This window comes from Metopolophium dirhodum, chromosome 2 (genome assembly GCF_019925205.1).
Source record: "Metopolophium dirhodum isolate CAU chromosome 2, ASM1992520v1, whole genome shotgun sequence".
In the NCBI taxonomy this organism is placed as follows: domain Eukaryota; kingdom Metazoa; phylum Arthropoda; class Insecta; order Hemiptera; family Aphididae; genus Metopolophium; species Metopolophium dirhodum.
Genome location: NC_083561.1, coordinates 1,238,968 through 1,527,325, shown reverse-complemented (window position 1 = coordinate 1,527,325; position 288,358 = coordinate 1,238,968). Strand labels below are relative to the sequence as shown.

Genomic DNA, 288,358 nt, shown 5'->3' with positions numbered 1-288,358 from the left:
ATCACTCCGATTGAGCCAAATAACTCTTATAACAGAAACGCTATAATATGGCCGGTGAGACTGACAATAATATCGCATAATATAATAGGTAGTTTTGTATTATACTATTATTAAACTTTTACACAACTAATATAATATTAAATTCGATAGAATGCAAACATTTTATAATAATATTCATATTGTTATACTGGTAATGTAATTTCAGCGTGCGGTTACAATCAACGCAGATATTGTAGCTTAAATGTAAAAATCCCTCCAATATTACTAAAATCCAATCTTTCCAATCCAAATGCTTATGGATGGTCTCTTCACTCAAACCCCCTGTCTGAATCGATGTAGGTAAATAGTTGTAATTATTCAACCCGTTTGTTGCATTACCCATATTATTTTGTCTTTTCTATACTGATTCTTTAATCACTTGTGCCATTACTTTACAGATTCTACTATTCCCTAGCTTAAAAATAAAAAAATAAAAAAAAATGTAAAAATACGGCATGACAATAGTTTATTATAATAATATTATTATAATATTACATATTTTATGCACATTGCGGGCATGCATTTATTTTTCATTATTATTTTTATTGGTATCAACTATCAGCATACAAAATCACTCTGCAGATGTTTTGAATAATGTAAAAGCTGAGCTTAACAAAGTCGTATCGCTTAAAAAAGTAGCTAATACAAATATAGCATAATATAATATAATATAGGTAGTACAATATAATATTATATGTCATAATTTTCATCCTTAAAAATTAAAAGTTAAAAAAAAATTCCAATGTTGACGACATCGGATGGAACACGCATCACCTGTATAATATGTTATATTATAGGTCCTTCGCTTTGTACATTACGCACAACGTGGCCCCGTAAAAATACTATTCCTACATAATAAACTGGTGTGCCTAAATATATTATATATATATATAATTTGTTTTAGATAAGACCATAAGACATATTATTATATACTTTCGACTCGGAAATCGTAAAAAGTGATTATGTATAGTATATATAATAATACGCTATATTATAGTCGCAGTAGTTAAAATCATTGTAAAACGTTCAAGGATACGACTGCAGTATCGCATGATTACGACACAACTATATTATATTATATAGGTTTTGCGAGGTTTCCATAGTATATCTAAGGAAGAGTGCGAACGCACATAATATTTTGGTATGGACAAGTGCAATATAGATTCGAATATAAATATTTACAATATAAAAATGCTCATAGAATCCTGCATGCTGCATTCCAGATGAGTCTGCGAAACACACCAGCAGTGGTAGGTCTGTATTGGTGGATATTCAATTATATATTATGATATACACGGGACCACACTGTACGCGTATTATGATAATATAATAATATAATATAGGATGTGAAAACCAACAGGTTGGTTAAGCTACAACTATAATAAATTGTAAATAACGGTTATAGTCCTCGTAGGTACTACCTATAAGTGGTACTATTATAGGGAACCTGCAGTGAACTGGGTGTGACTGATGTGTGCGTATTACCTTGACGCGCCGCCCCCGGCAAATCTTCGGAAAATGGGTGACACGTTTCGTCGGACCGGAAGTGTTGAGGTGAGCAAATATATGCGATACTCGTTTCGTCAATACGATGTCGTTGCACTGCCAAACACTTTTCGACGAAAATTAAATGTCGCACACAATACCTATATATAAGGACGCGGACAAGACATGGCCACTGCAGCGTAATTCCTTTGAGACTACTGCAGGACCAATGGACAATTTAGCGATCATCAGCCCACGTGTATAGGTGACGAGCGGAAATTTGGCGTTCACGTTGTGTACAATATACGCTTTCAAGCTGTTAACCGCGACGATTTCCTCTTTCCGTCAGTCAGTCTGAGGATATAACATGGTCGTCGCCACTCTTTATCGCGTCGCCATCGAACCGTACCTAAACTAACCCATATGGGTTAGACTGGTTGGAGGGTATACGCTACAGGGTGGCTCACACATCGTTTTGGCTCAAGAAAATCGAAAAATTTGTATTGTTAATATACAGGGTGATTTACCGAGAAACTTATCCCCATTGTTTATTTGTTTCCTTTAATAATGAATTTATTTAAATTGGGATTTTTGAAAATATAATACTCGTAGACCATTTTTAAAATGTTTGAATTTTATTATGTTACATAATACTACTTATATTATAAGAAGTATCCTGAAGAACGAACCATTATTTTGTATTTTAAATTAATCAGTAGATTAATTTTTTTGAAAATGTTTAAATATTATGTACCTAAGGAGAGTGTGGTAAGATATTTCTTAACAAATTATGATATCAATCGGTAATAGATTACACACATGATGGTTTAAACAAACATATTTGTCGATAAACTTAGGTTATTCTGATAAGAATTAAATATTTTATCAATTTTTCTTCAATTAACCACGTTTTGATAACATTTTTGGTACATTTACTGTAAGGATTTTCGAATTACCATATTTATAATAAATTACTAAAAAGTTTATATACTCTAGAAATCACATGTTATAAGCTATATTTTGAATATACTTATGATAAACTCTATGTCTTGATAAATGATTAAAACGTTTAAAAAACATTTGTGGGGCAAGATTGTCCATTTTGAATTTTGACTGAACAAAGGTCATTGACTCATTTGAATTTGTTTAATCATTGTTATTTAATTAAATAATAATTTTATTATGTTGTAAATTTCAAATTTAATCGTGCATACAATTTGTATAAAAAATGTTAGTAAAATAAAATTGACAAATTAATTCCTCAAATTATATAATTGAATTAATATTAATACTCATTAATTTAGTTTGATAGTCATTTATTATAATGTGTTTAATATTATCATAGATTAAATAAACTTATTATTTGTTCTATATTTAGTTGATTTATCTATGAAATAATATATATTATACATCAGTAACTTATCCCAGGTAATGTGATTAGATGACGAATTTAGAATTTTTTTTGTAAAATGTATATTGTATACCTAACTGTATAAGTAATTAAACCTTTAATATTCAGACTTACAATTATTACAGATTATTATTGATATTCAAACTAGTGCTTAATCAAAGTTTCATGATTTTCAATTTATTTTTTAATGATGTAATTATCAATTAATTCTTAGGTTCGTCAACTTACCACACTCTCCCTTATTCAAAATTCGAATGAGTATAGTTCTTCAGTTATTAAAATGATTGTACAGCGAGAAGAAGTAATAAAAGAGTATTTCATATAATCCATGTATAAAAATGAACGTGCCTACCTATATGTTTGTAGCTTATAATATATTATACTCAAAAACTACTATACCGATTTTGACGAAAATTTTCGATATTGTTCTTAGGGATATCAGAAAAGTCTGGAGAGCTGTTTCGACTACGCCATGTGAACTTCTCATCTCGGTCGAATATGAATACGAATCTTGGTTCACGAGTCGAGGTACACAGACGCCGATTTCCCCTTGAAGTGAGGCACGGGAAAATCGGGATATGTACACCAGCTATTTTATGTAGCACCAGGGGTTTGTTCATTTTTTCACGGGCGATGTCGGGTTACACGGCTATAGTTTACGATGGATATTTTCGAGTGGCATACACCACGTGTTTCCGTGCTAAACGTCGATTTCATAATATTGTAGGTGTATTCTCTCGTACGACGGTGTGACACGCCAAAATCGGACGTCAGAAATCTGTTAGGCGATGACACGTGTATCCCTTACTGCAGGCCACAAACGACGCTACATATATGTTCCTTCGTACACTCATCGTGGTTCGGGTTACCGTTATTCACGGTTTACCGTGCCGCGTATACTTGTATGTATTTCGATTTCCTGTGGTCACATCGTTTGAAATCGAATTCACGACTTTCGGCAGCCCGTGACGGTCACTATATCGCACAGCGTTCCGAAACATAATCTCAAGTCGAAAATATGCAGAAATTATAAAATGTGTACGTCGTTAACACGTCAAATACGAATAATAAATAATAACAAAATATATTTCCAATAGGAAATAAAAGTAATTAATTCGGTTATCGTCGTGCCCTATATATTTGCCATAACTATTAACACCGTCGCGTATCTCGATGCAATTGCAACTTTTGTATTAAAATCCAAATTTTAAATTTTATTCTATTACAAGTGCACGAGTGTTCGCATTATATTCGCTATTACAGGAATATGGTTTTTTAAAATTAAAATCTAAAAAAACCTATGAGGTTAACTAGAAATTAGAAACTTTTCACTTACGGGAAAAACGTAGAAATGTACGTGATAGTAAATGTACCTAAGTAATAATATTATGTCTGTAAATTAGATTAAATTGTATAATAATATGCCTTTTAATATTTATATACCCACTATACAGATACATAATACCTACACAAAAATATTATAATATGAAATAAATAGTAATGAACAATAAATTGACATAGATACCTGTTCTGAAATTTTTTTTGAAAAATGATTCGTAATGTACATTTTTCAACTTTCAGTATTTTAGTTGCACGATTTTCTGTCATTGGTTGCACAAAAATTCCGTCTTTAGCCACAACTATAGGTACGTTAATGTTTGATGATGTAGCATCCTATGGTGGATTTAAGGGAGAAGCGCGGTATACCCCTTCGTGGTTCAATTTAACTGTGCAGCTTTATATGCTAATAATAATATAGTCGTGACACAAAACTTATGAGTAAATTATATAATAATATAAACTAAGACTAATAAACTTTTAAACTTATGATTAATAATGTAAAATTTCTTTATTCTTAATTTCTCTATTAACTACTAATAATAATAAAAAGAGTGTTTTTATAAATACATGATATGTTTTTAATATTTAATATAGTAAATTACATTATTTTACATTTTAGAAAAACAATTTGTTTTTTATATTACCTAAGTGTAGGTATTTTAAAAAGAAATAATAATTCCAGTAACATTATTATTAAATATTATGACTTATGGTTATGAGTATACGTATTATACAAATACTTATATAATATAATCCGATTAGTCAAATTTTTATATGAATTCATATCAAGAGAATGTAACAATATTAACACCATATCTTGGACAAGACACAATAACAATAACAAGACCACATAGTATTACATGAAATATTGTTGAACTGCGGAAGATATATTATATTAACTTATAAGTGCTATGTGCTTATATTTATTTAGTTACTTATACTGTAGGACGTAGGTATATCACTGTAGTGATTTTCTCTAATTAAATAATAATATATTAATATGTGCCTACTTGAAAGTTTAGTTATTAATTTTTTTTATTTGTCTACTATTTCACAAATTGTATGAATAAGTATAGGTACAAACTAAAAAATATAAAATTCAAAGGTATATTGATTTCGACAAATCTTTAAAATGCAAAAAAAATATTTGGCTTATTTTGAACAGCAATTATTATATTTTCAGGACTTATAGGCAGTGTTCGGATTAGATAAGTAGTTTTATCTAGATAAAAATAAAGATAATGCAACTCTAATGTATCTAGATAGAGATAAAAGATAACTTAACTCATATTTATCTAGATAAAGATAAATACTTTTTTATCTAGATATACGAAACAGATACAATTTTTTTTAAATGGGTTTTAAATTTAGGTATATTTTAGTTGGGCACTAGGAATATAATAATAATAATGATGATATAAATAAAAATAATTACATTATTTATAAATCATAAACTTGGTTTGAGAATCTGTATAAATATTTAAATGCGTTTGTACAATTTCGCGATTATCATCAATAAAAAATGTATCTAGATGAATTCATTTAGATGAGTAAAAAAATTATCTAAGATGAACGTTTAGATACCTCGTAACTATTTATCTAGATAAGATAAAAGATGAACAAATAATTAACTAGATATTCATCTAGATAAATTTATCTAGATAAGTCCGAACACTGTAGTTATAGGCTATTTAATGCTACAAAATGATTTTTTTTAATATCTGTAAGAATTTCAAAAATTCACATACTATTTTATATTTAAAACCTCATAAGATTATCAGTTTAAATACTCAATAGTTTTGTCAATGTCCCGGTTTTTTTACAATTGATTTTTTAAACAATTACATTCACGTTTTGCCGTTCAGGTATGAGACCTACACTTGTATAATATAATTGAAAATAAGGAACTTTTTCAGTTAAAATATATTTTTAGCACTTTTACTAAAAAAATATTCTATATACACATATGTAGTATGTACTATATAGGTTTCTATACAATCGTTTTGGACAATGTTTTAAACGAAAATACATATTTCCTATATTTCACGCTCATATTATATAAATCGATGTTTATTTTTCAACACGTATATTATCTATATTCGCTCTTGTCGTTTTGTAAGTCGTGGGTTATAGTTTAAGTATATATTATTTAACGCGTCTGTGTGCGCGCGGCACATAATAATAGTTTATGATCGACTCAGTATAATAATTCAAATGGTACATATAATAATAGAAACAGATGTTATAAAATACGGATGCAGTTCTTAATAATAATTATTAGACAATTTACGGTAATATCAGAATACAGCTATAGCGTAGCGTGCAGACCAGCTATAGTGTGCAGCGAGTCAAGCTCACGTCTAGTTACCGATTTTATTTTTATTTTATTTTTGAGTAGGCAATAGTAGGCAAAGTCGATCTGATTCGAGTGTGAGACACGAGACGAAAAAAACATCATTACCGAAATATTCGGAAAGGAATTTTTTAATTATTGCCGAAATTATAAAGCAAAGCAGTAACCCCCTTTTTAAATACCAATATAATCAAGTGTACCACTATATTCATTATATTATATAAATACAGATAGATATCGCAAAGTTATAACACAAACACACACACACACGTGTTTGTGTGTGTGTGTGTGTGTGTGTTTGAATGGACCCGTTTGGTATATAGTAATAATGTGTACGTACTATGTAGGTACATACCTATATAATGCCATCGGACGGAAATCGCAGCGACTGCAGCACAATTGTATCGACACGGCGATATATCATTCAGCGAAACAATAATAAATCACGTCGCGTATATTTTCTTTTCGTTTTATCGTTTTGTTTTGTTTTGTTTTACAGTTTTGTAATTCGATATTATATAGTTACACTCCCGGGGGCTTGTTACACGTGTCATATAAGCTGTAGGTACCTATATATACGTATAGCGTATCACAAGTAGGCTAGGCTGCAACAGGTCCGGGAAGCGGGAGCAGGGGAGTTGTAATTTGATTTTTCCGACAAAAATACGGTACAGATATTTATATACAAAATATTATTTGGGTGTAGGTATATATATATAGGGTTTAATTAATGCCGTTTTAAACAGACATTTAGATGCGTATCTCCATAGCTGCGTCCCATATTATACATTATTGTTACATAATATACGCGTCCATAATTTTTTTTTTACGTCCGTGAATCTAATGTGTCAACGCGTTTTGAGGTCGATGTGTTTTGCAGATATAATTTAGAAATGATAACTATTTATTTTATTTTTAAAAAACACACATGCACAGTAACATATGTAGGTATGGGTACCAACGTACCATTGCGTTCGACGGCTAATCAAATAGATCTCGAAATCGTAAAACCAAATCGGGTATAATTACCATCGGGTTCGTTTCAGATCTAATAAGCGCGAACAGAGAAAAACGATAATGGTCGTTTCTAAATATATTTAACGTTTAAAAGCACGGCAGCCGCGTCTTGCGAGTGGTGTGTCCAGGTGTATATAAGACGTAATTTAAACGCAGCCCATAATATTAAATTTTATTGAGATCGATTTATTCCGCAGGTACAACGCTTATTATGTCTTATTATGCGATTTCGCGTTTTAAATGTAATATTATTTCATGACCGCGGTGGTCTCATAGAACGCGTCGTGTTTATAGTATTATATATAGGTGCCTATAATACGTGTAGTGATGTATATACTTAAATAAATGCCAATATTAAACACTTTTATAATGCAAGCATACCTGCTGCTGCCATCGATTCGATTAAAAAAAAAAATATATTATGGACGAGTTCTCAAATCGAGTCATTTATTTTAAGACGTGAAATTTCGAATGTTTGAAAGGCGTTGAGAAATCGTGATAAACTATAATACATTATGTACGCGGTTAGTGGTTATGCGTATCCTAATTATGACATATATATATAGCTCAGATTCTTAAGATTTAACGGAATGCAATATGTTCAGGAATTTTTGGTATAAGGTTATAGGTAGATAGGTATAGGTACTGCCTAAGTCAATAAGTTAATGTAAATAATTTTAAGAAGTTATTCTGAAAAAAAAAATCAACCCCTTATTGCTCAAGAATTTCTTTTTAAAATGTTGTTGAATTATATCCTTATTTATAATATTATACAGTAACAATATATTACACAGATCGTTTTATTTTAATATATGCGCTTACAATGTGAACAAAAAGTCAAATGATATATATATACAAAACAATAGTAAAACGGCAAACTAATTTCCTGCTAGCAAAAATTGAAATATTTAAGACGATACATTACTGTTAAACCGCATTCACACTAGTAAAAATGTACGTTGTGCGCACAAGTTTCCATCACACACAATCCGTTGGCTCAAGGGATTTTTGCGCCGCAACATATATTTGCGATGTAAATGATTAAACAATGTAAATTTGCTCGAATTTGGACGAACCTTTATAACTTATAACGGGATTAAAAATAATGGCAAAATCCATGTTTAAAAAGATTGGGAAAAACATTAAATTCATGAATATATGGACATTGAAATTGACGTACACGAGACACTAACACTAGGATTTTTGATTCGTCAAGAAAAAAAAACCGTCAATATGTAATACTTGTGGATCAAACCTAACGATATAAAACACATCATATAACGTCATGCCAGCCATAAATCATTGACCTCAACAACATGGATACAGTCGTATTATCTGACCAATCTTATACAGATGTACAGTCACAAGATCATACTATCATTAAAAACAACAACCTAATCTTTACAATTAAATTTGACCAAGTTAAATAAACAAGTATAATGTTCTTTGAAGCCAAAATGTAAATAAATGAATAATTTGTGGGATTACTATGAGTGAACAAAAAAAAAAATGAGATTACAATTTTTCATTGTTTAGTTCAACGACATACCTACATAAATAACATCAAGAACTAACTATTAACTTTTCTGAAGAAAAAAAAACGGAAATGCTGATCACGTAAACCTGATTATAATGCATTATATACATCGAATAAAAAAAGTGATATTTGAAAATATAAATTTAGAATAGCGTCGTTCACGGTGCCAAATTTATGATTTTGAGGTGTTGGTATCCCTGGATTCAGAAAAAAATAAGTTATTTATTGATAAAATCTCGTATGTTCTATCTGCATCGTAAAATTAATGAAAAATAATAAATATTCTCTTATGCGGTACCTACAATAAATCGTTTATGAAATATCTCCAATTTGCTATCTCCACCGTAGAAAAATCATCCTATGTGTTACCAACTATAAATCGTTTCTGAAATAACTCCTATGTGATTTCTTTATTTAAAACGTTTGTCGTGTTTCTTGAAAACTACGCTTTTTTCACGTATAGGAGGTTCGTTCCCGTGAATGACGATAGGTACCTTTAAAAATTAACAGGAGGCTGCATTTCGAGGTTAGGACGGAAGGCAATTCGAGTGTGCAGATGCAAACATTACCTACCGGTTACTGAATACGCTCAGTGCTCGCGATATACTTAGGTACCCATTATATTCGTATAAAGAATATAAAAAAATAAACAACAACGGTAACGTTTATATTATATTATACATTTTACACTTCAGACGGATCAGGTGAGCATTTTTAGTACTAAACACGATTGGAAAAAAAATCGCGCAGACATACCATTTTTTACGGCTGTATATGTGCCAGTCATATACCTAAAATAATAATATATACATAATATTAAAGTGAATATAAATATACATATCGACCATATATTTACGACTGACGACTTCTGTACGATAGATTCCGATATTTCGTTGTTATATTGTATATAATCTCTGTAATTCCTATGCCAACGTTATAACCCAACGATATACATAGATCTGTCGTAGATTCGTTGATCGTGCGTTTTATTTCTCGATAAGTTTGTAAGAATATCGTAAAGCGTTTTATTGCCTCTAAAATAGTGTACGATTGTCACTGCATTTCGTATGCGATGCACCAATATACCTTAATCCTTAAACGTAATAAAAGCGGATTTCGTGAGAATAATCGATACCTGCTGCAGGTTTTATACCTATAGTTAACTGCGATGGTCAAACATGATGAATTTTATTAAAAGCAGGCAATTTAGTTATTTTTAAACAAAATATATTTTTTTTGTCGAATTTCAAGTTCATTAAGAAAAATCAATAAGTAATGGCAGGTATAGTAAGATTATATTTTTAACCGTTTCCTATGATGGTAGAAAAAACAATAAAAACAAATGTGCGTGCTGAAAGCCCGAAACCATATAATATAATATATTATTATTTCATACTTTTGAGAGTATATAGGTAGTAATATTCTGATTGAAAAGAAACCTTAAAACATAAGTATAAGTATTCTCATTTTTTTTTTTTTTTTTAATAGAAATAATAGCAGTCACACCCTCTGAAACTCGGAGATTAAACAAGGGAATAATAAACAAAAACCTAAAACAATCAAGCGAACTGCATATTCAGATTGCGAAACTCGGACCGCTAAGAGTACATAAATCTAAAAACAATAACGGACGTTTCCGTCCATCTCACACGTCATCTAGTTTTCGACAATCGCAGTGTACGAGAACACACAATAGAGGTCTCTTGTAAACATTTTGACGTCCAAACAATGTGTCAAAAAAACCGTTGACAGCGATAAAGGGGATGACGGGGCTGCGGCCCGTTCGATTGTACCTGTTACCTGTTGTATTATATATAGGTAGGCAGAGGGGACTCGAGGGACGCACTCACGGACTGTCTTTTGATTGCGCTCGTTTCGAAATAATTGAATAAATAACAATGAAACAAAAACCCGTCTATGTATACAATATAATAACTCAATGTTATATATTAATTGTCATCGCACAGTTTTACGACGACGGACATAAAAATATTAAATAATAGGTACGTATTAATATAGTCATTAGTCGTACCAGTTATTATAATATACACCTATCGACTACAGCCATCTCTAAACTTTTTCAAATACCCATATCAGAGCATCAGACTTGCGCAGAGGTACCTACCATGTCTACTATATGTACCTACATGTCCACAGCAATACAGCATGCAATCCGTACAGACCTCTTTAAAAAATGACATGCAATCCGGACAGACGCCTATAAGAGGTGGCATACAATTCGGATGCAGTCTACCTAAATTTACCCTACCCAATAATAAAATAGAATATAGTGCAACGGCCTGTGCAGCACTACAGTGATCGTTGACGTGTGAAATCAAAATCTGTCCACAGGGGTTTGTTTAGTGCGAGCTTTTTCAGTGGAAATATCAATCAATACCGGAAAGGTTTTGAAAAATCGTCATCGAGCTTAAGGAATAAATTTAATATAATAATTATCATCTTTAAATTCAATACAATAATCAATCAGCGCCATATTATATGGTAGCACCCGCAGGAGTATAATATAATAATTATAATAATGCTATGTGGTCATTAGTCAATATATAGATGTTCACCCCTAGTCCTATATCATATCTACCTACTGTTTGGAGCAGGAGACTCGTCTAAACTGTATAATTAGAGTTTCAGTGAGCGAAAAGCCCGACATGGAGCTGCTGAGTACCCCCTAATCCCTATTATGAAATATATAATATATACTATATAGTAGCCTGGAGTTTTCGTGGAAAAACCGTATTGACTATTTGTACGCATAATACGAGCTATAGTGGAGGTACATAATATTATATAGGTATTTATATAATATCATAATAATAACATATTATGTATAACGCGCGACACGTAGTCTGCGGTATGTATGCGCCTTCAATATATAATATATATATATATATGGAGAGAGAAAGACTCGCACGTCCAATGTTCTCTCCGAGTTAACGCTCCGACGCCTCTCGGTGTAATCGGGCGGATGAAGCGCGCGAGGACCTTACGCACGCGGTTCTCTATATACATGAGATGCATATACACACGAGTATATAGGTACATGGGGTATATACCTGCCCATATATGTGTGTAAGTACGTGAGAAACGTGATATTGTGGCTGCCCGTGGTGTGGTTTTTATTCGAAATTGCTTGGGTACGATGCATATAATAATATATATATATAGGTATGTGTATAGGTACGAGGATACGTACGACATACGGACGCACGTGAAATCAATATTTTGTGGAGAATATATTGTTATTATTATTATTATTATTATACTGCCGCAGAGACAAAATCCTAGAGCGCGAACGTTATCGTTTTTCACGCGACGACCGTTTTTTAAAGTAAAACCTATTCAGACTTAAAAACGATATTTTTTTTATTTTACATTCCAAAAGCACAAAATACAATATATTTATGGTACCTGCCGCACGTTGTTCCGCGTGTGTTGTTATCGCCACCCTCTGCCGCCCGTAGCACCCCTGAAAGGGTTTTTTTCTATTACAGCTATTGTGTGGGACATAATTTATACGGCTCAACCCATTTACGACCGAACCCATTGATATATGTAGCCCATTTGAGCCCCAAATCATATCCCCTACAATAGTATGCACTCGATTTAAAACAAGTGAACGTCGTGGAACGTTGCCTTTTCTCGGATAACTGTGAAATCTAGAATAATATTTTATCGTTGCTCGTGTTAATCGTACTAAAGATAATTTTATGACACATTTATGATTTCCGTGTCAGTTGCATGAGCTTATGAGTAGTGAGTACTACTCAGTAATAATGGAATTTAATAGAAATCTTACAAGTAAAAAAAACCTTGTTTAATGTTTCATTATTTTGTAAAGATCAAGAGCATAAGGCATTATTATTATTAGGTAAAATACTTAAAATCAATTGCCTATAAACTAAGGAGATTTTAATTATTATAGTTGAAATATTTATGAAGTGTGTAAAATATGTATCTGAATAACTGATCTTAATTTATACCTATTAATTATTATCGTGTCTTATTAAAAATAATAATAAATCACGTCGAAATATTAAGACATATCATAAGACCTTATAATTATTTCAGAAATGATTATCTTTTTTTGAATTTCCTGATAACTGACGGCAACATTGCACGTCAAATGTGCGCTTCGGGTTATACATCAAGGTATTATATTATGTTTTAATTTTGAGCGCAAATGTTCATAACCCTCGGGGTGTAAGTGGACTACTCTGGAGCGCAAATGGACCCTATCTACATGACTATATAGTATACACGTCATAATTATGAAAGACAAAAACATAATATTATATACCCTTAGAGTCATTTACCATAGGTGATCAATTTAAGTGCTATAAATTCTTATGTTTTTTACTTTTTTAAATGGCACCATACATTTTTAGTTTAAAATTTCGAGGTAGAGTATTTTTTGAAGTATTTCAATCTATAAAAATTACATTTCGGAAAAAAAGTCCATTAGGTAATTATAAGTATTCAAAGTTATAACACATTAACTACTTGTCCGAAATTTGTTTTTATAGATTGAATTACTCCGAATTATAATAACTATTATTCACCGCGTACATATTTTATCGTATTATTTATTATTATTATTAAGTATAATATAATGTTATACAAACGCGCATATGAGTATAAAATGTATTAAATAATAAGTAAAAACAATTTTTTCCGGGCGAGAGGAGATTAATATTATTATTATAGATGCACGCTCTCCCAAACAAACAGCAGTGCAGTACGCCAGTATACCTATACAATCTACATATTATTATAATATGACGCACCTATCACGATGCACTCAAAAACTATTTTTTTTTGAGCCTCAAGACTCGTTGTGGTCATTTGGATTTGGAATGGTCGAGCGGAATCGTCGTCTCTCCGAGGACGATTAGTAATTATTACCTATGTACCGATTACACAGACATTATCGTTTTACAAACGCACACAAACACGAAGCTTAGGCAAAACCACTATACCTATATCATTAAAGAATACAGCGTAATATGGTAATATTATTTTCTAAATATTTGTTGTATGCCGCCGACGTCGCCGACGTTTAGCCGAAACATGCTGATTAAAAAATATAATCACGAAAACCTATATGCGTACAAGTAAATATATTATTACACAAAATAGCTAAACTGGGTATAAAACTATATTTATTTCAATTATAAAAACGTAATAATTTATTTTTTCCGTACGCGCGCTAAGAGTTCCGTGTCTCGAGTCGTCGCCGTCTCGTGACTCGAAACGACACGCGCGGTGTACCTACATCATAGGTATGTATACATATTATTACATTTATATTATGTAGGTATAATATAAATTACAACGCACAGTAAACGACTAGATAATAACTTCTCGCGTAGTGTATAACAAAAAAAAAATAAAAATATTCTCTAAGTATTCAAAAATCGGTCTCATGTTACCTACTATTGCATTATTATAGTTGGAAAACGTTACGTAATCCATGACCATAAAACTAACCGAAAAAGGCATGGGCTTGCAGTTGCGCCTAAAACAAAAATTGTTTTTAAAATAAGTGTGCCAATGTCCAATATTGTGCTCCTCGTATTTTATGGTTAGCAAACCCCACCGTTTACCAAGATTTCGATAATCAACTGAATACTAAATAAGGATCAAGATTGATTAAAGAAAAATGGTGAGCACATCTTACTTCTGAGTGTAAAACATAATTTATAATAAACACAAAACAAATTTTAGAAAAGTTTTATGGGGTAATAATGTTAGAGGGATGGGAAAATGTAGTGAGAATTTATCTACGGTCATCCTTAAAATATATAGATACCTAGGGTGTTTAGAATTTAGATTATGTCACTGTATGCAGCGCATTTAGTAGAGGCATAAATAGCTTAAAAAAATTAAACTTTTACGATACCATCACAAACAAGTACTTACTAGCTAGGTGGGACTCTTGATGGCTGGGCATGTTAACGTTTATTTTTAACTCGTTAAGTTAAGTTATTTTAAAATAACAAAGTTAAGTTAAGTTAAAAGTGACTCGTATTATTTTTTTCGTTAACTCGTTAAGATAAAAGTTAACTTTGAAAAAAAGAAACTTAACTTAGTGTTAGATAAAAATTTGCTAATTTGCAAAAATAAAAAATTCCAGACACATAACATAGTTTGTTAGATTGGTTTTATTTACACTTATTTACAGAGGAAATTTAAAATGATACATCAAAGTAAAAACCAATTCGAACATTTGTATTATTCTTAGGACGAAAATTAACTTAATTTAGATACTTTTGAAATAAAATTAACTTGAAATTAACACGTTAATCTTGAAAAAGTAACTTATTAAGTTAAAAGTTAATTTGAAAAAAAGTAACGAGTTTAAACTTAATTAAAATTAACTTAACGTTTTACCTTAATTTTAACCTTTAACCATAGGCGCAAATAGGCGGGTGCACAGGGGAGTTGTGCACCCCCAAAAAAATATAAGCTTTTTTCTAAAAAATTTGTTGGTACCATAATGTATACTGAGTAAAATAGGTACCTATTATGTACCCAGACACCCAGCTATACATAATAATATATAACATACTATATGTTTATAAAGACATAGGTATTGTATAATATCTAAGGTTTGTATAATAATATACAAATAATTAATACTATAGGTTATAGATAACTTATAAGTATAAGTTATAACGCGCATCGCATAAACGTAGTTATTCGTGGAACAATAATCATAATGATATAATATAATATATTATTTAAATTATATAATAAGTATATCAGATTCTGTCGATTCTGATAATTTATCATTATCGTTAATTTGTTGATAATTTCTTTACGCTGGGTCACTGGGACTCTGGGAGCTATTTATAGCCAAACTTCTAGTCATTCAACGTTGTTGTCGTTGACAAAGACGAAATGACTAAGAATTGTCACTCTCACTGCCAGACGCCAGTTGCCACTTGCCACAGTGCCACACGCCGGGCACACGGTAATTTGGCTTTTGTGTGCAATTACATACGGCATACGCGTTTTTTTTTTATTTATGAATTATGTATTATAATCAATTGTTTCCTTATATTTAAGAATTCGTTTAAGTGATTTATCACAAGTTTATTTCTAAATTGTGTGAATGCGTTTTTTGTGGTTTTTAAAATTAAAATCTTACGTTTACCTACAAAATGTTTAGTATATTTAAAAAACAAAAAAAAGTGAAGAACAAGTTGACGATCCAAGTGTTGTTCAAGTTTCAAGCACTTATAGTTGTTCAAATCAAGATACCGTAGGTATCACCTTACCGATAAGTTCTGCTACCTGTGAGCGCAGTTTTTCCAGTATGCGCCGAATTAAAAATTGGCTACGAACGAGTATGGCACAGCAACGATTTAGTAACTTAGCAATTTTAAATATTGAAAGGGACATTACAAATAATTTAAAAAGTAAACAAATTTTAAACAAATATAATTTGCAACCGAGAAAAATTATGTTAAAATAAGTAGGTAAGGTAGAACTACCGGATCATTTAATTTTGTTAAATAAATTGTATTATGAATATTAAAACATAGTATTTATATTGAAACTAACAGTTATTATTTTCATAAGTGTAATGTGAAGAGTAATTGGATTAGTGGCTTGGGGGTGAGGGGGACCCCCAAAATTATTGGTCTAGTTGCGCCTATGCCTTTAACTCGTTAATGTCCAGCCTTGCCTTTAATAATTGAGAAAGCATCACTATTACAACAGTCATAATTTTTATTGGTAACAAAATTAGTTTTTTTTTTTTTAAATGAACAACTTATGTTTTTTCCGGATGTTCTTGTTAACAAATATCCAGGAATAAATAGAACAGTTATAATAATCCGTTGGCTTTCTGAAGCAAAAGACAGGGATGGAGGAAAACAAGAATGACTTTCTAAGAAAACAATGTATATAATATCTTGATATAATTATATTATATTTTACTAAAAAAAAATGAATACATATAGGAAATTCGTCTACATGACTACATCTATCATCTATGTTTATATTAATAATTATTTGACTCCATTCGTCTGATATACACTTGAATTATGTACTTGACTTACCTTATTTATTTTTTCAAAATTTAAAAAAAACTTTTGACCAACCCTCGAATTTAACACAAAATATAAATGTTTCAAACTTTAAGAAACAGATTTTAGATTTTCAGATTAATTGCTGTTTATTGACAGTTAAAATACTTAATTATTATTTATAATGTATTAGTATTCCACCTAATCATTTTGATATAACTATTACGTTATAAGAGGGGGAGAGGGTGGAAATCGCTACTGGCCAGGTCAATATTGTACTAGAAATTGGAAATATAGTAACAGTACTAAATGTCATCAGTCATTACTATCAAAACTGGTAAAGCGGTATCATTCCAAATGTTTAACAGTAGGTGCTGGTGCCAATACTGGCTGCCAGTAGCGATTCAGTATTCTGTATTATTATTATAAGTTCCTACTTAGCCGATAGCCAGTATTGACTGTCAATGCGGCCAGTACTTGAATTATTATTTTATACGCATAATGAAGTTTTCCAATTTTTTAAATTATTTAAAAGCATTCATTCTTCAATAAAATATGTAGATAACATTTTTTATGCTAAGTGAAAAACTTTGCCTTATACGTTTCAAATATTTTGATTTTAAAAACATCGAAGGGGGCTCGGAGTTTGAACTCGGCAACAGGCGGCATTTTTCTTCGGTCAGTCATGGTGTCCGTAGAGAGAAGTCTGCCATCCCTCACCCGGGAATGGCAGATACCTACAGGTGCCCACTTAAAAATCCTGCCAAAACAAACACACACGTGTTCAAAACCTACAGTACCCTCCCCCACAGTTCCAAAGGCTAATGACCTCAGTTGTAGATGACTCAACCCCCCTCCCCCCAAAATAAAAATATCGAAAAGACATAGGCACGATTTATTTATACATGGCTGTTTAAAGTTAAAATGTCGATAAAATTCATCAAAATTGCAAACATTTGCTAGGTACCTCATTACATTTTTTTAGGGTTCCGTACGGTAAAACGGGACCCTATTACTAATAAGGCTCCGCTGTCCGTCCGTCCACCCGTCTGTCACCAGGCTGTATCGCATGAACCATGAAAGTTATAAAGTTTAAATTTTCACAGATTTTCTATTGCCGCTATAACAACAAATACTAAAAATCCTAGAATATATAATATATTAAGCAGTGTTTCCAACATGTTTATAGATGATGGTACGGAACCCTTCGTGCGCGTGTCCGACTCGCACTTGGTCGGTTTTTATTTTATGTTTTAAAATAGTGAACAATTCATAAAATGTTTGATTTAACTAAGGCTAAGGCTTGAAAATGTAACCAGCTACCGTCAAGTTACCAATAAATAAATACATTTTATATAGAAATTTGAACGTATATTAAAATAACCTTAAAAATGTGTAACTTTTACGCTCAGAATCGTTTTTTGTATGCAATAATTTATCATTTAATTCAAATTTAACACATTCATTATAGTGCTACTATAGCATATTTTTTCAATTCACAATACTTAAGCTTTACATGTGTTTCATTTAAAATTAACTTTTGATTTTAATAGTGCCACTAGACATATTATATTTTATAACACAGACACTGCAGATTTAAATTCAGTTTTTAAATTTAAGTACCTGAGTACATATAGGTACCTGGTACACACATTATATGCATATTACTAAAACCTGACCTATGTCTAGTCGAAGAGTTAAATATTATCGAAAATACTTGTTAATATCATATTTGTTTTAACGCCCGTGTCACATGTAATTGTTAGTTGTTGTTATATTTTATATTAATCATTGTAAAATATTTTTAAAAAAAATCTCACCGGGGCTGCAAGACGATCTATCCAGTGATTGCACCGAGAGTGTTGTAATTTGTATTGCAGTACAAATTGAGAATAATATAAAAATGTAGTTTCTATATACCTACATGTAATTGCAAGTGTCACGTACACATTTTGTTTATTATATAATAATGTTCAATAAATGATACTCGGCAATTATTATAAAATGTTTTATGAAGTATGTTATCAATTTCATTTGTATGAAAGTAATTAATATTTCGAACTACCTACCAAGTAACATAATATATTGTCGAAATGAATTTACTACTATTTTGATCATGAAATAAATTATACATTTATAAACCAACATGATGGAAATTTATTAATTTCATATTGGTACTAATAAATGCCAAGGTAATAAACGCAGTGTAGTAATTAAATATACATACATATTATTGTAAAATCTACACAGATTGAACGAAGTTTTTTGTACCTATTGCAATTTGCAATTATATTTTATGATTAGGTACATAATAATTACGGTTGTAAATATTTTATTACGAATACGAGATTGAGTCATTGATAATAATTAATAATCAATAATAAATTGTTATTATATAATATGACATTAAATATTTTATACATTATCAAATGTATAATATTTATGTAAAAGCTACCTAACCAAAAGATTCGCGTTGTTATGTGTATCTATATTATGACTGTTGACTATACAGCAGCACATCATCTACAATGTATAAATATATTGAGAATAAACACGTGATTTCTTAGCCAAAGTTAAACTATCCTATAAGTACTCAAATTCAATTCAACAAAGTCGCAGCTTATACATTATACTATAATATATTACTTTTACAATGTATGACAAATATTGTATAATTACTAAAACGCTATCAAAAGTCTGAATCAACCGTGATTCGATAACTACTCCGGAAGCTGCAGTTACAACAAGATTGACAAAACAAATTCACTTTGGTTTCCAGCAGCCACGAAAAGTACCCATACCTAATACCTATTGTCTGTACTTGTAGTAAAAACAACAAAAATACAACTGTGCAAAATCTTAAAAATATTTCCGCTTTTAAATCGACCAACAAGTGGATAATATATACTAGCTGGTAGCTAATAAATGTGTATGTGCGTCGCAGCAACTCGTGTACTCGTGTTGGAGACTATAACGACGTGTACGCTATAAACTCTATGTGGTGCAATTATTTTTACGACATTCGTAGGGAAAACATAATATTATCCTTCCTATGACACATTTATACTCAACCACAAGTTACATTTTTAATATTGAGGTATAACACGAATATGACGTATACACAATATGATATATATATACTATAATATGTACCTACCACACGTATATCATACAATATAATATAAATAATAAATATATTTAGAAATATAGTTGCGTATACCCATATTATGACGTAATGTAACCTAGGTTATTAATCTCTGTATTATGTATGATGTACTAAAGCTAAAACAAAATATACGTATTATTTATTAGGATTGAGTATTATGCGATAATATCGATTCCGATAGTATATATGATAGATACTATTGTCGTGAAATGTAATATTGAAAATAATAATTTTTCAACATCGATCTGATATTTATATTCTCGTTGAAATAAGTACGTAAGCACCAACTTTTGTGTTACAAACTTAATACAGATGTCAGTAGTGAAAGAAAAATAAGAATTTAAAACCAATAAACAAGAAGGAAAACATTTGATGGAATTAAGTTTACAGTTTAATTACAGGGTTATTTTAAATAATCGTATTTAAATACAATTTTGATCAAAATAAAATACATATTGCAGTCAAAACAAATGGAAAGTATATAGTACATAGAATTTTAAAGAAACTAAAGACAACTAAGTAATAAATGATTCATTAAAATAATAACAAAATAGTTTCGAATCTTTTCTAACCTTTTAACCGGTCTACTGAATAAAACGATTTTCGATGAATGTATTTTGAATTTTTTATCGGCATTTTAATAATCGACAAAAATAGTTTTGACATTAGTAAGTTTAACGAAAGTTTTGTTTTTGTAGGTTTTTAATGTTTTAGCGTGGTTGAAATATACAAGGTTATTGCACAATATAATATAACCCTTCTCAATCAAATATTCGCTGATAAAAAAAAATGGCAGCGTATAAAGACAGCCAATAATAATCAAGTATATTATGTCCGCGGGGTTTTTGAATTTGTTAGCTGTCGTCAGCGTATTTTTGATGATAAGAAAAATGCATATTGGTGATATCCCTTTACGCAGCCATTTTGTTTCTGATGATAACAATCCTAGTCGATATGCAAAAAACCTGTATATATTTCAACCATTTGTTCTAGCCAAGAACCTGTGCTCCTATTCCCACTATATCTAATACTGAAATTATCCGTAAGTAAGTTTGAACATGGCAATAAGTAAGTGGGCCTTGAGTCATACCTGCAAAGTTGTATCCATATAGAATTGCTCATAATATTCTATATTATGCGCGCATAAACCTAAACGGGTATTAAGTCAATGAACACTAAATAATGAAACCTAACCATTAATCGCCCACTCGTATTAATTCCGGTACAAAATAATATATAATAACATACAACGAAACAATTTTTTTTTTTTTACAATATATTTAGGTACACGCGATATAATACGATTTTAACGAACCGCCATACTACAACTGCAGTCGGTAACAATACACATACCTATATTATGTATAAAAACTGTTGAAGTCGCAATGACTTTGCAACTTTACGCAAAAGTAATTTCACGATTTTTCAGTAGGTGATGCCACCGCCGCGCCTCATTGTACCTATATACATACAGAAATAACGATCGAAATTGTATTTTTTCTAACGGTTTGTATCGTTACGCGAAAAACAAAATTTTGTGTACCGACAAATCACAAAATATTATAACGCTGCACTGGCGAGTATAATATCGTCATATTATTTTGTAGTCGCGTTAGATAATAATATTATATCTATTTGTTATCGGATACCTATGCTCGACCAGACTTATTGTCGTACCCAACTACTATACTCATCGAAACTGCTGCGGACAGGACTCGATATTATTATTCGAAACAGCATAGTCCAATACACAATTATAATTAGTATTGATACGGAACATATTATTATTAAACGCTTCTGCTAAACAATTATATTTAAATGGCGTTCGGCGAAACGTTCACCTGCCTATGTATACCACGGCCGGCCGCTGGTGTACAGTCATCATACCGCGGGTAAAAAGAGCGCGTGTTAAAAAAAAAAAATTGTCCGTCAAAATTGCCTTGTACGTAAATACCTGCCTGACCGCCCGCGTGCGTATTATATATATTAGTATATACCTACAAAATACATAAAAATAATAATAATAATAATATAATAATAATATTATATAATATTAAATTATTATTATGTACCGCGAACGGTCTATCCGATACAGAATAATAATAACAGTAATAATAATGAGCTAGGCAATGACTATCATAATAACATACATACATACGTACGTACGCACATGCATATATGTATATTAAACACGTATATATATATAATACACCAACGTAGGTATATATAGGTAGTGAGCACACTATTATGCTACTTGGAATTTAATCTAAAATGCGCGTACCGCGCTCGTTCCCCGCCATTTAATTATTGAGTGTAGGTATCTACTAAATGTTTTCGATTAAAATATTTATTTTAATGAACGTGTATGCGCGCGTACTAATATAACATAATATCTATAATGTTTGTATGGTAAAATGCAAACGAAATATCTTATTATTATTATTATTATTATTATAGTACTTGGCGGAAATTACCACTTTTCGTCGTTATTAGTTTTTTCTTTTTCTGATTAAGAATAATATTATTATATCCAATCGATTGTTAGCGCGTTTAAATTTGTAATTTTATTTTTCACCATCATAGCGACCTTATACTTATAAGGTCTATGTTTTTCACTCACGACGCGAATGAATCACAACATATAGATATATAGGTACGAAAATATAATTGCGCGATACGATAGGTATATTACTATATATAAACGCATATATATTATTATTTCTAATATCATGTGTATTACCAATGAGATTATAAATGCTAGTAAATATTGTTATACCTATGTTTATGCGAGCTATATATACACACAGCACTACCACGTGCATTACATATTATTATACCTTTATAATATATATATATATATAAATATATATATATAGTGTATATAGTGTATATACATAAGATATATATATATAATATATATTCAATATGTGTATTTATATATCCGCAGATAGATATTTTATTTACGATTACACTATATGCACTCATTAAAAATAACCGATAGTATCTTTTTAAAATTTACAATGTCCGGGATTCGATAAGAGTTGGTAAAAAAAAAAAATATACGACAGGCGATTGTGCAGATAAAATCAAAAAACTTGCAATAAATACAAATCGCTTTAATTACCCAGGCCACCGCTTTATATGTAACGCGTCTATAATATATATTTATGATAAATTAAGCAGACATGCGATATAGTTTAATATGTTATATTATAGTATGTGTGCATAACGAGGTGCACCTTCTAATTTTAATAAATCCGACGCGTAATGATTGTGTAAACAAATTCAACGCCATTTTTTTCAAATTTTTTATGCTCGAGAAGAAATCAATGCCGGCAAGTCAAATCTGCACTGTTAAGTGTTAATTTTCGACCGTTATTTGCCCTATGCCTACCCTAATATAAGGTATTGGTTTGTGTTACGATGGCGGCGATCAAATATGATATAGGTATAGGTATTATAATATAATATATAAAATGTATACTAATTTATATTTTCAAAGTATATAAATATTAAATATACAGACTATTATTTATATATATATACATAATATAAATCTACAGATACATACGACACATGCGCTGTCGTCTTGGGGAAACTGTGAGCTCATTTATTTTCACATATATTATTATTATTTCCTGCACTCGTATATATTTACCATAATATCCTACGGTTTATTGTCACCCTCATAAAGTTAGCAGCACAACTTTGAAAGTCACATATTACGCAATACAGCCAATAAACATGTTGGTAACTTTTTGGACATTATTGGATTACCCCCAGACTTTGCTTGAGACACTTTTGTGCTGCCAACTATACTACAACAGCACAACTTAACGTTAGCAAAACCTCACCCTTATAAAAAATGTCCAGCTTGATTTGTTGGACACTGTTGGACCACTCTGTATAGTATGGGTGATGTATCACCGGTTTTTGTACTTAAGTTCACGGGCAATTCTGCGTCAGTGTACCTCGCTTTATGGGTTAATTTGACCGAGATACGGGGAATCCACCCATGGTGGATTGGATAGAGCACCTGGTATATTTCCGAACATGGTTTAGACTACTTACTATAGATTTTCCTGATATCTCTAAGAACAATTTGAAATGTTTGAAAAAACGACAAAAGAATAGACGAATATATATATATATATATATATATATACATATATTCTTATATTTGCCAGTCGCATCAACAAGCAAACCGTCTGCAGCTCCTTATCTTAAAAGAAAACATGCTACAAAGCCTTTAAATGAAATTGAATTAAAGTAGGTAATTAATATTTTTGTCTAAAAAACCACCGGACAATTTGCCAGCAGGAGGATAGAAAGAAAACGATAAACGACGTTGAAAGCGCGTTTCAGCTACAATCATCAATCGAACCGATATCGATATTCGATGGTAGTCAGAGCACTGACTGACGATTCGTCCACAGATAAAACAATCGCGCTTTGCAAGTTCCGACTTGATCCGACAACATAACAAACACACTCACACACACACAGACACACACACCACACACCGCGGTTACGGTCTGACGACCGTTCGATCGCGGTCCAGTAACGACGGTATAATATGGTATATATCGTTATGTCGTAATAAATTATAAGCCAGCAGCTACGCCGCGACGACTATCCATTATATACATATTATGCTGGCCAGGCATCGGTGGCTGGCGGATTCGATTTCGCGATGAGGGGCTTCCCGATTCACACACGACACGCGATTCTATACGCGTCGAAGACTCGCATCGAACCGTCCTAAGACGAATATAAAATTACACGATTCGCAAACGTATATTAATATTATATTAAAACACTATATGCGTCTAGGATACCTATACATATATATTATAGTGTGCATACATTATATTAATGTATTTTATCCGTCGCGAGACCATATATCCGCCGTTAAACGACGCACGGGCGGACAATACACGTGCAGTCATAACTATACAGAAAAAATGAACAGTGCACTTATATACCTTTGCACGTTGTATATAAATATAATGCAATAATAGGTACGGTCATCGTAAACATTCGATATAATATTATAGAAAAGTATTAATGAAATATGTTACAAGCAGGATTCAAAGTGGGGTTTATTTTTCCTATTTCACTAGGAAGATAATACAATTGAAGTCTATGTCTATATATTTTAAAATAATATGTAAATAAGTTGTTTTGTACATACAAATAAGCTAATATCCACAGATGATTTACATCAGCGGTTCTCAACCTTAGGGTCGTGACCCAATTTTGGGTCGCCAATAATGTTAAATGGGTCGGCAAAAATTTAAAACGTCGATATGTATAATATTTTTATTTTCGAGTCTGGCTACCTATATGAAATATTTTTGTAAATAATAGATTAAACCGTTTTTGTAAATTCTTCTAAGAGTTGCCATTATAAGTCATTCACAATATTGATAGTTGGTACTCAGTAAAATGCTTATCAAATGTAATCGTTTCATTGAACGTTATTTATAAAAAGGTCGCATGAAAAATTTGATAAATATCTTAGGTCACCACTACTCAAAGGTTGAGAACCGCTGATTTACATGATCGTAATGAAAAAGTACCAGACCGAATACTGCGTAACCGGATGTACGAACTCTTATCGATGCGCTCACCACGATAAAGGACAGTGGTATACTCGGTGGCGTATTTTAATTTATTTTGTTACCTAGTAGGAAGAGATTGATTCTTTACAGTAAAAACCGAAAATTGACGCAAAACCTCCGTCGTTATTGTTCACATAATATAATTGTGATCGGTTGACAAAGATAATAGTATTATATAATTCCAACCCAATATAATAAAAAGTAATAGGAATAATTGGATAAGTTTTCATGTTGCAGACGATAATTTTTGTATTTTCGTATTTTATAAATAAGATAAGCCATAATGAGGGATTTACGTTATAGCTAACGGCGAAGAGGTTAATTATCTTCATAATGAGTAGGTACTACAGCCACTCAGACTTGGGGATGCATTGATAAAACTGGGGATAAAAGATATTATGGAGAGTCAGTTTTATCACTCTCGGGAATCTTATATACTTACTTCATGTCTGATATAATTTAGGGAGTTTAAGCATAAATGTTGTAGTATAGAAGGAATATAGAAGGAGATATATAGTAATCATATGAGGTGGACGATTGATTTTTAATACGTAGTTGGCAAACTTAAGAAACTTACCAACGTTCAAGGTTTAACATAAACATATTCGACAAGAACTAGAGACTGTTTACCGATATCTCGCAAAGAATAAAACCATACTCGTAAATTAATTATCTTACAAGAGCGAGAGATATAAGGGTTTTAAGGTGGAGAAGACACTTGAAGTCACTTGAAAAACTCGTGTAATGAAACCATTTTGTTGATATTACGAGTATAATTTAACAATAATTATATTATAATAGTTCTTACTATATAATATTATTATGTATATTTGAGTACAGTGTTAATAACCCACACACCCACATTTTCACTATTGGGTTAACGTAATATTCCATAATGTGCCATGTGATGGAAATTCAAAAACAATCATATATATATATATAAAGGTACAAGGTAAGTACATGCCTACTTATCTCCCGACAAAATGTTAATATAACGCGATTACGGTTACCTACCTACACGTATATAATGTATGTGTACAAACCAGAAAACCAAAACATTTAATCAAACGTACGTGAAGTGGATCCACTTGCAGTGTCTCAATCTTCATCAATATTTTGAGAGTTAATTGTAATAATTTGTGAGTTCACTTTCAGAATTTGGAAGTCAGGCGATTAAATGTTACATACAAAAAAAGAATGTGTGTGACCACTTCACGTAACCCACCCATGTCGCTCTAAAATGTCTAAATATATACCTACCAAATGATGCTTAGCGATTTGCGATAACGCGAGAGTCAATTTTCAAAATTTGGGAGACGGCGGCCCTTTAAAATGTTAGTTTTTCCTTAATTTTCTTTCTTCTTCACAATTATTTTGAAAACTACAAAACATTTTTTACTTTTGACACCTCCTTCCCCACATGGCACCTTTAAGTAGCAACTAGATACAATTTTCTACCATAAACCACCCTCGGAGTTGAAAATCTAAACATGGTTAAGGTCGTTAAACCAAATGGGAGCCATAATAGCTTTCTCAACTCGTGAAATGAATACAAGATTCCTCTTCATCAGTATATTTTATTCTGAAAACAATTTTAAAAATATAAATAATGTTTTTTTTGTTATAGGCATTTAAATTTCAAATTTGGACGAAATTAGATATTTAAACAAATAATAATGATTTTGTAGTTATTTTGTTGTAATTCAAAAATATTATTCGTCGGAACTCGAAACTTTTAACCTACATTATCATATTTTATAGACATATATAATGATGTTTTCAAATGCAATGTTTTCAGAATAAATTAATTCTACTTGTCGTATTGCTATAATATTACATAGTAACATAAATATATTATAAATGTAGTAAGTAATATGGACTAGCAGACCACGTCTCCGCTCAGAATCGTATTTCGTATGCAATAATATTATGGTTCATCTTTGCATTCGAATTTAATACATACATTACGGTGACTTACTCGATGACGAGGTTTACTCGACACCTACCGTATACAACTGAGCATGTTGCCCATTTTTTTTTTCTTAATGCGCGCATTAATGTAACCGCTTGCAAACGCACACAAGCACAAACGCCGAGAGTGTCAAAGTGATGTATTATATTATATCAATAAATAGTATTGTATTTAATATTATTTTAATTTCAATGGCATATAATATGTTTTTGTTTTTGGGAACCGTCGTCGAGCCCGGGGCGATAAATAGCCGAGATTCGGTGTCGCGCGCGTTATTATCATAATAAACCTGCTAAAAACATAATATGCATACATAATACATACACACACACACACACACACACACACACACACACTCACACACATATATATATATACCTTTGCGCATTATTTTATAACATATATATAGCACGCGTTTACGTTTATTGTCCGTTTTGATGACGCCCGCGTCCCAGAGAGGATGGCCGCGCGATGCACAGACGATACCGGGCGCAAAAAACAACAACATAAATATTATATCCGCGAGCAGACGCGATCGGGTCGCACTGATACACACCTATTTGCTTGTTAAAAATCTAATGGATCTTATGTACATACGTTATACGCATAAAATACGCGGTCTCGTGTGTGTGTGTGTGTGTGTGTGTGTGTGTGTGTGTGTGTGTGTGTGTGCGCGCGTGTAAATTATGTGTACACACGATATAATATAAGAACAATCCGAAGCGCATGTCGTACACGCTGTCGTGGGTTATAAAAAAAAACTCAGAGGACAAAATTATCCGCCGGATACTTGTGTGTATATGTGTGTGTATATGTGCGTGTATACGTATGGGTACAATACGTGTACGACGTAGGTACGACGCGTACGACACGACGAGTATCGTTTGCCGAAAATTTGCGACGACTCAATAAGTATAATACTTATTGTGTGACTCGGCGCGGCGCAGTGGCTGAAATCAATCACGCGACGTGATCGAGAGTAAGCAACGGCCGCTGCCACTAGTTCTCGGATGGGTGACCATCTGGGTTCGTTGTGCGCAAAAACCTTGACACACATAGGTACACGTGTTCCTAACCGACCGTACCAACCCTACTGCACCAACCCTACCAACCTTACAGGCTAATGACCTCAGTCGTCGAAGCATTAAAATCTAATAAATAAAAAAATACTTATTGTAATATTATTAATTATTATACTATAATATATTATAAATGATTGCCGAGCAGTTGCCGTCCGTATTTCGTGTCAGTAATTTTTATATACTTTATAACAGGCGGACGGCACTTCGACTATATAATATAACACTATCAAAAGTCGAACGAGTGGTTTAGACGGTCTAATAGTTGATCAGTTATTACTCACCGTTATGAGTACCTAGGTAGGTTACTTATTCAAAGTTTGGTCGATCGAAGTCACGGACCAACGTTTAACGGTGGTTACCCTTGTGCTGCAGCAACTCCGCCCGCATCTAAACTTTATAAGCACTTATAATAAGTTACAACTTATCCACTAAGTACTCGTTCGAAGTCCGAATTGTATGTAAAATATAATATAATAAAATGAATATTCATAATTCAAATATTTTCAGAAAAATATTCTGCTTCGGAATATGAGATAACAAATGAACGATGTTATTGTAATGGTGTGGACACCACCACTACGGTATGTTCATATTTTACTACCTATGATATAAATAAATATATTTATTATACTATATTTGGTATGCTACGGTAAAAGTACGAATTAAGTTAAGACCGCGGTTAAGACCTATAGGTTAGGGGTTAGGTTTTTATTCTAGTACTGCCTAGCTGATCCCGTACACTTCGTTGTCAGTTAAATGTGTTACGTACCCACATATTAAGTAGTCATATATTATTAACTATGTACAGCGCGCCGCACGTTTCTAATAATATTTGACACTATAACTAATAAGGCAATTAATATAGTATAACATGCGGAGGTCGTTGCAAAAGCGTAGAGAAAACAATTAAACTATAGAAGGTGTCGCCACACGTATCTTTCCTGGAAAGCCAACACCCATACGAAGGATACGGGTCGACCATCATACCAAATACGAGACCCGAACTCTGTCTCATGACCGAGCTTAGCCACTACTACAACCACCCACTCCAAAGGACACGATCATATACATATATAGAAGCCCAGGACAAGAGCTCTTCAGACGGTTAGGGACATTCAGAGTCAGGTCGTAACACCACTGACAGTTTAAATTCTATCTTAAAGAGTCGTAACACCACTCTTTTACACCATATATTATAACATTGTAATTTTGTACTACGTTAATAAACATTCATCATACCTAGTACATCTGCACGTATTTCATTTCTGCGTTGATGTATATATCGACGTTGGTTGGGACGTAACAAATGCAGCAACTCTATATGTGACTCAAACTTTATTCAATTCGTTATTTATTTTGATAATCGGTGTATGGTATGTTCAAAACTTAAAATTTTTCATCGATCATCTTGAATCTGAAAATACTTGTGTGCAAGTACCGCATTATAAAATGTGAATTTTGGAAGGCGCTTTCTTAGGGCACATACTTACATGGTGGTACAAAGGCACCATGAAAATTGCAAGCCTCAAGCTATCATTATTTTTACTCTACGTTGATCAGTCATGACTGCAGTGAGACGTTCGATTATATTATATTATAGCCATCATCCCGACCGGCGTTGCCCGTGAGACACGCTTGTAATTATGCGAACAGTATATTTTCAGGTAGGAAATCCACCTGCAGTGGATTGCAGATCTCTTGAGGAGAATACGTAATTACAAATATTTTATACTACCACGTTGTTTATGATGTGCACGTGTAGGTTCCAAGGACAACAGTCGAAAACTTAGTGTTAGAAATACCATTTTTACTAAGTTATATGGTTTTGACCAGAATATATAATAATTTATACAGGTCTACAATTATATCCAATCATAACCGATAGCACCCTTACAATAAACAAAAATAAATTATTATTCAGTTTATTTTTGTTTGCTGAACAGCTGGCACCACTGTCGTATTTTTGACATAAAGATTTCTTACTTTTCCGGTGGATTTTCCTAAAACTTTCTTTCATATAAATATTTTCCTGACAATTACGAACACAACAAAAAAAAATCAACCAAATCGGTAAATGCGTTCTTAAGTGATGCCAGGACAAAGGATTATGGTCCATTTTTATATATATAAAGATATGTATTATATATTGCGATTGCGCACTATTGTGCACTATATACTGAACACATAAAATAAAATAATTTCCTAGATGCCACTTATTTATATTAGTTTTTTTTATTATAGGTCCGCGTAATAATTATTATTGATACACGTTTTTTTCATACCCTCGGTTGTGTACGACGGGGAAAAAATATTAACTGATTTTACAATTAAAATGAATTATATAACATTTATATAACAAGATCAAATTTGTTAAAAGCTAAAAAAAAAAAAATTATAAATGATTTATAATTACTTAACTAATAAATGTGTTTTAAATATTTAATATTGAATAATTAAATTAAATTATAATTTTATTTTGTAGAAATAAATCGATCGCCGTATGAAACAATGTTCGGATTATAATGAAATGGGATTGATGATTTGCGGTAAGTTATATTATTATAGATAAAATGTATTATCAACTCTTCAAGCAGAAGAATATTTAGATTAGAGTTAGTAGATTCAAATTCAGTTCAAGTTTCCGAGACATGAAGATGTTGAAGTCACGGGGACAGGAACACCTAGTAAGGGCCGTCCTTAGGGGGGGGGGGGTCATTTAGAGGCCTAGCGTTTGAAAAAAACGGTAAAATTGGTTTTTGCCCTGGTCTTCGCAAATCCTAAGGACGGCCCTGCACCTAGTATCTATAGTATATTCGTAGTAGGTGGAATATCCGAATATGTGAAGAAACTGTAGAATCTGGAGTAGGTAATTGAAAACGCGTTGAAATATAAGATAAACAACCGATATAGCACCAGGACGATCACAAAAAATTAAGCTATACCAACAATAAACGCGTACAAAATCTGCAAATCAAGCAAAAAAAAAAACAGTATATGGTTCAGTGCAGGGTGTCAGGTTTACCTGGCCAATCACCATTGATCAAGTCACTGTAATGTGAGAGTTAAATTTGTATTAAATGGTAAATCATTGTACGCAAAAATATGATCGAAGAGTCTGTCTATATAGCTGAGTATATTTTATGATAATATAATATTATTATACATTGCTATTATATAAAACTATAAAAGTTATACGTGGACTGGACTATATTTTTTTCGAAAAAATTACATCAATTATAGACCTAAAATGAAGAGTATTTATTTAGATAAATACTCTTAGTATTATATTTGTGTGATATTTTTAATTTAAATAAAATATTGATTTTTATGTCAACTTTAAAAACAGTCTAAATGTTTTGAACACGCCATTGTCTTTATAAAAAATAATATATTAATATCATAGGTACGTAAAAGTTTCAACTTTCGAGTCTCCGTTAAAATGTTTTTGAATCACAACAAAATAACCGAAACACTGTTATTTTACGTTTAAATATCCAAATTGCATCTAAATTTGGACGTTCATCGCAAATGTAGGTATATTAAAAAAAATATGTGCCTATTTTTTGGATTTTTTTGTTCCAGTATAAGCTACTTATGAGGAACATTGTATATTACATTGTCAAGCCTTAACAGTATAAAAATGAACATTTATACATTTTCAGCTAGAAAATAATTTGCAATTTTTCCTGATGTCGACGATGTAATGATTTACTAAACATTATTTGTACATCGTTACATAATACATACCACATCATAATATATTGATGTATAAAATTTAAATTTAAGGAAATAGATTATAAACATATTTTGTTTCCAGTTGGCCGTAATGTCGAGCAAAGACAACCCACTTAACTATTAGTGTATCTGTGAAGTTTAATATGTACTCATGATGATTGGCTATGAATACGCCCTACTGTTACAGCTGCAGTATTGTAGCGAGTCACTTGGTTGTGGCTATAATAATATTATTATCTTCCGCAACGTCAGATAAACATAATAATAATAATAATAATAAAATAGTTGTGCACCATAGCTACAATTCCGAGCAACCGGAAAAACGATAAAACAGAATATTATATCAATAAAATAATATATTATATTATAGGTAACGATTAAAGTGAACTGTTTTTACATTTCATAGATAATATCTTCTATATAATATATTATATTACAAACATAAAATATATCATAATCAAATCGCTCGTTCATTTCAGTGGATATTTAAAATCAAAAAAATATTGTTGATTCGCCGAGACAAAAGTTCCAGCACATGACCGGCAAGACTTTTGTCAACCATCGTAGCGCTGTCTGAGAGAAGGTCCGTGTCATCGATGCTGAAGAGTGAAGATACAATTGTCACACCACTCGTTCTGAGTAATCCTCCATCACCTTTGGGCCAAATTTCCAAGGACCACCAGGAGTTTGCTAAAATGAGATCAGGTCGACGCACTGGTGCGGGTTATCGGCTATCCTCGAGGATTGACAGCCTTGCTAAGCCGCTGGCTCGGTTGGCCAAACCGTTGAATCGGCTGAGCGAAGTTGTCCGGGGTAATCGAACGCTAGAGCGACTGTAATATTATTATTAATAATTATAAAGCGTAGTATATTTTTTAAATTTATTCATCAAGTCAGATATAATATTATGCTGATCCCTGATTGGTTAGTAGAAAGACAAATATCTTTTCGGCTCATCTAGACCAGGGGTCCCAAAACGTATTTAAAGTCTTCACGGCGATCATAATATTACACTACATGATATTATTATAGTGACACGAGAAGTGTCTTTAATCAAATTATTGTAACCGTATCATAATACTAGCCTGTTCGTTTAATAGAAGCATATTAAATAATAATGTTAGGTATGGAATGAAATCCTAACCTTAAGTGCCTCCAATGGGCGGCTTCTTATCTCCAGCCACTCAAGCCATTTCACCTCCCTCACATGCACTTATTGTAAAACAACATTTATAGATTGTGTATATTTAAATAAACGATATAAAAAAAAAAAAAAAAAAAGGTATGGAATAAACTTCGTACTGAAACTAAATTTCAAATAAGTAATTTCAATATTATTTTCTTTAGTAGTTAAAGGAAATATTGCGTCTTATTTAGTACCTATACGTTCTATTCAATTTAATAATAATATGTACAAATATTTTTTTATTCTACCCACTTCAAGCAAAAAAAAAAAATCTAAATAATTTGAATAATGAAGTATAAATAGATTATGTAATTAATTGTATATAGTTAGTTCTTAACATAAAACAATCAGTACCTTCCTACTGGTTAATGGATTCCTTGACACTTTGAGGGTGTTTGTAGCTTATTTCATCAACCTCTATAATAGGTAGCTAAAGGTCAGCTACATTTTTTTTCAATTCCCAAAAAAAAAATATTTTTTTTGTTTATTTAAATTTCAGCATTGTTTAGATTTTATAATTATTAGTAGAAATACATTTTTATACATTTTTATACAATTAATATATTTATAAAAGTCAAATCTTTGGCACTGAAAACGCCGGGCGATGTAGTTAGCATTATTATAATATACTGTGTTCGTACCCAGCACAATATCAGGGTACTTATATGGTAACTATACCTGTTATTTCGCAGAAACTGACCACCGGATCCCGTGGTCCAGAAATCGTCCTAACGTAGCTACTGGAAAAAATCAAGTAGTAAATTCGCCGGCTCCACCACCACCACGAATAAAAACTGCAACAGGTGTGGCATGTTCTTCTTTGAATTACAAGGCGTCGGACCACATTAAAAAACTGGCCAAGCACCGCCCAAAGCCGAAAGTGGTCGACGAAAAGAAATGCTTCTCGGTGAAGCCATTGTCGCTTGTTTACAAGCCGTCGCTCCGTATCCTAGAACTCTCCAAGCCCCGGATCCACGAAAAGAATACGTGATCGTCGCTTACTACAAATAATTAAAATGTATACCTTGGCAAAATCTTAATCAAATTATACCTAAAAAATGTTAAAACCAAACCGATTTTTAATTTAAAATTCAAATAATGGTATCAAGTCAAATCGAGAAAAACTGGTATATAGGGTAAAAAAAAATATCTCGCTACTAATATTGCACTACTATAGTGGTGAAAAACGTAAAAGTTGGATTTGGCTTCCCTGTGAAAATAAAGTTCAACAAATTTTGAAGAAGGTCCAACAATTTACCAAAACTAATTTATGCGTGGTATTTTGGATCGATTTCTGATAATGTGAGTAATGTTGCACATCTTTCAAATGCAGAGGGTGTGTATATTAATATTATAATGAAATACAATATTCTACTCTTATTTAAGTAGGTGCAGATAAAATGAAATTACAAAATAATTGTATAACAATTCATGTTTTTTTTTTATAATTCGAACTTTTGAATTAAGAGATTTTTTGTCCTGAGATTAATCATTTCTCATTTGTAAAAGCCCGAACTACGATTTATAATAATATTGGAAGTCGGACCGAAATATTATATTTTGTGCTTCGTAAGTTCGGACACTTACCTGGTATTCGTATTTTTATACCGTAACATATTATACAAACATATGCGTGCATCATCTTACGCATATTTTATATCATCACGGAGTACAACCATACGTAACTTTTTTGGATTACTTTACTAAATGTATAATTATTGTAATTAATTATTTATTTCAGCATGCCACAAATAGGCGTGCGAAAACAGTCTCATCGTGTCATTGTTAGCTCTGGTAACTCGTCATCGGTATAAAGTAAAATATATTAGGTATATTAGGCGTATGTACATTTTATTTTAATACGTACACTAAGTGTATAGTCAAGTTTAACATCAAAATCCTCTCGTATTCGTCCATTTGGTATTAAACTACAACACTTCAGATACCGTATCATTCAATATCAGAGTTATACGACATTCTGTCTAGTTACGAAAACATACCACTGACATTCATACAATTTGAAAACACTAGAAAAATAAAAAGTTATTGTCAATAACCATACAAAATATTAAAAATATAATTTTTTCAAAAATGTTATTTTGTAAATTTAGCAATGACTTAAAATTACATGTGTGAAAAATATGTTTCCAAAAATGTAAAAGGTGAAAACACAATTTTCTAGAAAATTAGTGTTAATCCCCTACCTACATACATATACAAAGTATACAATGTACAATTCATATTCGTTAAATTTTGAAATATAATTTTACATGCATTTTAATATATTTACTATATCGTCACTGCACAGGTATGATCTGCTATAAAGTGTGATTTTTCAGAAACGAAAATGAATTGTGTTGGAGATTTCAATATTTATATTGTATACCTATAATTTGTTCATCCCCATCGCGTAATAGTTGTAATGGCAAAATAAATTTTTAATTTTGAAATCCTTAATTTTAAGCAGAACCGGTAGTTTCTCGAAATGATAATAATATATTATTCAAAATATTATATAAAATATAGAACTAAAAGTTTTTATTACAGTTAAGTCGAGTATTATAGTAACTAGGTATAGTAGATCAAATATTTTGTAGAGTATAATCTCTTATCTAAATGTTCATGTTTATTATATATCTAATGAAAAAAAATTAGGTACGTCAGAAACTTTTTTTTACACACGACATTTTGACGTCAACATTTGTAGAAAAGTTTTGATGTTTCATATAATGAGAAATATATGTTTTCATTAAAAAATCAAAATTTTAAATTTTGGGTTAAGCACGATAAAGTTACAAGATTCACAAATCATTTTGTTCATATTGTCCGGACGGAGATATTCGTTTACATGTTCATAAGATTGTAAGTTAATAGTGTAACGATTACAATAGGGAAGAATACATCTTATAAGAATATAAAACCAAATTTCGATACCAAAGTAATGTTTTGATTTTGCACCGATCGCATTTTCACTCGTACGAAAAAAATTTGTTTTCGTGCCTCATAATAATTTAATTTATAATATAAATAATTTGTCAATGATTTGCATGATAATATATTATACATTTGTTTTACATTTCTAAAACTGCAGGGAAAGCCTAGGTAATGGAATCATTAAAATAAATGTGTTAAAATTGTACAGTGCACATTATACCAGGGTAACTCAAATTTTCCAATTTCAACATGATACCATCAACTTGCAGTAGTACCGACGAACCTATCAACACATAGGTACTAATATTATATTATTATTAAACGGAGATATATATAATACACGTCGTATGCGTCCATGCAAAGCGGAATGATCTGATTTCAATTATTAAAGATTCTATTTTTTTATTTTATTTTTATTATATTTTTATTTTTCGATACGATTATGAATATGCACCACTATTATAATGCATACTTATAATGTTTTTTGTATGTGTATAATATGTAATTTACGCGCGCATATTAATAATTGAGAAAAACGAAAATTGTATAGTTAATTAGTTTCAGCGTCTTATACCGACGTAATTATATTTGTATTTCCTGTACAATCCGGTCATACACGTATAGTCGGTTTATAATATTATGCTCTAAGTATATCATATATATACTATATTATATAGGTACCTATAATACTGTATAGATTTTTATTTGACCGCGCTGTACACTGTAATTATTGTTACATTGTATTTATATTTTATAAACGTAATCGAACTATATGAATAAACTATTAATATGCGCACACACTCAATACGCAATATAACATCATATCAAAATAACGTACTTATAATTGAACAATAAAATATCGGATTTTTTCGCTATAGTAGTCTACACGCGTATGCGTGTATATAATAATATAAAAGTTGCAGTACGTGTTTTACAAGTGATAAGGCCAGTAATATAATATCGTGGCAAATGCGAATTTTTTTTTTTTTTTATGTACATACAGGTAGGTGCATGCAGATACCTACGCGCATATATTTTTTCATCTCAACACGTGTTATTAAATTCGATCATAAACATTTATTCCAATAAATTATGATAATAAAAACTCGAACAACCTAATCATCTGTATAATACACTAAATGGACGTGACGAGGTAATTTTATTGCACGACACGATTGCAATTCAATTCATATTTTTCTCATACGTCATTTTTATTTTTATGTAAGACATAAGTTCGAATATACTACCTACAAAACACGCTCGTGCCTATATAAATATAAATACTAAATAGTAACTCCTTAGTGGGTCCGTTACTGTTGAAGTATAGGTATAGTTAAGTGGCATATTATCTGAACCACGGAAGAATCAAGTACCTAGTACCTACACACATGTGACATTCATAATATAATATATAATAAGTAAATAAACATATGATAACGTGTGCACACGCAACATTAAAACCTCTATCGCAGAATCACTAAAATGTTATATCTCTCTAAAAACTAAAAAAACATTTTTTTTTTTTTTTAAAAAACGGCACGCAATCATAGGTGCCTTCTTTCGATCGACGTAAAGACATAAAGCAATCACCCGAGATTCAGAGTTGAGCACACCTTTCATCATATACCCAGGGGCCACCTTATCAGTAAAGACCACCTGTGTGTGATACATCATTGCCAGATAATCACAATATATTTGGAAATTGCCTAAAATATACCTACCACAATATACAAACCTGGACCATAAAATACCAAATACCGTTGTAGAGACACTCTGCAGCGAGGACCAATAGCCACAAAAATAATACGATTTCTAAACGAAACTAAAATCATTAAGCAAAATATAATATCAATGTAAACATTTCTTAAAACAATATCCATTTTTATTGTGTAAAAACCTTAGATTAAAAAAAAATAATAATGATATAATAGTGCTGTAAAAAAAAACAAGTTTAGTAGGCACTGTAATGAATGTGTTAAATTTGAGTTCAATGATAAATCATTGTACTTATATACGATGAAAAACGAGTCCGAGTGAAAATGATTTGACTTGTCCGTACCAAAATTACCAAACAATAATATTAATATTTTAACAAATGTTTGTATATTTTTTTTCTTTTTCCTGATTATTTTTAAAAAGTAGGTAGGAACCTACTTAGAATTTTAAATTTTGACATCCCAAAAGTACCAACTAGATCCCGTTCCCATTCGAGGGATCTTAAGTTTCATGGTGGAAATTTAAACCTTTTTTTGTTTATAAATTGTTGCCATTGGTTGCATATTATTATAATATTAATAGTGGAAATTAGTATTATCATTTTTCTTTTTTATAAAAAAAATGGTTGCCATTGGTTCCCCGGGAGATCGTGTACCGACGTACATTCTAGCTCCACCCATTTAACTTTCCACAATATTTTTTCTTTGTTTAATTAGTACGCCCAGTCGGTAGAATCATGCATCAAATATTCAAATTGTCGCTCCATGTGGCCTCGAATAAAGAAACATTATTTTAAAACCAAATGTATGTATGTATCTTATACACTCAATAACAACTAACCAATTGAGTTTGACCAAAATTCTCAGATACGCTTTTAGAGATGTCAGAAAAGTTTAGAGAGCAATAGTTTAAACACATTAAATCACGTTAAAAAATATACCAAGTGGTAAATCCAACCAGAAACTTGCGGTTGGCTATCTAGCTAGAATTATTTCATAAATTTAGGCATGCCAACGTCCTTGAACCGAGGTACACTAACACTGATATACACTCAAACCAAGATACATATAAAATGGGCATATGTTATATAGGATTTGCACAAAAAAAAACTGCACACGGGTTCCACTGACAAGAAAAAAGTAATAACAATAAAAAAAAAAGTGAGTAAGTGGGTGTCGCTCTGCTGTACACTAGGTTACAAGTAGCAGTAATGGATGGGTCTGAGCGAACACAGCCTAGTGATATTAATTACCAAAAATATTTGATGATATTATTGTAAATAAAGTAATTTATTGTTATTCCCGAACGGTATGACAGACACAAACACACACACATCAATTGACATCATTGTAAAATCAATTCATACGTCGCTTCGCTCAGAATCCGAAATGAACGAAGAGCTGCCTTAAAATTCAAAACAAATATAATATATCAAATATTATAACGGTGGAGTGTTGCAGTGGGAGATTAGGGAGGATTATATCCCCCCTTGACCATTTTTTTTTTATTCATAATTTATACGACTTCCTATTATCTAATTGAATTTTTTTTTTTACTTTTTAGTTACCTAGTATAATTTATAATTTGTTTATTGTTTATTGTATCAAAGTTCTTCGTATTCCTTGGGTCAAGTGATAAAAATATTGAATATATAATATACTAACACAACTGATTATACAATATTACAACCTATCTATAACCACAGAATTCTGTGCCCTAACATGCATCTGATAATGTATATAATATAATATAATATTATATACATTACGCATACACTTAATTGTTTGAATTAAGACTTATTTAAGAACCACTATGAAGGAAGTTAGATTAGTATCACGTAGGTACCTACTAAGAAAAATAAATAAGTTTACTCATTAGTAATTATTTGACAATAATTAATTTTAGGGTATATTGTACGGACTGGAATGTTGTCCGTGTATTCACAAATCAATCCGAATTAATAATTAGGCGGGCGGGTAAATGATGAAGTATTGCAAAGAAAAACAGGAAAACACAATATTTATTATCCTTAAAAATAACAAAAAAATGTAAATTAAAAATCTACATTTTAGATTCTGAACGGAGCAAACAATTTATAGTGTTTACAAAGATGTTAGTTTTTAGTTTTTGTGTTCAAAGACAATATTCCTATAGTTTGATAAATGCTCTCGTTATCAACTTTTATGGTATCAAATATAGCTGGTAATTTTTGGAGGTCGAATTTGAGAGTTCTCGGTATACTTTTTAAAATAATCGAGAAAAACAATAAAATAAATACGATTGCATTTTGTTAGTATGTTTATATTATTATTCAAATAGTTGTTTTTATAGCAAATGAAAGTGTTACTAATGGGTGGCTGCTTTTCTCAAAATTGTCACGCTATGTATGTATAAATGTTATTAAGGATACTTGTATTTTTTTTTTAATAATTTGTATAAAATCTGTTTCACATCTTCTTATTGCGCCAAGCGGTATAAATTGTTGATTTAATTAAAAAAAAAAAAAAAAATAGTTGTCTTGCAACTTTAGACACCAAACAGTTGGACAGATTTTGCTCAGAGAAAGGTCCATCGTGACGATATGATTGATCATTGAATTCAAATTGAACACATCTAATTACAATTCACTGCAACGTTCCTAGTTCGCCTATAAAAGGCACTCGACGACTAAGTACATTCGATTCCTACTGCAAAATAGCAGAGCGGTCACCTACTCTCAGGCGTGTTTCTAGATATTAAAAAAAAAGGGGAGGGGGCTAGATGACAACATTTACTATTATCAATCACTTTTACATATCAATAAACAATATTATAAAATATGTTTTTAAGTATATAGTACCTAGATAGCTATTGTCCCTCGACCTCTTTACTTTAGTTGGTAAACTGAAAATGAAGGTAATCTTTGATAATATATTTTAAGCCCCTAATGCCTAAAGACGCGTAACATAATAATATCTATTACACCCATATAATACGCGTACTTTGTGGTTGACAAGGTTTACGGGGGTATATAATATACATTATGTGTGCGTATGAGAAAAACGTTTACGAGGAAGCCCACACGCATGACAAATGGTATTGGCCTTCGACGGCTGATTAAATTTGGCGATGTCGGTGTCTATATACAGGGTGATTCATAAAGCGTAAAACACTCATTATCTCAAAAAGTATTAATGTTTTTGAAAATATTTCTTTACATAGTTTCAAGTTATTAAAAAACTATGTTTTTATTAAAAAATTATATTTTTAAATATTTTTTATCTATATAATTTTTTGAGTTTTTTACTTTTTTGAATGACAGCATAGAGTTTTAAATTCATATACCAAAGCAGAATATTTTTCCAAGTATTTTGATTCATAAAAATCTAGTTTAGGGCGAGTAGTCTATGAGGTATAAGCATTTAAAGTTTAGTTGGGCGGAGTGGAGTAGTATGGGGTTACCCCGCAAATGTGTGTCAACTACTCCGCTTGTCTAAACCTTAAATACTTATAACTCATAAACTACTCGTCCTAAATTCGATATTTATGTATTAAAATACTTAGAAAAATATTCTGCTTTGGAAAATGAAATTAAAACTTTATGCTGTCGTTCAAAAAAATAAGAAAACTTAAAAAATTATAAGGATAAAAAATATTTAAAAATATAATTTTTTAATAAAAATGTTGTTTTTTTAACAACTTGAAACTATGTAAAAAAATATTTTCAACAACATTAATACTTTTTGAGATAATGAGTGTTTTACGCTTAATAAATCACCCTGTATATATATATGTAACTGAAAGTGGTGTAGCGGAAGGGCAGACGAAGGAGTATATATTATACATGGCCACGTTATATTGTATTATAATTACTGTGGCGGTAATTTTCAGTTCGTTTACCTCTCCTGATTAGGTTTTTCGAGTTGTCAGTCATATTATATTTTTGTCACGTGTAATATATAATATGTTAACAGAAATTAAAAAAAGTAAGTACCTCGGAAATAATTACTTGGGGGCACATATTATATTTTTTCCTCGCGTCTTGTCAACATTAATGTAATACCGTTAGTTACACAATATTAATCGGACGCCATACTGCAATACCATAATAACACATATTATCTAATATCACAATACGTAAATTAATTACTACACTACAACTATACAAACAGGTAGGTGGCTAAAGTCCAGCTGCTGAACCCGTGCCATCCGTTCGAGTATATATTATATAATATTAATATTGTGTACACGCAGCTGGTTATTGAAAAAAAAAACAGAAACCCGCGAACAGGCGGGTCGGACCGATATCGTTTTCGATTCACTGTCTCGTAAGACACGGTCGTGATCAATAAATCATCTACTGCATCGAAAAACACTTTAAGTCGTCGAAAAAAAAAGAATTATAAACGCGTGTACGACAGCGCGGTGTACATATAATATAATATAATACTCGGCGACGGATTGATAATATCATCACGGTGTAATATATTCAATATTTTACTTGTAAAACAAACTCGTCGAGTATACCATAGTATTCTACACGGGTATAATAGGCGACAAGGTAAGGCGACCATAATACGATGAGTGTTGTGATGATCGATCGATGATTATTAAACGGCGGACGCGCGATCGTACAAGACGATGATTTACTAGAAACGACAAATAGCTGGTACGTCATAGTAATGTACGTTTACCGTGTATGTTATTATTATCACTACTATTATACCTGTACAGGTTTTTAAGTGCATAAATCGGCGGCGGAACAAAAGAATCGATTATTATTATTATTATAATACTATATAGTATATTCTCACGATTGTGATATTATGTTCAAACGTCACGACGCGTTCGATTTTTGTAAAGTTTGATTTGATCGTTTTGGATTGTAAAAATAACAATTTAAATGATTGCAAGCATAAAATATTTTTTTCGATTTCGTTGAAATATTGTTTAAAATCACACCATTGCGCCCGATCAAAATAAGTATAGGCACTCATATAATCCACAATAGTTAGTTGTCGAATACCAGCGTGCACGGATACTGTCCAACGTCATGGTGCCGGACAATATTTGTACATTTTTGCACCATAAGGAAATTAAAAATAATAAATTAGCCGTTAATCAACGTTATAAAGGCAAACGGTGAGAGTATATTATCTTGCATTGATCATTTATAGAACAAGCCCAACGCACTACATACGTTTTACCTGTCTGTGGTATCGAAGGAAAAAAAATTTAACCAAAATATTATGCCGTTAAGAGCGTACTACAAGGTATTCGGTACTGCCATCTGTTGTACGCCGACGGCAACCCAAGTGTGATCCTCAAGTATGGCCGTGAGGTGGCGTCATAATAATCTCCGATTATTAATCGGATACAAATTATAATACACATTTAAGGTTTAAATATCTGCACCCGTGTCAATGTATTATATTATTATTACAAGTTTAACCACACAGATGATAAATTGTACGGTTTGGGTCGATTTTTTTACGATTAAAATGTTGTAGAAAATTTCTATAAGTATCACCCAACGATATTGCTATTGTAAAACCAAAATAATAATAACAGGTGGGCACCTACTGCAACACTCGTGCATCGGTATATAATCTGCACCGTAGACTATAATAGGGAACTATATTGGAAAATGTTAAAAGATATAATTACTAATATCATGCAATTGAATGGGACGATCAATTATGTCAGTGCCGACGTCATCATAATATCGCTACGATATTCTATGGTATATCGAAGTCACTATTATACGTCTGCGGCTAAGTCATGATATGTATATGATATCTTGCCTGCGTGATGATATCATCTAAAGGTCGACCAGAGGGCCTAAGTACGACGCCTCACGTTGTAATCAACTTCTCGAATTCTTTCATTTAACGGTTGGATCGATTATAATTTTACAATAATTAGTAAAGGCAATGACTATCACGAGGATACAAAATATATTGTAAACACACATAGTTTGGAAAAAAAAACACCGCGGACCGACTCCCGAGGGAGACACTCGTAAAATGCCGAAAACGAGCGATTCGTGTAGGTATATAATATGACGTGTATACTGTAATATGCAGTAGGAACCTATAATAATACTGCAAGGTTTTTACATTTTAATACGACCTAATTATTAATAAATAATATTAGAACACTGTGGTAAACACCGCACATAAGTTATATGCATTCGCTAGGTATTTAAAATCCGTCTCTAATCCGCCAGTGGGTACCTACCAAAAAGAGTGTGTGCGTGCATAATAATTGGGTCGCCGATTTTTATGTAAACACACGATTTTATTCGATGTATATTCCTCGGTTGTGATTAAAAATTAAGACGTTGTATACAACACTCTAAACAAAATAGAACGCAATACTACGCCAATATTTCATATTCATAGTTGTTTGTCACATATTTTCGCATAGTTTGAAGGAAATACATTTTCTTAAATATTTTGCTATTAAGTATGTTTTGTTAAATATTTCGTATTTTAGATTCTGAGCGAAGCGATGAATGTATTGATTTTACAATGATGTGTGTTATAGATATTAGATAATATTGTTTACCCATAACTCATAAGCATAACTCACAACTTATAAGGGGTACCTACTACCCTAGTGGCTAGTATCTATAGTGTTATCGACCATGTAAATATCGGCGGTCGCTACCGGAAACCGACTCTATACATTTAATTTCTAAAATCAGCAGATACTTACATCGTGTTTGATTTTTTCTATTTTACTTACGGCAACGCAACAATAATGATAATATCTAATCGTGAGGTTCGTACATCAGTCTTACATCTAAAATGTATCATTTTTGTTAAATTCTATTTCAACTAAGTTAGTATATTATTATAACAGTGGTTTTCAACCTTTTACGCCACCCCCATTTTAGATTCTGAGCGAAGCGATGAATGTATTGATTTTACAATGATGTGTGTTTTTTTTTTATTTTTTTTTTTTTTGTGTCTGTCATCACCTTTTAGGACAGTAAAAGTGCTTGGATTTTCTTCAACAGTAACTTTTCTGATAGGAAAGTGAATCTAGTTGGTACTTTGGGGGGTCAAAAGTAAAACTTTCCCAGTAGTTTTCACAAGCGACGTGAAAAACAAAAGAAAAATTAAGGAAAAACGGGAATTTTTACGCAAAATCTGTTTTCGAGAAAATCGATTTTGGTTTTTGGTGTAACTCTAAAACAAATGACCGTAGGGACATGAAATTTTGACTGAATGTTTATATTAGCATTTTCTATACACCATAAAATGTTGAAAATATTTTGAATCTTTTTGAACTGTTTACGGACATTGTCAGTTTTCAATTTTTTTAGTTTTTTTTTTCTATAAATATCAATAAATTTTTATTTGTTGGGTAAAAAAGCGTGAAAATTTAATATAAGGCTCCTGATATATCGTTCTAATAGCAGTTGAAAAATATTAAAAATACATAGACACAATTTTTTTTTATAAGCATTTAAAGTTCAAATTTTGACACATTTATCAAATTTATAATTTATTAATTATTTTGTGGTTAAAAATGTTTAAAATGTTTAACTTTTATGGCTAAAGATTGAAAATTTAAAACAAGGCTCCGAGTAAATAGGTGAATATAAAATTAGTGAAACACATATCATATGTACACGGGTATACTAGATAAACTGTTATAATCAGCATTTATGCATTACTTAGATATTCGTTTACTTCGTACTTGACTACATTATAGGTATACTCTATTCTAAACTAAAAAATAGTGTCATATAAAAAAAATATAGGTATTTAAGCTAAGCTAATCTATAATATACAGGGCGATTGTAAACTCCGCCAGAATACCGGTCAAGATAAAAAGGTAATAATAGGTCTATGGTAAACTCCGCCAATTTTATTTTCTTACCTATAATGGATATATGTAAACTCCGCCAATTTCATTTTCTTACCTGGTCAGAGCTCACATTACTACGTGCCTTCTCACATTAAATACGTTGACATCTATTGCGATGATATACCTACGTCAAAATTGATAAAATATTGTCAAGGTTAGATCGATTCATTAAGAATTATTAATAATTTTATCTCAAAACCTCGGCCGCGGGTGGCATTTTTCTTCGGGCAAGTCACGGTGTCCGGAGAGAAGTGCCGCCACCCCCACCCGGGCATGGCAGATACCTGCAGGTGCCCACTAAAATAATCTGCCAAACCAACAAGCACACGTGTTTAACCTACAGTACTCTTCCCCAAAGTCGAAAACCACCCAAAGGCTTAAGTTGCCGCGGGTTAATTAATAAAAAAAAACATTGTAGACTACAGTTTGTATAGTAAACTTTATAGGTAATTCGTTTTAATTTCCAAGTTATGACTTGTGCGCATAGATTTTAGATGAACTGCAGGGTGGCTTATACATGTTATAATATCTTTTACTATTAATATATAACAGTAGTTTTCAACCCGCAGAGATCGCAAATGATAGTTTGGGGGTCGCCCTGTAAAATAATAAACGTAATAGTTTTGCGTACAAAACTATAATATTTAAAAAATAAAATAAAGTTAATTAGGTATTTGTTCAGTATTTGATAACCGAATAATACATACCGAATAGCGTAATCTTGTATTTTATTTGATCTGGTTTTATTTACACTCGTATCGTGTACCCACGTATATTAATTGAACAATTTCAGTCACAAATATTTATAATTATCAGTTCCTTCCTAGTTGTTATTTTATAATTTATGACATTTTTATAGATGTAAATTAATTAAAATCAACACTTAGTAAATATTTTATAGACGGGTAATTGGATTAAATTTTGATGTATAAAAAAAATTCTTTGAACGGGTCGTATAAAAAACATAAAAAAAAGGTGGATAAGTGGATGTCGCTCTGCTGTACAGTAGGTTACAAGTGGGTCACTGTAATGGATGGTGTTAAATTTGAATTCAATGATAATATAATATCATTGTATAAGAAAAACGATTCTGAGCGAAAACGGTCAGTCAGCCTATGATATAACCAAGTATATTTGATGATATTATTGTGAATAAAGTAATTTATATATTATAACCTATTTACGCGGAGCCTTGTTTTAAATTTTAAATCCTAAGCCATAAAAGTTAAACATTTTATACATTTTTAACTACAAAATAATTAATAAATTATAAATTTGATAAATGTTGTCAAAATTTGAACTTTAAATGCTTATAAAAAAAAATTGTGCCTATGTATTTTTAATATTTTTCAACTGCTATTAGAACGATATATCAGGAGCCTTATATTAAATTTTCACGCTTTTTTACCCAACAAATAAAATTTTATTGATATTTATAGAAAAAAAACTAAAAAAATTGAAAACTGACAATGTCCGTAAAAGGCTCAAAAAGAGTCAAAATATTTTCAAAATTTTATGGTGTATAGAAAATGCTAATATAAACATTCAGTGAAATTTTCAAGTATCTACAGTCATTCGTTTTTTAATTACAATAAAATAAGAAAATTGTTACATGACAAATCGAGTGAATGTCAAATGTTGTAAAAATATAAATTTCAGACGCTCATAAAAATTTAATTTAAGTTTCTTGTAGATATTTTATTTTTGATAAAGGTAGACAAACTTATGAGTAATCTTATATTACATTTTTATGAATTCTCAACTCCAAATAATTTGCTAATTTTCGTGATTTTTCAGTATTTTGTCAAAATTTGAACTTTAAATGCTTATAAATAAAAACTGTGACTAAGGATTTTTAATTTTTTTCATCTGCCTTTGAAACAATAACCTAGAAGCCTTCTATTAAATCTTCAAGCTTTTTTACTCAACAGATAAAATTTTATTGATATATATAGAAAAAAAAAACTAAAAAAATTGAAAACTGACAATGTCCGTAAACAGCTCAAAAAGATTCAAAATATTTCTCGAAAACAGATTTTGCGTAAAAATTCCCGTTTTTCCTTAATTTTTCTTTTGTTTTTCACGTCGCTTGTGAAAACTACTGGGAAACTTTTACTTTTGACCCCCCAAAGTACCAACTAGATTCACTTTCCTATCAGAAAAGTTACTGTTGAAGAAAATCCAAGCACTTTTACTGTCCTAAAAGGTGATGACAGACACAAAAAAAAAAAAAATAAAAAAAAAACACACATCATTGTAAAATCAATACATTCATCGCTTCGCTCAGAATCTAAAATGGGGGTGGCGTAAAAGGTTGAAAACCACTGTTATAATAATATACTAACTTAGTTGAAATAGAATTTAACAAAAATGATACATTTTAGATGTAAGACTGATGTACGAACCTCACGATTAGATATTATCATTATTGTTGCGTTGCCGTAAGTAAAATAGAAAAAATCAAACACGATGTAAGTATCTGCTGATTTTAGAAATTAAATGTATAGAGTCGGTTTCCGGTAGCGACCGCCGATATTTACATGGTCGATAACACTATAGATACTAGCCACTAGGGTAGTAGGTACCCCTTATAAGTTGTGAGTTATGCTTATGAGTTATGGGTAAACAATATTATCTAATAAGACGGGCACGCAGCTCTCTTTTAGCTGTCATGTTTTCTACTGTTCAGTTGATGTCTTCGTGCAACATCTTACAATAAAGTATCATGTTATGTTTCTATTGTATTATTGTTAGTAACTGGGTTCATTCTTCTGGGCTGGAATCATTGTATCAGCCGCAGACACCCCGAAAGTTGATATTTTGAACTAAGACATGAATCTTCTAGATTAGTGGGGCCAAGCCCTCCACGAGACGCCTCCCCCCTAATTGCGGCCTATGCCTCCCAGTGTTAATAATAATATTATGTGATTTAATTTTACATTCGATGCTACGAAGAACTCGTTTAATCTACCTCTGAGCGAGAAATTCGGTTGCGCGTAGGTATTTTCGCCGGATTATTAAAAACACGCGGAGGAACCACCCAATATTTGTTTAAAACAAAACGCACGCAAATTACTTTTGCGTGTACGTGCACGCAAGTTTAAGTACACACACCGAATACATTATAATATTATACGAAACCGCGACAACTCGGTAGTATCGAAAAATCTGTACACGCTTGCTGTATTGTGATTTAATTAAAATCGCATTCGCCCCCCCCCCTCCCCCACCACCGCCCCACAATCGTGTGAACACTAAATCATCGACTCGCAGCAGTGAAAACAACGCTCGGCAAACCGGTCCGACATCTCTGTACCCAATATCTATATTGTAATAATAATATAATAATATCACGATATTATAATTTATAATAATCAAGGCTGGGCATTAACGAGTTAAAAAGTTAAAGTTAAGTTAAAAAGTTAATTTTATTTTAACTTTTTAACTTAACTGGTTACTTTTGGCTTTTCATTAACTTAACTGTTATCTTACTAAATTTCTTTCCTAATTAACGTGAAATTAACGAGTTAATTTTTCATTTTAAAAAGTAAGTTGTTAAGTTAATATATTTTGTTTTGAATTTTATTATATTTCGTTTTCATGGCAAAAAAAATGTATCGTAAATTGTTTGAAGTTAAAAATTAAAATCATTCGAATCTAACTTATATGGAAATACTGTATGAAGTATAAACACTATATCATATAATTTAGTTTTGTGTTGGAAAAAATGAAGTACGCTAGCGTTTTATAAACAAATTAACTTTTCCCTTTAACTCAATAAAAAGTTAACAAAAAGTATGTATTAACTTTTAACTTAACTGAGTTAACCTATAGTTAAATTAACTTTTAACTTAACTGAGTTAACCTATAGTTAAATTAACTTTTAACTTTTTGTTATTGGTGCAAATGAACTTAACTTAACCGAGTTAAAAAAAATCATTGACTTGCCCAGCCTTGATAATAATATTATATCAAAAATGTTATTGTATTCTACGATTATACCTACCAAATACCGTGGTACGGCATACAACCGTCATAACCCGAAGACTGCAAACGCAGTAATACGGTCCGTCGTCAGTATATTTTTTATCCGTAGGCAACGACGATCTTGAAGAGATCGACAGACATCGCGTGTGTTGGGATTTTGTCGTAAAACGTTACATTAAAATATTATTATCTTCGACCGCAGTAACGGCACCTGTTGTATCGGGCACGGGTACATAATATTATAATATTGCTGAGGTACCTACAACTCATCTGCGGCACATTATGCGTAAATATGGAATACGTTATTTCGACGTAATCGTTTTATTTTTTTTATATTATTACATAATTAGGCATATTATGTTGTACAACTCTATAATATTGTCTTCAAAAAAAAAAAATAATAAATACATTTAAAAAAAAAAAAAAAACAGTAACAAATGAGAAAAATAATGATATGTACAAAATATTTTTCAAACAATAAGTAAGTATGTATATAGCCATCATATATATATAAATATTATAATACATCAATAATCATGTAGTAAAGAAAAAACAAAAATCTAAGGAGTCTCTAATTCAATATAATATAATAATAATAATAATAATAATAAATAATTAGTAGAATATCTTACTCGGTGCGTGCGAGTTTTGGGGTTTTTTTTTAAAAACATTTTTTTATCGGTTCTCCTAAAAAATCGTAACGAAACGTCGCGTGTTGTGCGCCGTGACAACCCGAGTCTAATGCACAACGTCGTCATCAACGATGGCGGCGGCAGCACAGCAGTTTACGTGCTTATTAAAAATATAATATTTTTTATTATATATGTATACACTATACGTATTTACTTTTTACGCGTCTAACATCCATAAAAAATCTGATAACGTGTAAAATGTAAAGAATAATATAATTTTAAACTCGCTCCGAGTACTAATATTATTTATATTATGCTCTGTTCACGCGTATAATATAATAATAATATAATAATATATTATGATGTATAATATTATTATACTATACTTTGTAAAAACGAACAAAAAATCTCTTTTTCTATATTATATTATATCAAATTGATTTGACTGTACACGTGCCATCCCGTCTCCTAGCTATCACACTTGCTGTTCTGATGGGTGGCCGCAGTATTGCTGTTGCCAGTTTCGTTCAGATTCTTCGCTCTCGGGTTTCTAAAACATGACAAAAAAATCATAGTATTACTATGGGAGCACTTAACGCCACCTGCTATTGGTATAGGTACGGTAATGGTACAATAAACGCGACGTACGCGCTCGTATAATACGTGTAACGACACTACGTAGTCTCTGTATAATTTGATGGCCGAAAGTATTGTATACGTTACAAAAACATTACCAAATATTTTTACAGAAGACCAGTTAACTGATTGACTTTTTGAAACTCGTATTTTAAATTCTGAGATTTTACAACGATGTGTTTCATTCGTGTGATTTATCACTTTCGATAAGTAAAAATGATCTAATCATTCGACATATTTGGATTAGTTTTAATTTTTTATGTGTGAATCTATTCACAACGTTCCACGGTACATCGCACGTCAGTATTTTGTACTTATAAGTTGGCGACAGCCGTAGTAATATTATAATATTTACCATGCAACTTATGCGAATGCGATTTGTTTTTGGCAAAAATTAGTTCAACCACATCAACCTACCGTGTTTACTATAGCGTAGCATTATAAATATACAATAAAAATAATATATCCTTATATAGTAATATAGGCTGACAGCTTCGCTCGGAATCTGTACTCAATGATTTATGATTTATCATCGAAGACAAATTTAATACATTAACTACAGTGAACTAATCAATGACGAGATACACTCGACACCTGAGTAGGGCTGTACCAGATTGTCTACAGCAGAGCGAGTTCCCCGATTTTTTCGTTTTTAGGTATCTGTGAATTTATTTCATCATACAAAATTGTATACAGGTGAGTTTATTAATTTAGTAGGTTGTACAGGCATAGTTCGTTACATTACCTACTACATTTAAAGTTTTTATTTTCCTGTAATCTGTATCTCATTATAGCGGATTTGTGATAATTGAAACGTATTTTTGTTCACGGCGGAAATAACAGGTTCTATGACAGTTTATATGTGTGCGTTTTATGTTTACGTCAACATAAATATTTAAAAATATGTACATTTATTAGGTAGCTATTTCTTAATTTTTAGAACATGTTATTATATTTTTTATTTGTGCACTAAAATTATTGTTTTCTGGATTCGAACAGACGTAAATGTATTACTCGAAATATTATGTAGAAAATACTGGTTTAAGGCTTAGTGTTAGAATGATAGAATCGACACCACTCATAATAATACATAAACTCGTAAGACGATTTCATTGAAAAAATAAGACATATTATAAGTACAACTTTTTATAATATGGCTTCTATTAGCCGCATCGATATAATAAGTATATGAGCATAGTACTGCGGTTGTCATCGCTTACTGTTTGTCTGCAAACCACCGTTGGCTGAACAATTTGTTGCTTGTCAAGTTGAACTCCTTCAGCTGTTTGATGTCTTCGAACCGGGTCCTACCACCGTTCCAGACGTTGTGGTCGTTTTTCAACCGATGACCTATATATATATATAGACATGTTAAACATACGTTTTTTTTATTGCGTTCAGGTCGGGCGCGCGCCAGATCGGACGCGAACACGATAATAAGATTATATAATATATCGATCGACGGATTATTACCGTTGTTCCCTCCTGGGTCGTGAGACTTGCCGTTGTTGGTGTTCAATGAATAATTGTGGTTCAACCTGCCCGAATAAGGCGTGAACCCGTTCAACACGGATTGCACTCTGGTTTTGCTGTCCAACCTATACGGACGAAAAGAAAAAAGTGTCAACAAAACTCAGAATCCCGCGCCCCGCCACTGCAGCAGCGTACGCCGCGACACTCACCCGTCTCTGCTCAACGACAAGAGTTCTGATTGCAAAGGCGGTGGGTACGGTACTTCTTCGATGTCCCCTTCGTCGCTGCCTTGACTTTTCTTGTCCTTGGATTCCTCAGCACCATTTCCGGGCTCCCGGCACGTTTCAGACTGTAAATTTGGATTGGACGCGCCGTCCGGATGTCTAAGGCTCGATATATTTTTACTACTGAAATCGAAGAGATTATTATAATATAATAGGGCGTGTTACCTAAAAAGACGTTTCGATAAAACGTAATTAATGTGACACTCACACGTGTTTGAACGAGTGAAAACGACTGAGCGTGTGCAGTTCTCCGTAGTGCATCCACAGGTTGCTAGTCAAGTCATCGGTGCTCGTCAAATTCATTCGACAGTTATGACAAAATTGACTATTATCGTTCTGAAATAGGAACGTCAATTAACCGTCAAAAAACCGTTCACCATTCACATTGCACACTGCAGTTATATTATAAGTGTGCATAGGTATGGAGTGGTCCATTTAACGAAAAATACGCATTCATTTAGAAAACTATAAGGTTAAATATAATTGTAAATCGTTACAAAACAACATTTATTGAAACAAATTTTCATCGATTTTTGAAAAAATATTCTCTTTTTATTGATAACATAATATATTTTTAATAACAGACTTTTATTCAGAGTAGGTGCCTTTTTCGATCTATAAAACAAAATTTTGAACAAGTATAGTTTATTACTAATAAATTATTAGTACATTATACTTCAAACTTATTGGTAGGTACCTATACTACCAATTCAAAGTTTAGACGAGCAGAATTATAGCGGACTAACGTTTTTCAAATCCTGTACCTCTACACTCCGCTCATCGAAACTTTAAACACTATATTATAAATCGTATAAACTTCTCTTCCAAAATTCGATTTTTGTGCATCGCGAAGTACTCCAAAAAGATATTCTACTTTGAAATAAGAAATTGAAATTGCGCATGTTGTTACTGTTAATTTTTTTTAAAAATTGTGAACTTTAAAAATAAAAAACTTTTTTTAGTTGTTTTCAAATATGTAAATAAAATTATTTTCAAAATCGTTGATAGTTTTTAAATGAACGAGAGCGTCTTGCGTTAAATAATTGATCACCCGATATACGATGTGCGATATATATATAGGCGTACTCACCAACAAGTAAGCGGGTTCGCTGGCGATGCTGTTGTTATCAAAATCGTTCGACGGATGGGTGAAATCGTTATTCATGGACGGGCTTTCCGTGGTGCCGTTTTTGAAAACGTCCGACAGCGAGGCGGATTGCATGCGGGTAGGTAACGTGGACGAGTGGTTGAAATTGTTAGGAACGTGTTTGGGTACGCCGACTTTGCCGTTGTACAGCTCGTGTAATCGAGACAGTTGTTCGTATCGAAATTGATCTGGTGCGGGTATAGAGCACATTAGTTAGAGAAATTATTTTAACGTAATAATAATTAATAATCGATGTTGTTTAAAGTATTATGTATTTTGAAGTTTGCGCGCATACCTTTCGACGATTTTTGTTCGTGTTGCGGCGCCGACTGAAGTCTGTGATGGTTGAATTGCCTAAAAGAATTGCCACCCGGTCTCGAAAACACCCTATCGAGATCGTTGGCGACCGACAGTGAGTCTACGAAAAAAAATAATAAAATGTCAAATTATTGACTAAAAATAAACACATGTGGGTAGGGGATGAAAAATTACAAGCGCGTACCCGTAAATGTAGACACCACAGTCATATTTTCTTGACTGAGTATTCTCAACGGATGTTCTTCCTGATCGACTTCCGGCAACGGATTTTCCAGTTCTCCCATACAAAACGCGATGTCCTCTTCCGTCACCTATATCAGACACGAACGATTTAGAAAACAAAATAATATAATAACGTCGAATCAATTAGTGCGTCTTTTAGTGTTTTTTGGTACCTGTAAGCAACTGTCTTGAGTCGGGACGGGTTCGTCGAGTTCTTCGACTTCGACGATTTCCAGTTCGATTTCTTCGTCTTCTTCGTTGTATTCGTCAGAATTTGATCCACGGAGTCGTTCAATGGACACCACTAAAAAAACCAATGAAGTTTTTGAAATATTTTATACGGAATGCGATTAACCTCCCTTATAAGGACGTCTTACATGAAAATGTGTTTAGAATTTTCAATTCATAATCACAAAAACTGAATAAAAAGTTAACAAATAAAGAATACCTAGTTACTAATAAATATCGTTAAAAATTTAAAGTCTAGTCAAACGGTTGACTAATTCGTTTAAAAAAAAATAAAAAATAAAAATGACCAATACAGGAGGTACTTATACATGATATAATATTATAATATGTTACCTCTGCTGACTTGGTGGCTGTTTTCGATTACAGATCTGGTGGCCACGGACATCTGATCGCACTTGGGCTCATCGTCGCCGTTTTCTTCTTGACCGCTGGCCCGCCCCCTGGGGCCCAATTCGTCCGTTTTAAACGTCGTGTACTCTTTGGTCTCCGCCGCACGGTGTCTGTTCTGTTTGTCTGTAACCTGGTACACTTGGTGTTCCACCCATTTTTTAATCATATTCTTCTTGTGGTAGTCCATGAACCCGTAAACGTTGGCGTGCTGGCTACCGGCCCCGTGCATCGGACCGTCTATCCACGTCTCGCCGGCCGTTTTCCCGTCGTCGTTTTTCGACATCAACAGCGCCCTGGCGCCGTGCGCGCGGCTCTTGGATATGCGCGGCCCGTCGATCCACCTCTCCTCTGGCCTTTCTTTCCGGACCGACGAAGTCCGCGGATTTCGGACCGGCGACGACCGTGCGCTGCACACGCCGTTGGGTTTGGCAGCCGCCTTGGCCGCGGGCGCTCTGGCCGCGGCGCTGATCGGCACCGACCGCTGTGGCGACGACGGCGTCGACTTGCTCTGTCCGGGTTCCCGGAGCAATTTGTTCAACGGGTGACAGCGGTTTTCCACCGCCGACAGGCTGGGTATGTGGACGGGTGGGTGTTCGCCGTCCGTCTCCTCGCTGGGCCCGACGTAGATCACCGTGTCGGCCGACTGTTCGCTGCTGGAAGGTTCCACTTCGGTCGACCCCACGCCGTTTTGAATTTTTGGATCGGTGTCCCCGGAAGTCCCGCAGCCGCTGGCCACGCCAACAAACTAAAAAAAAAACCGAGATTTCCGACGTTAATTACAGTAAGTATGAGGTAGTCGATGTCGAGCAACTCTGCGAATGATATCCGTAAAAAACAATTAATCTACCTTTATTCGTATTAATATATTATTATTATTTATTAATATTAAATTATACGTTTAGGTATATATAGGTACCTTAAACCGCCGTCGGCGCATCCGATGTATCCGGGAAGCCAGCTGTACGGCGGACAAAGTTTCCGTGTACTGTTGAGCGGCCGGCGATACGTGAGCGATCATTGCCGCGTGGCACGTCAACGAGTTCAAACATTCTTTCAAGAGTTGAGTGAGTTTTTGTTCTCTACAAACACGAAACGAAACAAAAATAAATATTTTATTCGTTAACTGTGTGCCGGTAGCCGGTAGCTTATATTATATTCTGGGTGGGTTTATGCACAATAAAAACGTCTCGACCCTTTAAAGTTTAAGGTAAGGCCCTGTGTTTCTGATTTGGAACGAATACATATAAAAGCCCGTATATATATGAAATAAACGCGCACTATATGAGGGTTTATCCGGAGGGGAAATCTTTCCGTGGATTTCACTCTAATAGCCTAATATCTTAGCGAAACTTTCGTCACCCCGCCGACCTTATAATATGAAACCACCACGTGACGTACGCCTTTTATTATTATCGAACTGCCGTCCACCCTCGGAGGCAATATCTCACTTATATTAGGATTTTGGGATATAATACATTATATCTTCGGGGACGATGTTTTGTTATTATATTTTTGTCTCCCACGTATTATATACAGGCTAAGCCTCCAGCCAGAAAGTTATGATTTTAAATATAACAGAATAGACCGCGTAAAACCACGCGATTTTCGGGTTACCACAAACCTGTGCGGTAGATGTTTTTGACCGTTAAATATGGCCAGCAGTACGTTTCCCAAACCGGAAAGTGTCAATCCGCCGGAAGACTTGCTTCTTTCGCAACTGCCTAAATCCAAAAGATGCAACCGACTTCGACCTCCAGCGACTATAAATTAACAAATCTTTTTTAATATAATAGTTTAAGAACATAATATTTATAAAAAAAATATAACACAAACCACCAAATTTAATATAAATATTATATTTAGATAGTGCGGCTTTGAAATACAATTTAGTTTTATACTTTTATGCATATTGTTTTAATATGTTTTCTTCATCCCAAAATCATAACGAAACAAGAAATTAAATTTTTTATACAATGTAAGTCCCTGTATATAAGTATCATCGCAATTTTTAATGAAATAACTTTTTTAAGAACTTGACCAAAGCAAAAGTTACACAAAACAGATTTAATATTATGTTATTTAATTTAAAAATAGTTTTCATGAAAAAAGTTGGTAAATTTTCTTGTCCAGTATAAAAAGTATGTAGTAAATTATTTTTAACATACCGACAGACAAAAATAAATTATTTTTAACGTTCAAATTCTAATCATTATAAACGTGATTTTGTTGTAATACCATATTGGTATATAGCAGGCGTATACTATATTTAAAATGTATTTGTCAAACATCGCAGAATAAAATCTTTCGTAAGCGATTCGCTTAAGACAGTATGTGCTTGAACAACTATAAAACCACAACTTAATAATTGGTTTTTTAAAAAATCAACAGATAGTCTTTTGTATTTTTTTTTTTTTTTTTCATATCAACACAATTATAAAACGATTTCTTGAGAAAAAAAATTATTTATAAAATCATCGTTACCTGCTGACGAACCGGTCGGTACGGTGTATTGGTATACGTTCAAAGTGTACAACATGTGCGACTCTGGGGAGGAATTCCGCACGTTGAGCGCCACGTCCAAATAGTACGCAGCTTTCTCGATGGTCTGCGCTCGCAGCTCGCTGTAGTGTTGCATCGGTGTGCCCAACACGGGGTCCTCACCCCTTAAGTACACTCCGGGGCCTGGCAAATTGTCTTCGCCGTCTGTAAATTTCATTATTATTTTTTTTTTTTTAACATTTTATTCAGTCACGAGCGAAACGTAGGCGGTATAGCATTATAATACGGTGTATGATAATAATAATGTCATATATCCGATATGAATGCGGTCTCTCCCCAATTATTATTATTATTATTATGTTGTAAACTCGTACGAGTCACGAACCCCGGACGCGTACACTGTCACGTACGGTGTATTACCATATTCGTATTCCGTCGGAAAAAGTTTAAAGATATTATGGAAGACGTATAACATATTATGTACTATATCCTCGCTAATATACATTAAAAATAACACACGCACACATATGTGTGTGTGTGTGTGTGTGCGTGTGTGTTCTCGCACGTATATAAATACATAAATCGCATACATATACATTCACTGTATACAATTTTTGGGGTTTACTCAATATATTTTAACATGCAAAAAATATTCGTAAACTATACAATGGTAATGGATTTTTTACTTTTCTACATTTGTGAATGACTATACTATTTGTGTAAATATTATTTTATCGATTAAGTTATTTCTAAGAAATAATATAGCGGTATTGACTAACTGACTGTGATACTATTGAAATATTATATAATATATGCATTGAGTTAAAAATGATTATAAACTTATTGGTATGATTGATTGAGTAAACGAAGACGTAATATATACGCATTCAAATTTCAAATTCATATTATACTATGTTAAAATTGGTTCTATCCTCTAATTAAAAATATTTAAGAATTAAAATCTCAAATTTTCGCCGTGTATTTATGGTCTTCTTATTTAAGTATTAATATTTATTACGCGCGTGCAAAAAAAAAAAAACATTAAATAACTAATTTTTATGATTTTATTTCATTTTTAATTAAACGGCGTGGATAGCTTTATGTTATAGAAATTTAAATATTAATTGGATTTTGATAGGGTTCATTTTATTATAGTGCTCGCATAACTTATTTACACGTTATTATACCGTTTTATTAGTAGGCATTATAATACACCTACCGCTGTGAAATAAAATATAAAAAATGTTGTCACTTTTGTACAGCCGCTTTAATAATAATATATAAGTAAACAGTGGGATAATTAAAAAAAAAAAAGGCATTTCTTGACTGTACATAATATTATATTAGTCTTGGCGCAAAAAATAACGAGGCGGGCTAAGGGTTGAAAACCATATGATGTACGCACATATTATTATTATTATATTGAAACGAGTGCCGGCGGCCTAATCAAAAGTCGCGCGAGTAAATAAGGGTTTCGAGATTTGCTGTCGTCACCGCCGTTTATTATTACATTACATAATGATAATAATGTATCATATGACGTGTTATACATATCACATGGTAGGTAAGGTATCATAATTATTATGTTCAGCGACTTTCAGCAGATTTCGGTGCACGCGCGCTTAATGAAAACAACGCGAGAATATTATCTCGTTAGCGGCACATTAATGGGCCGAGCGTGTAAGTTCGAGCGGGCAAAAGGGCACAGTACGAGTATTAACTGTGGGTTGGGTAGAGGAGGGTCTCCGACGAAAGTGTGTGGCTAGACGAAGACAAAAAACTCGAGAGACCGCAAAACGTCATGTTATTGTTTTAAATTGCTTATTAAAAAAATATATGATTATATACATATGTTTTATTTTTAAGAGTACCTATCTGTGTTTCAACAAGGAAGTATAGTAGGTATAATATGACGTGTTGATGTCCCTGTCTTACTAATGATGCATAACATACCTACTATTATCCTGGCACATTTTTTTCATACATCCAAAGTGATCCAGTTATACAAAGGCCCTCTGCTATTTTTTATTTTTTTTTTTAATATCATAGTAGGACTTGTATGGTTATGAAATTTGAAAGTAAGAATATTATTTAGAACCGTATACGTATAGGTTTTAATTTTTAATATTTTATTTTTTAATGCTTTAACAACTTGTTATAAAAATCCAAATATTAAAAATATCCCATGTGTTGCCTAAATAATATTTTTACGCTTACCCTTTAAAATTGATGGCAATTACTCTAATATTTAATAACAACATACTAAAACAGATTCTTGTCAGAACGTAGGTACCTACAATTTGTTATTACACAAAATCCGTTATAGGTAGATTGAGACCACGAATAAATATATACAGGATACGGAATAAAACCTTATAAGTCGATGACTTGAGTTTCTTAAGATTTGACTCATTTCGATGGGTAATCGACGGTGGATAGTTTTGGTACTATTCATGAATTAGGATGGATATGCATATTATATCGACCGTGATTGATCAATAGAAAACTGTGAGAGCGCTAATATAGTCTAATTTGAAATTAAGAACATTCCAACTTCAAATTAACATCGATAGCGAGGTGTCGTTCCATATCCTGTACATATTAATTCGTGACTGAGACAATACAATATTTTGCGTCCCTTAAGAGATTATGAATATTATACTGTCGTTTCAACTGCCGATTGAGACTGTATAGGTACACATTTCATTAAATTAAAGAAAAATTAATTATAAAATAAAGTTTTTTTTTAAAAGCTGCCAAATATTGGAGGGGGGGGGTCTGTCGCCTTCGCCCCCTCCCCCCCATAACCCCCTTACCATTAAGACGTCTCTGTGACTACAATACGCATATTATTATTAAAACGGTCGGGGCAGAGGCGACTCACGCGAATAGGAGGATTTCTCAAAGGGCCTTTGGAACACGTATAGGTGCCTACATAATAATATTATTATACACCGGTGGCGTAGCAGCTGCAGCGAGTGCGCGTTAAATCAAGATTAATACACGCCGTTCGGTCACGTCGAGTCTGTCTGCCGGGGAGGAGGCTCACTGCGCACACGGAAAACTTTTTAATAAAAACGTCTCGTCCGCGCCGTGTTCGCATTCGTCGCCGTCGTGTTCATCGCCGCTGCCGCGACGTCTGTCGACGCGACAAAGTAAGATTATTATTTATTTGCAGCTCGCACATCGCGGCTTATTTATAATCCTCTCGGACCGCTTTTCGCCGTGCAGTACCCACCACGGTCGTAGTATACGCGCGCAGTGTTGTTGCTGTTATTATGCGCACCGTACGAGGTGCTGCAAACAGCTGCTGTCGCGGTGCTCGTGTAATGATAATATTATGATATATTATATCGTGCGACGGTGTGTCTCGCGGGCGAGGTGACGACGAGGTGGTGGAGCTGGGGAGACGAGCGCGGGATGCAGACGCTAATCAAAAGCGATGGACCTCCGACACGTATGCCCACCTACCTATATAATATTGTATTATATTGTAGTACGCGAAGAAACTCGGTTAAAAGTCCTCCCGGACTGTTTGAATATTATGCGCTCGTGTGTGGTGCGTGCGTGTGCGTATGTAGAAACTTTCGGATTCTGCGAGACCCTCGCGCCGGAGAGTCGCGTATAATACTGTGCGAAGATACCTGTATAATAATGTATATATATAATATATTTCGGCGGCGGCGCCTCCGTCAATATCTCATTACGCGGCGTGCACAGGGTGCCCCGCACGGCTTTCCGTTTTTCCCGCGCGTCCTTCAAGCACCTACGGCAGAACACCGCGACGGTGCCGGCCCACCCTGTATGCACATCATACCCCTCCGCGGGTATAACCCATATTATTATTATTATATACGCTATATGCGGACCATGCGCCATATGAGACCATATCGAGACTTTCCACGAGTTTGATGCACACACGCCGCATGTATAATTTATCAATACCTACGCGATACGTATCTCGCACGAGAATATTATTATTACCATCATATATTCATATCACACGATCGCACGTGAGAAGTCCGCCGCCGCCGTCGTCACTGCACCACTCACACACACATAATATATTTTGCCTACCCGTGTATACGCATAATTCGCAATACTAAAACTGCCGGTGATTCAGCAGTACCTGTACGGCCGTTATTCGCGAGATGTGACCGCGACTTGGCTGCGGCACAGCCCCAAGACGCTTCGGAAACCGGTCAGCTCATATAATAATACGAGAGCGAGAGAGGAATTTTAAGTTTGAACATTGTATGATATTATATAATATATAGCTATTGACTAGGCAGCGTAGAAAATTAGGACGTTCGTCGATCTATGATGCGTTCTTAGGAAAAATAAATACGATATATTTTGACGTTCGAGCATATTTCGATGATTAAAAAATATTTAGCCCGTTCTACATGTTATCTTACAATATCATAATAGATGTTGCATATTATAATTATTATTATAATTGTCTATGAGAAAATCACGTTATTGTTCATTTCGTCTTTGTAGGAAAAAAAATATACAATACAAATAATAATAGAAATCGTTCAATATAACTTGTTTGATCTTACATTTGTTAACATTCTTTAACTGTTGTTGTCTTAATCGGCTGATACATAGGTAATATGTATATAAGTTCTAGGAAGGATTGTTTCGAAAGTTACTAATCAGTATAAAACATTTTTTCGTTTAATAAGGAACGAGACTCTTTGATGTATTTATACGTACAAAATAAAATCCATAGATTAATATTAACAAACGTATACAACAATAAAACTATAATATAATATTATAAATATATATTACATGACAATATTTTGAGAGACACTGATTATTTTCATATAATAATATACTAGTATAACTTGTAAGTAGAATTAGAAGTGCCTATAACAATGTATATTAAAATCACGGTGCTAATGAAAAAATCATATCAATTTTTATTTTCTGTAACCCATAAAATAACGCACAAATCACACTGCGGTACTCCGTGTATTGCTTTTTGTGTCATCCCAGTTATTCAAATTCTTGCGAGTGTTTCAAAATTTCTCAAAATCACTTCTACGATCTTCTTAAACGCATAATATGCACTATATAGTAATTTATAAATGTTATACATTGTTATATTATTCGGTTTACAGAGACAAACCGCCGTTTTGGAGCACCTATCGATTTCGGCAATAAAAACACAATGGCTTTTATTATGTTTTCTCATTTAAATTATTTCAGTACCTACTCCAGACACATAATATCATATTATTATATTGTATAAAATGTTATTAAACAGGCATCGCAGGCACGAATAGAAACCTGCAACGGCAGTCGCGTGTTCAGAGTACGTTTAACGTCATAAAAAAAAAAATATATATTTTTATGTATATCACTATATAGGTATTGTAATTATTATACTTTCGAGAGACTTTGCTGGCTTGTAAATAAATGTGCGGGAATAACTAATTACCTATTCGTCTAGAATAATAAAATTAAGTTGATGAACAACTATTTTTTTTTTTTTTTTCGTTAAGTACGTGTGTGTGTTTATTACGCTTCAACACTGTGCATTACTTAAATAATTTATTGCCGAGACAGCGTTCGTGACGTTTTGTAATTCAAAAGTTTTCGACGGCGTTATAGTGATGGATTGAAATGTATACAGATTGTGCGTATTAGCGGTGGAGGTGGAAAAAGGATTGAAAAAAAAAAACAAACCAAACAAAGTTGATTTACCCGCCGGGACTCTGATGTTTTCTTTAAACCAAACCCAATATATAGTATATATATATATATACGTATATATTATAAATTATACAGGGTGGGCGTTTTGAACTATAAAAACCCGTATCGACGTATAAATCGTATAATAATCAAATGGCAGTCAAAACGACTGCGGCGAAAAGCTTATCTCGCGGAAAACGCTTAAAAAAGGGCGTAAATCCGTGTTACTTCTTTTCCCCCATCGCGCTCTTTAACGTAAGGATTACTATTTCTTTTTTTTTTTCAGGCTGTTTTCAACAGTTTTTATCCCTAACCCGAAATTTTTAAACAACCTTTGCCGTTTCTATATCGGCAGCCACGGCGGCGTCCCCTCTGAACGCCATCTGAGCGATAAAAAAAAAAATAAAAAAAAAACACCGACTCTACCCCTCTTGTACACGCGCACCACGCTTATATAATATTTATATATATATATATATATACATACGCATACATGGTATATGCGCGGTATCCGCGGTATAATACCATTTACCGATAATCCAGACATTAAAATTCTGAGGGATTTTTGCCGTCGCGGGATTGGATTTAACGTGTGCATGCTCGTATATATATATAGGTACATTATACACGGCGCACGTTGCAAGAGCTTAATATGTACATATATATATATACAATGTGGCCCTGTCGTTTTGAGGGTTCCGGCGCGCGCGATGTTATCACTTTTGGACCGAGAGGCGGTTTTCTAAAGTCTAAATGGGCCCTGTATTTAGCACACAATATTATGGGAAACCATACGTAGGGGTGTGTGTGTGGTATATACGGTATATAATATATATAAGTGTAATTACCGTTGGATTGGCCGGCCAGCAGGTCTTTAACGGGACTTGCGGGTCCGGACACTTCTACGGCGGATACGCGGACCGAAAAACGCGCCCCTGTCCTCGCCTTTTGCTCCTGTATGCCTTTGAAAAGCCACGATATGGCGCACGGTATGATCCCGTACGTTTGTGGGTCTTCCGGCGATCCGATCATTGTATACGTTTTACCTGCAACAAATTTTAATCGATTATATTATGTATATACAATAAATAATATACTATATATAGGTATCAGTGTACCTACATTATGTATGTGTATTGAAACGTATTGTTTTGCATGTATGATGACGTAGCTTATTAAGGCCGGTTTTTATCGTCATATACCACCTACTATACTTATAGATATTTGTGCGTTCTTCTTAGGTATTGGATATTGTTCGATATTGTATTATTGAAATTCACGCGAAACGTCTCGAGGAAAAAAATGCTTATAGACTCAATCGTATAGATCGGTATAATATACAATAACGCGTATTAAATTATTATTATTTTAAATTTTAACTAAACACGGAGGAGAACATTATAGGCCTAAGCTTATCCGTCGAATAAGATCTCGGATATTGAATTCAAGTCTTTTTTTATGCACGTTACATTGTTACCATATAATACCTATATTTATATTATATACACCAGTCATAATAAATACTCTGTAATTTTCATGAAAATCTATATTCATATTTCATAATTATTATATACAATCATAAATCAACTGAAATTTGTTCAATTACATTCAAATGTATTTCAATACGCTTATTTAAAACTTGAATATTCAATTGGTATGGTTATTTAAATTGGACCGAAAACTAAATGTCAACTACATAGTTTCTGGCGTGTTCTTGTTAAGCACACGCTCACGCTTTCCTATAGTAGTTGTATTTAAGCGAATATTATAATATGTAATTATTATTGTATAAGTAGTTAAAAGAAAAGGAGCTTTTAAAAAAAAAAAATTTAAGTTTTTTTATATGTTAAATATAGGTATATAGGTTTATGTATTATAAAGGTTGAGATTGCTAGTTTGCGTGCTTGATTGTATATAGCCATATAGGTAGTACCTATGTGATATTTCAATGATATACTAAATTAAAAGGCGAATTCATTATTCATATTATTGTTTGTAATTATATACTTTGATTCGTGTAATTTTATTCAAAGGTTTCAATAATTATAGTGCTGCGGAAAATCGCGATAATATAATATGTGGTTAACATAAATAAAATATATTATTATTTCAGTAAAGATGGTCTAATATGAATATGACGTATGATAGCAACAGCTTGCAGTAAGACACCTAATTTGATTTTCAAAATATTTCAGTTATCACCGACGAGAGATCTCGAGGGGAAAAGTGAATAATATTGCATTAGTGCGCTTAAAACCGTTTTAAAAGACAAACGTCAAACAACACTGTCATTTATCAGTTTCGCCAAAAGCTGTTTCAAAACAAAGTTTTCTCGGTAACTACGATGGTGGCAGTGGCGGTGGTAGTGGTTTCATTACTATTTAGAAGGGTACCGGCTGACGGACTGTTTGCCGCAAATGCCGTTTATAGCATTTCGGTTGTTTGCCGCCAACTAAGCTTTCCACCTCCTGCTCCTGCTCCTTCAGCGATGAGCTGCTTTTGCAGAATCGTTCTTCACTACCCAAAAACCGTTTAAATCCAACAAAATGATCGTACCCTCGGGCTCTGGCCAAATATTGTCTCGAGTTTACGGGGAATTTACGAGTTGTAGTAGGTCTGGGTCAAAATTAGATTGGTTTTTCCACTCGTGACATTAAGGTTTTATAATATTATACTGTACGTACTATAATGATGTATAGTTGTGTGCTTGTACTTCAAAAACCGAAGTAGTTATAAAAAAGTAATAATTTTAACTACATATTAATATCATATTGCGTTACATATTTTGTGCGCGTGCACACAAGCGTTAAATATTTTTTTTCCATTCGAAAGAGTTGTGAACTATTGAAATAAAAAAATGATCGCCATAACTCGAATTTATGTCCAAATCATTTGAACGGTGATTCAATAATAATAATAATAATACTCATTCGAGACAGTTCAAACATAATGATATGATAAGACGAAAATACAATATATTTCGTGACCTATTGTGTACTACTCACTTATTTTAATTCACAGTGAAAATCGAAGAAAATATTTTCAAAAATAAATTAGATTTTGCTATTTTATTTCTGCAGTCAACGTTGCGTATTATTGTCGTGCGATTGATATCTCATCGTCTACCCGTTTATCTCACACGGTTCATTACACATCGCATGCCGATCATTTATAAACTTATATAACCTTCCCGCCCGTTCGTTATTGCTTGCCCGCACATGTTTTATACAATAGTGGCTATTCGTTTATGGATATATCGTTTCTGCTGTCATATACAAAGTCTGAAATTATGTTATATATTTATCACGACGTGTACAACTATTACGCATCGCAGAGTTTTGCGCAAAGTTCGAACACGCCGTTTTAAACATTGTGCACATTTAAAACTATATTTTACTAGGTCCCCTACCTACGGAAATGAAGTCAACAGTAAATGTTATGTGTTTATTCCCGAGCCTACGCAGTGGCTAGCCGGCAAGTGGGTTTTGTTGGTGTTGAGACACCCCCCCCCCCTCCAGCGCGCGCCACCCATAGGTCGTATTTATGCAAAAAATATTATAATTATATTATATTACAATTAACGCCTCGAACGTATATGCAAAAATATGTTACTTTATATCAAGGCTGGGCAAGTTAATGATTTTTTTTAACTCAGTTAAGTTAAGTTAATATGCACCAATAATAAAAAGTTAAAGTTAAAAGTTAATTTAACTCAGTTAAGTTAAAAGTTAATACACACTTTTTGTTAACTTTTTATTAAGTTAAAAAAAAGTTAATTTGTTTATACAACGCTAGCGTACTTAATTTTTTTCCAACCCCAAACTAAATTATAGGATATAGTGTTAATACTCCATACAGTATTTCCATACAAGTTAGATTCGAATGATATACATTTTTAACTTTAAACAATTTATGATACATATTTTTTGACACGAAAACGTGAAATAGTGAAATATTATAAAATTAAAAACAAAATAAATTAACTTAACATACTTCTTAAAATGAAAAATTAACTCGTTAATTTCACGTTAATTAAGAAAGAAATTTAGTAAGTTAACAGTTAAGTTAATGAAAAACCATAAGTAACTAGTTAAGTTAAAAAGTTAAAATAAAATTAACTTTTTAACTTAACTTTAACTTTTCAACTCGTTAATGCCCAGCCTTGCTTTATATAATGGTTCTATATCATAGATTGATATGACTACAAAGGAGAATGTGCGAACCCACCTTCAAGTTAGATTTAAATTTAAGCTTAAAACAAACGCACCTAAAAAAAATTCTGTCGAAACGCCTGTATTTGCAATACCATTGGAAATGTCGAGGGTAGTGCCCGGAACCGGAACCGGCGAAACGTCTTCATAATATAATTGTGTATTTTAAAAACGCGTAATAGTATTTATATAATAATTATATTAATTTGTAACATAATATCACGTACGCGAGGCGACAGTGTGCACTGAACCACATAACGCAAAATAAATTGTACGGATGATTGACGGTGATCCGATCGGGATGTTGACAACGACAGTGACAGACCGTTTATGGGATAAAGTCGGCCGGGGATGGCGACCTGGCAAATACATTATAATTTATAATATTCTATGGAATTTATGATTTAAGCGTCAAAGATATAAAAAAAATTTACCTATAGGTAAATAGCTACGCCTTTTGCACCAATATAAAATTATATCTATAAAAAATAATATGAATATTAAGTATAAAATCAATGATAATATAGGTATATAAAAGTAAAAATTCATATTACTATGTGTCGTTATGCCTTGTACCTACATCATTTTTTTTTTAAATGTTTTATTAACAAGTATAGCTATTACTATGAATAATAAATATAAAGTAATAAATAATTACTAAAAATAATATTAACTTATTCGCTTTTACATATATTAGTAAACTTCTAATAACCATTAATATTGTTGATTAAGATTGTATTTTCGGACGAGAGTACGATATAGTGATAAGTACATTTGATATTTTAATAATATCGGCAGGAATCGTACATAAGTATATAACAAAGGTAAATACTTGGGGTATCGGTAATTGTATACGATACTATTTAATATATATTCTCTCCTCCTTATCACGTTTTAGCGCTCATTATTTAAAAAAAAAAAAAAAACGTGCATGATAAAATCTGAGGCTTCGTTCATAAATTTGAAACCCACCATCTGCACTTACGGTAGTTGTATCGATGAAAGGTACACGGTCACGAGTTACGGCGCAGTATACATGTATATGAAATAATACGTGACCGCCGCCGACGCGTTGATTACGTATTCGCTACTAGTATACGCGTATTATAGGTCCTATATGATGCAGCTAAGCTATAGGGTATTAAACATAAATGTAATATACATACGGGATATATACAGGGTGATTGTTTGAAAGGTAAACACACATATATTTAACATATATAACATATATTTTCAAATGAGATAAAATTTTTTTTGAAATTACGTTTTTGGACGATATAATTAAATTATTGCAACCTTAAAAAGGGCGGTATTGAACATTTTTCCATCCATGGCGGGTACTAAAAAATTAATTCCTCCTTCCTTTAAATATTAAATATTGGGTAATTCTTGAAATTTTTTTTTTTATTAGTTGGGTATATTTATTATTTTTGTATTTTACAATTATTGGTACTTATCAAATTACTTTTTTTGTGCTAATAGCAGTGTAATATCATAGGATTCGTATGGGTAATATTGATGTACGCATTTTGTATCTCACCTTGTAAAAGTATTTTTTCGATAGGTTGTAGATATCTTGTACATACGAAAAACTAGTAAATAAGATGAAAATAGTAGGTACCTATTTAATAACATGTATTTATTAGGTGTGCGATCAATGGGAAATTTTACTCGCCCTAATATGTTTGTTGATACCTCTAATGCCACTTTATATATTATTATATATTTGTTTTATTTAATGGTAAACTACGCCCATGGTCTGAAGCAGATTAGGTACCTACTTTACTAAGACGTACCTATATAAAATATAAAGGCACGTGAATAGTTAAATTGAATAGTTTTTTTATATGTAATTAATTGTATCGTTTAAAGTTTATTGAAAAGATAATTGTGGCAATGTCAAATGTATATGTCATTCTCGTATTATATAGGTACACCTTAAATAATATTCAAAATACAACATTTTCAAAAACGTTATAATAGGTATAGTTATTAAGTCATCACCCTGTATAGTGAATGAATTAGATACAGATACAGATACAGATAGATTGATACAATATACCGCATTAAAACGAATTTTGTGCATCGCACCGGGCTCGGTCGAGAGATGCAAGTTATAGTCTGCCGGCGTCTTGTTAAAGTTTATATCATATAGACACGAGTTTGGAATGCGCAAAACAAACAGCGAGGCGGGAGGCGGTGGTAAGGTAATGAAGTTTGCTCGGAGACGGTTTGTGTATAATACATATTATATATTATAATATAACAATCAGTGAACTTTGACGAAACTTGCCACCGCGCGTAAATAAGTCAACGGTCGCCCGCGGATACCGCAATAATAATAATAATAGTGATAGTGATAGTAATAATAATCATAATAATAATGTAATAATATATACGACGCTCGTCGTCGGCGTGGCCGCGGAAGCAGCCGCCTGTTGAATTTTAAACGAAATATATTATTATAATATACCCTCTGCGCTTCCGCTCTGCCTGCCAACCGTGCAATATTATGTGGCGTATTATGGGTCTATGGACTTCGCGCGCGGTCGGTGACACCCATAAAGTTGTGCATCGGGTACGTATAATAATATTATATAAACACACGAAGACATCTGCCCGACTTATTGCGTTTCGTTAATAGGTACGGAACGTGTCGCAGAGCACACCCACTACACGATATAATATGCCTAAACGCCGTCCAACCGCTTACACACTGCACAATATAGGTACACTGCGCATACGATATAAGACAATATTATAATACTGTTATGTGTGTGCGAGGCAAATGCGGTACGCGTTTCTCAAAGTCATCATGCCGATCGTGGGTTTCAAAGAGGATAAAATATTTTGCATGGACGATTATTATAATCGTATATTATACACGGAAGGAGGAAATCGCTAGGCGTTTTCGATTGCGGCGAGCGGGTTGCAGAAGCGAGAGTGGTTTCTACATACTATATTATGTATTATCATCATCATCATCGTAATCGTCTGTATTCTGCGCACCTCTCGCGGATGTCATTCCAAAATTATATTCGACGGATAATATTCGAATAATGGTATCGAGACCAAATAAAAATATTATGTAATCGCGGCATCAGTTATATTGCGGATATCGTAATTTGAATTAGAGCCGTTATCAACCGCACGTGTTCATTTCTACGCGAACGATTGGTTTTATAATTTTAAATGCTTATATTTTTCGTAAAACATTATAAAAAAGGCGCTCGATAAACAGCCACATTATTAGAGTAGTTCTATATAGGTAAGTAACAAAATATTACAAAAATACGCTTCGCGCGTTCATCATAGGCGATTTCGTACTAATCGAATAAATTCTTCTACCTATACCTACTGCTGCAGGTCAACTATACAGCAATAATCAATAGCTTTTAAATACGTGGATACTTTGTATAACCATTTATATATAGTCTATAGAACAACAATGAAGTATTTCAAGCAATAATATTTTATATTAGACCATAAGTAATAATATTTTAGTTAGGAGTATAAGTAATAATATGTAACTAAAATTTTTGAAATAAAATGTAAGTTTGGGGTATAAGCAACATATTTTTTTGCTTAAAAGTTTAAAGTTTAAAAGTATTGTTAAAAAGACAAAAGAATGACACGATAATTAGGTACGTAATTATAGTTACAATTAAAATATATATGTCATAAAATATTAAATATTCAAAGAGAAAAAAAAGAAATATAAATCATCTGAATATTAATCTGATTATACGAATACCCCCCTATGATTTCAATTAGGCGAGGATAATTGAGATTATTATACAATATACGTCATAATATATTGAACCAAAATGGTTGGTATTTCAATTTGTGAATAATATAATAAAATATTAAAAAGGTAATGGATTTTTAGCTAAATTAAACTTTCATTTTCTCATTAACATATTATCATATGATTTATACTTCCGTTTTTAATTATACTATCCGCGTTATTGTAATTTAAACAGAAAATATTATATTTTTTTTCCTTATTGACGTATGTGACGCTATTGTTATTATTAATAATAATTTATCTTCCATTTAAATTGCACTCGTCACTACTCGTAATTATTTAACTAACAAACTACATTTTACCATTTAAATGTAGATGGACGTTTGTTAAACCATTAGAGTTCAATATTAAATGATGAATCGATCATCAATTTTGATTCTATTATTTAAATTCGTGGGGAGTTTCATGATAAATATAATATATAGACTTACCTAGATTTTGGTGGCCAAAACAGAATACAGATCCGTCGGTTCCATGAATGACAGCATGTATGACGTCCATCAATGTAGCACTGCACACGTCCACCTGCCGAATATAAATGTTTTTTTAATTTTAAATCAATTAACATAATATTTCATCAAACCTATTCAAATTATGGCTCTGTAAATAAACTTATTTGACAATTCTTTTTTTTTAAACTTTATTTTAATACAAACAATCTGCAATTTATTTATTACCATAGGACTTTTTTTTTTTTTTATTAGGGTTAAGGCTTCGACTAATAGGTCATTAGCCTGTGGTACTGTAGGGGAGGGTACTGTAGATTAGTTTACACACGTGTGTGTTTGTTTTGGAAGAATTTTTAATTTGGGCACCCGTAGGTATCTGCCATGCCCAGGTGGGGGATGGCGGCACTTGTTCTCCGGGCACCGTGACTTGCTCGAAGAAAAATGCCACCCGCGACCGAGGTATCGAACTCGGGTCGGCCACTCTGTCCCCTACAATAAGACTGTAAGCAGAATATAATATATATATATATTATGAAATGAAACACCTGAGAAAAGTAGCCATCCAATGACAACACTTTAGCTGGGAATTAGACAATTCATACACGGAATATCATACAATAATGAATAATGATTAAATCTAAAAGATTAATAGTTATGTGCAATAATTATGAATTATATAAAACGCTTTTTAATTAACATTAATATTTAGTTATGGTGTTGCAGTACCAACCTACTACGTGCCTACTACATGTCTACGTGTATATAAATTATAAACTTAAAGCTAAATCGAAATTCTGATTAAATTTGATATATTATTATGTCACTATTTTATTGGTAATAAAAATATATACAATTTATTGATCAGCATCATTGAAAATAATGGATGTCAACATTGTCAGGGGTATTTAATCATCATAATCAGTACGACCACATTGATATAATACCTATTATATAGGTACTAAACAGGTAACAAAAAAAAAGGTTCCGTTTAAAAAAAAATTAAATAAGGGTTCTTGTAAACAAAAATAAAAAATTAGGAAAAGACGAGCATTGAAGTATATATTATGTATAAATATAACGCGTATTCATAACATTATTAATGGCTTTCACTCTTCAACAAATATTTACTGAAAACTGAACGTTTGTATGCAAACTCTTATAAGCGGTATTACGCAAACACGATGCGTCTATAATACGTATGGCCTTATAATATACATTATATAAATATGTGTGTATATACTGCCATAGAGCGAGTATAGTATTATACGATATATACCACCACGGAAATATCGCTTAAAACGATACTTAAGGGACGTGCAATTTTTCTCATGTCAAATCCAGTAGGTACATAACATATAAAATAACGCCAATATAACGGCGTACGCCGTACACATATATTATTATTATTATATACAGAGTACGCAATTTTATCGATGCAAAAAATATAACACGTCGCCACCAAACATGCGCCTATAGTACATAACGTATCGACTTCGTCTCTTGTGTTATATACGTCGTGCTTTGTTCCTCGGTGTTAATCATTTCGTACCGCATTACCGCAAATAAAATATATTAGGTATATAATAATCAATGGGTAGGTAGATAGTTAATAAACAGCTAACGATTCCTATATACCTAGTTGTCACGCCTTGTTATATTGTTTCGACAACTGAACTATTTTGTACTTGCTGCAGCGGCCGAGTTGTAGGGCCTCACGCGTACGAAAAAATATTTCGGTGAATCGCACTTTGCTTCACTTAACGTTTAGAAATCAAATTTTATAAAATATGGTCTTTACACGCTGGATTTTATGATATAACTGTATGATTGATATACATTATATAGTGTGACTGTGGTATGATTAATAAATAATACATACTGTTATAATTTCTTTTTCTGTATTTATCTACCTATTAATCGTTTGTATTTCAATAGCATATTAAAGAATTCAGTGAATTATTCATCTGGTTGGTTTGACATAGATTTAAAAATCCAACTGGAAATTTACGAGGGTTAAAATCAAATCTCCGTAAAAAATCGAATTTCTCATAAAAAAAAAAAACAAACAATAATGATTCCGTGATTACAAGACATAAAGGATCAGCGGGTGTGTCAACATATTATTATGAGCACGTACACATAATAGGGCTCGTTATACATCGTGCGTACCTCCTAAGTGAACGCGCATGTTACTTGGACGCATATGAACTGCCGTGCTACTGGTAAAATCAGAAACTTGTATTTTTGTTTTTTTCCCAAATTAATTAAATATTTCAAGTTTGTATAGATGTCACTGAAGTAGACGAAAAATTATGACATACATTTAAAAAAAAACTGTTTATTTTGAGGTAAATAAATTGATTTGAAGTCATTGCTTTTCTCTCTAGCATTATAGACATAAACACATTTCAAATACTAGTGTACATTCAACATTTTTAGGATCATTAATATAATTTAGCATTGTTAGTAAAAAACCCAAATAAAAAATATATTTTTTTATGAATCTTTACTTGAATATTGTTTTATAAATCGCTTCATGACAACGAAATTATTATCTATATTATATCATTAAATATTGCAAGACATACAACAACTGTTGTGTTAGAATTTCTAGAAAAAAATGCAGTAAAGCATTAAACGTTTTGAGTTCTAACCATGAACGCATCAACTGTACTGTACATGCTGCTATTAGTCGTAAGAATCGCTTTTTTCTGTAATTTCCTCTAGGAAACGTACGATTTCTGTAAATGTCATGACGTATATTTTATAATCACATTTTTGACACTACATATTATTATGTTGTTTTTTCTGTATTATTTTACTTTGGTTGAATTATTATAACTATATGCAAAACGATGATTTGAATTTCATCAAAACCTCATTTTTGATAATTTTGTAGTCACTCGCTGGCTTTCTCTGCGGTAGCATGGTCTGTTAGACAGATGCTGCGACTGTCGATCATATTATACGCAATGTGCCTATATAATATGTGCAGGTGCCGGTAGTGTAGGTTTAGCTGAGTGTGTGATAGGTACACGGCCGCACGAAAGAAGAAGCGGACGAAAAATAATATATAGAAATCGCGCGTATACGAGATTAACTAAACCACTGGGGACCCCTTCCCCACCTACTCATCACGGCACGCGAGTACTGTACACGGTGCAGCAGAGCTAGTTGCCGAGTTAGTCGGCGTCAGCTTTGATAAATTATATCGTAGGTATACACGTATGACATATATAGGTATCTCTGGTATATACCCGCATGTACAGCCGGCGGCGGGTCTTCCGTCGCGCTATTTTTACGTCGATCTCGCGCAGCATCTTTCGGCGGGCGAGGGGCGGCCGAGGGGCGGCCGACTCTGTCCCAGATAACCACGAGACCGTTTTGTCGCCGAGACGTTGTTTTTTTTTTCACCCCAAATCTTTTTTTCTTCTCCACCAAAGCAATTATACCACGCACGCGCGTCGAGGCGTGCCGATAGCGGCTTTATATAGTTCCGATCTATCTCTGCTGCTGCAGCACCAGCCCCGCCGTCGCGGCGAACGGATATCCGCCGTTAACCGCGGCTCGTTTATTTATTTATTTTTTTTTTTATTAGAGCGGTGCCCCGATAGTAAACCGCCGGAAAATCCCGTACGCGCGCCCGTTTAAAACGCCCCTCGTCGCCCGCGCCATCAGCACTTATACTTTTTTTTCACACACCACCTATATGTGTGAATGTATACCTATGTATTTATGTACACGTATTATTTTATATATATATCCGAGCAGGAGCGAGTTGCAGAGATTTATGTCTGTTGCGCGAATTATACTGTCTCATGTCCTCAACCCTCCATCCCACCCCACCTATCATATTCATATACCCTTCCCTGCACCGAAAACAGAATGCAGTTAAACGCGGCGGCGCATACGCATATAACATTATACAATATTATATATATACCTGCTGCAGCATCCGTTGAAATGGACCCCGCCGCGTATACATACCTATACCGGCTATAACATTATGTTCGTGCGCGTCTGTCGCCGCATTGCGCAAACACCGAGCTTTTGCGCGGATAATCGGTTGAATATTTTTTTTATTTACGCGCAGCTATATTTATATAGCAGCAATCTCCGATACGTAATTTATTTGTATCATATTATTATTATTATTATATTGTTATGTGTCCCTTATTGCTTGACATTAGGTATATATTGTTTTGCTGAAATGGCATCTCGCGATAACCAGCCAAGCTTATAAACCGAAAATGTTTTTTTTTTTTTTTGGGGGGGGGGGGGGGGGGGTAAAAACAATTTATTTACATACCGAAATCAAAACCATAGCCTAGCTAATCGTTGGTTTTTACACGGTTAAGTCTTAAAAGTTAAAATTAATTTTATGGCTTAGAAACAAATCGTATAATTATCCCATATCGTTAATTAATAATATTAAGTAAGTACATAATAAGTGCTAGTTCTATATTCATAATATTGTAATCTTGTAATCATAGAATTTATATTACTGGGTTATTCTTGTAAATATTTTATTTTAAAAATATAATATAATATTAATATACGCGTTGAATGTATTCAGTTTAATTTTTTAAGAACCACAAACTCCGAATGATCCAAGTATCCATAGTAATGATAATCACGTGTATACAACCCTATGGAATAATGACAAAAATATTGTAATAATATGTTGGTATAATATGATAACGACCGGTATAATAAACGTGTCAGGAAGAAAAGTGAATATCCTTAAATCTTTGTCGAGAACAATAATATTACGACGAGGGTTGAAATGTGTTCCACGCCGCACTCAATCGTAATTTATTCTAATATATTATATTCCAACGGTGTATATTTTAATATAAAACATTGCAATATCAAAAGCTATCCGAATATCCAGTCTCAGGGGGGATTCGATGCTGATATGATGATGATAAGAATAATAATGATTACGATATACAACGTGCGTCCGTGTATTTTCAACGGCGCTTACAATGATAATATTGTAAAAAGTCGTATAACATAATAATATATTATTGTATATATTTTTATTGTACCTAGTGGCGAGATTGATATTTCGTGTATTACCTGCGAGTCTTCTTGCGTGAACAGTGCGTCGAACGCGAACATTTTGGGAGCGGCGACGCCCACGCGCCGACTACCGTCGCTGGCCGGAGGTGCGTTCGGATCAATTAACGTCAGTTGTCTGTGCTTCTTGTCCACCGACATGAAGTTGTTACCATGTTCGGCCGACGTCGCTGGTTGTTCGTCGGCCCCTTTGGTAACTCTCAAAATCACTTTGACCTGGAAAACGACAAAATAAAAAATATTAAACTCTCACTATCAACTCGACTTCGAAAAACGCGTATAAAATAGTTGACATGATTTATATATAGTACAGGAACGGTTTTGCGAAGGGTACGCGCGTATGGGAGTTTTACAGCTAAAGAACTTGCAAGGTATATTCCGGACCATTATAACGGTGAACGTGATTCGACAAGAAAAGCGCTTTTAATTCTACGTCAACGAGAGCGACAATAATAATCCGGATTAAGTACGTCAATTATACAGGTAGGTAGGCGCACGTTTAATGGCGAGGGGGACGATGCCGAAAAACAACGCTGCGTGAACACCTATATATAATATACTGAGTGTGTTTACGAGTGAACTTTTACCATGTTATATATAGTGTATATGTATACTCATAATATATTATGCTGGTGACCAAAATCACAAGAGATCACATCAATTATTATAATGCTATACTGTACTAACTAAAATCACTTTTTACCAGTCGCAAATACAAACTCTATGACAGTGTTACTATATCGTACTTGGAAAACGTTCCATTTAATTTCTTCACAATAATAATATTATAAATTTAAAATAAATCATAGCAATATTGAAGTAATTAATAGTGCTTATATATATGAACATCAATAAACAATAATTATAATAAATAATATGGTTTGTGATATTTAATAAAATTAAGAGTGTCCTAAAGGCTAAAATTATAAATTCGTCGATAAAATAGGTGATAGTGAATAGGTGATTAAAAAAAAAAAAAAAAATTATACAAAATATTCTTTTTCATTTTTCAGTTATTAATATTAAACTTTCCTAATCGTATTTAATTTTCTTATAAAATCACTCATCACATTTATTTAACCACTGTCATTGAACAGAATATCAATTAAAACATTAAACAAACTCTCCTTTATGAAATAACAAATTAAACCTGCAAGTTAAGTTAACATACCAAACAAATTATTCCGATGGATCCGCTCATTAAAAAACAAAAACACAAAAAAAACATAACATATATACATATACGTATCAATATTTTGAATCACATTCGCTTATAATTCTATTTTGTATAGATTGTATATAAATTTTTATGAAATAAAAAAAATATATATCAAACCAAACAATGAACAAAATAAAATAATAAAACACTCTATCAAAAACGTAATAACACGTCACAATATTTCAATTTTGATATCAATAATATGTCAATTGTCCACCGTCCACCGACTACATTGTTATTTGTTATACGCTTATACCTGTAATTAATAATATTTTATTTGATAACATTGAATGAATTGGGTCACCTATGTATATTGTATGATATAATATATTTCCATACGAAAATCCATTAACACGTATTATATTAAAAATTATATTTTAATCAGGAAAATAATATACAAGTAAGTTTCTTATTACCTTTATACGGAATACCTATATACCGCCTTACAAATCCTACTACGTATAAGGTACCTACGAATATATTATACAACATTATATCATCTCGAGTATAGGTATAATAGGTATGTATTGGTATTAAACTATTATCCGCGTATGTACCTAACTGCATCTAATAATGATAATATATGGTCACCACAATCGTCGTTATCATAATATTATTAATTAGCGTCTTTAGTCGACGGAGTCGTTCTTCCGCGTATATTCCGTGGGGTGAACCAGATATTTTGTCTTCCAGATGGCACACGCTCGTTTCTTCACCGTTAAATTAATGCGCGGGCACACGTATATAAATTAAATGAAGGACTTCATATTGTTATATATTATATTGCAGAAGTTGGACCGGTGCAACTGAAAACGAACCCGTCCGATTTCGCTCTACGCGAGGTATAATATCAAATATTATTATAATTAATGGTGTTGCAACGATGTACAGTTGTAGGTGCACACACTGCGGTACATATTAAGATTTCGGTATTCGGTTTGACAACCGAAAAGCGTGAACAGGATTTTTCATTTTACGCGACACTTTAATAATGTCCTCTCCCAAGTGCAGTCGCTTCCGTCGACACCGCGTTGCATCAACATACGTAACCCCCTCCTTTCGCCCCTTCTCAAAACTTGATCGATTCCGGTGCGTCGGTGTTTTCTTTGACAGTACATACTTTTCACTCCGGAGCGTTAGACGTAGTAAGTGAAATTAAGATATTACCATTATTATTATCATCATCATCATCATCGCGAGCGTATTATATATGTGCGTTGAAATTAATATTTTTAAAACGGTTTTCAACAGTCGATAATATATTTATATCGAGAGGAAAAAAAACTGTTGGGCGTGTAAATTTGTTCACACCCAATTTAATTCAACCGCCGAGCCACATACATAATATAATAACAACATTTATTTAGACGTCTCCGTCCCTGTTGGCAATAGTGCACCTCGGCTATATATATACGCGTTTTATACGTTTCCATTAGAGCGCCACTGCACCACAGCGCCATTGGTCTAATCAAATTTTGTTTTCAATACGTCTTCACCTCCGAGCGTATTTTTATGGACTTATTTCTTGGACGTGAAAATAATATAAGATATTCGATTGTTATACAGCGTACTGCCTTTCACACTAAATGGAAAAATGTGTACAAAATAATATATTTTATACGGATCGAAATAATAATATAATAATATGTAGGTATAATAGCCGTACTATCGTTCGATATTTTAAGGTTCACCTCTAATAATTACTTACATAATAATAACAAATTATACAATATTATAATACCGCATAATTCATATTATATTATACGTTTGAAATCATTTCCATTATGGTAAAACACGAAACACAACGAACATATTTCGAATGAATAATTATATTTTCGACAGCACATTATATTCATAGATAGTACCAACAATGTTGGCCCACCATATTATAATGATTTAAGTTGGCCAACAATAAATCGATTGCAGTAAATGTTCTTATAATATATAATATATAGGCACCTACGCTGTTTGAAGATAAAACAAGATTTCACATTATTCGATTGTCCCCCCCCCCTAACTTTTATAAGACTTCCGGAAACAAGAGCACACCAACGTCGTCGTGTGTGTATTGTACTTGTGCAGTAATTTTTAAAACGGACATTGTTCAATTTTCTCCGGCCCATACAGTAACGCGGACGCGTTTTAACAGAATCTCCTAAGTATTTCGATCTTTATTTGATTTCACGAAATGAAGGGAAAAGTTTTCGCGAGTAAAATTTCTGGGCACTTTTTCAAGTTCTTTTCTAGTTTAAAGCACATGTCGGCAACGAGCGCATCGTAATGCGCGATAATGCGATTTTAGTTTATGTATTTCGCCAAATTGAATTTTCAGTAAAGCACCAATATTGTATTATACGGTATACCTACCGTACATAAACATAATATAATACTATATAAACGCGCAATATGCAAATCGATTTGAAAAATTATCCGAATTTTATGTGCGTGTACCCCTCTGTACATAAGACCATACCTATATTATAATATAATATTCTGAATTCTAATCATCTGAAGTCTGGACTCTGGACGTACATCAAATTAAATACACACTGAGCAATACGGTTACCTATATACCGAGCTTTTCAACAACAATAATATTATATGCATGGCTATACAAGGATTTTAACTATGTATTGAGTCATCGTCGACAAAATAAACATCACAAATAATTGTTATAAAAATAAATATGACAACAAATTTGTATTAATAATAGCTAATAATATTAAAATATCGCACTTGATTAAATTGAGAATTTTGAATCATATAACTATGCAAAAATGAATCATATAGGTACCTAATATTATATCTAAAAACCGTCAACATTTTTACGTAGGGCTTAAGTTAGAATCACGGTTTTATTGTTAATTTTACTTAAACAAAAAAGTATTCGTCACTTATATAGGATATTGCACTTTAAATGCTAGAAGTCATGGTATAGAGATGAAACTTATTTTCTTTCGTTACCATGGTTTATAAAATATAAAAGTACAAGTTGCAGATGGTTATTATTGCGACATAAAATTATTTGTACAACTACAGTCATCATATTATGATACAACATCAAAAAACGTGCGAAAATCATCTTTTCAACGCGTAATATATTATAGACAATTCCTAATAATATTGTATATTATTATATAGTTGAATCGTCACGGAGAATTTAAAATTAACGTTTTTCGTCAAAAAAAACACTTTCGTTTTATTTTAATCAAGTTCGCCGCGCCATCATCACGGTGTAATAATTCCTAATTTGAGGACCGGGTTACATACGGTTGCGTATATAATATAATATAATATATATAAATCGACACTGCACCTCAGTCGTATAACCGAGCATGGTATATAAGCCACCCCCGGCGCGAAGACGTTAAACAAAATGGGATTCGCCGTTGGAAATCGAATATCCTCGACGTGCGTAAGATAAAGTTCATCGCGTCGGTCGGCCGTAAAAATAATAAAAAAAAATAAATAATAATAACAACAAGACGAGTCGCACCGCGGCGGCGGCTGTATATACGATAAATAACATAGACCGAAGTGTTTACAGTCTGCCGGAGATACGAGTATATATATATATATATACAGGACGATAATAATATAACATACACTTTATGAATATCGAGTAGTATTATTTTTTCCACCCTCCCCGCTCGCGCGTCTCTTTGTCAAATCTTTTTCATAGGTTTTTCCTCTCTCTCTCTCTCGCTTTGTGTAAATCGCGGTATTGTTACCCCCGGCGGTGGATACAACCGCAGCAATAATACCTGGCGCGGGTTAGGACGTACCAAACCTTTACTATTTTTTATTATTATACCCACTCGACTTAGGCCGCGGCCACAATATTATATTCTACTATAGCTACTACTACTTTTTCTTTATGTGTACCGGACCACGACCGCGCGCGCGTATATAATATATTATTGTAAGGATTCTACGCTTGTCATGGGGGGGGGGGGGGGGCGAGGGAGAGTGATTTTTACGATTTGATATTGTTATTATATTCACTACGCAAAGTGTATACCTACGAAAACGCGTCTACTAGGTTATTATACCGGGGTCTACTCGGTACGTATATTTTGTTTTGTATATATATTATATTATTATTGCGGGAAATAAGTCGCGTCGCAGGGCGTGTGCACCGTGGAAATGCACAATAATATATGCCCGCCACCGCCTGCACGCTGTATAGTTGTCACGCGATGCTTTCACCCGCTTTCACCCTACGCTGCTGCAGCGCCACAACACTGGATACGCCGTATTATAATAATATACCTACCTACGCAGTCCAAGACAACTCTAGGAGGCGCCCATACCCCCTGCCCAACACTTCCGACATGCCACGGAATCCCATTACGATATTGTGTTACGGGAGGGGAGACGAAAAAAAAAAAAAAAATATGATAATAATGTAATTTTAATAACAACATCGTAAGCGCACATTATCGTTTTATTTTTTTTTTTCGGTAATTAGTGCGCGCGCGTTTCTCGTCTGTACGTGCGACGCTATGATAATAACAATATTATTATTTTTCAACACGGGAAGGTACCTAAATAATAAAAGCTGCACACTGGTAAATGACGGACTGCCGAGCTGCCGTATTATCGTGTATACATACATATACGACGTGGTGTATTTTTATTTCATCGAATATACAAACACGAATATGGGTATAATATTATGTTCGTGTGTCTGTGGGTGGGCGAGTGGGTGGGTGTATGTGTACCAGCTATTATGACGTATATTCGTCTGCCTATTTCACATTACGATCGAGCGTAATAATTATAATAATACGTTTATATACATACGCGTGTGTGTATTGCTCGATTTCTGTACATATAATATATATATATATATACACAATGCTACAATAATAAGTGACTCGCCCGTTTCGCACAGAACAAAACCCGGCTTACTTGCGTGTATATATATACACGCCGAACAAAACACGACGGAGCGAGGAAGTCTCTTCGTCCTAGTGTTTTATGGTATTTTAATGAGCACAACTGTATACAATACAATGTACAGGGTGATGCTCACCCCCGTTTTTAAATTTATTACCTAATGAATTCGTTCGAATTCTGATTTTTTGGAATTTTTAATGGTGCTTGAATATACCGTATATTTGTAAATCTCCTGTGGAGATGTAAGACTTCTGTTTTTCAAATGAAATCTCCATCTCCTACTGTAAATTATATTTAGCGGATAGTTTTTCCGAATATTTTTACGTATCGAAATAAAATTTTAAAAGATTCGTTTTTGAGTTGTTTATCTTTGTGTACCTATAATAAATATAATGCGGTATGACATAATAGGTAGCTGGTCGGTACGTCATGATAATGGAATTGGAAGATATGGGAGGTATGGTCTATATTAATCTATCTACAATTATGATTGGTAAAAATGGTCCAATATTGCAATAAATACTACATCTATTTTATATTTCTGTAAAACCATTTTTGAAGGATTATTATCCTTAGTATAAACATCTTAATAGGTAACTGAATAACAAGTCGTTCGAAATTTGAACTCAGTGCATCAACGGTTTGAAAAAAAATACCCACTGAATAATTTAGAGTTAAAAAGGAGGTTCTCATTTGAAAAATAGAAGTTTGTATCGTCATAGAACACTCCTTAAGTAACACCGCCAAAAAATCAATAATTTGAAAATATGGTGTTCAAGTATATTTAAAAATTCCAAAAATCAGAATTTGAATTAATTCACTATACAATTGAAACAAAAACAAGAGTGAGCATGCTTGTTGAATCACCCTATATATTTATTAATATATATAATATTATACCATATTATTGTTCTGTAGATTTTAGTTCTCGTTTTCTCCCGATATAAATTATATTCTTTTCTTGACATGTCATTATTCCTGAGGACTTTTCTTTTCTTTTTTTTCATACAAAAACCAACTTAATATGTACGAATAAAAACCAAACCAAAAAAAAAAATAAAAATAACCACGGATTTTTAATGCATCGAGCCATCGACTAGATAATATATCGTTATATTTCGTTCTGAATCATCATTCATCAGTATGTAGGTACTTAAATTATACATTAGCCAGGGCGTAATGAACAAAACCGTTAATTATTTTAATAGTTTATAATTCTCTAGAAGTAAAACACGCTTACGTGTACGTTACGATAGTATAATACGTGATGACACTGATGTGTACTGCAGCAGCCATATTATTATATGCATAACATATTGACAATAATAATTAATTCATTAGGCGCGACTGCGATGTGTACATCCACCCGAAATTTACATTAGTTTAAACTTTGGAAACAACTGAATTAATCAATAAATTATAATAATAACCGTATAAATGGACGCCCGCGACTTCACCTCTGCGCCCTCGCCGGGTATGTACACACTATATTATATTGTACACGCTGCAGCGGGGCAGTTAAATACGGGTCCAAAAATCGCATATAATCGCCGTCGAACGAGATAAAATAAGAGTTACGTTTTAATACATATAATATTGTACGCGTATAGTATACTCTCGCGCATACATCGTGCGGTGTGTAATGACAGTAATAATAACGAGAATATAAAAGCGATAAAACCGACGACGGATCGTTAGATAGCTTAGGGCGGGGGCCGTCCGTTGACATTAAATAACGCGAGAGTCGTCGTCGTCGTCGTCGTATATATACACACTAATAAGTACAGCCTTAGGAGATAAGTTCGGCGGATACTATATACGCGTTTCGTCCACGATTTCCATCTCCTCGTCCGATCGGCCGCTTAGAGTGGCTTATATATTAGAGAGGACACATTTCAGTCGACGAGTGTTTCGCCTGGTGCAGTTTTCGCCGAAGAAAACGCCGTCACGCGCGATGTGTCTGTAGGAGTGATATCATGGATAGAGCTTATACTGTATTATATACTACGCACAGTTTCTCGTGTAGATAGACAGCGAGTGTAGCAACATGCTAGTAGACAAAGTAATAATAATAACAATAATTAACAAAAAGATCAATAAAATGTAATACTGTGAATGGATTCAACATCAATAATATATTGGTGTATATCTCATTCACGTTTGCACGTCTTTTTTTGTGCTAATACTCGATTGGTGTTATTAAAAAATGAGTATAGGTTGTTAAACAGACGGAGTAAACCCCAGACATGTTTGTTCTGTTGACCACCCAATGTATTTAAAACAACAAGCTTCATTGTAATAACTATAATTCGATATTATAGTATGATTATTATTAATAAGTATTTTATTTTTGTTGTACGGGTATGTAATATGCATGGTGCATACCTATATAGAACGACACAGTCGTACAAACTTATAATCAGGTGTGGAACCAGGGAGGGGGGCTAAAGTTGTTTAGCTCTTCCCCTCCACTATCTTTGAAAATTGTATACAATATTATTATGTATTTATTGATATAATAAATAGTTCATGCGTCTTAAAATCCATAAATTAAAATATACATAAAATTATAATAAAATCTTATCTACAAGGTTATCTATATTATAATCTATTATGTACCTACTAAAATTGTAATTGTATTTTTTTCCAAAAACAATTTAGCCGCCATCTCAGATTTTTAGATTCACATCTCATACACGGCGTATTGCATAATATTTATAAGAACCGACGTTATAAGAGTTAAACGCTCCCAGATAAAACTTAGAGTTAGAGGTACTTATATACCTTTACTTAGATTCCGAAACCACACGGCATAATTTTTGAACCATCAGAACCGTCCCGTCTGTTCGAGTAGCTCGGGCATATAACGACGACGTATACGTTTTCAGCGGTTCGTATACAAAAATATATATATAATGTGTGTGTATGTAATTCGATTAAACGCCCCGACAAGTACACTACACCAACAACAACAACTGCACCGGTGTAGACACGCGGGATCGTGCCATTTACGACGTCTCATACGGGCTGCCGTATATTACGTCGTATATTGACCTTTACCGGCGGCGGTTAAAGGATTTTTATTTTCATTTTATTTATTTTTTATTATTTCCATCGCCTGGTCGGGAGGGACGGCCGGCGAAATCTTTCCCATGGGCTCGTTAAACCGCCGTTCAAAACCCACCCCGCCGCCGCCGCCCACCCGTCCGGCATCCTCGTCGTCTTGACCTCCGCGGGCGGAAATAAATTCTTGGACTTGACCCCTATCCCCGTCATTGTCGGCTCCTGGCGCCGTTTCAAAAGCTACCGGCCGGCCGGCCGTCCCCGTCGGCGGCCGACCGTTTAATAGATTTAAACGAGAGACGGGAGAATTGACTGTATATACTAAACACTACATAGATATTGTAGCCACGCGCGTATAAAATAAAGGCGGCGCAGACACACGCACGAAACGTTTATATTACGTGCACAATATAGGTGTGCATATATACAATAATATATACACATATATGTTATATACACCTAAGTGCGCGCAGTTTTTATATAAATATTATTATATATATATACATATTATATTGGTGGCCTAAAGGTTCGGCATTTGTGCATCATATCATTATATTATATACATATATTTCATGTTCTCAAACGGCGTGTAAATGTATATTGTACGTACTACATACATACATATATATATACATGTTAGAAGTATATATATATACTTCGGCACGAAGTTCCCGCTCGCGCGTTTAGTATTCACCGGCTGTTGCGAAACGCGTTTCCAATTCGGACGCGCGCACGAGCATTTTCTTTATTTTTTTTTTCGCCGCCGAGCGAAGAAGGGTTGGCTGTCGACTGACTGCGTTAGAATCGCGGCGGCTTCCGCGGGTGTGTGGGGGAGGGGGGGGGGGGGGTGAGCGGTGACGGCGTGGCGTGTACCGAAACTAAAAAAAAACTGCACAAAGAAGAAATAACATCCGCAGACGTCGAAATGAAAAATTAGCCGTTGGAGCATATTCGTAAAATAAATTGCACTCTCCCGGCGGCGCAGGGTCCGCGCGCTAGCAGACGTTTCTAATATAGGCAGACAGCCGAATAATGGATGACTTTCGTACGTTTGCTCATACTCGTGGGGGGCGCAGGGTGTCGACCGTACACACACACACACATCCATACACACCCACACTCACCCATCACACACGTAATACATATATATATAGTATGCACAACAGTGCGAATACGCGTAACGTCCCGTCAAGGGTTGAATATATTTATATATATGCCGCGGGGAGTATATATAATACGATATGTGCAGATATTTGAGATAAGTCGAAACACATTATTGCAAATAATATAATATGCGCGTGTATGCACACATCGTCCGACCGTTCGCATACGCGTTATATCGTCATCGGCAAAAGTCGTCGTCGTCATATATTATAATATTGTATATGATACCGGAGCGGGTGCTGGTGGTGTTATTTCGTCTCGGTGACCGACTTCAATTAATTCGGGATTATACGCGCGGGGGAGGACGACCGCGGGTGCGCTTGTTTTGACGGTGCCACCGCGATATCTCGACTGAACCGAGAAATAATCGATGTACATATATATATATATATATATAGGACTCTGGGGATTAAAACGTTCATATAATATATATTATAAATGTTGCCGTGTATACATTATATAGCATATATACATACGTGTAGGTACACCGTGCATGTATACAAGTATAATAATATTATTGTATACGAGTATATAATATGGATATAATAATAACAATAATATGTTTAACGCGCACATGACGTAGGCAGTCGACAGGATGTCTAAATTGGTCAGGTAATTGATATACGGCGTGATAAACGGCGCATGATACGCGTTTTATATAATATATTATTATTATCAACGGGTAGGTATATAATAGCCGGGAATATAGGATGATTAATGTTATTATTATATTACATTACGATACTCGAGTGTCGCGCTGTTTATGCTCACAAAAAACACCGGTAAAATATACCATATACCGGGTTCGTTAAAAACATGCGTATTGATATAAAAATAAAAGGTTCCGGCGTCGAGTGTGATACTTATAATAATAGGTATATGCAGTGCGAGTGAGAATTAAAATTCAAAACTTCATACCTAATGATTATGTTAACAGCACGGCGCGCGCGTTACCAAATACAATATTTTACTGTGTTTGATAATTATTAAATGCACGCATATAGGTATATACTTAAACAATAATGACATAACATAACTCTTCATTATCGTTCTTATAAATGGTATTTATATTGAACGAGCCGCGTGTATTACCGCGCATGGGAACGCGTAACGTTTGTTTTGAAAAGAAACATTTAAAAAGACTTAAGTGTGTAATGTATAGGTACCTCGGATAGCCCGGATATATGCGACAGCTGTGTATAGTTTAGTCGAAGAGATTATAATGTGCTTCTAACAAAATTGCTTGGAAAACTTATATAACGAATTTAATATTCATATTATTATGACAATTATCTTTTTTTTTTTTCATAGATTTTATTAGGTACCAGGTACCTATTCATAAATCATGTCACATATAATATATTAAAATAAGCTACTGTGATAAATGTTATTTCGTAAAATAGAAAACATTGTGTGTTATGACTCCTGAACAGTGCGCGTCTCCAATTCTTTTTCAAACTTTTGGAAAAAAAAACAGTTTTTATTTTGACAGTAATAAATGTTGCCTTTGACATAAACCTATTTGTACAGGTTGAGTTTAGCTCACGCCACTTTACAGTTTGGTCAACTACATAATGTATATACATATTTATTCTTTAAAATAGGTAGGCATATATATATTATATGCATATAACATATACCTTTGTACGATATGTGACATGACGTTATAATATTATAATATTATATACTCTCGTAATTGGAATATTTCGAGCATAGACGCACGCGTATAACGCTTTTCGATTATAAAACGATTTAAACTGTTATAAATCATATTATAAAGTTTTTACAGAGACATTTCCCGCATATTATTATTTGGTTCGGTTTTATTATAATAATAATATGTAGTATCAACGTATAAACTTTAGTGGGCATTACACACATATATTACGCGACCATAAATATAAACACAAATCGAATCTACGTTTGCGATCTTTTTCGCGCAAATACCACTTATTGTATAATATATACAAGCACCCTGTGTATCGCACATATGTATACAATACCAGTATATACTTAACACGTCTGTACGAAAATAAACAAAAGGCCCGCGTGTCGTTATACGTACGCGTATCATAATATATACGCACCGAGCCAAGTCTCTTCGTGGCGTCACCCAGCTTATTATGCGTATCACTGCGCACACACACACACACACACACACACACACACACAAACACACACATATACCTATATATAATATGTGTGTGTATGTGTGTACGAGTTTAGGCAATTTTCCAAAACACCGGAAAACCGAGCGCCCCCGCCATTAAACGGCTCACGGAGGACCGTGGGTCGCCTGGTAGAGCACCACCACACATATGACGTGCGGCGGGGAAAACACTGTAATATATATTATACCGCGCGCACATTAGTCGTATCCGTTTCGGACAGATTATCCGACCGCCGGCGTTTTCGATACGGATCGCACAACCGCCGCCGCTGGCGTCGCAAAGTTTAAAGTGTCTGCAGTATATAGCAACCGCCGCCGCGTGGCCTTTATAACCTTTGCGCGTCTCTATGCATGTATATATATATATATGCACACTCATACAAACATACATACATATTATAATTGTCGCGTGCTAGTCCCGAGGCGATTTCCAACCAACCCGCCGCACTGCCTTCCGAGCGGGGGTCTTGACTTTCCGGCGCAAACATATTGTATATACGTGTATTCGTCGACCACGCCAGGCTTTTAGCGTCGTCGTCGTCGTCGTCATCTTTGTCTTTGTCTTCGCGGACTCGGGAAAGTTTGGCGCGCGCCCCGGGAAATCGTCGGGATGAGATCTCCCCAAACGCCTCGGGAGTGCGAAAGCTCGTAAGCCCGCACACACATCCATGTATCGAATTATCTGCGGCGATGCCGACGACGAACTGCAGTTATCGCGACGTACCCTCGCTTGACATCATATTATGTACGTGACATTTTGAATTCGAAATCCCCAAAACAACGTGGTTGACGACTCCTCTCGTAATACCCACAAGGCACGCCGAATAAGCATATTTTCAGACGTCAGCCAGCGCGAGGTGACAAAAATGTGGAATCCTGTGTAAAGCATACTGCAGCATCGAATGGCTTCGTTCGAATGTATGCCTATACATAATATATAACTCGATGTATAACATATACGATTAATATAAATGGACGTTTGTGGCAGCGACTTGTCACCTACATCAGTGTATATTGTTATAGTCGTCGGGACGGTTTTGAACATTCGTAGGTATTCTTAAACATCGTTGTGGTTCGACAAAAGTACAAGCTATATAGCTGGTATATATATGCAGCACGCAATAATATATCAACGGCGACGCGCGAATAACTAAACAGAATTGATCGGTCACTCGAGACCCGTAAAGAACTATACTCTCTCGCCCACCTGCGCGTAGCACCCACTCCCACCCCCCCCCCCCCCCCCCGGGCCGGACGTTACGCGATATAATATTTTACTCGTGCAGCCTTTGCATAATAAATCTATTTACCTGCGTGAATTCGGATGCAAAAAAAAAAAACAGCTATACGCACATAATAATATACACAAGAGCGTTTAGTTTGGCAGACATTTGGAAACGCGTACATGTACAGTCGGCGTGCGGCATTTACGCGGTGTATGGCGCAGCTGTGTCGTCGGACGTTTTGCGAATAACGACGCTGGCTGTTAAATATTATACGACCACTGCGAAATTTTATTTCCAAGCCGCCGCCGCCGAACGTTAACATCGTATATTGATATATATACATATATGGCACACACTCGCAAACACGTATATTTTCATTATAATATTTTCATTTTACACGTCGGCGTCCCGGTTTTCTAGCTTATCATATAGAATATTGGATATAACACCATACTAGGTATATATAATATTATTATCGTTTAGGGTTCTCTACAGATTTTGTTTGTACACAACAATATAATATAATTATAATTTACGCGCAAACATATGGCAAAAGTCTTGTCCGCAATAGTGCGACGAAACGCTTATACGATTTGAGTCCTTATAATATTTAATATAAAAATACATACGGTAGCTGTAAAACCCAACTTCATCCGTGAAAAATCAGCAAATATAAAATATGAAATCAAAATATATAGAGGAGTATCTCGATTTAAGTGTGGACAAAACTGATTCGTCAACTAATTCGACCATCTGAACACCTGGTATAGTTTCAAAATGTGGTTCAAGCTTCTTTCTAAATTTTCACGATATTTCTAAGAAAAATCTCTAAAACCTCTCAACATCGGTGAGCAGTAATTGCAGAATATATAAGCTGCGAACATACAATAATTTGTGTATATTTATATTATGATATGAAAAGTATTTTTGAAATCAATAGCAAACCTATATATTTATAATATCATTGTAATTATTATTGATTTATTCTAGTGACAAGAAATATATACGAACCTAGTATAAACTTAATAAATAAAAAAAGTTGGATTTTCGTGATCCAAGACAAAATTCCTGCATGACCCACACTATATATTATATTATAGAAACGTATATGGATTGAAAAACAAAGCTGTAAACACCCCCCCGAGTCTCCTGCAGAAATATGTGTGCGAAATTTAGTGCCAATCGGTTCAATGGTTTCCAAGTCTACGAAGCATTCATTGACGTATATATATATTTCAATTCACTTTTAGTGTAAGTACACATAAACTTGTTGAATTCCGCGCGGGGCGACGCAGCAGTGCGACAATAATAATATTATAATAACGCCGCGTATATAGTGTTATCGGCCATACGAAAAATGAAACGTTTCGAAACAAATTACGACCAATCAGTACGGTATAAACCGTCAAAGGACTGGTGACAGAGTGTTTCATTAAGCAAATTAACTGGGTCGGCTCGATTGCACGGAGTGAGCGGAGGAGTCGTAAAAAAGCGTTCGAGTGCCGAAATCGGTTCCGAACTTTTAACGTCGCGGAGGAAACTTCAACGCAAAAACGTTTATTATTCCGTCCGACAGTACAAGTTTTATCGGCATGCCCATTAAACGGTTATTTCTCTGTTGCTAAATTGAGTTCTCGAATAAACAGTTTGACTTTAGCAGAGGATTCGGGCGTTATATTCGAGCAGTTAATACCGATTATCGACGGCAGCGGCATCGTCATTCGTCGGTGCAGTATATATACATAATATATATAGTATATACGCGTGTATAATAATATGTATACATATATATTATATATATACGCAAAAGAACAATATAATATAATGAAAAAGTATTTTCCGTCGTTGTCGTCGCAATTTCGTTGGAAAGTAATTACAAACGCCGGCGGTGCGCGTATTATAAGTTTATTTTAGGGCGTTGACGAAAACGCGATGGAAAAAAACCTCCCCGATACCCGAATTTATAACTATCGCAACACGATTCCGTGTCGCGCGATAACGTCATATACCGCCACTGTTGTAACACTTCTACCACACACACACACACACACCCGAGTGTGAAAAAACCTAAACAATATTATACACGCGCGTTGTACAATATTACGGCGACGGCGGCGAGCGCGTCAAAAACCTGAAGGGTAAAATGTTTATCGGCGGCGGGCGGGTCGGCCACGAGAGGCGGTATTAATTTATGACCTCCAATATATAAACGGCTATATAGCGGCGGCCCCATAACCGTTCGCGCACAGATATATATACACGCAAATGCCATCAGCATTTAAGGGGGGCCCACGCGGTGTTTTAATGCGTTCGTAGTCGGACCGCGTCGATATTCCGCGGCGTTTCGCGTATAGCCGGTGCAGTGGCGGCGCCGCCATTAATTTGGTATGTACGCGAGCTAGAAACTACCCCATTTAATATATATATATATTATATATTTATGTATATACGTATACCGCGCGCGAGTACAACAGAATATAACGACTGCAGCATATAGTTGTAGTATATAGCGGCGCGTTGACGGGTGACGGAGGGGGTGGTAGGCGGAAGTGAAAAAAAAATCATATAAATATGAAAACTACATGTGTCCGACTACACCGGAAAGCTTTTTGTACGATGCGCCCGTAAAAGATCCGAAGAGGCGTGGACTGGGGTGAAAATTGAAAAATTGAAAAATTACGTTGTAAACCGGCGAAACGGGGTCGTTGTTTGTACTGCAACCTAGTAGGTATATAATATGTATTATATTTATGCCGTAAAAGTTGCATGTAACAGCGACGGGGACAACGATAGTGGTGGGCGGGGTGAATGAGAGAGAGCGAAGGGTTATGCGTCAAAATAAAATTATGAAATTACCTCAGCTACGTGGGTTATTCGGTGTTATAAAAATTATATTAAACAATATAATACACGACGTTGCAACGCACAGCGGCGAACGGTCCATCCGAATATTAAATTATATACGTTAAGGTTTACTGTTTAACCCTAACAAAATAATATGTATATTCATGTTGTGTATTTTTTTTTTCAATTTTACTTACAATCATAATAATAATATAAAAAAAAAATGTAAAAGTAAAAATATCAAATGCGTGAAGGGCCGACCATTCTACGAATTCAGCTTTAAACTTAACACTATTCACACATGCACAAAAACTGAGTTGCTCTTTTACCACCGAGTCCACTTTATGGTAATTACACGGTTGAAATGTAGGTTTTTAAAATATTATATATTTTATTTTATTTAAACTACTGAATATTATAATAAGTACGTCACAAATTATATTTTTCTAAGCAAAACGATACAGAGTGCACACAAACAGAGTTTATGGATTAATATAATAATATTAAATACTAAAATGTTTGAGTCACAATAATAGCCTCCCAGATCTTCTAAACCTATTATCACGGACCTATATTATTCTTAGTAAACAATGTTAAATAATTCAAAAACTAATAGTTTGAACTTTGATTTTGAAACGTCGAAAACCATCTACTAAATAATTTACAGTAGAAAAGGTGGATGATATTTGAAAAAAAACTGAAGTTTGTTTCCCAACACTCTTACAGTAGTACAGTAGTACTCAAAATCTGGTAGGTACTTGAGTATATTTAAATATTCCAAAAATCAAATTTAGAATTCCTACCTAACCGAATTATTGAAGAAAAAATAAGGTTGAGTGTTGTTTGTGAATCACCCTTTGTGATTTTCATATACATAGTACGATAATTATTACGGTAGGTACATATAATAAAATACCTATAGTTATTGACTTATAGTCAATATTTAAAAATAAAATCTAAATAACGCGATGGATTAAATTTCAGTAGGTATAGGCACAATATCCCGTGCGACTTTTTGCGACTATATTATAATGTTTAATATATGATTTTTATACTACATACATAGGTAGTACATATTTTATATCATACTAAAAGTTTTGGCATAACACTGGCAAAAAGAAAGAACAAAAAGGTGTTTTTTTCATTAAATTATTAAAATGCGAAATTTCACTCGTATGCTATATAGATTTCTGTATAAATGAGTATGCTTTCTTCTGTTTGTATATTATATCATATAATTATCATAGGGATCTATTATAGGTAGGCACACGTTAAAATGAATAATATTATTATAGCGTGCCTGGTACACAAACGCTTAATCGAAGAAGAAGATGTATAAATATATAGTACAATAACGGCAGAAATCGATAACATATAAAAGCTTATCGTGAAAATAAGTACGCCGTATTATTATATCAAAGTCTCAAGTCGAAAATATTGTAAAACGTTCGTACTTACATCATATTCAAGCGAAATAATATATTTTCTTTTTACCTTAAAGGTTTAATCGTTAAGAAATGGGTCGTAAACAACAGAACCCGAAAATCTGTTGTGCGGATTTTATTATAATATTAAAAAAAAATAATCTTTCAACAGTGGAAAATTGAACTGTCATTTGCCGAACACTTAGTTACCACATGGCGTTGTATCAATAAGCATACTGTAGCGGTCAATTCACACCCAGCTAACCTAACCGTAATGGGTATAATACGTTAAGACGTTATTGGTTTATTATCACGTGCAAGCGGCGTCTAATAATCGATAGTCAGTGTTTGAAAACATATAATACGTTAGGTATAAACGCAAACTACAAACGTAACATTTAATAATATTATGTGACAGTAGGTAAATATACTATTATCGGTCATGTCATGTAAGTCGTAGGTAACACGCTATTGGGGAAACAGATTAACAAAACGCGCTCCGGTTGAAACAATTTGTACCTTCCGATTCGGGCGATATAGTTTTACATTGGTTGTTTTACTTTTTATAATAAATGAATTTTCGTATCGAAACTTTATACGCTTTTATAGCTAACTGTATATACGTTGGTAAGTACAATTTCTACTAATATTATCAAATACGTTCAAATACGCTTCACTTAAAGGAAAATTTATGCGAAATGTCTGGAAAATACGTACAATAATCTCCCGACTCCACATGGGGGGGGGGGGAACCCGCCTCGCCATCAGTACGATAGGCGTCGACAGCGCTTCCAGTGTTAATCTGTCTTCCCAATATACGCGCGTGTAACGACACTTGGAACCAAATGAACCGAAGACCAAAATAAACTTTTAGCCCACGCCTATTCTCGAATAATATTTTGGTCACCTTGAAGCATTATCAAGAGCCTACCGCAATCATCGTCATTTATTGTAGACGTATTATAATCTCACGTTTATTAGTTTACCCAACGTGAGCGGCGTCAAATATAGTCAACACGCAGCGGCGTTTAAAAACATAATACGTTAGGTATATAAACACAAAAACGTAATAATTAATAATAACCGCGAATACTTACTATACTACCGATAATGACTATAATGACTAATGAATATAATAATATATAGATAAGACGTAGGTAAGACGCTATATACGCGTGTACAAAGATAGTTGGAACCGAATAAACCAATAGACTTTTAGACGCCTATTCCACGGACTATAACATACCCGATATTATATATTATAGATTCTGTCGTAGTCCGTCGTGGCCTAAACTCGAATAATATCGGTCGCCTCGAGTTATTGTCAAGTGTCAATGTGTACCTAGGTAGGTATTCGGCGTAGATACCTATAATAGAATCTCACCGTAATCAGCATATTATGCTATACTACAATCTCACGTTTATTGGTTTACTCGACGTGAGCGGTGTCTAAAAATCAACACGCAGCATTTAAAAAAATAATACGTATAAACACAAACGCAATATAATTAACAGTAACTGTATACTATTATCGATAATGCTAATGGCTAATGAACAATAATAATAATAATAATATAAGTCATAGCCCGTAGGTACATTCTAAAATACGTATAACGAGAGATGGAAACAAATATTATAATAACCAATAAACTTTTAGCCGCCTATTCACGAATAGTAATTGGTCGCCTTGAAGCATTATTCCCTTCCCATCATTTTCTCGGTGATGTTATTGTTCATGCTACGTACCTATCTATATTATATATAATATTTCGCGATGTTTTTTCATCAGAATTCTACGAAAATTACTCTTAATGCGTAAATAATATGATGTCATCAATTTTTACTCGACGGACGAACTTAAACACTGCAGCATTTAAATTGAACATAAGACTTCATAATAAAATATAATGTGCGTGCGCAATAGGTACCTATAACCGTGAAAATTGTATAGACGTCATGGTTATAACATAATGTTTGTCGCTGTATGGTTCTTATCGAAAAGCACGAAATCTCTTAAATTCCCGAGAACGATTATTATTATTTTTTTTTTTTTAACCGCAAGTGCGGTCTTTGCGGATACGCGCGTGCATAATTTTTCAATATAGGTATTATTATTTTCTTAAGAATTCATGTCGTGATAAGGCGCGATGTACGCATCGCGCTTGATAAGGTCGAATAGAATAGGTACACCGATAAAACCGTGTAGATTGAATATTAACTTTCGGAGCGCGAAAAAACAAGTCCTGCAGGATATTACTCGCGAGCGGAATAAAAATAAACGCCGCCACACGAATGTGTCCTGCACATTTTCCGTAAGTATATTATACATTTAGCATCAAACTATATTATATTATATTATACTATATTGATTGAATTTTGTTTTCATTATAAATAATGTGTTCTACTCGCGCATTTCGACAAAAAATCATTTGGACGCGTCTTAACGTTTGTAAATAATTATTTTCGTCACGTCCCGTGAAAACTCAAAAATATTGCGTTGGGGCGTTCTCTCATCAATGAGAGGAAGTAATGTTTTGCTCCACGGTCCGTGGTTTTTCCTCGAGAAAATTAAATTTGAGAATATTCATTACAAAACCACCCCTTTTTGGTTGTCACGCGGTCTGCGGTACGCGGGGATGAGTTGTTTTTTTTTCGGCGAATAATCTAATTTTAAAAACCGTCACGAAGTCATAAAATCAAACGAAGACGGACAGAAATTCTTGGGTCGCTTTTGCAAAAGTGGAAAACGCGTATACAGCAACATCAGACGCGGTTCACGGACGTTTTTTTTTTTTTTTGTTTCGTTTTACAGTGCCCATACCGCATGAATAACATGAATTGGCACACTTGAGTGCCTAAACACATACATTTGTTAATACACGCGTGTAGGTATACATTATTTATATAATAATATGTCAGTTGCGAATTGTATGCGAAACGCTCTTGAAAAACATTCCTTTTGAAATTAATTAATTACTTTTTTTCTCCGCTGTCCCGCAATTTCGACGGATTATAGAGATTTAACAACCGGTATGCCGGCGGGCTTAAAAACTTAACAGTCTTTGGGGCGCAATTAATTTTCTTAATTTAACTAAAATTAATCCACAGATAAACGGAAGTCCGAAAATATATATTATAAAATAATATATACACTATCTGCAGCAGAATATAAAAGGAGGTGCCGTCAATTTCGGCCGTTTTCATTCGCTGTCGACGAGATTTATAATCGACCGCCGTGGTAAATTTTACCCTTAATAAATATTATTATACACCTTAATGTGCCGATATATTTTTATTGTTGAAAATATATATACCAGCCCGAAGACTTAATGAACGTTATGGACGACAAGGATGATTTACTTTGAGATGATTTTTTTCATTTGTTTATTACGCTCCGTGGAGTTTAATAAGATATTCCCGCATTCTCTTTATATTATATTGTATAAAGTTTAAGAAGTGAAAAATGAATGCTATTTTTACGACCTCGTTTTTATATAATGCTTATCAGAAAAACAAGGGAAAACGGCGTGAATTGTGATTTTTAGTGGAATATATTCAAATGAAAGTATTAAGTGACGCACTCGGTGACCACATACCGTGGTCGAGACTGGTGATTGACAATACGTCATTATAATAGAATAATTGAATTATATTCCTAAAACATAATTCGATATTTTGCTTAATTAAACAGCATTGTTAAATAATATAATGGAACAATTAATTGTAGCTACATAGCTATAGTTTATACTTAATGATTTTATTAACAATATGGCTATAGTGGCTACCTACATAATAATATTATATAAGTTGTTATTATAATCTATGAACCCGCGACCTATGTTATGGAATAAGTTACGTTGGATACCGGATGGTATCTATGTTTAATCACCTAATTTGAAGTATAAACTTGGTGAAAGTCTATATCACATTTTGTGATAGAGTATATAGATACGAGGATAGGTTAGATACCCATAGATGTAGTGTTGTGCATTATCTAGATGATAGATAAAATTGCATCTACAGATAAACTATCTTGATATAAATATTTATCAATTATATTATCTGGATAAAATAAATTAAAAGTTTCTTTTTATCTATCTATTTAAACATAATAGTTTGAAAATCGTTTTGACTTTTCTCATTGTTCGTCCAAAAAATAAATTATAACACCAAAATCAACATAATAATGAAAAATATCAACATTGATTTTAGAAATATCAAATATATACACGCATTATAATTAGATAACTATAATTATTGTGTTATATGAAATGTATTTTTTTTATAAACGAAACAAATAAAAGTGTAATCTGCAACGATAAAATGTATAACTTCGTATTATTACATATGTACACCTATAATATTATTGTATGTATATACAGGATCGTATCGTTACATGTGTATATCACATACAGATTTCTGGCCATAGAAAAATGTTAGAGAGCGTTCATAAAAAAAAACTGTTTAAAAAAAATTAGAGAAAAGTATAAAGACCGATATTCATTAAAACGACGCTCATAAAACAATACCTGGGAGACTGTTTTGAATAAAATATCAAGTGTCCTGCAGAGCGCAAAAAAACTTTTTTTTTCAGCTAAACGACGCCCTTGGGGTCAGACCACTTTTCCTCTGTCTGCCCGCCGCCGGTCCATATCAACCACCGCCAGCTAATATTCGAAACACCCTCACCTTGCCGTCGACTGTCGTTTCCAGGACAAAGTAATTGGGACCCGAGACAAAAGATAGCAAGCACAGGACGACGACTAAAAGAAAACTATAGGTACATTATAATGTTATCTCGCTTTCCGTTCTATACATACATAATATTATTATTATTATTATTATTATGCTCTGTTTCTCGTAATAATCTCAGGCTATATTAAATGAGCAATTTACAAACTATTCGGTTGTACGCTGTACACCGCGTTTCCGAACATCAATTCGACCGACGTCAAGTATTTGTGTAACATGTAGGTAATAAAATTATGATGATAATAATAATAACAACAACAAACGGGGAAAAAAAATGGAAAAACGTCGTTATTGCTGCGTTATTGGACGGCGCGCAGGGACACGGGGATCAATTTAAACTTTTTAGGAATGCTCAGGAACCAGCTATTATATAACGATGATGATACAATAATTTATGATGCTTTTTTTTTTTCATTACTATTTATTCCAAATTATAAAATATAATAATATTATGTTCAAAGATTCTATCCGTTTTTACAGATTTCATTACTTTTTAATAACAGCGTATTAACATCAGCTGAAAAACTAATAACTTATTTTTTTCCACGACGTCGTATCAGTGAAGTATTCATGATGGGAGGACCAAAGAAAAGAAATCTCCGTGCCCAGGGCGGCAGTCGTTTTTTTCCTTCGTATTTTACTCGCGTATAGTATCCGTTTTATACATTTCTGTGTCATCGGGTGATTTTTCGTTACTCGTGAATAGAAAAATAAATTAACTATATGTAATTTATAACATGAAGCTATTCCATATACTATATTATATTACTATACAGTGTACACCTTTATTATGTATAATATAAGCCTTTTAACAAGTGAATAGTGATCATATTATTATAATATACGCATATATATTAATATTCGTGAGTGTAATTTATAATTTAACATTTTAATATTTAACGATGATTGGTTATGACTTCTGACGATTTTCTACATTATAGCAGTAGGTATGTCATAATTTGTAATGCCTATGATAATAAGAAAATACAAATTATTAGTTAAATAGATTATAACCAAACGCAATTTATTATTAATTAGATACGACCTCAATAATAATTCATGTGTGATAAAATATTTTTATAAATCATCGTCATTAATCGAAAGCATAATCATTATTATATACATATAAGTAAGTAACATAATATTGAAAATAGAGTTTTTTTACGAGTTTTAAACCGTTTAATGTATTAACTTTTTGATATAAACCAATTTTACTTTGTATATAAAAATTTCTCTGGAGAAACATATACTGAGTTTATATACCATCAATGTAGCATAAAAATGAATAATGATAATTCAAATAATAAATTTCAACCATATTATAGCGATATTTGACTGTTATTAGTATATATTGATGGCTTTCGAAAAGTTATAAAGTTTAGAACAATTCATAAAACTTAGTATATAAAGTTAAAGAATAGATTGGCTATCGGAAATGCTTGATACTGCCGCGATAGTTTTAAAGTTTTATAGAGAAAGTATTTAAAGAAAACTCGGAAGTACCTAAGTAGTCCGATATCAGGCCAAATAATTTTTTATTCTCTTTTATTCATGGGCTACATTTATACATTTGGTCTCTGGAGAGGATAAAAAACACACTAGTTAATAAAAGTAAAACAACATTAAGCTTTTACAGTATTGCGTACAAAAAACTCAGCTATAGCCTGAGGTATTTCTTTTAATGGACTACGGAGTTAAGTGCATAAAAAATTATGGCTATGAGATAAAATTTCTATAATATACAAATTTATTTAACAAAAAGTTTATTGGCCGGCCGCGCGCACAATAAAAGGCCCGGAGTCACATTTTTGCAGAATGTGCCCGAGAAATAAAAGTTAAATCTCTGCTATATACAACACGGTTTTGAAATAATTTTTGTAAGTTGTGCAAAGAATAGATCATGATATCGCGTGTGCTACAATAATATATACAACTCGAAGTATATATGGGGTGCCTATATATACGCATTTTTGCAACAGACGTCGTTGCGTGCGATACGGATGTAATGTATACAATAATATAATACCTACAACAATAATTATAATTTAAACGCGTGATGGACGAGGCAGAAGAGAGGGATGGAACGCTAGACGGCGGACGAGGGCGAGAAATTCAATTATTATTTCTTGTGAAATAAAATAAGTGAACCCCCGGATAATAATAAAATAAGAGAAAAAGAAACCTGTGGATATAGGTATTACAATAATACATAATATAATATAATAATATATTATTATTGTATATATTTCGTCAGAGAACGAATGTTTACGAAAACACATAAAGTAGGCTGAGTAACGAGATAATACGATTGTGTCAAGAGTCGGCGTGGTGTGGTGCGGAGGTGATGATGGTGGTGGGGCCCGTTGGGGGGGGGGGGGTTGACTTGCTCGCGCGGGGTTGCAGTTGCGGGTTGTGGCCGATTTGCATATAAACAAGATGGAAACGTAACGAAATAATAAATATACACGGCCGCCTGTCGGCTGTGCATTTAAAAACGGTGGCTGGCAATCCGAAAGAGCAGATAAATAGCTTTGGTGTGAATGAAACACCTCTCTGTTCGCGAAGGGGGCGACGAGGAATTTGAATGGATAAAAAAAAATAATAATAATAATAAATAAATAAATAAAACGTCTCTATACACGATAATGGACTGCGCGCACACTGCAGCAGAATATCTAACTATATCGGTCGGGTGTGTGTATCAAAAGTGAATTGAAATTCGGATTGATTGACGGAAGGCGCCTTCTTAATCGTGACGATATTATAAATATTATTTATCATTGCGAATTTATTCCTCCGCTTATTCGATATTTCAACTACCCGTACGATTTCGATGCAGTTTATATTAATATAGTAACTTATCACGATCTTAGTTACTAAGAAATATTTCGTTTATCGTTTATTTAGGTATTTGAAGTGTTTTCTCGAAATTGCCGTAATACATGAACAAATAGATAGGTATTATCACAGTTGTAATAGTTTTTTTCAGTATGCGCATCTCCTTCACCTCCGGCCGATGTCGTAGTTCTCCACTTCTGATTAGTTGATTTTTGTCCATGTTACATGTATGAATATAGCCAATACGCAGTGGACAACTACGATAATATATTGGCGAAGTAAAGAGCGGGGAATGCACATCAAAAAACTGTGATGATACCAATATATTTTGTCACACTAATATAGGTACATTAGGCATACCTACGAAATATACTTCGCAAACCTGCAAAACACAAACGAATAAAGAATACAGTGCAGACCTTATGTTGTTAATGTTGTGCATAAATGCGTAATTATCAAAATGCAAGTGTTTAATTCGAAGTGTGTACTCATCCGACGAATGATATACTTGATAGATATACAGTATAGTAGTAGGAACTTATTAAAATTGCATAATATTATAAATGTATACATATTATCTCGTATTATACACAAAACATGTAATCTTACAATAATACGACATGAATAAAAATATAAAAATTATACGCACAGAATAATTTTATTTACCTCTATTAAAACATTATTATAACGATTAAGCGATATTTATAGATATACTTTTTTTTTGTATGCACGGTACAATAGTTGAGTGTAATTATGATTTTATTTTATTCAAAACTGACAGTATTCTGTTTTTAGAGGGAAATAATACCTTCTTTCGATAATTTTTATGCTCTAGGCTATCAATTTAAATTCAAAAACGTTCGGGCCTTCAATTATAACCATCATAGGACCAAACTGATGGAACCCGAGGGAACACCATTAGTATTAAATAAAATGTCTAAGAAATAATATAGGTCCTATGGTCAATTTTAATTTTATTTATTTATTGATATAAATATAATTCAATAAATTAGTTAATTATTTTAACTTTTTTTTTAATAAATGTTTTAACTTCATTTGTAGGTGACTGATAACATATTTAGTATACCTACCAAATTTTTTTTTTTTGACTTATGATTTATTACTCAAAAGAATTGTAACTATAATAGGTAAAATATGTAATTATAGAAAAATATAAACGAACCAGATTTTAATAATATAGTACACCTAAGATTGTTAACAATAAAAACATAACAACCTTGTTTTCAAAAATATTACTTTTTAATGAAAAACGTTTTTAAGAGTTATATAATATAACAATTATAATAACAGGTCCATTTCTCCCGTACATCGCATATGCACTCACATGAGCTACAATATATTTTTTAAAATAATTTATTTTCAAACCATTAACTGTTAATTAAAAAAAATAATAGAAGCTAAATAACATTATGACGAGGAGTATTGGTTAAAGTGTATAAAATACATGTGTAATTATCTTAAGACTATAATATTATGTAGGATTTAATGAACGTATATCGCCGAAGGAATCGTACATTTTAAGTGCCCCAGTCGAACGACGAAAACGTATACTATAGTCCATTATAATATCGTATACATAATACAATATTCATACTGGATATTGTTTGATAAATGGATGTGTTTAAATAGTTATGGGGAAAAAAACGAAAAACAAATTAGGGGAGGAGAAAATTGACAAACCAAAAAAATGGTTGGCTGGAAAAAATCAAGCGTAACCACGTGTGTTTGAAACCCATAACCGCGTATAGGTACACGTAGTATACATGTATATTATAGTTGTCGACAAGTGAACACGAATACAACGCGGGCTTAATACATTATATATTATATATAATGGGACAAGTACAAATCGGTTCGCTAATTAGAGCGATAGGGCGCCCATCGGGGCATGTGGATGATTGCTTTAACTATATAGGTATACTATAGTGACTATAGTTGGTTTATATATGGTTACGTATGGTTTATATATATATATGCACGTACATTATACAGGGTGTTGGTATATACGACAATATATAATATGATTTAAGTGATTTCTATATTATTATATCGTCGGCTGGTGGTGCAGCCGCGCTGCAGAGGGATAAATAGAGGACATCGGAAGGCGGCGGCTGCGGCCGAATCGGAATGATTTATAAAGCCGCGCCAGATTGTTGAAGGAGCTACCACGGTAGTGGTGGCGGCGAGGGGTAGAATACCGGGGTAAATACAGATGTTGGATGTGCGAGAGCCTTGATTTATGTGGCCTGCTCCAACACACTGTTTATATATATATAGAGATATGAGTGCGTGTGTGTACTATATACTAACTGCTACCGCTGCCGCCTTCTTTTACTGTAAAAACCGACAATTGTCCTACCCTCCGGCCCGGCGGCGGCGACCGTTGCAGTTTTTATTTACGTTCGGGCAGGGTTAAGAGAGAGTGAGAGCGAGAGAGAACGAATGAGAATCCTACTGGAGAGAGCTTTCTTCAAGTGTAGATATAGTGTTATTTTTTTTTCACCCGCCTCCTCGCTCGTTTGTCGACGACGGAATATGCAGCGGGAGGTTCCGCGCCGCGCGTCTTTCCCCGGGATGGTTTATTGCCCGGAAGTCGGGAAAATTGAATTCCCGCCGAGAGACCGAGTGTGTAGTATTTATTAATTTCTGCCACTCGGCATAAGTTAACAGCGGGGTGAAACCCACAAATTACCGCTTTACCATCGACGCCGACGCCACCGCGCCTCCTGCACGCTGCAGCCACCACCAACGACCTTTGCGTGTGTCACCACAGTAAAAGCCAAAACAGAAAAAAAAGAAGGAAATTAAAATAAACGTAAGTACTTTGATTTATACGATTTTGGCACAACATATTTATTGTTTATAGTTTCGAACGTCGTTCGGCTATTTCCAAGGCATCGCGATGGCGAAAACTCAATAGGTATTATGTATCGCGCCCCCTATCGGAATTTGAGGTAGGTGCGCATAGTACGCATATATAGGCAAACTTAACCCTAACATGAGCCTATAATATATCATATAAGTATATAACACATATTACTAATTTAATGTATATACATGTCTAGAAGACGAGTAATACATTATTCATGACTATAGGTGAATTTATTGTCAACAGACAACCACTTGTCCGATATGATCCATAGAAAAAATATAAAATATCTAATAATTATTAATTATGAGTATTGAGACAAATATATGACACAAGTATTATAATGGATATCAAATAATTATATAAATTTTTTGTTGTAATTGGTTAAATATTCAATTATTTATCGGTCTTAAAATCATATACATAATAATTATATCTGAACAGAATGATGATTGTTTTTTAATTAAACAGTTTGTTAATCCATCAAAATGTTATCCGTAATAATTTTGTTCTACTCTTAAAACATTAACAAAATACATGTATATGATACAAGTTCTATCGATAGACTTTTGTTTATATTAAAAGTTTTATCCCAGTTTTCATTCTTGAAACTTCATTCTGCAGAAACCTATTTTGTTTAAAGTTAAGTAAAACTTTCGGAGTGTAGATCCATGAATAATAAAATTAACTATTGTAAGTATTATGATTAATTATTGAAGTCTGAATGTATAATGTTTCTTTCGCTGGTAATAATAGAGTTTTGAGCACAGTTGGATGTAATAAACTCATGTATTAAACAGGTATGACCTAAATGCAAACGTTGTTAGGTGTTTGTTATAGATCTCGTTAAAAATGATCATAGTTTATTTATAAAAATAACTTATCAAAATGTATAAGTGTATTACTCACTGTTATTTTATTTTTAAATGTTTTGTGGGTAAATATTTTTTTTTACTTTATTGAAGCTCCGGCACCTAATACATTTTAAAAATATTACACGAATTTATAGAAACAAGTTTGTTCTTATTAAAATATTGAATAAAAATAAAAAGTTTGAAAAACTAAAAAGTTTAAAAATAATTTAGCGTCTAAATTATTATTATATCCACTTATTTATTTATTTTATTTATAGTTAAATATAAAATAATCAAAATATTATAAAATGTTCTATACATTTTTTTTAAAACATAAATGTTTTTATTTTATTTTTGAATATAATATATATTTTAGCTACTGTTCAAGATATCTTTAGACCGCTTGAGCTAAAAAACTCTTATTTTATTTTATTTGGTATAGATAAAGACTTGGCCGCAATTTACTGTTTTCCACCCTATAGTCAGAACTCGATTTACAATTGCCCGCAGCTGCACTTGACTTTTACAGTTCTACCATAACAAGATTGTGCGCCCACAACAAAAGTAAAATAAAGTAGTTGAGGTATATAAAAATATATTTATACGAATACGACGTTTAATATTATATCTGAAAAACAGTACTAAATTTACAAAAAACGAATAATGTTTGACTTTAAAAAATTTTAAATACCTATACATAGATCATCTATTTAATTATCATTTGACAATATTAAAAGTATATTCAAACATCCCAACATATTTTTAGTATGTCGGTGATTTATTGTAATTTTTATATTTTTGTCTACTTACATATTTTATTTTTATTAAAGTCAACTAAGCAAATAAGTACAAACTAATGCGATTATATGTCAACGTTGAATAAAGAACATATAATATGACGAAATATGTATACTTGGCGCATATTGCAGTTGACATAACACGATAATATTTTATTTATTGCACAATTCGATATAGATTGATGAAGATAATCAGTTTAAAATTTTAAATATATATATATGATTAAATTCATTTTGAATTATGAAGCACCATTTATAATATTTGAAAAATTTAGAAATATAGTTAGGTACGCTATAAATTACAATATATAAATATTACAACAATTACGCTGAAAGTATATGCAAATAAAAAGTGACAAAATATATACGAAAATACTGAAAACAGTTAATTTTTTGCATAACAAAAATTACAAATCAAAAATAGGTGCTATGGCTATGGTAATGAGAAATAAAAAAGCGAAAAATAAGTCTACAAGAGAACCCAAAATGGTATATATTTAAAAATGGACTAAAAGAAAACGGGAATGCTTGAGTAGTTAGTTGATAAAAAACCATTTTCACTTAATAGAAAAATAACTATATATTATGTAAAAAAGTATAAAAAGTATAAAGTTAGAAAATAGAACAAAAGTATAAAAATTTCTTATTTTAAATATTGTTTCTTTAGATATGTGTGTAATAATTAAGTATACTTCTTTTTTTATTAAAATAACATATTTATTTGGCTTTGACAATATAATCAAATAATCTAATACGTTTAAGTAAAAAAAATTCTCACTTCTTATAAATTCTTCTTTACGTATGTGAAGTTTTTATTAAATTGAAAAACCAAAATTAAAATAATAACAACAAAAAAACATCCCAAAGATGACAGTGACCTTTGAGAGAGTCCTTTGCCAATACAGTATTCCCCATACGCTGCATCATATAAGCAGTACCTACAGTGAATATTTGAAAATAAAAAACCTTAGGGTTAGCATAATACGCGTATCGTCAATAAAAGAGGTGGGAATCCTTTTCTCTTTTGGTCCCGTAGGCGTTTCGGCGTACTTTTGTGACCTTTTCGTCAGAAGACCTAATAAAAGGCAGCCGGTCATTTTCCATTTTCTCTCTACTTTTTGAAAACGAAAAGCATCCCAAAAGTGGTTTATGCCATCACTACTGGGCCGTACACGTAATTCGATACGAGTAATAACAGAATTGGACACTGTGACCAAAAGAAAATACCATGCCAGGTAACTTGGTTACGTTATTATAATTTGATTTGTAGGGCTTTCCCGAACATAAGTTCATTACACAATGGACATTTCACAATCAGATGTTTCGGCGAATACACAATAATTATTTTTTGAAGTCCAAATAAACTCTATCTTTTCGTTTTTTTTTTTTTTGAAATATTACTAATTCTATGTCCATCGGCGTATTTTAATTTTTATGGCAAGATTAACTGTAAATTATTTTCAAAATCTATCACATTATCAAACAATTTACTACGATAAGAAACAACTAGGAAAAAATATTTTTATACCAACTTAGATATTCATACCAACATGTATGTTTATATTTACTTTATACTCAACTATGATATTATTGAATGGGCGTGTCGAGACCTATTGATTTAATAAAGAGTTGTTCCTCGTAATGTCGTATTCGTGTCTTAATGTAAATCATCAACATAATATGCACTTATTGTTAAATTATTATACCGACTGTAATATTAGGTAATTGCCTTTGTTTAAAATAAAAAAAACAATAAATGGAAACGAGTATAACGAATTCTTATTGTGGGATTTCTACAAAGAAAAAAAACATGAAAAACCCGTCGAGGGGCTGGTGGTTATAAGGTGTATTTATTTTAGTGTGTATATATATAGGTATATATGAGACGATTTATAGTTGATTTCTATAATATCCTGTACCAATACTCATAAGTAAGTCAGTAAGTATAAGTATGTTTTACGGGGTTTCTTTATCTCGGTGTCGACACGCATTCAGTTATGTGATACGACAACAAATTGTAAATAAAAGCATTAACGGCTGGGTATAGTAATAACGGTTGTAATTTAAAGGTTTGGTTTATTATCTGTGGTATTCCGCACGGTGTTTCGCACCTACCTAGGAATTAGGATACGATATAGACGTAAAAAAATCTAACGCGATCCGCTGTAACTCAATCACACAACTGACAGTGCTTGAACTGTGCAAGGGAAAGAGTCGAGGGACGCTGTCCTTCTTAAATAAAAATATATTTATGTGTATCCCTTCTATTTATATCTTATAATCAATACATTATAAGACATTTAAATATTGTGTTTTACATTTTTGCATCCCCCTTGTATTTTTTCCCCAGTTCAAGCACTGCAGTCAACTGACGATCAGAATAATATTGTGAAAACAAGCGTAGGTGTATAGACTTATGATTTTGCCGCAGTAAAACGGTTTCATAATATAAGCCATTCGCACTTTTAGACTTTAGGTAGGGGTTCGCCTAGTCGATATGAATATATTTTAGTTGGTTTCGAAACTGCGTCTATATTAATTAAAACGTGTTGTTTTTTATTTTTTTCCCCAATGTCGGCAGACGATCAATCAAGAACGACACATATATATATATAAAATGTGTGTATATATATATATATTCGTATCGGGGTTTGACAACGGCCGTGTGTAATAATGACTTTTTGCGAACACTGCGCGCGTGTATGGGCGTATGTGCTCACCTATATATATATATACATATTATGTTCGTTGCACGTGTGTGCGTGTGTGCACGCCGCGCATAGATTAAAAATATTTTCGTCGAACATTATTGTAATACATGTACATAATATATACGTACATACACAGCAACTGCGGTGTTTCCAATCTGCATAAAAAATAAATAGTCGTGTAGAAAAAAAAAATGGGAAAAGAGAGAGAAAGAGCTATAAATACACGTACCTATACAATGTAAATTCTCTGCGACGACCCTTTCACCGAATTACACGGTTGTTCCATTGGAATCCATCGATTCCCAGCGCACAAGGGTGATATTGTTTTCTCTTTACGTCGCGCCGCCACCCCCCTTGAGTATTTTTTTTTCATTCGCCAAAGAAGTGGCGTACGCATCGTGTATACACTGTACTTCATATATATATATATATATATGTACACACGTATGTGCGTGTGTTTAGTCGTTATTAATTAAGGCCCTTGCGTACGGTCGCCCATATACGACCACCACACACCCTCTAACCTCGTTTCGCCTTTTCTCCCGACTCGGCGGCGATTGTCCTGCTCCGGGAATCTCGGGGGCGCGGGGACACGCGCGCAAACAAGATGCGAGCAGAGGCGAACGAGGATATAGGAAAACTACGTATATGTATATAGTAAATAGCTCCAACCCCCCACCCCAGTGGCTGCGGCGGCGGCGGTGTTTGCGTTCGACAAGGCGTAACAAAAATCTCGTGTCAATTAGCCGGAGCACAATAAAGTTTTATATAGAGGCGCAGCGAAAAAAAAGAGAGAGGGGTACCTCCATAATATAGCAGCAGAGAGCACGCGTAAGAGAGAGAGAGAGAACCCCGGCCTGGGGGACGCGATGTGTTGAATGACTGTACCGCCGCGCCGCCGTAGAAACGCGCGCGAGTGTTAATTGAAATTCTGAAGAGTATTTTATCAAAATACCCTCCAAACAACAACAACAACAATATACAGATATAGGTACCCATATAGAGAATGATAAAAATAAGAATAATAATAAGAAGAAAGCTATACCTATCCATGCACTGAAATCTAATGTAAATAATGTATATTTCGGCGTTTGCATAATGGTTTTTTAATCGATGTCTATAAAAATAAAAAATATTATATTATATAGGTACTTAGGCAGAAACCTATAATGTAGCGTATACAGATAGTCCTATTTTAATATTACGAATAATAATATGTATTCACGTCTACGTTATGTAAAAAATAATTTTCATTTTTCAAATGACGATATTAATTATGTATGCGGTAGTCGACAACTATAGCTGTTTTTAATTAATAAAAGACAATTTTTTTTCTCGTGAACAAATACGCGAGTCCACCGTACAGAAATCAAATCTACTGCAGCGCACTTGTTGGTTCGCTTACGTTTTATTCGTGCGCGTATAGTGTTTATTCTGGTCATCTCTAACGTTTCAGGTCGATACGAGTGGAAAAAAAAGTAATAAAAATAAAGCACTATTTCAAACAACAGTGAACGGCAATACGGTTTTGCATACACACTATAAACCGCGTTAATGGTTTGGAATTAATATGCAGAAAATACGTTTTATTACAAAAGAGGATTATATAAACTCTGCGCGCGCGGAGGGAAAAATCATCAACTGAAAAAGGGTCCTGCAGTATATTTTTCATTATTTTTCCTTGTTTTTTTTTTTTCTCCTTTAGGTAACATTTGAGGTGGGGCAGGGAATAGAATTTAATTCCATCTCCCGCGAAACGACACCGCGCCCGTGCCACAACGGCAGCATCGCGGTGCGGATAGCCACGCGCAGGGCAAAGTGAAACCTGCACAATAATAATAATCACCACCACCACCACCACGGTGTCGGCCCGCACCGAAAACCTATCGTTAATGGACTAGGCGCCGTCAAGGAGGGGTTGCGCCGCAGAAATCCTTCCGAGTACGCACACACCCTGTAGTGGTCTTTAATTAATGGAAGGTTCAAAGCTCACGGTCGCCAATCGTCATCGACGTCTCCGCGTCGTCGTCGAGTGTTCTTTTTCCTACCCCTTAACCGGCGGCGGCGGCGGCGGCGCGACTGGCAACTGTGTGACTAATGTCTGGCAATTCGCCCGGTTTCCCCCCAATTCGGCCGCACCAAATTGCTAAGTGGTTCATAATTTAGACGGTTTTCCGCACGATGTTCCGAGAAGAGGGCCCACGTAAGACTCAATTATTAAAACTACGTCGTTTACGGTTTGGATGCGTCGGAGAGAAGAATTATTTTGTTTTTTTTTTATGTATATTAAATAAAAGTATGGTTGTGTTAATTTAGTAATGATGATTTTCACACAAACAACCTCGTGTTGAGTGCCTACATTAAACTAATGGATACTGATGATTATTTCAATATTGTTTGTAAAAGAATGCAATAGCTAATTTTAATAAATTAGTCGAATTATAATAGGTATCTCGCAAATGTAATGTATATAGTACATGAAATAATATTTAGAATAAAACAATTTCTTCGACATTCAAAGTACCTATAATAATATGAAAAATATGAATAATATGAATAGTTATGAAAAAATATTTATAAATAATTATTTCAGATTCTATAAAATGTGTTAACTGTACTTATATTATTTTGTATACAACAATACGAGCAGTAACCCAATCTATACAATAATATAATTCTATGTTAAACTTTTATTTAGTCAAACGTAGTAAATTAAATCGAACTCATTAAAACTAAAGTATGAAAAAAAATTAATATGCACTTGTATTTTTTCAATATTTTAAATGCGGACCATTTCCCTATTTCATATTTTGTAAATGAAACGTTTTATTATTTTGAATATTATAAATTAATACTGAAAACTGTCTAAAGCACATACATCTGCTAAAACGGAATGCGGTGGTTTTTAATTAAGTCTTTCAAAGAAGAAATTGTTTATTTTGTTCTTCGGACAAGGCCTTGTGAGGTCCAAACGCTATTCCTAGCTGTAGCCAAGTACAGTGAACATTCTTGAATTTATTATTAATATAAAAACGGCCATTGTGTTAAAAGCAAAAGCCCATAAAATAACTTGCAGCTTTTTCTAGATTTAAAAAAAAATTATCAAAAAAATGTTTCATCGTGAAAGAGGAGTTTTCTTTTAATTTTAAACATTTTCCTACTTATTACATTTATACATAAGTTAAACTAAGTAATTAAACCCGTAACAGTATTAAACATACCGCATAATTTTTAAAGTATTCATATTAAATTGATAATAACAATAATTTTGAATTAGTTAACTTTATAAAAAGTACGTTAAAAAAAAATGTTTTTTCTTTTTAGTTGAGATAAACGAAGAAATATATTAATTTGGTTGAGGTATTTTTTTCTGCATGGGCACTAAATTGGTAATTCTAAATTTTCTCGGAATTTTCTTTTAGTGTAATGAAAATCAAAAGGAAAACTATCTACGACTGGAAAAAATAACAATTTAAAAAACCTCTGCTAGTGCGGTCTTAACAGAGTTATATCGTTGCTTTCAACTGTATACATTATAATAACTATTATATACATACCTGTACCCAACTATATTATATTTCATCGAGGTTAAGGTTAAGTATTGGCACCAGACCTATTTGGCCAGATTTTTAAAATTATTTTACATCCCTATGTTTTTCAAAAATATTTTGGAGGAAATTCATATAAAACATTCAAACTTGTACCTATATTATAATTCTAAAAACATGTAAATTATGCGACTTACCTATAGGCAAACCCTAGTGAATTAATTCGACTGATATAGGTTCACATTAATATTGATAGGTATTGAATTGTTTAAGTTCCAATCCCAATACTAGAATACAATGTGATTCTAAAGTATGTCACAGAAAAATTTAAATTGTCACTTATTATAAACAAAAAATTGTACCTTTGCTAACTAATAAATATAAACATTTAAAAATGAAATATTTTACGGGCCTTTAAATTCTCAATAAATGAGAATAAACGAGTCTAATATAATACGTCGCATTGATTCAATGATTTCGTTTTCAGATTTAGTGGCATACACCTACTTAATTCAATACACTATCACTCGTTCAATTTAAACCAAAAATAATTTAAAATCGATTAGGAGAAAACGTTTTTAAATTGCCCCATACCTAATTATTTATTTCTATTTATATTGTTGCTAAATATTATTGTTACTATAAAAATAATTACCGGACACGCTGCGTATCTCATATAAAAAAATAAACTGCAGAAAATACCGGAAGACATATATAACGTCGCGCAATTACTTTCCCCCTAATACAGGTGACCCTTACTGACAGAACAGAAAGTTTTTCAAGAAAAACTTGTGCTTCCGGTCCACGAAAAAGAGGGAAATTAATATTTCATACGTTCCAAAGGGCCGAGTAAAATCTGTCCCTTTTTTTTTCACGGTACATTAAGAAATAAATAACGATGCGACTTAAACTGTTTCACTTCCGAATCGTTTCTCATACAGCCTCGCACAACCACCACACAGTTTCGAAACAATAGTGAATTCCGTGGCCAATCGAATCTCATTTATTTTTGGCCATCGCAGACAAGTTTGTGCGTGAAGGAAGACGGTTGTTTCATTAGCGATGTGGACCACGACGAAGAGGTGGATGGCGCCAGACCAGGCACGGGTACTCGCATTTTCCAAATTTGACAGCTGACAGACAGTTACTGAAGTTCGGTGTTTAATGAAGTTTAAACAAGATTGCCCAAGGTTTGTTGGCGCCTCGTAAATGATTTAAAAGTTTAATTCCTCGTGTCTATCGAAATTATATGTGCCAGTGAAATAAAAAACAAAAAATCCCCTAAACTCTATAATATATAATAGCATATAAGCAATAATAATATTATTATCACATAATTCATAAAGAACATGACAAAACGCCGGTTTGACATTGTAATAGTAAATGAAAATAAAAATCACTATGTCATGATAATAAATACAGTCCGATGAAATGCAGTATTCGAGTCACATTGTAACAATTTTATGCCAACAATTATTATTACGTCTCAGTCTTATAATAAATTGAGAACAACTCGAGTACTTAACGTTAAAGTTCGATTATTTTTTATTTTTTTAAGGACGCTTCAGATTTAATTATGTTATAATAATTTATGTCAGTACTGTTCCTTCCATTTTTTTCTCATTTGCATATTGTTCTCTTGTTTCTGTCAACGTTAAGGTTGTTAATTAATATTTTATGTTTTGATCATTATTCAGAGTAATAATAATAATAATTTTTCATTATGGATATTTATTTATGTATAAGCGAATTAAAATCATATAGTTATTATAGCATAGATTAATCGAACTTATTCGGTTCGCATGCCATACGACGAATGATTGAATTAATTAACTTGAATGGGGTTTCATTTTACATTAGTCAATATTGTTACGAATACAAAAACAATGTTATTTGTGTTCAGTGGTGGTGCCATGTTGAGAATATATTTTTCCACGCAAACCATACCTAAATTAATTTGAATCCGAAAACTCGTCAAACTATAAACATCCGGGAACGGTGATAACATCGTTATACTAGAGGAGGGAAAATATATTATAGAGCACTTTAGTAATTGATTATAAAATTTACGACTTCGCATAATGTTTGATAGACACGGGACGGGACAATTTCGTGGTGTTGAAAAATACATGAATGTCTGAGACAGTAAGATACAACTGGTAACAGTGGTAACACTCTGTTTAAAGGTATAGCATTATAATATACAGACGTGTGAATATAAAAATAAGTTTTCTTTGAACAACTTATTTGCGTTAGATCTATCCTAGACGGCTATGCCCCAAAGGAGTATTGTCACTTTTATATATACTTCTTTTGTTGTTTTGTTCGACTAAAAACTTCTTTCTTATTCGTCACGTGGCTGTCAAGAGAAAAGAACGACGACAAGGTTTCATAGAGAGTGTCTTTCTAAAAAGCTTTTCGACGGAGCTGAGGCGAGGAATCATTCCGATGGATGGATATCCGTCCAGCAGCCCAAAGATAAGGGGGAGCTAACACCGAGAGGGTTGTCACCCCATAAGCTCGACTTCCAAAGTCGACGAAACCCTTCAACCCCGTCCAATCGATGTGCGTATTCCAAAGTTTTTGGATGACAGTTCGTGTGGTTGTTTTCACGCCCCCCGTATCAAAATGCATGCCGTTTGTTTCAAAATAATCGATAATATCCGAGTTTATTATTCTAGAACCGTATCAGATTGATGGTCAGATTTTTGATTCTTATTTTTATATCCTTGTCTGGTGTCTTCGACAAATTCCGGGCCGAGGGAATTAGAGATAAAAAAAATGGTATACATTCTTACAATAGGTACCTACTTAAAATAATATGTACTTATGTACATCAATTTCTTTAAAACCCTTATTATCGTCTAAATGGGCTTTGAGCATAAAAAACTGATATTTACTGTACCAGCGATATTACACTGTTTGTTTTTTATTTCCAATTAAAGTTACAATTTTTTAAGTAGGTTGAAAAGTAGAATTACAAAAAATAGCGAATGTTCATAAAAATAAACTACCTACCAAATTTAAATAATTTCTATCTTAAGTCATATCTGCATATTAAACTAAATATTTTAAACGTTTATTAACTTTATTTTTAACTGCCAAGATTCAAAGTCTTAAAATCTTTTTAGCTACATTAAAATTAATGGAAAATCTGATTGGGCGAAAAACATATACGTTTTCAATGAAATACTTCAATCTAAGAATTCTATGATGACATTAAAAACATCGTGGAATTACTATTTTATGATTAACTGCGTGATTTGCAGAATTGCTTTTTAATATGGTTCATTTTATTTGCCTATTAACAGGAAATCTATATTGACTTTTACATTAAATTAACACTGACTATAATGGACCGTGTGCAGTATACTTTTAGACTTCGAAGTAACGTATTATCGACGGTTACGGAGTTAATCATGATTTTAATGTGTCAATATAATTAAATAATCGAGTTTATAATAAGCAAAAAATATAAAAATATATATTATGATATTTATGAAATAATCGAGACATTCAAAGTTTGATATTATTTTTTAGCATAACTGAATCATAAAAAAAAAATGGTTCACTTTACAAAATATTATTTGTTTTTTAGGTTAAAATCATCTAACTCAAGTACCTATTTAATATAGCCCGTTATAGAATAACGAGAGATATATAACGATTGTACGTTTTTAATAGAGATACTTTTAGACATAAATGTTGATATAATAATATTTTGTTGTTGAAATGTAAACATTTTTTAGTTAAAATTGTAACCAGTTTTCATGTTTTTTACAATGTAATCATGTAACAATAAAGAGAAAAACCGTGTTAAAAAAATATCACCATTTACGAAGTTATCAGCTATTATTACAAAGATAGTACCTAGGTACCCATTTAATGTAATAATATATGAATGATTCCGACTCTGCATATATATAGGTACCAGCTATATATTATTATATTATGGGTAGCACTATGTATATACCTATGGTATATGCAGTGTAATCGCTCTGATGTATATGTGCTGCAAATATCCGTTATGCATATAACACGAAATTAAATTTAACGCACACGCCATTAATTTTGATGTTATTAATTTTCATTTTTGGTCTCATCCTGGTCGGGGATTTCCCTTTTTTTATTATTATTATTATTTTTTGAACACTGGACTATTTCCGTGGCGGAAATTGGAAATGACAGCGGGAGCCGGATGCGATTGGAAACCCATCGATTTTCTCCCCGGTCCCTGGTAACGTCACGTACTTTTCTTGTACCTAGGTTGCTATATATGAGTGTGTGTGTGTGTGTGTGTGTGTGTGTGTGTGTAGTCGGTGTGTATACCCGCGCCGCCGTAGAGTTTCCCATGATGCACACACGCGTGCCATACCAAACCCTTGTTTCTGCGCCCGGTCCCGCCGTCATATTAATTATCCGCACGGCTGTCAAGATTTCTAGATCGATGAGTATATGTACGAGAGAGGCCACGGGGTCTACGCGATATGGACGTGTTGTACACGAGGACAAACAACAACTACTACAGCACTGTTTGCAAATAAAACGGTATCGTGTTTACTACACCGCGCCTCGTACATGGACATAATAATATGACGTGTGTGCGCATCAAAAAAAAAAATAACTCTCGGCAATGACCACGCGTTAGTTTTGTGGTTCTAGTGCGAACAAAAAAATAATCATACAACTACGACGAAAATACGAACATAAAATAATTATAATGTGGAATCGGCGAATTTCGATCGGATCGCGATGGTAAATTAATTAATATCAAAACGTTAAAACAATAAAAATGTGTCGTGTCAAAAAACTCTCGGTATACGCTAGTTGTGCGCACAACAAATATAATAGAACTACGTCTAAAATACGAATATGAAATTATTACAATATAGGATATCGGTGAATTTTGATCAGATCGCGATGGTAAAGTAATTCATATCAACACGTTAAAACAATATTATCGCTAATAATAATGGATAATTCATTATACCTACGTACTTAATAACATATTATATTGTAAAAATGCTATACCTAATAATTATATCGAATGCGTTTTGTTCAAAACGACTCGAACAGGCAACGTTTAAAGTTAATGCATATCAACGAGTCGGTGAAAAAAAAATAAACTACATTTAACACAACTAAAAGGATTTATTACCCGAACATTTTTGACACTTCAAGTCCTAGGTAATTTTTTACAGTCCAAAATCACCCTCTCTATATTTTGTAGGTGGGTCGTATATTTTCGATAGTTATTTTATTTTGAAATGAAAAATAAGGGTTTCTGCATCGGAAATCGGCAGTTATCAGTGATCCCCCTCCTAAATTCAAATATTTCCAAAGGTGTTGTATAAGGGTAAAAATATGGGATTTAGAAAAAATAACCATTTCAAATATCACGAAAATCCAACCCATATCTTTAGGTGTTTATAATACATATTTTTTGTTTATAGATTTTTGAACAATACATACTATGCATTAATAAACGTGACTTAGGTATAACAAACATTTTTAAATACTGAATTTACATAACTATTCTTATAATATCAATGAAATTCATTCTTTTACACTTCGTATAATATTACCTATATTGTATAAGACTTAAAAAATTCCAAATTAATACAACTATAACGTTATGGATACTCTACATTTAATAAAAATTGGTAATTTGCAAGTTCTGAGAGCAGACTATTAAGCAACTATTTATTTATTTACTTATTTAGCAACTTTAAACTTTCATTAAAATTATAGAAAAATATTAACACTGTAATATAAATAAAGAAAATGTAATTAAAGGAATAAGAATGAATTATTTCATTTAAAAAAGTAAAATAAAATATTTCACTACTTATATTGTTTTGAAAAAAAAAACAGTAGTAGGACTTCGTTTTTTTGTGATGTAAGTTTACTTTTATACGAGAAAAATACCAATTAAATTACCTGTGCAATAACAAAAGGGAAAACTGAAGTAATTAATTCTAAAGAAAACACTCTATGCAAATTAACTACAGAACAACACTATAAGTACATAATTTTTTTGGTATTTTGGCGTTACAAAATATAGCAACATTCATTAAAAATTAGACAAGAGAAGAAAAAATATTATTTTAGGTGTAACATAATAATAAGTAAAATGGTCCAAAATATACGTGCGACAATAATCTTAAATACACAATTGTTATATTATCAATCAATAAAACTATTTTAAATTTACAAGCTGTTAAAAATACATAATATGAGTGCTGTCGGCTAACGTTGTTTGTAAAGTAAAATGAGTTCAATACTACAGGTAAAAACATGATTGACGATTGACAAAGACGTTGTGGTTAGAATGGGAAAAAATATCAAATAACACTATTTTTATTCTCAAACGATAATCTACCTTCATATTTTATTTGCACGAAGCCGTTATGAAAATACGATGAAAAATCAACAAATAAAATAAAAAGAGAAAAATCTGTGAACCAAAAAGCTATACGAGGTCCAAATAACCTCGTTAATAATTTTCAAGAGCCATTTCCGGTTATAAGGGTCGAGACGAAACTGTCGCGGTGGAATTCATCAATTTCGCGATCATAATCAAGCTTCCCTCCCTCCTCGATACGATGTAATTCCTCTCTTTTGACCTCTTCTCCTCTCATTCCTTCAATTTTGTTTGTTTAATCATATATATAGGGTATAAATTTATTTATATTTATTCAGTCATTATTATTCAGGTTGATGTAATAACAATAATAATAATATATTATACTGTCTATACTGTTCACGATGAACACTACAAGGACATGATTAAATTGTAAATGTACGCGAGAAATAATTAATTTAAACAAGGTTTTCGAAAGAAAATATCTTGTGGACAGGATCGTGAAGTAAACGAAAACGCTTGACTATTCGGCACCTGACAGTTTCAAATGAAATTAAGAATTACTTTTTAAAAAACCCAACAGACTTTGACTTTTTTTTTGCAATTTTTATTTTGACGTCATATTGTCATATTTTGTGATTGGAATAAAAATATTATTAGGTCCTCCAAAGATAAGTCGTTTGGGAATAAAATTCAAAACCAAAGCTTCAATAATTTGTGAATAAATCATAAAAAAGACATTAATGCAGTCGAATAATGGAAACCGCATTCAACTTAGAATCGAATCAATATTCAATATATATTATATTTTATTTATATTATCTGAACCATTAAAAATTAAAACACGAACTTTTTTTGTTGCTTTTTTCACAATTTATAGTTATTTAAAAGATGAGTTATTATCATTATTTGTCTAAGTTAAACTTTAAATCAGATTCTATATTGACTATTGACTAACAATGTTAAGATTTTTTACTACAGGAAAACTTATAATAGTTTTCAATTAAAAATGTTTAAATCATTTTGAAAAAATGTTGTTTGTTTGATAATCAATAATAATATCGATGGTAATGATCACGAACTACTATAATATTATGTAGTAGTTACTAGTTCGTGGTAATGATAATGATAATAATCATGATAGTATAATGATAATAATGGTAATAATAATAATAATAGTATTATGAATAATATGATTAAATAAACAATTAAAATAGCGGTACCTCCATACAATAAGTTTTAATATATTATAAAGCTGATAAAATGCATTACAACTTTAAAGTGTGTGTATTGTTTGACATAAATTCGATTAATGAAATACCACTACCACTGCGGTGTAATTGCACATACCTACTGTGAATTTCCTTAAGTATATTATTTAAAACTGAACAATTCAAAAGATAAAGTTTTACCGACATTCTTATCACAATAAAATAGTTGGAATGGCTTTAAAATAAAGTATTAATCGATGAATATTATCAGTACAACCGTAGGCACTATAGGTACCTACTCGCCATGCCATACGTTGGATGAATTGTAAATTCTGGTATAAAAAATTTGAATAATTTATGTATGGACTAAAAAATAAAAACAATTACACGATTTTATACGTAGAAGATGTTCAGTTTCTTTGGTCATAGAATGGGTTTTAATATTATTACACATTATTAAAAACTAAAATTATCTATAGAGTCTAGACTCTAGCCATTGATGTATTCCCTAAAAAAAACCCTCAATTCACTATATTATTTACGATTTTATTCACGTTAAACCTGACTCGTAGATAATTAGTATACCTACTATTATTACTATAATACCCAGGAGTGCCCGCAGGCCAAAGCACCAAACGAAATGTACAAAATACCTTTTGACAAAAATAAAAATTAAAGTAATTTTTTCAATACAATTGGAGGATATCATTTTTAAATTGTTGACATCAAGTGCAGAGAATAATAATTGCGGCGGGCGCCCCTGATATTACCTATTACCTCTACATAAATACCTATACAGCGCATTCATTGTTACTAGGGCTCTCGGTTTGGTACGTGTATTGATATACACGTGTACACGTAGTCCGAACATGTACAATAAAATGTAGTAATACCCGTGTATTTATTTACACGTGTTTTTAAAGTTCGTGTGCACGTGTATCTTAATACACGTGTATTAAAGGTCCAGATACCCGTGTATTAAAATTACCCGTGTATTTAAAGTCCAGAAACTTTTTATTTTTTTATTAATAATATTGCCATGTTATTCTGACGTGTGCTATACAATTTTCGTGTACTGAATTATTTTGTCTCTTATATTGTTTGTTATCGGCCGATAATTGACATTTACTAACAGATAGACGAAGCCAGTACGGCAAGCTGGTCAAAGTCTAGAGTTAATATTTTTAACTTTAATTTATGGAACGACGTCCTTGAAGCAACTTTAACGAGTATGATAGATATTTAATAGTGAAGATAACAACATTATCGCAAATTCGTAAATACGTTTTATTAATAAAACTTAAATTACGAGTTGGGTTCTTTAATTTGGAGTGATGTTATTTCATTTGTGTGTTGTTCACGTCTTGTGCATTGTCATATGTTTCCATACTCAAATAACAATAGATAACTATTTTATTAATTCATAAGATGAGTAATAAGTGTAAAAGTTGGGTGTGGCTGTATGCTAAACGGCATGGCGATAAAGCTTACTGTGATTTGTGTACCGAAAATGAAAACAATGAATTTTGTTGTATTGGTGGAACAACAGGATCTTTGGGCAGACATTTAAAAACTATACATAGTATAAAACCACCTACAACTGTAACACGAAGGTAAGTACATTTAATATATATTATGTTCATAAACCGTAAATTATCTTTTTTTTTACAAAGAATATTTTTTATATATGACGTATCATAATTAAACAAGTAATAAAATAATAAAATAACAATATTAAATTATATTAAGTCTGCACATAGTTATTGAGTGTTTCCACTTATCCTGATCACACTGTATTTATTTAGAAATATAATCTGATTTTTAAAGTAAAATTATGTTTTGCTGTTTTATTTAACAGAAATATTATACCTATTATGTTATATATATATTAAATATTAATATGTATAATATAGAATATAGATAGGTAAAGACTTAAAATTAGTAAATAATAGTTAGGAATGCATCGAATTTTCATCATAGTTCACAATATATTTAAAATAAAAAATTCAAAATTTTAAAACACTAATCATAGGAACTTATCTATATATTTTGTCATTAATAAAGGGTTGTTTCTGGTCATGAATTTGTTAATTCCGGTATCTTAACCAGTTCAACTACGACTGCAAGTTCTTCAGAATCGCAAAGTTTGGAAATTGACGCGCCAATACCTAGGAAACGACGACGAACTTTTATAAATCGGGAGGACAAAATTTGCAATTCTGAAAAAACCGAACAGATACATCAAGCATTGGCAAAAATGATAGCCGTGAATCAAATGCCCATATCTTTTTGTTCAAGTGAAGGTTTTAAACAATTTATGGCTGTTGTTGAACCTAATTATAAAATTTGTAAAGAAGGAGCAATAAAATCCAGAATGAAAGTGTTAAGATCGTCAGTAACAGAAATAATACAGAAAAAATTAAGAGATTCTAAAAGTATAGCATGTACATCTGACTGTTGGTCATCATTATCTCAACACAGCTATATTACAGTTACTACTCATATAATTGATGATCAATGGTGCCCGAAGTCATATACACTTACAACACATGCAATGGAGGAATCTCATACTGCTGTAAATCTTGCTCATCAATTAGAAGATACGTTTGATAAATGGGAAATTGGTGGAAAAATTATGACAGTTGTCACAGATAATGCGAGAAATGCAATAAATGCTGTACAGTTACTGACAAATATCTCTGAAACATACGATGTAACGTGCGCTGCTCATAGCATTCAACTCGCGGTCAACAATGGATTAGGACAAGATGGAATCACTACACTAATTCAGTTAAGTAGTAAAATGGTTGGTCATTTTAAGCATTCCAATGTAGCTAAGCATGCTTTAACAAAAATGCAAGAGCAGCTTGGATTAACACAACAAAGTCTGATCCAAAGTTGTAAAACAAGATGGAATTCAGTATATATGATGTTGGATCGTCTTTATGCTAACAGGTGTGCTGTGACAAACGTCTTAGCAGATCGTAATACAACAAATGTTTCAATAGCAAAAAAGTTGGAAATTACGGAAAGTGACTGGACAAAAATGGAAACTTTGATTATCTTGTTAAAACCATTACAAATTGTCACAACTGTGTTTTGTGCCGAAACACATTCTCCTGTATCAATGGTTAGACCACTTCTTTCAAAAGTGATTGAAAAACACTTTCAACTAAACAAAGATGATAATGAAGTCGTTATAAATTTCAAACAGACAGTAGTGTCGCAATTGAAAGAACGTTTTAAGCTTAACAATTTAGAAAACATAGTATCTACAAGACAAGTCTCATCATTTTTTGACCCGAGGTATAAAGAATTGGAACATGAAGAAATAGATGTAAGGGAAAATATTCGTTCCAAAGTAAAAAATTTACTGGTTGAAATGAATACTCCGGATAACAGAGAGGAAACTAACGTTTGTGTTCAAAAAAATAAGGGTGCACTTGAATTTTTATACGGCGAAGAAGTTCGTGACATCAATGATGCTTCGACACAATACCATTATTACTTAGCAGAACCACAACTGAGGTACGATTTTGATCCATTTGAATGGTGGAAGTCACATAAAAAAAAATATCCTTTAATAGCCGAGTTAGCAAAGAAATATTTGTCAATACCAGCAACATCTGTAAGTTCGGAACGATGTTTTTCAACTGCCGGGAATGTCGTTACGTCCAAAAGGAACTGTTTAGCACCAGAAAATGTTAATATGTTAGTATTTTTGTATCAAAATCGTCAATTATTATTATAGAACATTTAATGTACATTTTTTCTTTCATAATTATACAGTGACTGTGTTTAATTATTATTTCATATTTTTGTTTCTTTATCCTAAATTATTTATTCATAGGTTATCATAAGAAAAAATTCTCTACAGTTAATTTTTAATAATTGTATTTATATTTTATAGTTTAAGAAATTATTTTTGTTATTATATTGTAATTTTTTATTTCTAAAAAATATTCATTGAAAAAGCAAATACGAAAACATTTATAATTTATATTATTATTTATTATGTATGAATCTAATTTGTAATTTATTAAAAGAATTAGTTTGGGTTTTGTCGTATTTATAAGTTATCTTTATAGTGTTTTACTGTCAAATATATTATAATACAATCGTTAAATAAAACTCAAATTAGTAATTATTTTTATAAATGACAATGGGGAGGCCGGAGGGGCAAAGGCACGTGTCCCTTTTACCCATCCTTGTATCTAGTATCTACCACTGATCATAACGTAAGGACTTTGAATACACGTCACACGGGTATATGGACTCTAAATACACGTATACACGTGTATTTGAATTACACGGTCTTTAACACCGTTTCCATAAAAACACGTACGTTCGTGTTCTTAAATACACGTGAAATAGTGACCCCTAATTGTTACAGATAAAGCACTCTGCCATATATTCGATGTGGGAAAACAGCGGCATCATTTCAGTTTTTAATAGAGGGGGACAAAAGTTTTGACCCACCCAAATGGGTAACTTAAAAAACAACCACTCGCAAATCGCAAGCACATATTAAAATTATATAATGTTCCTTTTCCTTAATAAAACACACACATTCCATATACCAACTTTCATGCACGTCCACGCGTGCGTCTAAATTTAAATATATTTCAACTATTAATAAGTATAATTACCAATTTATCATTGTGATAATAATTTCTTAGTTCCTGCACAATATAATATTTTCCTATAGGCGTGTTCTTGTTCTTGTGCTCATAAAATATGATAATCGAAAACCACCGGGCACCAGCACAACAGGCTGCTTTTAAAATCATATGCCTACCTTGCGACCCCCTCCCTGCCCCAAAATGACACCATTGTAGGAAAAAATAGTAAAATACAATATTGTTGATTTAATTCAAATGACAGGTATCAAAATGTAATAAATAACCGTCATAAGGTGGGAAGGTAAAAGAAAACTGTCTGTTCGACGATATGTATATTTCTCTCACCTTGCAGCGCAGGATATTATTAAAACCATCATATTTGATAAAAAAAATATTCAAAAAGGATAATTTCAACATTTTATTTAGATCGACAAATATTTCAAAATAATTGTTTTTCGGTTTTTTTTTTAAACTATTACGAATTTAAAGTTTTAAGTATTTTTATCACATCCACGTATTTATTATAGAATTTGCCAAATGTTCGATCGATTTAATTAGTTTTACACGAACGCAAATGGTAAACCAAAAAGCATTGATGACATTTTTGAATTATTTAAATTTTAGAAGCCGAATAAATTCACTTCACAATCAATCTTATTATGTTATAACAATTTTAACATAAATTGTCTTCTTAGGAGTATTATGTAAATTAATAATTATATTAATATTTTAATGAAAAATACAATTTCAATGCAATATCATAAAAAAAAAGTGCACGACTAATATAAGATGTCTTAATACTTTCCATGGATTTCTAGTGAAATCATTAGACAAAACAAAAATTAATTTAAGAATTTTGATCCAAGTCTTTGAAGTCATACGATCAGTTATAATAATAATATTGTAGGTATTTTAAAACTGTCAAACGATTATTTTTGAATAATTTATTGAAATAATCGATTATGGTCTTTTACAAATCGATCCACAGGTTAGGTTAGGTAAGGTAATAATTATATATTATATTCTGTATATGCAAAAATTTCTAAACCACACAGCATTTTCCATATTCGTTATGAAATGTGTGATTATAAATTACTATTGAAGTAGGTATACCTCTAATGGCTTCCAATAATATTATTGTGATTACGGTTGTTAAATATTATAGAAGCTTACTGCAATCAGCATAATTATTAACTTCTCGATTTTAAATATTCACCAATAACTTTCGTCGAAAAGGCACAAACGTTAGTCAAAATATTATTTTTTGTCTTGAATAAATTCGTAAAACAGTAGATATATTGAAATTAAAAAATAGTTTTTCTCAATAATGTTTTGAGCCATAAAATACATTTAATTCGTATTTCATAATAATAGGTTAACCTACACTGTTCGAAGAGTATGCAACAATTTTAAAGAAACGAAAACAAGTGACTTTCAAACGTAGGCTGTTTAAACAATGCGTTTGAACACCTGTACAAATTTGTATATGTTGTAGTTTGCAGTAAAACCGAACACAATAAGTCGTTCAGTCGGTGTATGTTTCAGTTCGTAGTATAATGCATGTTGCCATCATAACAAATCAAATGAACTAAAACATATTACGTAAGTACCTATGTACAATATAGACAATATAGTATTAAATAAATATTTTGTGAAGATTTTAGTCTACAGACGAATGTTTCTATAAACCTATACATATGTTAAGTTAAAAAAAATTAGTTTAAATTACCATATATTATTAGGTATATAATTATTTATTTACTATATGTATTGTTATAGAGTTAAATAACAATATTATAAATCCAAAATGTATACATAATACATTATAATACATCGCATACAGTAGGTACTTAACAGTGCTTTGTCTCATAATAAATAATTATAACACGATGGCCATAATTGAAATGATATAATATTTTTGTATAACACCTTTTTTAGAGTAAAACTAAATTCAGCAATAATATAGTATAGCTGTAGTACGTTTTAGTTATTTTCACTTCGATAATATGCATTGTATTATTGTAAAACTCTGATATGTAGGTCATAACTGAATATCTAAATTCATATTTAACACAATTCATTGCATTTACTGAAAACAATTAATTAGGTAGTTATTCATTTAATATATTGAACATTTTGTTAATTTAGAAAAACTTACACCACAATATTATTTTATAAACATGTTACTCACATGTTATATCCTTTTGTTATAACGCCAACTTAAAAATCATAGGTCAGTATTTAAATAATTATATTTTGAATATTATTTTATTTTACTATTATAAAGTAGGTCCCTATACCTACATTAATATTATAAAGCTGCTGTGGTAAAACATATGGTAACCTAACAAATACGCTTCTGTTTAGTGCAATCATTATTTTCGATTTTAAACGAGAAGAATGTATTGGTTTTACTATGGTGTCATTTTTTATGTTTTTCTGTAAAAACTAGTTAAGTGTGAGCTCAACAAATACAAGTGTGGCACCTTAAAATTTGTGTAGCTATTTAGTATTTACTATAACGAGGCGTTTTATACCACAGTATAAACTATAGTACATTGTATGTCTAAAATGTACTAAATTTAATAGTTTCCCCGCCCCTAAAAATTGGTCAAGAAATGCCACTGAGCTCCGATCAGAATCCTCTTTTGAACGTAATAATTTTAAATAGTGCCCAATTTGTATAATTTCTTATCTAAAATTAATTTATAAGAAAACTTTAATAAAATGTTTGTAAATTGCTCCTGACCTGCTTTATACAATACTGTTTTATACTATAAGATAATAGGTATACATTTTTTCGTATAAAAAAACCAAGATAGTCGCTCTGCTGTATAGTAGGCATGTGTAGTAGTGCATCTAGTCATTGAGTAGGTCACTGCAATTATATAGATGTGTTAAATTTGAATTCAATGATAAATCAGTTATCAATGTATACGATGAAAAATTGTTTCACGGTCTGTCAGTCAGCGCTTATATTATATAATTCTAAGGATATTTTATTATATATTTATATTTTATAATGCTATTACTAACTAATTTTTCTATAAGTAATGCCTACGATAAAAATTAACTAATATTTTTCCAAAAACAAATTGTTTATATCATTATTTATTTAATAAAATAATTATAATATTATCTTATATAATATTACCAGCGGTTATTGACCTATATAAGTCAAAATTAATACCGACGTATCGCATAGAATGGCATGAATAGGTTCGTCGTATAAACAGTATAAAATTAATATAAATATTTTAAAAATTTAACTGTGAATCGTAGCTAGACATACAATGATATAGGTATAGTAAGTACATATAATATATGCCATGGTGAAAAGATGCAAGTCTCTACAAATAGTATTTTATAAATAAATTATAAAAATAACTAAAATTGTTATTATGCGTTTGAATATATAATGTCCTAAAAATTTGAACTTCAATCGGTCGTTAATAAAATGTATTCAGCATTCTGCTAAATATTTTTTTTTAAACTTCCAGTGAAAAAAACTTATGAGGAACTTAATGTATTAAATGTTCAAGTTTTTTACTTAAAAATTAGAAATTACGAGTATGTGTCATACATACATTGCATGAAACTTATACTTTTTAAATATCTATAAATTGCCCCAAAAGAGCCAACATGTTTTAAAAATTATACCATGTCCAGAAAATACTATTTTAAATATTTAGTTAAAGTGTAAGTCTATACAGTTATTTGTTTTTAAATTCCAATAAAAAAACAAAATCGATTCTGTCAAAAGCTAGTTTTGCGTAAAAATGCCTGTTTATCAAAAATTTTTTTTATTGATTATTTTTAAAAGTACTTCACTAGTACTTTGAATTTTTACTTTTGTCCCTCAGATATTAACAACTTTGTCCAATTTTCCACCAGAAACCAACATCGAAGTAGAATAGTGAACGTTTTTTCTGCTCCAAAAGATGATAACAGACACAAAAAAACGCATGCATCATATTTAAACCGATAATTCATGTATAATTCACTTAGAATATAAAATGCAATTTTTTACATATTTTGTAACACATCTTTTTGTTTATAGGGAAATGATTAAAGCGGTTCTTATAGCAATAATTGTAGGAGTTACTATTTGGTCGACACAAGCAAATAACTCGAAGGAATCAGAATGCAGAGAGGAATTAGAACAAGAATTGCACGAGTATGTCAAATTGGATGGTTGGCAGAAACTTTTCACACAACATTTTAAGTTTATTGTTAATGAGAATGGTGAAGTCTTAAGTGAAAGAAAACGACTGAAGTTTAATACAATTATACACAATGTTTGTATTTTTTTAAATAAAAATAATATTTATAATATTAATAATATTTGCTCGTAAATAATAAAAAATAAATTAAATTATGTAAAAATTATTTCGAAAATAATAAAAACGAACTTTATAGTTTTGTACTACTTCGTGTGCAACCTATGAGCTATGTTTTAAATTTAAATTAATTTATTAATCTAACAGAATAACATTGAATTAGGCAATTTATGGGTGCAATCATGAACGTGACGACGAAGTAGACGATTGCCCAAATATTTATCATGGAAGTATAAGGTCGTGTAAGCATGGAAAAAATATCAGATCCGCCATGTTTCGAGCAGCAAGATGCAGTTTTGTCGAATTGTCCGTCAAGCATATAGTTCTCAGTGATGCTTTGTTAAACTCATATCCATTAAACAAGGTATGAAGACATGTTTGTTTAGTTTTATACGTATATTTCAATATTTGTTTAGTTTTGTACAAGAAAAAATAATAGATATTTGAAATATCATAAAGTGATTAATTTTAATATAAATAATAATAACAATTCAACTTCGTTTCAGTTTAACAAAATTCCTGCCGTTGTTGACAAACCAATTAGAGAATTCGGTGAAACTGTTGTCAATATGCTGACTATACTTTCTCACGGTGAAACAGGTGGTCTTGGCGAATTGATGGCTTTGAATTTATACTTGAACAATGTATATGATACAGTCTTCCTACAAAAGATACCAGTGGAACCAGTGACGTCATCGGTTGATGTGAAAATTGCTAGGAAACACATGGGAGACGTCCACATGATGCTTTTAGATAAATTTTACACTTATTGGGACACTTGGTGTAGCGACAAGGACATAGTGACTCAGTATCGATTAAAGTACAAAAACGACGAGTTCATAGTAATTTTAGACGAAATGAACAAGAACATCGCAGATGCTGAAGAATTGATGCGGAGTTTAAACGTATCCGATAACGTAGTGGATTTAGATTTTGATCCGAAGAGGATTGCACTAACAGATTTTGTGAACCATCTAGTTTCAAATATACCCATGCCGAATGAGCTCTTGATCGACTTGAAATTAAAAGCATTTGAGGCATCATTTGAATTTAACCCTCAAGCTATGTACGCATACCATAAGTCCGTGTTCAGGACAATATACATTTGTTTTTACTGGACGACAATAACTCACTTAAAACTAGGTATTCAGTTTATAGACGAAATGGAAATCCATGAAAATGTGACGAAATACCGAATGAATTTTATAGTTGACTTTATCAAATATTTACGACCACTAACAGTGTTTAATATTCACCAAACTCAGTTTCCATTAAAATTGTCGACGGAGGCTTCGGGCAACTTGACCAGTTTGCTTTCCTTTTTGTTGAAGTTTTTTGATAATTTAAGAAATTCAAATTTCAAAGACGTGATTTTACTATCGAGACTAGAAATTCAGAAATTTGTAAGTTTATTAAGTGCCGACATGGAGACCATGTTAAATATGAAAGCACCGGAAAATTATTATTTTGATACTATAAGTTACGAAAAAACATTAAAATTAATGAAATCAAACTACCGAGTATTTGCTCGTTTAGTTTTAGCAACAGGTGGTTTTAAAGAAGATCGAATAAATTTGATTAAATTAAAGAAATTTTTCTTCTTTTTGTCTGAAGCCGTCGAGTTTGACGATATTTCATAATTGTAACATTTGCTGTTGAATTATAATAATATGACGTAAAATTTTGTTTGTAAATATATATTTTGTAAACTGTTATTTAAATGAATTGCCTAGTTTTATCAACGTATAGGTACATTTATTTTGAGTATGTATCGTTATACTTAACAACTAAATATGATTACCTATGTATTTATTAAGACTATATTATATTTTATTTACGTAAGTATAAGTAATTGCTATTAAGACTTTAATGTTAATAAAAATATAATTAGTTTATTATACATTTTAAAATCACTTATTAATTGTTAGTAATTTATTGTTAAATGCTATATTTATGATTTATTTGTTTTTATCTTTCTAGTAATAGAATGATATTATTGTTTGGATTTACATTCATACCATTTTAGAATCTATACACTATTTAAATAAACATTCGATATTGATGACGATGCAACGTTTATTACACGTGCATAATATATAGTTATATGGTCTTATAGCATGTAAATATACGTAGGTATACGGGTTTATAGCATAATATTATACTGTGCATCATGCCTCATAATATAATTTCCCATGTCCTAATTTCCTATATGGCTAATAGAATATTTCAGTTGAAGAAAAGCCATATTTAAACTGCAGTTGTATAAACCACCATATATTGGAAAACGTATTAAAAATAGATGAATATAAAAATGAAAACGAAAAGAAAAGAAAATCTAATCGCATTTCCATCCATCGAGTACGCTATCCGTCATATTAAACCTGCAGCAGCTCCATATATATACCGAGGCAGGATAAAAATAACAATAACCGCGGAACCCTATTCCCTGCAGGACCCTCTGGACCGCGCCTCAATCCATCACAGAGATAATACAAAAACAACGGCCGCAAAAGCCCTGTCGTCGCTAATTCAATCCGGTCTGCCGGTCACCCACACTCGGCTACCTAATGGCTTCGGAGCGGCAGGAAACGACGAGAACATTGGAAGTGCCCTGCACGTGTATCGACGGCCAACCGGATGTATATAATATTGACTTCAACGCGGGTATCTACACCGCGATATATATGTACGTATAGGTATTATCGTTATATTATAATAATATGGTCCCAGTGTGCATAAATTATAATTAGATGCGGGACGTTCGGTGGTTATGACGTAAAGCTTTTTAGTAGGATATAATGTAGCTGCTATTTCGATATTACATTATATCCATCATGTCATAGCTAGAGAAATTAAATTTTCTGACCGCCTTTGTTGATATTTTATAGTGTATAGGTACTATAATAATTATGTATATAATGGTATTTGTATTATTTTCGAATCAAACAATAAACCAATCAGTCCTACCGCGGACAATTCGAGTTGCGCATAGACCTGCGTAGGTACTACATAATATGACGTGCGCGTAAGAATAGTCAGACAGAACACGTTTTAAGTATACACTTTATCAATTTCAGCAATAATTATTCAAACAGTAGTGTATCAATACAACCATAATGCGTAGTAGAAATTCAATATCGACAAAGTGTTTTATGTATGACTTTTATTAATAGGTGTTCAAATGTAATACTGTTTTATTATTGGTGAAAATAATATAAATAAGTAACTATGATATAAAGTTATATTCAAAAAATACGAATAATTTTGAATTGTTCTAATATTTGTTTTTCTCTTTTACAATAAATTGACAAACGTGCAAAGAGCAAATTATTAATTTTTTTATTTTGTTGTTTCATTTACTCATTTTTAAATTACTTAGATAAAATGTACCGTAGAAATGTAAATAACATCTGTAATTTCTTTCAAATAAAAAAAAACTTTTTGTGTCTCCAAATCCAATTATTATTATATATTTATAGGACTGCTTTCCACTTAGGGAAATCGAATTTTTTCGTTGGCAAAGTTCGGTTTGTCCCGAAGGGAGAAAGTTCGATAACAATAGGCGTGGCATCGACGATAAGGGAAGACAAAAGGCTCCGGAGATACTATATTATGGAAAACAGCGGTAGTCCGAATATGTCGAGGTTTCATTAATCACCGAATCCATCAGACAATTGCCAAAAAATAATAATAGTTACACATTCCAAGTTAGGCAAATTTGGGTAATAGCACAATGTCGTTTAACACTTGCTTATATAATATAATTATTACTTAAACCCAGTTGGTAATTTGTAAATACAATTCGTATTTCAGAACTCATAAAAAACAGTTTTTGAATAATAACTAGGATTTTTTTTAAATATAATACAATACAATATTCAGGCCCGGCTCAAGGGGTAGGCGACATAGGCCCACGCCTAGGGCGGCAATTAAGCTGCACTATAGTAAGAGGGCGGCATTTTCAAAATACTGATAATATTCTATTGTTAAGGGCGGCAAAATTTGATTTTGCCTAGTTCACTATTTTCGCTTGAGCCGGTCCTGACAATATATAATAATATATACTTTGTATTGATAATAACACGATTGTAACAAAATTCAGATACTACACTGAACATTGCAACACATCTAAAATTATTTCTGATTCGCAATATTGTAGTTAAAAAATATCATATACCTATTTCATTACCTTATATAGGTACCAATATACCCTCGGTTAAATGTAAAAAAAAATACCTACTTATCAAAATGTATAAAACCTACTAGGTACCTACTATTAGTTGAAAAATAGCGGACGCTAATGACGGCGAAGTCGAAGTTTAAAAATTAAATAATATTTTACTATATTAGAATTTGAATTTGAAAAAATAAATCAATACATTATCGTCAAAAAAATTATTTATGGGTTTTAAATAATTGCTGCATTACATTTTGAGAATGTATGTAAGTATACATATTTCTTATATATGCATACAATTATTATATATAGGTATCGTACTTTTGAGTAGGTGCTTTACAACACAGAAAATTTTTTCTTTTTAAATAATCACGAACCAATAATACTTCTTTCACAATTAAAACAATTGTTTAGTTAAAACGAGCTTTAGCTGTTTCGTTAAACCGTACGATTATAAATTATAATTTATTATAGATAATAATAATAATAATAATTCAAATATTAAATAATGTTTAAATTAGAATTGACATATTTTTTTTATGATATTGGTCAAAGATGACTACTCCGTTCGTTTTAACAAACAAACGGAATAATCTAATGTAATCCTTTTATGAAGAAAAAGTGTTAAAACGTTTGCCGGGACTTTTGTTACGTTTATAGGGTGACAGTTCGGGCATTTAAAAGGGTTTATGTCATTTCCTTGACGTTTTCCAAGCAGATTTATTTAATTTATCTGTCATGAATTTAAAACAGGAAACTTAAATGAACACTTTCTGCGAATTTATTTATAAAATAATGATCTAGAAAACTAATAATAATAATAATACGGTGGCGTGTAAGCCGTATTATTTTTCTTCTGTAGGAAAAGGTGAGGGTAGTAAATGTCTTAGTAACACACGACACACGTGCGGAGTCATCGCTAAACGTGACTTGGATAAATATTATACTGAGAAATAACTATCTAATGTAAATAATAGAATAATACATTTTATTATTGTAAAATACTAACGGAATAAATAAAAAAAAACATTAGCCAAACGACGTCTTGAAAGTAAAAAGGTATAATCGTGTTAATAATTTAATATATTTTACACTAATTTTAAAAAAAGTTTGTATAATACTCGATTCAAATACCTAGTGGATTGTTTTAAATGATATTAAATTATATTTAAGTATATTCCTTGACAAATGTATTATTTTTAAGCATAAGGTTCGAACGAAACGCATATAGACAGTGACAATGTGTGACATTAAAATTTAGTTCAACACATGGTACGTAAATAATAAATACTTAATTCGTGTAAAATACGTAAAAGCTGGTATGCTCTTTTTCTTTGTGTACCGATCGATAAGAAAAATAATAATATTCCATTTGATAAACATCGGTGTCGAGGCTTTTTCTGTTGCTAAAAATCGTTTTTGTAACGGAATTAAGGACGGTATAGTTGGCACTAAGTAAATAATAGAAAGGAAAATATTTTGTTTTAATTATAAAACCCTCACGAAGCTCTAAGGGTCTTTTTTTTTACACCGTTCTATTTTCTCTTTGTACAAAATGCATATAATAAGCCTTTTCCTTTCACTCCCCCCCCCCCCCCACTCCCACTCAATCACACCACTCCCATCTCTCTCTCGCTCTCTCTCTATCTCTCTCTCTCTCTCTGATTCTAGTTTGTCCGCAGGGCCGGGTCCCGCGTGTATTAACACCACCACACCTCCATCCGACGACTATACCGTACCAAAAAACCGAATTCCGGGCCCCTGAAGGGTTAATTGGCCGTGCCATTAGCGAGGTATACCCGGTCGGGATCCCAGTTGTTTATATCATTTAACAAGCGACAATTTATAACTGCCAGTATTGCGCAGTTTGCACGTACATTATACGGTTACGAGTGTATGCTGTATATTTATGTATATATAATGGGTGTTTGTGTGTGTGTGTGTGTGTGTGCCCAGACAGGCTGACGACGAATTAGACAGGAAAAAAACAATATTCTTAACAAACATGTACCCTTTCACCAATTGCCCCAAGTCATTTCTCTGAACGATATCTCTCGAGGGGCCAATCTATAATATAATATGGAGGAGGTCCCATGTCGAATTGATCACAGTCATCTACGCCCGAGACAACTTTATAACGACGGTCGTCTAGAGTTTAATAAAAATTACTCGGGAAACAATGTTCTATGTTACTGCATCTATATACCTATACGTTTCCTAAATTAAACTCTCTACTGCACCCGCATATCAATTTGTACCTATTTATTTTAACAGTGCTCTTATATAGGTACTTATGTTAATCGTTATGGAATAATATTGCATTATGTTATTCAACGCTGTAAATCAGCTTTCAAATTCATAATATAATACACAAAAAGTGATAATAATAAAAAAATGTTTACTAATGTAATTAGGTATAGGTTCATCATAAATTCATAACATAGTATACGACATTGTATCATTAGAGTATCAAACTACGATGGTAAATTGTATAATTTAGGTCGAGTTAAAAAACGTAGAAGTAATCGTATTAAATTGCATTAAGTCGGAAAAATATTGACTTGGTTTATTATTTTTCAAATGAATAAAAGTCAGTACTTTACAGTTAAGTATATACTATATATATAATATTCAGTTTAAATGACGAATGCCACAATGATTCTTAATTTCAATGTCATTCTTGTTTATATTATTACCGACGAACACGACTTAAAAAAAGGTCTTAAAGTGCTTTCATAAATCATTCAGTTTTTTATTTTTTTATATTGTCATCACAATGTTTAATTTAAAATTACATTGCTTCTTTTAAAAGTCACCATTATATTAATTTCATAAGAAAATAAGTAATAGCCCTAGAGAAATTATCTCATGAACGTTATAAAATAAAAAGAAACGGTTTTTGTAGAATTAAATTAATCAGCAGTTTACACTTTCATTAACGGCAGTCGGCAACACGTTAAATGTGTGTTTTGTTCAGTTTAGTGTAAGCAATTCAAATTTATCCTTACATTTGTTTAAATTAAGACTATATTACGTATAATATGAGTGCTATAATAATAATACGATCAATATAAAATAATGTGAGAATTATTTCAAAAATGCCGGAATACCAAGGTACTTTTTCTAAGTTTTACAATTTGTCCACACGAATATAAACTTCAGTCGTTGTATAAAAGTGGTAAATGGCTTGTAAATCGAAAGACTATAAGGTGCGTACCTATATATCTATACAAACGACACACAGATGTGGTAATTTTTTAAATTGATTAAGACGACATTCATCTAGTAAACATAACAACGCATCTTTATAGAACACGCCGTATACATAAATCAGTACCTATATACTATAATAGTCAACAGACAGTATAGCTTATATATATATATATATAGAATCGTATATGCCGGATTTTCCTTTCACTCGGTAAATCCCATTCGTGCGATAGCACCACTGGCGAGGGACTGCGATGCTCTTTTAACTCGTTAGCAATACACACGTAGGTGTACGTGAAGATTTTTCGGACCGAGGGCAACAGATAATATGGGAAAAGGATGGGCAGGACGGACGCGTGTGAGAAGTGAGCCATTCGCAGGCCGATAACAGTTTCTCTTCGTCAGGTGCAAAGCTCTGATTCGAGGCCTACGGCAAAGCTTTTTAACAGAACGGACAGCCAAAATTCTGGGGCCACAGCACGGCGGGGGAGTAATCCCTTTGTGTCGTGTTGTTCGGCGACTGTAAGCCTTACAAATCAGCGTTAGTCTACGAGCAAATAAATAAAACCGTCACACCGTCCGGACGCAAAACGGATTTGGCACTACTACGACGCCGACGACGACGACGACTATACGAAGACGATTTTTTCCAATTTAAGTAATCGATACTACTGCTGTTGTACGCTGTTACTATATAACTAAATGTACGCACTACGAGCATAAAAAAAAAAAAAAATAAGAAAAAAAGTATTCATTCAAAGTATTTTTTTCATTATTATTATTTTGTACCAGAGTAGTAGTTCCTCGAGAATTCCAAACGTGCTTGTTCTCGGCTCATATATATATATATATATATATATATATATATATAGTGTTTTCCTTAAACATAGTACAACTGCTGCAGTACAAGGTATATAGCGCAACAAAGTGTTAAAAATTCATCTGTACCGACATTTGTAATACACGAGTCGCAGCAGAAACAGGGGCATATAATTTATAATAATATGCCGACATTATAAATTAGAACACTCGAGCTTTTAACATGACATTTTAAAGCGTAACTTTTTTTTCTCCATCAATAATATTATTATTATCAAGTACGAAATACAAAACTGTCATCAAACATAGTTTTCTGTCATCCTAAACGAAGTTTCAAAATGTATTTTTGTGTTTTGTTTATCTCGTTTACTTGACGCATCAGCACTATGATTTTAAGACACATAATGTGATAAATAATAATATATTATAATTCATGAAAAACGGTTTTCATCTATTAATATAAAAATAATATATTAATATAGGGTAGCTATACGGATTAAGAATTCAAGAATAACCGCGGCGAGTTCGACCTACATGATAATATACAATATACATATCATTGTTCAATCGTCGTAGATTATTAATTCCTCTATTATTTTTGTTTGTTTACAAAATCTTCAACATCGAACGTGGTATAAAATATAAATGCGTCATGGCGGAAATAACTAAAAAAAATGTGTATAATGTAATAAGTGTCGGGTTTACGCGTTTTGTACAATCGACCAAAAATATTATATTACTGAAAGTGTTATGAGAAAACAATCATACCTTGCCCACACCAGTAAGTTCTTTGCCGGCAATCCGTCGCTGTAACAATGCTGGCAGAAGAGGCGCGTGCTTGTGCAAGCCGCTGGCGAATCCATGCGGGGTGGACATAGCATCTTCTCCTTGAGATCCCCGTCTTTTTCTGCGATGAGGCGAACCATTTAGATTCAATTTTTGAGACGCCCTAAAGTAATCACAAAAAAAAAAACAAAAATTATCAATTGTGTGTCGAGTCGATTTTAAATATTTTATTATACTTAATAATTATTACTCTAGGTAAAGATTAATTTTGGAAAACAATGCCATTTTGTTATCCACTCATATTATTGTAATAGCAATAATGTAAACACAGCAGTATATATCACCGGTGTTTCTCAATTTCCTCTCACGTCATTTGTTCGAAGAGTCGAAACTCTCAAGCATATTATATCAGATTAAAAGATTAAATTATATCATTATACTATAGAAACTATTTGAGTAATATAAAAATAGAAATAAAACTTTTTTTTATGGGTACCTTGGCAGAAGAGGGCTAGGTATAGTGGATCACCATATCAAACATGTTGCTGACTTTGCTGGTGATTGCATAACCGTATTTTTTTATGAGACTTTTTGAAATAAGGAGCAACAAGACTCTCCAAAACTAACCACACACACGGCACACAAAATGTTACATGAAAACATTTTTTTTAATAATATATAATAGCCATTTATAGATTTTAATTTGCAATTTTATGTTGATAACGTTTTGAAACACGATTTATTTCTGGTTACTATTACCCGTGATGGCTGTTATTTTTTATTTAATAATATATTTTCCTCGACTGCGTTTAATGATGTAATTATAATTCGGAGTACCTACTTGCTGAATGATGTATACAATAAATTTGATCCCTACTACGCATTATCGGGTTAATGGTTGGGCACTTACATCACTCTTAACCTGAACCTAAATGGAAACATGAAATGCAACCCAATCATGTAACAATGTAAGTATATAATGTTAAATGGTCGATGAATGCGGATGACAAGCATAATAAGATCTTTAAAACGTCGAGCCACGAAAAAAAAAAAACTTTCACTACGGCAATTTTTTGAATAGGCTTTTCTTTCTATAACACATCGAAAGTATCGTTTTCATCCGGCAAACTACCCCACCACAGCAATAACCAAACCCCAGGGAAACACAACCAGTAAGTGCATTGTATTATTCTTTTCAAGGATATTTTTTTACGATTTCAACAAGTTTTATTCGAAAACTTTCCAGTTCATTGAATCATTTAATTGGAAAGTATGTCGAACGTCACCAGATATTTAAAATGTATGTGCCTACAATCCGTTTCCTATAAATATTGTATCGTCAAGGAAGGGCTAGAAAATACAATAATTTATCGTTTAATGGATAAAAAAATACAAAATGTGTAAATAAGGCAATAAAGTATTATTTTCAGCATTCCGTTTTACATAGTATCACCATCTACATAATTTATATTAAGTGTGGAAATTACTTTTACGTAGGTATCTTATATAATATTATAAATATTTTTAATTTATATCGATTGACGCGTAATACGAATTATAATTTATATAGGCATATCAAATATCTAAATAATTTACTATTTGTCTTTGAATAACGCATACAATATTATTATGTCTGTAAATAAACTATAATATATAAGCAGGTATTTTTTCATTTTTTATTTTGTAAGACACAATCCATCATATTTTTATTTATTTATAATAGCGGTAGACATCGATTTAGCATGACAACGTGATCGAATAAGAAATGATGTAAAAATGTAAAATAACTTTTCTTAGTGTATTTATTTTTTTCATTATTATTATTAACTACGCATCCTGCAGCACCTTAACTACCCATACGAATAGTATTATAGTTATTTGCTGGGTTTTAATGTCATTATGGTCACATAGCGTCTGTAATTCGAACGGACCAGCTGGTAACCTTTATACCTCTATACGGATGTACCTACATAATAATTATTACGAGTAGGTACTGATCGGGATGAGCGCAAAATTGAATTTTCACATCAGGTCGTCTTCCGTTATTCGCACGACCAGATTTACCTATCGGTTATACGCGCATTGTACAGGGTGATTCACCAATACTCATCCCCATATTTTTCATTTAATAATAAATTTATTCAAATTCTAATTTTTGGAATATTTTAATATACTCAAGTAATAACAATGGTCATAATAAATATTTTTAAATTCCTGAATTTTTTTATACTACATAATAAGGAGTGGCCATACAAATTTTAATATTCTTCAAATGAGAACCCCCATTTTGTATTATTGATGAACTTAACTAATAGTTTTTTGATCATACAAATGTTTACACTAAGGATATAATCGTCAGTCCTTGCAAATGGTTTTACCAAAATATATAATATTTATATATATTAAATATTTAATTTATATATATTCTTATTAGATTTAGTATTTAATATACTTGGATCATTTTTATAAATTATAAATACAAAATATTGATTATTGATAGATTAATATTAATTACTACAATTTTCAAATGTCTATAGCCCCCATAACTTCAAAACTTATTATCATGGAGCTATTATCCTTAGTACTCATATACTATTCATTCGAATTTTGGTTTTGATATTTCAAACTATTCATAAAACTAAACTGCTAAACAATTTACAATAGAAAAGAGGTGTTCTCGTTTAATAAAAAAAAATTGTATCTCCGCAGGATCAGGACCCTCCTAAAGTAGTACACAAAATCTCATAAATTTTAAAATACGATCTATAAGTATATTTAAAAATTCCAAAAATTAGAATTTGATTAAATTCTTTATTAAATGAAAAAATGGGGTCTATCATATTTGTTAAATCACCCTGTATAGTGTATTATAAAATATAATATTAACCCTAGGTATCACTCTCTATTTCCGGTCGGAATGACAACGATCTAATCTATATGTCAGGGGTGTGGTTACGGGTGGTGGGGATGAGGGTGTCATACCCCCCACCCCATTTTGGCTTATTTTTGTCATATCAAATATTATATGATAAAACAATGAAAGTACCTACATTAAACGCTATATAGCGTGGTCTGCGAATAGTAAAAAGTTCTGTATAGTACTATCGAACAGGAATTGTTTAGCCCTACGTCTAACTTGTGTAATATCAGGACAATACAATAGTTTATAAAAAATCGTCCAATAAGACTGTGCATCGTTACTCGATTCGATTGATGTTATAAATCATTTACATCACAAACATTTTTTGGATCAACTGGCCGTTATATGACTAGAGTTACTTATTTGTAAATATTAAATCATCGGACACGGTGTCACTGTTTTATACCAATAAATATTAATCTGATTGCAGAAAAAAATATATACGTATATACGTAAAATATATATATGTACGTAAACTCTTGTACGGTGAAATAACATGCTATACCTAACCTAGCAATATTATATATTAATATAAACAAAATTATGAAATCAGAATAATAATATCAATAATGAATATATGTGTTTAGGATAAGCTTTATTTACTTTTCATTAAAACTTCCAGAGTTTGAGTCATGTTGATAAATAATAATAATAATAATATAGCAGTAATTAAGGTATAGCGATGTATACCAGGTACTTGCGTATACATATATAATGGTAAATAGATTTAAATTCATCTGCTACTAAATTATTAAATTCGAATAAGTTATTGTATCCAACAGTCCAACTCGTAGCCAAAACTCTATATACGATTCCACTCAAATCTCTCCAACCACCACCAAAATCCTCTAATCTCAAACCTATCTACCCTCAGCATTCCAGGTGACCCTGGAAGACGTTTAAAACGAAAATGGTGTCGGGACTTTCTGACTGAATAAAACCCCATCCACAACTCCAAGAAGTCCCATCACTGGATGGATTCTTCGCTCAAGTCTTCAGTCACTTTTTATTAATCTATTACAACACTTACGCTTATTGTAAAAATAATATATTTACAGGTTGTGTAATAAAACTAATTAAAACAAAAAAAAAAAAGGTTTTGTGAATTTAGACTTGTTACTCGTATTATAATATGACTCGGATATCAAGAGTATATGATAAGTTGCCCTAACAATCAAATCATAAATGATTAATTAAAACCATGTTTTCTTAATACATATTTGTCATTGTTGAACAACACTAGTTTTTGACTCTTACTCGCACTTTGGCCTTCGTTATTAAATTCCGCAAACTTTAATGGAATTACACGATAAATATTAATTATCATTGCACTTGCCGTTCTTTTTCTTAATTACATGACCGCGAGGAGGACCGGCAATAATGTCCTATTATATAGAAGTCGCTGATAACAAAATTCAGCTGTTGTATAATATGAATAGGTGTATTATATGTCGTTAACCTGCCAGCCCTTATTATTATTATTATTATTATTACCCTCGTGGGAATTTCTAGTTGTATTACAGCCACCAATTACATATATATTATAAAATATAATATTGTAATAAATCATACTATACTATATATACCTATATAGTTCCGGTTTGTTATTTCCGAAACAATGTGATTATTTGTTTTTATTACTATTCTATAAATGACGTCGGGGAAACCCTTTATTAATTATTATTATAAGTTTTAATATTTAAACTATTTATTATTTATTGTCAAGATCTTAAATCTTTTACATGATATTATATAAAAATTAATACAATTCAAAATAAAACATGCCTATATTATAGCCTACAACGACTAAAAGTAACTATGCCAATTTAGTTTTAATTTTGTAAAAAAGAAAGGGTTTTGGCAACGAATTTAAATAAATAAATTTATAGACACTTAGAATTGGCGCAAATATATTTTAAGAAATGCCCTAAGTTTATGCATATTTAAAGCGAATAATAAAAGTAATTAAACGCATCGTTAAACTAATCTCGAGTAATGATGACAATTTAAACAAAATTATTAGTTAATTATCGAATTAAAATTTAGATTTGCGAATTGTCAAAAATGCGTTAATACGAAATATATTTTTTACTTACTGATATTCATATAAGTATACAAAATAAAAATTGTTCATAATATGTATCATATTTTATGATGAAAAATATCATGCAAATATTAATTAAAAAAAATTTCATATTATATTGATAATTCAAATTTCAAATAAGATCAAAAATGATTTTTTTTTTTATGAAAAATAGATATTATACAATATGACATAGGTATCCACATAGTTCTGTAGATAGTTCAACATAATATGAGTACATATTGTGTAACCAAAGACTACATTTTGAGAAGATAAAATCTTACCAGGTAACGGTAGCCGTAAAAGATGAAAAGTATACAATAAAAACTTTTTCTGCTTAGGGTTTACGACACTAGTGTAATCGTATCGATTCACTATAGGAAAATGCGAAACGTTTCAGACGAAAGTTGTGGCAATAAAAATAACGACTGGGTGTAAAATGACGACAGTTAAAATTCGCTTGTTGAAGCACAAATGAAAGAAGTAAATTCCGAATTAATAAATTCAAAATGGTTTCGTCTGGTTTTATATTTTGCTCAGCTGTTGTCGTGGATCAAACTTCTCATCATTTCAGAAACAAAAGTGCTTTAAGGCTACAATATGCATAGGATATATATTCCATACAAAAGATATTAAAAGATAATAATAATATAGGTAGTTTCTGTATAACTCTTTTCCAGTAATTTGTTTTATAGGAGTAACTCTCTTTTAAAAAAAAAAATATTAAAAAAAAAAAAACATTATCTCCGCTTATATGCTGGTCATTGACTGATCTAAAATAGTTAATAACTTTGAAAATGTAATCTAATTGTACATAGGTACTAATGATACGTTTTATGTTTTAAAAATATATAAAAAAAAAATAATAATAATAATGTAAAAAACTGAAGCATTCCGAACAACAAAATAATATTATATAATGTCGGAAAGTAGTTTGAGAACATTATTGCAATATCACCAAGACGAGTGGCAAATGCACTATAGCGTGGAGAGATTTTCAGAATTTGTCGAAAAACCTTTGAGAGCACGACATGTGTGAGCCCAGTCACATGGTGTCCGAAAGTTTTCTTATTACACTGCAGCCCGTGGTCGAGAGAAGTGGTGCAAAGAAACTTTGTTTCTTCCCTCTCGTACTTAGAAATCATTAGTAGCAGGCAAAATGAAAATGAAAAAAAAAACCCCAAAGAAGAAGTGCCCCCCGATGGGGCTTAATTTCATTAACGCATCATCTCTCCACGGTGGGGCACGAACACACACCACACGCACCACACGCACCACACACACACATAAGGCGAAGTCGGTACAACAGAAGGCAGCCGCCGTTCATTACCAAAGGAATATAACGTTCACGTGTGCCCATGCAGGCTGTGGAGGTGAGTGACGTCACGATATACCGAAACCCGATCACGTCCAATACTACGGTATAGAAGGTTGTCGTGCCGGTCACGTCTTCCTTTATCCCCTCTATCCACCGCCCGGTCGTATTCCTCCTGTGTTCACCGACGCCGATCCTCTCCCGCCGAATCTTTGCGTCCTTTTTTTTTTTTTTACCTCCACTATACGTTCTACTTTTAACTTTGACAGCCGCGCGTCCACCTCCTCCACCTCCTCGAGGAAAACATGTTTTGAATATTTCACCCCCTCCCCTAATAGCTTCGAAGAAACCTCAATTTCTTCTTTATACTTCTCACTATATATATATATATATATATATATTATATTATACGTGTATAGCCATAATATATGCCGCCGCTGCTTCGTCTTGTTCCATATTGCCACCCCTCGTCTCGGACGTACGAATATATATATTTATATATTTTATTATTCCCCGTGTCCGACGCGCGTAATAACACGGTAAAAAAATGTGTCCTCGGATATGGGAATTCCATATATAATATTACGCAGTAAAGTTGACGGTGAGTTCTTTTTATTTTCAAACCACAAAACATATGTAATAATAATAACATAGCCGTTAAGTTTTTCTGAATAGGTACCTACGCTGCAGACGTTTTCAACTTTGTGAATATTCTGTGTAATAATATTATAATATACACATACACATATAATAATATATGTAAATCAAACTTTACGTTCAAGCTTGAATAAATTTGCGTAGTAATACAAATAAAAAAAATCTGTGTTCCTTAATGGTAATAGACCTACATGGTTACATAGACGTTAGGTAGTATTATATTATATATATATATATATATGCAAAACTACGCTAAGTATATGACGAGATCGAGTTGTTGAATAAATACTATAGAATCAACATATTTTAATGGAACCCTTTGAACGTTCACATTGATGTCTTTAACATTGTTTTTAATAATTATAATATCTATACGAAGTATAATATACTGCAGTTACATTATAATTATGTAGTGCTCATAACTCTTCTATGATCATGATTTTTTAATCGGTCATTAAAATAAATTATCTAGTTGGCGAATAATAAAAAAAAAATGTTTATAAACTAATTTAAATAACAAACACGTTGCATAATATTAAATTTATATTAGGTATAATAATTATGTTTTAAAAGTATAAAATCGTATGGCGAAAAAAACATATTTCAAATTTTTAGGTAATATATATTTTGCATGTTATAATAAAAGTGTACAAAAGTTTCCCTTTTCTGGACATAAAAGAAACATTAAGTTGTATTTGGATAATAATAACGGGTCCTCCCTTTCTATATGCGTTTCCGATAAGGAAGAAAAACGGATCAGAAATGCCATTAGGAAAATTGATCAAAACAAATCTAGTAGAAAGCAAGATAGCGATAGGAAAAATAAAAGGGATACTACATGGGAAACCTACAAATATATAAAATTATGTAGCGAACGAACAATAGAAGTTAAAATAATATATAATGGACGACCTGCAGTGGTGGTCACACAACATATATTACAATTTATAAACGCAAGCGTATTGCACCTCCTATATTTTGAAAAATATAATCATGGCAGTTTTTCGGTGAATGGCAAAGTATTATTTACCGAGAACCTATATAACATATGCAAATACACGATTTCAATAAGTGAATGCATATTACAATTTTACGAATTATGCAATTTTTAAATTTACTAAAAATACAGTATAAATATATAGATTTGCTTTAAATTTAATATTTTCGCCAATGGCTTACGACCACTATCATGACAATATATCCTTCAGATGGTTTACTGAGGTCTTCTCTACGGGAAATATATATAATTGGTGCTCTGTTTGTAGATAGTTAATATTTTTGTTTTGTTTTTTTTTTTTTAATGACTTAAAATGTAAATAAGAACATCCTAGCAACATAATTCCCGAGAACAGTTTTCGTGTATAAATGTTTTCCACGTTTCTCACTTTTTCAAGCACTTAACTTCAACCGTAGGTCCATTTTTACTTATAAAACCCCATTTATTATTGCGCTTTTACCTTTTTATGGGTTTTTTGATTAACGACAGTTTTCATTTTTGCGATGTTCGTACGGTAGGTACGTGCAAGTCAGTGCTATTTTTCATTTCACTGGAGTTATCTGGCGAAACAAAAGTACGATGATATATAAATTAGCCAACTCGAAATGAAACTTTTTTGTTTGTAGTTTTAAATTGCCACTGATCCTTTGTAACGGGCGTTCGCGGATATATAATGAGCAATGTTATAAATATGAGTATATGACTAAATCCAGATATGGTCCTGAAGTATGGGCTGTATATGCCTACACCTAAATAATACCAACGCGTAATAATGAAGGTAGCTAGGTATTAGATGGGATTAATTTTGCTGACTTATGATAGGTCCTTTGAATTTATTAGAATAATAACTTGATCAGTATCAGCTGTGTAATATACGGGGTGGTCCATTTAACGTAAGACACTAGGTATCATTATTAGGTATACGAGAAAACGCACTAACGGGTTTTTCACTAATTTTTTAGCTTTTTAGTTTTTTGAACGACAGCACAATATATTTTTTTTCATATTAAGAAGCAAAATATTATTCGGATTATTTTGATCTGTACAAATTTAATATTGGACAGTTAGTTTAGTAGAAGTTATAAGTATTTTAAGTTTTAATGAGCCGAGTAGTGGACCATCAGTTAACAGTTTGGAGAATACCCCTGTGGCCCTGTACCACTCCACTCCGCTCATATTACCTATAAATACTCATAGCTCATAAACTTCTCGACCAAAATACAAATTTTAAGCATCGATGATCTCCAAAAAATATTCTATTCTGGAACAAGAAATCAAAAATTTTCACTGTAAAAGGTAAAATATTAAAACAATTTTAACTAGGTACAAGAAATATATATTATTTTTAGAAAAATGTTAATTTTAAAGAGTTAAAACTACGAAGAAAAAAACATTTATAAAAACGTTAATAGTTGGGTTAAATGGATCACCGGTATGTTTGTAAGTAACAATAAAATAATGCGCATATCCATCGTTTAAATTAATAATATTATATAAGATAATATATTGACGATATATTTAGAATTCTAAGATAAATAATAATTGGTAAGATAATAAACGTACTATAAATACTACTAATAAACAATAGACTTAGTTTTAATTAATAATCGTGTTACGTTTTTAGATTGAATAATTATAAACTATTGTACATTATATTATTGTGTATGGTCGATGGTAAGTACGTATATTACTGAGTATTGTTCTTAAAGGAAAGAGTCGTACTTTGTTACTTTGGTATTTTAAATGTCAAGAATTAACATTTAACATGTTTTATTTTAATCTTGATATCATAATATAATATCGGTAAAGACTCCAACAAAGAGATCCACAGTATTATATTTGTCTTAATTAAGTTTGAAACAATAATAACTATAGGTAGTCCTTTTGAAAACGCTTCGAATAATTTAATCTGGAAATGAAAGGGTTTTAAATAGCAATAATTAATTATATAGCTGGTAGGTAGGTACTACATAGAACATGTATAATACAACGCGTCTTATACGGGTCGGCTACGTTTCGCGTCAATGTTTGAACTTGTTTAACCCTCTGAACCCCGAAGTTAACTGCATAAATAAAATATAACTACGCAGGCACTTCGATATATTTTGACCGTAAAGTATGATGAAATTAGTTATTAAATTTGCTCTCGAGGTTGAATTCGGCGGAGCAAAATACGATAGTAATAATAATAATAATATAGTATTAAATACCTGGGTAACCGCGGTTTGTGCGGCGGAACGGAAGTGGTTATTGAGCGAGAGGAAACGGACTTCCTAGTGTATATAGGAACATATTATAGAAGAAGAGAGAAAAAGAGTTTTGGCGGCTGCGGCAGAAGGCCCTCCGTCACGCGTCGTATCCGTGTGTACAGAGGAGCGAGTGGAGGAGTGAGTGGAGGAGGTGTTTCGATAAAAATAACAAACGGTGTATATACGGTGTAGTTTTATTATAGGTGCCAAACAGTGGCAGCAGCAGCAGATGGGGTAAGTTATACTATAATAACGTCCCGGAGCCACGGTGACGTATTCGCCCCACCTGCTGCTCCGCGTCCGACGTCGTCGTCGTCATCCTATAAACGAGCTTACTGTTTATTATTATTATTACCCGTCTCTCCGCGGGGATGTATGGCATTTTTCAGATTCAACGATGTAAAACGATGTTTCAGTATTTTCTTTATTTTTTTGTTTATACTCAAAGACGCGCGCGCTGCGTACGTATGAGAGAGACGAAGGGTTTTCCGCTCTTTTTTTTTTATGGCCGAAAATCGTTTTCTCCCCATAAGCTGTTTTTACGGGAACTAGCTGCTGAGGTCCCGTGCGCGCTGCAAGTGCCGGCGCGCACACTACGAACGATATTTCCTCGGACGCATAAGCCACGTGTCACATTTTTATTATAATGTAACACATCGGAGCACTTTAAAATAGAAAGCCTATTGTGTTTCTTTACGACGGCCGATTCGCGTGACTGGAATTTATACTCCCGATCCGGGACTTCACCCCGCCGCCGCCGCCGGCAACGTCTTTTCCCGCACCGCTAACCGTTATATGGGATCCCCATTAAAGCGGTATAATTTTATTGAATTTAATTGAAAGCCGTTTTTATGTGAGCCGTAAAAAAAACGGGTGACATGGGTTCGGAATATTATAATATTTATACAGTATTAATAATAACAAGCGGTGGCGATAGCTGTATAGAGGTTAAACATCATGTACGTCAAGTCGTCTTAATTATATTAATGAGCAAATCGAGTTAAAATATCTTATTCGATACATTACTGTATAGTGTATAGGCACTTAAAGCCCGTTTAATAACAAATTAAACGTATGGTACACGTTAAATAATATAATACGTACATTCAGCTCGTACATAATATAAATATACCGGGTATATGGTATATATTATGGTGCGCCTTGCAGCACTTTTACTCCCTGTCGCGCAGTTATACGCGTACGATCAAATCTTGATATATTTTATTTAGGGATCAAAAGTTCCGAAAAAAACTGGTTTTTTTCCTGAAAAATTGAATGAAAAAATAGTTTTTTAACTTAAAGTCTGCAGTGGATAAATCTAGAGGATTATATACTTGATTTATACATAATTATAATTTGTAATATTAACTACTAAAGTACTAACTATTAAGTATTTACTATGTAGTTATTTGTTATTAGTTATTAATATTATTTAATTTTTACCAACTCACTAAGTTCAAAAATACAGGTGATTTTTTTTCGGGGAAATACACTCTCCCACATAAATACCAATTTGATATGAAACTACGTTATTTTTAGAACAAATATTGAAATATCCGTATTAATATTTTTAATAGTTTAATTTTAAATTTTAATACAATAATGCATTTTTTCCTGTTCATTAGCTCATACTCTTATTGTGCTGCGCGTACAGATTGTGTATACTATTAATAAAGAAAAAAAATATAATTTTTTTAATTTTCCAAAAATTCGGTTTTTTTCGGAAATGCATTATTTTAATATTCTCCAATTTTTCCACGTTTTCCGAGGCTTTGGGAAAAAAAACAGTTTTTTCCGAAATTTCCCGGCATTTTGATCTCTATAAATATTTATAAATAATATTACAAAATAGCAACTCAAATCTTGTAGTCATATCATTATGATAATATTATCGAACGACATACATTGTAACGGAGTTATGTTAAATTCAAACACGTGAAAAACATCGTCGTAACTATTATATTTAGTACTTATAGTAGATATAGTACAATATACTATCTATATCAACTACCTATATACTATGTAGGTAAGTACTATTATAAACATTTAATTTTTTTATTATAACACCTAAACTGTTATTATAAAAAGTCTATCTATACGAATAAAAATACAAACGTTCGCACGCGGACGCCGTGTGGGTTTCATTGGAGGACTCGCGTAATTTGTTTCCGTTCGAGATCCTGCAGCGACAGTTAGGTAATACACCGATAAGATCGTACCTTTTTCATATATATATAATACACTTGTCAACCGTGAGGATTTTTGTGTAACGAATAAAAAAACTATATATGCTTCAGAAATGTGCGGGGGAAAAAATAGAGAATTGTGAAAGATAAAAAAAGGCAACAGAAAAAAAGTGTCCACTCATTCTTTTTGTTATAAGCTCGGAAAAGTCAAACAGTTAATTAAACTTTTGCAGTAATTTCCACGCGTATATATGAGTATGAGAGAGAGAGAATTATCTTTGGGGACTGGAACGTGCCTTGGATTTATGTGCAGTCGACGCGCAGATAGGCGTGTAGGCGGGGTATATACTGCAGCTGATATAGGTATGTGTGTACTGTGTGTGTATATATATATATATATATATATATATATATATATATATAATAATACATAACATAATAATAATATAAATAAAAATAAGCGAAAAATCCGTTAAGACTCGTCCGCGAGGACGTTTATCATTAATATTACGGCCAGGACACAGAATTAGTTTTGGTAATGAAAAACCCCTCTGCCGCGGTATAATAAATACCAGCTGGAATCCCTGCGTGCGTTCAAATTGACTAACGGGCCTAATAATACGCGTGTACCGGTATATAGTCGCCCACCCCGCTGCTTATTGCCCGCATATGTATTTTGACGGACGATTAAACTCGGACATTTGAATAAATTATCCGCCGCCCATGAATCAATCAGAAACAGATTTCCCTATATTATATACATACATTGATATAGGTAGTGCTTTTTCGCAGTTAGGTAATGGATTGTTTTCGTCCTTTATTGTGAACAACTAGTGAAAAATAACAAAAAAAAAACCTTCTACCCTTATATTTTGTATATCAGGGGAGTAGATTTAGGTACATAATATATAAATGGTTAGTATTTTTATTTAGAATTAAACATACTATGTATAGGATTCTTTTTGATAACGCATATCCTTCTCATATCGCATTGTTATATTATTATTCAGAACAAACAGAAAACATAATAATATTATGTTTTGTATTTTATAAACAACAGCCAACTACTATAATTTTTACAATAATTTATTATTATTATTATTATTATTATTATTATATTACATGACATTTATGATAGTTTATTGATATACTGGTCTTACGATTAGTGACATACGTAAATTATGCAATGTATAATAATATTGTACTTTATTTGCAAATTAGTTTTCTTTTGTTCGATACAATACGATGCAAAATCAATAAAATAATGTTTAAGAAAAAACCGTATGGAAAAATGTACATTACCATACTCAACTTTTACAAAATATTAAAATTAGTATTAAATAATTAAACTTTGTGACATATAATACGTTATCGTAATTTGTGTTTTAAAACGTTATATCAGTAATCGTCATTATGTTAAAATAATTAAACAAATATTGCCAATTGTGAACATTTTAATACTATATTATTATATACAAGAAATTGCCTCAGATTATAATTTTCACTTTTGTTGGTATTTCAATTACTGTTAAAGGTTTTTTTTGGCATTCGTGGTATTTCTAAGTGTATTGCGGAATTAATGATGTGCGTCTACGCCTATATGTTATAATATATATATATATATTATAAAATGTATAGCACTATATATATTCGAGATTCTATTCTATAATAAAGCTTGGAACATTTATTAAGCTTTTAATAAAGTTAATCGTTGGATTTCAATATTAATGAGAAAATTAAGTAATGTCAATATTAAAAATATGTTGTTTAGAATTAAGAACATCATTAATAGGTACGTAAAAAATAATTTTATAAAATAAAATAGTATAAAATATTAATCTCGGTTTGATATTTTCATTATTTTGCTTACTGTCACCAACGTTATCGGTAAATGGAAAAAATAATAAATACATATTAGGTATATGAATTGTTGTTTCCGAATTTCGTTTTGTATTTTTATCCATTTTAAATGTGGATTTTAAACTATTTAAGTGTTTTAATTTTGAAAAAAGTATAATAATATTTTTACAACTTATTAAAATGTTTTTCAGAACCTAACATTGCAAGGAAAAGAAGTATACAATATAGTGGCATATTTTTAAACATATAAAACATAGAGAAATATTGGATCCCTATAAATTTTATCAATATTTTTTGTTTGTATATATTATGATATATTTTAAGTTTATTGGCAATATTAATCATAATACCTAAACCTAATGTTTAATAAGTTCAGGAATTTCGTAATTTTTTTTCTTCATGGCTACATAATCGGTTGAACGGTATAGCCATTGTTTATAAAATTAATAATGGATCAATCGATTCCTATATAAAAGATACGCTGTTATCTCATTTTCTTCATAGTATGATAAATGCAACGTTATTGGTATTATAGACAGAGCTTTTAAGAAAGCGATCACGTTAGATGAGAATTTCTAATCTGAGTGTTCGTTTGATTTTAGCCATTCCAAATTTCCGCACGTATTATTTATTTTTATTAACGAATAACGATGTGCGGAATTCTCTTAGATCGTAATACCATCTCGTTTATCTCTTCCAAAAATAGCGTGTTTGAAGATTTATCGAAATTTAAATGGAAGAAAAACACTATTTCTCAATCCCTTTATAAATACTCTCCGCATCACCTTCCTAACAACTCGGCGGGCGCTTGTAGTGTTTTCGTTGCCGATTCCCCCCCATCGAAAAGATGATTACGGTTATGAATAATTTCCGAACCGACCGTTTTCATCGACATCACAATTATTATTATTTTCGGGTGTACTACGTTTAAGTGGAAGAGAAAAAATATAAGTATAATAATAAATATTAAATAAGAAAATAAAGGAATCAGTCGTGACTGGGGTAGCCGGGTAGGGACGTAGGGATATAGCTATTGGATGGTTTCCGATATACAATTATATTTCGAGGTTAAACTTAAACCAACACCGAGGTTAATTAAGGTGCGTATATCCTGCTGACTTGCGCCCGTCGAAACGTTGTGTACGAGTATTTTCGTTTCGCTAAACCAGAAGTCTGTGAAATTGGAAAATTGCGTCTTCGTCCCATCCACTTATATTCTCTCTCTCTCTCTCTCCCTCTCTGTTATATGAAATACGGTAGGCCGCCGGCCACAGAGGCATCTGCGTTCTATCCGCCGACCCCGGGCTGATGATAGCATTACAGATGAAAACCATATGACGAGGAATCGTGGAATTTTCACGGTCCACGAACAAGCCGAATCATCATTTACTGCGGTTGGGTCCCCGAGGGCGAATTGAAATGTAATTCTTTTACGGGCCACGCACGACGTTTAAGTGGAAAGAAAACACATTTCAAAGCAGTCGAAAAACAAACATTTGTGTATCTAAAACGACAGGCAAAGCCCTAATTCGCTAGTCACGTACTAATGGTCAAATATTTTATCTTGTATATAGGTACGAAATGTTTTTTAAAAGTTGTTTACGTCTAATATAAAATATTGTTATTTCAATGATAGTACACGTATTATTTTTTGAACGAATTTTTCGTTACCGAACATAATATAATATGACAAATTTATTTCATTATGCAATGTAAAAAAATGGCCAATTTTTATAAAATAAGAGTTGCCGTATTTGTTTACTTGAATAATCCTATATGTAAGTCATGCACTTATGTCTTTGTAAGTCAGTTAAGAAAACACATAAAATATACTTTAACGTAGGAGTAAAAACAAATGCTCATCGACCTGGGATGAGCGATTGGTAACCCAATAAATGTTGCTATGAACAAAAAACGAATCTGGGAATGAGTCTAATCGAACTTTATTCATAGTCATTCATGTCGCATCCAAATATACTGAGTTTTTGATTAATGGACTATGTGTACGTGAGCTTTCCGGGAAAAGTGTCAAAATCAGCTGACTCATTCAATTTGGAACAGAAAAAGTTTTTTTACACAGGTTTTCAATTTAATAGTGCAAAAACGCCTACGGTCTCCGAATTCCAAATGTGCATGTGCAACGGCAAAAAGGTTTGGAATGTTGAAAGAAACTTATTGGAAGGGAGGATTATATCTAAAAGGATATAGCGCTTCTACAAGTTTTTTCAAACAGATTTTGAAATTAATTATAACTTGTGAAATGGAAACTTGTTTAGAAACTACCGGCAATACCTACGTGTTTTCTTTTAAATTTACTTTGATTTTTTTACAACTGAGTTTAATTATATGCTAAAATTTAAAAATATACATTTAAACTACTCCCTCCATTTGAATTATTAAAATATGTATTTTGTTTTAAATAATCTGAGTTCCGACATAACTTTAGTAATTCGAACACTTCAGTTTTTTTTTTATATTAAAGTACCTACTCGTAGTATACCTGTTTATTTATATTTTAAAATTCTTACATTATATTATATAATTCTAAAAAGTATATTTTTATATTTTATACCTTCGTCCTTCAACAACGTATTTACGTAAACCTATAAAGGTACATATAATATATATATAATTTATTTATAATTCTGCATTGTTTTATTATATTATATGTATAAAGTGCACCTATAACAAAAAAAATAATTGTATTATCATATGACTATCTACTTTTAGTGTGAACTTAATGGTTTATGTATAAACTATCATATAGTTAAAATCATAATGACAGTTTTTAAAAAGTATTTAAAAGTTATTGAACTTAAATCAATGTCTTATTATTATAGTTGGTTTTCATTGATATACATTTATTACATGTATACAGTGTATACACATAATATGGTTAAATCATGAGTTTATTGCATATTAATCAAAAACAGTAATATTAGACGTTTTTACAAACATGACGTTAGATAATAGACTAAAAGTAAAAATCTGATCATCATAGAATATAATAAAGTTATAATTTTATGCACAGTAGAATTAATACAATTTAATCAGATACTTTATATTTCAAAATATGTTATAGTTGCCAACCAAATAAACTATGAATTAATATGATTCCATATTTTTTATCGACTCTTACATAGTTACATTATTACATTTTGAAAACGTCAGATTGGTTTATGATTCAATTTAATCTCAGAACAACTTAAATTTAGGTAATAATAATTGTATTTAATGTTTATCTTGCGATTTAATTGAACGGATATTATTCATTTAACTTTTAATCTCTGTAAATACTGCCATATATCATTATTCATTGAGCCCTGGTGTATAAACCATTGCGCACGGATTTTTTATAAGAAATACAAAAAATTACGACTGTAATAATCAGCACTAGTCGTATAAAACCTAGGTGTTCATTGTAATAGGTAGGTACATTATATTAATAAACAGAGGGTGTAAAACTACAGTTTTCCCAACATGATGAATATTTCGACAACCCTTAAAACCTGATGTGAAGATCTATTTTCTATACGTACATACATCGGATTAACTATAAGGGAGGCTTCGTCCCCTGCATAGGCGTTTTTACTTTTTACCAACCTGCAGGTTTTTACTTTTTAGCCCCTCCTTCTGGTTAAAATCGATCATGACCGGTTCAATGTGTAAAATAATTAATAATTATATGTGTAAAATATTGATAAAGCCCCTGAAAAATAAAGGAATATGTCTCCAAAGTAGAACCAAGCTTAAATATGTCTCAAAAACCAAAAATACATACAATTACAGATTTGGATTTGTCGTAGCATCATGAACAAATTTGTATCTCGATGGTTTTTTACGATTGTGCTATTAAAGAAATATGCAAATACTAGTAATCCCCTGCCCTATACGGCTATATCTGTATTTTCTTTTTTTAACCTCCCAATAATACCTATAATAATATTGAGGATTTACTATGTACAAGATGTAGTATGAAGAAAATCGAAAAGAAAATGAAGGGCGTCCTGGCTATACAAAAAGAGGATTAGGTATCTAATAAGATTGTCGGCATAATGATATTTTATAAACATTTGCATCTAAAAATAAAGGCATATGCTGCATACAGTTGTAAAATGTATATTATACTAATTGTATTGTTTACATTTTATTTTTAATGACGAAAGGGGTGGCGATGGCGCCTTTACTCTATGGTTTATTTTCAACTCTGATCTCACAGGACTCTCTGCAGTGACTGCTAAATCCTAGTGACGCTCGTCATGATGGGGGTTATTTTGAACTTTGGTTTTCCACAGGACTCTAGTCCCACGCAGTCTACGCTTGTATAATATTATAGGTGACGATATAAAAAGTAAAAAAGCACTCGAAAAACTCGTCGCGCAGTCGCAATGTATCGATCGCGTGCATTACATCCGAGCGTATACATAACATTATTATTATTATTATTATTAATATTATACACATATTATATTGTTTCACCGTAGCGATAAAGTCACTATGGGTGTGTGTGGGTGATGTGGGTATGTGTGTGTGACGAGTGTGTGAGGGGTTAGGTTGGAAGCGCCGCCGCGGTCGACGGCGGCTGGGTGAGGAGGTATAACGCGCGCATTAACTGTATATACGTACGGTGGCGGCGGCGGCGGCGTCGTCGTCGTCGTGCAGGAGAGATAGGGCCAACGCGGATTTATTATTCGGTTTCGGTGGCGGTGGCCGCGCGCGTTGTATTATTAGCAATAAAACTCGCGGCGACGCGACGTTTCCGACACACCGTGAGAGGGCAGCGCGGAAGAGGTGCCGCCGCTTTTGTTTATGCGTTTTAACGGGCGCGCGTCACGCGACACACACACCCGCACACACACACACACACACACACACACTGCGCGTTTATAAGCCGAAAACCCTCCCCTCGCTCGCCCCTCTCCACCCGCGTCCGACCCGGCGCGTTTTAGCCTAGGGTATATTATCCATTAGTTAGAAAACATTATACCGTAGAAAACGTTAGTGCGACGCGACGGTAATAAATATAGTCACTATAGGTATATATAATACGTATTATATAGAGGAGTGCATACCGCTCCTACCTGCCCTATATGCGTACACGAATAATATGTCATACGACTGCTGGGTGTCTACGATTTTCGTGCTTTTTACGGGGGCCATTGCTAGCCTTTCCGGCGAGAGGTAGTACTGCTGCGCGATATCTCTGTACACGTCGCGCGGTGTATACGAAACGTCCAGATGCGGACGGCGCGACGCACGAGAGACGACCGAAAATAAGCGTAATATAATAATTGTTATTACTACCGTGTGACGTATTAAACGAGTACTTGTACCATAATATGCAAGTGCCACATGAAACCGAACGGATGATTTTGACGAGCGTCAGCTGCAGCGCCCCGAACAGCGCACACGTGTGCCTCCGATGGGCGAGTATAACTTACTGCGCTCTGCACATGCCGCATCACATCGTAATAACAATATTATAATACGCGATGTACCTACAAGTCCTGGCTGCGATCAATGACTGCACGCGTTTATATACTATTTAACTCGTAACTGTGTTTTAAAGCGAAAGTGTTTTCGAACCGGGTTTTCGCGGCTCATATACCTACGATACATAGATGATAATTTGGACCACAGGTGTGGCTATGTGTGAAAATTAAATCCCGTACAAGTACGTACAAGTGTACAAGGTAAAAAAAATATACAAACAATTTATATTTTACTGTTTTGTATTGAGGTATTGAGTTATTGAAACCAAACTTAATGAATAACAATTTTTTGTTACGAACGTCGGATGACGGCAAACAGTAGTAAGTTATAGTCTGTAATAAGCATGAAACACGCCCTATATTGGCGCGTATAGCACCGCACTGTAATATTATAACCCCCCTCCCCGCAAATTCGACCCTTTACCTCATATAATTTCAGACAAACATCATCTCCAAAATATCATTAAAAATATGAAAGTCAGTGTAAAATTTTAGTTTTTTTTTTAGAATTGAGCCAAAACCGTTTCTCTCATTTTTTTTTACATAATTTATTAATAATATGGTCACTGTAATGTATAATAATTTATAGTGTTCAAATCACCATCATAAGACGGCTGCAATATAATATTGTGTAATGTATATCGTAATTATATTATTTACGTCATTCTATTTACAGTAGTTATTCACATCCGGTTGATCAATAAACACTATAATATTGTTAGTACGTCATAATAATACTATATTAATATATTATTTCTGTTTATTTACATATATTTTGTATCATACGAATGCCTAATAACAGGAGTACCTATATGTGACCAGCTGGGTAGTTGGTTAAGAACAAAATAAAATTAAACGTTTATATATTAAATACGAATACAGAAATGTATTATATATTTATACCAACACTTCATAGTTCAAAAAACGTTATTTTTTAACAAAATATTACGATGATGGTTAAAATTGGAAGAATTGTCGTTCGGTGTCCCTCTTGTATTCTACGCACGCATGCTATTGATTTGCCTATACGGACTACCTTGCTTTACTTTTACCATATACTATGTTCTTTCTGCGGGGTTAATTATTATACACTACAGTGTGGCATCGTTATGCATTTTTAAACCAGCAAGTTTTCCGCAAAGTCACCAGGACCCACTGGGCTTGGCAAGGGTTGACGGGGCCCTGTCAAATTAAAGCCATTCTAATCCCTGGTACACGAGCACGTATACACGTGGTCATTATAAATGCAAATCCCAAGCAGGACCCAGGGATCCTTGTCCGATAGAGTAATCCGACGGCAGGATGGATGGGGAAAATTGAAAATTGATTATGAACACGAGCTTCTGTTGTTGTAGGAGACGAACATGGGAACCATCTAATACGACCTTTGAAAGGGTTGCTTGAACACGATTAGCCTGGAAAAGGGCATCTTGACATTTCCTATATAAGTTAAGTGATAACATTTTTTTTTTAGATGTTTCTGTTATATTATAATTTGATCTTTTTCATTGTTTTATTATTTATAATTATTGTATTCATTATGATATTATATTGTCATTAAACAAAACAAAATATAGGAAACCATTACTTAAAATTTTAAATTATGCAAACATAAAATACAATAGACTGCAAAAACAATTAAAATAATTTTAAAATGGCATAATAAAAGGTAATTCATAAAAGATAGAAAAAATGTCACATAAATGAAATATAATATTATTTAAAGGCTTAAAAATCTAGTTCCTAATAACTAAAGTGAAACGTAATAAACATTTAATTTGATAAAATATAATGTATTATATAAACAAAATGTAAATTTGGTATAGGTTAAAGTGAAGTCTGGTAAAGTACTAACAAGTTAATATAACGGTTAGGTTATACGTAATAATACTACCCATATTTTGTATAACCATCGAAACTATACGGCACAACTAAAAACATTAAAATATTATAAAGAAATAAACATTCAATTAGAATTTTTTTGTCGATCAATTTTGGAAGTAGGTATATTTTTTAAGATCAATATTTAATATAAGGTATTTGTTTGTTTGATGGGATTATTATTTGTTATCATATACATATATAAAAAAAGTGATGTGACCTTTTAGCTCTTTTTTAGTGGGTATATGGCAAATGCAATTTCGCCGGAGAATAAGTTCATGTCCACTCAACATCACGTACATCGCTGTTTCCACGGTAACCGTCTAAATCAAACCACCAGGACTAAAGTAAACAAAACAAACGAAAAAAACTTGGAATTTTGCAGGAAACCCAATTGATTCTCGGGGCAATTTTTGCGGCCAAACGTCTTGCTTAATCAACCGAAATCACAGAAAACCTTCTTAGAAAATTGAAAAAACCCGGGTTTTGCCGAATCATTTATATCTCATTTCTTTACAATACAGAATGAAAATAAAAAATTGTGAATTCAAAATATAACATGGATTTAAAGATTATAGTTACATCGACGATTCATTCAATTATATTTATCAATTTTTTGAATAGGTATTATTATATATTGTTTTATATGATATTCAATAGTCACAAGCCACATGTGGGTATATTGACGAAAAATAATTATGATTAATTATAAAATCGTCACATTGAATTAGTAATTGTTTTAATTTCCATATATTGAAGTCATATCAATTTAACTATTTTAAAAACCACGTAAAACAAGACTTTTTTTTTGAATTCCAAATATTTGTTTTACTTAACATTTAAGAGATTTGATTTTTGTTCCAGTATTTAAAAAATGCCCAAGTTGAATATTGTTTAATGATAAAAACTGATATATTTAAGTGCGACGTTATTAAATTGTCAATTAAACAGCTCCTACAGAGTGTCAGTAAACATTTTTGATTTTAATTTTTTTTAATCCAACAGTTGCTTTTAATGATTAATGAATGCAATAACAGTTTAGACAGATGGAGGAGGGGTTCAAAAATGTCAAAATGTGCATATGGATGCTTACAGTGTCGTTGTAATTTCTCTTCGAGCGTAAAACGTGTGTCATAGCGATAGAATCATTTTTCCAGTCACTACTCATGTAAACACTAAACAGTCCATATATTATATACATATTATATATAAATATATATCAGAGCCATTCAAATTATTTAAAAATAAATTAGTATTAGGGTGATAGATGTTTTTAATATGATATATTATGCAATACATCTAGACAATACTTAACATATGACTACAATTAATATTTACCTACTCAAGAGTCAAGTAATATAGGTATGTAGGTGTAATTAATTATTTAAACTATTAAGTCATATTATACATATCTTTTTGAATAATCATATTATTTATTATTAAATTCTTATTAATTTATGTTGTGACCATCAACTTCGATGGAGAATTCTAGTAATAAATTGGATCTAGTTAGTACTTTTAATAGGTCAAAATTGAAAATTCTCAGTACTTTAAAAAATAATCAGGAGAAACAAATAAAATACAAATGAATTTGTTAACATAGTTACTAAAATAATTATTTTGTAACCTATTGGTTTTTCGATTTTTTTCTCTAATTTGTGTTAAAAATTGACTGTATGATCAAAATAACTTAAAAACTAAGTAGACAAGTTAACAAAGTTAATCTAACAAGTTGCCTTATAAGTTGTTAACTCTGAAATTTAAAAAAAAAATCACTATAATTTCACAAATTAAAATAATAATAAAAAAATATCAACCTACCATAATAATAATAGTAAAATAAATTACTTGACTAGCAATATCAAAAAATATATCATGAAATATATTTAGCAATATAGGCTGACAGACTTCGCTCAGAATCGTTTTTCATATGTAAAGATATATCATTGAATTTAAATTTAACACATACACATACAGTGAATTATTCCATGCAGACGAGATAATATATACTTGACACCTACTGTACAGCAGAACAGTTATCTACTTTCCCTTTTTTTTATCTATTTTTTAATTCTGTGTCTGGAGACACTTCTTATAATAGAAAAAATGCTCTAATCATTAACTTAGAGAAAGGTTTCTGGTAGAAAATTGGATTTAGTTGATAGGTAGTTTTGGGAGGTCAAAATTGAAAATTCTCAGTAGGTACTTTTTAAATATAAACGTAAAAAAGTACAAACATTTGTTAAAACTTTAATAATATAATTGAAATAATTGTTTGATAACCTTGGTTACTGAAAAATTAGACTGTCTAGCTCAGAACCGTTTTTCATCATATACAGTGTTTTAATCAATCATCGAATTCAAATTTAATACATCGATTACACTGTCAACTCAATAATAAGGAATACTCAACACCTACTACGTAGTGATAACCACGTACACCAAAACAGTTACCTACTTGACGGCTCTTAATATTTTGTCTAGTTCAATATATAGGTACAATTATTAATGATTAACTTATACTTGATAGACGAAAACGATTTCACAACACTTTTGGCTTTTGTAACTATTTATAGTATTTAAATATACTATGTACCTATATAAAATACCTATTCAAAATATTCCACATGAATTATTCAAAATGTTGGCATTCAGATTGAACGAAAAATATAACCTATTTGATTTATTTATTTAAAATAGAAATCAGGAACGATGTTTTTTTCTTATTAAAATTTTACAGAGCATAGAGTATTGAATAAGTGTTTGATTTATACATTTTTTTTAAACACAATTTAATAACATTTGGTCAGTACAAGATTATTTTAAAATTAAAATTGTATTCTACCGATATATTTATTTTAATAACATTATGTTTTCAATAAAATAGCCAATTATAATTGTCCAAGATGTAAATAGTGTTGACATATTAAGTGCGTATTTATATAGTTTATAAGCTGTCTTTTAGATGATGGTCATAATTTTTTGAGGATTAACTTTTTAGAAACATTTTAACTCTTACTAGGTAATTAGCTCAATTAAAAGTCGTTTTAATGTTACTTAATAAACAAATTGTTATTAAAAGTTATTAGGACAAATAAATGGGTCTTTCGTAAGAATGAAAATAATTCAGTTATATAAGCTTTGCATGAGTTATTTACGTTATTTAACTTTTATATTAAGAAAAAAATCATTTCTATAGAACATTTTTTTAATTCAAAATATCAATGTACACTATAATGTGTAATTATAAAATGTAAAAATACCTAAAAATACATTTAATTTTTCGGTTTTCCGTGTTCAATTCTAATATGTTGTATATTCTATTATTCTAATATACTCTAATATTCTAATATGATATTTGGGAATATTTTTGAAAATATCATATTATAATATATTATTAGTTTTAAAAAATAAATTGATTGCATATTTTGTGACTTTAAAATTATTACGAACCTCCGCCAAATTTGACTAGCTTTTTAATAAAATAAATATTGTGGAACACAACATTGATATTTCGGATAATTTCTATTATAAAATTGTAATTATAATTTGAAACAAAAATTAGCAAATCTACTATATTAAATACCTAAAATTTAATGCAGTAAAGTTAAAAAAAAAAAATAATAATAATAATCTGTCTAATCAGCTATTTTAAATATTACCTATACAATATAATATTATGTTACCTACCTATAATAACCTACCTACTTTGAATACCAAAATAATAAATAAAGCTATTTAATAACCGTCTAATAATAATTAATAATAATAATATTGTACTAACATGATATTATTTTGTCGTCGAGGGTTAGGACCACGGTTGAATGGCGAAGCGCGCGAGTTGGCGGGCACGGCAGCGACACAAGGCGGCCGGCACGTAACTGAATGTGCTTGGGCGTAGAGTCGGGAGCGTGCGACTAACAGCGCACGGCGCGCACACGTGACCCAGTACACTACATTCTTTTCGTAGGGAATATTGCAGTGAAACCCTTCCGCCTGTTTTTTTTTTTTTAATGTGCCCTTTCATATATTTCATCGCATTCCAAGCACACCACACAGGTACATGGGTATTTCGTCCTATTTTTTCCCGAGGACATGATCCCATTTTTTTATTTTTTTTTATTTTATTTTTTTTTTTTTGTTAAAGTTTAGAGCGCGTATAAAAGGTAGATTTACGAATTTGAGTAAGACGTATACGTATATCGTATATGTGTATGTGTTTGTGTGTATGTGGACTTATACAGTTATAAGTTGAACAAGTTACTATATCGTTTTGGCCGCCGAGTGAAACGATAAAATGTATTGGTTTAACGATATGATTATGTCATTATAAACTTTTTTCTATTGCGTCTAGCTATTAGAACTTATTAAACTTATTAAACTTTTTCGTGAATTGAAGGTTTTATAGATCGGTAATCGAGTCTAGATGGTACTTTATATGAAATATAATTGTTCTTAAGTTGGCTACTCCAAATGTAGGTATACTATAAAGTATTATATTTACTATTTAGGAAAGTCTACCATAATAATTATACACGTGTTTAAATAAATGTCAGCTCCACTCAGCATCAGTTTTTAAACGCGGCGATTTGCCATTTGTTTTAAACTTCACAACACTCCGCCAGGGGTTTTTATTTATTAATATGAACACCCCAAAGAGTAAAAATACAGATAATTAGATAATATTAATATAACTATGAGTGATTCTTTAATTCCAATGTATATAATTGTGTGTTAGTTGTTGGTTAACGTTTATAATAGTATAAAATAAATGGTGTACCTATTGTCTTCCAAAATATTACAAGAAATTTAGATAGTTTATTAAAGATATAAAATAGTAATGTTTAAAGAAACGATTACACTTCGGGTATTTTATTTATATAATAGTATTTACCTTACATATAATTACTTTGGTTAATTTAAACAAACATAAATATTGTTTAATATTATTTAAGCTTCTTACTCAAAATATCAGTTTATTTACGTTTATTTTGCATAGCTTATTTTAAATGCTATGGACATGATAATACTACGTAATAATATATTTATAATTTCAGTAAATAATTATAAAAAAAAAATGGTTATTGAATACTAAATATTTAAGTACCTACTATAATACTACTATACCTACCAACCTATTATAAAAAATGTATACCTTACAATGTGCTTTGAATTTTGAACACAATAATACCTATCAATAATTAAAGGTGCTTTTTACATTTTAATTTTAAAAACTTGGTTACTATATGAAATTTAAAAGGAAAAAATAAATATAACCCTAATACGTACATGTTGGTAAAACGTCAAATTCTCGTTCACAGAGATCCTTTAAAACGACGAAGCCCCTATTACAGTCTAAAGTGCTCGGAATAACCGGAAACCCGATTCTAATTTGGAATTCTTAAGAGATTAGTACGGCTCGAGTCCGTTGAATAAATGAGACGGAAAACAAAACTCGTTGCGCCCGGGACGTATACATTCCTGCTCGATTAATTTGACAGCGCTTAGAGTCGTCGTCGAAACGACATCCCCGTTACAGGTGGTTCCATCTTTTTTTATACTTGGTATAACATTTTACCCCTTACTCGGAAATAACATTTTCATACTGAAATTAGTGATGATCAAAATTGTAATGATGTTTTTTAATTAATTTTTCCGTTGATCGCTCAAATTATTATACACGGAGTGTTTGCATTAATTTTAGTTTTCCTTTCATATTCTATTTTATAATTTAAAATATATATTAACTACTGTAATTTCGCCATAACTACATTCCTATTATATTGACATGAGGCCCAACAGTTAAATCTGTTTTATTTTTTCAAGTTTTCCTCGTTACTTAACATTCAAAACATGCATATTTTGTAGAACTATATTATAATAACGTCTTCACAGTTTTATAATACTACATTACTGCCAAACATTAAAGTTTGATGTGACGTACAGTACTGAATGACAGTAATAGATAATTTTGTATCACAGGTACATATTAACTATTGTCATTTTAATATTAAACTCAAACAAAAACAATCACATTTACCTACCGTGTTTGTTGAAAGTTTCAGTAGCCCTTCGGTTATAAATCATAAGGGTGAGTTGAAGTTGGTCTCTATATACATACGACCCGGGAAATCCGTTCTAATGTCTATTATAAAGGGCCAAAATGCAAATTCAACATCGACTACTACCGCGAGTTATAGGCTTTGACTATAATGTTCCCTCCTCCGCTCTGCTCGAGGCACGTCGTCGTATAACAATTAAGTGAATCCCCCGCGATGCCGTATATAGGAGCACCATATTCGCAAGATGATAATGTCAACAACGTTCATTCCTCCAACTGGGATTTCTCTCCTGAACGTTATTAACACTACACGCGCATCTCAAGTCAAAAATACATTAATACAATTATGTATATTATATATTATACTTGTAGTGATAAGTGATGGTATATCATGAAGAAAAATCAATTCGATTAACGTTCGGTCACGTGAAATATTTTTATTTAATGCTTCGACGTTTGTTGTAACGTATAATACGTTTGTATTAAATACGTATTAATAATAAATTACTATTAAAAAATGTGTTTCATGATACAAAAAACTCAAATTCAAAATTTTTTTTTTACTTTTGGAGCCTTTTTTGCATTTTTACCTGTTTTTGAATCAAAATCGATCATATTTTATGAAATTGTATTTTAGAAAATGTGTTTTTAAATTTTTGTCAATCGAATTTTTACGATAATTTCGTATTAGGTATTTTTTTTTACAACCCTGCAGGATTCTGATCAGAGTGACTAAATTATTTAAAAACTTAAATAACTACCTAAAATAATTTGTAGGTGATTAAACAATTATTAATTAATAAATTTGCCTTTTTTGCATATTTTGTTGTTTTTATTGTATGTTTTTAGCGCATATTTGGCGATATTTAAGGTAATATTATTGCGCATATTTATGTAATTTTAAGTGCTATAAGATCCCAACCCTGAATTAATAATAATAATAATAATAAGTATTTATTTATTATTTAATACGTATTATTTGATATTATTATTATTAATAATTATTTTTAGTTATTATTAATATTATATAATACGTTTGTTGTAATTATATGTATACTATAATTATAATTGTAACGTGTAATAGTATGATACATACTATAATATGGTTGGGGTTGCTGAACTGTGTATTTTTAATTTCTAATTTTATAATATCAAAAACAATATTAGGTATAGGTAGTATGTACCAAAGCAAAATAAGTACATATCAGTATATCACATAGTGTAAAGTCACGATAATACACAAAACTGTCAGTTTTTTGATTTACACGTAGGTATTGCCTATTAAATATAGGTACCTACTATTACGCTACTACAAAACAATAGGTTCGTGAATTTGTCAGGTCACTTTACGCGTAATTGTGTACATTAATTATTTCTGTACACATTACTTCGAAAAACATGTAACCCATTTTCCATTATATAAATCAAGTATAATATCAAAAAAGGACTTCTATATAGAAGGGCTACAATATAATTGTATAATATACCATCGATTTACGAGATTTAATTTAGTCACATGATAAACGGTAGTACGTCAGGTGCACATTTTTGGAAGGGGAAAGTGCACATGTTTTTCTGTTATAATAATACACGTTAATTTGATCGAGACAATTTGATTAACGACGCTTTTGCAGTTGTCAGTGGCACACGCGACATGTTCTGACAAATGATGTAACTTTTGTAATCATGTATAACTGGAAGAGAGAAAGAGGAAAATATGACCTAAGTGTCCAGTGAAATTCTGTTTCTTGTTTTCAACCATATATATAAGCCCCTCGGAGAATTGAGCATTTCCCCTTTTATCCTAAAAAAAAGTTCAAAAGTTTGAAGGGTTTCTCGATAATAACAGAATCGCTAACGAGACACTACTAAACACTAATAAGGATTCTGTAAAATGTTTTACAAAGACTTTTCAATTTTATATGATTCCATTTTTCAATATATTTTAGTTGGCGTTTTTACGCCAATATTTTTTATCAAAAAAATTGATGCAATATAATTTTCACATACTAATTACCATCAATTCATTAATAACCAAACTATTATTATCATGTACAACATTTAAAATATAGATATAAATTATTATAACGTATTAAAATATTATCGTTTGGTTTAATAATATAAATATATAAATCTCGTACAGCTATATACAGTTCGTAAAGAAAGTATAAATCAGAATGTTTATTACTTAGCTAAATATTATTAAAATCCACAAACGATTCCCTAATAATGATAAAACTATAACGTTCCTACGGTAACAACTAACGAGGTATAAAGTATTTAAATGCTAAAAAAATAAGTACAAAAACTGTAGTTACACGTTTTATAGATGTTTATAAACAGCTAAAACATCTCAAGTTTAAAAGTAAAAAAAGTAAATACATTTTGAAAATAAAAAAATATATAGAATTTCGTGATCCATAAAATTCTTATATTTTTGAGAGTTTTAGTGTGAAAATTTGAGTAATTTTAGCCACACTAAAATTCTGCATCGTCATTAAAATATTATGTACAACATATTTTACGTATGTATACCGGTATACTTAAGAAAATTTCCCACGGGATATATTTTAACCATTGTTGCTATTTTATTACTCAAAAGCCAACAAGGTTTTTATTTGAGTAATATAATTTTATAAAAAAAAATTACGTAAAAAGTTTGAACGACTTTTGTTTATTATATTTATTTATTGTGCAATCAAACGACACGCAATATTAAAACGAAACACTACAGATAATTTGTGTAAAAAATAAAGAAAATGATTGCTAAAACAGTATGATAATAAGTAATAACAAGGAACAAACATATTGTAACAGCTTTAACAAAATGTACTTATTAAACTTGATCAAATTATTATAGGTAGCTATAGTGGAAGAAACTCGATTAAAACGCTATTAATGAGAAAAAAGTAAAATATGTTTATTTGGCAAAAGCGAGCCTTATTGATTTATGTGCATTCCATATATTATATCCTTCATAATCGAATACAAATAATAGCACGCATAATGCGTTTGTTGTTGTTTAAAATGTTTAATACCTTCCTATACAATAGTTGTACCTACTCAATAAAGTATTACAAAGAAAAATGTACATTATAAATATTATTTTATATAGGCAAACTGTTATTCGTATTTTACGGTGATTTGCTAACAAACCATTTGTACCTATATATATTTTTTTTTGTTCGGGTTTACACGGAAGTATCTTTTGGAACTGATTTCGGATTCCAAATGTGCCGTATAACTGATCGAAAAATAAATCTTCATTGCTTACTAATAAAATCGGGTCATATATTACCAACAGTTTTTTCATACATACATATATATATATATATATAATATTTATATAAGGTATCTCGCAGGTAAGTATACACGTGTTTATATACGTTTGGCCGTTCGGTAATCCCGTCCGAATCGAATATCTTTATCGGCGACGGTGGTCAAGCGCAAGGAATATCAAACGGCCTATTGCTAAGGGGAATACTGATGGACCGAGATCTCCACGCAAAGGAAATCGTAAAACCAAAACAATAGAAGAAAACCCCAAATAAAAGGATAGTGGTTCATTGGAGTATTACTTGACACATCAAAACCGTGGAATAGCGGATTTTTATCGCGTTGTAGAGGCAAAGGACCTGTCCGCCGTTCAACAAAAAGGTTTTTGCAGGAATATAGATACTCAGCAGAGTGCGTATGCTTTCTAATTTATTGAAACCTTCGTGTCCCGTTATTGTAAAGTTTATCAAAAAAAAAAGCACTGTATTTAAAACGAGTTTGGTTTTAAAAATCAATCGCGTTGACGAAACGTTTTTTGAAAGATTAGATACTTAATATAAAATATGCAACTGTGTTGAATATAATACAATATAGTATTCGTAGGTGCCTATTATTTACTGAGAAAACTTGAATAAAACACTTTGAATTATGCACATTAACTATAATATATTAACTAAGAAATTAAATTAGCAGTTAAGATTAATTTAGAAATCAACTAATCGTTACATTTATAACTATTCGTAACATTTATGCAAGAGAAAAAATGAGATTGAAAATTAAAATATTATAAATATATTATCATTAAATATTAAAAAAATAATAATTTTTTAAGAAAATCGAAAAGTAATAAGCTAACCTAAAGACTATCCGTTAAACTATACTTATTAGCAACTATAGAATTACTTGTTAATTTATACGTTTTTATTCAAATCAGTTATAGGTAATTTATTTAGTAATTATAGGTATAAAAAAATATATGACAATATTTCAGTACACAAATTGGTCAGTGAAAATTATTTAATATAAATTAATATTACAACCTAAGGTTGATACATTTTGCATATAAATAACATTAATTCTGTAACGATTTGTAAAAATAATAAATCGCAAGTGTAATAAGCACTTTATTTTATAAAGAACATAAATTATTCCTTATTATCTTTCTCTATCTCTATAGGAAAAAAGGGATTAGGTATCGTCGATCATATAGTATCACATAATAGGTAACATACATTATATTATTAAATAATATCAGTTACTTCAAATTCTGATTTGTCAGTGATTTTTTATTGGAAAAGGAAAATATTTAAAAAAACATTTTTTATCGAATAACGTCAAAAATAAAATATAAATACATTATAATAAATAATTTGAAAATAAATTCACTATTAATTAACACTATAGAACATAATATTATACAGCACCTACGTAACGTATGAACACACAGACAACATGTACAATAGACAATTTTTTTATTGAACGGTGTGCACTGCCATTTATGTTGTGAGTGTTATTTACTTAATTGGTAGATTAAATTACACAGTGCTATAGGTCCATGAAGTAAGTCACCAAAATTCAAAGTGTTTTATTCAAGTTTTCTCAATAAATAATAGCTACCTAGTAGGTGCATGTCATTTGTAAGTATTAATTATTATTTGTATGGTTGTTAAGTATAACAAATTGTATTTGTTTTGTTACTCTTTGATACTATTTGCAGACATTTGACATTAAAAATGTCACAGAAAAACCAAAATATCTTTGTACTTCATAATTATACATTAATTACTAAATACAATTCTATAAATTACAATACAAGAACAATTATATTTTAACAACATCCAAAATTGTTTATGGCATCGCAATATTTTATGGAGTATCCCATAAATGAGAAATAGTACGTTATGTTTATGTACATTATACATTTCTGAAAACATTAAAATGCCACTTTAATCGTCGTAGACAGACTTAGGTCAGCATAAAACTGGCGATATTGTACAAGGTTTAAATGCAATTTTGATAAAATATCACTCTCGACATGCAACATAAAAATGTCTATTTTTATTACCATACGAGAGCTTAATTTATATAAAAAAAAATCTAGGTCAAAACATTTCATTCAACGATATTCGTGTATTCAAATTTTAACTATACCGATTAATTTAAACGGGTCTTCTTAATTATATGAAACCTTTGTTTACCTTTATACAAAATATTAAAACAAATAATTTTTTTGGGGGAAAATGAATAACCAAGTCAAAAAAATAATACTTATTACTACGTAAAGCCGTTTCATATGACAAGAGTTTCACCTGCATTGCGCTTCAAAAAAGGGACTTTTAACGACCGAACGGTACAGTGAGTTTGGGAGGTGAAGAGACGTTTGTGTTGAAATTCGAACGACGTATTTCCGATCGCCAGGGGCGACCATAGTACCATTGTTATTGTTCTCTGTGCAAAATCCCCCCCCCCCCTTTCTTGTCTGCAATGATATTCCCCTTTAGTAAGCTGTATAATATTCTCCATAAAGTCCCCAGTTTTTTTTGTTAAAAATATGAATTTCATTCGGGAAACGTTGATCAAGATCGCAAGTGTATAAATTTATAACATTGCGTATAATATCCGTAGGCTATATAGATGTCTAAAGACGAACCCTAAACGTGCCATTAAAACGTGCAATATATTCCTGCAGTTATTTTTTACTACATTTAACAGGTTTTTGTTTTCCATTTAAACGACGAATCAATTGATTTCGTTACATGTACCATGTACCTACCATTTTGGATTTAAATATGTATTATTAAGTTTATTAAGCCACGATATAACTATGTACCAACAACTACCAAACTGTTTAATACCACTAACTAGCCTTGGCGTTTGCTTAAAACGCATGCAATATAGATAATATATTTTCCAATTGCATTATTTGTTTACACTTACTCTCGTAAACTCAATAAGAAAATGTTGATAGAAAAATATAAAATATATTTATATTCATTATATGCCATCTATTACGGTCGGTTTATGACCATCTCTGATCAGAATATCAATATTCGTTTTTTCGTAGGTATACAATGATAATATATATATCATTGGATTCTAATTCAACACATCCATTAGTGACCTAATCAATGAGGATGTACCTACACTTGACACCTACTATACAGAATACAACAGACTTCAGAGCGACTACCCCAATTTTTTTTCCGATTATTTTAAAAAGTGAGATTTCCCCAAAATAATTGAATATAATAAAAAAATCACACACACACACACACACACACACACACACACACACACACACACACACACACACACACACATCATTGTAAAACCAAAACATCGCTCTATTCAGAATTTAAAATAATGTCAAATAATTAAAAAAAATTATAAAATAATGATTTTCAAGCCTATCATATCTATATATATGATTTAAATTTTAAGTAGGTATATTTAAAAGATTATAGTAGCTGAACACTAAACAATGGAGTAGTATATAATATAAATATAACATTATACAAACTGAAATTCTTATGAACGTATAAACTTGTATTATCATCTGGAATAAATTAAAACTGTGTTTCGATAACGATATCGTGTCAAAAATCAGTATCCGTTATATATAACATAAGTTAGCAACTGCAGGGTCATAAAGTGCAACGGTGCAATCAGCTGCGGAGCAGATAAAATCTGAATTGTGACGAAGTCCGCTTGGAAATGAAATGGAGGATTTAGGCAAATCCGTAGGAAATAAAAATAAAGGAGGTGAAGTAAAAGACTTTGGATAAGAAACAGCATTAAGCAAAATTCGAGTTTTATGAGGTAGCCATCGGCTATTACGACCCTTGGGGCTGCCGGGTCTAAATCGGCGGAAAATCGGATGGAAATGATTCTTAGGCTACTGTTTTTTGTTTTCTCTCTCGCTTTCCGTCTAAAGTGGGGAAGGAACTCAGTGTTTTTGGCAATGGCAAAAGGGGGAGTTGCAACTTTATTTTTCTTATATCGACGCAGTCAACAGATGCCGGCGTAATACAGACGACGTAAATGCTGCGGGTCTTTTAGTGAGTTTTACGATAGTAAAAAGAAAAAAATCCGATTTTATGATGGTCAACTGTTACTTGGTTCTTTTGTCTCAAGAGGGTATTTCTCCAATGTTTGGACGTTTACGTTTTAAAATAATTCTCTCAAGAAAATATTGATATTGATTAAGTTAAAATTCAATGTACACAATACAGTGTAAAATACAAGCTTTAAGTATATTGACATAGAAATAACATAACATTAATAAAACTGAAGCTCTAAGATAATTAATAAAAGTGATATTATAACTATAGGTTTTAAAGAAAGATATTATGCTCTATGAATAACGTTCTAATTTTAAACAGTGTATTTCTTTTTAGTTTTTTAAGTAACTGTAGTATCAAATTACCTACTAGAAAAATTATCATTTTATGATATTTAATTCTTAATTAGTAGGATGATATAGGGGGCTCTAAATATCTACTCCCTTAAATTTACCATACAAAAATACGATGTTCCTCTATTAAACAACCAGCAACACACGTTTGTGACGTGTTTACCTCTCAAACTCGTATTAATTATATCATATATTAGGCACCCGCAACACACTTAAACCACAGACTGAAACCTTAAACCTAACTGAATTATTATCAGAATTTATGTTATTATTTCTGCATATATCTAATGATTAATGGACATTAGATAATGGTAGGCTTATACAATAAACTGTGATGAAATTGTATAGGTACGTGAAATCATGTTTATTATCTAAATAGTGAATACGTTCAGAAATAAATACCTCCATAGATAAATCATTATAATCAGTTAAAAACAAATCTGACCAAAGTTATATTTACCATTTTTTTTTTACCGTTAGCTGTTAAAAATATTATTTATGTCAAATATTCTACCTTCAGAAATGAATTATGAAACTTTTGGAGCAGTTTCTGTATTCTAATAAGTAATAAAGGTATTATGCGAGAGCAAACATTTTTTTAAAAAATCCTATAGCTCCCTTGCCAACCTATATCATCAAAATTGTAGGTATAATCATTATTCATGCAAAATCACTATGAGCTCTTGAAGAAATACGACGTAATAAAAATATCCAATACTGACAAATTAATTATTATAATAGGTTCTACAATATTTTTAAGGTTTTATTCTTAAAATGTCGGTATTTTTAAAGTAATAGAGTAGGTACAATATATTATGATACATTGATATTAATTTAATTAATTGATAAAAAATATCTGATAAGAAACAAAAGTAAAGTTTATATAGACTCTTAATACTTAAGTATATGTAAATTATGTAATCCTGCAGGTACCTATTATATATTATCAGATATATTGTAACGCATAGCTGAAAGGCGAGTATTCTTATAAATTGCATTAAATTCATAATAACCATAACAAATAACATTATACATTTATACAATATTAAATTATACATTTATATCAAAAACCTTTACTTTAGTTCCTTACCTGACTTTTTTAATCAGTTAATCAACTATTATGTTGTATGTTATTTAAATAAATTAAAGCTATTGAAGTTAACGTTATTTACCTAGGTATACTTTTTTTAAACTCAACTAACCATTTTGGACTTCAGTACATAATTATGCAAATTGGTACAATTAATATGTACCTCCTGAAAACGTATATGTATAATGTATATTATAATGATTTTAACTTTAATATAGTATTAAAATATCTTAGGCGACTATATCCATATTAAATGTGCTTTACAAAATATTAAACAAGATCGATAGTTTAATAATTATTATTTTTCGCATTATCTTAAATTATATGATTTACTCGTAATTAATCTACTTACTTCTCAATTTTTTTTTGAACAAAGTGCTTTGTGCATAAACAAACAAATTTTTAAATATAAAAATATAATCAACTATTAAAATGTCTACTTCAAACTTTTCAAATACTATACTTTGCATACTTTTATAATGTCAGTAATCGTATAAAGTTGAATACATTGATAAAAATTGAAGAGATTAATTAAAATATAACATAACTAATTCAAAACGCACGGACTTTCCAACAACATTTTACAATATTTTATTCCATATTGATTATTGATACAACACGACCAAAGTAATTCCCTATTGAACAAATAACAGGCAATATACAAATTAGTAATAACTGATCCAATAAGGATATTTCACAATTATTTTTTAATGATTAAATATTTAAATCTTAGGACTTTGGTGCAACAATACAAAACTTACTATTAATTAAAAGAATTAAAAATCAATGATAAAGAGAAAATTTGAATTCGAAAAAAAGATGTCTAAAAAAATCCATGAGTGTTAGAGATATGAAGATAATAATAATATGAATATTGTACTCGGCAAGAAAAACATGCACGACACCATTTGTCCTTAACAAAAAAAAAAAAGAAAAGAAAGATTCTATAAGAAAGATACTGAAAAAGGAATAAGGCTATTTTTCGCGCAGAGCCACAAGGGGAAAACGGTGGCGTACGTCGACGTCATAAATAAGATGCCCGCGGGGGCTCGTGATGAAAATAATAATAATAATAACAACGTGTTCTCTGCCGACACATATCCCTCTCCGATTTTGATTCCGTGGCCACACCACACGCGCAGGTTATACTGGCAAGATATGAAAAGCACGGTAGTTGTGGCAATGTCACGCGATATAATACGCATACACTTGGAAATCTTCCCCTTCGCGCCGTGGGAATTGAAGACAGAACACACCCCCGACCCTAATATCGGACGATATTGTTGTATACCAGTGACAATTTCCACACGTGCATTTTACATTCTACAGTATTATTATATTATTATAATACACGGATGATCATCACGCGTTCGATATCGTATATATTATTGTATAATATATTACATTATACATAATATAATATATATTATGTTAAATATCATGCGCAAACCACAAGGTGGCTCCATTCAAGTGTACCGATCTATAGTATATACACTCCTCCTCATTATATTTCGAAAAGTTTTTTACTTTTTTTTAAATATTATTTTTACATAGTTTGATGACACATTCGCAAATCGAATTTTTTGAGTAAAAAATTATATTCCTTACGATTTTTTAAGATTTTGCTCTTTAAAATGACAACATATTATACACTTTAAATTTCATACTCCGAAGCAGAATATTCTTCTGATTATTTCGTTACACAATAGTCAAATTTTCAACGAGTAGTTAGGATATCATTGTATTATGAGTGTTGATGGTTATGTGTAATTTACTAATTTAATTTAAATTTATATTTATTCATATCTTCAAATGATAAAAGATAGCCATATAGGTATTTGTTTTTTAATTTAGCTTGTCCTGAACCATTTTATAAAGTGAATATTTGTTTTGTGTAATCATGAAGAACTAAAACCGCTTCCAAACCGTTAACCGGTAACCACATTTTCAGAAATAATTTTGGTAACCGGAAATCAATTACCAATAATTCTAAAAACCCCTAAGACCGGAACCTACTTACGAAATTTTTTTGGATTCGGTAGGACCCGGTAACTGAATTTTTCATAAGCGGTTTTATGCCTTGGTCTAGAGTCTAGACTCTAGACTATCGAATGTTTATACCATGATTACCTTCTATATATTATTCTACATTCTATGCGTATATAGTACAACGGTAATATAGACAAGTGGTAAAAAGAGGGCTGCTTCTATCTTAAGATACAAAAATTGTATTTCCGTTTTTTTTTTTCGTCTGCGAGATAAACGCGGTATAAGTATAATATAGTGAATTTACCTCAACACATAATATTGGGAGGAAACCGTGTTTTTCTGATCAACACTCGTGACATTTTCGTTTAGTGAATTTTGTGAACAAAAGCCCTCGAACGTAACAGCACGTGCACTCAAATCCCACAGAAACTACTGCTATAGTATATATATTTATACCAGCTGTTGTGTGTGTATATATATATATATGCATTAGACGTGTATTGTATACTCCGTTCCAATTCAATATAGATATAAACAAACAAACAAAATTAAAAATTGACAATACATTTTTTTTAATCGTACGTCAAAATTAAATATATTTTGTGCGTTAATCGTATTATTGAAAGTTTCTTTTTAACGTCGATAAAATTGAAATAATTTTTTCGTATTCAAAAAATAATATTAGAATATTAAATTAGAGTATTGAAGTAACTAAATAAATTAAAACATATATTAAGTAGATAACATACTATAGTTAAATAGATATATTTTAATAAAACGTTTATTTACTGATATGAAAAATAAATCCAAATTATATTAGGTTCATCTACATATTGGCTATTTTACTTATTAATAGTAATATAATAAATTAATATGAAATTTTAAAATGTTCGAACTTATATTCTATAAGGTTCAAATATCATTAGAAAAAACATTTAGTTTTAAATTGTTTTTAAAGTCTAAACATTCAACGTGATGATAATATGGTAACGATAAAAAGATAGTCTCACATATTTCTATTTAAACAGCTTTTCACTTATTCAAAATGCGAGTATAGCATACAAAATATAGTGTGTACTTACTCTTACTGCCATTCCGTTAATCGATATTACACTTAGTCACTATGCGTAAATATCTAATAAGAAATACAAAATAAAGTATACTATTAACCCAAGAACGAATCTAATTTATCACAACAAAACTAAGAAAGTTAAAGTATCTATAATCACGAAAAAGTTTATCTACCTACAATATAAAAGTTTTGATAGTGTAGTAGCAGTACACATTTAAAACTTTCTAGTTACTGCCGTGAAATTACTGAAACTCTGAAGGATAAATAATATAGTAAATGCATCAGTAATTTATTTATTTGATAATATTTTTTAGTATTGAGATTTAATATAAAATATAATATATAAACAACATCGTTTAAACTGTGTTTTTTTTTTTTTTTATTGGTCTTAAGTCTGAAAACTGAGGCCATTAGCTAAAAACTGTTATTTGCAGTTATTGAGTATCTATATAGTTAAAAAAAAAACACCTGGGAACACTCTTTAAGTGTACCTCGTCATCGAGTAGGTCACCGTATTTGATATTCATATGTTAAATTTGAATTCATTGGCACCTATAAATCATTGTATATGGAAACGATTCTGAGCGGAAACTGTCCGTCAGACTTTATTTCTAAAGATATTTTCTATGTTTCTATAGTATTAGTAATACGCAATACCTAACCTAGGTGGTATTAATATTTTGAAAATATCATTGTGAATAATTAACAATAATATTCACGGTATAATCATGGTATATTTATGGTATAAAGTTTCAAGTCCCTACGAAAAAAGTGTTTGAATTTTACAACAAAATAAAATAACCAAAATCGTTATTAATTATCATTAAAATATTACATTTTGTCAAAAATGATGAACTTCACGAGCTCATAAAAAATCAATGTGACTTTAAACGCAAAACTTTTTTTTAATTCCAATAATAACAACTAATGAAAAGTACTTATCCTGCTTGTATTAAATTTTCAAGTTGTTAGCTGAGCATAATAATTGTTACCAACGTTTAAAGGAAAAAACATAAAAATATCAAAATTGTCAAATATCTGTATACAATCACATTAATTAGATCAAAAAGTGACAAAATGTTTTTTAAATTACAGCATATTATTATCTATAAAAAGTTATTAAATATTTGGTGAAAACTTCTAGTTTCTAGGATAATTATTTGTATCTATTTTACAATAAAATCGAATTTTTCGGAAGTTGGTGTTACGCAAATATTACCGTTTTTTCGTATTTTTTTTTTTTAGTTTTTACCGACTATTTTAAAAAGTACAAGATCTTTTTTTTTATGACCCCTCAAAATACCAAATGGATTAATTTTTTCCAAGATTAAATTCTTTAAAAAGTGACGACAGACTAAAAAAAAGTACGCATCATTGTAAAACCAATGCATTCATCACTCCTGGGATCTAAAACAATAAATAAATAAAAATAATAGTTTTTTTATTTACATATAAAAATTCAAATAAATTAATTGAAATATTTAAATTATTGACATATTATAATAATAAATTATACTTTTCTTATCTAATAAATATTAAACCATCGAAATTCAAAGATTATAATATTAAGTGTGAGAAAAGAGTGAATACCTATATATAGACTTATAAAGTGACGAATAATGTTTAGGTGAATCGTGAATAAGAAAAACAGTTTTATTATTTGGAACTTTCAATTTGAAAGACCAATACTGAATACGTTAATTATATAATGACAATTGACAGTATCTAGAAGAAGCCTTGAGTTCAAAACCCCTTCCCTCTCACGAAATATTGGTTGGCTTGAATCTATATTTGTTTTTAAAAATCTAGGATATTTGTAAAAGCTCATATACAGATAATTGTGAGTCTACATAGTTTTAAAAACAATTAAGTTCTTGGTTTCTACTCCCAGCCCAAAAGGGCATTGTTTCACATAGATATAAAAATATTTTTTATTTTTTCTTGCATGAAACTTCATTCAGTACAACAGTCAGTGTCATTTATTTTTAATTTAATTTTGATTACATCTCACCAGTTAATTTTTAGATACGTCTATAAGTTGAGTTAATTTAAAATAAAATATAATCGACTATTATACATATTTTGTTATGATTAACTATACAACGATATTACCCTTACGACCTTACCCTATAAAATCAATTTCATTTTAGAATACCAATACGTTTTTTCCATATGTATGGAGAATTATACTTACAATTTTCTAAAAACCATACGGTTGAAAAACTTAATACCAGTTGTACTGATAAAAAAAATCTGGTATTATTATTTTTTCCATCGAAAAGTATCTTTTGACCCAAACAGACTCCGATATATTGTATAGCATTATTTAATATATTCATCTCACGCACTGTCGTACATGTTTCCGAGTCATGGTAAAATGTATATATAATATAATATGTACATATACTTATTTAGATAATATATAAAACAAAAAAAAACTATCTTAAAAATTTGGAATTCACAAAATATAAGTATAATAATATAATACGAAAATCAAATTAAAGATATAAATAACTCATATATATAAGGCGTATAATATTATACTAAAAATACTAAATTTCCTAAATGCCTATTTTTGAAAGATCACGAGTTTTAATAACTATATGTTTATAATTAATACATAGGTAAAGATAAACGATATACACTTAGATTGGTACCTACACAATTTAATAATTCATTTTTATAAAAATTAAAATTTTTAAAAAGGAGAACATTTATTTTACAAAATAAAACATTCAGACAAACTTGGTAATATTATAATATGTTGTAGAATTATTCAATTTTATAACTACTTTACTTCGACATACTAGCTATAACACAATACAACAACACAACTTTGTTTTCTCACTTACTTATGAACAATTATTTCTAGACAAATGTATTCATATTCATTGTTTACCTATATTATATAACAGCTAAACCATTAATACCACTCGTGGTACAGCGCTATTGTAATTTGATTATTTACCAAACAATAACTCACGATTCATAAAGTCAACTGTTGACCAGTAGCTTACCAGCTGAATATATTATATGATTAATATTATTATATTTAATACTACATCACGATTATTATTATAGGCATTTCGCGCCCACGCGTTGTCATTAAATTATATTAAATTTTTTATCTTTTCAAACAATCGTCACCATAATACGCGTCTAAACAGATCCTACAGAGTTGTTAGTGCATGGACAGACGTAATTTATGAACAAACAATGGGGCATACGTATCACTAAACTGAAAGTGTTCATTGTCCAACCTGTTTCGTTAACAGTTTTTGTACTATGGATACATCACACGTGTGAGTAGATACGTCTTCGCGGCGGTAACATTATTGACAATTAATTCGCGTGAAAACAACAGTTGCCACAGGAATATAGGTAGCCGGTGAGCCGGTAAGAATCTCTGAAATATAATATGATATACTATACTGTAACTATATGTATAGGTACTTATATGTTTTCAAAAATATCATATACAGTGTGATTCACCAATCATGCTCACCCCCATTATTTAATTTAATAATAATTTTATTCAAATTCTGATAATTTACATTTTTAAATATAGGTACCTAAAGACCATATTTTTAAAATTCTTGAGATATTTTGTAGTAGGAACTGTCTGGCAGTGACACGAACTTCTGTTTTTCAAATAACACAAGTAGTACAAAAAATCTCAAGAATTTGAAAATACGATCTTTTGTTGTATTTAAAAATTCCAAAAATCAGAATTTAATTATATATTATTAAAGGAATAAACGTGGAGTGGGATTGATTGGTGAATCACCCTGTATAAACATACTTTGGTTTTAAGATCATTAAGATAATTAAGAAGATGTCAGCGCACTATTTGTTTTCTCTCTATGGACCACGCGCAACATAGCAAATTTGCGTTCTGCAGAACCAACTTTGTGTTGTTAGCTTTGGCATAAATTCAAAATTGACCTAGGTATTATAAAACTTGAAGTCAAGAACAATAACTGTATTCTAACGTTAACTCTCTTACTGCAATATATCAATTTAAAAGCAAGATAATGAGCATTTTTAAATTGTAATATTTTACATACTTATAATTTCCATAAAAATTGAAATATCGTAAAAAATAGACAATGTTCTTAACTTAAAGTGTTAACTTAACCTATTATAATAGATCATTTCAGCACTGTAATATAAAGATAACAACACACATTTAGTTCTGCTGAGTGAAAATTTGGCCATGTGGAAAAGAAATAGTGCACTGACATCCTCTTGACAATACCTATATACATTTTTTTAACTTAATTTTAGAAACATAGGTAAAATCCGTATTATAATAAGCATGTGTGCTAATATACTTGTAACTTGGATGTACACGAGCACATCAGCTAGGTTAGATTTGATTTTTTTTCAAATTTATTTTTTACCTATATAATATAATGGTTAATAATTTCTCAAATTCGTGTTATATTTTACATATGAATTTAACCGCGATATTGATGTCAATCCAATTGCAAGACAGTCTTAGCTCTAAATCGACCTTCAAATGTATATAACATTGACAATCGCTGTAGTTAAAATACCTCCAAATGTCTATGTGTGTACATAATAAATTAATATTACGGTGAAACCTCTAAATATCAGACACCCTTGGTCCTTGAAATTTTCTTTGATATTTGGAGGTATCTGCTATTCAAAGGGTTCAGTTTGTAGAAAGTTTTGTAGTTAGTCCCAAAAAACCTTCGATATTTGGAAGTGTTCGCTGTTTAGAGGTGTCCATTAGGAGAGATTTCACTGTAATACAAATTTCAATTATACATTATTAAGAACTATTATTTACACATGTATACTATAGTACCATGGTAAATTATAAATGTTTTAAACTTATTTGTTAAGAATATTGATAACCTAGTACACATTTTATTAAATATGGTATACCTATACTTAGAAATTTAGAATATAATCAATCAATGATTATAGATATACAATTTTACTACAACTAGGTATGCATTATAATATACTTAGCAGAAGTTGGTGTGAAATTAAATTTTCCACTATTTTAATAGATATTTCGTAACAAATATATACTTTAGTATCAAGTAAAACAAAGAAATTTCTAAAACCCTGTTAGGTTTTCTCGTCAACATTTAATACATTTTCTCTCAAAGTTTTCACGTTGAATCTCATACCCGTTCACCACTTGCTGTGCTAACGAGCAAACTATGTCAGATAACGCAAATGTTACACAGGATGACACTAACGAGGAAAACATTGTTAACAGGGAAGAATAATGTACTCGTAGACATCTAAGACAGCACACTGTCATCGCGTGAAGACCAGTTGACTAGAAACAATTAAATGAACCCAAAGTGTTTACTTGAAGAATGGTACGAATTACAAAACTGTCAAAACACATTATCGATAAAAAGTTAAGCAAATAAACCAATCTTTTAAAATTCAACCGGTAGGTAGGTACAAAAAAAAAAATATATTTTTTTTTTATTGAAAGCTCTTGTCTATAACCACTCAAATCTATTTATCGCAATGCATGAAATGATAGTTATAAAATTATAACTAGTTAATTAATTAATAATATTACAGAACTCTGTTCTAGTTGCTTAACGAAAAACAAACAAACAAAAACAATATAATGATAATTAACTTTTTCTTCTCCCAAAGTCTATTTAGTTTTGGTTATTTTATTTTTTTAATTACAACATCTGCAATGAAATTATTTCCGTATTTTACACAAGTTCTTCAAGAAAAAAATATACCCTCATGTTTTTTCTTATACATTTCTTATAAGCCTTTTTCGTTTTCCCTGGTGGACAGTTTTGTTGTAAAACAGATTTGCGTATAAATTGCTTTTCCCAAGCTATCGTGGCACCTTTTTCGTAACAATAATAATTCTTATGAAACAAGTCTAATTGCTTACTCCGTTTTTTATTTTATTTTCTGGGGGGAGGAGGTTTAAAGCAAAAATAAAACCAGTAAGAGGTACGTATAAAATTGTTCATCTAAAAAATACTTAATTTAGGTACTTCATCCAAACTTCTAACCAATATAAGAACAAGAATTTATTTATACAAGAATCCCTCAAAAGAATTTAAAATTGTTAATACATTATAATAGCTACACCATTCCTTTTATATTAATATATTATCCCAGTGGGTACATAGGTATTGAATCATAAATCAAGTCCGTACAGAATAATTGTTATTACCAACGAGTTTACTGTATGAAAAATAAATGTTGAAATGTAAGTGGGTATAGGTTACCTACCTATTTACTTGAATGTAATGATTTAGAACTTCTACTGAAAAATGAATAAAAACTGATCTACGTTCTCTAACAATAAAGTGGCCTATAGTTGTCAAATACTTCTAACATAATACACGATATAAATAATAAAAACATGCTCAAAACAAACGAGGCATACCTTCAAATTTATGCCTACGTTTTCAGTCATTTTTTTAAGTGGAGATAATGGTTTTTGTATATTAGAGTAAAGTACTTATTTACATATCGTTCAGAACATTGAATAAACAAATTAAAATCATGTGTTGTAGACTCATGACGTGTTTTCCTATAAAGAAGGATTTTTTTTTTGTAAAATAAGACATTTTAAACGAGTGAAATCCTTGTGATGAATTTTTAAATAAATATTAATTCATTTCTACGCTATAATTTTATTATTAAAGACGTATTTTTATAAATTTGGTTATTGTTTTATTCGTAAATAAAAAACGATTAAATTAAGTTACCGATACGATGCATTTCAATAAACAAATATTGATGAAATAAAAACTAGCTAGGTTTATGTGCCACAAAAAATAATATTATTTTAATTTTCAAGTTCAACTAAGTACCTTTTCCATTTCAAAAGAATAATCAAGCTGTTGTAATTTGAAGATTTTAAATGGATAAATAAAATATTTAGTTTGGAGTCACGCCAAGTATATATTTGTATTCATTTTTTAATCATACGATGCAAATAAAATGATAAAATTACGAAATATATAAGAGATGATGTTATAACCTATGATTATATCCAACAGAAAATTCTGTTTTATTTCAATGAACGGATGTCTTAGGATCACGATATTATTCCTGGGCGTTTACCTGTTGTCTACACAGAAGGGGTCAGCGGCAATTGACATAAAACATGTACACGAGAGTAGAGTACCTATATACCAACAATAAACTTCCCAAACCATCGTTAAAAACGTACTAATGGTGTATAAACAAGTATTAAAACCATTTGCTTCGTGTAATGTTTTAAACTAAGAACAAAAACAATCAGATAAGAATAACCATAACTAAAATGTCCAACCTTAAAATCGTTGACACGACTAAAATAAGTAACTTTACTGCGGCGCGACAAAGGTAAATTAAAAAAATGTAATGTTATATTTTAAATAACTTATCAATCATAAAAGCATTGATTATTTTACAAAAGAAAAAACATATTTTAGTAACAATAAAAATAAAAAAATAAAATGTTAAAATTTAAGCTAAAGTTGTAAGCTTTTAATTCGTAAGGTGTATTCAAAAAATTATATTTTTATGAACTTCGAATTTATTTTAATTTGTTATGAACGCGTAGTATCGTCATTGTATATATTAGGTTTTCGGTTTAATGCAACCGAACAATGATTGTAGTGCATATAATAATGGAAAGCCCTCTGTGTGCAAACTTACCGGAGTAATCTGCCAGATTGATGGTGGGAAATGATAAGTTGAATTCGTGGCAAACGAAGAAGACTACTAACTTTAATGGCCTGATTGTTCCCATTTTGCTCTCTTTCCAGCCCATTGTTCACGCAGAGAATACATCCATTTCAACCACCACACCCCCATCGTAAGTCTATGCTTATGGGGTTTAATGATTCTATTAACACAATAAAATATATATACGCTACTGCTCCAGCGTAAAAAACGTTTTAATATTTAGAAAACTTCTGTCTGTTGTCTGTACATTGAATAAAGTAGCTACAGCTGGTACATAATCCATTGATAATAGAGGATGGAATGAAAAGAAAGAAATAAATCTGAAAGTTTGTTGGACGAAAATATAACACGAAAGGTGTCGATATATTATAATTACTAAAATTTAAATTTATGGTATTAAAATAAAACAAACAATTTGAAGAAAAAATATAGTACACTAATTAGTTACACTAATTTTTAATTAGTCATTAACTAATTAGGTACTCGTTAATTATTAATTTCAAGCATTTATTATTAACCATGAAATTAGTAAGTTTTTTAATATTTTGTTATTAATTTCATACAGATTAAATAAGTTGACAATTAATAATATTAGGTAGATACATGCAATAGGTACATATTTCTGAATAAGAAACAACAATAATGATTAATTCTGAAATAAGTAGGTATATAGTATATTTTTTTCACAATTGAAATTGTAATTTTTAAAACTATTTTAACTAAAATTATTTTTTTCTTTTTTTTCTTAATACAAATATATTATAAAGTTACAACGATATTTTGTTGGTACAATTTTCTAAATTATAAGTATTTTTCGTTGGCGATATGATTTCAATATTAAAAAGAAATGTGATTTTTGTTACCCAACCCTGATGCAAGTATCAACAGAAAACGAGCGTGCTCTGTATATTATATATCCCGTATTGTTTCATATTTAAGCAATAACAATAAGTAATAACGATTTACTTTTATGGAGCACAGATTTTTGAAAGTTCACTTGCGCAAAATATGCTTGCAATAACGACAAAAAGGTTTCTTTTTTTTCCATTACGATTTAATTCAATTTGAAAAGAAAATATGATGAAAAACTATCACGTTTGTTGATAAATATAATTCTCAGCTGCTTATTTTACGATCATATTTTCTATAATAATACATATTATTTATTAGTTAAACTTATTTTATCTTTATAAAGTGCAAAATGTGTGGATAATGGTGACTGTTATCTGAATATATATTTTTCTATTATTATTTGTATCTTTGAAAAAAAAATGATTAAATTAATTTAACATCAGATAACTTGTTTAAATTTTTAATAGAATATTAACAATACTATAATATACCTATATCGTATAGTATACATACAACTACAATATATTGATAAAATCAAACAATTTTCTTCTTCCGATAAACTAAGAATCGTAATTAATTTTTATAGTCTGTTATATAGTTTTATTAACACTCGCCTCCCACCCAGGCGTGGATCTAAAAATAAAAAGGGAGGAGGTCAAGATGAAAAACGTTCGATTATCAATCACTTCTAAATGTCAATAACCAATATAATATAAACGGTTTTAAGAAGGTATAGTATTATTCTTCTAACCTCTATACTTTAGTCAATAAACTGAAAATTAAGGTAATCTTTGAAATTATTTAAGTACCTAAGGCCTAATTGAGTCTACTGGTTTCCGCGCCTGCTCCCACCAACAATAATAGTTATTAGTACCTAACTAACATTAAATTATACTTGCCCAATGCATCTGTCAAATAAACCTATTAGAAATTGAACCTCGTTTTTCGATTATAAAAGTGCTACGTTTTTCAACAATATTAGCTCGCGTAAATACTGCAGCACTGTCAAAGTATCTACTCTTTGCACTATTTTAGTAATATTATTATACAATAAAATAAAATATAACAATACACCTGCAATGTTCTGAGTGCTGTATGTGTGTGTACAGCGTGTCGCATAAAATAATAAAGGAAACGGGTGGATAGCGTATATAGCTTTTGCTGGTTTTAAAAATGTATAGTCAGTAGTAAAAATTAGATTTAAAAATGAAAAAAAAATGAAAAATATTGGATGTGAAAAAACTGAGAGACCCGTTTATGAGCGTGTGTGTCAAATGTCGCCAAAGTGTGCAGATGGAAAGAGGACGCGGCGATGGCCAGGGGAGAGAAAATCACGAAGAGCACGCTCGGTGGCGGATGGCGTGAGATTGTCCGCTACGATATTATTACAATATATCACAAGCGGCGGCTGTGGATCCACGACTCTGGTGTGGTGTATATATAGTGGCGGGGATGGTGGTAGTACACTTAATTAATGATGGCTCGTGACCCGTTTGTAGTTTCGTTTTACTTCTTTTATTTATTTATTTTTTTTTTTTTGGATTATGTGTTTGGTATATCATGGTATACTGTGACAATTTTTTGTGTCACGTCGTCCGAGATAGTCTTAACGTAATGACAATATACATCAAACATTTTACTAATTTAAAAGCACACAAAACGTGAGCACAAAGCGTCACTGTTTTTATAATATTATGAACTCCGTATAGCGTCCCACCCATCGTCCGACTCTCATATTGTAACCAAATAGTTACGTATATTACGTGACGCAAGATACGTCGAGTAGGTATATTGCGTAATAGTATCCAAATAATAATCGTTCTGACGTTCAGTTTTTTCTGCTATTTTGAAATAAATTAAAGGTAAACATAGTGTTTGCATTTTAATAAAAGTTTAAAATCCAATGAGAAAAATAAAGAACACAGAAACCTAACATTATAAAAAGACGTAATTTCTCGTTATAGTTAATTTAGATACATGCTTTTTTTATACTTTGAACTTCATTCATAATAAGACGAATGAGATGAGTAATAAATAGGTATATTTAATCCGAATTCGGTTCAACACAACTTAACATAATATCAATATCCAAATGAATCAAAATATTATCCATTTAAATAATATACTACAAATCAATTAAAAGTATAAAGTATGTTTGCTAATAATTATTATTCTCTTTAGAATAAATACGTATTCAAAATAATTTCTCTTGAAGTTTTATATATATATATAATCATAAAACATCCCTAAATATTTAAATTATAAATTATGTAATTGTTAGTTATTACTTAATTTTATAATTATAGTTTATTGCACCAGTATATTATGTATTTATTATATATTTTATCAGTACACAATATTATATAATAATCATATTTTTTTATTCAAAAATTAAATATATAGGTACACAACAATATATATAAAACTGCTTATAAACTGAAAATATTTTTATTTTCAAAAATGCATCCAATTTATATATACGTAGATACCTTAGAACCTATAATATAACAGATAAGACTGCTTATAAACTGCAAATGCATTTAACTATTTCATTAAATAAACATTTTATTTTAATCTTCATTGTATAACGGACTATGATGTTCAAAAAGATAAAGAACAAAACTGTACAAAAAATAAATAGACTGTCTCTGCGCAATGCTGTAGTCTGTAGGCAGTAAACTCTTCAAAACTTTTTCGTTTTTAGAATTCACCACACAGTACCTACTTTTTGTTTATATTTAAAATAAAAGACATAATACAGTTATTTCTTATATATTATGTTCTTTTACCATTGTTAAGCATTAACGAAAAACGGTAGCTTTAATATAAAATAATATAATTAAATAATGAGAATTAAGTTTTGAACCATTGCCACTATAATTAAATGTTCTTCTTAGTTTCTGACTGGAGAAAAAAATATATTATATTGGTTTTTAAATACCTAGTATATTTTTTGGTTAAAATGTTCGTTAGTAGGTACTTTTCTATGTAGAATAAGTGCTTCAAAAATTTCATATTGTACCGTTATAGCCCTTAATTATTATAATATATTAAGATATTAGTTATTTGAAACAGATTATGGTTGATGCCCTGTCAAATTTTAAAAATTCTTAATAGATTTCGACAACAGTTTTTAAAAACTAGTTACTTATAACCTAAAAACCAATGTTGTGCTTCAGAAATAATTAACTAATAAACTAAAATACTATTTTCTAGATCTTCTGTAATATATAAAACAAGTATCAACATAATATCATTAGGTACTTATATTGTTTTAAATTAATTTAAGTAGGTGAGTACAACTATTTTAGTTATATTAAATTATGAATTTTAATATGTATTTATGCTTTAGTAAAATTTCACAAGAAGCAACAGGTTCGTCAATATTTACTTCAACGGTTTCAAATTCAATTCATTTAAGTATTAACATATTTATATATTCCTTGCAAGGACACCGTTTATAATTTTACTAAAACCTAGAAACACATTTACAATATGTATATAAAAGTTACAAGCACCATCTCATGTTTCGTCGATCTATATATAGTTGTTAAATAAGCTCGAGTACCTACCTAGAACGTATACTTTAGTTGGTTTGAATAATGTCCACAAGAGCCACAAATGGTTTACATTAAAATTGCTCAAATGGTTTTTTTCCGCATATTTCCTGACTATTTTAACACGTTTATCATTTACATGTATATGATATTATTATTAAAATGTCAGAAAATATATTACATACACCCGTAGCTGTCAGTGGGATTTAGAAGCAAAGTAAAAAACGACCTTTAGGCATAAACTTCAGCTTCTTTTAAAATTACATTGTGAGTTGGGCCTCGTAAACGCATAATATAACTTGAAAACAATTGAAAAAAATTGAAAATTGAAAAAATATACAAAAAAATAGTTATGATTAATCAGTTCTGGATAATAGACAATATAGAATCTTCCTGATATACCTACTTATAGAATTGCATTTATGATGTCTTTTCTGAGAGATAAAAATATTTAAATTGCAAGTTTAATATGATTTTGTATCATTACCGCAAAATATAGAATAATATGTACCATTGGGATATTAATCTTGTTCTTGATATTACTAAATAATATTTATTTGTTTATTTATATGACTGTTGTAATATTTAACGGTATGGTCATAGTGTGACAACCCAATCACATACCTACCTATATTATATTATTTTATACGCTGTTAGATTTTGGTTTTTTTGTAAACATTTATTCACACTTAGGTATATACCTACCTATTTAGGTGCTGTAGTCGAGACAAAAATAAAGATAAATAATGTACTAACAATAGGCCATTTTATGTAAAACTAGTTTTATAACTTAATAGCATGTTGCACTGTATATACATTCATCACTGCTCTCACAAACACCGTCGTCGTGTTTGTTGAACTCTATTATAATATATGGTAGGTATATGGACTATAACTAGCCCATAGGTGTTATACGACCATTGGTCGACACTGAGCTTGTTGGATTTATATTCCGAACGAACCTGCTCATTATTCATTTTACGTGGTTATCCATCACTATTCCCATTGTCACAACTCACAACGAACACCATTTCTGGTTGTAGCATTTTATCTTTTCTAAGGGACTTTATAAAGGTCTCTAATACTTATAATATAAAAACATGATAATATTACGTATTATAAATCTGGAATTCATTATTTCTACAAACATTCTGATTTGTCCGACTTATATATTATATACAGGAAGAAACTAAAAACGCTATCGATCATTCCCGCACACGACACACGCCAACTTTACATTTACAGGCACGTAATAACCGTCAGTAAGACTTTCATCATGATAACGTTTGAAAGAAAAATGGAAAAAAAAAGTTAAAATGGTTTATATGTGAAAAAATGATTTGAAGTTAGTAAGTAATAAACTAATAACATAGTAATACTATATAATACAAGAGTTGTAGAAATAATGATGATTTATAACAACTATAAAACGATAATGAAATCTAAGAAAACGATTCAATTTGTAAATACAAATTATTATGTTATACTTTTTTTTTATATTATGCACGGAAGAAACATGTCAAAATGTATTAGAAAAGATTAAAAATTATAAATTTTGAATTTATTAGTATAATAATTAAAATTTAATGAAATAAAAATAATTCATTATTATTAAAACACACTAATACTTGAAAGGTTGGAAAAACAAAAAAAAAGATCTACTATTATAATATGTAGGTATTAGGTAAGTACCATTGTTCCACTATATAAAATAAACCCAAAATTAAGGACTTTATAGGATTTGACTTTTATTAAGCAACAATGTATTTATTTTTATTAATTAATTTATCTATACTAATATTATAAAGAGGAAAGATTTGATTGTTTGTATTGAATAGGCTCCGAAACTACAGAACCGATTTAAATGAAATTTGGTTAGTTTAGACACTGAGAAAAAACATAGGCTACTTTTTATTACTAAAAAAGGTCTGTAAGCGGCTGAAATGGGCTTAAAGGGGCTGTAAGGGGCTATACTGGTTCGAATTGAAAAATTATTTTTTTGTTGGATAGTCCATTCATTAAGGAAAGTCATAGGCTATATAACATCACGCTACATAAATTTATATATAGATAAATTTTGAACACCGTACACCGAATATTAAATAACGAATTGAACAAAGTTTGAGTCATATAGAGTTGGTACATTTAACGGGCAACGAAGTGCACAGGATCAGCTAGTAATAAATATATTGGAGTACCTATCTGTTGAACATAATAAATAATTATTATTAGATCAAACAAATGGAATGTATCTACCTACAAAAATATATATATATTATTTTTTTTCATAACCACAACATTAACCATATATTCATACGTTTCATCAAACCTTCAGCCTTTGGTAGAAAAAAATTCTAGACGTCAAAATAATAATATAAATCGTAAAATATGCACCAGCCACAGAGGTTTGCACGTACCTACATATACGCGTATATCGTGTATATATATGTACATTCAAACGAATAACGTTCCCATTGCACATTGCTGCAATGGGGCAAAACTATTTATGAGATCGGTATGAAAAAAACCGGACTTTATTATCTCATCGCACAATACCTGCGAAGGCTTCGTTTTAAATTTCCATCAGTGCAATCCGCTTTGCATTATATTATATATTATTTTCATCGTCAACAAATAATATGCGTAGTATATATTATCCGCAGTTGACCCAGACAAACCTATGATTTGCTCGAGACGTTTAAAAACAAAAGACTATCTGCAGCTATGATAGGTAAGCTTGTATTAATAAAATATTAAAAAAAAAAATCATTTTTTAAAAATAGGATAACATTAGGTATGCATTATGTAACCTGCAAGGACCGTGTTAAATTAAAAACCAAAATTCTAATTTCAAAATTAGATAGACTTAATTTAACTCATTTCAACTATATACAAGAACCGTTCCTGTTCAAGTCTCTGCTAGGAGAACCGCACGATGAAAGTATTAATCATTATTTTCTTTTTTGAAATAGTCACAGTAGTATGACAGGGGGTTGTGTATATTTACATACACAGTTTGCATAACAAATTGAAACATGTGTTCTTCATTAGATGCCCACGATATTCTTTCATAATTCCTACCTGTGTAAATCTTATATTTCAGTGTTGTATGGTGGTGACGAGAACAAATCGATTACTCAACTGTGGTATAAAGAGAAAAACACGACTACTATATACAAAGCACATGGCACGTGACACATTTTTTTCGTGTCAATTAATACAGACATATCATTATTAATTATCGGTTAACATACATTATAATATCATGTGGATACTATATGGATTCTTTTTTTATTAAACATTCAAATACCACGTACATTAATACAATAATAATTTTGATTTATATTTTTTACACTTTTAACTGTTATCATTATGATAAATATATCTGGTACTGATAACTTATACTGATTTACATTTTATATAGCTATAGGTATCCTACAACCTACTCGTCGTTAGCATATGTATCTTTACGTTTTATATGAGTATTCTCTATTTTTAAATAACTTTGCATCAACTGAATTTTTAATGTTTATTGATAATGATTATGTTATATAGTATATAGGTATACCAGATACCTATACTCGTACAATGTAAAAGCTTAGAAAATAAGCTTTACGTTGTTTTACGTTGTGCGTATTTTTTAAATACCTATTTTATACACACAACTAAACATGTGAAAACATTATAATGGATGGAAAGAAGTATCTATCCTACATTCCTACCTTTGCAGGAGTAATTACTTTTGTATAATAATAGCTGTTATCGTAGATTAAAAATCCTGTTAAAAATTGTTCGATTAAATATTGAAATTAATTTCGAGAAAAATGTATTCCCTGCTGTGAACAAATACGAAAAGTATCAATGGTTTGCTTTGCTTTATTTTTACAGTGGTTACTCTTCTCGTATCACGTGACCAGTAACGTAAATTGTCCGTTATCAGTATGCATTAAAAGATTCATGTTATATATAATATATATCAGAACAACATATTAAAATAATATACAAATATACAATATACATCATACATACTATGTTACTACATACCTACGTATACGCATGCGCGAACATATATGGTATCTAACTATATTATAGTGTATTTCTGCTTATAATATAACTTGGTACACCAATATAGTACAATAGAATATGTAAGTAACACAAGTGCATTGACTTAACGAATTAAAATATTTATATTGATTGATTTATAACAATATTATTCACTCCTTAAATACAATACGAAAAAGACGACCCTCGCATAACCACACGCTACCAGTTACCACCCATTAATCTGTTTGGTTTTCACGCCGAGTGCGTGCGAAACCCCTTAATAATAATAGTAATAATAATAAAAATAATACGTGTGCGCCTCTTCTGTGTTACGGATAATTAACTGACAATCGTCAAGAACCCATTATTATAGTATATATAATATTGTATGCTCATTCTATATGTTTAGCTTTTCGAAAATACTTCATGTCACAAATAATTTATACTGTTTAGACTGTTTAGAGTGACTTTTCCAAATTTAATTAAAGAATAAAGATGGGCAGAACAAAAGACATATTATAGTCTAAATTATATAGTTATAGTTAAAATATAGTTTAAACTGTCGAGTTCCATACCTAATGACTTTAAACATTTTAATAAATAGCGAAAAATTTGCCTAAAATAATCAGAGTCTTACCTATAATATCTACGTAAATCAATGATATAGTTCGATAAAATACAAATATAAATACAATGGTGTTTATTTTTTTTTTTATCCTATATACAAAATTTCTACCAGAAGGAGTGCTTCGATTTCAATATGTAGTATCTTATCTTTTAGCAAATTGGATCTAGACGGTACTTTAGGAAGGTCATTTTTTGATTTTCTCAATAGTTAATTAATGCCACGAGAAAAACCACCGACAAATTACAAAAAACCGCTAAAATGGGATTTTAATTTCTAATTATCACCATAAAAACTAATAAAAAAAAATAATATTTCAATATTAATTTAACTTACAGGCTATAATAAATAATAACAATATAAAATAACCAGACTGACAAACCGTCTCAGCTCAGAATCGTTTTTCTTATACATCGTTTTAATACAATCCATTATACATTGACCCACTATTGTAACCGACTGTGCAGCTGAGCGACATCCACTTAGGTACCCTATTTTTTTAAATTTGTTTTGCACATATTATTAATTGATAATCACAAACTTAAAAATTTAAAATTGTCTTTATTTAATATTGGGTGGTATGAGGGGCTCTCCGCGGCTCTGTTTTCTGAAAATTATCTGGACCCTCCCCATAACAAATTTCTTAATACGCCACTGGAACTTGTATATATGATATTTATATATTAATATTGATTAAAAGTGTTGTACTTCCGACTTAATTAGTTTAGTGTTGCATTGAAATATTACATTTTAAGTTATACCAAAATATAATGTTTGCTGTGTTGTATGAGAAATCATACTATTGTTTAATATTATTCTTTCAGAATTTGCTTATATTGTCCCCTTAACGTTTTTTATAATGTATAATAAATATTTTATTATTTACGTTTAATTATGTATACCTACCATATTATTCTTACAATAAAGAAAATAAGTTAGTATTTCAATACAATGTTTTTTTTTTATTTTTTACTAAGCACAAACAAAATGTTTAAAATTTGTTTCAAAAAACTAAAATTAAATTAAAGAATAATATTTAAATCATTTTTTTTGTTATGGAACTATTCATGATTTTTAATACGTAACTGCAGTATAGTCAGTATATACACTGTTATGTATATAATTTTAAAATAAATTATATTTTTGAATAAGATTATTTAATGAAAAAGTTTAGTTTAATTTTGTTTTCATTATTTAAACATAAAAACACTGTAAATATACCTATTTACCAATTTTTATTTTACTAAAAATCCATTCATAATGCGTTTTGTGATTGTTATTTTGTTTTGTTAAACATTTTAAATATATATTAATATATTAGATGTATATCATATAATATTATGTTAACCAGGATATTAATGTGTTAATATTTCAAGAATATTATGAGTGGCATACAACATATACCTACCGTTGTAAAAATAAATAAATTAATCGTTCAAGAAAGACATTAAAGAGAGAAAACACACGCAATTGCTATATGAACCCTCTTTTAATAAATATTAATAAAATAAGTACTTATTAATTCTACCGATTTGATGATGACGATCCCCGGTTGCATCGGTGTTCCATCTTTCGCCACCACACGTATTATTATATTATATATACGTAGTTTAATTAATGCGGTCTGATTTATGGGCCTTATGAATTATTTAGAGTGCACCAGACCGACACCACACTTCATAACAAGTCCTTCTCCCCTTGAAGCATAATATATATATTATTATATATATCCCCAAAATGCGATAATGATAATCGAGTTTTTCGGTAGGACCCCATAAAGAAAAGCTCAAAGAAACGGTCATGTGTTCCACAATCTCACGGATATTGGGATAGTGTCAAAACAAAAAAAAAGTTAAAAATTTCCATATTCGAGTATACACTGAGTTTTGACTATATCTTTTCATTTTATCAATTTAAGTGTTACAACTCATTGAGAAATGGTACATAGAACGCTATCTACCACTAAAATATTTTACGATAAGTTCAGAAAATTGAAAGTTTCAAAATAATACATTTTATACAATGTTATCATATTATTAATATGTAATATAAATAGCTTTCATAGATAATAGCATAATATAGAATTATGAGAGCTATCAAAATTAATAAATATATTTTGTTTTAAATTATAAGCCGATTATGAAAGTCTATACGACTATAAAGTCTACAACTATTGTACTATAATATAACACTACCACTACCTATACCTATTCTACAACAAAGTAAATAACACTTTGATCTTTATTTTAAATTTCAGAAATTAGCTAATCATAATTATTTAGCATTAACCCAATGTAACCCAAAATAAAAAAGTCTAACGAATACATTTTTGAAACAATATTTAATTATTTACATAACTCACTAATTTGTCAAACGTTATCCGATAATTGTACACACATTACATGTTTGCATTTTATATAATTAATCATTTATTATGCCTTTCATCGATAAATATTATTTTAGTTCAAACAAATGAGTTTCTGCATCAAATTCACACTGTATAACTAAAATGTAGGATTCTGAAAATATGAAGTTTCAAGTATAAGTATAGGTGCAAGTATATATAAATAATTATAAACATATAAATATTGTATGTATATAAGAATATATATATATTTAAATATTATATTATAGTAATATGATAATACGATTTAAATATTGTATACATTATGCAATTATATAGTGCAGTACATAGGAATTGTCAATTATACTCCAAGACTTAAAATATAGAACAGTATTCCATATTGTAATATAGTTAATCGTTGCGATTTTCATTATATTAGGTATCTACTTTCTGTAATAGTTTTCACAGGCCGGATACGGATATTACGGATACAAAAAGAACAATAACAAAAAACAACGACCAGACGATCAACGAACCATCAAAACCCCGTCCTATGGGAACCATGTCCCTTTTGCACCATTAAAAATGTATATGGAACTAATGGCACGGACGGAGATGATCGCATGAATAGTGCAACACGTCAATTGTTTTTTTTTTTTGCTTCACTACATTCGAAACATGTTGTTTTCGGTATTACCGGATGTCCAACATTTTCGACAGAATCAATTGCATATAAAAAATGCATAGTCTAACACTACTAATTTTAACTTTATCGCTCATGAATGGCTTTTAACTATATATATATATACGTATACTGATGAAAAAAAAAACAGTAATAGAGAATAATAATATTGTAAGACATTGTTATGCTCACAATATTTATTGAATTAAACAATACGTATTATTTAATTTCATGAATGCGCTGCTCTTATTATTATACAATTTGATTTCTTTCAACAAAATATAAACGGAAACTATTGCATTATTATTTAAGCTGATAATACATATGCACATTCCGTAGACAAAAAAAAAACAAAACGTTTATGATCATCCGACACGGCTGCAGAGTTCTTAAATAATTTTAACCAAACAATGATTTTAAATTATCATAATAATTTTGTTATAATAAGTTTCGATGTTAACCACTTAATTATACTACTGAATAAAATATCCATCTTAAGTCTTGACAATATAATAGAGGCGAGAGAATAAATCAAAATGTTTAGGTAATAGCAAAGAATTTAATTATTCTATTTTACAAGTATTTTGTGAGTATAATGTATTATGATGTATAATAAGCTTAGAGAATATAGTGAAATAAATGTTTGGGTAAATTAAAAATCTGATCTGATTTCAGATAAAAGGAAATTAAATTCAAAATATATTTAATATTTATACATATTTTAAAGATTTTGCTTATTAGAGCATATTTACGCATTATCTATAGCTTTGTTTTACTTTTTATCATAAAAATTGTATTACATATTAGTTAATAAAGGTACATAGAATAAAAAAATGTTTATGTATTATATTTTATTATTTTATTTTCACTTTCTTTTCTATTTAAAAGTAAATATAATATAATTGTTTTCACTAATATTGTTATTTTATGTTCGTTAGAGTACTATATTAAGAACCAAAGGTTCAGATAAGCTGCCGTATTAAAAAAAAATCACCTCTATAATTTTAAAATCCATAATAATTGGAAACTGAACGCAGTAATTATCCCAAATTTGTTACATACAATAAGTACTTGATTAGATTGGAAATATAAATATTATATCATATCAAACAAATAATATTACCTGTATATTATTCAAGAGGTGTTTACAAAAAAAATTAATAAAAACGGAGATAATTATTTTTGTGTTGTTAACGGATCATTTTCTTATTATACATTTAATATATAATATGTATATGCGTTTAGGGATTTATGGTACTTATACTATAACTTCATTAACTTCCAAACCTTTTAGAAAACACATTATTACAATAATTTATTAAAATGGAAAGCTCCTACTTTGATGCTCTTGTTGGTTCATAATTAATGAATTCATTAGAAAATAAAATACACTATCAATGAACATTTTCTAGGTTATTTATAATTTATTATTGTATTTTGAAATTATAACATAATGAAAACCATCCAACGATAATAATAAATATTATGGTTTCTCATTTAGGAATTGGAACCCTGTAGACCACCCGGGGGTGAGGGACCAAAAGTTTGTCGATATCAAAATGATTGTTATTAGAGATACCCACTAACCACGTACATTCGTGTTGTGGACTGTATATTATTATAATATTAAATATATTATTTTTATTGTGTGTGCGTGAAGGGTTCATTGGTATAATAACTACAATACGATTATTAAAGTACACTTCTGATGATATAGTGTATGATGCTCAATACAGACATCAAATATATATTCAATCGGTTTGACGTTTAAACGTTTACTATGTAGTATGTACAAACATATTAATTGTGAATTCGTAACGATTATATTATACAATTAATATTATTGTTAAATTAGAATAAAATATTATGTACTAGGTATGAACTTTATAAATTTGTTTAACTGACTCGACTATTATAGTTTATAACACAATGTCTCAATTAATAAACATATACCATTGATTAAACACACATATTTGTAAAAATATAATTTGATAACGCAAATTGTTTAATAATTCAGTATATAGTACCTAAAACATGTTACGACTGTACCCACAGTAATTTGCAATTATTATTAAAGTATTATTTAGGTATTTCATATTTACATCCAATTCAATGAACTTTATGTGATCAAGAACAATAACACGTACTACAATATAAATTGGTGACACACGAAACGTTTTTTATAATATATATTAACTATACCTATAGCTCGTTTCCGATTGGAAAAATCATTGATTGTCATCAAACTTTACTGTGAATGAAATCGCACGTTCTACAAATTTCGTTATGTCAATCGGAATCATAAAGAATCCAGAAAATGACTTGTTGTCCTTTTACGAAATGCCTAACAGAGGTGAGGCGCCAGCCCGGCAGAAACGTGATATCATGTTATATTATGTTTAGGTTTCAGCACAGAAATACTACATTAATGGCGGCAAAAATAAGTAATATATATATTTTTTTTTTATATAATTGTCGTCATGCATAATAATACGCGTATTATAACTACCCTATATAAATTACCTTTATATCATCAAATGGTGATTTATCTCACACGAACGCTCTGTATATTATATACGGGTTTATTGTGTATAAAATAATATATTATAATATACTTAAGAGTACTATACGCTCCCCAGTGCCCGTGCATGTATTGTCTCCGTCATTCAAACTTACAACATATCAAATTTTTTTAATATTTTTATATTACGATCTTATAGATATAGTATAGAGTGACCTATTATCATTTTCAAACCTAAAGGTGAGAACATATTATCAGCTGTGCTCAAGCGGTGGATTTATTTCGATATTTTAGTTTCCATTCAATATATGCGTATATATAGATTATAGGTATAAAACGCTTAAGCACAGCACATGTGGTTGGAGCGGCGTCCTTCTAAGACCACATACCTAGGTATATAGTACTAGGCGCATTATAAATATTATATAATTTTGTAATCACTGACCTCAAGAAGAACGCTGCAGCGGCCGACGAAGTCTTCGGGTCTTGCGGCGTCGTCAAGCCGGAGGACAGGCCGTACCGGTGTCCGTAACGGTCGTCCGCGGTCACGGCGGCCGTGGCGTACATGCCGTACCGTCGTCTGCGGTAGTCCAGAGCCGCGGCTTCGACGTCCGTCGTTGTCGGCAAAGGCAAGCGGCCGCGCGTCAAACGTCGTACTTCGTCTTCGGCCTTTGCGGCGGCGGCGGCGTACAACGCGTGCGTGTCGTCCGTGCGGTGCGTCCGATTGCGGGCGGACTGTTCCGGGTTTGCGGCACTACTGCGACCGCCTCCGTTCGGCGGCGGCGGGACGACGACGGCACTGGTCCGGTGACGGTGCCGGTCTTCCCCTTCCTCGTCTGCGCGGCGGCGTCGGTGGCACGGGACGGCGGCGGTGGCGGCGGTAGACGACGACAACGGCGGCTGCTGCTGCTGTTGTGGACCGAAAACAAAAACAAACACACACACGTGATTCAAGGGTCGCCGTCGCGCGGTGGGCAGATCACAATACGGCGGCCGCGGATCGCTGGGTGGTCGCGGCGGCGTTCTGTGAGTCGACTGCAAGTGGTTGATTGGGAGGAGGGGAGGGGGTCGCCCGTTTGGATTCGCTCCGCGCGCGCGAACGACAATAACAATATATCATATTATTTTAATGATAATAATATTATAAAAATACGTCCGTCGCTGACGTCTTTGAACGTGACGCGGGGCACGCGTACGTCGGCTTCCGGCCGCGGCACTGCACGCGCATCGCTCCCTCCGACTGCGTGATATAGGTATACCTATATGTACGCGCGGTATATTGTGCGGTGCGGTTATTATACCGTCATCAATATGGTCTAATGATGACGCGCTTCGGCGTTCCGGCCTGACAATAATAATATAAAATAACGTATTCGTCGCATACACGCAACACACATAGTAACGCGTCGCCGTCGGGCTCGTTTATCGTTGAAAACGGATACCGCGAGCCAAACCACCGTGATGATAATAATACCGTCGCATATGTGTGTAATGTCCGGCGCGAAATTGTCCAAAATCAAACATGTCCGTGGTAAAATTATCCAACACCAACTGTGTTTTCAGGCGCTAATAGTTGTTTAAAATCAAAAATAGTAAAAAATATACAGTTGAAAATCATTGATTTAAATTAAAAAAAAATTAAATCAAATTTTTAGTTATTTTATAACAAATTATTATTATCTTTAATTTTTCATTATTAGGTTACCTACATTTCGATACTCATTTTTCTTTTGACACTTGATTTTGAACAGTTTACCGTGAACATTCTTGATTTTGGGCATTTTTTTATGGACGTTTCCCGAGGACATTCTTTTAGGCTATCACGATATCCACGTGAGGGCGGGTAAAGCTCCCTCGACCACTACTACCTACGTGACACGACGTAATATACTGATCGTATTTCCGCGCGTCGATATTATAAATTATTCCATATATTATAATATTATATAATATAACATATTATTATTATCACGCAGGATTATGTGATATTTATATTTACGTTCGAGTATATATAGCAAGTAACAACCCTGCTGACGTGGTTTATTCGACATATTAATATATATACATAATATAACATATGGAAGGAAGCAGTGAGTGAGAGAGTGAGAAAGTGAGAGACTGCATGAACTCGTAACGTGTAAAAGATCCGTCTCGCGTATTATAATAAAATATATTATTATATTGTTATGACGTGCGGACCTGCATCTTATACCTACCCTCGACCGAACAGTATTTAAGTTTAATACGACCTTACGGTGCAGCTATATCTAACCCGACCTATATATATATAAATATAAGACTAAACTGAGCGCTAAACTCGACCCAAGTCACAACCTTTAATATAGTATAATATATATACATATAGGCGAAGGGTCGGCCGCGTTGATATTTTGCAAATACATGTATCCATAGGTCCTGCTATGACGTCTATGATGTATATAGGAGCTGGAAATCGTCGGTCGAGGTTCCGTGACCGTAAAAAAGCGAAGTATGGCATATAATATCATATCACACGCCGGCTGGCCAAACTCTCCACGTGCAATGTGCAGTAAATAATATATATATATATACCAGGAATGATATTATATTGTATTCAATTATATACGAGCATAATATTATAGTCGTATTGTGAACGCGACACCCGAAACCTCCTGTACCTGTATAATATATAATTATATATAATGCCTGTACCTGCAGCAGATGACAATATATAGTATTATAATATATGAACCCGACACGCGACACATTTAATATACGGGGTGATCCATAGTTAAACCTTAAGACGCTCATTATTACAGAAAACAGTTACGTTTTTGAAAATATTTCTTTTATACATAGTTTTAGGTTTATATTTTGTACTATTTTAATTTTTTTAAAGTTTTTTACTCTTTTGATTGACACCATACATTTTATATTCCGTCGCAGATTTCTGAGTATTTCGATCTTTAAAAATCAAATTTTGGACAAGTATAGTTTAATAGATATAATACTTATAAGTGTTAAGAGTTAAAACGAGCGGAGTATAGTGTACAAACATTTTTCGGGGTTCCACTCCGCTAATTAAACATTTTAAATATTTATAAGTAAATCATAAGCCACTCACTGTCCAAAATTCGATTTTAATATATCAAATTACTCCAAAAATACTCTGCTTTGGAACAAAGAATCAAAAATTCACGTGGCTGATAAAAAAAGTAAAAAAAAAATTTGTTTTTCGACGTCTTAAAATTGTGCAAAAAAATATTTTCATATAAACGTTAATAGTTTTTTTTTTTTTTTAATTACGAGCGTATTACGTTAAACGTATCACCCGGTATGTGTTATTTTTTACACGATCATAACATACGATAAGATCCGTCATAACTCGTATACGTTTGGCATTGGATACGCTCACGTATATTTTATTGTTAAATACGTGCAATATGTGTAACGCGTGCGCGAAAAAACTCGCGGCGTGCCTGCGGTCACGCGTATCGTCTTACGAGCCCGATTAAAAGCGACAGGGACCGTCATCCGACTGTCAGACCACATAAAAATAAACGTTTATCCCGGTGTTTACCGCATATTATATATAGTATTCGCTCACCTTATAATATTATGTACCTATGTGTACCTGAAACCGATGTAGGTCACGTGTAAAATATACGGAAAGACTATAATGATTGATGACTGTGGAAATACGCGAAACAAAAGTAATTTATTTTATTTTGCACCTTTAAAACTCTATATTGATTATATTAAATATTAATACCCAGCTGCAGAATTATATATATTTTATTGTATATCTTTCATACACATATTATAATATGTATGTTAGGGGTTTTTATTAGTATCTATTCAGTATTCAAATAATAAAAATCTAATATTCAGCAAGTCTGCAGTTGTATAGTTCCCGAGTTGTTACGATTAATGGGCCTGATAACTCATGTTTTCCGAGCGCCAGTATTGTAATTCTCCGTACGTGGTGATTTTGTGGTTACCAAAATATTTTTAAAAAAAAGAAATTATGACCCATTATCGAATCTCGAAACTCGTTCTCGAATTAAACAAATATTAATTTATATTTTAAAATGTATTTCTTGAAGGCATAATTATGTTATGCTTAAAACATTTATTTATACTTTACATTTTATTTTTACTCAATAGGATTTAAATACCGAGTGTCGTCTTTCTTTTCATATACGCCTGCTGTACTTAGCCATTTAGGTATATTATACGATACGTTTTTGACTTTTTGTATTTGTTAAACGATTCTGAGCGATACTAGGTTTAAATTAAACCATTTAATGTTAGAAATATATATTGATTATAGGACGATTCAAAGTTATAAATATTAAACATAATGCGGTCAACTTTTTTCAATTAAGTTTTAAATTAAGTTTATCTACACATTTTTTATATGTGTAATTAATTAACATAATCGGATACATTTTACTACTGAGTATATAGACAGTATGTATAAATATATAGTTGATTAATATATTACATTTCGTGAATATTAAACTATACTTGAGCTACATTTTTTTTTATTTTAAAAACTATTAAATATTAGTTATTAGGTATTACCTATATTTTAATGTATATTATGTCAAATATGTGTATTGTTTATAATACTCGTACATTTTATCGAGTTAACGTAAGAAAGAAATAATTATTATAACTTACCTATATTATTATAATTTATAACTGAAGTTTTCCCGTGCATCAGTATTGAAATTGGCTATGTGGGGTAATTTTGTAGTTATCGAAAACAAAAAAATGAAATTATGGGCCATAGTGCTATACATTTTAGAACAAAACGAGGTTATAGGCTTATGCAACGCTGTCTGTTAAAGGATCTCGAGTCTCACGACTCGTTCTCGAAGTAAACAAACATTAATTTTGCTGTGAGATTCGGTGAAAAGTTCTACAACGTTGCAGTAAATATTGTTATCTCCATTATTTTAGCTGCACCATTATATGCGATGTATGGGGTTCTGATGACATCGTAGAAGTATAGTAAAACCTACAGTGTTATATACATTATTTTATGGGCAACATTTCACAGCTAGTGAACTTTGTTTTTGGCTATGAATATACGTCATAAATAATGAGTACATATATTTTTGTTTTAAATACAAACACTATCAAATATTCTAGTACATGTTATTAGTTATATAACAGAGTATTATCCATACTCAAAACTCGGGTATGTATACATTAAGAAAAATTATGATAATCACTAGATGTCTAGATAATGAATCAGCAACAATTTATGTTGTAGGTACGGAATCGGAAGTGAAACAAACTTATACTCTACTGTACAATAATATGTGCAATTGTATACAACAATAGCCATGCAGTTATAAAACATATTAATTATACATTAAAATATTAACTCAAAGAGGTAATTTAAATAAATGTAAAAGCGGTATGCAATTAAAAATAAGATTATTTTTGTTAATATGATAAATCAAAGAATATATCTAATTTGGCGCGAAAACAGTTGAAAAACAATAAAATAAACATATTAATATATATTGTATATATTTTAATTTATATACATTAAATCATTAAATTTTTAATTTATTCCTAAATAATTGTTAAAATAACGAAACTTATAATAAAAGCTATCCATGCAGTAACGTCAAGGAAAAAATATTAACTATTAAAACATTTCAATATATAATCAGAATATAGTAGACACTAAAACACTGAATAATATATAGACAACCTTTTTTTTTTTGGGGGGGGGGGTGTTAAGGCTTCGACTACTTAGGTCATTAGCCTGTGGTACTGTAGGAAGGGGGGGGGGGGGTACTGTAGATTTGTTTACTCGTGATTTGTTTTGGCAGAATTTTTAATTTGGGCACCCGTAGGTATCTGCCATGCCCGGGTGGGGGACAGTATTATGGACATTCGTCTTGTTTCTCTCATTCTCGACGGATATAATATTATAAATCTAGTGCTGGATTATTATCATACAAAAAAAAAATAATTACTATTTAATATGTATTACAATAGTTAATCGAAAAACGGTTTCAGTTAAAAACGAACATAATAAATTGTCAAATATATAGGTATAGGTTTTATTTAAGCTTATAGAAATTATTTTGATAAAATAATAACATCAGTATTGCTATATAAAATAGGTATAATTTATAATATAAATATACAAATGATCATGTTAAACTATGTCTGATTTGACACAAATTGACTACGCATACAGACATAAAACTTTGTCAAATTATGTATTACAACATACAATTAGGTATTTGATGAAATTATTGAATTCAACTCACCTTGTGGAAAGTTCTCACGCCCCCCTCCCTCCATCATCTACCATTGAACATACAATTATACAATATTATAGACTATAGAGTAAGCCACAACTCAATATGAGCGTTTAAAATATATTTTTGAACAATAGTTTTAATAGTAATTTATATTTGGTTCACATTAAAAATAATTATATTACATAAATGTACCAACATTAATTTATACGATTTTTTAAATTACATTAAATTATCATAGCTGTTATTATGTCATATCATAAGTCATAATACCTATTCATAAAAACTTATACAATTTATAAAATATATCAAACTGAATTGAATATCTTACTAAATAAAATTTTTTGGAAATATACATTATAAAAATAATGTGTCAAGAAAATATTTTTTTAAAAAAACATGCTAATGAAAATAATTAGTAGAGATGCTCTCAAAATATAAAACAAAATTAGTGGAGCTCTGTGCCACTGCACCGCCCACTGTTAATAAAAACGTAAGTTCAGAACGATTCAAGATTCAAAGATATTCAAATTTTAAATTACGTGACAAGCCAACTGTGGTCGGTACTCTCGAGTAGTAACACGGTACCACTTGAAAATTACACAGAAACACATTTTTAAACATAATTGTCACACTTAAACTGTTAAATTAACATTTTTTTTTTTTAAACTCTTACAAATTGCCTGCTTAAAGCACCGAAAGAGCGGGTGTAGCACACGTGCACAAATGGTACAGCGAGACTTTACACAGAAATAAAATATTGAGGAGATTGAACGTGGGTAGATGTGTGGATGGGTACCTATTGGTTCGACAATTACTGCATTAGAAATTTACACTTTGGGCTCTTGGGTGTTCTCGTGTGGATGCGTACCTAATTACGATGGCATATGAAATAACGTGTCGCCCGGCCAACCGGTTCGCAGACAATTATACATAATATTATATTGGAATAATGAAGACGCGATGTGACGGAATAACAACTACGTTCGACGCGCGCGAGCATTAAGAAGACGCATAATATTACCATGTTGTATCCGTCTTACAAACGTACATTGTACAACATAGCAGTAAATTAATTGTGTTCAGCAGTTCCAATTTTGTGTAGTATACGTTTAGAGCGAATTAGCCTATTATCAAACTGAAAAGTAATATAGGATATAAAACATTGTATATTTTCACGTGGGTTTACGATGTTTTAATTTTTAAGCAAATTATGGGAATTTTTAAATTGTAATATTTAAATATTTTACATACTCGTTACTTGCTTATACAAATTAAAATACCGTATAAACCCAATGTGAAACACACTTTTAATATTCTTACTCTTAAGTTTGATAATAATTATTATTGGTCAATAGTCAATTCACTCTATTATTAAAGGATACTACCTACACAAAACTGAAACTGCTGAATTCAAATTGTCCCTATAAGAAAGGGAATACACACGTAAGTGGGGTGCGTCCTCAATACGATGATCGTTATATTCGTAGCAAACAGTTTCGGCGAGAATCTTGCAAGGATGCACTCCTCCGTCGACTCCGAAAGGACACGCAGTTTGTAATTCAAACGTCGCCGGACGATGGTAAGTATTTCGAATATTCCTCCGGGAAAACCCTGCATATTGACAGCCAATCTTATAAATCGGCCAAGGTGACAACCATACTTTTAAAATGAGTAACGAGAACTCCCATAAGTTATAAAGATACCGTACGGTTCCAATATCTATCTATGACATAGATGGGGTGAAAAAAAAGTTAACTGGTTTAACGTATACGAGCTTCAATAGAGTTGGATTCTACTCTCTGGTATATATGGAATAACTTATATGGTAACATTATTGTATGCGCATACTAACTACATCATTTGACTAATCACAGCGCCAAATTATTTTTCAGAAATCAGGGTTCACATTATCACGGCAGAGTGTGAAGTCACCTCTACAGCGTCGTTCGTGGCCTTCAAGGCTGCAGAAAGCAATTATAATATGGTTAGGCGTCGTGTACTTGTGTAGTGCAACAGATTTTTGATGACCACTTTTGGCGACGATGCGCATGCAATCAGGTGCGTTGCCCTAGCAACCCAAGATGAAAATGTTGACTTGAACGTTGTTTGGTATTATATGATTTATGTGATTTATATAATGTTACAATTTATAACCACACAAAAAATTTTGTAACTACACCGGTAACGTTTAACTGGCACCCGGGGTTTTTTCTTTGTTAGATAGATAATAAATAACATAATAATAAACAATTTTCAAGTCGACATATTAATTAATTTGGTGCAGAACGGTAACATTACTCTGGAATCCGGAAGTATCGATGTGGTTATAACATTTATTTTCGTGGTTAAAAATTGTTACATACCTAATAAATATAAAATAACATAATACCAAACAATTTTCTAGTCAAAATTTTGAACTTGGGGTGTACCTCAACATCGACGCATTGTTTGAAATATTCTCGTTACTATATTACAGAAACTCCGTAAGCCACACCTCACTGCTGGTGACCGTGGATCACTCATCAAGATCCACGTTCGTTTACATTAAGGTAGTATAATATATACGACACCATTATGAATAATGCGGTTACCATGGTATTTGTTTAACGCCTAATAACCACCGCTCATGTTTAGTTAACCATACCAGAGAAATGAACCGACGGTGGTCAATCGAAACTTAACTGAAAACACGAAGACTAGAATTTTTAATATAATTCAGCATGACTAAAAAATATTATATTGTTGTGGTTGTGACGGCTCGCGACTAGTAGGAAAAAAACGATATTGTAACGCGGCCGTTGTACTTTGAAAACTATACGCATTGCAACTATATTATGTAGATATTATATAAAAATAGAAATAAAATAAAACAGAAAACTATAATTTCGTTATAAATAATTAGTTTATTTACGCCAACATAATATAATAGTGCACGCCGCGGGATAATCAGTGTATAAGCTGTTGCGATTATACTTCGCAGCAGTGAACTTTTTTATTAGGCGATAATATTGGTAATAGATATCAGATATGTTAATATCACAAATTATAGTTAGTGATTATAGTGGTTCCTGAATACTGTTAATACCTACCTACGTCTATTGTCGTCTAATAATAATACAATTAGGTACATACTAAATTATAAACTATTAACGTTTGATTTAGAAAATATATAATATGCTAGTTATTTAAATTATAATTGATCTTATCCGTGGTGTAGGAGTGTTACCTTAGTGCATAGGGTGATAGGCAGATATTTAAGTGGGGGGGGGGGGGGGAGAGTTTGGTCCTCCAAGATGTTTTCAAGAAGGTTTAGTCCGTCTACAACACTTAAAATATTAATAGATTTATAATATCAAAATAAACATATCATCACTTTCACTTATTATTTATTTATTTAGTTTATTTACATTTAATACTATATTTACCTATAAGAATATGTCTGGAAACAAAATATAGGCAGTACGATGAAGGTTGAAGTCTGTTTAATTTGTATAATGGATAAAAATCTCAACGAGCCCACCACTACATGCCTGCATCAACATACAAACCTTCAAACACGCACACACATACACATACACACACACACAATCGACGAAGTATCCCCCCCTCCCAAAAAAAAAATATGTGTATATTCCCTAACAATGAATTACATCTGAAATCAATGCTGCACAATTATTTAATAGTTATTTTTTATTTTACACACCCTTAAAACGAAGTTATGTGCAACACTTTTGATGATTTTCTACACAAAATTATACTTTGTATATATTATTGTAGAATAAATATACAAAGATAATATTATTTAAATTTTAAATCTATTAATATTAATTTTGTATTAGAATTTGAATATTGTACAAAAAACTAAAGTACTAACGTTGAAAATAAATAGTGTTTAAATTAAAGCTGAGTTTGATATCGACATGATCATTTAATATTTTAACTAACAATATAACGTGTAATATATTCTTTCAGATTTATTATTCTAAAGACTAGGGCGTTTTATTCACTTAAAATTGATTTGATGGATTTTTTAATAAAAAAAAAAAAAATGAAAGGGGTTTTAAGAATCAATCAATCTACCCCTATATAATATATGTAATCCTTCATCTCCGCACACCAAACAAAATCACCAAATGGGACGCATATACAGTGTTCTCAATTTCTCATTAAAAGTATATGTAAAAAATATACTTGGTAGAGTAATTAATCAATGTAAGGTATTTGTGTAAACTTTTACTTTTATATTGATTTACGCCTTGTTGATAATTTTTTACATTTTAGTTAGGTATACATATATTTTTATATCAATTTTAAATAAATCAACAACCAAGGTTAACTTAAACACAATTTATTTTTATGTTATACTTTTATGTTCAATAATTATTAAACCAAAGTTATAAAGTAATGTTCTGATGTTCAAAAAAAAATTTAATTCATTATAATTTATATTGCGATTTAGAAATGTGTAGAATGCGGTCTACCTCGAACTTGTGGTTTAAACATATTTTAAAAATTTCAAAAAGTAAAATATTTTCAAATGTATTTAGTAAATAATGTAGTATAATAAAGTGTAAAACAAAATTTAGCTCAACAATATTACTATTGAATATTGATTATAAGCTTTATATGATTATATGTTTTTGAGGAAACGTTTACAGCACATTGTCCTTACACCACACACACATAAATATAGTATAATATATATATCAGTATAGCACGATTACGGTGATATTTGTTGACATTTTTTTTCCCATCGAACCACGGACTCGAGTCAAGTTTCCCGACCCCCCAATAAATTTCACGGTCTATAGGGTAAAAGCGGGCGCATAACGCAGTTACGGGCCCCGTGTGTGTCCGCCACCCTTCCGACAATTTGCACTTGTCTAATCGGATCAGCATTCCGAAGCGCCTGCAGCTGCCACAGAGGCGGCGACGGCGTTGGGAATTGCGCAAACAACCACCGACACGACAGTGTCAACAAAAATATTGTGTATTGGGTTCCGGTGCCTGCGCCTGCTCGTCCGTCCTCTCCACCGCTTAAGTATATATATATATTATATGTGTATGTGCTTCAAGCAAAACAAACTTTACACGGAGGGAGATGACGGGGGGCACGGTACTTTTAAATGTGTTTAGGACAATCGACTGCAATATGTCGCGGCGGAGAAGAGATGCGAGCGCACACAAAAACCACGCGGCGACCACAATATACGATAGCCACCACTCTACAATACCTAATAATAATAATAATATCATCGTATATGGTATGTATACATAGGCGGTATATTACATAATATATATAGCACTCTGTTTAGTGGCCCGAAGACGTGTTTTGTTGTTAGAGTGACTGAGAAAGTCGCACGACGACTATACCCGCAGGCTGATGGCGACCGCGAGTCTCCACTGCAGTGTCTATTAGAACACTATTTAAACACCAACTCATTTGATGGATCGGACTCTGGCACACGCCCCGTGGTGTAAAATATTCCAAGGGACCTATATTTGGTAGGGATGAAAAAGAAGTTTAGATGAAGTTTGCATATAGACGAATAGATGATATTATTATAGTATTATGTTCACGCACGACTGAAGCGGTATAGGCGCGGTATATCAAAAAGGTGTTCGTGTGGGGGGAGGTGGTGAATAATTTCGTATTTACTGCAGGATGTAAGTGGTGAAATAGGTAAAACGTACAGAACATCGAACGGAAGTTATTAATTTTATTTTATAATTACTAATAAGTACTAATTACACTAATCTTAAAGTCAAATCTTAGGCTTTGTTAAGTTAAACGTTAAAATTGCAATGCAAAAATAAACCATAATTCTACATTATGTGAACATTTTTAATTACTACACTAATATTATGACCTAATAGTAACTATTGAATCTTACGTGATGCGCTAAAATTAGTATTATGAATGCAGTTAAATTAAAAACTTTTTATAAAGCACATTTACATAGAGTTATTAATAATTGCATATTGAACAGTGTTTTAACATAATATAGGTATTAGTTTAAAACATGAATACAATTATAAAACATTATAAATCAAGTTAAACCTAACCAATCCTATTAGAATACATATAGTTAATATATACACACATTGAATATAGATACTTCGTTAATACTTAATTTATGAACTATTGATTATATACTGTATAAAATTAATTATTTTACACAAACACATTTAATTAGTTTAACATATCACCCAAGTTAATTTTATATTCTCGAGAAATTCTACGTAGGTATTATAGATGTTACATGTTATGCATAAATAACTGTACCTTACTACATATTCTTAAAAATCATTTTTAATAATATCTACTTAATGCAGTTTCCTTAGGCACCCTAAATAAGAAACAAATTGCTGAAGTTTAAGATTAATCAAAACTGGCAAAATTCAATCTGGTTTAAATCGTAAAATACAATAATTAATACTTCATGCCTCGTCAGTTTTTTTAAATTAATGATAGCAGACCTAGTCAAAAATAAAATCAGGGGTTGATTGAAGTCAACACCCTATAATAAAAAAGAAAATAATATGTACATAAAAAAGGGTCTAAGCTATATCCAAAAGAAAATTATTGTATGCAGACGAATTAAAAAAAACAACCCTCCCTAAAATCGCTCCCAAGTGCTATAGGGAGGGGGTTGTTTTGCCATTGTGGGGACACTGAAGAAACTTTGATTAAAGCGGATCGTTGTGGTTTGCCGTTTTTTTATTTGAAGTCCACACTCTCTATTATTAGAAGCAATTGTATAAGAAGAATACATCAATGCTGCAGCGCGTGTGTCCAATTCCAAATACTATTCAAACTATTCAATAAATGTACATAAGGGAAGTTCATGGATTATGATTTATGATGTATTACAATTTCGACTGCAGTAAACATTTTGAAAATTAAATAATAATCGTGCTCAAATATGTGAGGCCCAAAACAAAAATAATCTCAGCTTTTAGTATGTCTCTTTATATTATATTTCTTTTAAGTTAGTTAAGTTTTTATTTTTATTTTATCTGTAAAAACATACTCTAGTAACACATTAGTCGATATTACATAAGCTTGATTTACTTACAAGTTATAATAATTATTCTATTATAATTATTTGCTTCCTTATGTTAACTCTATAAGTCATAAAGTTTACGGGTAGGTATAGACAATACACATATTTGGCATAATATACTTTAAAATATAGGTAATAACTAATATTTAAGTTTTTAAAATCAAAAAATGTAACCCAAGTAGTTTAATATTTACGAAATGTAATATAATAATCAACTATATAATGACACACTGTCTGTACTCAATAGTAAAATTGTTCCGATGAAGTTAATTAATTACGCGTATAAAAATGTGTAGATAAACTCAATTTAAAACTTAATTGAAAAAAGTCGACCACATAATGTTTAGTACTTAAAACTTTAAATCGTCTTATTATCAATATATTAATTATAACATTGAATGATTTAATCTTAATCTAGCATCGCCCAGAATCGTTTTTCTGATACAAAAATGTATATTTCATATAAGTACTGCAGGCGTATACTGGGATAGAGAACATGAAAGAGAACACCCAGTATTTAAATTCTTTTGTGTAAAAATAAAATTAAAAGTATAAATTAATGTTTTGAGCATAATAAATTATAGGGGTACCTATACTTAATTTAATCAGACTTTTTTTAAAATCATGTCTTTAAGAAATAAATTTTAAAATCATTTATTAATTTATCAAAACAATATACCGAATATTAAACTACCATTAAGGGTAACATAAGTAATGATTATTATTAATCAAATATCTTGATAATTGGTTAATTTTTAAAATTAATATAACACTTGATCTCAATATAAATATTATAACTATTTATAAATTCGCTTATTGATTCGACTATCAACTATTTGAAAAATATAGACTCTCACATTCTAAGTAGGTAAGTCACCACTGTCCACTTTGAACTACTGCATCCAATAAATATGAAAATAATTATCACCAGTGAAGTAATTATTGTGATGATCAATAGTGCATACTTTTATTTGTATGAACAACTAATAATAATTCTTCTTTCGAAACAAATATTCAACATTTACCTAGCAGATTATACTAGAAATGTGTTGACATCGTTAAAAAACAATTACGTGGAAAATGTCGTTGAATATTCCATGCACGTATAAGAACCTTCACTAGGATAAAAAAAAAGAATAAAAATCGCATTCAGTTGGGTTGGGAAATTGCATGGCTGCAAATGGTTTTCGAGGATATTTCTACGAGACGACTTAATGTGACTGACCAGCATGTATGGGGAGAAACCGGAACAACATGTAAGGAATACTAAAGACAATCGTTTGGAAAAGGAAGGAAAAAATTAGCTATATATTTACAATGACGCTTTTACTATCAGAATACCTAATAAGTCACTTTAGACACATTTGAATAATAAGTTATAAATTCGTATTTTGATTTACTTATAAATAACGAGTTCGATGAAAGAATTAAATTGAACAATTTAACTCATTGCTTTATACTTAATTTTCTCAATATTCACATATTAGTTTTTATATAAAAACACAGAATTGTATACGGTTCTTTATTTTCCTATATTATCTAACAGGACTTTAGTCTCTTGTACCAATCTACAAAATAAAATAGACATTTTTCATTCCTCTCAAGCGACAATACGAGCCTATACATCATTGTTCCAATTATTTTTATAATTTGTATCATTTATGTATTGGTAATTTAACAAATAGTTTTACTATTATAATTTATAATATTTAGTATTGTTATTTATCGATTGTAATCTCGTACCATAGTTAATATTAAGAAATATAACATTAAATGTATATTACTTTATTTTAAAAAATTTCCAAGTATCAAATATGTATTATAGGGGTTAGGTACTAGCTGTACTTAAGGCCGTCGAGCGTGTATTTCAATAAAATAAAATAAATATATCTATTGATAGAACTTATAAATAATACTCAAGGGAACTTTTATTATTATTGATCATTTTTTTTTCATAAAGAACTAATACCTATGTATTATTTTTAAATATGGAATGCATGCAGAGTAGGTATAATATTATAATATGTATCCAATATTCTTGTAACCGCAATCGTAATTCAAGAATCCGACTTCTATTTGCTATTGATTATATTGAGAGTTTCTGAATTTTAAAGTTTATTTTATGAATACAATTATATTTCAGTACCTACAGGCTGCATTGACGTAATGAACTGGCAACTGCGGTGTATAAAATGAAAATATTATGGAGAATTTTTAACAAACATATCACGTCAACACTACCTATTAAACATTTTAACTTTTTTTCTAAATTGTTTAAATTTACCCGATTAGCATAAATTTACACAACTGTCCCTTGCAGCGTTCGCATGACATTCATTTGCGTGCAAAAACGGTTTTTACAGAATTTTGTCGTCTCGCCTGCGCTGCCTATAAGGTTATGGGGGTGTGGTAAATATTTTAATAGCGATACCAAGAATCAAAAAACATTTATATTCATACTAATGTTGCAAAAAATATTTATGCGTTAAACATAAAATTACATGCTATTAAAAATATCATTCATATTTGTGATGTCGCAATAAATAATAATTTAATACTTTGCCTTCATTATAATTTTGATATGTTTTTAAATATCTTTAAACTATAGCTAAGTTTAAACTATAGCTATTTTTCAATTCAAAAATTTAATACAATAAAATCATACAAATATTTCCAATTTCATGCATAATACACGAACAATATAAAAATGTATGATTAATTTAACAATATAATTGTTCAAGCAAAATCTAAAAAAAAAATTAGTTTTGGTAGGTACATATATTTATATCATAAATGAATAAATATAAATATTATAAATATTTCTATTTATATTATTGACATTGGACATTTTTTTTACTCATGAGAAATAACTTTACACCTACTAGGAAATTAATTTTAACTCGAGTTTTGATACTTTTACCAATAACATGATTACCATGATTACCTATTTAAAGTGTGTGTTACGAATTATAAATGATTCATGCTAATTGGATTTGTGCTAAATTTTCGAAAAGTACCGAATATTTATGGCTTTTATGTTTGGGGGTATGATCGCCTACGTACATATAAATATGCTGTGTAACTGAGCCGCCCTCTTGTATATATTATATTATAAATCTGGAGATAATTTATTTAACTACACTAACTAGAGGGTGATGTAGGGGAAACACCGTGAGATCTGTTTTTATCGCCGATGACAGGATTTAGGTGATATACCATCACACCCTCTCAATAGCATATTATAGCTGAGTCATCTCCGTTATAGACACTCGTTATCGTTTATAAACATCTCGTATTCACAACAGTAAATACCAATTTTATGGGCAAAAATTTCGTTTGACCGAATCGAGAAAATCCATCTTGTACCAGGTAAGAATTCCTCCTTCAAGTTCAACCATGAAAAAATGATGCTACAGGGACTGAACACAACGAAATTGCACTTTGGACCCTTTGTGCTGTTTCACCCTTCCTTCTCACATCCTTTACCAGACATCGTAAACTTTTACGAGTGTCCAAACCGTTGAGCGTTTTAATAATCAAGAATGCATACAGCGCATTATTACACCGCCACAGCACGCAACGCACCGGAAAATGTTTCATTCGTATAATTGTTTTGACTGAAAAAACAGCTTGCATCGACCTCACTGCAACTTTTGTATGTTGGGCATTTCAAAAATTGTTTCAACTTTATTTTTTGTTTTTAAATTGTATACAAGTTACAACGTGATAAAACATATTCTTTAAAATACCATTTTGATAATACATTTAAAAAATAAGATAAATAAGAAAACAAATATAATTTAAAAGAAAAATATTGTATTTAATCTATGCCATAAAAATCATGTTTCTTTAAAAGAAATATTTTTTGATATGGGTAGGTCGTAGCTGGTAGGTACCTCATATAAAATAGCAAATGTGATCAATAAATATAAACGGTATAAACGTATAGACAGTAGTTACATATCGATGGTTAAGTGCACACATGTGTTAAGTACAAATTTTGTGTAAAATGTGTTATGTAATGAAATAAATATTTCAAATTGTGTATTCTTATGTGCACAAATGAGGTATATGAAATACTCTTGTGACGTCATATAATTGTATGGTCAGATGTTGTATTTGCTCTAGTATCTATCCCATATGTGATAAGAGCACTTATCACATTTGTTCTAGTAATATCATATAATTCATATGTGATAAAAGCACTTACCACATTTGCCACAATGACGGTTATGTAATTTAACACATTTTTCCCAGTAGATAATACAATATTCTATTATAAGAATTTTGTATAAATAATTATGTTTTGCCTGGTATTATTGTATTTGGACAGCACAATCATTCTACATTATCAATATAATAATAATAATATTAATTGTTATTATTTTAATGCGGTATTTTTACGATACGATTCACCATTTTTGGAAATAGATATAACTCTAGATAAAAAAACAAGACTTCAACATAAAGACACATTAGATTGGTCGACTATAGTCCCAAAACAGCTTTATGAGAAAAAACTATTAATAAGTGCAGAAAAAAAGAAAGATTTGATGTCATTACTTGACAAAAATGTTATACCAGAAGAGTATACACACTTCTTTGAAGAAATTCCTACAGCGAAAAAAAATATTTCAAATAGGGTATCTGATGATGATTATGATGATGAGTAAAAGTGTGATTGAAAATTACATTAATTTAAAAGTGCAATTATTACTGACATTCAATTTTATTTTAATTAATTTTAATATTTAGTTAAGTATTAGGTAAATACTTAACTTAAATTTAAACTAAGGGAAGACATTTTTAATATTTAGTTAAGTATTAGGTAAATACTTAAGTTAAATTTAAACTAAGGGAAGACATTTTTTTTTATTTAGTATCTAGTAACAATACATTGTTATAAATTAATAACTTATAACTTAAAGACTTAAGTTCCTTACTTTCAAAAGACTTGACTATGTTAATATTACCATGAATTGTAATTGTTTAATAAGTTATTATGTAGTAACAAATGTGATAAATACTTTAATTACCCTGCCATTTGTGGTAAGTGATGGCTTAATTAATTGAAATCAATTATTCTAAGTTGGTTATTATAATTAATGATTTTATTTTGTTATATTATTATTCTCAGGAAGTTAACGATTTTAAATATAATGTATTTGACAAGAAATTGTTAAAATTATTTCTCTTTACATCCTTCTAAATCTTTGAATGCCATTCTTGAAAAATGCATAAATTTTTACATAACACATGTGTGCGCTTAACCATCGATATATAGGTATTCTATAATATGCTTTTATATGAGATAATTTTAGCGAATTAACCTACAAAGTATTGACGTGACTATGAAAAAAAATCCAAAACAACGATAACATCTTTTTTTCTGACTACATAATTAAACTAATTAATATTATTTAATTTGATACCCTATCAAAAATATATAATAATACCTACCTAATACCAGCATTATGTATTCAGGTACATAACAATATAATAAATATTGCAGTATAGTATGTTATATTCATTAGCGTTTATGCGTGTCTAACCTGAGACCAGACCTGCAAATTTGAAATTAACATTTGATTTTTTTTGCGTGTAACTAATTTTTGTGAATGCCATATTGGTGATATTTTACGTCCTCGGAAATATAATTCTACATTTCAATCAGCTAACATATTTTTATTGTTTTAATAAAAAAAATGTTCTTTGCTGTATCTAATATCTTTATTATTTTTTTCAAGTCTTAAGTTAAGCGCATTTAATTATTAACCAAATTAAAAGGCGGAAAACATGCTAAATAAAAAATATATAGCTATAGGTATTTGATTATTTTTTTATAAACTTTCTCTCCGTGATTTTAAGTTTCAACAACTTTATCCATCACAATATTATTAATTGGTATACAGTAAATGTTTTGAATTGATCAATTTCAAAAGTGTGCTATTTAATGATAAACATTAACTTGATATAGTTAAGTTAAGTCAACGTTAAGAACGGTCAGATATAATAAGTTAATAGATAAAAAACAACAAATTTCTCTTTAAAAGTTTTAAGTTACATAATATGGAGAAAAATACTAACTTAACTAGGTTAGAAATGAGTTGATTATTTATTTTTTAGTTACCACCTGGGTCTTACAGTGATAGTGCAACTTCCGAATATTTAAAATCATAACTCAACATTTTGTCAATATTATGATATAATTTATTTCATGAAATACTATTAAAAGGCCCATCGGGAAAGTTCCTGAATTCCCGATATGCTGTCAATTCACCCCTGTATGGTGAGGAAACTGATTTCATGTCAGAAACTTCCCAAAAAATTACGCTTGGCCAGATATGCGAAAAAGTTTTAAACACGCCTATGGCTACATCCTATTTTAATAAATTACGAATTATAATTCATGAATAAAAAAAGTTCAATATATTCCAAACTTAAATATTTAGATAAGACACTTGAGAACAAATTTAAACAATTTGAATAATAATTTTTCTATACTTGGATATTTTTGAAATGTATTATTTTTGATTAAAGTAAAGAAAATGTTTAGCTAGTTATTGGATTTTAACTCTTACAGACTTTAAAACAATATGAATATTATAAATTATTATTATATGGTATGAATTATAAAACAATTACCAAATTAAAAAATTATAATACCCCATGAGCAAAATCTGTAAAATGATTTCATTTGTATAGCTCACGAGTTATTGTTATATTTATATCACTCAAAGTCCAATCAATGCACAGTTAATGGTTAATTAATAGCTGCAGAAAGTTTAAAATAATAATAATTGTAAACATAAAGCTGGGTGAAACAAAACTGAATACCCATGCGCTATCTATCGGACATGAGACAACATTACTACTCGAGCGCTATCTAACTAACACATTATTACGGTAAGTTTACTTGCATAGCATTCCGAGTCCATCATGCTGAGATGACTAAATATAGTCTATACGATTATACCTACGAAATATGATATAATATTATATTTTATTCAAGACATTATAGTACGCATTTCGACAATTATTTATTCATTTTAACATAATCGCGTCCCATTGTAATGATCAGAGTTGCTCGACCTGAGGGTCGCATCGGTCAGAAATAATTAAACGGTCAAATGTAGAAAAACAATAATCTTTCATTCGTCTGCCTTATGAATAATAAAGTAAAATGTATAAATCAAAATAGTATATGAGATTGCTTATCCGATATTTCGATTCTTTATAAGGGGGCAGGGGCCAGGGGGGGGGGGATGACTGGTTTTATTTTACACCTATTTTGGGAGTAGCTTTAAAAAGGTTGAGAAACGCTGCTCCGCAGATGACATTTATTGGAAAACTATTACAAAATGAACATAGGTTTACAACAATTATTTAGAACAAGACAAAATATGTACCAATAAAAAGTTACAATTTCAACATCAGATTAAGAACAGATCAATTTCCTAGTACTAAAATATAAGCACGACAATAGATATATCACATTTATAATAATAATGAATTTTATTAGAAAAATGCATAATTGGTTATTGCTTACCAACGGTATTAATATGTTATTATATATTTGTAAATGCATTACCTTATTTAAAATACGTTTCCCGTTTTCTTTTTCTGAATCTCCTCCAGTCGTAAATAGTAACATACGAGCCGCTAAAGAAGATTGATATGTCTTTTCGTATTTGGCAATTTTTAGTTTCGAGGAACTGTAAAAATAAAGTCTTATTATTTTTACTTTTCAATGGACACCAATAATAAAATTACATATTTTTTTAAAATTTAAACACAAAATAATATTTACAAACTATGTGCTATTTGTACAACAAACAAACTTTCAGAAATACCAACATAAATACGTCGCGGTCGTGTGTCGTGCCGTGTCGATCAAATCGCATTGTGTGATTGGAAGTTACATTAATGGTATCATGTAATAACCAAGTTGCAACCGAGTATACCATGAATTTACGATACCAAAACTTTTAAACCAATATGGTTACCAGTTTTAACCATAGTTACCACGCCCTCGCACGACACGACACACGACATAGCTGTGAATCCGGATTTATGACCTAACTATATATACCAATATTACCAACAATGTACCTATTCCTAAAATAACGATTTGTTAATATTCTTTATTATCGTTGACTTTCAGGTGGCCGACGATGCAGTGGTATTAGTCATTAGAACGACGGCGATGGGCCTGCCGCGATGGTTGTGACTGTGGTCCGGGTCGGCACCAGGATCGGTTTCATCGGCGGCGGGTCCCAGAACAGCTGGCCGCCATACCTGTTCGTGCCAGTGACGGAACCGCGGTGGACACGGACTTGATAGCGGAACAGGACACGAGTGCAGCCGTTGGACAGAGAGACGCGGACGTCGTACACGCTGGTGATCGAGGCGTACGACGGCGGCCTGTCCTCGCTCAAGGGAGCCATATGACGGTCAACGTGATGGTGCTCGACGTAAACGACAACCAACCCGCGTTCAACTACGTGAGTACGCGACCATATCGGAGAACGTGACGATAGGTAAATTATTCTCGATATAAATTTACTATGAAATTATTTCTACTCCCTAAACTTTAAACTTTAAACCTCGTTGTTTACTATAATAAAATCAAAAAATATCTATTACCTACATATAAGACTAATATTTATCATTAATGCATTAATTCGTATCATATTAAATATTTAAGTTAGCGCGATCTTAATTTTTTTTAATTATAACACAATGCTTATATTATGCAGGTATACATAAATTAATTAATTTATGTGGTATATTTTTGAGAAGTTTACGAACCACTGTCGACTGCTTAATTCCAAATTGGAGACGACTATAGTGTGACAACTTGTGTGAACATATTTGAGAAGCAACTTGTATGTAATTATGAACTACTTAATCATCAGATGCAACTAGTGTATGTAAACCTTTTTATTTACCTACAAAAAAAAAATGGGAGGCATAAAAACTAGCCCACATAGGTCTGCAGGGCCTCAATCTGCCCTGTATACCTAGCTACTGGCTACTCGTTTGTTTATATTATGAATTTACGATTGTTCAGTATTCTCTTACCCTTTTTGATATACAGGCATACAGTCGGTATTTTCCATTGTTTTCAAATCATTAAAGATATTTATTTTAAAAACCGGTAGGTCACCATTTATTTTTGTAGGATATGCTTTTGCAAACTTCGAAACAATACAAACGCTAAGTCATTGTTGTGTAGCACTGTAAGTCAAGAAACATTGGACAGGATCTTAAGCAATACGCATAGGCATGGACAAACTTTGCTGGCAGGGAGCAGAATTTTCGATAACACGATCCTTTTCAATTATTATTGTATTTTTAAAGTTAATATAAGCAGCAATTTATATATTTTATTTGGAGAAAAAAAATTAGGTCGCAGGTGGGGTAGGGCATCTTTCTTCTTCCATGCACTTTTACCATACATATTATTCTTGTGACTTATCTTGTGATTATTATTTAAATATGAAATCAAAATCAAAACCATTAGATGACTATGAACTAAGTTTGGAAAACTGCAGAGGTGATCTTTTAAACTACCCGTGTTAGGTATGAACTGAAAATTTCAATAAAACCATTTTATAGTTATAAAACAATTCAATGCGTATTGTTACGTATAATATTTCATTTTTTCTAAATTTTATAAAATATAATACCTTAGAATGCACTACTTATACAATATTCAGTTGTTATACAATTATACCTTTCAACTAGCGTGAGTAAAATATAGGTATTATATGATGTAAGTTCTAAAGTACGTACCTTTTTATGGATGTACCTAAATAGTACATAATACATATTATATAGGTCCTAATAATTTAATAACTAATATGCATTATGTTATAATATATATATACTTTGCAGTATATATATATATATAGTATAAAGTATATAGGTACCATAGGTACCCGTAGTTATATTTCATATCTATTCACATGTTAATATGTTATTATAAAAGGAAAAGTAATTTTGGGTTTTTTTTTCTATCCTACATTCCTACCTATGTTGATAATTGATATACTGGATCCAATTTGTTCCAATCCAGCGGTGATTTATATTTTATATTTTAACTCATAACTAGTCATTTTCACATTGTGACTTGTTAGGTGGATGTCAAATTACCGCATAATAATTTACATTGATCGGTATTATAATGAATTTTATTTTTAAATGTGTAAGTATAGTAGTTCAGTAATACCTATAAACTATATAGTAACGTAACGTACCTATCTTTCGGTAGATTTGGCATAGGTGTAGGAATTCTAGGTGGAAGAACAGGTATTGGCGATGTTCTTCTCATTGTTTTTCCAATTTTGAGGCGTTTGTTTCGTCCATCTATTATTGTTGCCATGTCTCCACGACTCGGTGGCCTCCCGTAAGCCGTTATTTCCACAGTAGCCATCTGGTTGAAAAAAATATATATATACTATCATTATAAAAATAATAAAATGTATATATTTATTTAATAGTTTGTCTTTAAGGATGTATAATATGTATTTTGTGTTATAAAACATTTTTTATACGTCATCGGTGTTCACTCATCTAATCTGATCAGTATACATAATACCTATATATTTATATATATGTCTATACGACTATACGTATAGACGTATCTTTCTAATTCTTTACGGATTTACACGCTTACAAATTAGTATTACTACTTATATTACTTCTGTTAATATTGTCCAGTTTATAGCCTGACAAATAGACAATAGTTACTAGTATTAAGAAATTTACTTAGGTGACTATAGGTAGGTATCAATCTAACAGAATGACTAATTTTTTGTGTAAAATGTGAAAGACAAAATTTAAATAAAAGAATATTTAGGGCTTTTTTGGATAAATAAAAATGTGATATTGTGATCCATAACCCGTGTTTTCTATACTACTGGAAAAATACAATGAAGAAACCTATTTGGACTTATATCAGAGTTCATGTAAATGATACCACAATGGTAAAAGTATAATATGTCAGTTACAGCGATTGTCAAAACAACAATGGAGAAGACTTATTTCCCCTTTCACGATTCGATGAGTCCGTTCCTTTTTAATCAACTATACTTCCTGATATCGCATATTTTATCATTTTCAAATTTATTTTATTTGTTCTATAATTTAACATTTGGAAAAATATAGGTACTTTAATCATTGACTACGAAGTATATTTTTGAATAGGTAATATCATACAATCCAATTTATTTTGTTTGATGTACCTATTCAATATATTATTGATCATCGTTGATTGCCTACCTATATTATACGAACACAACATTTAAAATTTTGAAAACTATGATGTACATACAGCTATAGTCTTAGCAAACTAAACTTACTATACATTTATTATATATTAGTATAAATGTATTATGTATAATAATTACTGTCACACCCAGAACAGAAGACATTGTATTCACATTTCACAATATTCACCGTGTGAAATACATCACTTACAGCCCGATTAAAACTATCATATTTCAATAAAATGACTATCTAGTATAATAGGTAGCAATTGTTTTAATTCTATCAAAATAGTGTGTTTGTATACATATCAAAATATAATTCATAAAAATTATTAGTTCCATTATATTTCCGTACAGTAATAACAGTTTTCTTTGTTGTGTCAACCCTGAAAAAAGTTTCTTCCCAAACGATTGTTCGCGGATCGGACACATAATTTTTGGAGAGGGTGACACACTATGTGCTTATACATTATACAAATGCTCCCACAGTAGAACGAAAGAGGGTGTTTTTATCCCCCGTTCTTTGCATGTGCTGACCCTACGCCGTTTTTGACAGTGTAATTTATCGTATTGTGTTGATTAAAAATAATCGCGGGATTCATCGAATCCGCTAGCGACAGAAAGCTAATAGACTTACTCATCGTCCGATAACTCTAAAAAGGGTTAGATTGTAGTTTGTGTTCTGACAAACATCCCGAATATTATCTCTTAGATTTACAGAAATATATTTCAATAAAACTAATATTAACATAGATTGCAGCCTATACCTACTTGTGTTTATTAAAATGTATTAAAAAAATACTGACGGGTTTATTTTATTTTATTTTTAATACCTTTAAATTTTATAATTTTTAATATTAATACAAGTTATCGGTTGGCAAATAATAACCAGAGCAGGGTCATGATTTTCGTAAAACAATATGTCCATTGTCCACAGTAAACAATAGCCTACCTACTTAAATAGTAAATAATTATTAGCTATGATTTTGGATAAATGGTTATTTATGAATATAATATTATCACTTTAGATAAAAAAAAATATTATATTAAAAAATGTACATCAAACAAAATTATAGGTTTAATTAAACCTGATGAATTAATAAGATTTACTTACATCCATAAGACTCAAGTAGATAGGTAAACCAATTCAATTGTTCTTTGTACCTATATGCATACATATTACATTGTAATCTACTATATTCACATAGATAAATATTAGCATTGAGTATAGGTATTAGCTAGGTCATAACTCCTAGGAGAGAAATATCATTAAATATTGGACAACAAATAAACTGGAGAACTGCTCGCTTCGCTGTGTGGTACATTTTGTGTGTATTGTATACCTCGTCAGTGATGAGTAGGTAACTTTAATTTATGTGTTAATGTGTTATCCTACAAAAACGATGCTAAGCGAATACATTTTTAAGGATATTTTTCATACATTTATATTAATATTATATTAATACAGTAAGTAGTAAATTGAACTAATTTTTCCATAAACATCACTACTTACATTATATTATTATACGATATTTATACGATAACATCTATAATTGTTATTAACATTTATAACTTTTAAGTCAAATCTGGCGAACTAGTGTTAATAAGTTCGTGGTATAATAATTAATGGAAAGAAGTTTTAAGCTTGTCCGATTACCGTTTTTTGAATTATAACAAAATACCTAACTAAAATTGTGAAAAAAATAGTTATTTTTCGTATAAATATCCAATGGTGTCAAGTAACTTTCAAATGCCTATAAAAAAAATGTACATATTTATATTTGACATTTTTAAACTGCTGTAATAACAACTTATAAAAAATCTTGTATTCAATTTTCAAGCTTCTTAACCAAAAAACAATGTAATAATATGTAGTAATATAAATAACTATGTAATAATATAAATAAAAAAAAAATAGAAAATTCTATGAAAAAAGATTGGTCAAAAAGATACGAAACACTTTTAAAATTATATCATTTATAGAAAATTATATTTTAGTAAATATTTGGTAAAAATTGTAAGTGTTTTCGGTTATTTATTCCGTATTTCTGTATTATATGAATTATACATAATAAAAAAACAAAATTGATTTTCATTGAAAACTGGTTTTGCGTATAATAGGTATATATTCTCGTTTTCCAGCTGTTTTTCGTTTGTTGACTGTTGTTCCCAATTTCTAGCCTTTTGGGAATTTTATTTTCATACTATTTTTAAAAAAATTATATAGGTACTATATTGTAAGTAATCAGAGTTTCCGTTGCAAATTGCATTACACATATTATAGTTCCAAGAAAAGTTTCCTCTTCGTATTTATAAATAATTATGCCATGTCTACGTCTATTTTGGACAGTAAATGTATGTATACAAAAGGAACAGTGTCAAATATAAAAAATATCACAAACAATTCAGTGAAAATTACTGACACAGTTTCAAGACGATGTTTTTTCTAGAAGAAAATTGGTAGTTATAAATAAAATATTTTCTACCTTATGCCTCTAGGCCTCTATAGGCTCTAGTGCAGGAGTCGGAAACTTTTTCGTAGGAAACAGTCATTTTTCTAAAAATGTATAAAACCATAATGTTCAACTAGCCTCATTGGCGTGAACAACTTTTTAGTAGGTACAATTATAAACTATATTATAATTTATTTATAAATGACAATAAGTCGTATATTATACTCATAATGGGTATGGTTCCGAGAAAAGTTTCCTCTTCGTAATAACAAATAATTAAGCCATGTCTATGTCTATATATTGGACCATATACAGTGCTAATATAAAAAAAACATTAAGTCCGTAGTTATTCAGTACAAAAAATGAAGCAAATAATTTCTGTAGAGGTAAATTAAATACATATATTAATTCATTCATTCATTGTCATATTTAAAAAAATATTGGTTACCAACATAATATGATAATTATTTACAATAAAAGGAAATAGTTTAGACAATTTAAAATAATCGTTAAATACATCAATAACGTTTATACAAGATTTTATATTTGGCAACATTTCAGAGCGGCTAACGTGTTCACTGAGCAAAACAGAGCTAATTGTGGAACGAAATCCGTCTGGAGTCATTCATACGCCGGTAAGTTATAATAATATCCTCGATAGGAATTTTTTCTTTATTTCCTAACCGCCATTCGTTCGTAGTATTTTTATTTAGAGTATATTATTTGAGAGGGGAAACGAAACCCTTTCATCTGCGTAAAAACAGTTTGTCATAACTCATAAACATCTATCCAGCACCGACAAAGTCACAATAAATCCTCCGAGAAGAAATTAATTATGACAAGGCTACAGTTTGTTTCTATTACTCAACAAACGTGTGGGGTCACGTATAAGACATACCCGACAATAATTACAGTCATGAGAAAATTGATTTACTTTGTTAGTAATTTAAAATTTTCGGCAATATACAAAGGTAAGTACACAATATTATGTAGTTAATGATTTTTATAACTGTAACAATTTTCAAGATCATTATTTAAAAAAAGAAAAACTCCCATACCTCCACAAAAACTAATAGGTATATCTTATTATGTATATATCAATTCACTGAATTCGAATACTATATTTTTATTTAACCAAACACGTTAGAACACCTTTCAAACATGTTTGGTACAAACATAAGTATCTATAAAAGTTGTGCAAATTGAAACATTTAAATTTTTTTTTTAGAAATACCTTAATATTATACAAGAATTACGAGACGAAATACTTATATATTTACATTTGATATTTCAACGCAACATTTTAATATAAAACAGGAAAACAATTAATAATATGTTGTGGGTGCTTTTTTTACAATTGACTTTGTGCTTGTAAATCAATTAAATTAAATAGATACATTTGTTTAGTAAATAGGTATATAAGTAAACAGTTGCGGATAGACTTACATTTTTTTACCGGGATGTAATTTGAATAGGGGCCCCCAAAAAATAAGACGCGAGCGAAATTTTATTTTGATATAACAATACAATACAAAACTATATTATAATACGTAATATAGGTACTCTTCGTATAGATTTGGGAACGATTCTGGTTAAGCAACTTGATCATTCAAACTAATTTGAATGATCGATAATAATTGAATTAACCATTGTTTGCCTATTAACTATTATATCTTCGATATAGGTACTAGTAAATAATAATAATAATCAACTATATACATTTAACATTATACATATACTAAGGCGAGTAAGGATATTATGTAGGAAAAGCACTTGGTTAAACGGCATCTTAACTATATAATGTATATTTAAAATATAGACTAAACAATATGGTTACATAAAATATGTTAATTAATTTCATAGAAACTATTCGTAGAATACATTTTTTTAAATCTGTCTTGCGTCTTTTAATGATTCCTGGAAATGTCATTAAAATATCGTTCATGATGGTTGTGTTTCCATTCAAAGCAGACGGGTTTTCATTTTTAATTACTTGTAAAAAATAAAACAATAATATATAGATATATGTATCTATTAATAATACCAAAACTTAACCATACATAGAGTACTTAAATCATAAACACTAAAATTTTAAAAATATAGATCGTGATTTATTTTTTGATATGAATTGTATTAATCAATAATCATGATAATATGCACGTCATATATTGTCACCGGTTTTTCCGGAAAAGTACAATAGGAACGAAAAACCTAAGCCGTGCAATTTTACCCCTCGACCAGCACACAATGACGTGGAACGTGATCCATTGTACTATATACCATCTACCCGCTTTTCCGCTAGTTCCAATTATATCACTACTTGTCGCGTAGTGCGTGTATTTATTACAAGTGCCGAACGACAACCACGGGGTGTCGGTAAAAACAAACAGCTGCTGGAGCACCTCCTACCCAAGGGATTGGACTCAATGGCAGTGCATGTAATCATGGCTATTATACTGAATGTGAAATAACCTCTTGCACTTTAGAACTTGAACGCACTTGCAATGCACAAAAAGTAGATGCAGATTATAATATTTTTCGCATTGAGAATAGGTACACATAGGTGTTATTATATGTGCTCATTATTATCAGCTACCTACATCATTAGCATAATATGAAAATGACCTCCATTATTCTATAGATATTAAAATTAAATATATAATTTTGTAAAATAAAAAAATGACGACTATTTTTAAATCTAATATAATTAATAAATAATATTAATAATAACTTCTAATACATAGTTTTTAAATAATTATCAAGACCTAGACGCAAACCATATCTTCTTAGACATATATATATATATTATATAATAAAACACTAAAGATACTGTAAAATTGCAATGCCTATTAAAATATTGGATCATGTTCATTTTACTAAATAAGTGTACTTTAAAATTTAAAACTCAAAAAATAGGTATAGATAACAATATTATATATAGGTACCTTAACTAGTGTTTTGAACTTCTGCAACATTTAGGTACAACGCTGTACAAGTAGATAATATTATTTAGTCATTTTTCAATTTGATGTTTTAACCATAATACCTACAATTATACTACCTACCTAATACTCATGTAGTCATGTATATTGTGAAGTATGACATATATACAGTGCCTATATCTATATTAAAAATATTTTTCTGGTAACATACCGAGAAAGGGTTCGTTACCATTTGTATAATATATACTATATTATATTTGTAAGTTAGATTTTTCACGGAGCAAGTAAGTTATTGGTTTTAAGTTTTAACTTATATGTGTATGTATATATTTTTTCTTGAAAAGTTCTTTTATATTTCTGTGTGCCAATCCGTCTAAATAGACAGTCTATATACTCTATATTCCGGTCTCTTTCTTTCTTTATCTCTATAGTTATATATATATATATGAATAAATATGTATATATATATATCATATATTTATATGTAAAGTCGATCGAATGCGGATTATATTTACATTGCGGGGGATCATACTAAGCGTTTGTAAGCATCCAAAATTATCTTTATTTCCTGCAGACAGATTCAAAAAAACAATACTAAATCTCTAGGTTCCTATTTATTAGCTATACGTACAACATGTGCACGTTGAGTATCGATTAATATACCTAATACTCTTAAGTCTCAGAAATAAAGTTCTAATTTTAAACAATTTTAACTCGATAATCGCTCAAAAACTAATCATTGTCACAATCGTGTATTTTTTAATGTACCTATTATTAATGTTTTCAACAGAATAGGTATTTAAATTATTAAATAGGTACTTAAATAGCCAAATAAATAATTTAAAAGAGATTTTGTGGATAATAATAATTAAAAACTACTTATATAGTAGATGCCTACCTATACTACACAATAGGTAATAATATTATGTTAACGTAGATCATCTACAGTTGCATAATATGTAAAATCACCGAAATACCAAATAGATATTTACAAATTGTATTTTTATTTACTGTATTTCGGGAATTCGATTAAGTTTCAGCTGTTTTATGAACTCACAAGTTTACAGTTGTAATATTGTATATATTATTTATAAAAATGTTTGTATATTTTGACACTGTAGGTATGCAGGCAATTTGTTTATATGATTCTACAGGCCTCGCGTACCATTGATTTAAAAAAAGAATAGAAAAATCACCAGATTTTATTACATAAACATATACTTCCTCATTATATATTGGTCATTTTTAATTCTATTTTCTTTTTTTTAAATATTCTTTCAATTTTCAAGCGTATGAATGAATAATAAATGATATATAATTATATATAATAAATTAACACTGCATTTTTATTAATAATTATTTATATTGTTATTTATTATTCATAATTACTTTACTTAAGATTTTAGTTCTTAAATCAGATTTTTTCCAACATTTTCTGAGTGTGTATTCTAAAATGTAGTTGAGAACTTCAAAATAAAAACGTAAAGGTGATTGTCTATAAAAATATAATATATATACATGGGATTCACATAAGTATTTATTATGAGTACTATAGGTACCTACTTATTTACTTATGTAACTACATAAAACATGGACATTATGTTAAAACTTCAAAAATTATTTAGCTTTTTTTCTGTATTTTTTATCCTTGCATCAGAGTGGATTAACTCAGCTCTTTTAAAACAAACTGATATTGTGTAATAAAAGAAAAATTAAATGAATAAATATTTATTAAAATTTATAAAAAAAAAACGATTCAAGTGATATTTATTCAAGTGCACTTCGAATTTTTTATGAAATACTACTAGGGTGTCATAAATATATGTAGTTTAACATGAAAGGTTTTTTTATAAAAGCTGAGGCTAGAAGAATAATTGTTGTATATTCGTATGATTCTTTTAACAATTCTTTTGATCTCGTAATGCATTTCTCGCCTTTGATAAATATAAGACAAGTACAAAATATCGAATGAATTTCATTATGAAATTAAATATGGTATAGAGGACAAAACAATTTTATTTATTCCGATTTTAACCATTCGTAAATACATTTAATAACTGTAAGTACAATTTTAAAAAAGTACACATTGAAAAATTAAGGTAAATAAGGAATAGTAGGTACCTATAAGTGTAAAGTAAATAATAGTAACATCCTCCAGATAAACGTGCAAGTTAGTTAAAAATTAACTAATTCATAATGAAAATCTTGTTTAATTAGGTATAATCGTAGTTTATGTGGTTTACATTAATACGCATTATTGATATTTAGAATAACTAATAACCTTATATTACTATAGCTGGAAGTACCTACCACAGAACAATTCTCTCGAGTGCAAGTGATTAATTTATTTCTCATAAATCCGATGTACCAATCAATTGTAGCTATTTCTGCAAATACCACGAATCTACGGTTTAAGAAAAGCTTATTATTACCTGTATGAAGGTTATTAACATTCTATACTTCTGAGTTTACTATTATAGTTTTTTCAACAGAAAAATACGCACAAACGTCAATTTCTAACATAATATTCTGTTTGATATATTTGTTTTAAAATATCGGGGTGTACCACTCCAGGATTAATCCATAGATAGACGTAAAGCCGTCTATTATAGGCGTAGGTATATCTATATTATACTACAGTGTACCTACATAGTATTATTTTTATTTTTATACTATATACGTCTGCGAATTAATCGCACATAAATACTCTATCCATAATTTATAGGAGGTACATACTTATTATTCAGCTTTTACGTCGGTCGACATGAACATAATCCGAACAGCGTGCGCACAAACTGTAGTTTTAGAATTTCGTCATAATACGGGGGGGGGGGGGGGGGGGGTAGTATACGATTTTTATACCAGAAATGTTATAATTATTACGAAACGATGTTATGCATCAGAAAAATCGCGGCCGATCGAACGTACGACACACAACAAGCGCGGACACGAGACCGCACACACGCACGACTGAACGAAACGTGCGTGAAGAGCTTCGGTTCCGCAGGAAACAGCGGCAGAATAAGCGGTAGGGATTCAAATATCCCGCTGTACAGGGTGGCCCACCGTCGAAACGTGACGTATACTGTTAGTTGTACTGCTGTACGGTGATCGGTGCCGATGTATTGTGTACCAGAGTACTGCAGGATACATTCCTAATATTGTTATATAATATATTATTATTGTTATATCGATTATATCGATGAGCGTTTTATTTTTTAAAAAAAAAACATAAAAAGACACGCAATATTGTAGCCGGAGCGTACGGTTGAGTACGCATAATATTACGTTTATATAGGTACCTATGTCATATAAACATATTTATTAGATATATGTATGCAATTATATTATATATGTCATAAGCAGGGCCACAGTGCAGGTTACCTATAATTGTATCTTCATTAGTTCAATTTCTCTGGTTTTTAGGGCTAATAATTATTATTAAATACTCTATAAAATAGTGAAATATATGCATTTATAGTTGTGAATTGTGTTAAAATAAGCTAAAATATGCGATAAAAAATATAACGAAATATACAATGAATTTATCAATATTTTCCAAACTAGCATTAAATAAAAAAGAAGCATACACTTAACATTTTAAAACAGATTAAATAAAGTTACCCTTTTTTTAAGCTAAATCATTTGTATTAGTCTTACACTTTTACAGTACCTTACCTATAGGTACTCTTAAATAAATCCATAGAATTTTCACATAATTTTCATCAACGACAAAATCATTAAATTTATGAATTTTTTCACGATACTTATTCGTTTAAATTTTAAATACACCGCATAAAACAAGTATTTATCATGTTTAGCTAGTTAAAATATGCTATAATATTCAAAATAAAAAAAGACCTTTTTTATGAATATGCACTAGGCAATTTGTAAACCTAACTATAACCAAACCTGTAAAAGAGAGCTGCAAAAAAAAAACATACCAATTTCCAATGCATATACATTTTTAGCCCTGCTAATCGTTATTGTAACTTGCGATAACTAATATAATTAAACCCCAAAACATTAACAATAATCTTTGTCTTTAAAATTATTATCAATATTATAATAATAAAGGTCAAATTAACAATAACACGCCTATTTTTTTTAAGCATTTTTAATTTCCTGGTTAGTTATAATTTAACGAGTACAGATAATACTAATACGCTATATCAATACACCATGCACTTTTTTCATGTTAAAACATAATATTTTAGCACAACATATAATTTGAACATAAATATATTTTTAATGAAATAAGCTTGATTATTTTTAGTTTAATGATAAGTATCTCTATACGAACATTGAGTATAATCATATAATCATATATATATATTATATATAGTACAACGTGGGTCGTGGATATTATACACTAAAATGGTTTATTAAAATTTAAAACACAAATGCATAAAACTGGATTTCCGTTGTGGAGCGCAGAACAAATGCAAACCATCTGTCCAAATTAAAAGAACATATTACACTTAACCCCCGCTGGCTGCCATTTTATTGTTCCGCATTTCGGAACCCTAATTTACAACATACACTAGCCGTCTAAATATGAAAACCCTTCAGATTCCTTATTCCGTCGCTGGAGAACAATTCTCATATTTAAATCGCTCCAACTCAAATGTCTAAATATGCTTTTTTATTAAAACACTTAACCATGGATTTGAAACCGAAAACAAACCTGATGATTGAATTGTGTAATATTTTAAATAATATATTATATGATCGTCGTGTAGATATAGGTACATAATATATCAATTTATGTGAGTGAGCAAACACACGCTGAATCCACCGATTACCAGCCATAAATATATTATAGTTCGAAACACGTTTAAAATGGTTTTAAAAACGGTGTTGTCGACAAGGTTTTCGGTCATCGTCCGCGGTCGGTCCTCAACCAGAACTTGCAGCACGACCAGCCGACAGACGTCGCCGACCAAACACCGTTCGTCGCTGACCAGTCGCCTGAGTAGGCGGCCGGCGTGGTCGACGCAGTCGTAAGTCACCGTGGGTCCCGGTGGACAGCGATCAGCCCTTCGGCCATGCGCTCCATTGCGTCACCGTCACCGCAGCATGTTTGCCCCTTCGTTTTGCGGCGGCGTCGTCGATCAGCCGGCCACAAAACTCGGCATATGCCTGACACGCGGCCACCGTCGTACCGTCCACGACCGCCACCGCCGCGGCCTTTAACAGGCAGCCGCCCACGTGGCCAACTACACTTTGGCGAGTCTGCCGCCTCTCTTCCGGGCCGCACGCTTCAAAGTACAACGCCGACAGCGTCCGGCACAACGACGGCACATCGGCCGCGGACGCCCCACCACTGGTCTATAGCGTTGTCCACGAAAAGCGCGCCCCAAGCCGGCGTCCACTTCACGGGCGGCCGTTTCAAAGCACTCGTGCAATCGGCCCGCGTAATGGCACAACCCGTTATGCTTGATTAACGGCGGACAAAACCTGGAACAGTCAACGGCATCGCTAAAAGGTACCACCACGAATATGCCGAAGTATAGATATTATAGGTACGCACAATGGTAAAGTATAAGGTATGTTACTCCAGGATTGCAAAATACAAATTTGAATTTCAAAATTATCCAGTATTATATAATTACTTTATTTTGTACACCCTCAAAAACACGATTTTCCCATGTCCGTGCTGCGGTAAAGTTATACCTACCCGAAGGTTATACCCTAGCACACAATTGTTGTAATACAATTAAGTACCTATACGTAATGCTGAATAATTTTGAAATATAAATTATACTTGTCGGTTTTGAGGTAACGGACCTTAAATTATAATATAGTATTAGCGAGAGTTATGTATGTATGTTCTAACTTCTAAGTACCTATATTTATTTAATTTTCTACGAATAAAACACTGAACCTCACTGAGTATAACTTGTGTAGATTAAGTATATATATATATAATATTATCATAGAACAGAACATTATTCGAGTTTCAATTTTCATCTCTACCCGTCATATTATTTTATTTTTAAAATACAAACCAAAATTATATAAATCTTTAAATTAAAATAATTCAGGGTGAGATCACTATAATTCCACCCAACCCCCCCCCCCCCTCACTCATCCACAAAGACGCTCTTGAGCAGTCGAGGACCATCGTTTAACAAATACTACATGATCGATTGCAGTAATTTAGGTAAGGTACCTACATCAGCACAGACGGGCGCCTTTAGATATAGAAATTTCCAAACAATAATTTAATTCAAAGGGAAGGTTATTATGTTATTAAAAATAACACGCATGCAAATAAGTAATAATCATGCTTAAGGTGACCGCATACACTATCGGATTAGTGAATAGTCCAAGCCTGCCAGGTAATCAAGCTCCAAAATGAAACATTGGACCGTGGAAATGTATCTAGTGTTGGGCTCAACGAGCTCAATACGCAATTTATGGGGAAAACAGTCCAAGGCTTGGTGTACCAAAATCCACAGTCCAAGTGTGTATGGCCACCTAAACAGACGTAATGTTCCACCTTCCACTATTAGGTTTAAATTATATGTTTATTGTCGTATTATTTTGGTATCATAATTTTTAACATATTGCAATATTGCACATTTGCACAATTGCACGTCCATAAACAAGTGCCAATGGACTACATGTCTATGTCTACATGACTAGGTACATGCAATCAAAAGTGATGTATTATATTATATTTTATAGTTGTATACATAATATGTATTATACATTTACAACATTGATTCTCGGTAGGTTGATAACCACTAACCGCTCGTAAATTCTATGCAAAGGTACCTACACTATAATTATATTTTATATTGTTTAGTTAGTAAGTAGCTAATATACGGTACTGACTACTGGTACCTATATATATAATATACATAATTAAATTATTTTTTTACCTCAGGCGGATGGTTGAGAACATTGCAAGGCTTTTTATTACCTATTGGGACATTGGGTATAAAAATAACTTTTTAATAACCATCATGCCTACTGGTCTAGCAGACATCCAGGAAATAATATTTCCGCATTTTTAATATACTAGGGGGAAATATTACTGTTTTGGTAGACCATTAGCCTACCTACTTCAATAGATTTTTTTAAATAAAAGCAATAAAATCCTGAACACAATGCATTACATATTTCCAAATACATTCAATTTTAACAATTGTATTGCATAATTGAGCGTTTTGAACTTCATAATATTTTTTATAATATGAATGTAACTAAGTAATAAGAGATTCAAAATATTATATATTTATATACATATAGGTATATTACGTTAAATCAAAGTTAAAATTATATAATATACATTTTAGATGGGATTAAAAAAATAGTTTAATTATAACTCGTAATCAGACTGGAGTCTATATAAGTAATATATATTATTAGGACATTAGGTACCTTATTAAATATTGATCATTACTTTTATTTTAATGTTGTGAAATCTGTATATATATATTTACTACCTACATAAAAGTCATAAATCCATACAAATATTATACATTTGAAATTTGGTCTGTCTGTCAGCTGTCTGTTACCTACGTTTTCACGCTTCGGTAAAGCACGATTCCGTACGATTTTGATCAAATAATGGAAAATTCAGGATCGTCAAAATGATCCCAAAAACAAGACGATTACGTACGATTTTCTGTGCAATGTTGCCATTTATTATTTATTATTGTCAATTAAATAAAGATGATGAAAATCTGCATATGCGCAATTAGGTGCGGGGTCTTGGGGGGCAATTAACCCCCCAAATATTTATCTAGCTTCCACATAATAGGTAAATATACAAATTAAAAAGTAAGTATTTTAATATCATCAATATCAACATTTTATTTTATTTAAACCAAGCAATTTTTGGCAACAAGCTATTTTTCTTATCACCGAATATCATAATTTATAACGAGTTATATTGATAAAATAATAAAATATCAACGAATTTGAGATTTTTTTTAATTTGAAAAATTTGTATTTTTTTCTGTAACGAATTTTTATTTGTTATAGAAATTAAGTAATTGTTTATAAATACCTATAAAATTGTGTAAAAATAATTATAATTTGATACCTTGGTACCTGTTACAAATATTTTTATAAATTAAATATTCGTTATACCTATTCGTTGATTGATGCAGTGGCGGATTAACCGTCTCGGCGCCCTGAGGCACACTCAGTGAGTTAGTTGGTTAGTTAGTTAGCTATGCCCCCATAACTCCCTTGACCATTAAATCTCATATATCATAATATTATATTAATTTATTATTATAAATTAAATGAGGTAAATAATGGTTTTCAAAGACAATTAAGTAAACAATTAAATTAAATTAAATGTATTTTTAATAAATTATGATATCAAGTCAATTTTCCTTTTTGTTTTTTTCGCCAAAATATCCAGTACGTCATCGGGGTTCAACTTAATGTCCCGATGCACTGATAACATCGTAAGTCCATTCAAGCAGCTTGTGCACGGCTACGAATGTATGTACAAAAGGCAATAAGCACACCTTTTCGTGGCCGTCCCCCGACCCCCACAGACCATGTCGTCTCCGGTCCATTTTATCTTAGTCCGTAAAAGTAGGAACAATTATCTTGTCATATATTGTAATTTTTGAGGTATCGTAGTTTTATAATTACTAGTAAAATAAAAAAAATCTCAACTATGATGATATCCATGAATTCTTATTTCTCATTTTAAAATATTTCTTACCTTAAAATCTTTTAAAGCCAAGTGCTTACGGGAATTGAATTATGGTTATTCTAGAAAAAAAAGCCTCTCCCCCCCCATAATTTCGCCACTGTATAGCCCACCCCAAAAATTATTTCTATGTACGTTACCGGAATGAATTGACTTATTATAAAATTTAAAGTTAAGATTATTATCTAGGCAATATAATAGGGTCAATTAGTATAGTATAAACGGTCGAACGCGTAATGACATTAGGTACGTAGTGTATTGGCGTATTACGTGATAATGCATGTTATAAGTTATAACACAGAATAATTATTCTGTGGTTATAACTATAAATAAGCAAATTGACGTTTCAAGAATAGGCTCCCGCCATAGATTCAAATTATTAAATTTCATATTTTCAGATACCAAAAATGATGAGTAGCCCATTTGAATGTCATTAATCTTTTTTTTTTTTTGAGAGTAAAAATAATATAACAAAAGATTTGCCACCCCCAACAAGTTGCCGCCCTAGACTCGAGCCTAGTGGTTAATCCGCCACTGGATTGATGTGATCTAAACGTTATTTGGCTGCTAAGGTCATTTGATTTTAACATCCTTTAGATGCTCCGCCATATTGCGTTTGGAAGAACACGGCGACCGGTCGGAAAAATCCGATCGTCTGTTTGGACCCTCACTATAGTTACGAATAATAGTTACAAATACGCAAAACGTACGTAAAAGTGTAAAACGCTATAACTAAGTCAAATAGTCAAATATCTACGTAACCTTATGGAAATCTGGCAACATCGCACTAAAATCTTGGGTACAAAACGTACGGAATCGTATTCTACCCTTCACGCTTAAACTGTTGAACCAATTTCAATGATTTTTGGTATAGAGATAGAAGAGACCTTGGAGAAAAACATGAGCTACTTTTTGTCTCGTAACTTGAAGGGAATGAAATAGGGGATGGTGAAATATGGACATTTAATATTTTTTGTTTATATAAATGGTTGCCAATATGACAATTAGGTATTTATATTTGAAATAAGCGGAGTTAAATGCTGAGTGACACGAGTATACCTACATCATAATATGTTGGACATTGGTTGACTAAAACTCCGCTCATCAAAAACATAAATACTTTCCGGCAAAATGAGTGTTTACCTTTAAAAGAATCACTTCGTGTCCCTAGATATAACTCTATAGCCTATAACAATACCGTTTTATCGTTTTACAACCTTAGCTATCATCGGTGACTCGATCAATCTGTGACACATTAAAGTTTTGAACAGTTCCAGCAACTCTTTAACGCCCATGTTGTTTGATATATGACCGTAATCTAAGAGCGAGTTTATAGTACCTTGAAGTATGTATCTTTTCAGGTACATAGTCTTCTTGAACAGCAGAAATAATATCTCTTTCACACAATCTCTTTCGGTTTCCACACAACTGTTGTCCATTCGTCGTATCAAAGCGTTAATGAATGTTTCGTCTACATATGGCATTAGCTTTTCTTCGTCAAAACCATTTAAATTCAAAAATGCCGAAAATACCTTGTAAACTGGATATAGCTGCTTCAATTCCCACATCATTTCGGTGTTGATTTCGCCATCGGGTGTATACGAATTCAGCAATGGTAAATGCCGAAATACGTTTCCAAAAAACATTTCTTAATTTAAAACAAAAAACAAATATAATTTGATGAATATAGTTTACGAATGTCGAATAATACACTTCATATTTTAGCTTGCTCGATGAATAAAATATAAAATTATAATAATAAATTCACCACAAATTCTTTTATAGATTTCGGACTGATACGAGATGTTATTTAATTTATCGTCAACCCATATCGTGTATAATTTATCCAAAGTGTTAAGCTTATATTTCAGATCTACGCCATCGACAATCGTGGGTACAGGGAAGTATTTTGTACACGACTGTAGCATGTGCACCACAATCAAAGATGCATCTATATCATCGACATAATAGTATGCCATATAAAATTAATTTTTATCTTTAAATTTTAAAATTATAAATTAATTATTAAAAGATCAACTATTTGTTTTTAAATATTACTATTTATTTCATGTTACTATAGCTATATAATATATATACAGTGTGTTCACGGAAACAGGGAACATTTTATCACTCATTGCCCGCTGTAAATATTTTTCAATTCTGTTTGTGAGACATTCAACTAGACTAATGGACAGTGTTAGGACTTATCTAGATAAATTATCCAGATAGTTATTTTTTATCTTTTATATTTTATCTTATCTAGATAAATAAATATAAGTTATCTAAGTATTTATTTTAGATAAAAATTTAACTCATCTAGATAAATTTACAAGATAAATTTTTTGGAGAAAATTAGCTAGATCTGTTCAAAAATGTTTTATTTTTATTCTCATTATCTGAGGCACAACTTGTACGTAAAATAACATCCAGGGCTAAAAATATATGACGTTATTCTGAAGACTATAAATTATTCCTATTTAGTACTTATTACCTATTAGTAATTAATATTCTGTATTCAGTTAATAATATATTATAATATAATATACTAATTAATTTATGTAATTAGCCTATATTAGTATATTACGGTCGCAACAAATATGTCAAATTCCCAGAATTTTATAAATATTTTTAAACTATAATTAAAATACGAATAATAGAACAAATGGCAAGTTATAACCACCGCAGTCCCAAAAAAATTCCATAGAATATAATATTATTCATTGAGAAATAAAGATAAACCAGGCGTCAATTCTTTCCGTATTTGCAATGCGTCTGAAATAATTAATGGCAATTGATAAGTCTGACGAGCAATACATGAGATGCTATTTATATATTTCGGGTTTTATGTTTTATATTATAAATCTATGGACTATAAACAATCTCTAAACCAATTTTAATTGCACATGACTTATAATAATAATAAACATTATTTCGTATACACAAATACACAATACTCGTAAATATCTTTTCAATGTTGTTAATTAATAATAATAATAATAGTACGCGACACGAAAAGTGGCCGGTGACCCCACCACCAGCCCGGCAAGAACGGCCGTTAGCCATGGGTTTTCTTGTGTGTGTATTATTTTGTGTACTTACATGACGGTATATATATTTTTTTTCATTAGGTGTTCTAATTATAATTTCTAAAATTATCTGTTATTTAAATATTTAGATAATTATCTAGATAAAATATTTTTATCTTTTATCTGTATCTTAGATAAAATTTAGTGTTGTTATCTTTATCTTTATCTAGATGATTTTTTTTGTTATCTGTTCCTAACACTGCTAATGGATCATCAATTCCTGTGACTTACAATTTTTTTAACTCATGTATTTTTCCGTTTTCGCATGCGCAATACAATTTCATTTTTTTAACGGTAACCCCTATTTTGAATAACAGTTTTGGATTGATCGATTTTTTTCAAGTAATACTTTTATCTATCGACTTGTATTCTAAACCCAAAATTGACGGAATCGGAACTAGGTATATTTTTTTAAAAAAATAATCAAATTTTATTTTATTTTTTCTTTAATTGTATACGTATTGTCTTCTTTTGACGACCATAACACAATTTATTATAAAAACATGAACTTTTAGAAAAGATTAATCATTCGTTATTAAACTAATCATTGCATGGGCGAGCAAGGACTTGTGACAGGGTGCAATAACTTAAAACCACTATAAAGTTTGCAACAGCTAGCAACGTCGAGCAACAGGATACATTATCATTATGACATTATGTTTTTGCAACAGGGAGCAAGACTTGAAACAACGAGCAAGTACTTGGAATGACGAGCAAGTAATGACAACAAAGAGTAAGTACATGCAATGACAAGCTGCGCAAAAAGTACCTACGTGCACGTTATTGTTGCAAGTTCTTGCTCGGATTTGATAATCCTTGCTCACCGTTACAAGATCTTGCACCCTGTTTCAAATCCGTGCAGCTCATCGTTGCAAGCACTTGCTCTTTGTTGCCAGTACTTGCTCGTCATTGTAGAATAGTTTGGTTGTTGCATACTTGCATAGATCCCTGCAATACCTTTGCTGTGATCGATGAATGCAGAGGCGTGACAAAAAATAGTATTTTTGGCTAGTGCGGGAAGGCAATTTTAGTCTTGCGTGAAATGCGGCCCTCGTCCTGCTACTGAAATAGCTCACTCCCCCCCCCCCCCCGCCCTTGCCACACAATATACTACTGTAGTTAAAAAATTATAAAATGTTCAACTTTTATAGGAAAGGATTAAAAATTTAAAACAAGGTTCCACGTGAGTAAGGTATTCTGTTATCAAAAAATCTCAAAAATATAAAAACGCAGTTTTTTTTTTTATAGTTATTTTATGACCAAATTTTTACGAAATAACATATTATTAAATAACCAAGAATAGGTAGGTAACAATTTTAGCTATTTTGTTGTAATTTTATAATATTAATTCGACTTACCGGCTACCGTATTAATAATAAGTAATAACAATACAGGAACCTATATGGCTATATATAAAATATAAAATATCCACACTGACAAACCGTCTCCGCTCAGAATCGTTTTGCGTATACAATGATATTATATCATTGAATTAAAATTTAAAATGTAATACCAATTACCATACATTATACAGTGACCCACTTGTAACCGACTGTACAGCAGAGTGACATCCACCTACCCACTTTTTTAAATTATATTTTTTAATTTTAATTTTAATAAATAATAAATAATCATTATAGTTTGTTGTATTCCTCTTAAATGAGTACATAATTAGTTTATAACACTCGATAACTATTTGTATTAATTTATTTATTTAATAGTTTTTTACATGATGACAATGACATTGTGTTCTTACACTGATATATATATGAAAAACATAGGTTAGGTACAAAACTGGTATAATAGTAATCTAATGTTCCCATCATGGAACAGAAACACAGAACACTACAGTTCCTCCGAACTAAATTTTTAAAGAATACAATTACAATATAACTGAACTAATAAAATATAATTAACAATTCCTTCCCTTAAGATACATTAGTAAAATAATAAAATATATAAATAAAAATATTTACTACAACTCAAATAATACATATATAAATATACTTATAATTAACATTACAAATTAAGTTAAAGTGGTGGACGTATTACTCGCTTAGGTCTCTTAGTACCTTCACCATCATCCTTATCCCGAGTTTGATCACTTTCCCCTTGAACATCATTTCCAAACTGTTTAGCTCCTTCCTCAATAATATCTTTTTCCTCAACATTAGAGCTCTGATCTGCATTAACATTTATTCCTACATTTAACCCACAATCAATTATTTGATTAATATGCCTCTTCCAATCTCTGCCATCACCTAATCTTTCATTATAAGTGACCGGAGATAATTTTTGTGTTATAACTGCTTTTACCCATTCATCACCTCCAGTATAATTTCTACACATTACTACATCACCAACACAAAACTCGTAGTTACATTTTTTTTATTTCATTACAAATATCTAAATCCCCAGTAGACTTAATATTTGTATTCACCATATTAATGAAAAAATTATCACACACAATATTGCTACTCCCAACCACACTTAAAGGCAATCTCGATAATGCATCAGCATTACCATTCTCCATACCTCTAACCAGTTTTATTTTGTTTGTACAACCGGATAAAAATATAGCATAACGCTGTAATCTGTGTGCCGACATCAGAGGAATCCTCTTTTTATCCCCAAATATACTAACTAAGGGTTTGCGGTCAGTCCTCAACACAAACTCCCTACCATACACAAACTGGTGGAAATATTTCACAGCAAAAACTAAAGCAAGAGCCTCTTTATCAATTTGTGCATAATTTTTTTCAGACTCACTCAATGTCCTAGACGCAAAAGCAATAGGCTTTTCTAAACCATCTGGCATTTTATGTGAAAGTACAGCTCCTACCCCAAAAGGACTAGCATCACTAGCTACTATTAGTTCCAAATTAGGATTGTAATGCACCAAAACCTTATTGGATAAAATAGACTCCTTAATCTTAGTAAATGCTTTACTCTAATTTGCATTCCACACAAATTATTCTTTAACAACGCATATAAATATATAATGGACCAGCAATTGTAGACATATTTCCTACTAACTTCCCATAATAATTTACCAAACCCAAAAATGCCTTCACATCCTGGGTACACTTAGGTATTGCCACATTATTAATTGCTTTAATTCTTTCATCCGGTATGTGAAGACCATCTCTATCTACCTTGTGACCCAAAAAAGTAAGATAATCACTAAAAAATTAACATTTTTCTTTCTTAACCGTTAACCCAGCCACAGAAAGTTTATCTAAAACACTATACAATCTCTCACTCAGTTCTTTTTCATTACATCCGGCTACCACAATATCATCAAAAAAAACACACAGTTCCTGATATATCACTTAATAACCTATCAATTTCTCTCTGCAATAAGCCTGGAGCTGAAGCTATACCATATGGTAACCGATTAAACATGAACAAACCTTTATGAGTAGATATAGTTGTTAATTTTTTACTTTCCTCACTCAGTAACAACTGCTGATATGCCTGGCATAAATCTAACGAACAAAATTTTGCAGCACCTTGAAAAACATTCATTAAATCAGCTACTCTTGGAATAGGATACCTGTCTATTTCCAAATACTTGTTAAGAGTAACCCTATAATCTCCACATAATCTTATCAACCCATCACTTTTAATTACAAGAACTATAGGTGTATCCCAATCAGAAGACTCTACAGGGATTAATAACTTAGTGTCGACCAATCTATCAATCTCATCGCTGACTTTATCCTTCAAGGCAAACGGTAACACTCTAGGTTTATAAAATACTGGTTTAAAATCTTTTTTTAGAGTTAAATCGAACATTTTATGCTTGTAACAACCCAAAATCTCTTTGAATACACTTGGAAAAGTTTGTACCACATCCTGGAATGAAGTTAATTTAAATACTGAGTAAATATCTGAATATAGTGGAATACTTAATTCCATTAACCATTCACGACCAAGAATTGGCGGACCACCCCCTTCAACAACAACCAATTTCAACTCTTTAAAAAACCTTGTTATATTGAACTTTAACTTTTAATACACCTAAAGGCAGTATGATAGTATTATTTTAAGTCTTTAAACGTACATTAGATTGCTCCACTTTGTTTATATATTCAATTTCATAATTTTTTAAATCCTCAATGTTTATAACTGTCATGCTTGATCCTGTATCTATCTGAAACTCGACAACTTTACCCTGGACACTCAATTTCACACAATAGGGTTTAACATAATTAACATTTACAGTTTCTAGGTTGTACAAATTATCCAAATTAAAATCATCATTACATTGTTCCAAATTATGAACTTTTTTTACCTTAGCTTTACACACTTTTTTGAAATGACCTATCTTAGAACAATTTGAACAAGAATATGTTTTATACTTACACAATGGCTTGATCCCTTTATTCCACAACAATAACAAACCATATCCTTTTTTCCATTGCCATTTGGTGTTGTAGTCTTCCCATAATCCTTTGATGATGAAGCTGCTTTGTTCCCAGTGTTGTGTTTATACTTTTTACTCTTGAGCTGCTTATGGTAATTTATTTCATGATGTTGATCCAATTTCGTGACGTCATTACTTGCTGATTCCATCGCAAAAACCCAATTCCACACATTTTTTAAAGGTTATCGTTCCCTACGCTAATAGTTTTTTCTTAATATTACTATCCTTAACGCCCCATATGAATTGATCACGCAAGGACTCATTCAAACTGGTAGCGAATTCACAAAACTCTGACATCTTCTTGAGTGACGTAGCAAACTGAATAATAGACTCATCAGCCGCCTGCTTACGCTCTTTAAATTTATAACGTTCTGTTATTAAATTTGGTTTGGGGTTAATATAATCCAACGATTGTTTAAGATCATCATAACTAAGCTCTAAGGGTTTCCTAGGAGTACATAAGTCACGAACTAAGGAATATCCATCGTTCCCTAGTAACGTTAAAAACATCAACTTTTTCTTATGTTTACTAATTTCATTAAGGTTAGCATATAACTCAAACCTCTCTACCCAAGCATTAAAATCGTCATCCTTCAGACGCAATCCCGAAATTTTCCCTATGCAAAATCGACTATTACCAACAACGGCTGAACCACCAACAGCATTATTTCCAGCATTCTCAGAAACACTCTGCGCACCTGTCATCTTGACTTGAAGGTTGACCACGTGTTCTAATACTTCAAGTTCAAACGTTAATACCTCGTCGCCATTGTTGTATTCCTCTTAAATGAGTACATAATTAATTAATAACACTCGATAACTATTTGTATTTACTCATTTATTTAATAGTTTTTCACATGATGACAATGTGTTCTTACACTGATGATATATATATTATGAAAAAACATAGGTTAGGTACAAAACTTGTACAATAGTAATCTGATGTTCCCATCATGGAACAGAAACACTACATAGTTTATTTAATGGTAGGTAATCAAAAGTATTATAATAATATAACATGGGTGCCTAATTTGAATTTCGCTAAATATCTCAGATCAATGAGAAGGCCAGAGGCCGTATTTCCCTGTGTTTTATTCATGTGGCTTAAGATAAACTGAGCTTTTATTTTAAGCCATGGTTTTATTTGAATGTTAATAATATGCGTGCCGCAGGATTCCAATTTACTAATAATCAGACAATCAGTAGGTAGGTAGGTACCTATAATAGGTATTCAGTTTTACTATGAAGTATGAAAAAAAAAGTATGTTATAGGGAGGGGATGTGCCATTGAATAGCATACGTAAAAGTGGAGGCCAAGTATTGGGGGGGCTTGGCTCAAGGGGTAGGTGACATAGGCCCACGCCTAGGGCGGCACTTAAGCAGCACTTTAGTAAGAGGCATTTTCAAAATACTGATAATATTATATTGTTAGGTGCGGCAAAATTTGATTTTGCCTAGTTCACTATTTAGTATTTTCACTTGGGTCGGTCAAGAGCCCCCCACAACCTCCTTTAAGGTTTCCAAAATTTGCTCACTAAATGCTGTACAGTTTACACTTTAAAGTTTAAACACCATAAATTCTTCATTGAATACCAATTAGTCATTATTTGTAGTGAATAACAATACACATTGATTATTATTAATTAGATCTAAAATAAATTTCAATTTTTAATTTACATTTAAAAATTATTCTTTGAATTTACTCTTTAATAATTATCATCGTACTATCACCACCAATGTCCACTAATAATACAATAATAAATTTAGTACAAAAATAATAGCATCATAAATATTTAATTTTACTATAATAATTATTAATTAGAACATCTAACAATATAAATTATTATTGTTAATTTGATCCCCCAAATCCCCTCCTCGTAAATACGCCGCTGCGAGTTCACTTTCAGTTTGAGCATTGGCCATAAGATCAAACACAAACGCATCACTCACCATTTAAGGATGTAAAAAAGGAAGAACAAAAAACCTCTTTAAAAATTTACTTATACCTATCAGCTGGATTTGTTTTGAAATCATTAGTTAATAGTTAAACCAATAGCTTGAATTTTTCGCCACCTGTAGTAATTATCTACGTATTAATTAATAGTTTTAAGTAGATTTTATTTATTAGGTATGACATTTGTACTAGTTTCTAGCATTAAGTCTTACCAGGTTTGGGCCAAGTAAAAGCGACATTCTTTAATTTTAGATTCTGTCAAAACTTTTTGAATAGCTGTACCTATGTATTGAAATTTCAAAATCGGCAAATACAATTTCTAGTGAAAATATAAACCCTCGCTTTGAACAATCTTCACTTAAGTGTATAAATGCTTTAATATGTTTGAGTTTCTTCATCGGGAAGTAAAAAAAATGCTAATGGTACCTATATAATAATCTTTAACGATTCCATGAATTGAGAACATTTGCAAAAAAAGTTTAGCACAGTATTAAAATAATATGCCATCGACGTAAATTGTTTTCAATTTTATTAACAACCTTATATTTTTATCACAACAAAATAATATATTATTTTGCCTGTCATTGACTAGGAGAAAATTTTCATTTTCAACTGTAAGTGCAGGGTGCTTTTGTAATACGTTATGTACATCTTCTATATTTATTGGAATTTTTGGTAGGATTGATATACGAATATTATAAATGTTTTTCAGAATTATCCCACCATACCACAAATAGTGAGGTTTATAGTTATACAGTAGTTTATGAACTATCGATTTTAGTAGACAATAATTATATAGCCCACTTGCTAAAACAGGACGCAAGTAACATGCAGCCAGTAGTTCTGGCCAAACTTATATGCCATATATCTATTTTCTATACAACCTAATAAATTATAATAGTATCCAAAAGTCAAAAGCTAATAGGCACTGGACAAAATATAATATATGTAGCCAATAACAACCATTTATATGAACAAACAATTTATTTGAACCACCCTATACCAACCTATTAAAAGAAGGATGAAAAAAGAGGCTAAACACTCCCAGTCTCAAGGAATCTGTTGATATAACTTTTATTGAAATCAAGTAGTTTCTGAAATCACCATGCACAAAAATGTATTTACAGTGATATATATTAGTAGGTATAGTGTAGAATATTTGTTTTAGCTAAACAAAAAACAAAAATAAAATTTTAAATATCGAATCTTATTGGTTTGTCGGGTTTATCTAGATACAAGTCGACAGCTGATTTATGTAGATTTTTCATGCACGGTTCATAAGTATATCGGATGGTGTCAATAGTCAATAAAAATAACTATACCACAGATTGAATAGGAATATATTATTATGTATTATACCTAATATCTAAATTGTACATATCCTAGTCCGACGTCAATACTATTAAACTATTGAAATTAAAATCTGTTATCCGAAATGGCGAAATTAATAGCTGTATATTATACACTAGGGAGCCTATATTATTATAGTGATGAATACATAGGCCATAGAGTAAACCAATGTGAATCACCGTGGTTTGTGGTCTCTCACCTTTCATTAAGATTGTTATAACATTATTACAACGTGTACCTATGTGTAGTATCCTCTTTAGCGCATGGTGTTTTAATCATTTAAGATTATTGCTATGATTAATCACTTAATAATTCTTGTGCACAAATTTTTAGAAATAATTAAAGTATACTAATAGTTTAATTTAATTGTTTTTCTACTCCATATATAGAACAAGCCATTCCACTTTTGTTTGCAGAAACAAATTAAGAATATGTAGTAAAAATATAAGGTCAACATAACTCTAGAAAAAATAAAAGAAAACATTAAAACAAGTGTAAAGAAGAGACGGAACTGGACAAATGGAATAATAATGTAACTATGAATTGATAAAGGTTTAGTTTTACATGTTCAATAATTATAAATTTAATTTAATGCAGACTATAAAAATAATACCGGTTCATTGATTGAAATGCATTAAATAACACAGAATAGTTATAAAATAATGTAATAAATATTATTTATTTTGTTTTATACAAAAAAAAATATATATATATAGTTATTTAATAGTACAAAAAAAAAAATACATAATTAGGATTGAAAATTATTAACTTATATTAGATCTTACTAATTAATAAAACTAATAAGATGTAAAAGTATCATAAATTTGATAAAAAAAAAATGTATTACAACTATTTTATCAATAGCTGACCTGGTAATTTAGATAACCTCATAAATGTAAAAAAAAGTTTCCAGAACTAAAAACATGTAAAATTTGTTGGATTGAAAATTAAGATATGTTAGTCTGTACTATTCACATTCTATACTTACTGACATTACTTAATATTGTAATGATGAAAATAGTTTGAAAAATAAAATAAAAATCGTTAACTTTAATAACCACAAATCATAAAAAAAATATTTGTTTTAGTTGAACATTCAAATAAAACCGTCATTACTTCCATTTGTTTAAAATGTTTCAGCTGCTGAATAAACTAATATAATTACAAAAATTAAAACAAATTGATATACCTAAATATAAAAATGTAGAAACAATTGTTGTGAAAAATATCTTTTGCTTTATACTCAGCTTAATATCGCAGCTTACTTAATTTTTTTAAAACTTACCAAGGGCGTTATTATTAGAGTTAACAATCATAAACCATAAATTAGTAACTATAAATAAGATAATTTACTAAATTACATTATACCGCCCTAATTATCGAAGTTATGTACACAAATGAATGACAGTAAATCATTGTTTTACTTTTTTTTTTAAATTATTTACAGTTTAATTATATAATTTAGTCATAAATTCACGACTTGACAGCATCCTTTTTATTAGAATCATCAGAACTAACAGATTTGTCTTCTTTATCATCTAAAACAAATATTTAAGATATTAATTAATACAATATATTCAAGCATTAAGTGATATTATAAACTTCAAACACAATTGAATTAATAATTTTATGAATAAAATGTATGCACTTAGGGAAGCTTGCTCTAAATAGTAAATACAACTTTGCCTATATTTGAAAGTTGTATAAACCAGTGCAACATAATTTCAAAAAACTACATAAGAGAACATAACTATATTAGAAACTCACAGAATCTACCCATCCAAACAAATTAAAATTTAAAAAAGCTTATAGTTATAGTAATTGATTTTGATGAACATAATTGTTTACGCCACTGTAAGCAACATTATTCTATTAAATTAATTATTATATGCATAAAAAATAAAACAAAACCTCATCACATAAGTATTATAGAAAATAGCTCACAATGTTTGTGCATTCAGGAATTATTTAAAGGGAAAAATGTAGCTGTCATTTATGAAGAACACTTAACAAACTACATATAAGATCTTTTTTTGAAACATTAAATAATAAATAATATGTAAGAAAATGTATTTTTGGCTAAAAACTAGGGTGTACATTCTTCAATACCGTTTTGTTTTTTATGAAATTTGAATTAATAACGTCACATTTGTTCTACATTTAAACTTAAAGTGACTGACGTATACAATGGAAATTTAAAAATTAGCATTTAGCCACTGCAGTTTGATACCATATTTTTGTAGTAATATAAAAAATAATTACCTTTTAGAATATTAAATTCAGGTTCATCTACTTCCATCCTATTAGAGTCCAATCGTGCTTGTTTTCTAGCAGGTGCAACCGTTTTATAAGATCTAAAACAAAAACATTATTATATACCTACATGGAATATTAAAATAGAAAAAATAAAACAGTGGCTATACCTGTTATCTTTTCGGCCACCACCCCCTACTCCGGGAGCCATTCCTTCATCCTCACTATCGCTAAACTCATTGTCAGGTGCAATTCGTTTGTCTGTAATGGACTGAGGATTCCTTTCATCAGGGTTAACATTATCTTCATCTTCAGACTCATTACGTACACCGTCTTCAGGAATAGCTAATAGTAAAAATAAGAATTAAATAGTAAATAATTCATTCATAACTCAAATGTTCGCATTAAAAAATATACTATTTAATTAAAATTGCGAGTATGATAAAATTTACCTTGGACTTGAACTCCTGGGGCATGAGGTAGCATTCGTAAATTTTCGAAGAGTCGGTTTTTAATTTTTTCTAAATATTCAGTAGCATTTGTATTAGTCATATTTGAAGGACTAATATGAAGTTTGAAATCAGGTCCAAAGTATTCAAAATAATCATTATACGGCAATTCGTTAGCAATTTCAGCTCCTAAGGCCACAGCTGTCTCATATGTCCAACATCGAGATACATTTCGGATGGTATAACCACCTCCACCAACCATAAGAAAAGGTAAACCATAACGTTTCACAAATTCAACACATTTACCATGACCTATAAATGTTAATTTAGTTTTTAAATTTTAAATTTATAAATGTATTATATATAAAACTTTCATACCTTTAACAGTTAAATTAAAACATCCAAGCCTGTCTCCTGTAAGTGAATCTGCTCCACATTGTAATACAACTGCACTAGGTTGGAACGTCTCCATTACTTTAGTAATTATTGGTACGAATATTGATTCATAACTATCATCATCCATTCCATCTCTTAAGGGAATGTTAACTGCATAGTATTTTCCTTTTCCAGCACCAATGTCCTAAAATAATGAAAACATTTCAATATTGTTATCAAATAATTTATTACCAGTTACCACATAAAAACTAATTCATTAAATGTTAAAACAAATGCTAATATTGCAACCACTGACAGGTTAATTATTTTACTATTCATTGACTTACTCTGAGATCACCAGTACCAGGGAAATATTCGCCATATTTGTGGAATGAAACTGTCATAACTCTATCAGTAGTGTAAAATGCTTCTTCAACGCCATCACCGTGATGAACATCAATATCGATGTACAATACTCGTTGATGGTATTTAAGCAATTCTAATATACCAAGTACGATGTCATTAACATAGCAAAAGCCACTGGCTTCAGATTTTTTGGCGTGATGGAGACCACCTCCCCAATTTATACAAATATCTGCAGATTGCTTATTTAACTTTACAGCTGCTGCTACTGAACCACCCGCAGATAACTGACAAAATTCGTATAAACCATCAAAAACTGGACAATCTTCACCTACGTTGACTATATAAAAAAAGAAATAACCGATTTAGTTTATTTTTTTATCAATATTTACAGATACATTTGAGTAAAAGTGACAGTATACTTACATCTTTGCATTTGTTTATTATAGTCGTTCATATTATCTGGACGAATACTTCGTAAGAAGCGTATATACTCATCACTATGAAATTTGGTCATTTCTTCTGCAGTTGCTTTATGAGGTCTCTAAATTATAAACATTGATTTTATTAGTAAATTACTAAATTGAAAAATACCATTAATACTAAAATATATCAAACTTGACTTACATATATTTCCATTTTTCGGTATAAACCGTAATTTAAAAGCAAATTATGAGTCATTCGAATTCTATGTGGTTTCATAGGATGACCTTGTCCATAATAATAGTTTCCTATGTCACCTGTAAAAATGTATAATAGTAAATTACATTAAAAAGCTTTATGAAATTGATGGAAAAAGTTTTCCATCAATTAAAAGTAACCAAAGGCACAAAAACTTTAATACAAATTTAATTACTTAATACCTCAGTATAAAGCTGTGTGATATTTATTAAGGGAGATACACATTATAATATTAAGTAATATTTTTATATTTCAACAACAAGAAAAATTCACATATTTTTTTACATTAGATAATACATTAGATATAGACCTTGGAATGTTTGTAAAAACTAAAAAGTACAATTTTATGATTTAGGCATCAAATATGGCGCTTCATTTGTGTATTGTGTACATACAAATATTAACTAAAATGTCACATGGGAACTAAATTAAACAATTATGTACCTAATTTATAATACTGCAATAATTGTTATTTTTTAAGTCTATATATCATGAATCAAAAAGCTGTGGTCATTATTGTACCTATTAATTAAAATTTGAATCAATTAGGTATTGTACTTCTGCCAATGAAAATATTCATCAGTGGGGCACTGTATACAATTCAATTATAAAACTATAAATTTACACTAATAAAATGTTCTGTAAAATGTAATCAATATTTAATGGATTTATCCTCGGATTCCTCAACATCTAGGATAGGTATGTAATATTGACATTGGTATCCAAGTGTAATGGCTAAGGTTAACACAACAAAAATAGGGAATAAATCAATTTATTAAGTCACAACTGATATTAAGAACTTAAAATTTGACACTATGTGAAACCAGCATATGGCTAAGAAACAACATTGTTATTAATTTTATAGAAAGCCATGATCTAAAATATTTTTCAACAAAATAAATACCATCCCTAGTTTTTATATATTCTTTTCAGAATAAGAACAGACCAGGAAGCAAACAAAAACACATCCATCCCCAATATGGCTGCCTCCAAAAATATTCACTTTTACCTAATAATTAACAAAACAGCCACCATGTGGTCTGGCAGCGTCAAGCTCAGTTGCGATGCACAAATACGATCTATTCTTATTCTGAATAGAGTATAGACTTTTAGAACATGATAATTAAAGATGAATCAAATATATATATTGACATTATGTTAGGTATTTTAATAAGAGTTAAGTAAAAATTACCTACAAAGAGTTACATAACTTTAAAAATTGTACCTACTTAAGATCAAAAATAAAAAATCATTTTTCAAAATGTATTTAGTTAAATTAGATGGTTGGGTTTGTATTAGCAAATGAAAAAAAAAAAAATAATTCATAGAACTTATAAACATAAAATAAATAATAAAATGTTTTTAAATTATTTATTGAGATACTCTCATGTGTAATTATTTATTTGGACGCAAAATGTTACCTATACAATTTGTACAATAAGTAATATTTATGTAACAGGCAGATAACGGGTTTATATACACATGAGGAAATCACACATTTGTGACACCTCTTGATTATTAAATGCTCGATTAAATTTTATACTTAAATTGAGATTTTTAAATTTAAATAAGTTGACTATATTTTGGATCTATTAAAAAAAAAATCAAAATACATTAAGGTAGCATTTCAAATTCTTCTCCAATGATTTTATTAAAAAATGAACATAAGGAATTAATTTAAACATTTGTTCATTTAAAAACATGATAAACATTACCAAAATGTAAAGTAGTATAAGTAAAAGCACGAGTAAAGGGTACCTTGACTATAACGATTATATAATTTATCGATCAAGCAAATAAAAATACAACAAAACAAACATATTTATTGAGTCTGAAGATTAATTTATTTTGCATAATTATTTACTTTTATCTTTGTTAGTAAAAACTATAAGTTGGTACCTATTTGCAAACAATTTATAGGCACATACATATAAAAGGTATTTGTTGAACTATACCAAAATGGTGAAGTTTAAATATTATAAAAAGTTTTGAAATGTATATTTTACCAAATCAGTCTAATGCAATATTAATTTGTTATAATTTATAAGTTTTATAGACAAAGAAAGTTTAGTTCTAAACAAAATATGTAAGTAGGTATATTATATACCTAAGTTAAATTTCAGAATTTTTATTTGATATAACATACCTGATTTTCATATATAATAAGTATGGCTATATTTAATTGTATAATCAACTAAATTATATGTAATTACTTGTAATCTTTATACAGAGTAATTAAGGTCATCAACAATTAATAACTACAGTTTATTCGAGTTTTTTATACTTCAGATTATAGGTACCTACAGAATGGAATAAATTGAAGATTTTGACTAAAACAAAATAACACATATAAGACAAATTCAAAAATGTCTTGTACATCTTGGTAAGTGCATTTATTCTGTGTATGCGAAGAAATATTTAAGGTAACCATGAAAATTAAAAACAGATAGGTTCCTAACCATAAAAATACAGTAGGTAGCTTTGGTTAGTACTTTATCATGGCTTGCTCGATTACAATATCGGAGACAGCCCTTATTAGACAAATACGTCATCCAGAAGTACAGGACAGAATTTAAAAAAAAAAAGAAAATCCCATCAGACTGGGCATAATTACTAAGATTTTCTATTATGTGCCAGTTGTGCGGAGACAATCGGCAGAGCCGGTTAACACTATTGAACTGCAGCTGACCAGAAACCGAAACAAGAGATGTCTTAGCCGTCGCAGGAGCGTCAGAAACATTGAACGGTGACGGTTGAGAGCATACAACAGATTAGATTTAACAACGATTTAAACGATACTCACTGTCGTAATAATAACAGACTCTTTTCTTAAACGGCGTGATTGACATTGTGGCGTCCTAGGGCTGGCCGGTGGTTTAGGTAGTTTTTGGCGTGTGCGCGTGTGGCGTACGGCTAACTGAGCCCCCCCCAAAAAAAGCGCGGGCCGACGATGGACTGGTGCTTCGATTTCGGCGACACGTTTTCTCCGTCAACAATTCATGCGTGCGACCAACGGCGAACTGGTAACGGCGGTGATACTCGTTGCGCACGACCAACCGTTGAAGAATATACCGTGGGAAACGAACAAAATTAAAAAACGCGGATAAAAAATTAAAAAATCCCAAAACCGTCGGCGCCGCTAACAATGCACAGGCTGGTTGTGCGGACCAGTGAAGTGATAAAATTAAATTTAAAAAACGGCCGGCGTCGGCATAGACCGGGAAATTAATATTGTTATTTACTATTTACTATTTAGAACATCGCCGTATACGCGAGTCGGAAATGAAAAAAACGCACCGTACATTTTGAGCAGCTAATGTGTTCGGAGCCAATCGCGAATGGCCAGTAAACAAACAAACGCCATTGAGATAAACAGTGCGGCCGCCGGGCCGACGATCGGGTCCCCGGAGCCGTGGCAGCTGCAATTTGTGCAGCTGCCACGGCCACATTCAGTTGGCTAACGTGGTAAAGCATGTGTTTCTTATCTCGGCCCAAGGTCGTCGCCGTCTCGGGTTATTCGCCGTGATAAGAACAGAATAAAAATATTAAAAGCGGATGTGGAATACGGATTGGAAAAGAAATAAGAATTAAAGAAATTCGCTATACGAGCACGACTACTTTTCCAAATTTCACACCGTTTGTACACCGGGGTGACTTCGAAATGTGGTACGAAGCCTTACCGTCCGCCGTTATTGTGTACGTGCTGTTGAACATCCCCGACAGGGTCAACTCTCTGTCGAATAAATTGGTTTACAATAATGTGAGTATCTGTTTTCGGGTTTTCCTAAGTCTCACAAGACAAAAAAATATTAGGTGTAACAAAATATTAGGTGAAAGAAATATTTTTATTTTTTATTTATTTATCATTAATAAAAAATAACATAATTCCTACATTTTTATGAATATCTGAACTGTTTTGAGTAAGCCTATTGTGATAGAGATAGAGAGTACCTAATACAATATTGATTATTTTAAATGAATAAGAAAAACTACAGATAGGTACATTCAAATAAAATATAAAAACAAATATTATTGATTAAAAATAAAATGACTAAGTATATTATAATTAATTAAAACGAGCTTATACTTATTAAAAAAGAACTTAAACATGTGTTACCAATATAAAACTAAAAGATTTAGCTCAAATCTAAAAATAACCATTCATATAAAATCTTTTTAACATAACTTTGCATAACATGGATGTTTTTTTATACTAAATTTTCATTGAGTTAAATAACGTAGGGCCTAGATAATCAACAAATGATTGACTGAAAGATTTTTTTGCATATATGATAGGAATGTCATATTCTATGTTCTTAACAAGTGATTTACTGAAATTGCCTTTAATAAAACAATCAAATACAAACAATATAGCAATTTTTTTATATAGTGATTTAATTGGTAATACACTCAGATCACTATAATTTTCATTAGTTTGAAGTTTTTTTAGTACACCAACACCCAAACCACCCCATACCATTATACCAATAATCCATATTGAAAAATTGACTGATATAGAGCAAAGCATACTACACGCATTGTCTGTTTAGGAATCAAATTTTATAGTGAAATAAATTTATAAGTTAAATATTGTAATTTACCTATTAAATTATGAGTATGTAAGTTATCAAAGATAATACCCAGATAACGAATTCTTGTCACTGCTTTGATAGATTTACAGCTGTGTTGATTACAAATTATGCCATCTCTACAGTTATGTAAAGTTATGGAGTTAAAATTTGTAAAGGTTTTATTTATAGAAGAGGTCATAAAATTTGTTTTTTATCTTTAAGTGTTAAATTTCTATCTGTTAGGCATTTATAAACTTTGTCTAAACTCTTAACCAACTGTTGCTTTAGTGTGAACTCTTTCCCAAAAAATATTGGTAAATAATAAACACGTGTCATCAGTCTATGTGACGTATCGATCCATCAAATTTAAAATCACAAATCAGATTTATGTACAGTAAAAATAAAATTGGGCCTAGTACACTACCTTGAAGAACACCGAATTCGATAGTACTTTCTTGACTTAAAACTTCATTAATCTTAACTCTTTGCTTCTTATTTAATAAGTAACTTCAAAACCAATTCAGACTCAAATTATTAATACCAAAATTAGATAATATCTGTAAGAGTATTGAGTGATTAACTGTATCAAAAGCTTTAGCTAAGTCTAGGAAAATATCTATCACTTTGTTACTGTTATCTAATTCATTATATATAAATTGAATCGTTTTATAAAGAACTTTTTCCGTGCCCATGCCAGGTCTGAAACCAAACTGATTTGCGGATAAGAGTTAGTTTGCATCTATAAATGTAATCAGACATAATTTAATTATTTTCTCTAATATTTTGGCAAAATTATTAAGCAAAGAATTCGGTCTGTAACTATTAATAATTTTTCCATCTCCGCCCTTTAGGAGAGGTTAGATTATTGCTACTTTTAAATTGTTCCTGAAACAAACCTTGCTGCATACTTAAGTTAAAAATATAAACAAGCGTATAACTATAAGTTCAATAATACATTTAATTAATTTAATCGTTACTTTATCATGAGTCATAACCTGCCACCGTGTCATCTTTACAATTTCTTACTATTTTCACTACTTCCGTTTTTTCAATTTTCTTAGAAAACAAACTGTCAAAAAAACAGTATTATTAACATTTACTTTCCGCTACTTTCCTGAAATTGCTTGATAAATTCATTAAAAATATTTTACATTCCTTCTGGATCCACATTTGCATAAATTACTTTGTCATTATTTATTATATTACTAGTTTTAACCTTATTGTTTATAATTGTTTTAGAGCATATAACATCGCTTATAAGTTGACAGGTTAATCTTAGATTATGAGAAACTTCTTTAAATTTGTTTTCGTAAAATCTTTTTTTTTGATAGTCTTAAAATATTAGTGTAATTTTTTTTATATTTTTTGTAATAATCTGCTAACTTTTGATTGTTTGGGTTTTTTTACATTTATATAATATAATAACATAATTCACAGATATGGATAAATAATTGAATAATTGTCATGAGATTAAAGTAATCCTATTGAGCTCTGTTGGATACTTTTTCGACTTGATTTGTAAAGTATCATTATTTTTTTTCTTAAATAAAATATAACTTATGAGTGTCATTTGCATTATGGCTAATACGGTTCTGAATCTGTAAGTTTATATTTTTTTACTAACAAATTTAAAATGGTTTATACTTGTAAAAAAGTAAAATCCTTGAACATTAAATGTTTTTATGCTGTCCTAAACAAACTTAATATTTATAATAAAGGCATTTTCGAATTATTATATTTATTATTCTAGGTTTACAGACGTGATATTAGTCAACCTTGGCTTCAAAGATATTATGCCAGAGACTGGGAATTAACTGGTGATCCCTACAAGGCACAAGTAATATACATATATTTTATTCTAATTCAAAATGTAATGACAAATGATCCTAAACGTTACTTAATGGTTATTTGATTTAAGGGCCTTGAAAGTTTACCAAATAAGCCTTCGGTTACCGGAATTGATTGGCAAAAATATGGAAAAGGACCAAATCACTCATTCTATGGAACTAAATTGTAATGAAAACAAATTAATTTTAAAATGAATTGTAGCTATAATAAATATTTTAGAAAGTTGTTTATGGAAACTGTGAAAACCATATATCTTGCTAAATATAATTAATAAATATGTAACATAATATCTAAATATGTACTTTGTGTATTTCAAATTTTTATTTTTTTTCCTTTATTTCAGTAAGCTTGTTCGTTGGTGTAATATAAATATTGTGTAGTATAATTGAATTATTGATTTCATTTTTGATCAAGACAATCAACTTAAACTTATAAATATTAATTTAGTAGATAATATTATGAATTAATATGAGACTATTAAATATTATCTATTCAGGGTTAACGAATATTGTCCACGTTTTGTATCCGTATAAAACTGCATAGAATGCTACACTCTGTCCAAGGAGAGATCATGCCGCGGCTCGACCAAAATCGGGTTTTCTGCGCGTCCCCACGTGTCACCCTGCCATAGGGGAACTGGTTTCGATAGCAGGGTGACGTGGAGCGATGTGCAAAACCGGCATGTTCTCTCATATGATAAAGTATAGTATGCTATTTTATTATATAACAACCTAAAACATTTAAACAAAACTAACTATAACTTGTTCGAAAATTGATAAATAACTAGGTATATCAACATTTTAAATACTCTTAATAATATCAGCCATGTTGTGGTTGTCATTCAAATATGATTATGATATAATTAATATTTTTGTAGATCCTGTGGTTTTATAAAAAAATATTTGTAATTTTTGTAATGATAAATTAATTTTAATAAAAGAATCACAAGTTTATATATTATACTTACACTAATAAAATTATTTTGCGATTATTGTTTTATAGAATAATAGTATATTTTCTCACTTAAATAAAGAGATTTTGATCATGTTAAAAGAAATTTAATATCTTTTTTTAACATTATTATTTATCAATAATACAGTGTATAAAAAAAAACTAATTATGCACAAAGCAGTTGTTAAAAAAGATATTAAATTACTTTTAAAATTATCAAAGAATTCCCATATTATCCTGTTTATTTTTCATTATACCACGCAATCAAAAATATATTCTGCATATTAAAAGTCAAGTAATCTAGATAAAAAAATAACATGTTCACGATATAGAATATAGGCGTCTTAAACTGTAATACAATATTTATCACAATATACCGCTGGTCTTGGCTACATTAAGTGAAACATACACAACAAAAATTGAATTAATATCTAATAGCTTATAGGGAAAATTAAAATCAAATTGTTTTCATTGGAAAAAATTACACAAACAATAATTATATTATTCCTACTTTATAAATATAAGACATACCACATAAAGAATACAATACTTTAAGTAATATAATTGCCCTTGTAGTAGATTAAATTGCACTAGCATGCAATAGATCATATACCACTACAGACATTCTACTATTATTGTTAATAAATAATAACTATCTAAGAGATTTCTTCGTATTCATCTGAACGTACTGATGGTGATGGAGATGTCCTTGAACTTTCTGATCTTCTAAATATTGACGGAGACATTGCTCTCTTTTTTAAGCTATATTTTTTAAGTTCGTTAAAAAAACAAAATTGTTTAATAATATATTTGTATATTTATTATTATTTTTTATTTACTTAGGTAATGTTGAAGGTTTAAACACATCAGCAAGTTTCCCTCTGGAATCTTTACTAGAAGATACATCAATATTGTAAATGCTGGAACTGCTTTTAAAGGACTACAATGAAAATGAACGATTAAATTTTAAAATTTTAACAGGTATTCAATATACATACCAAATCACTATCATTATCAAAGCTTTTTGAACTTTTAGTTAACTTCTTTAACTTGCCAAAAAGTCCTTTTTTCTTAGTTTTTTCTCCGCTTACAATATCACTTTTGGAAGAACTATTTGACTGTTGACTAAAAATTAATTAACTTATTCAATTTTTAATATTTAAAAATATTTTAAGTGCTAGCATCAAGTAGGCACTGATATATAATGTCATACATTGTATTTTGAACGAATAAAAACCATATCAATATAATTGCTATACTATGTTTCATAAACCTAACTAAATGGACTAATGTGTCTATTAATCCTATATTTACCAACTTAAGAAACATTAAAATATTACCTGTCAAAACTATTTGGTTGTTTAGTAAGTCTATTTCTTGACTGACTACGTTCATCTCTTTTCCATATATCCTAAAAATGTTAAACATCTTAAATAGGCATCAACTTACTTAATTACCTTATTTTTATCTAGCTTAGAACTCACTTGATCAGTATTCCCAAAATTTTGTTCGAGTGAAAGACTTTTTCTGTACAAACTACCTCTTATTGGAGGCTTATCATTAAAATCGTTTTCAGTTGATGACGACCTATACATTAAATTAATTATTAGATATTACCACCTATTAGCTTGTATTTAACTGCAATTTGTCTAAGATTGTCAATGGCTTAGGACCTAACCTCCCAGTATCTCAGAAAATATTCTTAATACACCCAAGAAGTATATATATACCAATCCTGGCGCAGCGCCTTATATACCAATAAAAGATCACAAAAACTAAATGCAATATTCCCCAAAATATTTTTTCAAAAAACTTATGTCATTAATAATTTTTAAATCTAATTGCAATAATAATTAAAATATTTTCCACAAAATCTAAATGCAATATTTCTTAAAATATTTTTTAACAAAATCTAAATGCAATATTCCCCAAAATATTTTTTCAAAAAACTTATGTCATTAATAATTTTTAAATCTAATTGCAATAATAATTAAAATATTTTTCACAAAATCTAAATGCAATATTCCCCAAAATATTTTTTCAAAAAACTTATGTCATTAATAATTTTAAAAACTAATTGCAATAATAATTAAAATATTTTTCACAAAATCTAAATGAAATATTTCTTAAAATATTTTTTAACAAAATCTAAATGCAATAATAATTAAAATATTTTTCAAAATACTTATGTTATAAAGACACATTCCTAGTACATTTCCTTAAAGTCGAAATAGACACTGATAACCAGAGGGGGCAAAATGCTCCCCTGGTTCAAACGAAAAAAACAGCATTTCAATCATACAAACACATTTTTATCGCGTCGGTTGCGATGGCTATGGACCGATATCGCGTACAAACCACTCGGCTTTTGAAACAAACGAACTATATGTAAAATGAGAAAATGTCTAAAAGTCGAAAAACAGCGTAAAAAGCGTAACATTTTTCGAAAATGTTTTAAAACCGACCGCACCGCCGAAGTTACAAAATGCTTACCAACAAAAGCCATAGTCCTCTTAACATACATAATAAATGCAATTCTACGATTATCATATTTTCCTTCCTTATGGAAATTTTCTCAAATTGTAATGTTTGCTAAACCTAACAAACCTCCAGACTCACCGGACTCTTACAGACCTATAAGTCTCTTACCTTTTTTTTCTAAAATCTGCGAAAGACTAATTCTGCAAAGAATGTCTTCCCACATCAATAATAACAACATTCTTCCCCCATCTCAATTCGGCTTTAGAGCCAAGCACAGCACAATCCATCAAGTGCACAGAGTAGTAGATGCCATCTCAACTTCACTCGAACGAAAGCAATATTGCTCCTGTGTCTTCCTCGACATTTCTCAGGCGTTCGACCGCGTTTGGCACGACGGTCTCCTCTTTAAACTGCGAAATTGCCTCCCATCACCTCTATTTCTGCTAATAAAATCTTACCTATCAGATAGATACTTTCAAACTCGCGTTGGTTCGTGCATCTCAGAAATGTCTCTAATCGAAGCAGGAGTACCTCAAGGTGGTATCCTATCTCCCCTTCTATTTAACATATATGCCTCAGATCAGCCCATAACACAAGACATCCTTGTAGCTGATTTCGCAGACGATAAAGCGATAATAGCAATACATGAAAATCATTTAATTGCCTCAGCCAACCTCCAAATTCACCTAGACCTTATTTCGCAATGGTACTCCAGATGGCGAATAAAACTAAACCACAACAAGTCGGTACACGCGACTTTCACTCTAAAACACGGAATTTGTCCACCTGTATCTGTGGACAATATTCCTATTCCGTCGTCTGACACCGTCAAATACCTAGGCCTGACCCTCGACAAAAGGCTAACTTGGAAACAGCACATAAGGTCCAAACGACTAACTTTAAACTCTCGCTCTCGTTCCCTCAATCAGCTCTTATCAAAAAACAAATTCACTAAACTAGGAACTAAACTTCTCATTTACAAGTCATTATTAAAACCCATTTGGACTTATGGATTACAATTGTGGGGATCAGCCAAAAAAACTAATATAAATAAAATCCAGACCTTCCAGAACATCACCCTACGCAGAATAGCAAATGCCCCACCGTATGTATCTAATCAAACCCTCCATAATGACATGCGCATGAAAACAGTCGAAGAAGAATCGGTAATTTATTACAAGCGTTTCTTTTCACACCTAGCTAACCACAAAAATCCACTAATTAGGAATCTAAATACTGTAACTTTGCCTGAAACACCTCGCCGTCGCCTGAAAAGGAGATGGTGCAGGGAGCTCCTAATCTTATAACCTCCATCGATCTATTCCTCGTTATTCATCTCACTCTTATTCCCCACTATGTCATAGATTAACATAATCCGTGATCATGCCAAGTGTTGCTAATGGGTGACTTCTTACCCCCGTATTATCCTGCTTGTTTTTTTTTTCTCTCGGCAAATACGCTTATTGTGCTTTTAGTATAGTGTAAGTAGTGTAACTTCTTATCAAAAAAAAAAAAAAAAAACCGACCGCCGCCGACGCCGCGAAGGTACGCGATTGGTCGCGACTCGCGCTATAGGGAATCGAGGGGAGAGGTCCGGTGACTGGGGAAACGGAGCGGTGTTTAATTTTTTCCAGATAGATAGGTTAGGCTAACCTAACCTAGATATAATATCTATCTATCTTCTATAGTTCTATCTAAGATATTATTATAATATTATTCATCATAATAACATCGGACGTCTAACGTAAATATAGTATGTTGTTTAATTATTCATATTCTTGTTAAAGTGAATTTTTAACATTTTAAGTGAATTTTAATAAATGGACTCGGTAAATCACAAATTTCCGCAATTAAACAACAACAAATTTTTTATTGCAGGAGACGAAGAACAATTTTTCTCCAATATAGATGTAAACGATGAACATTTTGTGAAAATTCAAAACACATTTAACTACATTTTTATGAAATTCAAAAAGGGATTATTTGTTAAAATCAAGGACAACAAAATAATTAATTTTCTTCCGTTTGTAAATGTAAATTTTGAGAATGAATGGTCGGCCATCATCAGAGAAAAAAACAACTTTAACCACCTTGAAAATGTAAAAAATTTTATAATCTTTTCAAACCTGTACTCAAAGTACTGGTATTCAAAGTCAAAGTACCCCAAGTTTAATTGGAATTTCAACAAATATTTAGAAACAAAAAAGAACACTGTTGAAATTGAATCGTATTACACAAATATAAAAAAATGGTATGCAAATAATGGTATAATAAGATTTGACAATCCTAAACAAATTATTGACGACCACAATATTTCAACAATTTTTGCCATGATTTCCGAGTTGTGCACAACTCGGAAAGTAAAAGACATTGGGTTTTTTTTGAATCGTCGTGATTCTCCGATAATGACAAAAGACGGAACAGAAGCATATTTTCATATATTTGGAAATAAATGTCCTTTATTGAGTCATAAATATTCAAACTATTCTCCCATCTTATCCATGAGTATTTGTGAAAACAGTGCTGACATACTAATGCCCACATTTGACGATTGGAAAATTGTACATTCGAACGTTTACTCTAAATTCAACACAAATTGGGCCAGGAAAAAACCTAAAGCATTGTTTAGAGGAAGTTCCACCGGATTTGGTTATTGCTCAGAAACCAACAAACGTTTGAAATTAATGAAAATTTCAAACAACTCTAAACAAGGGTTATTTGATGTCGGAATTACAAAATGGCAATTAAGACCTCGTGTGGTCAATGGACTTTTGAAATTTATACAACCAACCATAGAAAACACCAAAGATTATATGACATACGAAGAACAGTCAAATTACAAATATATAATTCACATTGAAGGACATGTTTTCGCATACAGATTGTCTACTGAATTGGGTATGAAATCTTGCATACTTTTGGTTGAAAGCGAATGGAAAATATGGTATTTTCACCTTTTAAAACCCTACGTGCACTATGTTCCCATTAAGCACGATCTGAGTGATTTAAACAAACAGCTTTCATGGTGCATGTCAAACGATGATGTTTGTTCTAAAATTGCAAACAACAGTTTTGTGTTTTTTTCCAAATACATAACTAAAGATGGAATATTAAACCATTTGGAAAATACATTAAATTCTTGTTAAAATCAAGGGAAAATTCTTAAATTAATGGTCTTAATAATTTTCAGGATTTGGTATAGTATATATATACCAATCCTGGTGCAGCGCCTTAAATACCTCACAAAAAAAATTTTGACTTTAAGGAGCAGTAAAGAAATTACCTGACTCCAAAAACTGCACGTTTTGATCTGACATCTTGTTGATTTGTGTTTATAACTAATTCTTTAGTCAACTCATTAACTTTATTTAATAATTGTTTGATTTGTTCATTATTATTGTTATTTAGTGTTTGGTTGGAATTTAAATCTGGTGATGCTTCTCTAGACGTAGATGATTTTCTTCTAGCCGGTGGTGTTGGTGCAATTATCGAGTTTAAAGATTTATTTGTCAGTTCATAGTTTTCATTTACCATTATAGTTAAACTTTTGATCAACTGTGATAAATTATTAATTTTAACCTCAAGCTGAGGATCAGTTCTTAGCCGAACATTGCATAATCTTAATGACTCACATTCTTGTTCTATTTTGTCTTTTTCTTTTCTTAATTTTTCATTTATTGTTCTTAATTTTGCATGAGCATCTCGTAAATCCATAAGATCACATTGCATCTAATAAATAAAAAAATAATGATTGTATAAAATTTTCTTAAACTAAATCAATAAATATTCAACAAATTCTACTAAAATGTTACAGGTAAATATATTCTGTAGTTGTATATATATATTTAATATTGAAATTCGTTATTTATATACAAATTATATATGAATTTATAAATTAGATTTAATTAAATAAATAAATAATCATGTGTGTTTAAAAGTGTTTACATCTAAAATAGGTACAATTATATTATATATTATGTAATATGTATATAGTATATACAATTATAAAAATAAGTATTTTAATACCTTATATAATCAACATTTAATATCAAAAAGTGGTTAATTTCTAAGTTTTCTATTATGTATATGATATATATGAGATCAGCCCATAATAAAATTATAGTAGTTCACATTTTATTTTTTTATTGTATACATATTTTAATATTATTATATTATAAATTGTAAATAAAATTATATTAATATTTTATTTATATTAAAAATATTTTATTGGTTTAGTATAAAACAATGATTTGTTGTGTTAGCAGAGCCGTGCTAAGGGGTTGGCAAATGGGGCAAGTGCCCTAGGGCGGCCAAACTTGTAACATTTTAAAGGGCGGTAAATGTTTAACTATGTATGTTTATTACGGGCGCCAAATATTATTGCCCTGGGGTACCAATGAGAGTTAGCACGGCATTGTGTGTTAGTTTGTATTAGTTATTATATTTTGAATATTTCATCCATAAAGATAATTTACAATAATTTAATCTTACCTCGTTAGTTTTCTTCCTATTTTCTTGTTGGTCAACCTCAATATTTTTTGTAAGTTGATCTATACGCCTTTTTGATTCTAAACGATCTTTATCTCGCTCTCGTTCAACCTTACAATATTAATGAAAGATTAAAGATTAATATGGTTTATGTATTTTAGTATTTACATACTGTATAAAATAGTATTTTAATTTACTTCATATAATGTTTGTCTTAGATCTCTAGCCAACGTTGATGTCTCTTGTAAAAGACGTTGTTGTTCTTCCCGTTCTTTTTGCCATGCAAGCTCCATTCTAGCCTTCAAACCTGTTAATTTAGATCTTCCTGAATTCAACAGTCGTTCTTCTTCCAACTAAGATAATAAAATTTATTTTTATAAAATGTATATTAAAAAAATGAATTAAACAGACTTTATTAATAGAAGATGTCATTTCTGATTTTGTTATTTCCCAGGCTGATTTTTCTGACACCAGTTCTGTTTTTAACCTTGAACATTCAAGTCTTGCTTCTGAAAGTTGTTCTTCCATACAAGATACTTGTTGCTGTAAGACGTAGAATTCTTCTTTCTAAAGATTACAGTTTAAATAAACAAAAGTTTAGTCAAATCTAAAAACAAGTAACCATAAAATTAGGCACCTATATAGATATTACCTGGTTATCATTATTTTGCACCTTATAATTTCCTTTTTGATGGTTAGAATCTGCTGAATCCAATATTTGCTTATACGAATCACGTTCTCTTTTGAACCTAAGAGTTTGAAACTGACTGTTTTTTAACTCTTCAGAAAGAACTGACATGCGATTGTCATAGCGTACTTTTAAAGCAGCAACTTCCGTTTTTCTGGCTTGTTCTTCGTTGTATACCCTGCAAAATTAATTTATTTTTAAAAATTAAAAATATTTAACATTTTTTATTAAAACTAACTTAATTTTCATATCTTTTAGATTTTTTTCTAATAGTTCTGTCTCCATTGACCTACTGTGCTGGACTTTAACAACCTTTTCAAAATCATCTAAATTTCGTTGTAAGCTCTCATTCTAAAACAAAATATTTTATTGAAATCCATAGTCTGATATGTTAAACTCTTATTTTACTTACATCTTTCTTAAGTTTTTCTATCTGTTCTGTATACTGATTACATTGTTTATTTAATGCCCTTGTTTCTTTTAAATATTCATCCAAATTCTTTTTCATATTTTCCTTCTCTTTTATCCATGAATCATTTGAATGCGCTATTTCTAGATCCTTTAACTTTTTCTACAACACAAAATATCCAAATCAAAAACACTTACAAAAACATCTAAATGGTTTAAGTTACCTGCATTTCTAATTTTTCTTTATTCCATAAATCAATAGAATTGTGGTATTTATCTTTCAGTGTTTTTTAACTCCAGTTCAACTTTTAATGTATCTTTTTTTCTACTTTCTAACAAACTAAGAAACAATTATAGTTATTAATTGAGTGCTCAAAAAGTATAATAAAATAAAATAAATAATAATTGTTTAACAAATTAAAGTCCATATACCATTGTAGTTTTTCTTTTTCTGCTGTCATTTTACTTTTAGCATCTATTTGTTCTTTTTGCAATATGTCATATTTATTTAAAATGTCTTTGTAATTCTTTCGCTCCATCATCAATTCATTTTCTATTCCTAGTAAATTATTAATTAATTCATTATAAATATTAAAGTATTGAAACTATAGTAAATATTTTATAAATGTATCTAGGTACTTTTTATTTTTTTTTCAAATTCATTTTGAATATCCATCATTTTTTTATTTTCTTCAAAAGTTGATTGCTCTTGTATTTTTTTTATACTTTCTTCTTTGTTTATTATTTCTTTTTTATGTATTGATTTCAAATTTTCAATTTGTTGTCTCTCACTCTATACAATAGTTAATAATTAATAAATAATATCAATGTCATAATTCTATCAATAACATCTATCAAAGTCATAACACTGTAGAATATAAACATAGTATTTTTATATATTATTTACATTATAATATTACATTATATTAGTAAGTACCTATGTGAAAAAAATTAAAACTTATTTTTATAATTTAAACAATTTACCTTAAGTTGACTTTCAAGATCCATTGTTTTAATTTCCAACTGTTTAATAGCTTTTGTTTGCTTATCAAAATCAGCTTTAACCTCTTTAGTCTAATAGTAAAATATATATTATGTTGGTACATTTTACTGTTATTTGTTTATACTTTAATGCTACTAACATTACCTTGGGTTGCGCTGGTTTTGATATTGGTTTATAAGTTTTTTTGGATGTTAATTTTGTTTGATATTCTAAAACTTTAGCTTTCAATTGATCCTTTTCTACTTCAAATTCTTCTATTTTTCTTTTTAATACTGTAATTTCCTACAATTTAGAGTATTTTGTATTTTAACTAAAACTTGCAAATCACTTATTTTTGTAAAAATATATTTTATTGTGATATATGAAGCATTTATACAATTATCTAAAACTTGTTTATACTTATATAACAGTAGACGGTAGGGTTAAAATAATATATAAATTACTTGTTCACTGAGCTCAAGAAGTAATTTTAATTCTGTTGCATCTTCAACATCTGAAATTCCTTCATCTCTATCAGCAATATTTGTAGGGCGATAACCTATGAATCATTTTTTTTTCATTATTAAATGAAAGAAATTTATAATCTATTATTTACTTGTTTTTGTGGCCATTTTCTTGAGTTGCAACACCATTGACTCATTATCTTCTTCTAAACGACTCACTTTGTTCCTCAACATTTTAGCCTACAATTTGTATTTCAATGTAATATTTGTATTATAAGATTTATGTGAGGCATACGTTATAACTGTAAAGACCCAATAATAGGCGGAACTACCGCCTGGACCAACTGGGTCTTGTTCCAGGCTAATCGTGTCCCGTAATAATGTATCACTAGTACTACTATACGTCTATATGTAATATATCAAATGGATATAATACACAATGCCCCCTTCCTAAGGTATACTATTCTGTACCAACGCGTGGTTGTGGTTAGGTATTTTAAATATTGAAATTTGAAATAAAATATAAAAATAAAACTATAAACACTGTAATATTATTTCAGTTCCACTATTGTCTTCAGAATTGTATAAAATATTATTTATTAATAATAGAATATGTTATACCTATGCTTGACTGTACTCCATTAAATAAACATAAATTATTGTCAACATGAACTTAACATTATATATTATATTACGATATACTTATATATTTATTACTTGAATTTTTAAATAAAAAAATCATACACAAATAAGATTTTAAAAAAATGGTATCATTTATATCAATGAATTTTCCACCCCCTCCTCCATACTATTTATAAGTCTAAATGTCTAAATTTATCGGGAAAAGTGGCTCAGTCTAATAATAATGTCTAGTTCCGCCTATGGACCCTAGGTAAGTTTTAAAACATTACTTCTTCTTCAGAAAATCGTAATTGCTCCCTCATATCTGCTTCTCTTTCAATTGAATCTTGTAAATCCCTCTGTAGTTGAACTGGATCTTCTTGGGAATCACCTCGAGTTAACGACTCTCTTGAAACCCTCTAAACATTTAAATAATAGGTTATGACTTATGAATCTAAAGGCCTATTAATTTTTGTTAATTCATAAATATTAAATACTTCTCCTGATGCAGACTTAGGTATCATGCCCAGCATAGGTCTTTTTTTCTGATCCCCTTGTGTTGCATTAGATTTAGATTTTTCTAAATCACTTTGTAATCGTTCTATTAACTGTAAATATAATATTATATTTTAGTAGAAATAATAATATTTATTAGTATTTTGTAACTTACCTCTTTAGTTTTTTTGTCATTTTCGACCTTTTCATTATCTAACTCTTCCATTCTTCTCTCAGCTTTTTTTAATTTAAATGCTAAAATTCTACAATTCTTTGAAACTTGGTCAAATTCTCTTCTCAGCATAATAAATTCATTATCCTGCTCCTCACTAAAATATGAATTCCAAAATATTTACATTTTATTTAAGTGTTTGTATATTTATTTAAAAATAATAACATTCTTTGTTTAATTTTAAAATAGATTGCAAGATCCAACTTAATAGCAAAAATAAAATGTACCTACATATCAAAAAACGAATTTATTGGCAATCTTAAAAATGTATAAATGTAATTAAATTATTAATTTAGATTCTAAGTAGTTCAAAAGAAAGATTTCCAAGTACTTTCCAAAATTATTGAACATGCTGTATGAAAAATGATTCAACCAAAAACGGTCTCTCAGCCTATAATTCTAAGGATATTTTATTATATATTAATTATACTGCTATTAGGTATAGTAATTTATGTTTCTATTGATAATTCAAAAGGTTGAATACATTTTTGACAAAAATTGCACATATTAAAACAATATTAAATTTAATATTACTAACTGTTATGAACTTTAAGTCAATACCAATGTAGTACGTTGTACGTAGACCCATTGTGAATAGGCTCATAGTATAAAAAGATAAAAATAAATTTAAATATTTTAAAAATGTCATTGTCTTGACTAAATAATAATAAAAAAATGTCAACTCCTATGAATAATATTTTTGGAATGATATCTAAATAACAACAATTTGATAAGGATAAATCGTTATTATACATTTAGAATTTTGAATATCCAATTCATCAAGATTTGAACTTTAATCATTCATAAAAAACTATTGAGACTTTACACAAAACTTTTTTTTTAATTTCCAGCAAACAAATTTAGGAGAAATCATGTATCAAAATAAGGGTTAAAATTAAATGAATGAAAAATTTTTATAAAAAATTTGAAAATGTTCATTATTTTAATGAATTTTGTTAAAATTTGAACTTTTGAGCGCTTGTACAAAAATTGTAATTATAATTTTGATAATTTGTTGATTGGGATACGAACAACAAATGAGGAAACTTATATTAATATTATACATAAATAGAAAAAAACTAAAAGAAAATTGAACATTTCAAATATAAATGTGCCATAAATACTAAACAACATAAAGAGACAAAATAGTTTTAAAACTATATTATGTCCATTAAATGCTAATCTGAATATTACAAGCATCTACAGTTATTCATTTTTAATTACACAACAAAACAAAATATTTTGTCATAAATTCGTTTTGCGATAAATGCACCCTTTTGTTTAAAAACCACCCTCAATATTAACAATCGAACCATTTTTACTGCTTCTAAAAGTGATGTCAAGACGAAAAAAATACACAACAATAAAACCAATACATATACATAGGTTCCGACGGTTCCGTCCAGAATATAAAATAAATTATGACCTATAAATAATAATATTATAGGTACTAATAAATTATCACTAATAATTATTATTAGAATAAATGGTTTCAACACTTAAAATAAATTAATATAAAACATAGTAATTAGTAGTGCAGTCTGCAGATATTACTTAAACAGCAATATAATCATATATAAATCATTATAGAACAAATGAACAATGTTTATACATTTATGTCGTTAAGGGGCCTCGCTACGGCTATTATTTAAGGAAGGAACATAGGTATTTTAATTTCTTAGCAATTTCTAATCTCGTTTTAGTTGCCTTGGATCTATGTGTTAGTTGTAAACATACCTTTAGGCTAAACAGTATAAACTAAGTTTATAGTGAAATTTAAGTGGGTACCACTCTCGTACGCACATGCACGTGTTATTAACTCGATAACAATATAAAATTCACTAAACGACATTTTCGACAACTTACTTATTGTTTTATATTTACTGTAAGTTAACATTGTCTGATTTTGATTCCGACTAAATATTTGAATTTATCAGGAAAATGTTTGAAGACTAAGCACTTTCAAAAATTAAAAAACTAAAGTTCACAATAATTATATAAAATTTCATTTTTACAAAATGTTCCGTTCGATCAATGGACAATTTTCTGTCAAGTTAAAATTTTTTTTCAGTATCAAAATTGGACACCGTAAAGTAAATTTAATTTTGTCAAAAATTAAGGTCTTCTGAGCTCAAATTGATGGCACTAACGAGGCCCCACGAGGGCAGCGGCGCGGCACAGCCAATTTTAAGGAGTTATGTATAGGCAATTATCTACATGACGAACTTGTATATTAATAATTAATACATTAATTTACATTAATTATTATTTTCATACTGTCATTATGCCATTATAGTATGTTTTAAAGATAAAAAGTGTCTATAACCCTTAGGAGTAAACAATGGCTGTTATCCTTTAAACCACTAATCATAAGACATATACAACTATTGTAAGGTAATTAATGGATTAAAAATTAATTCTAAATTAAACATTAATGTACCGAAAATTATCTCTCATTTCTTGCTCCATATTATGTATTTCTTTATTTAAATCATTGTTTTCTTCTGTTAAATCCTCAATTTTAGTTTCAGCAGCTATTAACTTAGAACGAATCAGTTGTGCATCGTCTGACTTCACTTTAGTATTCTTGTTTTTATTGATCTCAGCTTCTAACTCATGAACACGTTGTGTAAGCAATCTCTTTTCATCGCCGAGACTTTCACAAGTAGACTTCAAATCATTTATTTTTTGTTGGTGCTTCAACAACTATTATAATTAATGTTATTAAAATTTGTCATTGTTTTATATTGTTTTGTTTTTACTTCAGAAGCTGTTGTACGAGATGTCGGAGTTGTATCCAAAGACGCTAGTCGTCTTAATAAAACATCACTCTTTTCTCGTTCAGCTTTCTCACATTTTGCTTTGGTCAATTTTAATTCAGCTTTTAAATGCAATACTTGGTCCTGAAATTACACACATTATTGGATATCCATATTAATTGGTTACTCTACTAAAATACATTACACACGTACATTATTAATGTATTATACTCACGTGTAAATCTTCATCATTTATAATAGTCGCATAGGTATCAGTCGTAGTATCAGAATCAGCCAAACTAATAGTATCTTCGTCATCGTCGTACATATTTTTATCATTTGGCGTTGATTTCATCTAAAATAAATCAATTTAAAACTATAACCCTTGTGAAATTTTGACTTCCCAAGTGAATATTAACATTGTTATGATGATATTAACATGCACCGGTGTATATTGGGCGATATCTCCATTGTAACTATTTCTTGGGCTATGTACATCCATAGAATCCTTGCGTGAAAGATTTGTTCTTCTTCGAACTGTATATTCTGGAATTTCCTGTTCGTCATCTAGAATAAAAATAAACAACATTATAATTAAGTACATAGTACTGAAGAATTGTACTTTTAAGAGGTACAATTATACCTTCTAAATTTTCAACTTGAGATGTAACACTATCTGAAAGTGTTGTCAAGTCTGGCGTCGATGTCCATGATGTAGTCTTTCGACTAGATCCACTACCTTTGTCTAAGTTATAATAGTTTTTACCATTGTTTGTTATGTTTGATGACATATTTTTCAAACTTGTTGACTCGTTTGTTGCCCTAAATAATTATGGTTTGCTTGTATATTTTCTTAGCTAACTATAATAAAAAGGGTTTACTAACTCGTTATTTAAAGTAGGAGTCGATAGTGTAGTATCATCTTTCCTAAGCGATGACTTGCCATTATCCTTATTCCTGTTAGAATGATCTTTATAGTCTCTGAAAACATAAGTAGTGTTAACTGTAAGTCTTTAATTTTAACTTTGTAACTTATAGCAAATACAATTTTAAATAATTTTGCTGGATAGACAAATATACATAGGTATTGAAAGGTAATTTACTTTTAGAACACTAAATATTATTTTAACTTAATCGCTAGCATAATTAAATAATATTTATCTATTTCTAAAAGTGTTCATAATTGTATTTTATAATGTGTGTTCTATATTTTTTTTTTATCAAAAAAGTCAGTTAAAATATTTAAAATAATTTAAATTTTGAACATATTCTTACAATACCTATAAATCGTTTTATTAATTTAAAATAAGTATAAAATAAAACGTATTTTGTGTTATATTGTTTAAAATAAATATAACATTTACATTTTTCGTCTCAATATATAAAATGTAATATTGAAGATAATTTGACGCGCAGGGGCATAATTATAGAGGTGCTTGGCGCTTACAGCTAGAGCATATATAGTCACTGTAATAGTGAAGTATGCAGTCTATAGATAAAATTATTAAAAAATAGTCACCAAATAGTTTCAAATTCTTGGTAGTTATTTTTTTATTTATCGTATTTAATATTAAGTTAATAAAAATGTATTCGTTAATCGTCATCAAAGGTACTTCATAAATCTAGTAGACCTAATAGGTCTCGAAAGGCTCAGAATTAGGGACCGACTAAACGTCACACCCAACCCCGGAGAACCCCTCCCATCCAAAGCGGCCATCAACTGGCAGGAGAGAATCTCCACCATCGCCCTCTGGCAGGCAAAGTGGGACGAGATGGAAAAAAGGGAATGAACGCGCAGAGTGATCCCTAATGTCAAGAGATGGCTGGGAGCCTGGGAAGAACCGTGATTAGGGTGCCTTTGTCTTTTCACATGACTCAGGTACTAACGAATCACGGTTGTTTCCAGCAATACCTATTCCGAATGTCAAGAGCTCCTAGTGCGGCATGCCAACACTGTCAGGGGTACTTAGACTCTGCAGAGCACACACTATTTTCGTGCCCATACTGGAGCGGCTACTGGGAAGAACTAGGTACCCGGGAAAAACAAAAAAAAATTAATGAAAAACGAAAATTTTTAAGCAAAATCGGTTTTCGACAAAATCGATTTTGGCGTAACTCTAAAATAAATGACCGTATATACATGACATTTTCACTGGTTGTTTATATTAGCATTTTCTATACATGAAAATTTTTCAAAAAATGTTGATATGTTTTGAATTGTTTACGGACATTTTCAGTTTCTAATTTCCAATTTCTTTAGTGTTTTTTTCCTATGAAATTCAATAAAATTGTATATGTAGACTAAAAAAGCTTGAAAATTTAATACAAGGCTCCTGATATATTGTTACAATAACAGTTAAAAATATTAAAAATACATAGGCACACATTTTTTTTATAAATTTTTAAAGTTTAAATTTTAACAAAATGTGTCAAATTTAAAATTTAATAATTATTTTATATAGTTAAAAATTTAAAAAATTTTCAACTTTTATAGCTAAGGATTGAAAATTTAAAACAAGGTTTCACGTAAATATAGGTTATATATTAATTTCTTTATTCACCATAATATTGTAAAATATATTTAGTAATATCATAGGCTCGCTCAGATCGTATTATATCATTAAATTCAAATTTAACACCATCCATTAGAGAGACACACTTGTAACCTACTGTACAGCAGAGCGACACCCACTTACACAACTTTTTTATTTTTGGCGTTTCTAAATTTCTAAGTTTTGAGTGTTATTTAGTTACAGATTTGTAATCTATATTTTTGTAACTGATAGGTGCATAGGAAGTAAATGCATTCCGAAGTAGGCACATAAAATATTTACAATTAAATAAATCTAATTTATATTTTAGGTCTCTAATGTAAATATAATACTATAAATATAATTGTTCACAAGCATTAGCAGAGGTGGTCGCCGGGGGGGGGGGGGGGGGGGGGTTCTATTGTTACATTAATAAATAATATATGTTCATTCATTGACTCTTTATATTTTATAAATGTTAAAAAACAAGTAAAAATTGAAAGAAATAATTTTTCGGAGGAAATGAGAATTGTTCTCGTGAATTATGATAGTGGCGTTCTCTGGAATCTACATAATTTTAACTGATTTTCTAAAATAATTCCAATTTGGATTCAGTTTGCAGATCAAATTGTTACCAACTGAAAACCCATATTGAATATTTAAATTATTAAATATTTTTAGTACCTACCCCCCAAAATGTCATCTCTAATTTTTATATAGTTTCACCAATCGCCAATGCTGCAGAAAATCAGAATATATATAGATACATATATTAATATATTCTATTATATTGATACGTGATATATAGGTACAACGTGCAAATGTACAAATGTATAATATATATAATTAGAACAATTAGAAAATATTTACTATAAAAAGGTTAAACTATTTAAATTCAAAACTACATGTCTATAGACATACCGATGTATACGTACCGATCTATCATATAAACATGTTCACTATGACACTATGTGATCTTTAGATTTTTTTAAAACTACCTATATATTGGTATATAGGTAAATATATATATATATTATAGGTACCTATATAGGTATTTATACACCTATGCAACCGAAATAAATTTAGCTAATTTTATTGTATTCTATAAAATTATAAAAGGTTAATCTGCTTAACTTAAATACATTATACATAATATCCTGCATAAATACAGTAAATAATTAACTCTTATTACTCACAGTAATAAATTAATATATAAATGTAAATGTTAAATTTAAAAAAATCGATTTTTATAGTCCTAGTCTTATAATGTTTTTTAAATTTAGTGTAATAATTCGCATCTATCAAACGATTGGTAGTATTTTTCCTGATTTTGAACCCTGTAATTGGTTTTTACTTTCTTCACTATATAATAAAATATATCTACACATTTTTTTTTTGTATAATACGATGTAATAATAGATTTCTAATGTTTAACCCCCTTCCATGAAATATCCTGTTGCGCCGCTGGAAGCCGGAAGGATATAGGTATACATTATTAATACATTATAAATATGAAAATACAAAGATCGCGAAATAAATAATGTAGGCATATATATAATATATATGTATATATAGATATAGCAGAGGCGTATCCAAGGGGGTGCTAGGGTAGCCGGTAGACTACTCTCCCCCGAAATGTTGGGAAAATCGTAAAAAATTATTTCCATAGTTTATGAAAGTTATTGTAAATACAAATTTGTACAGCCGTATAGGAACTGAAACCTAAATTAAAACCTCAGTATATAAGTACCTATGCTGAACTTATGGGAGACCCTAGTTAAACCAATTTTGTGTAAACACATTATTAGCCCCCCCCCCCTCTCCCAAGGAAAAATCTTGGATACGCCACTGAAATATAATATAATATGTTTATGAATAGGCCATAACCTTTATGGTACTAACATATATTTTAATTATAATATTATATTATATACAATTATACAAATATGGTTTACCTGAAACACCGTTTGCATCTGGTCGGCCAACGGACTTGCGGGTGGAATCCGAGCGGACACAGCGGGTCGCCTTTCGCGGACGGTTTAACGTGTTGCATTTTTCGCGAATTAATTTCCAAAAAAATAATAAAAACACACGCACCCACACTCACGTGCAATTCTTTTCCGTTATGCACACATACGATTACCTTCTGATATTTAATAATATGTCCGTCACACCGTCACACTATAACAATAATATATTATGCGCCCACCCTATATACAGTTGTATAATAATATACGTATTATAACTATTACGACGGTCGTATATAAAATATATTTTGGGCACCTCCTCTAAAAATGGCGTTTTACCTGTTCTCGATCGTCATCGTGGCGCTATATCATCGTTTATAAAGCGAGTCGTTTGGCGAAAACTCGCGCACTGAGCTCCACACACACACACACACACACACACATTTATTCCGCGCATTATTTTCGTTAGGCCATTTCGATACGAACAATATAAATACATATACGTACCTATATATATATACATACCATAAACATGTATTCCGTGAGACGTGATTCTTCGCTGGGATTTCGCTCCGCCCATGACTGCCCGTCTCGGTATAAATAAACTTTGCTCATGCTACCGCCGCCACCGATCTCTGCACATAATATTATTATTACTCGGGAGTCGGGACATTTATATATTATTTTATACACAAGCAGGGCAGTCTGCGGTGTAAACAACGACGAATAGGCAATTTAAGCGGTGAGAATTCCCGCGACGCAAGAATTCTGGAAAACTAAAAATTCTATGCGCATACTATTATAGGTAAGCACATACCCACGCTGCAGTGCCTTCCTAATGGAGTAACAAGGGGACTAAATGGGGTTAAAGGGGTAGAGGGCACAAAAAATAGTAGTCCGAGTGAAATAGTTTTTTATGTTTTTATTCTCGCTGTGTTAGGTAGCCTTACAGGTAGATCAATGATTACCATGATAATTTATTGAAAAACCGTTAAGATAATAAAAGTGAGTGCGTATTGTGCGTATATTGCATTGTGCATACAAGTGCGTATAAAGAATTTTGGGTGATTGGGTACACCATTTTTTTGATTGGTTTACTTGGTTTTGGATTTATAGTGCATCATATTACAATACTAAATGACATGAATATTCAATATATAAGACAATATAAAGTCACATCCTCAATGTAAATTGTAAAAACAATCGGCAATAATGCTAATGCATATATTGCATAATAGTTCATACTTAATTAATACTAATTTCTAGAATATCCGATGGTATATCTATTATGTATAAGTGGGTAACTGGATAAGTATAGTGTGGATGGGTGATTTTGAGTTTATTTTTTCACCTCCCCAAAATGTTAACCTCTCTGTAGACTGTAGACATGTAGTATGTACGATGTACCTATAATATACATACACGCAAAATTTGTCAGAATCATAGAAAAAATTAAGTGCAAGATCATAACATAATGTTATTAATTATTAATTATTAATTATTATATGTTTATATAATATTATGTGTACCAATAGGCAATATTAAATTATGTTCGGAAGACGATCTTTCGCGGAAGTCATCCGGTATAAAGACATAAATTAATGTACTTGATTGTTCATATATACCTATTATACCGCACGTAGGTACCTACTATATATGTAGTACTATAGTAGTTGTAGATGCCACCGAGTGGCGGATTTCAAAAATTTTTTCTGGGTAAAATAAAATGTATAGCTAAGGTATTATTTTTATTTTTATTAAAAACAAATATTGACTGTATTTTTTAAGAATATATAAATCTGTGTCAGGGGGGTCCAGTACCCCTAGACCCCTCCCCCCGTAAATGCACCACTGGGTACCTTCTACCGACTACCGGTATACCCATAGAGCAATATTATTACTCCTGCCTATCATGCCGACGGTTACCACCATCAACGCCACGTCGTGGCGCCATAGTGACATCACGGCACCCACCATACCATATTATTATTTATTACTACACATTACTAATGTTATTATACGTTTATTTATGTTAGATTTAAATATATCCACACTCGGCACTACGCAGAACGCGTGTGTAAGTGTGTATTATATAATATTATATTATTATATCGTACATAAAACATTTTATGTCTCTGGGTTGACGCTGGCATGCCGCGGATTGGGCCGGTTCTTCCAGCAGGTGCACCTATCGGCTATCGCGCGCGTATGGTATCACCTAAAAATAAACTGGACGCGACTGTGTGCGTGTCTGCAGCAATAGGTCAGTGCAGTAGTATTACGTGTATAATGTATATTATTATTATGTGGGTAGCCGGGTAGCTAATGGGTTGGGTTGGGTATAGGTAAGCCGTAAGCATAATAATTACGTAAACGTTTAATGTACCCATAATAGTGATATATTATTAATTATTTTATGTTTTTACTACTACATTAATGACTAGGAATAAAAACACATCGATAGTACGTAGGTATAAAATATGTATAATAATATAGGTAATTGCGTACTGTGTACAGTGCACACTGCAATAATAAAAATTAAAAATAATGCCTAATTATAATATTATGTTTCCGCGTAAGGTTATTTTTAAAACAAGAGCTGCACTGCACCAGGACTGTCTAAACTATCTAAACTACGAGATATTTTATAATGAACAATGAAAATGTACCTATCGGCTCACGGCTATCTATGTAAAATGGTATTTAGCCATTGGGTGTATTTTTATTTAATTGACAACAAATATTATTTTTTTATGGTACCTAAATACCTAATAGTTATTTCAAAAATTAAATCAGATCCCTCGTCCACGGACTATATAGTTCGTGCACTCTTCATATTATAGTATCTGTCATACACACTATAATACTATAGATGCCCGACTCGGAGACCATTGAAGCCAATCGTCCTATAACCATATGGTTGGTAGAGGTGGGCAAAAAACATCGATGTTTTGAAAACATCGATGTTTTTGGTCGATACATCGATGTTTTAACATCGGTGTTTAGTCATTGATACATCGAAGACAATATCGATGTTTTGCTTCGATGTTTTATCGATGTTTTGAAATTTTTGTGATCGGATCACTTAGATGAACCATGATTCCCATCTCTAAAATAGGTTCTTTTGTAGACTTTTGTCTATGAAAGTTATTATTACAAATAATATACAGAATTCTGAGACTTTTTTCGCTTATTTAAATTTTTTCATGTTCTGAAAAAGTTTTATGTTAAAACATCGAAAAACATCGATGTTTTTCTAGAAAATCCGATGTATCGACCACATCGATGTTTTAAGTTTCGATGTATCGATACATCGAAACATCGATGTTTGAAAAATTTTGCCCATCTCTAAATTGGTTGGGCAATGTTTACAAATCGATGTTATCAATTTTCTATCTATTATAATATAATATTATACTATAGTTTTGATAACAGATTGTAACTATTGCCCAACCTTTGGCTTCAAAGTTCAAAAACCCATACACTATACACAGCATGACAAATTAAATTTAATGAAATTCATGGGTGTAAGTTGTAAACATTTTTAACTATAAAATACAGTACAAACACCTATTGTTAAAAGTAAAATGGACTCAAAAGTTCCTAAAGAAATGAGGTTCAGCGACAATATTGAAGCCAACTGGAAAAACTGGAAGCAACGCATGTCACTGTACTTACTCGCAAGTAATAAAAACACGTGTTCGGACGAGACAAACTGCTTTATTACTTACGCTACTTGGAGAAGAACGCATCAATATCTCCAACACGTCATTTAGCGAAGAGGAAGTCCACGACAAGAAAAATTTGTTCAATTTACAAAAAACTGTAAGGTACGAAGACACATTGCAATCTCTTTTCTATAGTGCCTTCTAAACCCACGTAGCAATTATAGTTTCATGTCTTTTGGTTTTAAAAATGGATATTTTTTTACATGGTTTTCAGCAATATCATTTAATATGCTTCATACACCTCTCCTTCATGGATTGCCACGTACAAATTGTACATACATTATCGTGTTCCATCTTCTTCCATGACGGTCATCGACGTACCAGATAAATTGAATACGTAATTATTGCTTATGATATATTTTACTAATGTCTTCTTTATCCAGTATTAAATGGATATTTTTCTTCATGGTTTTCAGCAATGTCATATTTGATATGCTTCATATACCTCTCTTTCATGGATTGCCACGCTCAAATTCTACATACATTAGCTTGTTCCATCTTCTTCCACATCAACATACCAGATACCATTGGATACATAGTTAATGTTTATGATGTATTTTACTATACTTATGTCTTCTTTATGAGATGAAGGCACATCTGTATTAAATGGATATCTTTCTTCATGGTTTTCAGCAATATCATATTTGATATGCTTCATATACCTCTCCTTCATGGATTGCCACGCACAAATTCTACATACATTATCGTGTTCCATCTTATTCCACGTCAGTCATCGACATACTAGATAAATTGATTACGTAGTTATTGTTTATGATGTATTTTACTATACTAATGTCTTCTTTATGAGATAAAGGCGCACCAGTATTAAATAGATATCTTTATTCATGGTTTCTTGCAATAAATTTTGAAATTCAAAGAAAAAAGCCCTTTAATTTTTTTTATAGAAATTTGATTTTCTTAATACATCAAAGGTACAACAACATTGGAAGTTTTTTCATTGTTTTACAGAAAGGAATGAGTATTGGTCCAGACTGTTAGGGTTTATGTCCATTTGTCTTCCATATGGATGGACATACACTTTGACTGGTGAATGGTATCTTCATTTTTACATATTTTATGAATCATATGACTAAATATTATATAAACATAATATAATGTTCCTTATTATTTATTATTATAATTTATTATTATAAAGAAGTTTTAAAAGCGTGGTTTTCTGATGAATTTTCTACATGTGGCTATTATATTGTATGTTGACTCTAGCTATAAATTTAACCTGATCGGATGTTTAGATGCGAATAATTTTAGAACTCAATTAACTTGGATTTAATCCATTTAAGAAAGCTCGTATACAAATAGCTTTATATGTATTGAGGTAATGGGTCATAAAATTTAGCATCAGGGAATAAATTGATAAAGTATTACTATCTAACGGTCATTCATTATTAATTTTATATTTATTAAAATGCATTTAAATATTTTAATTGAAATAAGTTTCCTTTAATATTTTGTAATGTAAATTATTATTAAAGGGTCAGAGTGGCGTTAGCATAATTTTGTATTATTATTATTAATATTGTACTGTTATATCCAATACGGTTATTAACATTGTATTTATTGTATTAAGTAAATAGAGAGATGTTCTATAACCGTTGTCAACACTGATATTATTTTTATTATTATTATTATTATTATAATTTCTCCATGTATGTAACTATATTAACTTATATTGTAAGGTTAAGTTTCCTCGACTCGCTCAATAAAGATATTCTTCACTTACAACATAAAATAGTATCATTAATAGTAGATTTACATACATCCTACGTTCCTACTTATACATACCAATTAATAATCAACATATATACAGGGTGATTCACTAAGCATGCTCATCCCCATGTTTTCCTTTAATAATGAATTTATTCAAATTCTGATTTTTGGAATTTTTAAATATATTCCGGCAAATTTTTAAAATTTTGAACCCCCTTTTGACTGTAAATTATTTAGTAGGTAATATTTTTGATGTTATGTACCTAATTCAAAATTTTAATGAGTAGTTTCTTCATTATAACAATGTTTGTATTAATAGTCCTTAAAAATGGCCTTACATAATTAATATAAAATAGACATAAAATACTCTTAACATTTTTACAAATTATTAATATTGAAAATTAATATTAATGAATACAATTTTCAAATCTCACCATAGCTCCCTTATTTTATAAACCCATACCACCACGGACCCTTTATCCTTAGAACACAAAGTTAAATAACTCAAAAAATTACTCGTACAGATTTTGATAATTACGACAACAATTCCAGAAAAATTATCTACTGAATAATTTATAGTTGAATAGGAAAGTTCTCGTTTGAAAAACAGAAGTTTGTATCTCCACAGGGCACGTTCAGTAGTTGTCGAGCATGTCATTGTAATGGATGTGTTATATTTGAATTCAATGATTAATCATTGTATACGAAAATCAATACTGAGCGAAGTGGAGTAGGAGACGTGTCAGCCTAGCATACTTGTATAAATAATCAAATTTAATAGTTTAAAATAAATTAATAAAAATCAAAAATATTTCACTGCTAAATATAGCATAATTTTCTGTTGGAACATTTTCTTTTTAATAGAGGTAGAAAAGCTTGATTGAAACCTTCTATTAAAATGTCAAATGTTAGCCACAAAAAGAAAAACTTTTATGAATTTTTAACAGAAAAATAATTTACATTTTAAAAAATTGTCATAGCTATAAATAACTCAAAAAGAGTCAAAATAGTTTGAAAATTTTACCATGTATAGAAAATGCTAATATAATTATTTGGTGAACATTTCAGAGTTTACAGTTATTCGTTTTGAAAATACAACAAAATATCAAATATCATAAAAGTTAAAGTTCAAACGATCATAGAAAATTAATATTCCGTTTAAATAAACTTTTGTTTTTTTGTTAAAGGTAGAGAAACTTCTATGAAATCTTCTATCAAAATTTCTAATGTCAGCTATAAAGCAAAAAATTTTATGAATTTCTAACTGAAAAATAGTTTGAAATGTTGTCAAAATTTTAACTTTAAATGCATATAAAAAATAATCGAGCCTATTATGTACCATTAATATTTTTGAATTTACATTAATGAAACTTATAAGAATCCTTGTATTAAATTTTCAAGCTTGTTTATTAGGTGAAAAAGATTTATTGAAAATAATTAAAAATAAATTTACAAATTTAAAAAAATTTCAAAGACTATAACTAGCTCAAAAAAAAAAAATCAAAATATTTCAAAAATGTTACCATTATTTATTGAAAATGCTAATATAAATATTTGGTGAAAACTTCAATGGTCTACAGTTATTAGTTTTTGGTTTAAACCAAAAAAATTAAATCGATTTTTCCGAAAAAATTACCACATATTTTTACTTATTTTTGTTTTTCTGACACTTTCTAAAACAACAGGAAATTTTTGATTTTGACCTCCCAAAAGTACCAACTAGATTTACTTTTCAAACAAAAAATATACAAATCTCAAAAATCGGAATGTTTTTACTATCCAACATTTTGATGACAGCAGAAAAAAAAACATATCATTGTAAAATCAATACCTTCTTTTTTCGCTCCACTCAGAAGTCAAAATCTAATATCAGATTTTGAATGATTGCATTGTTGAAGAAAAAAAGGGGCGAGCATGCTTGGCATTCACTCTGTATATAACTTGAAACTGCTTAAAACTGAAAAGGTTTTCCAACTTGACGTATGTAAAGAATATTCAATTTTTGTATACCTACCCACTTTAAAACAAATAAGGTTTTAACCTTTAACAAAATATTAGTTATGGCATTTGCACACATTGATGTTTTTTTTTCACATTTCTATTCTATTCACCTGGAAATTTCCAAAATAGAGTGACCTTTAAATGTTGAACAATAGGTATACAAAAATAAACAAGGTAGGTTCCTACATATATGTCACTATAGCATAGGTCATAATTATATTAGTATTGACGATTGCTACCTCAAAATATATTACCATTGATTATACACAGTATGTACGTATAAAAATAGGAAAAGTTGATATAATCCTAATCACATTTGCAACGTACTGCTTTGTAACTTTGTAGTGCTTGTCAAATATAAATAAAATAATT

At 31.0% G+C, this 288,358-nt stretch overlaps 8 protein-coding genes, 1 long non-coding RNA gene and 1 pseudogene across 14 annotated transcripts; 5 read left to right on the top strand and 5 right to left on the bottom strand.

The window, feature by feature from the left end:
• Nucleotides 1–33,399: 33,399 nt before the first annotated feature.
• LOC132937920 (uncharacterized) lies at nucleotides 33,400–35,154 on the top strand. Its single transcript, XM_061004530.1, has 2 exons — nucleotides 33,400–33,626; nucleotides 34,692–35,154. The coding sequence occupies exons 1-2, from the start codon at nucleotides 33,410–33,412 to the stop codon at nucleotides 34,988–34,990; spliced, it is 516 nt and encodes a 171-aa protein (XP_060860513.1). The 5' UTR covers nucleotides 33,400–33,409; the 3' UTR covers nucleotides 34,991–35,154.
• A 15,655-nt stretch (nucleotides 35,155–50,809) lies between these two features.
• LOC132939802 (kinesin-like protein CG14535) lies at nucleotides 50,810–234,382 on the bottom strand. 4 transcript variants are annotated; one of them, XM_061007179.1, is made up of 21 exons: nucleotides 234,154–234,382; nucleotides 225,012–225,187; nucleotides 222,341–222,464; nucleotides 201,853–202,316; nucleotides 139,516–139,696; nucleotides 77,603–77,818; nucleotides 72,503–72,596; nucleotides 64,901–65,098; nucleotides 58,329–58,550; nucleotides 57,469–57,607; nucleotides 56,764–56,926; nucleotides 55,791–56,592; nucleotides 55,382–55,512; nucleotides 55,171–55,297; nucleotides 54,964–55,086; nucleotides 54,612–54,856; nucleotides 53,730–53,857; nucleotides 53,447–53,644; nucleotides 53,238–53,362; nucleotides 52,985–53,114; nucleotides 50,810–51,678 (listed from the first exon to the last, which is right to left on the bottom strand). In XM_061007179.1, the coding sequence occupies exons 2-21, from the start codon at nucleotides 225,185–225,187 to the stop codon at nucleotides 51,597–51,599; spliced, it is 4,068 nt and encodes a 1,355-aa protein (XP_060863162.1). In that variant the 5' UTR covers nucleotides 234,154–234,382; the 3' UTR covers nucleotides 50,810–51,596. The 4 variants fall into 4 exon arrangements, with proteins under 4 accessions (XP_060863162.1, XP_060863164.1, XP_060863163.1 ...); XM_061007181.1 differs by having other exon boundaries at nucleotides 53,447–53,641; XM_061007180.1 differs by having other exon boundaries at nucleotides 201,853–202,313.
• LOC132939803 (E3 SUMO-protein ligase ZBED1-like) lies at nucleotides 122,392–125,982 on the top strand. The gene is made up of 2 exons (XM_061007184.1): nucleotides 122,392–123,192; nucleotides 123,644–125,982. The coding sequence occupies exons 1-2, from the start codon at nucleotides 123,008–123,010 to the stop codon at nucleotides 125,328–125,330; spliced, it is 1,872 nt and encodes a 623-aa protein (XP_060863167.1). The 5' UTR covers nucleotides 122,392–123,007; the 3' UTR covers nucleotides 125,331–125,982.
• Nucleotides 127,705–134,287, top strand: LOC132939804 (uncharacterized). Of its 2 annotated transcripts, XM_061007185.1 has the most exons (5): nucleotides 127,742–127,803; nucleotides 130,065–130,194; nucleotides 130,262–130,499; nucleotides 130,705–130,905; nucleotides 131,048–134,287. In XM_061007185.1, coding segments are annotated over exons 2-5 (1,575 nt in total). In that variant the 5' UTR covers nucleotides 127,742–127,803; nucleotides 130,065–130,192; the 3' UTR covers nucleotides 132,182–134,287. The 2 variants fall into 2 exon arrangements, with proteins under 2 accessions (XP_060863169.1, XP_060863168.1); XM_061007186.1 differs by lacking the exon at nucleotides 130,065–130,194 and having other exon boundaries at nucleotides 127,705–127,803; nucleotides 131,048–134,285.
• Nucleotides 234,383–236,177: 1,795 nt separating the features above from the next.
• LOC132938012 (uncharacterized) lies at nucleotides 236,178–242,082 on the bottom strand (annotated as a pseudogene).
• A 2,800-nt stretch (nucleotides 242,083–244,882) lies between these two features.
• LOC132938406 (uncharacterized) lies at nucleotides 244,883–248,497 on the bottom strand. The gene has a single exon (XM_061005222.1). The coding sequence runs from the start codon at nucleotides 248,321–248,323 to the stop codon at nucleotides 247,811–247,813; it is 513 nt and encodes a 170-aa protein (XP_060861205.1). The 5' UTR covers nucleotides 248,324–248,497; the 3' UTR covers nucleotides 244,883–247,810.
• A 3,098-nt stretch (nucleotides 248,498–251,595) lies between these two features.
• LOC132939852 (histone deacetylase HDAC1-like) lies at nucleotides 251,596–258,387 on the bottom strand. The gene is made up of 9 exons (XM_061007251.1): nucleotides 257,847–258,387; nucleotides 254,990–255,102; nucleotides 254,789–254,906; nucleotides 254,347–254,702; nucleotides 254,003–254,204; nucleotides 253,628–253,936; nucleotides 253,346–253,520; nucleotides 253,185–253,276; nucleotides 251,596–252,460 (listed from the first exon to the last, which is right to left on the bottom strand). The coding sequence occupies exons 1-9, from the start codon at nucleotides 257,890–257,892 to the stop codon at nucleotides 252,396–252,398; spliced, it is 1,476 nt and encodes a 491-aa protein (XP_060863234.1). The 5' UTR covers nucleotides 257,893–258,387; the 3' UTR covers nucleotides 251,596–252,395.
• Nucleotides 258,388–258,562: 175 nt separating this feature from the next.
• On the top strand, nucleotides 258,563–263,663 carry LOC132939853 (uncharacterized). Of its 2 annotated transcripts, XM_061007253.1 has the most exons (4): nucleotides 258,563–258,803; nucleotides 261,365–261,451; nucleotides 261,533–261,627; nucleotides 263,257–263,663. In XM_061007253.1, exons 1-4 carry the CDS (start codon nucleotides 258,705–258,707, stop codon nucleotides 263,258–263,260), a joined length of 285 nt encoding a protein of 94 aa, XP_060863236.1. In that variant the 5' UTR covers nucleotides 258,563–258,704; the 3' UTR covers nucleotides 263,261–263,663. The 2 variants fall into 2 exon arrangements, with proteins under 2 accessions (XP_060863236.1, XP_060863235.1); XM_061007252.1 differs by lacking the exon at nucleotides 263,257–263,663 and having other exon boundaries at nucleotides 258,565–258,803; nucleotides 261,533–261,763.
• On the bottom strand, nucleotides 262,323–280,961 carry LOC132939851 (golgin subfamily A member 6-like protein 22). The gene is given in 30 exon segments (XM_061007250.1): nucleotides 262,323–263,175; nucleotides 263,253–263,353; nucleotides 263,412–263,538; nucleotides 263,754–263,824; nucleotides 263,898–264,000; nucleotides 268,178–268,623; nucleotides 269,386–269,493; nucleotides 269,580–269,735; nucleotides 269,794–269,949; nucleotides 270,035–270,248; nucleotides 270,309–270,421; nucleotides 270,483–270,641; nucleotides 270,703–270,768; nucleotides 270,770–270,818; nucleotides 270,911–271,037; nucleotides 271,118–271,271; nucleotides 271,463–271,552; nucleotides 271,626–271,763; nucleotides 271,925–272,019; nucleotides 272,077–272,164; nucleotides 272,836–272,964; nucleotides 273,043–273,153; nucleotides 273,216–273,369; nucleotides 275,713–275,978; nucleotides 276,035–276,175; nucleotides 276,267–276,386; nucleotides 276,471–276,598; nucleotides 276,675–276,853; nucleotides 276,917–277,012; nucleotides 280,518–280,961. Coding segments are annotated over 30 exon segments (4,089 nt in total). The 5' UTR covers nucleotides 280,616–280,961; the 3' UTR covers nucleotides 262,323–263,069.
• A 3,010-nt stretch (nucleotides 280,962–283,971) lies between these two features.
• LOC132938660 (uncharacterized) lies at nucleotides 283,972–284,823 on the top strand. The gene is made up of 3 exons (XR_009663926.1): nucleotides 283,972–284,359; nucleotides 284,472–284,594; nucleotides 284,674–284,823. It is a non-coding gene; the product is annotated as an uncharacterized LOC132938660 (long non-coding RNA).
• The last annotated feature ends 3,535 nt before the right edge of the window (nucleotides 284,824–288,358 follow it).

Excerpts from the sequence above, each read along its gene's own strand:
- LOC132939803 (XM_061007184.1), top strand. The coding sequence starts at position 123,008 with ATGAGTAATAAGTGTAAAAGTTGGGTGTGGCTGTATGCTAAACGGCAT. Across the intron at positions 123,193-123,643 it reads CCTACAACTGTAACACGAAG|GGTTGTTTCTGGTCATGAAT; the intron begins GTAAGTACATTT and ends TCATTAATAAAG.
- LOC132939852 (XM_061007251.1), bottom strand. The coding sequence starts at position 257,892 with ATGTCAATCACGCCGTTTAAGAAAAGAGTCTGTTATTATTACGACA. Across the intron at positions 255,103-257,846 it reads AGTCTGTTATTATTACGACA|GTGACATAGGAAACTATTAT; the intron begins GTGAGTATCGTT and ends ACATTTTTACAG. Across the intron at positions 254,907-254,989 it reads ACCGAAAAATGGAAATATAT|AGACCTCATAAAGCAACTGC; the intron begins GTAAGTCAAGTT and ends TTTATAATTTAG.
- LOC132939802 (XM_061007179.1), bottom strand. The coding sequence starts at position 225,187 with ATGGCTACTGTGGAAATAACGGCTTACGGGAGGCCACCGAGTCGTGGA. Across the intron at positions 202,317-222,340 it reads GGAAACGTATTTTAAATAAG|CAGCAGCAGCCGCCGTTGTC; the intron begins GTAATGCATTTA and ends GGTCCACAACAG. Across the intron at positions 77,819-139,515 it reads AACTTACTGGTGTGGGCAAG|GTCAAAGTGATTTTGAGAGT; the intron begins GTATGATTGTTT and ends GTCGTTTTCCAG.
- LOC132939804 (XM_061007185.1), top strand. Across the intron at positions 130,500-130,704 it reads TTAATACAATTATACACAAT|GCAATTTATGGGTGCAATCA; the intron begins GTTTGTATTTTT and ends ACATTGAATTAG. Across the intron at positions 130,906-131,047 it reads ACTCATATCCATTAAACAAG|TTTAACAAAATTCCTGCCGT; the intron begins GTATGAAGACAT and ends ACTTCGTTTCAG.
- LOC132939853 (XM_061007253.1), top strand. The coding sequence starts at position 258,705 with ATGTGGTACGAAGCCTTACCGTCCGCCGTTATTGTGTACGTGCTGTTG. Across the intron at positions 258,804-261,364 it reads ATAAATTGGTTTACAATAAT|GTTTACAGACGTGATATTAG; the intron begins GTGAGTATCTGT and ends TTATTATTCTAG. Across the intron at positions 261,452-261,532 it reads GTGATCCCTACAAGGCACAA|GGCCTTGAAAGTTTACCAAA; the intron begins GTAATATACATA and ends ATTTGATTTAAG.
- LOC132938406 (XM_061005222.1), bottom strand. The coding sequence starts at position 248,323 with ATGACAGGTGCGCAGAGTGTTTCTGAGAATGCTGGAAATAATGCTGTT.
- LOC132937920 (XM_061004530.1), top strand. The coding sequence starts at position 33,410 with ATGCTGAAGAGTGAAGATACAATTGTCACACCACTCGTTCTGAGTAAT. Across the intron at positions 33,627-34,691 it reads GCTGAGCGAAGTTGTCCGGG|AAACTGACCACCGGATCCCG; the intron begins GTAATCGAACGC and ends GTTATTTCGCAG.